Raw genomic sequence first — 288358 nt, 5'->3', positions numbered from 1 at the left:
CAGTAGGGACCGAGCCCTGTCGTAAATAACTGACCCCCCCAAAAAATGTTCTTAAATTGCTGATATTGACTATACCACAAACTATGATCCCAAAACACTGTCTTACATTACCCTTAAAAATAAATTACTTACAGATGATTTGATTTTATTTTTTTATTTTTTTTTTAAATGCACCGAAAGTGCATGTGTACGGACGGTACATGCACGTGGTGAAGACTCTTTGTAACGACCAGTAACAACTCAGGTTAATTTTGGCTTCTCCTCCAAATACAAAGCTCATTGGAACATTGGTAACCAAAATGGCAGCACCTACTGAAGCATGTTAACCCTCTCTGAGTTGAATTAAAATGTGAAGACTTACCACGTGTTGTAAACGAGTTCCCTGCACAGTATAAAAGATGATTTTGCATTAGGTGATGAAAACGCTCAGTATTGTGTGTGCCTGATTCGTTCCACCCAGTGTCAATTCCTGCCGTTTTGTTGCGTTTCTCTACAACTTTACTTTTAACTTCAACTCCACTTTTACTTGACATACATTGTAAAATACTGGAAACATTGTTTATTATTACAATGATCCCCTGCTTATTCGCAATACACTATTCAAATTTTTTTCTGTGGAGGCCTATGTTAATTAGATTAGTAATTAGTGTCAAGGAAGTACGTTCAAGTAGTTCATCTCAACTGAGAGACCAAAGGCCAATTCAAATTTTCCACTTTGTGCACACACGGTTCCATTCATACTACATTTCAGGGCCCACGTCGATATGCGTTCCACACATGAGCATTTAAGCAAATGCTGAACCCTATGAAAGTGAAAGATACACACTGGCGCAAGAAATGAGAGACATCGACGAGGAGAAGCATTATCAATACTTTTGATACTTTTGTTCATGGATGGTCGGCCTGGTTTATGTGAGTTCAGTCTGCGCGGTCACAAAAATTGGACTGCGCGCGATCGACCACAGAGGGGTCCGCACGGACTCTCGTGCTCAGGTGGGATGACGATATTTACGTCACAAGGACCAACGCGCACCATGCGGATGCGGAAGGTATGAATTGGCCTTAACATGTACAGTATGTTGGGGAGACGCTAAGTTTATCCTTGGTAATTGAGAGTGTGTGCCACATATGCATGTACATGTGCACATCAGGTGCATTTTTTCCCAAATCAAATCATCTTTAAGCTGTTTGTTTTAGGGCTGTTGTTGCAAGATCATTTTGAAAAAATATACATAGTTTTGGATCATTATTTGTGTTATATTTACTTTATAAACTAGTAATACAGATAGAGACAAAAAGCTTTTTTGGCTAACTAGGGTTTACTGAATTTTGTACAAATCAAGTCCTGCCCCTGTAGACACCTGCCCCATAATAGATGCATCCCTCATCTGCAGTTTCGTAAATAACCACTATTTGTGGCAGTAATTACAAATGTATGTGATCTGTGTGGCGTTCCTCTGTGCGCTTGTCAATGCAGCATGTCTTGTTCTCTCCTGTTAGACAACAAACAGCGCGAGCTCAGGACGAGAGGTGAGAAGAGGAAGAAGTGGCTGCTAATAAAGGCCTGTCACGGCCTCTCCACCTCCTCTTCCTCCCTGCAGCACCGCGTCAAGTCCCTACAGCGGCACGTAGACGTACTGCGACATGCCAGGAAAGACGCCGTGCTCTCAGCCCGAGAGCTGCGGACCGCCAACGAAAAGATCGCGGCACAGCTCAACTCCTTCACCGAGAAACTGGGAAGTAGCAAGAAGCTCACGCAGGTAACTCAGCTGTAAAGGATGTGGAAGTTTGTTCCTTTTCTCTTTTGTGCCTGTCATATGTTTATTTACTGCGGGGCTGAGAGTGCCGAGTAGCACGTCCTCGTACTTGGTGAGTTGCACTGACAAGCGAAGCCTTGGGGGTGCTGCGGCATCGCACCTTGTGTGACTCTGCATGTTGCCATTGTGCTAACACGGACTTCCCTTTCGTACTGTTCATAATTTATCCACATTGTCTAAGTCCAAAGTTCCAGCTGAAGAAATCAGTGCCACCACCATGCTTCACTGTTGGTATGGAGTTCTTTTGGTGATGAGCGCCAACATACTTTTTAGAATTATGGCCAAAAACTTCCACATTGTCCCCCCCCCAAACATTATAAGCACATGGGGGGAAATCTTCTACTTCTGAAATCTCCTATTTCAGTTGTTTATTTGTACCTCCCCGCTCGAAAAGTTTTTTTGTTGTTGTTTTTTTGTTTTTTTGGTGTTGTACAGGTTAGGTTAACGTGATGGTGCAAAATGTTTTGAAATGATTTCTTTTTGTTGAAATTTTTTTGTCACAAAACCCCCTGGCATTTGAACAGGGATGTGTAGACTAATTAGCTCTACTGTATGTATATCGGTCACCCTATCACGGTCAGGTGAAATTCAGAACAGATCGCTCACGGAAACATTTGGGAACAAGCAGAAAAAAAGATTTACTTGGTTGTTTGATTTCACACTCGATGGTGGGCTGTCACTTCTGAGACACAACTATTCCTGTACAAGAAAAGAAAAAGTCAAGTTTCCATAATATGCCTCCCTGAAACACAACACTTAATGTCGATCATAAATAACGCAATCGTTTTCATATCAGGGTTACCTTGTTCTCACATGAACACATTCAAAGAGATCCACACTAAAGCATGCACACTAAAACCCAGACAGACAGGCTGTAGAAACGTCTTTGGCGGATTCCAACATGGGACTTGCCGGCATCGGAAACCACCTGATTAGGTGTCTGTATTTCTACATTTTCACTGTGTGCTCCTGCAGTACAGTGGATTCTTGCACGGGTCGTAGTACTGACCTTACAGTGATGCTACCTAGGATGTGGCCCCTGTGTGCTCCCGCCGAGGCATCTGATTGCCAAGTCCAACCTCAGAAGTGAACTACACATACAGACACACACACGTGTAGTCAGAAAGGAATTGTTGTCTTGTTTGCTTCCTCTTTACTCTTGCAGTATTAATGCCACTCTGCCACAGAAAGTTGGAGCCGACCGAGGTGGACCGAGCCGGGTCTTGTTGCCCTCCCCCGGAAAGGCCAAGAGGTGATGGATTTGGGGTCCGTTCCAGCTGGTCACGTGTAATTGGTTTAAGACAGCCTCTGCAGGGCGCATCATGTGAGAAGTACTATGGCACTTTCACAGGAACTTGTTTGTGTTGTACTCAAAATATCAAGCTCATGGTGTAAATGCTCACAGCGGAAGGCTGGGCAAATGTTGACAGTATTGTAGCAACAACTCCCCCAAAGCACCAAATTGAGTCTACATTAAAATGATCTGAATGATTTCAAATATAATTCCATCAGGGACTGAACTGGATAAATACATTTCAGTTTGCAGAACACAGCTCTCAGTTGTATTCAGGTCATGGTTAAATGTTGTGTGATTGAAACAGTACTAGAGATCTCAACTAGGGGTGGGATTAACTAATTTGATGATATCTCAATGTGTTGTTACGCTAGTGTTACCTTTTCGAGTCACTCAGCTGTCGTGTGTCCACGGACACAAAATATACTTGGTCATATTGCTTGTGTTTCCTTAAGAGTACAGGACATGTTTCAAGCAATGCTTGCAGAGATTAAAGTGTCTATTAACAGTTTTTACTCTTTTGTAGTTGTATTCTATGGTGAAACTGAAATTACCGGTAATCCACACTGGAGATTTGAATTAAGACAGTGCTGCTTCAAATTTTTGTCTCTCAACTCCTCTGCTCGTGCTCGTGTATGTGTTTAGAATTTATTGTTGTCCTCTCTGACGACGTTTTTCCTAGTTTTACACTAGTTACATTCTCTGGTGACAACATTTTACGTTATCCATAACAAGAACGCTACCAAAAATCTACAATTGCTTTGTAAGTATGTCAAGTGAGATACATTCTGGTCATCTACAACAGTATACACCCCCAAAAGAAAATTGCAAAGATTTTGCGCTGTTGTTTTAAATGTGTGAAAAACTTCACAGCTTTTATAAAACTACATTTTCCAAGTGAGATTGAAGTTGTAAAATTCACTGGAATTATTTAAGTGGAATAAGAAGGTTGGGGGGGGGTGACAAAAGCAAAGCCCCCCTTTTGACAAAATGTTCCTGTCATGCATATCATCCAAATACAAGATCATTTGCTTGCTCGCTCACTCGGATTACTTTGCTCTGCCGCCGCAACCCGTTTAGTCGGTTTTGTGATGTTGCTCATGTTTTTACCTGCCTTATCTTTTTAAGCGTGGAGTGTTTTACCCTCCTCTTTCATGTAAAGTGGTGGGATTATCGTGGGATTAAAGTGTGCACTGACTGATCAGAAAAAAAGCTTCCTAGTGTTAGTAGAATTTAGATGTTGGTTGCATTATAAAGGAATGCAAATGTTTCGCTTAAAATGTTTCTTTATTGTTCCTGCCCCAAAAATTAACAACTTCATGTTTTGCTGGCATGTGTGGCTTCAAGCACTGACCGCCAGTCCTGGACATGTAGCTATTTCCGCAACCTGCCCTCCCTTATTTATCCCGCACATGATTGACTGTCACTCTGAGCCACGTTAGTCAGGAGATGTCGTGTCTTTTCCAGCCTAATGGACCGCCAGTATGTCATCGGTCCATGTCGGTGTCACGTCTCACCAAGGGGCTGAAAATGGCCTGGTTGAAATCAAAGCCTGTGTTACAGGAAGTGTCATCAATGCCACTCTTAATCCGTGCAGTACTGCCACCGCATCCACAGCCCTGCCGACCCCTTTCCATCACTTAGCCACCTCTGTCTGTGTGTGTGCGTGTGTGTGTGTGCGTGTGTGTGTGTGTGTGTGTGTGTGTGTGTGTGTGTGTGTGTGCGTGCGCGCGGTGCAAGAGAGAGACGTGCGTGCAAGAGAGAGAGAATGGGGGGGTACACGTGTCTTTAATTGAGCACCGGAAACCTAAAACAAGAGTGATTCTCTTATAAGGTGTCAGCCAGCTATCAATAACCTCAGTGTATGCAGAGCAGAGAGCCAACCTGTGGGAATCTGCGGTTTCAAGTGTGTCTATGTGTGACATACATCTTCATGTATCAAGTCTCCTATTAGTGCCATTAGGCATTCATCATTTTCATGTTACTAAAATACTATTGTTAAAAGCCTCCACATTGATGTTTACTATCATCAGTAAACAACCTAATATCGTTTGGCACTTTTAACCTAAACACTAGGCAATAGCTAGAGGTCTACACCCATACAGTATTTTAGTTCGCATCCATTTTTAAGGAAGTTACTTAATATTTCGAATAATATTTTTCCCATAAAAGTAATTGTAATTGAATTAATACGTTCAAGGGTCAAACTGTTTCACTCATTAAACCTTTATTAAGATGTAAAATGAAACCTTGGTTATCTATGGGGTATAGGGACCGACCCCTGCCACGAATTGCAAACATTTGTGAATAATTAATCCCCCGAAAGTATATATTTTTTTACTGCATGTAGACTCTACAAGTTGGTGGCCAAGCACTGAAAACGGATAGGATCATTAAGTACCGATGCCATGCATGTAGCATGTATGCACTCAAGGACCCATGTTACATGAATGACTGTATTCAGTAGTTCACGAGGCTCATCAATTATTAGCCAGCACTGCATACTAGCCAAAATAACACATGCACAAAGAAAATATGCACATGTATCATGTTACAGAAACGGTATTAAGTCATTAATTTTGGCAATCACATACGATAATAAATGTTAACAAAGATAGGCTAATCTCTGGGGTTGAGGTCACCTAGGTGGTTAATAAACTCCTCGGGGCAAGGCCCCCGGGGTGAATGTGATTCGCCAGGAGTTCCTATTGGCTCTCTGTTGTGGGGCTGTCCTGTTTGACACTTCTCTGCAACATCGCATGGACATCAGGGACAGTGCCTCTGGATTGGCATAAGAAGAAGATTGCCATTAACCCACCAACTCTTGTTTCCTGGTCACCCTGTAGAAACTGACGTCAGAGTTGGTGGGTGTGGAGCAGCAGAAGAAGGTTCTGGAGATGGAGCTCGAGCAGTGGAGGCAGAGCACTTTCCCCCGTCGCGCAACTGAGTGCTCCTGCCAGGCCCTAGAGGCAGAGGTCAAACAACTGCAAGCCAAACTCAAGGTCAGTCCACTCACCGGCCGCGTCATTAAGTACACCTCTCCCGATTGAGATCCAGTGTAAAAAAATCTGTCTTAGGAAAGATGCTCACTTTTACTGACACTTTATTTGTTTGTACCACTGCAAACGGCAATAACAAATGTATAGGTTATTCCCTATATAGTGCTCTCACCACATGAGGAAAAGTAGCGAACAATAATGCTCACTTGAAAATCAAATATATCCCATACTGCAGTATGCTGATACAGAAAAAAATATTTTCCATTTCCCAGGGTATTGTTCAATTTCAGCACAAGAGTTGTGAGTTGTGGCAAATATATACAATAAAATAAAAGAATGGAAAATACATTGATTGATTCAAATTTGTTTGCGAGATCATGAATAGATTAAATATTTAATTAATTGAATACATTTAAAGAATAAAAACATTTCTAAATAAGTAATATCAAATGTTAGGAAGATCACAAAATATCTTTACAAAATGATCTAGAAATTTCATTTTCAATCCAGGCTAGGGAGTTATAAAGTGGGGAAAGTTTGGTTTGGAGGCCAAAAATTTGCATGTGTCAAGAATTTACAAATTTTTAATAAAAAAAACTATTTACTATTAACCACATCCTTGACACATTTACTCTGTTGTTTCTTGTTTTCATAGTAACATAGCATCGTTCAAAGAAATGGATGAAAAGATGCACAACAATGTATTCTTACACCTCAATATGTTGTATGTCAGGACCATCCTAATGCTTTGTTTACACTATGTTCCCGGCACCCACGGTTGCCCTGTTAAACCAAAACGATTTTGGCACTTTTTTCTTTCCGTATTCAAGTCATTTCTCACGGTCTATCACTGTATCTGTGATGGGCCATGGTGAGAAGGAGCTTCTGAGTCCTTGAGGCTGAAAGGCCCACTACAGTTCGGCCTGTGTTCTTCCACGGATGCCAGTATGTTCCCTCCAAGCCTGTCAGGATTCCTCAGGTTTCTCACATTCTGATCAAGGTCTAACATGTTTTTTTTACATTCTGTCAAAGCAACTGCCAGTGTCTGACCGTAAAAGAACGTATGGCGCCAGGCCATGAACAATGACACTCTGGGGCTCCTTGATTGAACGCGACTAAATGGCTACCTTATACCTCAACTTGCTCTGAGAACCGTGACAAAATGTGAAAAAACGAGACAAAAAGTGCACAAAACACAGCAGAATGTGACAAATCTTGAGAGCTCTGTGAGATGCTGGGGAAATGCATATGCATCCCGTCCGACCACAGAATTACTCCAAGCTCATGAAGTCACGAGAACCCACTTTAAAAAAAATAATAATAATAATAAACTGCTATTTGGTCAAAAACTACTTATGATGTTAAAGGTATTACATGCACAAACCAGACGTGTCCCCAGATATAGTCAATCTGAATCAGAATCGTCTTTATTTGCCAACTATGTCCAAAAAAACACACAAGGAATTTGTCTCCGGTAGTTGGAGCCCCTCTAGTACGACAACAGACAGTCAATTGACAGAGAACACTTTTGTGACATGAAGACGCTTTAAGCAAAAAAAAAAAGTTTAAAAAAACTTAAAGGCTTCACATTCTAATTGTTTTTTAAAAAAAAAGAGAGACAGAGGAGAAAAAAATCTTCAATTTACTCCTCAATAAGTACATAGCACCTGAAATTGCATGTGATTTCAGCACAAATTAGCATTTCTTATCATTTGATCTTATTTGGAAGCGTCTGTCACAGTGATGAGCGGCGGAGAATAATAGTAGAGACGGGTTCCCGCATGGCACAGGGACGAGCTCGTCAGTGTCATGCAGCAGATTGTTGCTGTCGTTAAAGTCAACGCAGGACCTCATGTCAGGTGACAGTAAAAGGAAACAAAAAAAGGATGAGGGGGGTAGGGGGGTATCAACGAGACAAGGAAGATACCATGGGGCGTGCCATGTTATCAAAAGATTGTTGTATAGGGAAGCTTCCATAAGGGACATTGGCGTCCTTTAAACCTAAACCTTCAGAAGGCAAGCATTCTCTGAGAGAAACATGTAGTTTACAATGATGAAAACATTTAGAATTTTTATGACATAAAAATCAATTTTAAACTGCATTTGGCACATAATGTAAGCGTTTTTGGTGCCTATCTCTCTAGTAGACCTGATTCCATTTGTCCTCATTTAGGCCATTTCGGTAGTAGGAGTTCGCTCAAGTATGAGTACTAAAATATGCCCAAAATGATGGCTTTAACCCAAAATGGCCAAATTCCAGTTCAATTCCAGAGGGTCTGAAGCGCACTCGTAACTCAAGTCATTGCTTGCAAAACAGGAGAGAGAGAGAAAATAATCATCCGAGCGACGGATTGAATCTCGAAAACCTCGTAAGTGGGGGCACTCGTAAATCGAGGTAGCCTGCCACTGTCCTTCCTTAGCACTAATTACTACTTTCGTATCAGTCAGGGCGTTGGTAACATCTTGTGGCATCATATATAGAAAGAGCACAAAAACACTAACAGGGTCTTTTTCAGTATATAGTCGATAATATGTTCCACGGGGGAAAAAACTGCGAATAGGTGACTTCTTGACATGCGAGCCTCAAATAAGGCAGAGATGATTCAAAATGTTCAGGGCAAGAGGGGGTATGCCTTTTCTAATCAGGGGCCTTTTCAAGTCCTCGAAGAGCCTTACTAAATGAATGGGGGGGGGGGGGGGGAATAAGATGCAACACATCATTATGTATGATGAGCATTTGTGAGTTAAATTTGATTTAATGTTTCTGAGCGACCCCTTTTATCTCATCCACTTCGAGAAGTACGCTTTCCTCTTAACCTCTTTTAGCAGCTTCCCCCCCTCCTGCTGTAACTATAATGAGGAGGCATGCTGCGCCTGACCTGTCATCAGCAGTGTCGTGAGAGACAACCCCCCCCCCCCATCAACCCCACCTGCCTCATATATCGCACACACTAAAACACATTAACACAGACACAACATGTGCCCCTTCCTCCCTCCTCCACCAGAGTACAAGTGCGGAGGTCACAAGGCAGGTGGCAGCTAACAAAGCCCTGCGAGGCCAAGTACAGGAGAAGGAGGACAAGCTCCGCCAGCTGCAGGACAAGTTAGTCACTTCTTGTTCTTCTTCTTCTTCTTGCTCTTCTTCTTCTTCATCTTCTTCTCCTCTTGCTCTCCCTTCTTCTTCTCTTGCTCTCCCTTCTTTCTCCAGCATCCTCTCCCTGTTTCTTTGTCTTCCTCTCCATTCTGCCTTCGTGCCCTCCCTGCACATCAGCTGCAGCTCTAATCTGCAGTGTTTGATTCCACCATGTGGCAGCACACAGACACACACTCCTCCACTGTGCATGTTTGTAAAATAAATAAATTAATTAAATAAAATAAGTTCCAGAAAGAAATAATGCCATGGTCAATTTATCACAAAATATAGCAATTCCCAAATGCAATTCAAATATGTCCACTAGTGGCTGTAAGCAATCCGGGGATGATGCCATTATACTGTTTTATTGTATTATATTACTGCATTGAAATATCAACTTCATGGAAAAAATATTGTAAAAAGATTCAAGTAATACGTTGTAAAATAATTGGTTAAATATAAAAAATAAATATATTCTCATGGTAATACATTCCAAAATTATTAAATACAATATTTGTACAATAAATAAATTTAATCAATATATAATGATGAAATATGGAAATAAATTAATTAAATATGCTTAAAAATGCATAAATATTAATGTAATTGAAATTATGTAATTAGTTTGAATAATATATTACAGTGTACCATATTACTATTACTAATATTATAATACAATATTTTTGGTGGGGGTCATCCCACTGACTTACTGGGCATATTTTTTTGTCTTGCCTGGGAATCTGTATGAGATGCTGTTATTGATGGAAGTATTTTATAGCATTTAAAGTATTAAAACATGTCTATGTTTTAATAAATTCCCAATTTACTTACATGTTGCATTTTAAAAATATTATTTCAATGATTGTACAAATTCACAAGCCTACCTGCCGATAGACTCCTGTAACTGTCTGTGCTGGTGAGTAATTTAGCGCCCCAAATTTGACAATTAAATGATTGCTATGGGTAAAGTTAATTTTTAAAAAATGGTACACAATTGTAACCAGTTGAAGTATTTCAATAATATTTTTATAATTTAAAATATTTTTTAAAAAAATCAATATAACACCAAATCCGAATGAGATGCAGATTTTGTTGTTGTTTTTTAGTTTGAATCCATTATGCAATGATGTGACACATTTGTATTGTTTTTATTGTGTATAGTGTGAACACTTGGCTGTCAGCATTCACATCATTATGCATGAGCAAGAGAATGCAAGCAGCTGAAGGAATTAGCGTGTGGCCGTGTGGGTGTCTTCTGAGTGTGTGTGCGTGCATGCATGCATATGTGTCATGTAGCGCTGCTGTTGTTTATGTGGGTAGCTGATGTGGAGTGCTGATCAAAGCAGCGCATCGATCGATTGTGTGCCGCAGGAGGCGCAGTTTTGGCCCGTGACATTAAAACCCACGCAGCATCACTCTTTGCCTGTGGGCCACGAGCCTTAATGAGTTAGATGGCACACACAGACACACACACACACGCACACTGTGACATCCGACGCATTACACACTTTTTAATGGATTGCTGTAAACAATTCACGTGCCTTGTCATAGGCGTCTACAGTGAGACCTCTGAGGTCGAACGCAATCTGTTCAGGAATGCTGGTCAACCACTGAATGATTCGGATTTAAAAAAAAAAACATAGCAAATCATGGAAGTATAAAAATAATCCATTCCTGGGTCAAACTGCCGCCACTGTAAAACACTTAACTGTACATTTTGAACTTCTTAATAGTCATATACGTAAAAATAAGTTTACCACATTTAATACTACAAATTAGAACCAACTAAACAGTCAATCTTAACTTTAATGAGCCTATTTTGAAAGTACACGCTTATCTTTTAAGTTATTTGTCACATAAATGTGAAAAGAATCTTAAAATTGCTATTCCTATAATGTGAAAACAGCAAACTACAGTAGTCTTATGGTGACGTAGTAAACAAGTACAGGGGTCCTTGGTGTTTGCATGGGTTTCCTACTACTTTCTCCCACATTCCCAAAACATGCATAAGTTCATTGAGTTCCGTTTGAAAGCGAGGACCTCCTATACCGTCACAAAAAGGCAAACACATGCCCAGAATTAATTCTTTGATGCTTGCTCAACTGAGAGATGTGCCATTTTAAAGGCTTTCACCAAATCCAACCATCTATTTTCCACAGCGCTTGATCTCATTATGATCGCAGGTGAGCTAGAGCCTATTCCAGCTGACTTTTGAGAGGGATGCACCCCCGTAGTGATCGCCAGCCAGTCGGAAGCCACTTATAGACAAGCAAGCAGTTGCACTCACATTCACACCTACGGGCAATTTAGAGCACAAGTGTGGAACTCAAAAACTGAGAGCCGCATCATTGTATGTGGCCCGCTAAAGTAAACCATCTCTACACTATTTTTCTTGCTAAAATCTGTCCCAAAATTGCAAATTGTCTACACTTTTAATAATGTTGATATTGCAAGAATTTGTTTATTACCAAACCCTTTTTTAAAAATAACAAATAATTGTTGAACAGACTATTTTCATTGACTTGTGATTCCATTACGTCGTATTCATCAATTTGTAGCGTATACGAAATATGATGAGGCGATTATATATACCTCTGAGAGCAGTGGCAGTTCTAAGGGGGAGCCAGGGGGGCCAGTGCCCCCCTAACTAAACTCCCTAACCGAAGAGTTGAACCCAGAACCTCAGATGTGTGTGGCAGTCTTGCTAACCACGAGGCCACGTGCTGCATTTTCTTTCCACCAAATTTCAAACTGTATGATCAAGCTTCCGCTGCATCGTCACTGTGCTTTCAGGTTTCATCTGTATGATCGCTGCAAAGGGTTTTCCATCCTCTCTCCCACGTTTTTCCTCTTTGTCAGGCATGCTGTGTCTTGTGCCCGCCTCGCCTCAATAATGCATCCAGGGCATGTGTACAATCACAGTGGGTGCGTTGTGTTTGTATGTGACCAAAGCGCCAGGCGGATCACAGCGCAGACAGAGCGAAACATCCCCTGCGCTCAGTTTCTACGACAGCCTCTGACACACGCTCCAGAAACCCAAAGCACACACACATTTGTAGCACACCACTCTGTTTGCCTCTTTGGAGGGACCCCTCTTCTCAGAATGTAAGACCATGTCTAGACGCCTCTGAAATATACATCTCAGCGCACACACAGGGACCCGTGCTGCTTCGACTTAAAGAAGAGAGGAGCACACACACACACACACACACAAAAAAGGAATTTCAAAGTACACCGGCATGTCCTCAGTCAATATCCGGCGCTGTGGCGCTGCTTTATTTATGAAGGCACCGCTTTCATCTTTTAGCCCTGTTGTCTATCAGGCACATCAAGTGTCCGCTCCATTCTTAACACGGGTGGAAAAGCATGCGTGTGCTCGCCGCTGTTATCATTACAATGTGCGCATGTTTGATGAACAATATTGCCGCAACAAGCGCGAGAACAAAGGGAACAAACGCGGCGAGTGATCGGACCCGTAGTTTGCTCGCTCTGCCGTCTGCTAACACTCATAAATACAGATCACACACTGGAGACGAGGCAGCGTATATATCCCTCATTCTTTTTCATCCTCTATTCTTTTTGGGCTGCACAAGAAGGGTACATCTAAAATAAATGTTGTCCATCTAATTGCCATTAGCGTCGGGGCAGAGGGAGCCTACCGGGGCCGTTATTGCCGCTCTTCATCTTTAAATCAACACCAGACAGTCATCTGAAAGGTTCAATATGGGTTTTCTCATTAATGGCCAAATCCACGGGGGTAACCATTGAGCACCGCTCTTCGTCTCCTTCCCCCCAAAGTCCCCCGGCCAGACTCCGCTCTTATTTAATTTACTGCCACTCCAATAGGACAACCACGCTGACATTTTTTTTAGCCGGCGTGTCCTCAGGCACTCGTCCACCCAGGGAGAGGGGGACATTTACTTACACGAAAGCATTTGCTCAAGCGTTGCATCATATGTTTAGTTTAAAAACACAAGTCACTGCCAGGCTAGGGGGGTTACAAGTCACTCACCCACATCACGTATCCTTATCCTTATTGTGTTTGTTCCAATCCCCCAAACTATAGACAGCCATAGTAAATAGCTTAAAAACATTAACACAGGCTGCTGGAGTTCGCCCATTTAAAAAAGAATGCCACTGAGGAGAGCACAGACCTGCAAAGGCCTGACTATTGTAATTCAGATCAGCACCATGCTATATAGCCTCACTTATACCCATGTTTCAATTTTAATTTATGGATACACTAAGGGCCTGATTTACTAGAGGTTTGCGTGCAAAAACAGGCGCAAACTAGATTGTACTTGTATCTTCTTAGACAATCCGAACAGTCCAGTTCTGATCGATACAGTGCCCTGAGAATGAAATGAACTGGACGAATGAGAATATTCACAGGCATTAAGACTTTATCCTTACAAAATTATTCCTTTATTTATTTTTTTCCCTCATCATGTTGCACCTTTTATTCTTGCAATATTTAATTCCTATTGTAATAAAATTTTATTTTTTCACATATTTTTTTCCGAGTATATTCTTGGAATTAGGATTTAATTTTTACTCAATTTTACTCTTTGGTGTAGTCCTGTCAGAAAGACAAATACATTGTCATTAAAACAAAATTACAGTGAATGGCAAAAATAACAAAAAAGCCATTGCTCATTATTTAAGTCATTGTGCAACCCATTGTCATTATTGAATGTATAGCTAACCTGATAAACAATATCACAATGCTGGGGGGGAAAAAAAATCAAACATGTCACCAAGGACTGATAATTGAAATGGGAAGTGACATTGGATGCATTTTGTCAAGAATTTAAACAGCTGGTGCAGAATGGTCCGCACGCGTCTGAAAGGGATTAACGTCAGCATACAAATATTTTCTGTCATCCATACTAAGACCACCCGGTGATGCGGTCTTGTATGTGACTTGTGCAATTCTGATCATAATTTAAACATTTACATTCATTGATTACTGTCTGCCAAGCAGTGTCACTGCTGATTCAAAATGCTGTTTGTCAACTAGCGCATGGATGGGGCGCTCGCAGTCACACTTCCTGATCCTCGACAGCGCACCTCATTTAATATGCGTCTATTGGGATGCATCTTTAATTCACTACCTCTACGTGTATTTAGTTGTCATAATGAGCTGTCATGCCTGCTGCACTATAAGCGGACACGGTGTCTGCCAGAATTGCGTTAGTGTTGCGTGTGCGCCTGTGTGCACGTGTCAAGGTTACAATAGTTTAGGATTTTTTTTTTTTTAAAGGGCCCCTTCTATCAAAATCCAAAATTTCCACTGTTTTATGCATAACATAGGTCTAAATGAGTCTGACTTTGACATATATGCGGTTTTGTTGATTGAATGCAAAAGACGATAAATGGCATTAGGCTTCCAAATGAGTTTTTTTAAATGTGCTTTTGTGGTCGTACTATGTCATAATAAAATGCTTCAAAATGATCACTTGATGACAATTTTTCAGGCGAAAACATTTTTTTGTCTTTTGGAGTATGTTGAGGCTGATATTTAACAGTAAAGAGGCAGCAATCCCCAGAATCTTTTTCTCCTAGTTTCCCCTGTGTGCCAGGATAAACTGGTTATATGACCATTTGTACAGTTGGATCCCTTAATATTTTGAATTAATCTCATGTCTTTGTTCCTTTGCTAATGTACAAGAGCTCTGTGCATAAATGTGAAATTTTATACGCTGAATGCAACGTGTGCAGATTGAGTCACGCAGAGCGAGACGTGACCATGAAGAGGCAGCTGGTGGAGGACCTGAAGACGAGGCTCAAGTTTCTGAAGGAGATGGAGAAAAGTGACCGTGGGCAGGCTGAGGAGCTGGAGAAGAAGGTGCTTGAAATTCATCATCCATCCATTTTCTGTACCGCTTATCATCACTAAGCTATCAAAGGTTTTTGCTTTTCTTTGACAAGATCTGTCTTTGAGATTAATTATATGTTTCCGGGCAGCACGGTGTACTAGTGGTTAGTGGGGTCGCTGATCCAAAGTTTGAGGTTCGAATCCCATCTCATGTATGCATGTTCTCCTCGTGCTTACATGGGCTTTCTTCGAGTATTCTCTCTTCCTCCCACATTCCAAAAACATGCGTGTTAGGTTCATTGAAGATTGAAAATTTTCCATAGGTGTGAATGTGAGTGTAAATGCTGGTGGTTGGTGAGTGACCAGTCCAGGGTGTACCCTGACTGTCGCCCAAAGTCAGCTTGGATAGGCTGCAGCTCATCTGCAACCCTCATGAGGACAAAAGGTATAGAAAATTGAAGGGTGGATCATTTCAGGCCTTCGTTACTATGGCGACTGGGGGATCTGTCGCCATATTTCCTACCCATCTTGCATCTATTTATTATTATTTTTTTTTTTAAAAAGGGGGGTTTAAATTGATTTTAAAAAAGAACTTCTGTGGAGAAAGATATTTTGTTTTAAGGCCATGTTGCCCAGCCCTAAATAATGAGTCTTCCATAAGGCATATTTTTCCTGGCCACTTTGGTCAAACTCCAAATTTTACAAGCTTTGAAGCAGACAATGATGGTTGCAGTTCTCAAAGCATGATTAAATGATGTCTTCAAATGCTAAATTCCTCCTATCCCTCGATGGAAAATGCAGATGGTTGCAATGTGAGCACACAGCTAATCTGCGTCCAAATGCAGCAATGATGATGTCATTTACCTGACTGATATGTACGTTCCAACGGATGCAATGGTGCTCGCATGAGTCATCCAATGTCTTTCACACTAAAAGAACATCGGATTATAATCGACCGGTCTGATGCACGTAGCGACGTGGTGTCATTTGCGCACTAATTTCATTAAGGTAAACAGTGAACAGCAGTGCATAATGGCCTTTGTCAAAGTGTAGCTTGCAGGCAAAGGCCATTCAAAGCCTTGTTGTGTGTGTATATGCAGCATGGTTCTTATTTATTCATACATATATTTATTTATTCCCAATCCACTGCTTGTGTTTGCTTACAATAAACGATGTCCTTTTGCTCTCCCAGGTCAAGTGTTTATCAGAGGAAGCTTCCAACAGAAAGGCCTTCATTGAATCTCTAAAGAGGAGATTGAGCGTTACATCCACGGAGAGAACCCAGCATGAGGCTTCCTGCGCCAAACTTAAGGATGACCTGGAAAAAAAGGTTTGAACTTTGACATAATAAGTACGCAATTGATAACGACCTACGTCTTTTTGAGGTTTCGAAAGGCGCGGAATGAACTGGATTGCACTGTGGTGTAAGAATGTCATCAATTCAGTTACTGCTGTTTTTTGATTGTTTTATACCTATTGCCTATAATTTTTGTCATAAAAACATTTACGGCAATTATGACATTTACCACTGCAATAGAGTAGGGTAGTGATCGACTACGGCACATTCCGTCTTATGTAAAAATTCTGATTACGTCACCGCCGTAGGAACAGAACTCCATTGTAAACCGAGGACCACCGTAGTTCCATAATTTGTCTTTTACATACACCTTTTCATAAATGTATTGTTTTTGTTATGCGTCCATTAGTAGTGTTTTGGTTTCACATAGCTGATGATCACCTGGGGCCTCTTGTACAAAAGGTGGTAAACACACAAAAACGTGGCGTACGTTCTTTCTCACGGCAAAGTTCAGATGTATCAAGAGTGAAATGACTGTGGAAATGTGCCGACCTCATGGCTGACGTACGCACGTTTCTACAGCTTTTGGTGCTTTGGCGACACTTAGATGTGATACTGGGAAACTGTTATAATAAATCTGCACATCAGAGACACATGAACAATTAGCACTGATGAACAATTAATGCCCGACAGCATTTGATTTCAACAATGTGAAAGATGCAAAGACTGTATTCACCAGTGTATTTAATGAATCACTGATATTTGTGAGGACACCTATTAATTGATCAAGGTGATCATTTATGCCACCTATTGCCCTCACAATCACTTCTTGTGACTCCAGCACAAGCACTGAGGAAAGAGTCCTTTGAATTTACTTAATTTGAACATGTGCAGGCGGCACGGTGGCCGACTGGTTAGAGCGTCAGCCTCACAGTTCTGAGGACCGGGGTTCAATCCCCGGCCCCGCCTGTGTGGAGTTTGCATGTTCTCCCTGTGCCTGCGTGGGTTTTCTCCGGGCACTCCGGTTTCCTCCCACATCCCAAAAAAAACATGCATGAATTGGAGACTCTAAATTGCCCGTAGGTGTGAATGCGAGTGCAAATGGTTGTTTGTTTGTATGTGCCCTGCGATTGGCTGGCAACCAGTTCAGGGTGTACCCCGCCTCCTGCCCGATGATAGCTGGGATAGGCTCCAGCACGCCCGCGACCCTAGTGAGGAGAAGCGGCTCAGAAAATGGATGGATGGATGAACATGTGCATCCGGTTGCACATGATTAAAATGACATAATTTTACCCCTCTTCTCCTTAAAAAAAATGACTGGAATGTACGAAGGATATGTGCTTGGATTCATGCGTATGCATAGATTCATACATCTGGATATTTTTGTGCGTAAGACGTTTTCTGGATTTGAGCGTACGCCATGTTTCAGTAGGAAATCCACACAAGTCTTTGTACATGAGGCCCCCTGGTGATCAGTCTAGGGTGTAGATAGATTCCATCAATCCTCAACACTTAAGCTGTACTACTAACAAAATATGCATCAACAGGGTATATAGTGTAGCTGTGAAGCAAGTAGACATCTTAAAATGGAGAAGGTTTAGCAATGTTGCTATTCTCCCACGGATTGGCTGTCCTGTAAAGATGCCTGCAACAGCAAAATGCTAAATGAGGTGAAGAAGGATCTGAAGGTTTTGGCTAAAGACATACAGAAATCCCTGGCACAGGCTTACATTTCTGAAAGATCTATGATAAATAAAACATTAAACAAGAATAGATGTTATTGGAGGAAGTCGCTGCCGTACTAAAAAACATTTCCACAAGTTTGAAATTTTCTGAGAGCGCCTGGATGTTCCACAGCTCTTCTGGCAAACTGTTGTGTGGGCAGATGAAACCAAAGTTGAGTTGTTTGGAAGGAACAAACAACAGTGTGTGTGGAGAAATAAAGGCACAGCACACCATTAATACCTCATCTCAACTGTGAAGTATGTGGTGGATTATCGTGGTTTGGGACTTTTCTAAATCAGGGCTTGGACGGAAAAAGTAATTGAGTTTATCAAGACATGCTGCAGGCGAATTTCTATCTGCCAGTTGAAGCTCAACAGAGGATGGGTGATGTAACAGGACAACGATTCAAATGACAAAAGTAAATAGCAGAATGCCTTCAACAAAAGAAAATACACCTGGAAAGGCCCACTCACAGTCCTGATTGCAACCTGATTGAGATACAGTGGTGTGATCTCAATAGAGGTTTACATGGATTTACACCATTAAGAATATTAGTGAACTGAAGCAACTATAGGAAATGTTTGATTGAAGTTATTACAGTAATCCCCGTCTACCGCGGGAGTCAGTTCCAGAACCACAAACCATGAGCGAATTTTTTTTATATAGTTTAAGATTTAAAATAGCAATCCCACACTCTTTAATCACATTTAAAGCACAATTTTAACACTTTTATAACGTATTTTAGTACCCCAAAAAATTACAAGCATCAAACTTGTAGAAAATGCATACAGTAATAAAAAATAGCCCTCCCATGTGCTATAATCACATTGGCACTTTTTTAAACTTTTTTTAAATATAATAGCAGGGGTTTACTGTACTGCCAAAGGAGGGTCAACCAGTTAAGTCCAAAGGATCACATACTTTTCCTACCCTGTGGTATATATGTGCTGTTTTCAATTAAAAAACAACAACAAAGAAACATAGTTGTTTGTGTGGTGTTAGTTCAAGTAAGACTTGTTTGTCTGTTGTGACTGAGATGAAGATCAGATCACATTTTGGAACCAATTTATGTAGAAATCCAGATAATTCCAAAGGATTCCCAACTTTGTCTTACAACTATGTATCAGATTGATCCACTCCAGTCTGATTTGTTTCCTCAAAGTGGACCAACGTTGTGCAGACAGACGTTTCCACCTTCTTTTTGCTTTCCTGACCATCTCTGCACGCTGCGTGTTTGTGTGCAGGAGCAGCGCATTCAAGCCCTCCAGGCTCGCGTGGGAGCCAGCGAGCAGGCCTTGGCCACTCTGGAGCAGAGCGCCACTGAGCAAACGGAGCGGCTGACCCAGCAGCGCTCCCAAGCGTTGGACGGGCTTCAGAGGCAGCTCGGCCAGGCCTCGTCCCAGCTGGAGCAGCTTCACTCTTTCATCAAGGTGCTCCGCTTAAAGGCTGCGTTTGATCAAAAGCCAGCGGGGTGCAACATTGAATCATCTAACTTGTCTTAAATCACTGTCCTGGGCCAGCAAATTCTTTCCCAGACAAAAAAAAATAATTAAGATTGATGTCATTATGCATGTTTTTCATTTCTATAAAGAGATAAAGGCCATCACAGGTAGATAAATTAGTGGTTAGAGGGAATTGGCATGATTGTTTTTGTGAAGATGTGATCCATCATGTGGAGGTAGGTTTGTGTATCTGGCAAATGGTGTAACCGAGAAAAAAAGATAAAGACTGTCCCGCAGCTCTGCTCTGCTGACACCTGTCTGTCAAAGAAGGAAGAGGCCAGGTAGAGATAGCAGTCTATTTCTGCACATACATAAATCATGCGCAGAGTTTGGTGGCAGTTTGCCATAGCGCTTCAGATTTTCAGTGGATAAGGGCATGTTTTATCGCCACCTTTCTTTCCCAAGTGCTTACATTGACTAGAATTCACCCATTTATTTAGCTCCCCTTCCACCATTAACTACAGTACAGTTCATTTCATTGCTGTACCCCAGTATTTCTTAAACATTTTCAGATTTAAAAAAAATAATAATAATAAATACACAAACAAAACGTCTTAGTCAGGCTAGTGTAAATATTTTTCATTCCATTATTACTCCAGTTGGTCAAATCTCGGTTCATTGCACTTCTCCACACTGTTATGTGGAAAATTATGTCAGAAGTGGGGATGGTAAAACCTGAACCCATCGGTGGCAAGCCCAGTTGCCACGGAAGTTAAAAAGCCGGGCCCTTTTGTATTGTAGTCAGTGAATAGGTTTTTAACTTCAATAGAAGCCTGTTCAATTGTTGTTTGAGGATTCTTCTCATCAGAGTTAAAAAAAAATTGTGTCAGAAGTGAGGTAGTGAACCATGAATCTGTGGAATGCCAATTTGGAAGGACCCATACCACAGAGGCTGACACTTTGTTACTGTGGTCAGTCTTTCACCGAGTAGACCAGGCATGTCAAACTCATTTTTGTCGTGGGCCACATTGTAGTTACATGTTCGCTCAGAGGGCAATTATGATTGCAACCATAAATATGTTTGCCTCATCGTAGTATTGCATATACACATCAGCTTGATGGAAAACTAGTTTTGAAATCGGAGGTTCAGGATAATAGCTTGTTCAGCTATTGTTGAAATTACTGTAAAAAGAGATTTGGTAACAAAAATGCTTGCAATATCTCATTATTAATTATTACATATGACAATTTGAAATTTAGGCACAGATTTTAGCAACAATCATGGAGGTTGACACATGATTTGCTTTTGCGGGCCACATAAAATAATGGGATGGGCCAGCTCTATTGCGCATATCTCCTATAAACAAAAGATGCATTATTTCAACACACAGAAGCAAAAGATGTATTGATATAGAGTCGATGCTTCCGTTGCTTCTTCCCTCCATTTTCCCATAACCTCAGGCGGGCGGGGCCATCTCGTTGGTGTTGTTCAGGATTCACATGATTGTTTGTCTGCCCCTGGCTCCTGTGATCCCCTATAAGAACAGCGATCCCTTTGATTGGGCTGCCTTACGTCCGGAGGAGATTTACTCTTGTCGTGTATTGATCACGACTGGAGGGGCTGTGCATGTGTGTGTGTGTGTGTGTGTATATATATATATATATATATACACGTGTGTTGTCTCAGTGTCTTTATGAGCCTGTTGTTGCTGAATGTGTATGCAGTTTGTTTTTTTTTGTTTTTTTTCTACTGAGGGCTCGCAAACCCTTTTGGCCCCTGTGCACGCCTCAGGCTGTTAAAACTGCTAAAAAGTCGCCTGTATACAGTGGCCAAGTGCAAAATAAGTTTCACATTATTGTCCTTCTTATAGAGTATAAGTTGAATTGGCTTTAAGTGAATAGAATCTGTCAAAACTTTATCTGTGGTAGGCCTAATGCTCTTACTAGAGTAAATTTTTCGGAAATCAAATGAACGTAGATAATTTTCTGCAACGCTTCGTGTGCTCGTGAACGGTCCTTTTTGACCGTGTGTGTGAAAGGGAGAGACAAGGTTCAGAATGAGCTAGTTATTATTGAAGATGTCTTTTTTAGCTGCTCATTTGATCCCCATCGCTACGCCTTAATCCATGCCTCGTCTAAATTGGCCCTCTGGCTATAGCGATTGTGCGACTAGCCCGGCTAAGAGTTCTCAACAAACGCGCAGACTCCATCATGTACGCACCACACACATATACAACACTTATACTGCGTGTGCGTGTGTGTTCAATAGTTACTCACACAGCTCAGAACAGTTGATGAATTATTTTCTTAATCTCCTTTCCGGATTGTTCCACATGCAGGGTTTAGTTCAATTATATGTAACCCTCGACTAGTGACAGTGAATATCTATTAAGGTGTAAATAAAAGAACAGGATCTGTGGCTGTTAGGTAATGAGCTATGTATTCCTTAATTCTAAACGCAATCATTTATCACCAAAACCAGCTCGAGCGGCAGTCATTTATCAGATCAAATGGACGACGGGTATGATTTAGCCATATTCTGCTTGCAGCGGAAGGTCGAACACAATCTGTTGTGGGATGCTGTTCTAAACTCTTTTTTGAAGAATAGAATTAATCTGGACTTCAGTCAAACTGTCAATCGTGGTGAATAATGTATTAATTGCAGCCAGGGATGCTGCCTGTCCAACTTTATCTCATTGTAACGGAGTAAAAGTATCGATCCTTCTAGACATAAATACTCAAGTAAAAGTAAAAAGTACAGTGCATTTAAAGTACTCTGACAAGTACAGTTTATCGAAAATGTTACTTGAGTAAATGTAATGGAGTAAATGTGTGTGTGTGTATATATAAAATGTGTGATTCTTGTAACATTCAACTAATTATCAATTTGAAGAAAAAAAAGTGTGCTCTCTTTCAAGATTTTAGCTTTTTCTTCGAACCTTGTGATGCAAGCCAGGTTTAATTTTAATATTAAACTTTGTGGGGGTCAATAAAAATCTTGCCCCAAATGGCCACTAGGCCAGACTTTGGATGCCCCTGCCTTATGCTGTTTTAACAGCCATCTTTCATGGTACCTAAGTGAAGCTAAACTAGGAAAAAAATGTAACAGAGCACACTTTACTGTTTTTTATGTATTGCTGTGTTTTTCCACTATTTCAATCAGTATGATATTTGTATGTAATCATTTAAATTACATCATATCCTAACTCTGATTCTATGTATGTATTTATTCCTGCTAGCAGACTAAACCCAACATCACCACAAGCTTTATGAACGCCACCAGTGTACAATTACGAGAGCAATAGATGTTGCCTGCTTGAAAAATCTTCATCAAGCTTTTGTGCTTGTACATTTTACCCCCGTCCCTTGCTCCGAGAGCACGTTGTACAGTTCTTTTTGTTTATTTGTTTGCGTGCAATGAGAGCCGGAGTCATCCCTAGCTCCCCTTGTCTGACCATCTATTCCAAGGTCAGCTTTTCAGCAGGCTTGCAGGGGAATGATACGGAAGATTATTGCCTCGATCAATAAGCGCAAAATGAAGCAAAGGGGAGTTTGCTTTATTGACTTGCTCGTGTGCAGTGGCAGTTTTAACATTTAATTGTCTCTCCGTATTTAGCGCACACGTTCCCATTTAGCGCCCCGACATCCGCGCCATCCCGGGCCTTTGCTCACCTCGCTTTGCCATCCACCCGGGCACCATTTTCGAGCGGCCCCTCGCAAGCTTAATTATTAACAGTGTTATGCAGCCCTGTTGTGCCGCAAGACCTTCAGAAAGCAAATAAATAAATGAATGGCTGTATCTTTCACGGGCCCCCGTTTGCCTGTTCTGCCTCTGATGAATGATTCTCTGTCTGTGGAGATTTTAACAAAAACTGGAGGTGCATTCAATATCAAAGCCGCGTTCCCGCAGCTTTTCAATCGACGGGGCAACACACCCTCAGGACCTTATTCCTTCAAGGGAGCGTGCGGCAAAAACCGGAGAGAATCTGTGTGTCAAACTCAATATTTCTCCATAATGTACTAAGCCGCTCTGGCGCATGCTTGATCAATTTCATTTATTCATCTGCCAGGGCACGGCCGTCCCTCACACTTTTTCTCCGTCTCCGTTTCGTCATGTTCTTCTTACTTATATTCCTTCTCCCCCCTGCAGGCCCTGGCCAGTGAAATGCTGTTAGACGTGCATGAGGTCAAACAGCAGCTGATGAAGAGGAGGAGGTTAAGGCAGACCAACGCTATTGCGGCGAAGGGCGGCCCATCAGCCAAATCCATGATTAAAGCCAAGTCCATCGCCGCCTCCATCCTCAATATGTCCGAGAACGATCTGGCTGACATCATGGACTCGGACCAGGTGAGGCAGAGGGATGAAGAGACGTTCGTTTAATATGAGTATATCGATCAGGGGTATCCAAACTTTTTCTTCCAAAGGCCGCATACAGAAAAATGAAAGGTAACATGCAAAATCCTAAAGATACCGTATGCTTAGTAATTAGGTTAATGCTAGTAGTACTGGCAGTAGTAGTCACGGGTGTTGCACCCAAACAGGCAAATGACACGGGCCATGTCAATTCTTAATTTTAGTATATGCCACGGGCCGCTAAAAAAAACAGACGACAAGCTGTCATTTGGAAACTGCTGGTGTAGATCAAGTACCTATAACTCACCACACTGTAACAATTGTAAACGTGCTAAAGTTTCCGTAAGCTATTGCTGGGCAAAGATGGAGCGATTGACTTGTTGCTTTTAGGCATTGTATTTGTCGACTGAGACTAAATGAACGCAGTAACCTCAGCCTATCCTCTGGGTGTCAAAACAGTCGATTGGCGTCGGTGTGGAAAAAAGTTCTGAGTTCATTTCTGTTGTTTAGCCTCTCTGCGGTTCTTCGCTCCTGGTCAACTTCGTGTTATTGATGGATAAGCAAACGTGGGCAAGGCTGAACACAAAGCAAACTTTTATGAAGAACATCCATCTATTTTCTGTCGCGCTCGTCCTCATTAGGGCCGTGCATGAGCTGGAGCCTCTCTCATCTGACTTTGGATGAGAGTTGGGATGCACCCTGGACTGCTTGCCAGCCAATCACAGGGTACATATACAAAAAAAAACAATCATTTACAGTCACATTCACACCTATGGACAATTTAGTGTCTTCAATGAACATGCATGCATGTATATTTTGGGGATGCAGGAGGTATCCGAAGTACCTGGAGAAAATGCACACGAGCACAGGGAGAACATGCAAACTCCACACATGAAGGCCAGAAGCTGAGATTCGAACCCAGAACCTCAGAACTGTGAGGCAGAGACGCGCTGATCACCACGCTGCACTCCCGTAACATTCATTCATTCATTTTCCATACCCCGTATTTTACTCACAAATAGTCGTACCAAAGGTATTATACCACCTTTCATAAAGCCAGCATCTAACACATAGGTATCAAACTCAACGCCCGGCGGCCAGATCTGGTCCACAACATAATTTTTTGAGGCCCGCGAAAGCAAATCATGTGTGCCACCTTCTATAATTCTGTGCAAAAAAATCTGTGCAAAAAGTTGTCATATGTAATAAATAATTACGTTAAGATATTTATGGGCAATTAAGAACCTATTCTCATTTGCAACGCTGACCTGGCTGCAGACAGCAGAGCAAAATACAAATAAAACAAACTGTACAGTATGATAGTTATATATTTACATAATATAGTTACGGGGAAGCACGGTGGGTGACTGCTTATCACATCCGCCTCACAGTTCAGTGGTCGTGGGTTCAAATCTGGGCTCCAGCCTTCCTGTGTGGAGTTTGCATGTTCACCCTGTGCCTGCTTTGGTTTTCTCTGGGTACTCTGCTTTCCACCCACATTACAGAAACATGCATGGTAGGTTAATTGAAGATAGGTGTGATTGTGAGTGAATGGTTGCTTGTCTGTATTCTATGTGCCCTGCGATTGGCTGGCAACCAGTTCAGGGTGTACCCCGTACTCTCACCGAAGGTCAGCTGGGATATGCTCCAGCGCACCTGCGATCCTCGTGAGGATAAGAGAATGGATGGATAGAATAAAGTTGCATATTTACATAATACATTAAATTATCATAGCACATGATGAATTAAAGGTTTATAACAGGCTAAAAACAGGTGCAGTGTTACTCACTAACTTTTTTAACAATGATATTGGAATAAATGATGTGAGTTTTATTCTTTGTTGCAAACTGTTCTAGTTATTTGGGGCAGAAAATTAAAAAGACTTTGGGAACGAGGGGCTAAATAAAACTGCTACAACAGACAGTGCAGGTGGTAGTATGCATGGTGAGCAGAGACCGTAGATAGGGTGGGGTCTTGCCAATGAGTCGTTTATAGGTTAACATGGACCTGGATTGTAGTTGGACTGTACATTTTAATAGAAAGCACAAATTACAGTCAATACCCTTCTTTTCAACTTTTCCTCATCCCCGTCAGGCTGCCCAACTCTTCTTACCGCCATAGATCACACCCAACAGTGTCATCAATTAGCAAATCCATGTTGCAATAAACTTCTAGTCCCTTGAGACGTCCTCCTCCTCTTCCTCTATCAGAAGATGGGAGTGGGCGCGCCCGGCACTTACTCACACTTGAAACCAATTTCATCCCCTCGCAGCTCAGCTCCACCCAGGAGATGTAAGGGGAACAAAATGTCCCACTCATCACCGTCCGTGGTTCCAAAAATCCCTCTTATTTCCTCAGTGTTTGTTTCTTGACAGGTGGTTACCAGTAACGGTTGAAATCGCGGTGGAATTTACAATAGGATATTATCACAATATTTTTGCCAACAATAGCAGTATTATACTTAGCACGATTAACTGTCCCTTGCACACCGTTTTTTATGGCGAATCTTTAAAATGGTAAGCAAACATTTCACGCCATCCTCTGTCCACGTTAGGCTAAAAACCTTTGCAATTTAGCATCACGCTTCTGTCTACGATAATTGGTTCCAGTCTGGTCGAATTTCTCAGGGGTTTGATCAAGATACAAGATTGTGGAGTCGATGTGTTAGTGTTTCCTTATCCTTGTCGAATCTTTGAAGTGACCATCAGATTGTGACATTAGATGGCTTCAGGGGGAGAGAGAAAAATATGTCGCCTCCTGGAGACTGGCCACCGGGGAGTCATGGTGAAATTTAAGTTGTTCGATTTCATTGGTGACCTTTTGGAGACTCCTTTCCATACGCTCTATATAGAGAACAAAGCTTAACGTCACAATACTGCGATCAATCGTCACCAAAATTTGTGGACCGCTGTATTTATGCCCATTACAACCTCTAAAAATATCAGAATGATCGCCCCACTATTTTGGAATTTATGGTTGTTAAAGCATTTTTCTCATTATAGAGGATTGTCCTGGCGTCCATATTATGGCGGCTTAGCACGGAGGACCACCGCCGAAATTTTGGGACACTTCGCCCATTTGAGACTTGGTGACAGCAAAAGAAAATAATACTCACTGTTAAATTATTAGAGACTTAAGGAGTATTTTCTTTTTTCTGATAAACTCTCAAATGGGGAAGGGTAAAACAATTTTTTTTTTAAATCGTCCTATAGTGTGGATTTCTATCTTTTTGGGGGGGAAGTGTGGAATGTATCCCCCGCAATAAACGAGGCTTTGCTGTACATAGCAAAGTAGACTACCCCTGTTTTAAAAGTGCCTTTAGATGCACGGCGTTGACAGTGCATCACGAACAACATTAAGATTTGCATCACAAAAGTTGATCTCGTCAGCAGAAGCTCAACCACACATTGCTGTACTTGGACATCGAGAGCAACTGTATCAACACGTAATGCATCAGTATGTCCCTCCCCTGGTCTCCAGTGTTGGAGTGCAGTCAATTCTGCTGCTATCCTTTAGTAGGCACATTATTTGTGGGAACCTTTCGCACGGCAGCACTGCATTACTTAACCTTCTTGGTGAAAGGAGCAGATACTTCTAGCCCTTGTGTAATGTCCACCTGCTTCTCCAAATGCAACATGTTTGCTATCGATACATTTTAGTTGGCAATGCTATTTCTGCTACATTGATCTTTTCCTGGAGCTGTTTTACTCAATAAACTCATCAAAAGTTTTTGTGATATTAATTGGTCTTCATAACCAATAAAAATCAAACATCTAAGTTGGCCTTTTAGATTGAAACGCCCGTGCAAGACTCATAAGATCAATAGAAACGTACCTACTGTATATATATATGTGCCCTCATCTCCCTCTCATGTGTCAGGCTGCTTCTGTGCATGTGTCCATTTCATCGTAAGCAGCAAAAGTTCAGCGAGGGGCAAGCAGCTCCAGGCCTTTGTAATCGCCTGTCGAGTGGAGGATGAGTGCATTGTTCTGCATGTAGATCACCTCTGACACCTTTTATGTTTGAAGACCACCTTCTCACACTCCCCCTCTTCTCAGTTACGATAAGCACCAGCCACTAATTAGACACACACTGAAATTAGCCCGATCCGTGGTGTTATCGCAACGGATCGCACCTGTTGTTCCAGGAAGCTGATAAAAGGCCAAGGGATAAACACACACGTGTGTGTGTGTTGTGTGTGTGTGTGTGTGTGGTGTATAGGGCGCCTTGTTAATAAGTGGTGTCACACAATTCCTTGCACACGTCCACAACACACTGAAAATACGTTCCTACTGAGAGCAACTGTGTCATGTTACAATAATTCTCAAAAACTGTTTTATAGCAAACTACTACTGTAGCTCATGAAAACACACCACAAATGTCTGTTACACAACAGGTTTAGTACCAGAAATGTACGTTAGTCTGTATGCGGTATGCGAATATTACGACGGTCAAGACAAACGTTTAGATTTTACAAAATTCTAAGTTCTAATTGCACCATTTAAGTTAAGAGTTAATAGTTTTTAGGGCAAGTGACCCCGTTTGAAACATCACAGAATTTTGATGCAGCAGACAAAACGAAAGGGTAGACAAGCTATGTTGAGAAATAGTTATACCGTTTTACTCTAATTAGAAGGCATTTTTTTGACCAGATTTTCTACAGGCGATATTACACAACATTCTACAAAAAGGACTTTTTTTTTTTCCAAGACAAAAAACTCAGTTAGAAGTGCAATGATTAATCAACAATGATTTTTGGTAATTGATTAATCATTTTAGAGACCTTAATATTGCAAATTATATTTATTTATTTATTATTTCTTAAGAGATTTACAAAAAGTTTCTTTTACTTTGAAAAACAATTACCAAAATCTTAGCCTATTTTCTGGCATGTTATGGACCAAACCAGTAACTGAATTAAAAATCAATGTCAATTTGAAATAATGTCCTGTTTTTGAATAAAGGAATGGAAATTTGTTTTTGTTTTTTTCAATCCATTGATTAGTAAAAAAAATAATAATAATCAACAGATGAATCGCTTATTTAAATAATCGTTAGTTGCAGCCCTAAACTCAATTCCTGTCAAGCTAACATCCTCTTACAATGAGTACTATGTAATCTTCCAGTGCCTGGAGCAGACTCTATCAAAGTACAAATGAAGTTTGCATGCCCGCGTCGGCTCAGCCTTTACAGAATTTATGACCGTTGGGTCAACCACACACAGACGCGCACTTTCTCCTCCGCTTGGCCATATCACAGTGAGACAGTACCCGGCTTGTCGCCTCATTTCGAGTAGTAACACCTGGTCCAAAGTCAAGAGGCAGAGACATGTGGTGCAGTCACTCTTGACTGTATTCATGAGCCACTACAAGGCTATTGCTCTGTAGGGTCGTTTTGCACGAGGAGGATGTAAACATTCACTGGCGTCTCTGGGGAGAGTCCTCAAGGTCCGGACCTGGATACTCTTGGACCAGCCAGTGTTTGGATAAATAGTGGCCCGTTCTTTTTGGAGAAATCAAGGTTCATTTTGGTCCTTGCTATTTCTGTCACTAATTGCACATATCAACTCCATCTTTACAGGGGACAGAGAGCCTTTCAGGTTTTCCCAAAGATCAGGAGTGGCTGGACCATCTAAACCACATCCTCCAGCAGAAGGTTGGTCTTATCTCTATCCATTGATTGTCATATAAGGTTGATATTTTAAAGTCCTCAATACAGTCTATGTATGAAGAATTGCATTTGAATGATAATCGGGAATTTCACAAAGTGTAAGTTTTCAACATTTTTGCACAGACCTAAAAAAAAAATTAAAAAAAAAAATGCATTTTTCGGCGTGTCTCTTTTTTATGACATCACAGTGTGTACCTTAATCTCTTTAGCCCATTGTGTTTTTTGTTGTGTTGGTGAATTGTCCTCCCCAACATACAAATCTTGTCAGACTGCTCAGACTTCAACATGCTTCCTTAACATCAATGTACTACCGTATTTTCACGACTTTAAAGCGCACTTAAAAGTCTTAAATTTTCTCCGAAATGGACGGGGCGCCTTATGTGTGCACCGAGTTCCAAAATCTTTAAATGTTGTTGTTGTGACTTTAATGAGTGCTCCGCTTGACTGACTGGGAGCATTTCCTGCCAATACTCTGCTTATATAGAGGAAGGCGGACGTGAGTGAGGACAGCATGCGGACGTAAAGGGGGAAGGGTGCGCGTGACAGAGGACGCTAAAGGCACGCCCCCAGTAGGTATATAGTTCCGGTATGTGCATCGGTTTGGCTAAGGACCCCCGAAAATGGCACCTGCGAAGAGGCACGCTTACGAAGCACAGTTTAAACTGCAAGCTATTAGTTACGCGGAGGAGCAGCTTCGAGAGAATTCAAGATCAACGAATCCATGGTTCGCAAGTGGAGGAAGCAGGAAAACGAGCTTCGCCAAGTCAAGAAGACGAAGCTGAGTTTCCGCGGAAACAAGGCGAGGTGGATTCATGGATTAATGAGCATAGAACAGCCGGGAGAAGCGTCTCTACCGTCACCATTCGACCGAGGGCAATAACGCTTGCAGAATAAATTAAAATCGAACATTTTCAAGGAGGTCCGTCTTGGTGCTTTCGTTTTATGAAATGGCGCCATCTATCCATCCGGGCAAGGACTACCGTGGGGCGGCAATTTACGGCGGATTACAAGGAAAACCTGGCCATTTTACGCTCCTACTGCAGTAAAAAGATTGCCGACAAACGAGTCCAGCCCAACCACATCACCAAGATGGACGAGGTGCCGCTCACTTTAGACATCCGGGTGAACCACACTTTTGAGAAGAACGGGGCCACCACGGTAGCGATACGCACAACAGGGCATGAGAAGTCGGCTTTTACTGTTGTGCTTGGTTGCCATGGTAATGGACAGAAACTGCCACCTATGGTGATTTTTAAGAGGAAGACGCTGCCAAAAGAAATGTTTCCAGCCGAAGTCATCGTTAAGGCCAATCAAAAGGGCTGGATGGACGAGGAGAAAATGAGAGAGTGGCTGAGTGAGGTGTACATAAAGAGACCGGATATTTTTTTCCACGCGTCAACATCCCTGTTGATCTGGGACTCCATGCGCGTCCATCTCACAGCCGCTGTGAAAAACCAAGTGCAAAAAAGACTGGGAGGCAACGCCGGGCGAGTTACGCCACCTTATGTGAATGGATTGTGGATACTTGGGCTAAGGTACCTACTTTGACTGTTGTCCGAGCTTTCGCGAAAGCCGGCATCATTGCTGAACACAGCCCCCCGGCAACGAGACTGACTCTGACAATGACGAGAGGAAACCCGGCGTGTTTGTTGGAGAACTTGCCCAGCTGTTCATTTCGGATACAGAAGATGAGGACTTTGATGGATTTGTGGATGAGGATTGATCAAAAAATAACGTGAGTACATTGTTAAATACTTCAATAAAGTACAACCGAACTCAGTTTTGCTCCCGCTGCCTTTTTAAAAACATTGTTTTAGCATGCATGCTACCGTATGATTTTAGCTAGCAAATGTTTTACCATGCCTGCGCCCAAAAATACGGTGTGCCTTATCTTTGTGTTAAATACAGAAATAGGTCCAGTAACTGAGACTGCCTCTTTTAATACGGTGCGCCCTATGGTCGTGAAAATACGGTGCTTTCCTATTAGACACGGTTTTGGCACCATCTTGTGGCATCTAAGGGCACTTCAGAAAGAGCACAAAAATCACCAATAGGTGAGTTTATCAGCAAATAGCTGTGGATAGGTTCCACAGAAAAATAATAATTTGAGAGTCGTATACAACAGCAAACATGATGTGGCATGTCAACTTGTTTTGGCTCACATCTCCACTGCCAGACATGCCCAAGAACTACGGTGGCCCAAAGGGTCAAAAAGGCTCAATATCGGATATGTGGACCCAGAAGGTGTTGCAGGTCCGTGTGTTAGAGGGTGTCATAGTTGATTCGCCCGGGGGACTCTGGTAACCCACGCTAAGCCTCACTGTAAGGGGTTACAGCGCCACCTCTTGCTTTGGCATGCATTTGACTCTTTCGCCTTTTCACAACCAACAAAATAATTTAACAATATCCATGTACTTGTGTGGACATGGGCCTGAGAGGCATAGCTGTATCTTCCCCGGGAAAAAAAACAAAAGAAAGAAACTCCGGCCACTCATCTGCGAGCGCTCTGCAGGAGCTTTACTGAAGCGCTGTCAATGTCTGCTCGCTGTGATATGTGTTTGATTGAGTGTAGCTCTGCGTGTGTGTGTATCTCTGTATATGTGTGTGTATGTCTCTCTGTGTGTGTTTGTGTCTGTGTGTGTGCGCGCACGCGTCTCGTCAGTGTTCTTGTCAGAGACTGCCGCAGGCACTCATGCGTCGCCTCCGCACCACGACACACACCAGGCACAGTTCTGTTGTTCCCCAGATCTTCCTCTGACCTTTCCACCTTCCTCTCCCCCTCCCACACTAACACACACACATACTCTACACTCTACTTGAATCCATGTTTTTCCCTTCTAGGTGGACAGCTTTCAGTCCCTGCTCTCTGTCTATCTCTGCCATCCTGCCCTGTCCCACATTTCTCTCTCTCATTCTCTCTCTCTCTCTCTGGCTCAGACCCCGAGGCAGCTTGTTAGTGGGGAACTAAATATTGATTTGGCAGGCCTGTCGATGCCGGGAGAATGAGCTAGTGTTCACTAGAGACCTCGACACCGGCAGCCTGCTATCGACGTTTTCCGTGGGCAGAACAGGGGTGATGGAGGGGAGGGGTGGTGGCAAGGAAGAGAGGAGCGGAGTATGACAAGCCTGAGACTTGCCCCCGGGTCCCTATGGGGACCACTGGGACCCTTGTAGTCAACCCCCCCTCCAGCAGACTTTTTTTTTTCTGCTTTCAAGTCCATCTTGTTCTCTTTTCTTTACTTATTTATTTATTTGGAGTTTTCAGCTCTCTCCTCAATCTGGCTGTTCCGTTTTAATCTCCGTTTTTGTCGAGGGAAATATATTTTTTTAATTTTTTTTGTATTTGCTCTTTTGCGGTTCGGCATTAGCGCATTCACCTATTTGCAGTTTTTGGGGGAACCTTTCCTCTGTTATTCTCTGAAAAACTCACCTATTCGCTTTTTTGTGCTTAGGCCAAAGCAATAACAGTTTTACTTTAGTACCATCTGGTGGCATCTTGGTGCCAATGTACTCTTGAAGTGAGTTGAGGAGCTTCATTTAGACAAAATTTAGTTTTTTGCTGTCGTCTTGTGACACCTGTAGGCAATTACAAACCCTTTTGGGGGTGTCACAATTCCTTGTGAGTTTTGACTATTTGCGGCAGGGCTCGGTCCCTTTCCCCTATCAATAGCTGCGGTTTACTCTACACACAGCCATTTTGAACATCTTAATACATTTTTAGAATGTGAGCGACACCACTGGTGACGAGGATAAAATCGACAAGTGTGTGCTTATTGCTCTTACAGTGTGTGGTGTAGATGTCTAACACAGTACAACATACACATAACGATGGATCATCTGACGTGGTACCAAAACTGACCTCTGAGAGGCAGAACGGTGCCACGGGGTTTCTGGACTGCTGGAAAATTCAAAGAAGAATGAATAGTCGTCGTAGAAGACAGAGGATTGCGCCTTTACGGTCATTGACAGACCGGGAAGGGAAAATCACTCTTAACACACCCCACACCACAGGCTAATCACTAAATCGGGCCTTTGCTGACTTTGATCGCAAAGGAAGGAAAATGTTCAAACTCAGCCTGATTTTCGGTATGTGTGAACCTCGTTAATTGGAAATTTTTCCGTTTCACGTCACAATCTTGGCCAAACTCACATCAGGATTTGCAGTTGGAAATATTGAACTAACGTTTACGATTGTCTGCTCCAGCTGTTTTCCGAGCAGATCCGGGAGGGAGAATCTCTCTTAATACAATCCACACCCCAGACCACAGGATAATCACGCAGAATAATCTTTCAGAGAAATACGATAATCAGGGTTTTGCTGACTTTGATTGCAGGGCGAGGGAAAATGCTCAAATTTGGCCCGATTAGTACTGTGTAGGTGTACATACCCCACTTAAGCCTTCTGTCTAACTCTTGTCCCCTGCACAATCAGAACAAGCAGTTGTAAGGACCTGCTTGTCAAAGAAAAAAAGGGAGCTACCGCTCTACACCCGCATGTCTTCTTCTCCTCCCTGTCATTGCTTATGAAAAGCTCACCGAGCAGAACATCTGTGAAGTAGCCTCGCCCCGCCTGTCACCCTGCCCGTGACACTAATAGCACTCTGCCCTAATGGTGATATCATCCCACCGTGGAGCCCCACTTCCAAAAATACGAAGACACAGAGGAAGACCGAAATAGACAGATGAGGAGGAGAAGACGAGTGTCCTTAACTGGTTGGGTGATGATGATGTCTGTTGGCGTAGCCTCCTCTTGTCACTGGCAGAGTCTAATAGAGCTGCCAGTGGGACAGCGCTTTATTATCTCAGTGGCCCTGTCAATAGTCGAGCCATCAGTCATTCAGTCGGTGTGTGCGTGTTCACGTGCCGGTGAGGGCCATTGTTCTCCATGGCTGTCATGTTCAGCCACATGTCAACATAACAAGAGCGGCAAACGGCCAACAGACACGTGGTGTGGTGTCTTTCTGCTAAAGGAGTAGCATCACAGCCCGGCCACTCAAAGCCGTATAAAATATGGAATTCATCTCGTGTAGAAACGGCAATTAAAATGCTTTTTTAACTCAATATTGTAATTAAAAGTCAGATACAGTGTTACCGTGACTAACAAGTTTTAATTCGTTCCATGACTGAATTTTCTCTTATACAAATAAAATTTTCCCCATGGAAATTAACTGGAATGCCATTAATCAGTTCCAACCCTCAAAACAATTTTTTTTTTTATTATGCATTTTAATAAAGAAAAATAGCATTGTACTTTTTTAAAACAGAATGTAAAGAAATAAACTGTTTTTATAAAGTGTAATTACTCTATGTACTGTAGTATTTGTGAGGTGAATGTGTGACTCTAATAGACTTCAGGAGCTAGACTCGGTTAGGCTGGTTATTAGCCGGGTTTTTATGCAGACTTTTTTGTCATTCCAATGGAATTCAATCCGATCGGAGATCTCTGGTTAACTGTTTACATGTGACGTGATATATTCCAATTGGGTGTATACACATGCACAACATTTAATCGGTACAGGCATGCGACACTCACACATCAAAAAAAATATATATATAATGGGCAGTCAGAGTACGTAGATTTTTCTTTTTTTTTTTTTTTTGTGGGAGGGGCACCCTGTATAAATTGAATATTTAAAGATAGCTCGTACAAACAATCCTAAAGCCTGCTTAACACTGAGCACAACCAAACACAACTGGAGTCAACCATCGCGAAAAACTTCGTCAGCGACTCTTTGCCGCACACAAAGCAATTAAGTACCTCACAACAATTGATGTGCTGCAGTTTTGAGGCTCCACATACAATGCTGTACTGTTTTTTTGTTGTTGTTGTTTTTGAACCACAAAAACATGGTGCTATTGTCAAGGAAGAAAACTCATTTAATCATGTGGAACACGCGCAAACTCCAAACAGGAAGGCCGGAGCCGAGATCCAAAACCTGACCCTCAGAATTGTGAGGCAGATGTTCTAACCTCTAGTCTACCCTGCTGCCTTTCCCACAACATGTAACCACAATTTTCTAGTTGATGTTCAATCAAGTTTGACAATGTTGAAAAGTTGATACAATTCACTCATCAAACAAATCCCCAATTGCTCACTTCTGATGGCGGGCTAATGGAATCAAAGCCTACGCCGGTCAGTGGAGAGCCACCACGAGCGGCACTCTGCAGCTAGAATCGAGGGATGGCGCTGTATAATAATCGTGAGCAGGCCGGGGGGGTGCTGTATGGCTCCACCGCAGCCCACCATGAATAATGCCAGCGGTGAAGATGGAGTGTCCATATGGGCCACGGGGTCCAGGCACCAGCCCAGGGAAGCATTGATTTAATTGCCTTTGGTTTATTTGTGGAGTCCTAATTATTGAATAGAGGTAGATTTTAATGGGCCAAGTCTTTATGAAGACAGGGAAATGACTGGCTTCTGCTGCTGGCCAATAATGAAACGGAGAAAAGCGTGCACCTAAACACACACATTCCCTCCAGATCATTTTTCAGACTCATTTCGCACACACACACGCACATCTCTAGCCTCATGACACTATATTAACATTTAAAAAGTCATTGGGTCTGTTGATTTCTTTATGAGAGGACAGTGGTTTACTGGAGCGGGGCGACGCCAAGGGCCCGCTAATATTTACTCCCCAATCACACCCCGGGGAGACCTCTGAGGATCACTTCTTATCAGGCTCGGAACCATAACAAGCAGGTGAACATTTGGCCGGCCGTGTAGAGACAAGCTGGACCAATCTGGAATGGGGCTCGCTATAAAACGTCAAAGGCCTATATGGATTGGCTACAGGGCTGACATAACTCCTTTCATTTTAAAAGCCTATTGAACTTTGTGGAGGGTTGGGGGGGGGGCTGTAGCTCACTGCTGCTAAATAATACACTTAATTTGCGTTGCCACAGCCGGTTACATCATTATTCCTCTGCGCTAAACAAATCAAAGACGCCGCCGCGCCTTGGAATAAAAAGAAACTTTTATTGTTATTATCATCGCTGTTGATGCAGCGCGTCGTGTTGTGTCGCTCATTATGGCTCGGTAATGACAAGGAACAGCTCCAAGTCGGCGCACTTCTCCCAAGGAAAGTGACTCTAATTAAGCTTCGTTTAATTATTGAACTAATTAAATCTTTTTGGGTGCCACTAAGTGTGTTTGTATGCGTGCAGCGGGGACTGGAGCCCGTGGCTTTGTTACGGTAAATATGTCACAACACAGTGGCAAGGATAAGGAGGACTCTCCAGAGAAGATGCTTATTTTTTTTCCACGAGCTTGTATTTGGCTTGTTAAAGTGGCTTTTGAAAGTAGAAGTATCATCACGTGGAGCATTTCTGTGCGTTTTTATGTGCCATTAACCTGTCTGTGTTCTTAGTAAACATCAGAAGCTGCAGCACAGCGTCGGCCACATTTTAAGGGGATGTGTGAAAACACTAGGAGCAAGTTGATAAATTGAATGATACTTAACATGGATTTACATGTTTTCTCCCCCATTGAAACCAATGGAAATTGAAATCCCATACTGCATTTACCATTATGTCGTGGCTCATCATTTGCTATATCACAGATTTCTAAGCAATTGGTTTTGTTTTTTGTGGATTTTTTATTTTTTTTTGTCTTGTACAGGCAAATCCAGATTTACAGTTGTGCGCTTTCAGTGTAGTACCACGTTGTGTTAGTGTATCATGTTTAACTTCAACTGGGAGTGACAAACATTGCAGATCCAAGTGCCCAATTCCAGTTTAAATAATTTTAGATCGTTTTTTTTTTTCTTTTCTATACAATTCAAGTGGCACAAATCCAATATAGTGTTTACATTGACGGTACACACAAAACATCTTACATGTGCCCACACCCAAATTGAATATAAGTAACTACACAATTGTCAACAGCAGGCAGGAAACAAAAAGACAGTACATAAAAATAAATAATACAGATATTAAATATTACGTAGTGTTTGCATGTTTAGCAATCATTTTGATTATTTACTGTAGCATATTATTATGATTTATTTTACTGTAGTTTAGTTTTAGAGCGGGTGCTTTTTTAATGTGTTTTTATATGTTGTTTGGGCATATGCAGGTGGGTATTTGTCATCTGATTTTTACTCCATATTTGCGCTGATTCCAATCTGAAAATCCCCGGGCTCTGTGTATTTTTTTTAATTTCCTCTTTACGCTGCCACTTCGCAAATCCAAAATATACCACTTGAGCTGGAAAACATCAGAATTGTGTCACCTGGACAGCAGTGTAAATCCAGCTAAGAAATAACGACAACTGTCGTATGATACAAGTGTGAAACAAAGTCGACCGGTGTGTCGACCGGTGAGTCGACCGGTGACCCTTTTGACAGTGAGATGAACTTCTGTAGTGGCATCCAATAAAATATATAGATTAAAGGCAAAGAAAACGCAAAACACACTTGTGGAGTTAATCCTCCAGATGGCCACTGAGCTGAACTCCCACAAGAGGCTCCGAAGTCTCGCGTGATTTGTAAAGTCTGGCCTATTAGCAGTGTATTTGACCAAATGGCACAACATTTTGGACTTGTTCTATTTCCAACTGTTTTACTTGATAGTGTGCCGCAAGTACAAACCCTGATGTTGATCCTTCCGCTGCTTCTTGGCACATTACCCCCGGCCAGTGAGCCGTGCTGAAGTCGCCAGCGTCTTCTTGATTGCTCAAACCTACCCAAGGGTTGCATCTCCTTTGTATGGATATCACCTTTCTATATTTAAACCCCAGCTGTGCCTGGATCACCTCATTTTCACACCTAATGAGTGTAGCAACCTGAAACAAAGCGCCGGTGCTTCCCTGTGTTTAATCTGGGGTGTATTTAGGTCAGATCCCTAACAAATGCACGTTGCACACCGAAAATGATGTTTCCAAACAACGTATCAAGCACAGGAGAGTTTTTTTTAATTACAGTACGTGTGCCCCAAGTGTCCAATTCCCTTTCATATCCGTGTCTCTTGTGGCTTAAAGGGGAGAAAGGAGGGATCCGCTCCGTTGCAGGGGTATGTAATTATGAAGGAGAGAATAGGCTTGTGTGCGCTGTAGTGCTTCTCTTACCTGAGCCCCACTTTGCAAATGTGACATATTCATTATCGGAGATAATCAAATGCAAGTTTTTTTATACGGTGATTCCTTTGTGCTTGGACTTTTTAAATCTATTTATCACCCATGTTGTTGTTGTTATTATTCCCCTGTTTGATTCATTTGATTTTCAAACAAAAGTGAGAAGATCAAAGATCAGCACTTGTTCCCCTCCACCCAACCCCCCGCCCCCTCCTTTTTCTTCTCACCTTGGATGGTGGCCTACATCAGGGATGCCTCCAAAATCGGGGACAACAATTTATTTCAGAAATTATGCTCCTAGGAGGTATACAGAAGTGTAGTGGTTCACATAGCGGATTATTTGGCCCTAAAGTCATCTTTGCTCCCTGCTGTATAGGAAGTTATTGGATGTTTTAATAAGACAGCGGTGCCTTGAGATACGAGTGACCCAACTTGAGTTTTTCGGGGTACAAGCGTTCATTTGACTTGTGAGCGCAAACTTGAGATACAAGTGCTGTATGGTGGCAGTGAACGCAACACACTTCACAATGAGCAGCTGTTTGGCAAATAATGAATAATTAATCAAAAAATACTTTTCAAGCTATTAAATGTTAAAGTTTACTAAACTAAACAAAACAAAGAGAATTGCACATTGTGTATTTGTAACAACCAAACGACTTTGCATTAAGAACGGCCCGCCAGCTTATAATGGAAAATGTCATAGACATGCTAATACTAATAGTTAACATCAATAGTTGCGGTTTTAGAATAAGTCGAGGGAAGTGGAGTGTGAAGTTGTAGTAGTTACATGTGTTTTTGTAAAGGATAAAGAATATCCATCCGTCCGTTTTTGTTGTTGTTGTTTTTTTCACGCTTATAGGGTTGCGGGTTTGCTGAAAGCCCTTCCAGGCAAGAGGAGGGGTGCATCCTGAACTGGTCGCTAGCCTCATACGGAGTCACATATAGACAAACAACCATTCACACTCTCATTGGTGGACGACTGGTTAGAGCGTCTGCCTAACCAGTCGTCCACCAATGAGAGTGTGAATGAGCGTCTGAACTGTGAGGCGTCTGCCTCACAGTTCTGAGGAACTGGGTTCAATCCCCGGCCCCGCCTGTGTGGAGTTTGCATGTTCTCCCCGTGCCTGCGTGGGTTTTCTCCGGGCACTCCGGTTTCCTCCCACATCCCAAAAACATGCATTAATTGGAGACTCTAAATTGCCCGTAGGCATGACTGTGAGTGCGAATGGTTGTTTGTTTCTATGTGCCCTGCGATTGGCTGGCAACCAGTTCAGGGTGTACCCCGCCTCCTGCCCGATGACAGCTGGGATAGGCTCCAGCACGCCCGCGACCCTAGTGAGGAGAAGCGGCTCAGAAAATGGATGGATGGATGGATGGATGGATGGTACTCCAAACACAAATGCCGGCCCACCTATGTCATCTTATAAGCACCAGCTCCACGGGTGTGAGGCGTTATGGTAAAATTGTCTCTGCGTAGGGCAAACCACTGGAAATGTAAAAAACTAAGAATGCTGTTGTACGTATCAGAACCCTGACACTCTTCTATGAAACTGGAACATTTTTTTCCATTTTCCTTCAAGAGCATAGCATTGACTAGCAAATAGTGTTTCAAAAGCTCTGAGTCGATGACGACTGGAAAAATTTAGCTGGCTGAGATTTTATACAAAAGCTCCGCAGTCAAGCGTTGGCAAATACTTAAAATTTGTATTTTTTTTTTTTGACAATATCCTTAATTTCTCAGTTAATGATGACTAAATTCAGTGAAATGTTTGCTGATGAAAATACGGGGGGGTTCGGCCATGGGAGGGAGCTGTACTCTTCTGTATGTCATTACAGTTTAATTATTCAATTTAATAATTCAATCATTGTCTGTATCACAGTGCACTTACTGCGGCCCCGCTACATCGAAGATTTTCCTTGTATCTACTTGTCTATCATGGAAATTCCCGCTACATCATAGAAATCAGCGGCTTATAGCGATCATTAATTAGGTTTTTACTTTCTGTAATGGCCTCCATGGAGGAAAGGAGAGCACCCTCGCCGATGCTTTTTAACTGTTGATTGAATACCTGGAGAACAGTCAAACGCATGCAGGGGCTGCTGTTGACCATAGCTCACAGGCAGACTCACCAACATCAGCGTGTGATTTTTACAACGGCACATACGTACAGTACAGTATTTTTTATACATTTTCTGCTTGTAATTTTGGAGACTGTTCAAATACATTTACAGTGTGTTTAAAACATGTTTTAATATGTTTAAACATTTAAAGTGTGGGAGTTGGAATTTTATTTATTTTTTTATCATCTAGCGCAAATTTTCACCGATAGCGAGTAGGTTGAATGTTGCCTGTTTTTGACTCTCGATCCATCCTCCCTAGCCTATTCTCGTTTTAGATATTCAGCAGCCTGACACAGTCTCCCAAATTGAGCTCTTGAAAATAATTGTGGTAACCTGTTCCGAGGGAAAAGACAAAAGACGAATTGATTGATCTGTCTGGTAGTGGAGTTGAGACAAGAAGGGGGGGGGGGGAGAAAAAAGTTGGCACGTGTAATGCCACAAGCAGACACTGGCCACTGGAGTGCCGCAAACTCCTCCGCCCTGAGGTGCGCCCCGGGCTACGGAATAGCAATGTCATTTAATTGGCTCATGAAAACACCTTTTGCTTGCACAGCCACTGTCCTTGTCCTCACACACACGCACACTGTGTTGTCAGTGTCAGTGGCTTTCCATGTCAGTTCACTTCTAAAACATGTTCATGGAATCACAGCGAGACAAAAGTTCTGCTCTGCGGGGCCTGTTGAATAGTAATGGGCGTGAGTTATCACGGCTTAATGCTGCTGTAGCAATTTGCCTGTTGCCAACGGGGACAGGACCTTCTTGCAAAAAAAAAAAAAAAAAAAAAAGCTTAGCCTGCTTTTTGACACTCGGCGCCGGCTTTCGCGCTCTGCCGAAGGGGACGGGGAGGCCCGGCTAAATCAAGTGTAGCATAACATTAGCGGCCGCCTGCTAACACCTTTGCCCTAAGCGGCCCAGGGGATGCAGGGGAGCAGCTGCACAGCCCTGTATACCTTGAAACCAGACTGCAGGGTATCAAGTGTGCAGGGGATACAAACCGAGAGCGCGTCCTTCTTGGTCCTTGTTGGTGTCTCGGTTGCACAGGCCAACACAAAATCCTTCATTAAAAACAATATATTTCATAACAAAAGCCCTCTTAATGCAGTGACTTACAAGTTTAATTGGTTCTGTGGCCAAGCTCGTAACGCAATTTACTCATATACTGCATCTTGAAATGAAATGTCAATAATCTGTTCCAGACCCGAAAAAACACAACCATTTTTTGTTACGTTTTTGATTAAGAAAAACAAAAGATTGTAAAGAAATAAACTGGTAATAAATTGCAAATAAAATGGTAATAAATTTGCCTTTAAGGGGTGTGGCCTACTGAGTGATGTCAGGAACTGGAGTCGGAGTCCCTCCTTGCCAGTGTTCTCATTTGTATTTGTGTGTTTGATTGATATTTTCCATTTAACAACCAGCATAAAGTGCAATGGCGACTGTAGCTCTCCTTGTTAATGGGCAGTACTTTAATTGCTCCATTTTTTTTTTTTTCTCCACTTCATTCAGGCAGCGGCGAAGCTTGCCTGTTAGTCAAGGTTTGTCTAGCAACAAAAAGCAAAAAAAAATCAAATTAAAAAATGTGTAAATTGAGGCTCTCGTCAGTCATGGTACTATTTAAAAGCAGAAAACCACTGGCTCCTTAATGGGGACACATTGTGTAAACTTGTGCTGCAGGGAGTCGATGTCTCAGCAGGTACTTTCGGCGCTGGTGGATCTCCGAGGACCCGCGCTGTTTTTGATGTTACAGCGGACTCCCACTGCACACAAGTGCTCGCTGCCCGGCCTTGTGTTCCCTTCTCCTGTTACCTTTTAATGAAGAAGAGGCAGGTTTCCAGGGACGAGGAGACTCTTTGAATGTGTGATTTTGTTTATGAGCTTCTCGCTCTCCAGACAATAGCGCGGATTGATCTGAAGGTGGTTTTGAAGCTCACCTCTGCCATCAGGTGTCTTCGATATGGAGACCACTTGTTCTAATGCAAGGGGTCATCCTCAGTTTATGAAGAATTTGATTTGTACACAAGTCGGAAGCCAGTGATTCTCAAAGTGTGGTATGTGTACCCCTAGTGGTACGTGGGCTCCCTCTAGTTGTATGCAAAATAATCACTCCCTTTGTGCAATTTAATTTATTATTTTGGTACAATTTTCATTTAACTTCCTGGATGTACAATAGGCTACACTTTAATTGAATCATTGTTTTTTTTAATCTTACATTCAAATGCAGTGTTAATGTTCAAACTGAGCATAATGTTACAGTGGCTTACAATAATAAATATACTTTTTAGGAATAAAACCGCTTGTTTTTTATGTACATTTAGGCATACTATCCTACTGCATTTTAATGTTGGTCCTGATGGTGGTACTTGGAACTTGAGGTGGCACTTCATGTAAACGTTTTGAGAACCAGTGCACTAACCTATAGTAACACAGTAAACACTCCATTCCAAGACACTGATGGATTTTTTTAATTAATTTTTTTTCCCCCATGATTTGTTGGGATCCCTATCTAAACATTTTTTCTTAGAGACTGTGCTGCCCTGCTTTGAATTCATGTTGGTATTAATGTAACAATGTATTCTCCTTCTTTCCCTTGTTGAGGCGACCAGGTTCAACTGTAGTGGGACAATCGCATTGGCCATTAATCTATTCTAGGCTCCCCAATTTTGTATTTTTTTTAATGAGAAAAATAGCACTCTTTAAAATTATACTTTATCAAAACATACAGTAATGACAATGAAGTATAATTTGAAAATGAAAGTTTTTGTCACACTTTCTCCTTCAATGCACGTTCTGCTGCTCATTGTGACATACAGATATACTGTACATGAAGACCGTTTCAGCTTCTATTTACAGCAGTAATATTAGTCAGTCTTTACAGAGGGTAAAGAATATGTGCCTATGAGAGTGTTAGATTGTCTGTCTACATGTGATGCTGCATTGTTTGTTATTCAAATATCCGTTAAAGTGTTAAGACGCTGCCACAAAGTTGCTAAACGTTAGCCCATGCCTATGGCGTTTCCCCGTGATGTGTTAGCACTAATCTAGCAGCCTTTAAGGCAAAGTTATGTGGTTGTTTTAAACTGCTGCTTGTTGCGAAGTGCAGCGTTCGAATCTGAAGTTTGCGCTCAGTCTAAGCAAAAAATCGACCAAATCGGCAAAAAACTTGTAAGTTGGGTCACTTGTATTGTAAGACAACAATGTATACTACCATAGTGATGATCCCATCACAATTTCCAAGCTCTTTTTCTTGTGTAGTAATGGTAACGGGTCAGCATGATTGTTATTGGCCGATAATTAGTATTTTATGCTGATTGGCTTTAATGTCATATTTCAATGACGTCATAGATCGGCTCCGCAAAAGACATTTAACTCTGCGTCGCCATTGTGTACAGTATATTTGAATCCAAAACTAGTTTATTTTTAGCCTTGTTGCATGTCTTTTGACGTAGTAATGTAAATATCTGACCGCCAATAGTGTTTTTTTTTATTTTATTAATTTACTTTTTTTTTTTTTTTTTTTTAAACGTTGGCGGTGTGGAACAGACAACACATAATGCCTGGATCAGACTACAAGAGAAATCTGGTCTTTCGCGATTCCGCCATGTCAAACTACTGCAATAAAATCTTGTATTCCAATCCCACCGCATCCCGTCTTTTACAAACACTGGGCGCGACCAGATACACTCGTTACCATGGTGACAACAACAATATATCATGCAAATTTATTGTGTGGGGGGGAAGAAAAAATAAAATGAGGGAAAACGTGTGGTGGTGGTCATCACCGGTGCTCCGGAGAGCATGTTCATTCATGGATTGCTTGAGGGATGTTCTTACTTTTAATACGATATGGCTCGCAAGCAGGCAACAAAATGTTCTGTGGCCTAGCAAGCTAGTGCGAGCACTAACGGTTGTACGTAAACATGCCAGTGTTCTGTCGAATCATGCTCTAAAGCTTCGGTGTGTGCGAAGTCATTTAATTACAATAAAGTAACTTAATTACACTAAGTTAGCACCCATTATTTATGTCTTGTTGTAATGTTGGTTTGACCTGACTGAAAACTTAAACTTATGTCAGTGGCCAATCCTTGAACGTCTCCTAGAGGTCATTTTACCTTTTGTCTAAAATACTCGAGAATACTTTTGAAGATACTCAGTATACCGAACACAAGTCTATACAGTCATTTAAATAGACACATTGCTCCATCTTGTGATCGGGTCAGTGATCGGTTATTGTTTTTTTTTTACTCGCTCATTGGCCCCAAAAATCCTAAACGTGTAAAGCCTAGTAACAGGTGAATACAAGGGTTTATTGTACCTTCTGCCATCTAGTGGAAGAGCATTGAATTTTTCTGTCTGTCACTATGCGTCGCTGGCATAGATAGATGAAGAGACATTATTTGTTGTAAATTTCCAGACCAATTAAGTGCAATAGTATAATTTCCCACACAGAGGTTGAGAATCACTTTATGTATTAATTAATTAATTAATTATTTAAGAACCTTTAGTTTCATCTAAGTAGTAATCCTCTCTATGTTCCGTGTTGGTGTTTGTCTGCTTCCAACAAGAAAAAGGCCATTTTCTGTTTTTCATGCACAAAGAAAGGTCCCTAAAGGTGGGCTTGGATGAGTTTGGTATGGAAGAACCATCAAGCACCTTTTACTATCAATGAATTTGAACAGATTAAGGCCATATTTTTCACACTGTAGAGATTCAAAATGACGTAGGTGCACTGCACACATTTTACTGATGAGGTACTTTTTTTTGGTCTTCTTCCTTTCCTCTCACCCCTTCTTCTGCCGTCACCCTGACACAACTGTGATCCCCCCCCCCCTCCCCACCCCACCCCTCGCAGATCCCCTCTGCCGGCCAGCTAATGGAGGCTTTGCGTGTGAAGATGAAGGAGAGGAAAGTGCTGACAGAAGAGCTGGCCACGCTGGCAGCAGCAGCCGCAGTCAGCGAAAAAGCCTGACTCCCCGGGCTGAGGCTTGGAAAACTGTCATCCTCTTCTTCTTCTCCCCCCACCACCACCAGCCTCCCCCCGAACTTACCTCCCATCCACCCTCACCTGGCTCCGACTCGGTGGGAACTCGACCGAGCTGAGCCTCAGAGCCACTGCGGGCCGAGCTTTTGTAATGAGCCCCTCAACATCTGTGTTAAAGAAGTGCATTTTAGCCCTAAACTCCTCAATAAAGACCAGCTGTGATAAGGCAATGCTTACGCTAATTTTTTATTTCTTCTGGGGGTTTTTTTGGCGGTAGGGGGGGTTTACTTTGACAATTCAAGGACTTAAAGGGGCGGGGCTTTAACCCGGTAAATGCCAAGTCGGTACTTTGACAGCCGGAATAGTCATAATAAATAATGGTATTCATGTATACGGGATTTGATTCATTCTGTCGAACTGAAATTATCTCCTTACAGGGCACACGTAATGGAAACTTGACTTTTTAATTGTTTGTAATACAAATAGTTGCGTCTCTATAGTGCCGAATTTAACAAGCAAGTAAATCTAGTTCTATCTAGTTATCTATTTCTGAAATGATGTCTGAGCGTGCACTTCTGCCCCGTTATCTGTTGGCCTAATTTGCACAATAACCGCCCAGTTTCTCTGCCCATGACTTGAGCAGATAGGCTGGGAGACTATCCAAAGCCACTTTCAAATGACTGCAGTGTCTGAAACACTATTGTACAGAGGCACTTATCATGCAGAATGCCCCACAACGCGCACGGCTGAGACGCACCTGCTGTCACGGCAACACCAAAAGGTAAGCAGAGCTGCATTACGCTTTTTTTTTCTCTCTCATGGTTTGCTGTCGCAGACAGGATGCAGCATTTCGGTAGCCTCTGTTATGATCACAGGACGTGTTTGTGCCTGTTTACTGGATAATTAAGTTATTGGTGTTTGTTTTTAAATGGGAACTGTTTTAATAGTTTAGATGTCTTAAAAAGCAGTTTGTATTGTTTTGTTTTGGGGAATACATTTTTTAATGCGTTGTTGACCTTAAAATATTCATTCAACCTGAAGGCAGATAATTGAAAAACCACAAATGTGAAAATGAAATGTGCATTTGATATTGTTGACATGGTGACCAACTAGTTGACACATCCTCCTCAGAGTTCAGAGGTTGTGGGTTCAAACCCAGACTCCAGTCTTCCTTTGTGGCGTTTGCATGTTCTCCCTGGGGTTTCCCCAGGTGTTCTGCTTTTCTCCGACAATCCAAAAACATGAACGGTAGGTTAATTGAAGACACTAAATTGTCCGTCGGTGTGGTTGTTAGTTTCATGCGAATGCTTGTTTAATTGAATGTGCTTTTATGCTCATTATCCGTTACATTTTAAATAAAGCCATTTGACAGCCACCCTTGTCATGCTGCGGGACTTCAATTCAAGGGTCATCGGCTGTCCGTGAGGCTTTCGATTTGGTGGGCGGCGTCGAACTGCCATCTCTCTCTCTCTTCTCATGATTGACAGCTGACCGGGTGGGCGGCAACCCCTCGCTGTTGACATTGTTAACACGCCCGGAGCACACAGGAGAGGTTCCATCCTTGACCCCTTTCCGTATGTACGCCTCTTGTTATTCACATTTTAAGGTGCAACACAGCTCTCCGCTGTCCTTGAGCGGGCATCCTCCACCAGAGACCACACACTTTATTATTATTTTTTTTTAAATCACCTCTTCTCCTTTTTGTTTGCTTCTCTCTTCATATTATGTATGTATAATTAACCGCGCAAAGAATCCTCTGTTGAAGAATTAAAAAAAAAAAAAAAAAAAAAAAAAAAACTTTTGAATCCCCTCACCACCACTGCCACCACCCTCCCTTCTCAAGCATATGCTAATGATGTCGTTTTCCTTTATCTTTTTATAATAAAGGATTAAGCTAGGACTGTCTCCGGCTGCATCTCGGGGACCAATTTAGCCAAGATCCAGGAGAGACGAGCCCTGGTGGTTAATTACCATTCATTAACATAGTTTGCATCTCCTCCGCTCCAATACCCACGAGCCAGCTATTGTCAATATTTGTTCCATATAAATTTCTGCCTGTTTTTGTGTGTGTGTATGTATATTCGCACCCCCTTCCAATTTCCCCGCCGCCCTTCCTTTTGTCGCTGTCCTCCGGCGTGGCTAATGACAAACATTAATAACCCGCAGCAATCCGGCGGCCCGGTGGGTTTATCAAGTGCCGCGCAAATTAGCGCCCCTTCTTCCTTTTGCACAGTCAACATGTTTGTGCCCCCACAAAGCTATTCTATTTCTGTGACGTATTCAAATGGGCCCCGCCGCCCCTTTAGCTGCGACCCCCTCGGGTTTAATTAACCTGCCCTTGCCGCTGATGCTCCCACAGCGAAGACGTGAAAACCATCTTGAACACACACACGCACACACAAATGTCCCACTCCTGGCGTCTTTTTTTTTTTACATATATATATATATATATATATATATATATATATATATATATATATATATATATAATTTCCCAGTGTCGGAATGGCGTGCCATTCCCTTTCTTCCCCACGTTTCATTCTCCTCATCTTCCACTTGTTTCCTTGTTCTGCTCTCATTAAGAGCAAGGCCTCCGCTGGGAACAACTTTGATCGCGTCTTCCAAATGCAGACTTTCTCTTGTCTGTTTATTCATTCCAGCACAGTCAACTCTGTGTCATTTCCCCTCCTCTTATCCCCATTTCTTTTTTTCTTTTTTTTTTTGTACTTTCTCCCAACTTTCTGGAGGAGATTCTCAAGGTCAAGATCGCTTTTGCCCATTTTTGACAGTGCAGTACCTGCTATTTGGAGTACAGTGGTACCTTGACTTACAAGTTTAATTAGTTCCGTGACCACGTTCGTCTCAAAACATTCACATCTCAAATATTTTTTCCCATTGAAAGGAATGGAAATTCCATTAATCAGCTCCAGCAAATCAAAAACAAAAAACAGCAAATAAATTTGTAATCTGGGCTAAAAAATTGCAAGCTACAGTACTGTGATGTACTTTATAAAAAGACACAGTAATAACAATTAAATTGAATGTAAATAATTAAACTAATTGTGCATCATGGTTTCAAGCAGTGGACATTGTGCAGTTCTTGTGTGTGCCTTTAACCACCAGTATAATCAATGCCTGCGAATAAATATAAATATATATATATATATATGCACACACACAAAGACGGTCACAACTGCTCAGTAACCTGCAGTAATATTTGTCATTTTTTTGCAGAAAGTAATGTATGCCTGTTAGTATTGTTATATTTGTCTGTCTACATGTGTTGCTGTTCAATTTGAGTGTTTCTGTTGCTTAGTGTTTTTGTTAACTCCATGACATCGACGTTAGTTAGGTGTCAAATGTACAAACGTAAAACTGAGTGCTCCAGCAAAGTGGAAACAATGGAGTTGTACCAGGTGTTATGATTATAGTAAACTTCCCACCTATTTGCTGTTACCCGTTCACAAATTCACTTATTGTTGTTTTTTTTCCTGCTGAAACTAACCTCTGCTATTGAATCTGTTGAAAAACTCCTTTTCGCAGATGTCAGTCTAGTTTGTGCTCTTTCTGTAACATCCTAAGTTGCCAGCATCTTGCACTTCTGCTGCATTTTTGTTTTTCATAATCAAATCATCTGTAAGATTTTTTTTAAAGATAATGTTGTAAAATGGGTTTAAAATTATTTTAAAGTGTTTTGGAATTGTAGTTTATGGTACGGTCTAAACTATTAAGACAGGCAATTATAAACATTTTGGGGTGAGGGGGGATCAATTACTTGTAGATTTTTGCTTTTTCCAAAAACTAATCGCTAACCCACCACAAATATTTGTGTATGATTACTTTAGCGCAGAAATATTTGTCTTTTGTTACCATCCACTACTTCGTTCTTGACCGAGTGCCATTTGATGGTTGTAGAAACTGAGTTCTTGGCCGCAGTGGTTGGTCACACACACACACACACTTAAGACCCCATTCCCTACACTATTCCTGTGTAGTCACATAGACATGAGAGGCCTGTGGTAGTCACAGAGCACAGTTGCTCGTCTCGAAGGTGATGTCGAGGACGGCAACTGTAAGCGGAGGTGGATTAGCGAGAGGGTCAACTGCTCCTTCATTCGCCTTTTTTCCCATCCTCCCTGTGAGCGCAGACTGAGGCTTCAGAGAGACAGCCGCCATAGAGTGAGGCTTAAGGGCGTCCATGGCGAAGTACTAAAAGGACTACGTGGACACCACAAACAAGAAATAAGCTGCTCGAACCCCAGATAGTGGACTTTTTTAGATTTTTATTTCCCAACACACCTGTCCAAATAATTTTGCCACACATTATCTTCTACTGCAACTAGTTTTTATGAATGGTTGACCGTCTGCAACTAGTTTTGCTAGTTTGGAACAGTGGTGAACCTTCCCAGGAGTGGCCGGCCTACGAAGATTACCCCAAGAGAACAGCAATGACTCATCCAGGAGGCCACAAAGGAACTGAGGAGAACTTCTAAAGAACTGCAGGCCTCCCTTGCCTCAGTTAAAGTCAGTGTTCATGACACAACAATAAAGAAGATACTGGGTAAATATGGCATCCAAGGGCAAAAACCACTACTGACCAAAAAGAACAAAGGCTTGTATTGCTTTTGCAAAAAAATGAATGAATCTCAAACTTTTGGGGAAAATATTATATGGACTGACGAGATGAAGGTTGATCTTTTTGGAATGTGTGCGTCTCTTTATATCTGCCGTAAATGTAACACAGCATTTCAGAAAAAGAACATCCTACCAACAGTCAAACATGGTGATAGTTAGTGTGATGGTCTTGGGCTGCTTTGCTCCTTCAGGACCTGGACAACTTACTGTGATTGATGGAATGAGTTCTGCTCTTCCTGAAGAAGAATGTTCAGCCATCAGTTTGAAGCGCATCAGTCTCAAGCTTGAAGCGCACTTGGGTTCTGCAGCAGGATAATGATGCAAAACACACCAGCAAGTGAACTTCTGAATTGCTTCAAAAAACAAAATGAATGTAATGGAGTGGCCTAGTGCAAATCCAGACTTGAATCCGATTGGAATACAGTGGCATGACCTTAAAAAGGCCGTTCATGTTCAAACATCCGCCATTATTGCTGAATTCAAACAATTCTGCCAGGAAGAGTGGGCCAAAATATCTCCACAGAGATGTGAAAGACTCATTGCCAGTTATAAAAATGCTTGATTTCAGATGTTGCTGCTGAGGATGGCCCAACCAGTTATTAGGTTTAGGTGACCATTACTTTTTCACACAGGTCCAGGTAACTGAATATTATTTTTCCTTAATACATCAAATCACAATTTTAAAACTATGCAAAAATATAACAATTTGAGAAGGGGGACAATACTTTTTCACAATGAAAATGGAGTAAACACGCTGCATTATACATGTGTCAAAAATGCATTTGGCTCTGTGTCCCGGGTTCGCTTGTTATTTGCAAAGCGGGTGCCAAACGTCTGTGGCGGGCGATATCAAAGTGGGACGTTGGCAGCGTAGAGAAGTGTGTCAGGCAAGCAGTCACCAGAGTGAGGCTCTTCTACAAACGACTAATTGTGAAGCCGGATCGCTCTCACTCTTTGGCACTTTTCCCCCTTCCCACACAAGTTTACATGACGGCGACCCAGTAAAAAAACACTAACGTTCTCCTTTGCGATCACGCTGGGAATCGAACTGTGATGTTCTACTCCGCAGTGTTTCCCAACCTGTGTTGAGCGACAGTTTTTGTGACAGTTTCTCATTGAATTCAATGCACATTGTGCTGCTGCCCACCTTGTCCACGAGGGCAGTATAAGACAGATGGATATACTGTTCATTGAAGCGTTCTGAATCTGACTGGTTTCTAGGCAGTCCTGCCTGGATGCAGCAGGCAATCATATTGCAGTGGGGCATGTCCTCCCTAGAAGTCAAGTGGGATTCATAACGCCTCATTGAGCTGTGTTAACTCCTCTCCGAGCTCATCACTACGGCACGAGTATTAGTTCTTCATCATTGCTGCCCTATTAATAGATCTTTGTGGAGATACACTAGCCATTGCATATTTGAAAAGTATCATTTAATTGATTGATCATTTTTGCCATAGTCGATGGAGTTTTGGGGTTCATTGTTATTCAATGCCTGGTAGGCAGCGCTGCACTGTCCCCCCCCCCCCCCCCCCCACATGTGAACACAGGTGGAGCAGGCCAGCATCACTGGGACCAATTAGAGCAGAGCGCAGGTACATTAGCATGTCTGAACGAAGGGCCATAGGGTAGTAGGTAGTGTGGTTTAAAAATAAAAATACAGTGCTGCAGTAATCCCTCATTTATCACGGATTGCTGTTAACGTTCCAGACCACCACCGCAAAAGATGAAATTTGTCAAATACCAACCAAATATTTAAACTTGTAAGTCAAGGCACTGCTTTAATAATGAAGTAAGCCTGCAGCGATATGACGGACTTGTTTCAGTACTTGAAGCCTTAAGGTTTGGGGGAAACTTTATGTACTGCAACTAATTGAGTCAATCATAGAAGTGACCGTGCAGCCTTGTGTCCACTAGAGGGCAGAGATAGATGACGTTCAATTGGATAGGAGGCAGTATTGGAATGTATAAGAATCTTTGGGATTTTGTGGTCAAAATTAGGGAGTCAAAAACACATTATCATCTGATTGTGACATCATGAGGTACTCGTTTAAATGAATTAATGAATGAATGAATGATCATTATTGAACATTATTTGACTATGTTTTTAGTAAGAATTTATTTAATTTGATTTTGTAATTGTTTTTTTCTATCTGTTTTTAAATCAATTGGAGAGCACAAAATGACGTTATCATCTGATTGCAGCAGTATAATTTAAATTCTTAAATATTGAAACTCGTTTGACTACATTTCAAGTTTATTCTTAATGTATTGTATTTAATATGTGATTGTATTATTGCAAATTATGGCACTATTTTATTAGGTAGCGTATTTTAATGTGAATTTTTATCAAATATTTTGATTTATTGGAGAGTAAAAAAGTGTTTACTTTTTATATTATTTGGCTACAATTGAAGATATTTTTCTAAATATATTTTGTATCGGTTGTGGAAGGATTATCATCGGTTTGTGACATGATGCAAACATTTAAATTATTGGATAGTGGATATCTACCTCTATATTATTTGATTTATGGAAGATTATTTAGAATTGTTTGACTGTTTTTCAAGATTTAGTTCTACTTCGCATATTCATAGTCTCATATATTTTTAATCTATTGAGCAGGAAAATACACACATGGCACTCAAAAAGTAGTAAATGAAATATTTAAAATTATTGCACTACATTGCGAAACATTTTTTTTTTACTTTAGTAACTGATTCTAAAATGAGAAAATATATTTTAAAAAATATTTTCTGTTTTTACCTATTTCAGAGTGTCATCTGTTTCTTTCTTCAGTGATACATTACTAATATAAAAAAAATATATATGAATAAAAATGGTTTTCCTACGTTCCACCAATACCTGTTTAGTGAATGATTTTAAAATGTATTTGTCTATATTTGTAATCACTTGAGGTGGGGGGGAAAGCACACGGTCAACTATGAATCCTCGCTGTAATAATTGCAAGACTAATAACCATTACAAGACTAATAACTTTAAATATTTTTGAAATGTTATATGTCTAATCATGACTAATATCTTTTTATATTCTATTGAATCCTGACTTTTTCCATTATTTTTTTGTACCACTGATTGAATGGGGCAAATCACATTCCTATAGTATTTGTAATATAGAAAATAATTGTGACGTTCTCCTGTATTATAAATACATTCCTTAATATTTTTCTTGTCATCATTATATTTGTCCCCCAGGCATTACAAATCAACAAGAAACTAGAAACGAATGGTGGTCTAATTTTTTTGTCACCACCAGATGGCAGCAAAACATGTTAAGTGTATTTGCCTGTTTTTATCGACTGCATTATGAGTCTTTTAATTGTACGGCATTCTGACCTTTATTATAAAGTAAAAAATATTACTATTTCAACACAATTCCAATAGAATAATAATTAACCCTGTAACTGTACTTTGTTTAATTATGCCATTTCCAGCTGGTCAGAAGTTGCCATTGCGCTCGCCTGTTATTGTTTTATTTTATTTTTTTGCTTGCATGAGCTCTAATATTCCAGAAGATGGCGCTGCTTGCACACCAAACGTGGCTGCCTCGTTCCAATCCAGTTAGATGCAGAACAGTACTGTATACTCACGCATACTGTACTACTAAGAAGGAAAAAAAATATGTAGCAAATGTCACTCCAAACTGAGCATTATCTATTTTTTTTTTTTTAGAATCTCATTAGATTGTGCACGTGTACCTAGGACTTCCTTGGATACAATTATGACTTGATGTTTTATGGTTATTCTGTATTATTGTATGAGAACTCAATATTTGATTTATTTTGTGCTTGCCACTAGTGACAAGCATGGTTGTAATGTTTAACTTTGGGTTTGTTTTCATATTCTGTGTAAAATAGATAGATAGAAACCAGCACCATGGACAGCACCGACCACTTGAAATGCATGTATATTGATGTAGTTGTATGTGTATATTTTTATATTCTGTATGTATGTACAGCCATGGCAGGCACCGGAAGTCATGCCCCCCTCCAACCTCACTTTATTCATGCCAACGAATCACGTGACTCATAGTATGTATGCGTTAATCTGGGATTTAAAGGAGTTAGATTAGCTGTTGAAAGCACCCACCTTGATCTAATGAACACACCATTCAGAGTCAACGAATACATTGTATCACTTTATTTGAATACAAAAATCGGGTGGGGGGGGAGAATAATCTTTTGTTCCAACAACTGTTTTAAATGAGATTTTTGTCTGCCTGCTGAATCTTTGCAGGAGTCTCTTGAGCGAGGGGGCGGAGTTGCCGTCGCTGACGTCAACCCGGCGCGTGGTCACGTGCTCCCTCGGCGTCCAATCGGCTTTCCGAGGAGAGAGGACCCCCCCCCCCATTGTGAAGACGAGGAGAGGTGACCACACACGCGAAGCCCATTGCAATTGCTGTAATTCATTCGCTTAATTTCTCTTTTTCAAGCCGCCTGAGCCATCTGTGTCGTGTGCCAACATGTCTGTCGCGGGCCTCAAGAAGCAATTTCACAAAGCCACTCAGGTAAATAAGAACGTCCTGCGGAATGTCATGCTGTTCATTAATATATATATAATATTTTTTATTTGTTTTAATTATTCATGTGTGTGACAGGGTGGGAGGCTTACCAAAATGTGTTTTGGGGGGATTTTTTATTCATGGTAATTCCAGCGTGTATAGTGATGAGTCTTCATCCTACCCTTCAGATGACATTCTGCGGCACGTGACGTGGGCTTGCAGCCGAATAACGGTTGTTGTGGGGTTTTTTGTATTATTATTTTATTTTATTATCATTATTATTATGGTGTACACACACACGCGCGCGCGCGCACCGATGAGGGTGTTATGCAATCGTTAAGTGCGACTGGCCGGAAATCCTCTGGTCTCCTCCTCTCTGCTGCGGCACGCCATGACCTGAGCGCCCTCTAAGAGTATTTATAGGCGAGGGACACTTCATTAGGCACGCCTCTAATAATATTTATCATCCTCATTTGGATTTCCATGCAAGGATTTGCCTTTGTTAAAACTATGTTGAAGATGTTTTTAGTTTGCAATACAGTGCTGCCTTGACTTACAAGTTGAATTCGTTCCGTGACTCCACTCCTAACTCAAACTACTCTCTTCATCATCTTTACCCAGGCACGTGCACCCATAGTCGCGAGGTGGTGCTCAAGCACCTGTCCGGCTTTTTTTTTTTTTTCCTTCTTCATTCATTTAAAAAAAAAAAAAGCCTATCTGTCATCGATTCCACCCAAAGTTTATAGGGTAACATAAATGGATTATGATTTAGATACTGGTTTGATGACTGAGAAAAATGTGGATCATTGTTTTCCATAATAAAAGCAGATATTTTGCAAATGTCTTCTTTTGATGAAACAAAAAGATAATCAGTCTGCTTTCATGGAGGGCTGCAGAAATCAGAGAATATTTACTATTGAGAGGCTGAAATTCTGAGGATTTTGACAACTGGAAGCTAATCAGGGGCTTGAAACAAATAATCGATTAATTTGATAATCAATTAGCTGATGATTAATTGTTTTGACCACGTTTGTAAGCATCATGTTTTGGTGATGAAAATTCCGTAGCATTTAAAAAAATAATTTTAAGCAATCTTAGTACCATTTGTAACATTCATATCCGTACTACGTTCTTGGGAATATTTTGCTGCATTTCAAACATCTGCGCTATTTGTTCTTGTGAACATTTAAGGCACCGTATTATCTTCTAATGAGAATTTAGTAGCGTTTTGAAAAAAATCGTAAGCACCAGGTTATGTTCACTTAAGAATTTTGACCACATATTTAAAAAATAAATTAAAATATATAAATTACAGCAGCTGCACACCATGTTCTCATGAGAATTTTGTTGCATTTTGACCGTTCAAAGCAGCGTATTATCGTTTTACAAAGAAATTGTACCATTTACAGCATCCATAACATGTTCTCATGAAAACATTTTGTAAGATTCTTGACAAAATTCCACAATTAATGGTGTTTTGAGAAATTACAAGATTTTGACCTCATTTGTAAACGTCATGTTCTCATGAGAATTAAGAATTTTGGACATTTTAAGCACCAGATTGATTGAGTGATTGATTGATTGACACTTATTTCGAATATGTAGTACAAAAACAAATAAATAAAATGTCCAATATGATTTTTTTTCCCTCGATACCTAAACAGCGTGTATTGCCATATTCTGGAGTAAATTTTTTAATTAAATTTGAAATGATCTTAGGCTTTCGTGGGATTTTGGAGATTTTAAACTCCATATTGTGTTCACTTTGGAATTTAGTAATATTTTAACAACCATATATATTAATGTGTCGGGAACATTTTAGAAGCATTTTGAATATTTTATGCACCTTATTTGGCTCTAATATAGGATTTGTGACAAAATTGTATATCCCTTGTTGTGATGAGAATTTATAATTTAGTATGATTTTGAACATTTCAGTCAATGTTATGTGCTCGTGAGAGTTTTGTAGCATTTTGAGCTAATTTTAAAGCGCTATTTTTCGTGCTTTTAACAACTTAGTAATATTTGGAACATTTTATGTTGTGTCATTTTCTCATGAGAATTTAGTTAGATTTGAAAATTTTTAAGTACCATGGTATGTTCTCATTAGAATTTAGTGAGATTTTAAATTTGGAAATTATCACCTTTATGTTGGTATCATTTTGTCTGTTCTTTGCATTCAACCATTTTGAAGACGATGAGATTTGCATAAGGTCAGAGCTATAGTTCCACAACTAGCAACTTGTTGGCACTCTTGTCTGATTGTGAGTCATTTATGTTGTTATTTATGTCCCACTGAGAGGCTCGTATAGGGAATTTCAAACAAATTACACACAATTACACCATCATTATCGGAAGTGTTCAACGGCGTGAGCTGTTCAATAGAGACGAGAGAAAAAGCTGCTCTTGTCCGTGAGTTTGTTAATCATGAGCTCATTTCACCTAGGCTGGACCCGGATCAAGGCGTTCGAATGCAATTGTTTTATTGTCGCCTATTGGCCGCACTTCTGAAGGACTCACACACAGTGTGTGAGCGTACGTGTGTGTGTGTGTGTGTGTGTGTGTGTGTGTGTGTGTGTGTGTGTGTGTGAGGCTGAAGCACTGTGTTTCAGCATTGTACTTCTTATTCCCTGTCACGTTCGCCATCGTAAACATTTATTTATGGACTGCACAGGCAATGTTTGAAGTCTGATTTAAACATAATGGTCATACAAGTGTAAAAAATACATAAATTACAGCAGATGCACACAAACAATCTGGGTTTAACTTTATATTATCCGGCCGTGTAGGTCTGCTTGGATTTCCGTATAAACGTACTTTGCGCGCTTCGGCCTCCCGGACTCAAGCAAATCAGTTTCTTCATCCATCATGTCAAAGCCTGTCAGTGCGACACTTGTGCACCACATTTAAAGGGAATGAGAGGAGCCGCTTGGATTGGACAGTATTGAAGTCGACCGTGAACACCGCCACACCAGCGTAGACGTCCCTCTTTAAAATGAAACGAAAATAGAGCCGTCAGTGTTAACTTTAAAGATGAAGACGATGTAATGGGAGGTAGAGTTACATCTCGCTTGCTGCGTAGAAAGTTAGTTCACCACTGTAAATGGTAATAGCAATGCAAAATTCCAACTTAACTTTGCCAACAACTGAAAATGTACTTCAAAATGAAAATCTCCCAACCCCCCGTGGGAAAATGTGTTTTGGTCCCATGAAATCAAGGTTGAACCTTTGGGCCATTATTCCTAAAAGTATGTTTGGCGCAAACACAACATCATCAGCTCATGACCAAAGCGAAACGTGGTGGTGGCAGCATCATGGTTTGGGGTCGTTTCTCTTCAGCTGCACCTGGGGCCGTCCTATTCAAGGTGGAGTGAATTATGAACAGTTCCAAATAGTAGTCAGTGTTAGAACAAAATTTTCAGGCTTTTTTTTCAAATGTATTATTATTTATCTTGGTCTCATTTTGTATATCACAAAAATCTAGCAGTTGAACTGGGGTTTGTAGACTGTATCGTGCTAGCTACCTAGCTAGCCCTCTATTTGATTCCCATTCAGGTTTTTTTTTTTTTTGTTTGTTTTGTTTTGTTTTGTTTTGGGGGTTTTTGCCTCGCTGACGGGTCGCGGTAGCAGCGGATTCAGCAGGAGTATCCATCCATCCATCCATCTTCTACCTCTTATCCGAGGTCGGGTCGCGGGGGCAGTAGCTTTAGTAGGGACACCCAGACTTCCCTTTCTCCAGCCACTTCATCCAGCTCTTCCGGGCGGATCCCGAGGCGTTCCCAGGCCAGCCGAGAGACGTAGTTTCTCCAGCGTGTCCTGGGTCGTCCCCGGGGTCTCCTCCCGGTGGGACGTGCCCGGAACACCTCACCGGGGAGGCGTCCGGGACGCATCCGAATCAGATGCCCCGACCACCTCATCTGGCTCCTATCGATGCGGAGGAGCGGCGGCTCTACTCTGAGATCCTCCCGGATAACCGGGCTTCTCACCCTATCTCTAAGGGAGAGCCCGGACACCCTGCGGAGGAAACTCATTTTGGCCGCTTGTATCCGGGATCTCGTTCTTTCGGTCACGACCCACAGCTCGTGACGATAGGTGAGGGTAGGAACGTAAATCGAGAGCTTCGCCTTTCGGCTTAGCTCCTTCTTTGCCACAACGGATCGATAAAAAGTCCGCATCACTGCAGACGTTGCACCGATCCGCCTGTCGATCTCCCGTTCCATTCTTCATCTCACTCGTGAACAAAACCCCAAGATACTTGAACTCCTCCACTTGGGGCAGGATCTCATCCCCGACCTCAGCAGGAGTATTTTTTAGTAAAAAAATCATACCTAAATAAATGTTTGAAAACAAACACTTCTTAAAGATGACATGTATTGTAGTTAAAAGTTAAATACAACTAGTGATATTTCGCAGAGCACTGGAGGGAGGCCAAGTATCACTCGTCGTACGCGTACCCCACTTTGAGAATCACTGCTCTAACTTATCTGTGGGTGTGACTGTGAGTTTTTTTGTCGCTAGTATGTACCCTACGATTGACTAGTGACAGTCCATGGTGTACCCCACTACTCTCACCAAAAAACAAGTACTCAAAATTGTCCATAGGTCTGACTGTGAGTGTAAAACGTTGTTTGTCTGTCTGTGCTGTGTGAGTGGTCGGTGACCTGTCCAGGGTTTACTTCTCTCCAAATTGTCCACGTGTGAATGTAAATGGTTGTTTGTTCATATTTTCTAGAGATGTTCGATACCATTTTTTTTTTTCAGATTGCTACCTGTAACCTACGAATATTCACTCTTGAGTACTCGCCGATACCGAGCACCGATACCATTCGTACGTTTGATACATACAATTTCAATGAACACCATGGCAGATCATTGTGAATTCTTTCTCTAACAGTTCCTTCCACCTGGGCTGTAGATTGCTCTCTCTTTATTTAGAGCCTCCAACTGCGTCCGCAGTGGCGCATCTTGCGATAAAAAAACGATGGGAACGACACGGAAATTGGCTCACGGCTGGCCAACAGATGGCCCGTCCGAAAAATGCTGCAGTGACCTTAGCCCCGCGCGTCTGCTCGTCGCTAACTAGCTTCGTGGCTTTGCGTCAAGTCGCTCTCATAAGACTTAACAACGTTCACCTCCACCTCGTCGTTGTTTACGTCCCTCCTTTTCAATCAGGTCACGACGTCTCCATCAGGGACTCAAGGACGCCGCGGCCATTTTGCAAACGAAGCACAGGAGCAGCGTGACGCAAGGGGAAACTACAGTCTTTCACTACACTTATTAATTTAGCAGTAGTAGTGGCTAGGAAACGTGTGTGTGAAAAGGTTTGGTTTGGAACCAATCGGTCAACTTCACCTCATTGTAGAGCAAACGCTGCACTGCTGTAACACCTCAGTGCCCTCTCGTGTGTGTTTCTTGTGTGTGTCTGTGCATCGAGTTGTAGTTTTTCAGCACAGCGTGCGAGTGGAATCCTTTATTTTGCATTGTGTATGTGCGCGTGGCATACTAATAGAGGCTCATTGTTAAGGTGTGGGTGTGTTCAATGTTGTTGTGAATGATGACATGGCTTGCAGCCTTTTTTTTTTCATCTATGAAGAATGATAATCGGAAGGACGTACGTGATAGTGGGATAGTAGACAGGTATGCACGTGTGTGGGCGTTGGGGGGCTCGAGGGGCAGCAGATTGCGAGTGGGCGATCAATGCCGCCTGGATGCTCGGCGAGGAGCATTGCAGTAGAGCGTAAAGTCGATCCAGCTGGGAGATAGCAGATGGGGGGGGGGGGCTGGGGGCGAGTGTGGGCGATGGAATAAGGAGAGGTGTGGGGTGGGGGCGTTTCCTGAGGAACTGGTGATGGAGTGATGGCGGATTCGCAGAGGCTGCAGATCTTCATTCTAATAGGCTTTCTGCTGTGTTTTAAATGGGACGCTTTTGACCTGTTGAATTGTAATTGTTTTTTTTTAATTATTGTAATGGCGACGCATCACGCTATCACATATACGCATGCGAATATTCGTAAAAATGAAAAAGGGGCTTCGAGCTGTTTATTGCAACTCTCGGCTGAAGGTTACTGTCAAACGAAACATAAAACAAAGAGAATTACACATTGTGTATTTCAAGCAACCGCATGAATGCCAACCTACGATAGGAAACTCCATCGGCACACGGGCGAAGAATTAGCATCTATGTGGTGGGGTTGCAACGCTTTAAGAAAAATATATCTGAACCCAAACTGTGCAGCAACACGTGTAGACATAACACGAAACAATACTCACAGGCATATATATATTCTTTATCCTCTGTGAAGAATGACTAATATTACCGCCGTACCGAGAAGTCAACAGAGGAGCTGAGCCTCCAGTACAGTATGTCTGTCTTGTACTGCCCCCAGGTGTCCGAGGTGCGCACACCAGAGTGAGCAGCAAGTGTGACAAGCAAGTGTTTTTAAAAAAAAAATGTATTTCATTAATGGCGTCTTAACACTTTCATTAATGAACTTCTTAACTTAAGATTCCTCCACATTGTTATATGTTTTTATAAAGTATAATATTATTCAGTGCAATTTTTCTTGTTGAAAAATTACATTTTAATCAAATTTGGGGTGGGGGGGTGGTGGAAGCTGGAGCAGATTAATGGCTTTTTCGTTCATATCAGTGAGGAAATATGAGTTGATATGCGAGTGTTTTGCGTTACGAGCGTAGTCAGGGAATGATTTAAACTCGTATCTTAGCGACTACTGTACCCGTCAACCCCATTCTACAACAAAGGTTAAAAATAATAATCGTAAAATAAAAAAATAATAATAAAATATCAAAGACAAAGGTTATGAGAAACATTGTTCTAAACTCAATTAAAAATGTAAATTAAAAAAAGATGCTGATGTGACGACTAAACTAATCATAATACTTTGATATTTATGATTATTTAAATTTTGCATTACATGGAATGTTAATATTGTATTGATAATAATATAATGCAACATTTTTACCACAAAGCTGAATAATCATGATACGAATTTAATTTAGTATTCGTATGATATTAATTGTGTTCTATTTTTTATTTAATATTGTTGTTTATTTATTTATCAAAAATTAGGTTTTCAATTTACATAATAAAATACCATATACAAAAAGTGAATTTAATTATAATAATTTATCATGATATTACTATTGTAACAAATTAAAATGCACATTACTAATTTAATACTGTTGCTGTTCATATTTTATGATCAGTATAATATAAATATGTCAAATAATAAAAAAAAAATACAGAATAATCATCATCATTGATTGCGTTTTACTTTAACGTTCAGACTATGGCAGTCTAAAAGATGTCTTTTATTTTAGACTAGACTTTTTTTTAGACTTTTTTTTTTTGTTATATCACTGTAATTTCTATACAACCTGCCATGACACTTTCATTGCAGAAAGTCGTGTCGGTCATGTCATGTAAATGATCAAGTTGATCATGTTTCCTGTGTCGGCGTGCCAGAGGACAAAACCTCCTCGCGCGAATGTTCTCCTCTGTTGTTATATGATTGCAATATGGCTCCGGTCCAGCGGTTCGTGTCCCATCCATGCTTCCATCTGCAGCTACAAGCACCTGCAGCACTTTTCTTACTCCTCTTTGTAATTTGCCTTCTGGGTTGCTGGGGGGAAAAAAAGGTTTCTGCCGCCCCCCCCCCCCCCCCCCCCCCCCTCCCTTTTTTTTTTTTTTTTTTGACCACACTGAATTCTTCATTTGACTTTGACTCACGACTTTCCCCCCTGGTGCTTTTTGGGACTTCCTCCCGCAGAGACGCACTGGTCAGGCTTCTGATTTAAAGCCTTGTTTACACACAGTGCGACTGTTACGGCTAGTCGATCAATACTGCGCCACTTTCCGGCAGCAGTCTTCTGGGGTACCTACAGTAGTATGGTACCGCTGTACTTAAAGGCAAAAAAAAATAATCAAGCAACAATGGCATCACCCAATGAAAAACGTTACCAGCGGTAGCAAGCTAAGGCACGGGGGCCCAAATGTGGCCCGAGAGAGTATTTGATCTGGTCGGCCATGCAACGGTGCCCAGGAAACGGCGAGTCATCAAACTTCGCCCACAAGGCAATAAAATAACAAAAGCATTTATTTTTATTTTTTTTTAACAATTTAGCATTGTCCATCTGTCTAGTATACAAGGGTCAAAACCTCTTGGACAAGTTTGTCTTTGAAGGACCCGTAGAAATGGCCACAATGACCCTAAAATGGAGGCTTAAAACCAACATGACAGACTTCGTGTGTCTTTTCAGGCGTGGGTTCTTGAGGATTTTCTTTTGTGGGTCTACTCAATATAGACATGTCTACCAGATTTGATGTTGCTAAGAGAAACAGTCTATGGGATCTGAAAAACAACAAAAATTCTTTTCAATTGTCTTGGACGAGTCTGTCGTTGAAGTATCCGTGGGAAAGGTTACTTTAAACCAAAATGGAACACTTTCTGTGTCTTTGATACTTTTTTTTTTTTTTTTTTTTTGTGGCTCTACCCATGAGAGACATGCCTACCCAATTTTATGTCGCTAAGTGGAACGGACTTCAGGAGCTGAATGTTGACATTTGAAAATGGGCACTTCAGCCCAAAATGGCCGACTTCCTGTGTCTTTTCGGGCATGGTTTATTGAGACTTTTGAGTCTGCTCATGATAGAAATGCCGACCAAATTTCATGTCTAATTGAAACTGTCTTGGTGGGCTGAATTGTGACGGAAACCTGATGCGTTTTTCAAGCGGTTGTACCCTCCCCTCTTTGTTTTTGTCTTCCCCAGACACTCTGTGAAGCCACTTCCATTGAAAACATGATTTCCCGCGCTTGCTATTTTCTGCCTGTGCATCCAAATGAGTTTTAAAGCCTCACGTGCGAGGTCGGCGCGTTCCCTGGCGTCATATTTGTTCCCGGGGGGTTAATGGCAGACGGAGGCTGTCTGTAACGTGCCTATTTTTAGCCGGTCGCGGTGGGACTGCTTGGTGCGGTCGCCTCATTTATTAAGCCAAAAGGAAATGATGCGTTGTTTGCTGTGTGAAAATGAAGTGAAGGTGTGCCGTACTCGCCTACCCTCCTCCTCCTCTTTCTTTTGCAGCATCGGTATTCAGGCCATGGCTGATGTTTTATTCAGTGCGTGGAACATTCCGGGGCATTCACTTCTGCAGAGAAGAGTGGATTGAATCTTGAGAGGCTCTGAAAGGCAAATTCTTGGGATGTGTTTGGGTCTAGTTTGTTTCCTTAATTGACGGGGAAATCATAGAAATGGAAAGACAGCGGTACCTTGACTTAAGAGATTTGCAAGTTACGAGTGGGCTTTCGGTCGATTTTGCTTTTTGTTGCGGGTGTTCTGTAACGATAGACATGTCCACCCAATTTCGGTCATAATGTAAATTTCACCAAATTGTGACATCACAGACCGACTCTCCCACAGACACGTTTTTAGTCAACAGTCGTCTCTTGCTATATTGCGGTTCACTTTTTGAGGCTCCACTCTATTGCAGATTTTTCACGGGATTTTGCGGTGATTATTTTTCCACACGGACTGTTACAGCGGAGCAATGAGTACGAGCCAGTTGGAAAGAGTGCACATTGACAGAGAATGTCCAATGTTTGGGATCATTTCACACTTAATCAAAGAAGCTGAAGTGAAACGTGCCGATTGCGAAGCGCACTACTGCACGTTTACGGTAAAGCAAACATCGTTGGATAATTTACTGTAGCCTACCACTGCTAGTTAGCACAAATTGTCAACCTTCCACCCGTGGTCAAGGATAGACAGTCCCACTGTCGCATTTTGAATGACTTTATTGAACAGAGGTAATAAACAAAAGCACATATTTACACACGACGTGCCGCTGGTGGCTAACGGTTTAGCCAGCTAACGTCCAGCTAACTCTACATTCTCATTCGCTGACTCTGACGTCTCTCAACAGGCAAGGCCCCGCCTTTTAAAGTCTCACGCAATCAGTCACAGATACAGTACTGAGAATGTGAAGATGGCGACCCCAAGTGGATAAAAATAATACCTGCACCTCACATCCATATATTTTGCTATTATAGGCATGAAGCTTTAAAAACCCATGTAAATGTTAACATAGTCGCCACTTTGTGAATTTGGGGATGTTCTGGATGTAACCCTCGCAATAAATGAGGGATTACTGTAGTCTGCTCACAAAAGATTTTTGGGGGGTTATTTAATATCACATTTGATGAGAGGCCAGGCACTCTAGAGACTTAACTATAAAATTAAGCAATTTAAAATGTCGATTCTACATAATGTGTCCTCTCATAAATTGCCCTGAGGGTCGGTGGTGTCGTCGTTAGCTAATCGAATGGAGGCCGCTTGTCACTTTCTTCAAGCCTCATTCAGGCTTGTTGATTGGCTGAGCGCATTGACTGAAGGGCACGGTTATAAAAGGCAATATGTCATTATGCACACGTGTTGTTTAGAGCCTCAGAGACCTTGCACATGCGTATCGGCAAGAACGAAGTTCAACAATCGGTCAGGAACTCAACGTGGCTTCGAGTTCTGCCATTTTGGACAGACTTATCCTTGACAACAGCTCCAATGCAATTGCTACCAAATTGGAAGCACGTAGCAAATGAGACAGATGGGCGATGCTGAATTGTGAAAAATGTTTTGAGTTTTCGCATAATGTGTGTGGGTGGAGAAAGGCGGTGAAGTTCGATGACTCGCCATTAAACACTAAATAGCTTCCCAAGAGCCAGTTTCACTTAGCAACATGAAATGTGGTAGTCACGTCTACCACGAGGAGATCCACAAAAAAGTCTCAAGAAGTCATACCGTTTTTGTTGGAAGCGACATTTCCAGGGACCCTTTGGGAAAGGAGTCGGGTCACTTTGATTGAACTGACGACTCCACTCCTCATACCGCTGATGGAATTTTTTGGGCGATTTTGAAACCGTGATTTTTTAAAACCGCGGTACACCTTGAAACCGGTAACCGGCCCGTGCCTGGTGTCACATTGCGGATGCAACTGGGGCTCATGTCATTCACCGGCTGTTGAATGGTCCAAAGAGTGGACTTTGTCCATAATTAGCTCATGCAAATGAGCGTAATGGGAAGCTCCCACTCGTACCGTGTTTGGCTGAGAATTGTGGGAAAGGGTGAAAGGGATTGATAGAGAAATATGATGAAGGAGGAAGTGGAAGAGGAGGTCTCGCTTGCAGGCAGCTGCAGCGTCCGTTCTCAAAGAGAGGCGATTTGTCCCGTTTTCTTCATTGTGGTGTCCGGCTGCAGGTGGTACGTTCTGTATTTCGGGAGAAAACTCAATTTGAAACGTTAAATCAAGAATGACTCAAACAGCCAAATGATAAACAATTAAAATTTTACTGAAGCGCAAAACAATTGTAGAGTGCTGAATTCTTTGTTTCAGCCCACTTCCTGGTTCACTGATGATGACGGAAATTGACAGGACTGTACCATTTTTCACTCTGGGGGAGGGGGAAATCTTGGAATCATGACTCGAATACTAAAAAGAGAAAATATTTTGTCCTATAAAAGCCTGCCCTTCTACTACCTTTTATATCACAGGTGGGCAAACTCTTGTGCTTCTTTGATTTTTAAAGTGGACAGGTGGTACAGGTCATTTGTAGATGAGGTTAAAAAAAAAAAAATTAATATAAATTTGTTTAAAATTATATATGTAGGTATAGAAATTAATCATTTCTCATTTTATTTCAATATTTGTCATTATTTTAATATGAACAAATATATAATATCACATAAATATATAATGACTTGTAAAACTGTTTAACTATTTTATCATTCACAATAATTTAAATAGCCAATTATTTCATTTGACAAAAAGTAAATATATGTCTCAAGTTGTTTATTTCACTGGTATATTTTATTTTATTATTGACAATAACTAAATTATCCAATTATTTAATGCATGAAATTAATTTTTGAAAATTAGAAAAGAATACAGCTTAACTCATTCACTGCCAGCCTTCCCAGTTAACATGGAAATTTGACTTCTAAAGCCGTCAATGGCAGTGAATGTGTTAATTAACCAATCTTTCTTTGTTAAAAAAGAAAAAAAACCAAATGAACGCAACAAATGTGACACGACTCCCGATAATACCATTTGGATGCTTTATCGGCCAGATGAAAGAATGGAGTGGGCCGTATGTGGTTTTTGGGCCATAATTTGTTGTTCCACGAAGACAAAAAAAATAAAATTAAAAAAAAAAGCGCAACCTCCCATTTGTTTGTGCTTTTGGGATATTTAAAAAGAACAAAAACAACATGATGGCATTTGTTCTGCCACGTGCCCTCATGACAAACCCCCCTCCCACCACCATCTTTGCTCTCCCCAGCCCCCCGCTGTCCACAGGCTGGATGATTCGGGCAGGATTAATCTGTCATTAATCCGAGCACGGTGACTTTGCATCCTATTGACTGAGAATTTGTGCAGCCTTAATCTTGCGTAACATTCACGCGTGACTGCGACCACTCCGGCACATAGATGGAACAATGTGTGTGGAGTTTAATGGGCCTAAACACAACCAATTTGAAGACCATTATCAATCATAAATCAACTGTATTTGTACTGTACAAGTGTTAACAGTGAGGGAAAAAAAGACTCTTCATCATTTTCCACAGGTGCTGCAGGCTTGCCGAACACACTTCATTTGCTCATTTTCATTTGATTTTCGACCTCTCACCCACGCGTTGTGGCGTAAACAACCAACATGCTTTAACATTTAAGTCGATTTAAGGACAATACTTAATTTCTTAATATATATATATATATATATATATATATATATATATATATATATATATATTACAATTATCCTACAAATGTCTATTATACATTCTGATTATGAGTGGGCTAAATATTTTGGGGCTTTTTATAACAGTTACTTTTAGGTTTCCGCCCAAAGATGGCTCGGTAGCACGCCATATAAGGATTTGAAATGTTACCTCCCTGAAGCCTGTTTCACTTAGCAACATAAAATGTTGTCAGTGAATCTATCATGAGCTGACCTACAGAAAAAGGATTAAGAGCCATTTCCCGAAAAGACACAGCAAGTGTTCTATTCTGGTTTGAAGCGGCCATTTTGGCCATTTGCTGGGGTCTTTCAAAGATTGACTTTTCATCAAGATAATGTCCGTTTGCTGCCAAATTTGAACCGCATGTACCAGACAGAGGCATGACGAAGATTTTAGTCGTTGTGTGTGGCTGGAATACAGCGGAGATGTTTGATGACTCACTGTAAAATGTGAAACTCTTATAAGTCAACTCCACAAGGTACGAGCGTGACCAAACTTTGTGTGTAGTGAAGTGTGTATAATGTAATAAAGCGCAAAATCAAGTCTGAAGTGATGGAATTGGAAGTGTCAGCGGAAGAGCAACAAACATAGTACTGAGCTACAGAAAAAAAAGCCATCACTCTGCTAATTTTGAGGAAACTAGCAAACACATAAATGCCATGTTTTGTTTGATTTCACTCTTCCTGGGTGCTCGTTCGGCAGAGGCCAGCGCCCATTATTGCGTTGCACTGAAATGACCTAGTTGCAAAGAAATGGAGTTGAAGGAGTTTTATCACAGGTGATATGGCATGACTCCTTCTTGTGACTGTCTCCAAGTCATCTTATACAGTGGCTCATTCATCATCTCCAAAATGACATTGCTGAATATGTCACAAAAAAATCTGCCTTCCTGGCATTACAAAAATCTTTACCCGAGCGTTCTCCCAGTCGCCTCTCATTTTTTCTGCCCCTCCTCACGGTTACGCACAGTGGTGTCATTTGCACCTGCATTAAATCACATTTTGCAGTTTTAAATTAATCTATCTTCCTCCCAAAATGTACTGCGTAGCAATCTTGAGCGTTTGGCAGACCTGGATGCGCACGAGCTTTCACAATCATCCCTACACACAAGCTAAAAAACAGTTCAAAACAAATCCCATTCATTCAAGTTGTAGCAGAACCATCAAAAAGACCGTTTGGGAATCCCTGGTCTAGAGTAGATATATATATACGGGAAAATCTAATCAGTACAGACATCAGATGAAAAAAATGATAGTCAATATGAAGTGTACAAAACAGCAGAGGCGTTTCATATTTTTCCTCTTTTATTAGGTCAACCAGGCCCCAGGATGCATCGCTCTTTATTATTTTAGCAAAGGATCGTTGCGGCCTGATGGAATCTCTGCAGTGAAGAAGAATCTGTTTTTCATCCTTTTTCTTTTGTTTTGTTTGTGTTTCTATTGATCCGAGTGTGAACGCATCGCTGCGTTAAGGTGCATTACCGCTCGGCTCTCTTTAAGCTCCCTCGAAAGACAATTTGTCTTCATCAGGCGTGATAATGAATCTTCTTGCCGGCCAAACGTCATCTTTGCGGCTTCACGCTTGTGAATGTGTAATGCGCTCAGGGAGTCTCAGTCAACTTTGTTTGCTTGGTTTATTTTGCTCTTTTCGTTTGGCTCAGGCATCGATTTTCTTGCGCGCTTTGCATCTTTTCACATCGTGACTGTGATATTAAATAACGCTGATGTAGTCTTCGTTAACGTGGACTCACCAGAATGTAGCGGGAATTTTCCGCTCTCAAAAACTACAACATTCCCACAATGTTTTCTCATATGGTGGATTGGTAGGCCTTTATTTTCTCAACTGCGTACCAGGCGCTGATTCAGGGTAAGGCGTTCATTTAAAAAAAATAAAAAAAAATTTAAAAAAAAGGAGGCCTTCGTTCGTAAAAATGCAATTTTATATTAATATTGACAAATAATATGAATGTATTTTGTTTATTTTTCCTGATACAATAAACATTTATTTAAGGTGTGGCATTCATTTATCCAAGTGATCGACACACCTGGCAATTAATTGTGCACTCCCCTTAATAATATATATTTTTTTTTTTAAATATGCACAGTATGCATATGGTTGATTATTATTATTCGTTGGCACATATTCCATTGTTTTGGTGAATCAGAGTAGTATAAAATGGGGAATGTTTCACAAGGGTGTGCGTGTGTGTGTGTTTAGGTCACTCTCCACACAGGAGTGATTAAGTGAATCATCACTTTTATGTATGGTCTTGCTTGTCTTCATCTCTCTTGTGGATGACTGGACCCCCCCCCCGAAAAAAAATGCAGCGTGATGACAGTCTTTTTTTTTTTTTTTTTTTTATAAACGTACATCAAATAGTAGCCCTCCGGGTCCACTTGAGACAAACGCCTCCCTTTTCCAATCAGAGAAAAAAAGAAACAAGAGGTAATAAGTGTAAGTTCATTGACGCAGACATTAAGAGTGAACTGGTGAGCCCATCAGTTGCTAAACAAAACAGCAGCACCGAAGCATTTCAATTCAAGGGTGGTGGCTTGTAAGTCAGTTCCCTGCTAAGTATTAAATATGATCATACGTTACGTGGAGATTAGTTTATTGTTCGAGTAGACTGTGTGGTTGCTCCATAATGTCGTGTGCGTCCATATTTCCGAGCCAGACCTTTCTCTGATTTTCTACGATAATGGTCTTTTTTGAATTTTGTTTCTAACTCCTTTTTCACTTCACAACAACTGCATCCAGTGAACCCCCACATATTCACAGATTTTTTTTAAATATATATATGTTGCCTATACAATGTTTTCGTGCTCAGTCAATACAGTTTGTAAAAAATAAATAAATGAATGAATTAATTAAATACAATTTTAACTTTGGCACCATTTAGTGGACTCATGGTGTTGTTGTCAGATGGAATTCATTGTTAGTGTTTTTTTTTTATGTGCTTTTGAGATGTCCTATTTTGTTGGCAGTCCTTGACAGCACCTTTCTGATTCTTTCCCAATATGTGTAGTCTACCCCGCCATTACAATATGGCTGTATTCTCTGATATTTATTATTACGTGTAAATGCCAAAAGGTGAGTTTAATGACTTTATAGCGTTTGTCTAAAATGCTAGTGCGCATATTTTTGATTGTTTGGTGGTTGTTTTTCAGTTTGGTGGATTGGTTTAGCCAACATTGTCCCCATAAATTTCTTGTGCCATTGTACAAGTCGACAGATGTGACAGTGGAGATCGTCCAGATTTAATCCTGCAGTTTCGCGGAGCCTACGTACCTACTTTTTAATCACAGAAGTTCCCGCTATCTCCTGGAAATCTATGTTTATAGTGATTGTTTATTATGGGTTTTTACAGTAGTAGCCACTGTACTTACTGTAATTCCCTCACACGTGGGAAAAGAGTCGCTCTGCACTTTTTAGCCGTTTATTAAATGCAGATACTCACACGCAGACTTGCTGACAGGCCCCGCCTCTTAAAGGCACCTATCGAACTCTCACACACTATCATGCATAGAGTATTTTTGCTACGTTATGTTGACGTTTGTGTGCGTGCGTGCGTGTGTGTGTGTGTATTCAAATACATTTAAAGTGTGTTCAAAGCACAAATTCAAATGTGTTTAAAGTCTGTGGGAGGGTTGAAACTGCTGTTAAAAAAAAAAAAAAAATTTATATGCCTTCGCCTTTATCATGTGTGTGCTTTCTCATCCCCAGTCTTCCTCTCACCATCATCATCATCATCATTATTGTGCATCCCAACCACACACGCTCACACAAATACACACAGGCGTAGGGTGCCAGCTGGCGTCCTCCCCCGCCGACGTAGCGCCGCAGGGACGGGGGTTGGCGCGTGCTCGGCTCCGAGGCAACATTCTCACGGCTGTTGTTACATAAGCGAAGGCTTTGCCATCACGTGACAAATGCGCCATATAAACATGGAGGTCATTGTAGATACCATGACGAGGCAGCTGAGTCACGGTGGGTGTGTGTGATGTAGTTCAAAGTCAATAGTTGTTGATTAGAGATTTAAAAATAATTAGAGATTGAAAAAATTGAGATTAAAAAAAAAAAAAAAACATGGTAAAACAGGCACCGAGCCCTGCCGCGAATGGCCAAAAAAAAAGGTAAATGACTGACAATTGACATGGGAAAAGAACAGGGCTCGTGTGACTTGTTAGAATATCTGAATCTCCCCTCTGGTTGCCGATTGGATGTCAAGATGGATTAGCGTCATCCTAAAAATTGACTGCCGGTGTTTTGGCGCTGGGCTTCGGGGTTTACGAAGAGCAAATGGATTTCCCTTGATTGTACGAAGCCGTAACCAAGCGGACAAATCATGTTCGGTCACGTCTGCGTCTGCGCCGTCTTTCATGTTCGGACAAAAAGTCAGGGGTTAGACGTAAGGCGCTAAATTCCAGTGGACGCTCATGACTGATCTCCGATGTGATCTCTCCGTATTGTTGTGTGCGTCCACTTTTGAAGGACTTCTCTCACGATGGTAGCTAGACTTAATCACTTCTCTGGCGCCGCTGTCCTATTAGGGCCCCCGTGCAGCGTGACAAGGGGTTACATTAAAAGGGGTTTCAAGATTCGTCGCAAGGACTCCGTTGTTGTTTTTTTTCACCTGTCCCTCGGGATAGCCTCGCTAATCACTCTTGTCGTTTATAATCTGCCGCTTCCACGCCGTGTGTATATTTAAAGGCAGGAAGGCTCCGATTAGAGCCGTGAGCAGGAAGGGGAGGGTAGTAGTGGATGGGTGACGGTGGAGGCGGGGTTGGAGTTTGTCGAGCAGCGTGCAGCCATGTGAGCGATCCTAATGCTCAGACAGTTAAGAAGATGGTGCAGGAAATGGGTTTCTTCATGGCCAAAAAAGAAGCCATTCCTGTTTGTGTGGTTGGTATTTGGTGGGGGTCAGGGGGGAGGCGTCAGGTCGTCAGACAAAACCTGATGTTAGTCCAGAAACCATGATGTTAAGTTGCCTTTCTAAATTGACATGTTGAGGTTTGAGGCCTTGATGAAGGGGACCTAACGTATGTTTTTATAAAAATCAAAGACCATTTGAAGTGTTCATAAATCCACGATATAGAGAGACCGTACAGCGCATCGGCGACTGTGGCTCTAATTTGCACGTCAGGCCATAACGGTGCGTAAGCAAACTGTGAAAACCCATGAAAAAGGATTGCTTAAAAAAATAAAATAAAAATCAGCAAAATAAGGGGGTTTAGCACTGTACATGTTTTTGGACTGTGGGAGGAAGTGGGATTAGCGATGCAGCACAGTAAGAACTTGCAACATTGTCATTATCGGGCTAAATAGGCGATAAAGGCAAGCATTCCCTTTCTTCTCTTCCCGGACGTACGCGGACCATTTGGCCACTCGAGGTCTTTTGGGAGAGCGGTAAACAGCGTTGGCTGATGATGCGGGTGATTTTGGGTGATGAGAGGCAGCGAGGTCGCCTGCTAGCTTGCCCGCGGCGCTTCCTCTCCACATTTAGACCATTTAATCCGGTCTGATTGACTCGTGGGTGCCAGGTGCAGAAGTGATGTGGCGCCTGGAGCGTTTCCCTCGCCGCGACTTATCAAAGCACAACTATGTGAGGACGAAGTTGCCGTCGGTGCTGCCAACTTAACCCGTTTAGTGACCGAAAAAGAAATCGACATAAATTACATTATTGTCATTTGTCTTCCCCCCACCTCTTTCCTAAATATCACTGTAGTGACCCATAAGAGGGAGACATTCACCAGGGAGGTGTGTCTTCAAGGAAGGGGCAGGAGATGAAAGGGTCAACGGGAGTTGCTGGCTTCAAAGGGAGTGGTTGGCTGTTTGATGTGAAAACGCGTTTGAATGTGGAGCGTAAAGTGACATGACTGGTTCTCGTCTCATCATCTTTTTATTTACCGCGGCTCCACAACATATCTAATATGTGCGTGTTCGTAACCAACAAAGACGGTTTTTGAACTGTTCAGCGAATCTAACTTTTGTTTTTGTAAATGTCAAAGACAAGTTGGAATAGTCTTCAAATGGAACGTCGGGATGCGTTTGTAACATTAAAGACAGTTTAAAATAATCAGCATGTCTAACATCCGTGTTTTCCAAAACATCAGACAATTTTGACTCTTCAGCAAATCTAACATTCTTGTCGTTGTAATCATCAAAGTTACAATATTCAACAAATGCAACATTGGAATGTGTTCCAAAACATCAAAGACTATTTAGACTACTCCGCAGCCCTATGGGGGGTGGGGGGGGGCACAAGCCAGTGCAAACTGTAGGCCGATCCCAAGCCCGGATAAATGCAGAGGGTTGCGTCAGGAAGGGCGTCCGGCTTAAAACCTTGCCAAACAAATATGAGCGTTCATCCAAAGAATTCCATACCGGATCGGTCGTGGCCCGGGTTAACAAGGTCCGCCACCGGTGCCGTCAACCTGCAGGGCGCCGGTGGAAATTCAGCGACTGTGGGTCGAAGTCGAAGAAGAAGATGGTGGCGGAATCTCACAGTACGGGAAATCATACAAGGAAAAAGGTTAGCTGAGAAGAAGTGGGACACTGAAAGGCCCGAGGATGCAATGCAAGGGTAATGTGTAGTCTTTAAAAAAAATACAATAAAAATAAAAAACACACACTTTTTGAAGCCTGTGTTGAGTCTCGATCACATTGCCAGACTGATTACAAACATCAAGACGGGATAATTAGCCGTATCTTCATTTTTCAGGGTCTTCAACCGCGGTTCCGCTCCACAAATACACTCATTATATGACTCCATCAAGACTATTTGTGTTTAATACTATTTTTTGCCCCCTTAGCTAAGGAGCGTACGCTAAATATGTACACTATTTATGCAAATTCAGCAGCTGGAGCGGTGATTTACGAAGCAGGTATCTCCCTCAAGGGCGCAGCACTTATCATGTATCGTACGTATCGTCGTCTTATTGTGTACCTGACGAGCCCGGCGCGGGGCAGATAACTGTCTCCGTGGCAACCGGCGTGGATAGAAGAAATCGTAGTGACGTGCGAGCGACAGTCGAGTCGAGGGTGTGTATGTGTGTGTCTTTTGCTGAAATGACTCACAGAGCGCACAAATCCTCAGGAAGTCTTCCACTGCCTAAACTGCTGTCGCGGGCTTAACATTATACCCCTCCCTCCATCCCTCCATCCCGTCATCCATCCATCCATCACTCTATCACAGATCACCTTCTTTAACCATACACACCCCGGACACTTTATTAGGTACACTTCATGACATCTAATTGAAGAGCGACAGCAAAACGAAAGTGCTTCTACGAAATTAAAAATGCTCATTATTCATTGAACAATATATGGTTATTTTTGGTGGTTAATGGTGGAGAAGTGCAATGCATCATACTGGGAAAGGTGTTAATATTTTCACCCGCCTCGTCTCAATAAATAGCTTCATGTAAATGTCATATGTATTGTTTCGGTTGAACAAATGTTCCTTCACTCACTTGTGGAAATGTTGCCAGAAAGTTTTTTTATTTGGTTTAGTTTTGTTTTTTTACCATCTGTCTCATTTATTTCTCGGAGGGCAGAGTGCGCGTGTGTGTGTGTGTGTGTGTGTGTGTGTGTGTGTGTGTTTGAATGTGTCCATGTCCTCATTGTGTCAGATGACTGCCCCTCCCTCCAGGCAACTGCTAGCATCCAGCTCCGGTTTAGGAGGCAGAAATATGAATGATTGACAGCGTGTGTGTGCACGTGTGTGTGTGTGCGCATGTGTGTGTGTTTCTGGGGACGAGAACATTGTCTACTCCACAACAGTTGCCTGTATTTCCTCTGAAACCCAACACAATACAATATACCAATACACGCAGGTATATTTTCTTTATCCTTTGCAAAACACAACTCATATTACTGCAGCTTACTCAGTCACATAGTTTTGAAACGCTTCTGTGTGTATAATGTGTGTGTTTGTATTATACTGCCCCCTAGCTGTCCAAGCCAAAAAAAGCAGAAGGAAAACAAAATCAATGGGCACGGAAGCATGAAATCATGATGCACAAGCAGTTTAATTATATATATATATATATATATATAAATATATATATATATATATATATAATGATATTGTCAATGTATAATGTATGTTTTTATAAGTTACAATACTGTAGAGTGCAAATTTTCTCATGAAAAAAAACGTTACAAAAATTTGTTACGGATTACTGGCTGGAAAATGGATGGATGGCTATTGTGATAGTGTACCTAATATTGAGGATGGTATTAGTAGTCGTGTATAGTCACACTACATAAAAAGTATGACACACAGTGGAAACTCCCTGGTTGACAACATCCATTACAAGACACTGGCCGAGATCTTCATTTTTTCATATTTCCCATCCATGCTAATTTGTTTAAAAGCTTCGGGTCTCGTCAACCAACAATAAATTAAAATATGCATGTTGTGTGTTTCTTTTGCAGAAAGTGAGTGAGAAAGTGGGCGGAGCCGAGGGAACAAAGCTCGATGAGGACTTCACTGAAATGGAAAAGGCGAGACAGAACTCCATGAAGCAGTACATCAGCAACAAGTGTGTAAAGAATTATTATCAAAGTTTGGTTTCTCACATGTGCAGAAGGTGGACACCACCACCCGGGCAGTGATGGACATCATGACCAAGACTACAGAGTACCTGCAGCCCAACCCAGGTGACAATGCCCAGATGCTCATTATTTCTATTCTCAGCGTTATTAGAATTTCCTGTTTTTATTGTTGTTGTTTTTTTTAATTCTTCAAACAAATTATGAAAACCTCTGCTACTTAGCGTCGCCAATCCCTCTCGTAGCCAAGATCACCCCAAATGGACCATAGTGGACTTTTTTGTGGATTTCCTCATCGATGTCTACCAGATTTCATGTTGCTAAGTGAAACTGGCTTCAGGGACTAAACTTTTAAATGAAGGATCCTGCCAAATGTAAATTGTTTGAAACAGTTTTTGTTGCGTTTTTCACAATGGCGAAAACTAAAAATCTTTACAATTTAGTGTCGGCCATCTGTCTAGTATACGTGGTTCAAATTTGGTAGCAATCGGACAAAATCTCTAGGAGGACCCCTGCTAATGGGCCAAATCACCCAGAAAGTCCACTTCAAACCAAAATGGCAAACTTGGCGTGTCTTTTCAGCCATGGGTTCTTGAGACATTTTTTTGGGGGCGGGGGGGGCGGGGGGGTCTACTCATGATAGTCATGCCTACCAAATTTCATGTTGCTAAGTCAAACTGGCTTCAAGGGCTGAATTTTCCTATGAAAAACCAAATGAGCATGCCTGCAGCATGTTGGTGAGGTTTTAGGGATGGCTAGTCAAGCTTCTCTGCTATGCTCCACCAACGCGCAATGACAAACACTAAAAACATTCCCAATTTTGCCTCAGCCTTCATTAGGACATGTGGTTCAAATTTGCGAACAAATGTTCTAATCTCTAAGACAAGGTCCATCGGCCGTAAACTGTCAACCTAAAATGACCATTTTGAACAAAACTGGGCATCTTTTTGGGCATTTCTTCTTGAGACTTTTATGTATGTCTACTCATGATCGACATAGAGTATCTACCAAAGTTCATGTCGCTAAGTGAAATTAGCTTCGTGGGCTGAAATTTCCCCCATAATCCTGGTGTGCAACCTAAAATGGCTGCTTCAAACCAAAATGACAGACTTCCTGTGCTTTTTCAGGGGTGGCTTGTTGAGACTTGTCGTAGTCGCCGCCACTCCAAATCATAACTTGTCACCAGGATCAACATCCCCGCGGAACTCTGTGCTTTTAAGTGTGGAAAAGCCTTTTCAAATGAAGAGTTCGTTGTGTGTGCTCAGGCCACGACTATCTTGAGAGGAAAACTCATAAAAATGTGTGGCAAAGCTGACCTTTTACGTGTTCATCGATGTGCATTTAAGGACAAGTCAACATCCATCGTGTTTTTTTTCTTGCAGCCACCAGAGCCAAGATGAGCATGATGAACTCCATGTCTCGCATGCGCGGCCAGGAGAAGGGACCCGGCTACACCCAGACAGAAGCCGTCCTGGGAGAGTCCATGCAGCGCTTCGGTCGGGAGCTCAGCGAGGAGTCCAATTTCGGTGGGTGGCTGACAGACTTTTTTTTTTTTTTTTTTTTTTTTTTAAGATAGCTAGAATATATATACTGTGTATTAAACTGTTGATATGCATAATCCAGTATGTATGCATAATATTGCACATTGCACACATCTCATTTACCGAGCTGTTGTCGACGCGGCTGAGCTTGCTTTGTGTTCCTCAGGCCTGGCTCTGATCGACGCCGGCGAATGCATGCGCGAGCTGGCAGAGGTTAAGGACGCCCTGGACATGGAAGTCAAGCAGAACTTCATCGACCCGCTGCAGAACCTCCACGAGAAAGACCTCAAGGAGATCCAGGTTGGTTTCATATTAACTCGGCCAACAGATGACATTCAAGACTAAATGGCGGATGTGGGGAACTCGAGTCGCATTATTTGACTCGTACTCGTACTCGACTCAGACTTTATCGCCAAGTTTAGGACTTGGCACTTGCTTGGCTGGAACTTATGAAAGACTTGATTTGACTTAGACTTGAATTGCATGACTAAACATTTGACAATTTAAATTTTCAAGTGTGCTATTTGGTTTCTCTTTTGAATGAAAATATATTTTTGGTGTAGTCCACGCAAACCTGGTAACCCGCTCGTATGCTATGACAGGATGATTACATTTTGGAATCAAGGATTCCAAAATTACCTCTGTTTGTTAAATGTTAGAATAATGAGAGAGTGATATTTTTTTTTCAGACAATTTTTCATGACTTTCTTCAAAGTCAGAACTTTTTTGTATTTGGTACCATTGCCTTTAAATGGTATGATTTGGGTGAAACGTTTTGTATATCCTGCCACAAGATTCTCTCAATAGTTGGCAGGAATTCTGGCCCATTCCTTCTGACAGAATTGGTGTAAGGGAGCCAAGTTTGTAGGCCGCCTTGCTTGCACATGCCTATTAAGGTCTGGCCAAATATTTTCAATAGGATTGAGATCAGGGCTTTGTAAATCCATAAGCCACACTCCAGTTTGGAAGTATGCTTCAGGTCGTTGTCCATTTGGAAGACTCATTTGCACCCAAAAGTCCTGGCTGATGTCTTGAGATCTTGTTCATGATGCCATCTATTTTGTGAAGTGCACCAGTTCCTCCTTAGGAAAGCAACCCCGCAACATGATGTTGCCACCCACGCATTTCAAAGTTTCAAGCTTCCCTGTTTTTCCTCTCAACGTAAGGATCCTCATTATGGCCAAACAGTTACATTTTAGTTCCATCAGACCACAGGACTCCATGACTCAAAAAAATTGTGCAAACTGTGATCTGGCATTTTGGTGTTTGTTTGGGAGTAATGGCTTCTTCCTGGGAGTGGCCTTTCAGCCCATGTCAGTACGGTACTCATTTCACTGTGGATAATAACACACTGTTACCAACTTCAGCAAGCATCTTCACAACGTCTTTTGCTTGTGTTTTTTTTTTTTTTATTATTGTTATTATTATTATTTTTTTTATAGCTATGTACATTTCAAACCAAAGCACATTCATCTCTTGGACACAGAACCCATCTCCTTCCTGAGCGGTGTGATGGCTGGACATTCCCATGTTGTCTATACTTGGTTATAATTGTTTGAGCAGATGAATGTGGCACCTTCAGGCATCTGGAAATTGCACCCAAGGATGAACCAGACTTGTGCATGTCCACAATTCACTTTCTGATGTTTCAGCTGATTTCTTTTGACTTTTCATGATGCTACACAAAGACGGAGTGTGTTTCCATTGTGCCTTCAAATATATCCACAACTGTGTCTCTCACTCAAATGTTATCAATAGACCGATCAGAAGCTTCCAAAGACATGACATCATCTGGGTTTTCCCAAAGTGTTTTAAAGACATAGTAATTTGACTTTATTTAAACTTCTGACTTTTAAGAAAGTAATGGGGGGAAAAAAATCCTCATTATTCTGACATTTAACAAATAGAAATAGTTTTGGTAATCCTAATTAACCAAAAACAAGAAGGGTTTATTTAGCCTGATTTCATGTCAGACATTGAACTGAAAGCTATGTTAACGTAACAGTTTAGTGCACCATTAGCTGATCAAATATGAACTAAGCTTCATGTCGCATGTGTGATTAATTGAAAAGGTAATAATGTAATAGATAATACAGAGACTGGTTTGGGACCATTAAAAGCTATTTACGTATAAGCTATTGCGAATGTGTGACGAGAGCTAACTAACCCAAGTACAGATACTGAGTGCAAAGTGGCTAGAGTGTGCGAAATGTAGTGACTGAGCAAGATTTTATTACTTGTCTTGCTTAACTTAAGTGATGACTTAACTCAACTTGCTTGGAATTTAGTGGGGGACTCGATTTGTCATCGGAAGTGTTGGACTTTCTGAAAATGTGAAGATTCAGACTTGAGACTTACGTATGACTAGCACATACCGATACATGACTTACGCCCAACTGTGCTGAATGTCGTACCTGACGTCTCACAGCATCACCTGAAGAAGATGGAGGGCCGGCGTCTGGACTTCGACTACAAGAAGAAGCGCCAGGGCAAAGTGACGGACGACGAGCTCAAGCAAGCGCTGGAGAAGTTTGACGAATCCAAGGACATCGCCGAGCTCAGCATGTTTAACCTGCTGGAGAGCGACGTAAGCGCCAGCCCGTTTCGCACAGAGACCTCGCAAAATTGCCGTCACAGAAGTCCTGGCGTTAATATGTGTCACTATAAAGTGTCCTCATCATAATCATTCAGTCTTCATCAAAATGAAACTCTGAGGCCTTATTGTGAGGAGGCAAACAACCTTGATTTACGAACTTCATTGGTTCACGGGGCATCCTAACAAGATCACCTGATCTGGCTCCTCTCGATGCGATAAGAGCCATAAGAGATCCCGCCTTTTGGTGCCATAAATCATCGAAAACCTTTTTGCGTTGACAGATCGAGCAGGTGAGCCAGCTGGCGGCGTTGGTCCACGCTCAGGTGGAATATCACAGCCGGGCCGCCGAGATCCTCACGCAGCTGTGCAGCAAGATCGATGAACGGTCAGTGGTTACTTCAAAGTCCACTCGAATGATTTTGAACTTCCTGTGACAACAGCAATAAAGAATACCATTGTGCTTGCTAAAAAAAAGTTGAATCGAGTCAACTTGACTTTTCGTGTTTGTCAAATTTGTTGCTTTTTTTCTTGATTTCCGAAAATATTCAAATATGACTTAGACAACTACGCTATTAGGTAAAGAAATTATCTTAAATTAAGGCAAAAATATGCTTGCTATGTCTCCTTACCAGGCAGGCAGTTTTTGTGTGAGAGCATCTCGCGTTTTTTTTCCCCTTAAAAATCTTATAAGCGTATTATAAATTGTTCAGATTTTATTACGGGTCATGAGTAAATTTGGCTGAAAATACATGTCTCAATTCTATCGGTTTAAGGAGTATAAATACACTCAAGACATTGGTGGGTTTTTCTGAGGCTCGTCGTGTTTACTTGTTTGATGAAATCTTTCCAATTTTCCTGTTCTATTGGCAGATACTGTTTTTTAGACTAAGTAATACAGTAAACACTGTATGAGGTACAGTGTTTACTACATAACTTTTTTGTGTCATGTTTAGCGAAGCAACATCTTTTCAGTGTGTTCGCTCTGCCTCCCTTTGTTTCGGACCTTTTGACCAGTTGCGCTTGTGTCGTCGGCTGTGTAGGATAAAGGATTGTTCCCACAAGCCCCGGAAAGAGTACCTCCCCAAGCCTCGCACCACTCTGGATTTCTCCTCCATCAGCGAGAACCACAATGGAGGCATTCACAGCGCTCGTTCTCCGGGTGAGTGCGGACCCAGGAACCTTGCAAAAACAGGCTCAGAAACATGTCCGAAAATAAACCATTTCCCATCGAGAAAAGACTGTTTCTGGGCATGTTTTGGTACCACTTTACAAGTACTCTTGTTTATAAATTGGTTAATAACTAGCTTATTAATTAATAATAAAGCCTTAATAAATTGATGTAAGCCAACTCACCTACCAAATCGTGAGCGCATTTGTTATTGAAAACTCTTAAGTGAGTCATGTATAATAACTTTGTATTGAGGTTTAAGAAAGTGTTAGTATTAGTGTAATTAACTCTATTTAGCATCCCATGTTATAATTATCAATTAGTTATTAATATTTGATGAAGCCTTAATAAACTGCAGTAAGTCATTAAATAACCAAAGAGAGTTAAATGTGAAGATTCATACTTGAGACTTGCCATCAACTGATTATTAAGGCTTTATTACACCTTTACTAATGCATTCATCATATATTTATGAGGGTTCCCTTATTGTAATTATCAGTTGGTTGTTAACACTCAATAAAGCCTTAAACAACTGCAATCTGTCATTAAATCTCCTCCCACTAACCAAATAGTAAGCCCAAACCTATTGAAAACAGTCATGATAAGTGTTTATTAAGGCATTATTATATGTTTTTGAACCTGTTCATAAGCCATTTATTAGGTCTCCCTTATTTTAAAGCAGTACTGACATTTCTACTTTTGTATTCATTTATTTTTAATTTCTGCTGTCAATTCTCAAAAATGAGCAACTTAAATTATTATTATTTTTTTAAAAGCATTTGTGCCAATTCGTTTGCTAATTAGCATGTAGCTACCATTTGAGAATTCACAGCAACACCTGGAGGTCATCTCCACACAAATACAGCACAGCTCGGGAATTTTGGAAAACAAATAAATCAACCAATTGCAATTGTATGTTATTTAAAAAAGGATTTCATAATAAAAAATGAAATGGAAAAATAATGTCAAATAGATATGTATCAATTATGCACATCAAATAATAATTTAAACCTACATTTGGATTAATATTTTTTTTTAAATAGCTGTATGTGTTGACTTTTACTTCAAATTTACCCTGCTAACAATTACAACTGTATTTTTCAATTAAAACGTTTAAATTACATACAATATATTAGTAAACTGAAACACTAATATAACTAAAAAGAAGTATATTAAAAATATTGTATAGATTGTATAAATTGTGTAAATGAAAAAATATATTGAAAAATTACACATTAACAACTTAATGCTGGATCAACTTAATGGTTTTCTATTTAAGTAACAACATTGAAGTGTGTTTGACTATACATTAAAATAAGTGTTGTGGGGCTGCAAGTCAGTTATTTTAATAATCAATAAATCTGTCAATAATTTTTGGGATTAATCAATGAATTGGATAACAAAATTAATATCCATCCCTTTATTGAAGAACAAGACATGATTTCAAATTGACAGTGTAAAAAAATAAAATAAAAATGCAGAACTATAAATTGAATAGGATTCAGTTACTGGTTTGGTACTTATTTTTGGTCCGAAAATTGGCAAAACTGTTGATCATTCTTTTCCAAAGTAAAAGTAGACGTTTGCAAATGTCTTATTTTAATTAAAAAAAGAGATAATATGTCTGCCTTTATGGCGGACTAAAGACATCTGAGCATATTTACTGTTGAGAGGCTAAAATCTGAGGATTTGGACAATTTGAAGTGAAACAAGGTCTCTAAACAATTAACTGAATGATCATATTCATTTTTATAATCGATTAGTTGTCAATGAATGGTTGTTGACTAATATTTCCTTGTCAAGTGGTTTTGTGTGGACATATCCTTATTCCGTTTGCTAATGTTCTCTCTCATTTTTTTCCCTAGCTCCTTTTTCGACTTTTCTTTTTTTTTTTTTTTTTTTTAACGTGCGCAATCGGCAACAAATAAACGTTTTTTTTTTCTTCCTCCCTTTCTCCTTTGTGTTGACTGGCGCAGGGGCGAGGTCACCAGGTGAGGCTTCGTTGAGGTCACCCGTGCCGCCCACGTCCCCGCTTCACTTGACCACCACGTTTATCCTGGACTTGAACTGACTTCCTGTGTTTTTTCCCTCCTTCCCTCTTTTCCCTCCCGCTCACGCCGCCGCTTCCCGTTTGCAGCGAGGTCTCCAGGTGAGACAAAGCAGAAGGTTCAGCGTTGTCATCTCATCCATTGTCGCCCCGCCTTTTATGTTAAAAGAGCGAGTTTGCTCACCCACCCTCATTGACATTCTTTCTTTCCACCCATCTCTCCATCCATCTACATTTGATTTTGCTGTGATGCATTTTCTTGGGGGGAGGTCTCACCTCTGTTCTCCTTTCCCCTTTCACAGCAAGATCACCAGGTGAGCACGAGTGACTGGCAGGAGACGCAACATCTCCGGATCGCTCTTTCCTCGTCCGTTAATCTTTTCATTTGAATGCAGTTGGCGGTTCCTCTTTGTCCGCATTGCAGCGCACAAAAATCGTCTTCACTGATTTTGTGTGCTTGTCTTTCTAACCCCCTTGTTTCTCCCTTGTTTCGTCTTTTGTTGTAAAAGATTTGACACTCAGGGAAACACACAAGTAGCCCCAAAAATAAAAGTCAGCCCCATTCCAAAACAAAAATGTGTCTTTGAAACATTTGGAACCAATTTTTAAAACATTTATTTTTGAAATTTGTAATTCAATTTCATTAATTTTAATTTTATTTTTGTGATTCTAATTTGAATAAATTTATTGTAGCTTATTTTTATACAGATTATAAAATATATATTTATTGTTGTTGTGATGTTGATTTTTAAATATTTCAATTTCAGCTTATTTTTAATGTATTTTTTTTACAATACATTTTTGTTATTTTAATATATTTCTTCGAAGAAAGTAATGCCAATTTAATTTATTTTGTATTTTTTGTTTTAATATATATTCTTATTTTACTAAAAATTATAATTCATTAATTATTTAATTATAATAGTTATGGCCATAAATCCACGGCTACTGTCACGAAATAACAAAATCTAATGAATTTTGCTCTGCTGCACTCGAAAGGTCACAAAAATATAAAAAACAATCCTTTTGCAGTTTGTCAGAAAAGGATGGCTGAGGTTAAAGGTCAAATCTATTGGGTTGATGTCCCTTGAGCAAAAAAAGAGGAAATTTGGAGTTAATTTCAGGTTTTCAGTCAACCAAAACCATTAAGAATTTTATTTTGTTTAAAAAAAAATAATAATAATAATAATCACATTTTAATTTAAAGTAATAAAGTGTGGAATTGACATAAATAGTTATCAATAAGTCAAAGTTTAGACATTCTTAAAAATATAAATGGACTTTTTCTGTTTCTACTTTTTTTTACCTGGGATTTTTTTTTCAAGTTTAGTTGATATTCTGTTTTATTCTTTGTAGTCATTTTATTAGTTGCATTTTTATTTTTACTTAATTTGTAGGTTTATGTTTATTATATTACTGTTATATATATATTTCTTTTTTTTCAGTTTTAGTTTTAGTTTTGTAATTCATTCATTCATTCATTTCCCGTACCGCTTATCCTCACTATGGTGGCGGGTGTGCTTTGTTTTCTTTGTTGTCTTTTAATTTACTTCTACTTAATTGGTACATTTTATTTCAGTTTTGTATTTTATTTTTTTGTTGTTGTTAATATTACGCTATTTTATTTTACCTTTCTTTACTTTCATTTTTCTTCATTTATTTGAAACGTGTGCTTCAGGTTAGCTTAGCATAGTAGTAGTTCCACTTTTGATGACCAAAATTTCAAACTGCACCTTTAATGAACCACGATGTGTCAAATTGTTGTCGTAGCCGTCTTGTTACTGACCTTTTCCTTCTTTGGCGTTCTCTTTCGGCTTTGCGGCGCATCCTTTCGCCCGTCTTCTTGCATTCAGCCCGGTCACCAGGTGAGACCAATCAATCCAGTTTATTTATTTATTTATTTTATTTTTTGGTGCACCTTCCTACTCTTACCAACATTTTTTTTCCAGCCCCCATGGACCAGCCGTGCTGCCGCGCCCTCTACGATTTCGACCCTGAAAACGAGGGCGAGCTGGGCTTCAAGGAGGGCGACATCATCACTCTGACCAACAAGATCGACGAGAACTGGTACGAGGGGATGCTGCACGGCAACTCTGGCTTCTTCCCCATCAACTACGTAGACATCCTGGTGCCCCTGCCGCACTAGAGCACCACCTGCCGCTCGTTGTTGTAATGCAGTAATGACCGTTGAAAAAAAATTCAACAACAAAGAAAAAAATCATCTCTTCCTTGAAAAACCCTTTCATTCCCAATTGAACCCAACTTAAGGGGCTCTATTTTCGTAGACAGTGCATCCGTGACGGCGCGCGAACGCCGGCGGATCCTGATTTTCATGTTTGCATGTACCTTTAAACCTGCTCAGACCACATCTAAGCTCTGGCGCAAAGTAGACTGCCGGTCTAATGCAATTTTGGTGAATTTGATCTGGGCACAGGTCATCACATATTGAGCTCTGCTGATATATTTAAGTCACTAGTGGTTATCACCGGCTCATTCTGTATTTATTTAGTTGCCACACCGGCCAGAGTAGTGACAAAGCTCCATTCACGCACGGATCTCCGCGATTACGTATCGTCCTCTTCCGCACAGAGAACGATGCCATGTCTCCGTCGAGACATGGCATCAGTTGTGCCACATTTAAAGGGAAGGAGAGGAGCCGCTTTGATTGGCGGCGACTGAAGTCATATGTAAAAACTCCCACAGTGGCGCAGCCCGCCCACTTTCAGATCCGCCGGCCTGCCCTGGTCTCTGAAATTACCACTACCGGTCTAACCCGCCTCTGGCGCAACAGTTACGCCGCCCGCTACGCAGGATTTACGCCGTTTCGGAAAATAGAGCCCACAGAGTGCGTCTATATGCAACAACAAAGCAGCAAGCGGCCATCGAATAGTTTCGATTCTGCATTTGTGTGGTTGTCCATCATCGTTTTTCACACATTTCATAGTCCGCCATCCCACTTTACGTCCGTCTCCGTACTTTGTCAACGTCAGCTGCAGTAGATGTAATTTTCTCAAGAAAAAAACATCATGTGCATCATATCTTTTAGCAATCTAAAGGTAGATCAAAAGCAAGTGTTTTTCACCTATATGGATGACGCCGACATCCTCCATATTTTTTTGTTTGTTTTTCTTTTTTTTTCTTCTTCATATTTTTGGCATCCTGTGTGGAAAAACAACGTTGGGTTTCCGATGCATTGTTGTTGTTTTTTTTCCCGTTTTTTTTTTTTTTTAATTAGATTTTGGACAGCAGTTGTCTTGGCATGTTGTGCAAAATGGGGTTCAGATAACAACATTAGTGAACAAAAAGTTTAAATTCCAACCATCTCCCACCAGTACTTTTAATTTTGCATGGGGGGGGCAGTGTGCGTGAAATTCAACGTCCGAGCCATTGATTAGTGATGTCTTGATTTCACGAAAGATGTGACATGAAAATGAGAAAACTACGGATTGTTTGCTCCATATAAAATCAAAGATTTTTTTAATGTTTGATTTTTTTAATTGTAAGGATACAATTTTATCTCATGTTCTAGAAAAAAAAAAACATCACATGTATACATTTTTTAAATAGCTAGTTTTTTTTTCACTTATAACAGTACGTGTTACATCTTTTTTTTTTTATCGTTTTATGAAATATTTTGAAAAGCCGTCATCTCAACATTCAAAATTGGACTCACAAGCTCCAGTTTTGGGGTGTTTTCTGTTTTTCTGTTTTGAAATCAGTGATGTCGCTACAATAGAATGTTCACTCACGTTCTGGAAAAACACATTAGTCAGCGACGGTAGACGACACAACCGATATTATCGTCAATATTTTCGGCATGTTGGAAAATGGGTTTGGGTAACAGAGTTAACAAACAAAAAGGTAGCAATGGCTTTACGATCTCCACTTTCTCACTATTTGAATTTTGCGTGTGTGAGGTGGGCGATTCTAAAGCGTTTCCATTGAGTGTGACAATCTGCGTCCGAGCCAATGATTAGTGACGATGTGATTATACGAAAAACACAAGTGGTGACGTCGCGTAAGAAAATCCGAATTGTATCTGATGTGTGTGTAGGTGATGTCGCACATCCGATAAGTGATCGAAGTGATGATGTGATTTTACGAAAAACAAGCTGTGATGTAACGTAAAAAAAAACTATGGTGGGAAGTAGATGTTGTTGATTTTTAATCGGCAACAATAGATTTTCTCTGACATTCAAGAAATAATAATAATATTTGTAAAAAAGGAGATTTATGCAAGTGTTATTTGTTTGTCATGATACATCCGCCATCCTTCGTCATGGTATTTTTTTCAATATCTTCGATATGTAACATAGGGTGCACATACCAAAGTTATCAGTATTTTTATTTTTGTGTTTTTGGCGGTGCTAGTATGTGACATTCCACGTCCAAGCCACTGATAACTGTAGTGATGACGTGATTTTACGAAAAACACAAGTTGTGACGTAACGTAAGAAAACTCCAGTCCGAAATATCTGTTTGTTTGTTTTTTTTTTATCAGCAACATTGTTATAATAGATTTTCGCTCACGTAAGAACATCACATTAGTTAGAGACAGTTGGCCAAAACAACTGTTTACAAGAATACATCCGACATGTGCAAAATGGGATTCACCTCCTTTTATTTTTGCATGTTGAAAGATTCCAAAGTGTATCCGCGAGTGTTTGACATTCCACTTTCGAGCCAGTGTTCAGTGAAGTGATGACATGATTTTACGAAAAAAAAAAATTGTGGTGTGATGTAAGAAAACGACATTGCGTGCGCTCTCTGTGAGCATTTTTTTTTTTCTTTCAAAACAGCAACTTGTGGACAAAAAACATTGATGTCACGATATAATCTAACATGTAGAACTTTACTGCTTTGTTTTTTGTTTTTTTTTGTTCGTCTGGCTGCATTCTCACTATCGTCCGGTAAGAATGTTCTCGTAGCTTAGCCAGTCGGAGAAACCAGACTTTTTTTTTTTTTTTTTTTTTTTTTTTTTGTCTCGCCGGATTGAGATATTAACCCTTCAATATCCATTGATGTCATCTTCGTATCTTGTGTAAAAGACGTAAGGAGTAGGTCAAACATTCCCATCGAGGACTGCTGTGGTTTGGTTTTCCACACAAAAAAAAAAACCTTTATGACAGGAATATTTGTGATGTGGTTGGCATGATTACCGTAATAATGCACTGCACTGCAAGCGAGTAGCGGCGCAAAAAAAAAAAAAAAAAAAAAATTAAAACAGCAAAAGAACACAAGTCCTTTTTTGTTTTTAACTTATTGCCATTATTGACATAAAAATGTACAGTTGAGCCAAAATATTGGGTTTTGGGGGGATTGTGGTGACATTTTTGGGCTGGATATGACGCAAGTGGCAAAAAAAATAAATAAATGGTCAGAAGTCGTGGTTGTGTTATTGATATCCAATGCTTCAAAGTCATAGTTTTGTTTACAGGGTCGACGTGTAGCTAGAGTTTAGCAACTCGGTAGGCCTCTGTACCATACTGCATAATCAGAATATGAATACATGAACCCTTGTTTAAAATGATGCATAAGGTTGTGTTTCTGTAATTTATGAATTTTAAAAATGTCAAAATAAAAACAAATTACAAAGTGTCACGTGTGGGGAGTAGCTGGACCCAAGAGCAGGCGGAGGCAGAGGTAAAATGATGACGAGGATTTCCGGGAACAGGCAGGCTTATATACGCCGGTGGTGATGAGGCTGATTGAAGACAGAGAGGGGAGGGGGGGAGCGAGAGAGAGAGAGAGAGAGAGAGAGAGAGAGAGAGAGAGAGAGAGAGAGAGAGAGAGGGCACAAAGCGCCCTCCCGGCTCCAATAATGGAACTGCAGGACAATACATGACAAAAAAGGCCACTATTTTGCACGCTGCTTCTGTCATTTCCACCTCAAAGATTCAAAAATTTGACAAAAGGCACTCAAAATGTGACCAGTTTATGAAATATTTCTGGTTTAACTGTGAAAAGTTTTCCTTTGTTGTGAATGTAATCGGCCGCTGACAGGAATGGTTGCCTGCTGGATTAATATGCACATAACCTGTCCACGTGCAGCGACTAAATCGCTACAGTTCCCGTGTCGTTGGTCTTGTTGTTAGGGATTTAACGCGCCGACATTTCAGTGATCATCTCGGGAGGTTTGTGTAATAAATGTATTACAAGCAGTCGGACGCGTCAAAGAGTAACATACGTAGCTTGATGACCGTAGCCCCGTTTCCATAACGACGCCGCTAAGGCTTCTGTGAGGGCCGCGTTACAGACGCTGCTCGCAACACCCTCGAGCTGGATTCTGATTGGTCCGCTCATTTTGGGTCGGATTATGCCGTTCAAGTGTCTGTTTTCCGCCTCGTTTCTTGTCAAAAGAGAAACTTTCAACATGTTGCTGGCTATCCATGAATATCATGTTGTTATTTATTTATTTTTAATAAGGTTTATTTTCCCTCTTTTTTCTCTTTGACTTAAAAAAATACAATGTGTATCTTTGCCCTCAATGAGGACTGTCCAGCTATTTCTGTGCTTTCTTTTTTGTGTGTATGTGTGTGTAGTCGCTCAACCACAGTAACGTAATCTTATTTTTGTAACCATGACAAAGTATTGACATGACTATATAGATGTAAATATATATACACATAATAATATAAGACGGAAGGAAGAAGAGATTCTCTGTGCTGCACATGATTGTTTTTTTTTCTTTTTCTCTCTGTTTTGTTTCATTCTTGCACTTTTGGGATTTGAAGAGCGTAAGCTTAATGTAAAGACAACAATGTCATAAGTCAATGTCATTTATTCCAATTAACTCAGAGAAATGTGATATGTTGTGATACTGATCTCGTCTTCTTGGACGATTACAGGGCAAGGACTAAAATAAAGCTCAATATAAGATTGTCAAAAATGTGTCATAATGACTGAAATGTTGAAATGAGATTGATATCGTTACTGTGTCATCACGATGTTAACGCGTTTCGACAAAGTTACTAAGTGAAGAGTTTAGCGTTAAGGTATTTCATTTTTAACAGGGGTGTGCACAGATAAACCCAAAGTGGTGCTCAAGCACCAGCCCTTTTGCCCTTGCCCAAAAAAAAAAAACACACGTATTCTGTGAAAGTGTGGACACTTTGGGCGTCTCCTGTCCTCTTACCTGTCGTTCAAATAATGTGTCTCACTTTATCCTTCTCCGAGTCACGACACAAGAGAAACAAAAAAAAAAAAAGGAGCGGAGGGAGAGCGCCATCTATTGACAGCACGATGCACCTACAGTATCTAGACACGCATCCGTCTGTTATCGTCATCCATCTATCCGTCAATATATTCACATATCGAACTACAGTTGTTTAATAAAACAAACTTTGTTTGTTTTATTACGTGTCAAACGAGATGTGGTTTGTAGCGATTGTGGTTCAAGTAAGGCGAGACGCGCACACACTCTCCTGTTTGCACGCACGCACACACACACACACACACACACACACACACAGGTGGAGTCGGTGGTGGGGTGATGAAGCAATGGAGTAAAAAGCATTCCAAGGGAGCCTCTCTCCTGGTGGGTGGCCCGCATGGACACAGAACCGCATAGACGTGATCCATCATCACAACTTGTCAAGCGTTTCACGCGCGACAAAAAAAACAAACAACATTTCTTTATTTTTTGCAAATATTGTCACTGTTATTTTATATACATCTCATACAACCATATTAGTGACAAAGAAATGTCACCACCATGCCATTATCTGTGCAATCCATACATGTATTGTATTCAGAGCATAAATGTAGGTATGTTTGTATATTATTATTTTTAGTAGTAGTTGTAAGAATATAATAATAGTATCATAATAATAATTTCTTTTTTTTTTTTTACTTGCATTTCAATGATTATGTTTACATTTTTTGGGGGGGGAAAACATACAAAACAATATATACTGTATATATAAAATGAAATGTACTACAATAATTTGATGTGGATTTTGTTTTACTTTACCTTGCATTCAGTTTGTTTTGTCTGACAAAGAGTTAATTCAAAATTAATTTCTTTCCCACATCCTGTTTGACGTGTGTCACATTTGACTGTCAACGTATGAACAGTCGGCTGCTTCTGGCCGAGCCGGAACCACAGCGGACACACACACAAAAAAAAAAAAAACAAAGAAACAAAACATAAAACAGTTGTCACAGATGCGATCGCATTTTCACTCATGCACAATTTGCCACAAGAACCTGTTCTGCAAACCGTACACGCTAATACTTTGCGTTGGGACCACAGATTATTTCACTTAATTATTAATAATAAACTATTACTCTGGAGGAATGAATTTCATTTGACGATGCTAATAATGCACTAACATCCATCCATTCTATGTACCGCTTATCCTCATTTGTGTCCTGGAGCCCATCCCAGCTGAGGCCATGAACTGAACCTTTTGGCCATAATTCCAAAAGGCTATGTTTGGTGCTGCTCATCAAATAAATAAATACAAAATTTTAAAAGTAAAAAAAAATGCCACATTGACAGCTGGAACTGTGGCAAGTTCAGCAAGTTGGAGGGAATTATGAACAGTTCCAAATATGAGTCAGTGTTAGCACAAAACCTTCAGGCTTCTGCTAGAAAGACAAAAGATGTCAGGAAAAGCCTACTCGAACAGCGAAACTTGATTTGGGGGTTCATCAGAGGCACCTTTAATGGAGCCAGTTGTATGCTGAGTCCCATTTATCATATGAGTTTGAATGTCACATCCCAGTTATAAGAGGGTCTTCAAACGTGTGCAACTACATTTTTACTTTCTCGCGCTACAAGATACAAAAATTAATAAAAAAATCGACTGAGTTATTCTGTATGGTCTTCAGTGAACCTAACCTGCGTGTTTTGGGAATGTGGAAAGACGTCTGCAAAAAACCCACGACGCTACCCCAATAATACTTTTACATGTCAAATATAATTGAGAATTATCTTACTGTAACAGTTAAATTGCTGAACTACGTGAGGGGGTTAAAACAAAACCAAAAAAAATGAATAAAAGGGTTCACACACACCCATGAAGCAGCTGTTAGTGGGAGTGTGCCAGCGTGTGTGTCATTACATGTTTTGCTGCGGCATTCATACATACTTTCTCTATTCAGCAGGAAAGCTCAGCTCTCAACACTCGACACAGGCGGCTAATACCCGTCTGTCACACGCACACGCTGACTGGAGATGACAAATGAGCCAGTAAGGCAGGTCCGGCAGCTATGTGGCGGCGTGTGTGTGTGTGTGTGTGTGTGTGTGTGCGTGTGTGAGAGACAATTTGTTAGCCGTTCAGCAAAGATCTCTGGAGGTCTCATGTCCAAATATTCTTTGTTTGCACATCTAAGATCCTGACATGGGCCAATTTCCGAGTCGGATTTTGTCCAAGCGCGAGCCGTGGAATTCTGCTTCAAACCAAAATGGCCGACTTCCTGTTCAGTTTTGTGCATGTGTCCTTGAGATATTTTCATACGTCCTTTTATGATGGACGTAATGTTCATGTCTTTTAGTCAAACAGGTGTTGGAGGCAAAAAAAAATTTGAACTTGCCTCAAAGCGCTTTCTGTTAAAATTTTAGGTCGAGAGATTTTTTTTTTTTTAAACAAATTTTAGATTGGAATTCTGAAATTAGTTTTACTTTTGAACACGTTTTTCTTTCATTTTAAGGTCCAAATTCCTATTTAATTTTTTTATTATTTTTTATTTTTTATTTTATTTTTTACTTTTGGAGCATTTTTGGGTTGAAATCTTTTAGTCAAAATTCCACATTAAAAAATGTTTTCAATTAAATTAAAAACAAGCTTTACGATCACATTGTCATTGGAAATTCAAAAGGTCGGGATTCTGAGTTTATGCACTTTTTTTTGTTTTGTTTTTGTAACCAACTTTTTAACTTTGGGACCAAATTTTAGATTAGTATTGTTATTTTCTTTCCCAACTTGTGACCAAATTTTGATTGAAATGTTCGGTCTAAATCCCAAGATTTTCTAAACTTTTGGACCACATTTCTGTTTAAATTTATGTCAGAATAATGAATTAGCGTTTTGGGGACCCATAAAATACATAAATATTCACCATTATTTTACTGTATGTGCAAACATTTTCAGGCATGATGTAACCAACATGAAAACAAGAGATCTGTCTAGTGGTGAAAAACAAGCAATTTTCTTGCTCTGCTTCAAACCAAAACTGCTGCTAAATTTCAGGCATGTCTTTTTCATGCATTTGGTTATGATAGACATGTCCATTCAATATTATGCAAACTGGTGCTGGGGACAATTTATTTTAGTTTTTTTTTTTTTTTTTTTACTTTCCATGCACTTTTCTGATAGCGAATCCTCGAAATGACCACCAAAATTTGACGCCGTGCTCCGGCAGCGAAAAGAGCCCCCACATGAGCCCAGCATGCAAAACACGACAATGGAAGCACATTTGGCGTGCAAATCCGTCGGCCCATTCAAATGGTGACTGAAAGTTAATACACAAACAATTAGCTTCTGAGGAGGAGAATCAATTGAAATGAAATTTCTGATCTCGGTAACTTTTCCCTACAAGATTTCAGTAAATTCATTATATATATATATATATATATATATATATATATATATATATATATATATATATATATATTTTTTTTTTTTTTATTTTTTTTTTTTTTCAATTCCCTTGGCTGGTCACCAGCCAATTGCAGGACACATATACATAAACAACCAATTACATTTACAACCAATCCCTTTACATTTACCTCTACAACCCTTCACACCTATGGGCAAGTTGGAGTCTTTAATTAACCTACCATGCATGTTTTTGGAATGTAGGAGGAAGCCGGAATACCCGGAGAAAACCCACGCAAGCACGGGGACAACAGGCAAACTCCATACAGGAAGTTAGAACTTAGATTTGAGCCCCGTACCGCACAACTGTGAAGCAGACGTGATATCCACTCGTCACCATGCAGCCCAAAGTTCACTTATTGAAAGTAATTTTACGTTTGATATTTTCTTTAAACATCCTTTTTTTTAAAAAATAAATAAATAAAAAACTTTTAAAAATGTTTTCCTCTATGAAGTTTTCTTATCTAAATGAATTTCGTATTTAATACGCATTGGTAAAAAATTGCTATAGTTATTTGATTTAAATATTTACTGTGCATTCATTTAAAAATGACCTACAGTTAGCAAACTTTCTTTCCTTTGACACACTTGACTTAGTTTTATTTTATAATTTTAGTTGAGTTTTTGTATGTTGTGTGTATAGGAGGTGGCACAAAACAAACAACTTATTCCCACTACAAAATTTACTCATTTCTTTTTTCTTTTCTTTTTTGTTTTTGTCCTGTTCGGCTGTTAGGTCAAGCAGAAGATCTGTATGCCTTTTATGCCGGAACAGTTTCATTGTGTCACAGTGGACTTTTTAAGCTTCCGCTGTGGTTTCCTAGTATTCTAATTGATGTTTATTGAGAGTCAGAATCGATTCAGTCGAACAGAACAAGGTTTCTAGAGGGGAGAGGGACACGAAGGCAAAAGACAAAGCACTAATTGTAAACAGGATGAGAAAAGTAAATCATTACATATCTACAACAATGAAACATTAGATATGAGTGTCGCATGGGCTTGTAGCGCTATACACAGTGAGGGAAGGACAGGACAAGATGGAACAGGACAAGGACAGGAGAAAAATCATGCAGGACAAGCGTCGTGAACCAGGCTGTACAACTGAAGTGTGGTGGGATTGACTATGTAAATTCTAGTCTTGCAAACCGATCTAAAATGTGAGAAAGAGGGGCAAAAGGGAAAATAAAAATAAATGAATAAGTAAAATAATAATAAAACAACAACAAAGAATACAGAAGTCAAAAGTTTGCTTTCAGACTTACAACAATAGTTTTTTATTTATTTATTTATTTTATTTTTTTTATTTAATTATCACATGGCACACTACCCACTACATCAGGCAAAGGAATCAAGAGTCTAGATTTAGCATGTTGAAGAAAGGTGACCAGCTATCTACGTATATATGTAATAGATTTTTTTCGTTCCGCTGATATTTTGGATGAGATTGTAGCCACTGATTGATGTTAATAGCTTGTTTGTTTTTCCAGTTCAATGGAATTGTTTTTTTAGCGTTAGCTAACGCAACAAGTAATGACTGTGAATATTTATTAGGGAGGTCGATTATGCTTAAGTCGCCAAGTACGCACAATCTTGGGGAAAGTGGAATCCTGAAATTCAAAATGTAAGAGAGTTTTTGTGTAACCGAAGACCAAAAGCATTGAATTGGTGTGCATTACCATATAGCATGAAACTAGGTATCTGGGGTGTTTTTGGTGCATATATTAGATGGAGAGAAGCCCATTTTATGCATAGTGTACTGAGTAAAGTTTGTTCTATGGAGCACTTTATATTGTATAAGCTGTAGATTTGTGTTTTTTGTCATTCTAAACGTATTGTTACAAATCTGTATGCAGTAGTTACGGTCAGCGGACATGGAGAGGTCTTCTTCCCATTTGGTGATTGGCAAGTGCATTGATTTATCCATCCATCCAATCCATTTTCTGAGCCGCTTCTCCTCACTAGGGTCGCGGGCGTGCTGGAGCCTATCCCAGCTGTCATCGGGCAGGAGGCGGGGTACACCCTGAACTGGTTGCCAGCCAATCGCAGGGCACATAGGAACAAACAACCATTCGCACTCACAGTCATGCCTATGGGCAATTTAGAGTCTCCAATTCATGCATGTTTTGGGGATGTGGGGGGAAACCGGAGTGTCCGGAGAAAGCCCACGCAGGCACGGGGAGAACATGCAAACTCCACACAGGCGGGGCCGGGGATTGAACCCGGGTCCTCAGAACTGTGAGGCTGACGCTCTAACCAGTCGGCCACCGTGCCGCCGCTCTAACCAGTCGGCCACCGTGCCGCCGCATTGATTTAGTACATGAAATTAATTTATAAACTTTTGAGATATTTATTTTACTTTGCGGGAGAAGCTTCACTATTTCCTTGACAAACTCCGGCAGTTCGAGGGTGCGCTGGAGTGTTGGTATTCTTTTTTTTTTATTGCTGCTTTTAATGTATTGTATTGAAGAAAGTTTCTGCCTGTTATTTGGAATTCTTGGAACAGTTCATCACGTGTCCAAAAAACATTATTGTTAAATAGTTGTTGTAGGTGGTCAATTCCATGTTGTTCCCAATTTACATATTTCGATTTAATACCCTCGAACAAATGAATAAATCATTGGAACTAATTGAATGTTTGACCACCAGGGATGAATTGTTTCATCATATTAGCTTTGTGTAATAGGCGGCAAAGCAAAACAGTTATTTGTATTAGTGTGACAGTCAACATTATTTTTAATCATCTTCGCTGAACCTAAAAACTGTGGGCCGCAAATAAGATCCGCTGAACTGATGTTTGCGCACCCTTTCGCTTATATAACCTTGATGCGAGGCTGAGCGAGTACTAGCAGTTTCTGGCATGTGCAGAGTGTGCAGCCACACAAATTTTAAAAAATGTGTATGTCACATTTATTGGAGGGGGGGGTTCTCACACAGAATGCCACTCAAGCTAGGAGCGCTACTGGCGGCAGGATCCCTTCCCTGCTTGACGTGAAGGCGGAGCAGTTTTGCAGAGCCATGCAGGCTGGTGGAACCTGTCTGCTGGTGGATCCTTTCACCCGCATTAATCCCGGAGACGGGCGCACCCACCCCGCGGCCCATTGTGCAGGCCATGCCTCTCCACGCATGACAGCTCCTCTAAGCACCACGTTTAGGACCATGACAGCGCGGCCCATGTCTCGTAACCGCAAACGCGCGCACTCAATGGCCCTTGGTCACAAGTCAATTAACGTCTTGTCTCTGACAACATGGCTGGCGGACGACGGCGTAAAATGCCTCGACTGTTTTTGGCAGCCATTTTAGTTGAAGTCCTCGTTTTAGTTGTTTATTTTTATTTCCCCTTTCCAAAAGATTTTTTTTTTTCATTAAGTTGTACAGGTGACGGTTTACATCAATGGTGGCAAAGGTTTTGAAATGATTTCGTGTCATTTGGTTACGTCTCAAAAACCAGGCATTTGAGCAGACGTGTGCAGGATTTTTATGTCCGCTTTAGAAAAACAAGCATTCAAATTAAACAATAAATCAAATTCACAATAACAAAAATTGGCTCTACTGTATCTTTGGGGCAATTAAAATCTGTGATATGATTGTGATGCATCACCACCACAAAAATCTGACACTCCTGAATGAAAAAAGTCATTTTTTCTCCAAGAACATAAGTATAAAGTCCTTCTTCTTTTTTTAGAGAGAGAATTAAGGCATCTTTCCAGAGCAGGAGCCGAATAAATGTGTATTTTTTAAATTCACTTAATAAAATGACTTTCTTCAAATGTTAAATTCTGACTTTAATATCATAACTCTATGACTTTTTCTTTGACAAACACGACTTTATTCTCGTACGATTACGACTTTTCATCCAGACAAAATACATCGTTCTTCCTGCAAAGAGTTCCATGTTTTATCCCGACAAAAGCCATATTTGTTTTTGTAAAGCAATGGTTCGAAAAACCTTTGACACCAAGTAGTACCTCAAAAATACTTAGCTATCATCCAAAACAAGTTTAAGTCCACAAATTAACATTAAATTAGCATTATTGTAAGATACTAAAACATTATACAGTTTGTAAATTAGCGCTACGCTTTAAAATAGGTAGATGAATAAAAACTATAGTTAAATAATGATTAAATTAAAATGTAATGCACATAAATGTTACATAAAAATTGTACCTAAATAAATGTTTACAAACAAACAGTCTTAAAGGATTAAACGCAAATGTATTGAATTTAAAAGTTAAATACAACTGAACTGTACTGACGCAGTGATTCTTTTACGTACCACCAGAGGGAATCCGCGTACCACTTGTGGTACTTGTACCACAGGTTGAGAATCACTGTTGTGATGATTACTTTTTTGTTTTTGTTTTTTTTCTTGAAGAGAAAAAAAAAAAAAAAAAAAAAAACTTCTCTCATCACATTTCAACTTTTCTTATGGAAAAATTATGAATTTGTTATCAAAACATTCAGACTTTGTTTTTCTCGAAAATGGGCAACATTTTACTTGTTAGGGCATTTAGAGGTGCACATGGTAGTTATGTTTAATAGACGTTAGGATTATGAGGGTGTCTTTGTAAAAACCTCTCCCCTGTAACTGGTCTCTGAATGCAAAAAGGCACAAGCACAGACGCCGCGATTGCACGTTAGCCCTTTCAAGTGTTTTATTAAACAACAGAGTGTGGACAGAAAATAGGCTTATTTTCATAATTGTCGTCATCATTTCAGCGCTGAGCCGAGGAGCATAATATGACATGTGCACGCTCTCCCGTTTTGAGTGGCTGACTGACTGCTGGCACGCACAAGACGCGGCTTGCGTTTGGCTTTTTGACCTAAGTGCACATAATCCGCCCACGTCAGTGATTGAGGAGGTACAAATCCCCTTGGTAAAAGACACACAGGTGGCACCGCAAAGGAAGCGCATACCGATCTCGACGCTCGTTGCCATCCTGCCACTCAGCTGAATGAAAAATGCAAGATGGTGAATACACGAAAAAATGCCCAGTAATTATATTTAATCCTTTTGATGGATGTGACTCATTGCGGGTAAATCACATTTCTGGTCGTTGGAAGATGACCATAATGCATTTAGACATGGTGAAGCAGCATGTGGCTCGTTCAGCCATCCACTTTCGATAGCTCTTATTCTCATTTTGGTCATGGGTGAGCACATCCCGGCTGACTTTGGTCAAAAGACGACTTTGACGCGCACCTCTAGCTGTCATAACAGGGTCTCCCGGTCGAAAGAGTTACGTGGAAAATGCCCCAAAACTACAACCGATCGTCACCAAAATGTATATCTACATCCCTATTTATGCCCATTTACACCTCTGAAAACATCAGAACAATCAGCCCAGTAGTTACGATTCCATGGACGCGTTTCCCATGTCAGCTATGTCATGTTACACGAGGTAATGCTTTGTAGATTCATTTTCGCATATATTAACAGGTTTCGTCAACTTAATTGTTATTGATTGCACCACAAATGCCTTCTTTACGTTGTTTGAAAAGAGTTCCTATGGATGACAAAGACGTTTCTGTGTTGTGTGACAGACTAAACGTCCCAAAACCGTGACCGATCGCCACCAAAATTTCTGCAGATATTCATATTCATACCTACTTACACCTCTGAAAATATCAGAACAATCTGCCTGATATTTATAATTTTATTGGCCAAAACATTTTCCTCTCCATAGACGATCATTTGAGGGTGGGGGGGGGGGGGGGAGTGTAACGTCCATAAAATCCTAAATATCAGGCCGATCGGTGTAATATTTTCAGAGGTTAAAGCTGCCGTGAGTAGGGATTTCCAGATACATTTTGTTGATGATTGGTGACAGTTTTGGGGCCAAGTTTCAATGTGTTTAAAGCTTGTTGTAGGGAGGTAAAAGTATATATAAAACAAATGATATGGCCTCTGTATAGCACAGATTTTCACCTACTGCGGGTATGTCTGAAACGTATCGCCGCAATAAACTGGTGTTTACTGGAATTAGGAAATCAACGGCCTGAAATCTCCTCACATAACTGAAGAGCCTGAACATCACGAAGTCGCAATGCGTGTCGAGGTGAGCCAAAAGCCCCCCCCACCCCCACCCCCCACCCCAAGAGCTCTCGAGGAGTGTGACAGCTGAGAAAACACAAGTGCGCGGAACGACGGATCTGGGTGGAAGCCTCGTGAGCGCTTGTGTCTTCCTGCTCGCCAGTTGGAGGATTTAGGCGGCGCTGAAAGCTTGTCAGGAGCGACGAGTGCACAAAAGCCGCCTTGTGCGGCGGTCAACGACAGTTACGCCGAAAGCAGCACTTACGATGAAGTTCACAAGAGCTGAGCACTGAAGGATTTCTTTTAGTAGGATTAAATTACTTTCTGTATGTGCATTGTGGAGCCTTGTTAAAGCAGACAACAACATTAGGTTGTTGGCTTACACAACGGGTATATATTGAATAGATTTAAAGTAGCATGTTTAGTCTAGGTCGGACAAAGAAAGTCAGAAAGGGAAATCCAAAAAGGTGTTAAGAAGGCGGCAAATTAGACATTTGTTTTGTTTAAAAAATATTACAGTGTTAATTATAGATTATAGGTTTGGACATACTGTCGGATGTTAGGGGTGCACGATTAGTGTTGGGTTAGCATTAGGAGCTAGCATAGAGGTTAAGGGTTGAACAACTAAATATGGTTTGTAGTAAATATAATGTGATGAAAGGCGAGTCAAAGTTGATCAAGCGATGATGTCATTGATAGATTTTTTTCAGCAGAGAACAGTTTTACGTGAAGACATATTTCGACGGACGCATAGAAACAAATAGAAACGATGAAAAATACAAATCACCATTACGCTAAATGTGGTATTTTGGGGAGTCTGGCGTGTTCCTGTGTTGTGTTCCTTAGCTTAGCGCACAGGTGTCTAACTGGCGGCCTGGGGACCAGATCCGGCCCGCCACATCATTTTATGTGGCCCGCGAAAGCAAATCAAACTTGCTCATTGAGTTCTGGTGTAATACCATTGAGATATTTTTTTTGTTACCAATCCACCTTTGAAAAGGAATGTAATAGTTGAAAAACATGTTTTTATAGGCTTCTAATTTCAAAACTGGTTATTCATCAATGTGTTCCGTGTACTGTATGTAATTACAGTATATGAGGTAAACTTTCATTTATATGGGTTCACAGTCGTAGCGGCCCTCCGAGGGAAGTCATAACTACGATGTGGCCCGTGACAAAAATGAGTTTGAGACCGCTGGCTTAGCGTGTTGTAAGACAGGACATTGTAGCCAAAAAAAAGAAATAAAAATGAAGCATTTTGAAGATTGATTTGCATATTTTGCAAGTGACTGGGACGTCACCGTTAGGTTCACTGAAGACTCTAAATTGTCCTTTGGTGTGAATGATAAATTGTCTATATGTGGCCTATGATTGGCTGGCGACCCCGCCTCTCGTCCAAAGTCAGCTGGGATAGGCTCCAGCGCACTCGCGACGCTAGTGGTATAGATGGATATACTGTAGGGATGCACGCGACCAGGCTACCGGTCTGATTTATGGTTAAACCATTTTCTCATGCTTACTGTACAGCTTGTAATCCTAAAGCGACACGTGTCAAGTGTCATTATGTTAGCGTGTAAAGTCACACAGTTTTTGTCCAGGCATTATCGGACATAACATTTTGGTGACGAAGTTGGAGTTTTCACTTTGAACTGCTGTCCTTGTCCCTCGTCAGCAGTCCCGAGGTATCGCTTTTAACGAATCATTTAAGACCAGCGACAATTGGAGTAGTAGTCAATGCAGAGTAGTAAACTGGACTAGTCGACCAATTGGTTTAACCTTTAGTTACGGGAGGAATAGAGTGAGGCTCAGTTTTTCTTCTGGCTAGTCCACCAATCTAAAAAAAACTACAAAAATGAGATTTGACTCATTACCAGCCAGTGCACCAACAATAGGATTTTGTTTCTTAAATTGTTCATTCCCATCCTGCCAAGTCACAGTGACCAAATGTTTTCTTTCAATTTGATAAATACAGTATATTATTAATATATATATATTTTAATTTATGCTTTGGACAGGAATGCTCAGGTCCAAACAGTCAAAGATTGACTGAAGATTGTGTGTCCAGGCGCATTACACAACCCTTGACCACAACAACAAAACGTCGAGTCCTTGAAAACTTTACGCAACTTCGCAAAAGGGACTGGCCATCTGTCAGACAGCAGGTGCGTCCAAATAAATGAACGTTGCACGATGAAGAAGAACAAAAGCTCAGAGGTCTGCGCTCGGGTCCGAGCACCGCGAGGGGGCGGGTCCTCTCCGGGAGCCGGCTGTCGGCACACGGACGCAACTGACACAGTTGCCGTGAAATTTGCGACATGGTGTGGGAGTCACGGCGATGAGCGGCGTTGCGGCGGGTGACTCCGATAAAAGGGCCCGTGAGTCATTCGGACAAAAAACTGAACTGCAACAGACCGAATGGCAAAACACACGCACGGAGAATGCGATTGGCAGCCTGATAAACGACTGGATAAGCACGATCTTTACAATGCAGAAGAAATGCTAAAGGCCATCGAGTTTAGTTGGTTTTGGCACGAGCCCAAAATGTAATACAGCGCTTAACACTTGTATTAGACCAGCACCAATTGGAAGGTTTATGCCCTAAAAACAACAGCATTGGTAATTACCAAAATATTTTCTTTTGGGGGTTTTTTTCCAGGCTGCACGGTGTACGGCCGGTTAGAGCGTCTGCCTCACAGTTCTGAGGACCGGGGTTCAATCCCCGGCCCGGCCTGTGTGGAGTTTGTATGTTCTCCCCGTGCCTGCGTGGGTTTTCTCCGGGCACTCCGGTTTCCTCCCACATGCCAAAAACATACATGCTAGGTTAATTGACAACTCTAAATTGCCCGTCGGTGCGAATGGTTGTTTGTTTGTATGTGCCCTGCGATTGGCTGGCAACAGTTCAGGGTGTACCCCGCCTCCTGCCCGATGAGAGCTGGGATAGGCTCCAGCACGCCCGCGACCCGAGCGAGGAGAAGCGGCTGGATGGATGTTTTTTTCCATGTTTCTGTAATAGTTAATATGAAAGAGTACTACGGTCACACTAATGAGATAAAAACAGAGTTATCTTAAGCCTTAAGTTGTAATCTTAAAAGAAAAAAAGTTTCATATTTTCGAGATGAGACATAATAGGACAATAATGAAGTTTATTTTTTAATTTTTTTGAAAAAAAGTTGTATATCATTGAGATGGAAATATTTTTGGGCATTTAAGTCTTCATTTTATGAAAATAAAGTTGTACATTTGAGATAAAAGGTCTATTTTCCAGATAAATAGTTGAATACGTTTTGAGATTTAAGTCATACTTTTACAAGAATAAAGTTATGACTTACATTACATAGGAATCAGCACCCAACTGCCACTATTTAAAGTGCCCATGATTAACCCCAAATAAACTTCAGATGTTCTAGTAGGCTTTTTCCTGACATTTTTGTGGTCACATCTCATATATTGCTACTGTTATACAAAATATGCTTCCTTGCATTAATATAAGAGCACTTTTGAGTGCACTAAAAATGGACTACACTGTCGGTGTAATGTAGTGTATAGCCACACGGGTACGCACCGATATCCACAGTGAATTAACGGCGGGTTGCGCGCGGGCAGCACCGTCCTTCTTCGGTTATGTAAACTGGCCCGGGATCGGAGCAAGTCAACCGTCAGACTTTGCATCTGCAACAAGACCCTGCAGCTGCTAATGCAAACGCGCACACACTGCACACAAAACTGCAGCCATGCTAAAATATTTCGTGACAGTCATTCAAGTGCAAGAAGAAGTTAACCCCCTGTATACTTAAAAAATAATAATAAAGAAATAAAGAAATAAACTCTGTTAACACTAAATTGCGTACTCACTGTTAATGTGGCATAGCAGGTGTACGCTCCATTCCATTCTTCGTTTTCAATCGTGATCTTGTCTTGTTGGGAGGAACATTGCAATAAGTTACATTTTCCGTTCTGTTTTCATTATCACACATTTACCACTTTGCCCTCACTGGTATTGTTCTGTGATGGCATTACAAAAAGAACAACAACAAAAAAAGCCCCGGTGAACCCCGGTCCTTTTTTTTTTTTTTACTTTCTATCCCTTTTGCCATAACATACTTAGCAGTTAGCGTACTATCATGGCTGCATCGTGATACTGAAAATTCCATTTCCAGCTTCGGCGGTCAACTTCACAAATAAAAAAGCAAAAGAAAATGAAACAAAAAATAGTTATTTGAGCGGCTTTTTAGCGTAAAAGACAAAAACTGTCCAATGATCGTGCTGTCTAATTGGGATTTTGATGTATTACACCTGTGGATGGATTATCTCGGCAAAGGAGAATTGCTCACTAACACAGATTTAGACAGACTGGCGACCAATATTTGAGACAAAATGGGCCTTGTGTATACGCAGAAAAACAGATATAGATATATTTTTTTTTTAGCTCGGCTCATGAAAAATGGGAGCAAGAAGAAAAGTGTTGCATATATATTTTAGTTCTGTGTCCACATTAGTCACCGTGTTTGCTCGTATGGCCTACTGTCACTCAAGCGTCATGGCACCTGCGAGCATACGCCCCTCCGTCACATGGGCCAAGTCCGAGTGTTGACATTCAAATGTCTCATTTGTTTGTCTTTGTTTGCTCTGAGAACATTTCTCGCCGGGCCAAAGTCAAAAAAGCAGCAGCAGCACAATGCGGTCATTTGCTTCCCCCCCCTACTCCTTCCAACCCTACTTCTGTGCTTCACTGAAGCAAAGTGCTCTTCATGGAGAAGACCTCATCACATTAAGAAATGCCAAAGATCATGCAAAAGTGGAGTTGAGGGCAGGCCCAGGCTTGTCCGCAATCATCCTTTGTGCGCGTGTGTGTCGGATATCGCGGCATGTGCTGTCAATTGCCATCTACACGTCGTCCGTGTACGTTTGAATTATTCTTCATCAATGACAGTAATTAACAGTAAAAATATATGCTAAAAAAATGTATGTTACAGTATGGTACTATTATTTTAGCTTGTTTTTCATGTTATTATATACATATTATATTAGTGCAGTGTGCTATTATTGTTTTCATATTTTCTTTTCATATTCTAATGAGATCCAACATGGGGGGCATGCTCAGGGGGGGACTTCCAACAAAGAGGCAACCATGCTCAAAAATGAAATAAACTGTTAAATATACGGTTGTTCATGTTACTTTATGGTGGGTTGCTACATGTATGCTACCGATAATCAACATATGGAGAAAAGGGGCATGTCAAAGGCAGGCCAAAAAGTGAGGGGGCTTGTGCCCCCAGCCCCCAGTCCCCCACCCCCTGGTTTTGCCGCCTCTGAGATCCAATACATGAGCTGCAAAAAATATTATTGTTATTATTAATTTTTTAAAAGCAAAAAAATACAAATATGATTTTATGTTTAATCTTGACTTCTTATACTGCGATGGTCGTTCATTTTCCTCATTGTCACTGTAATGGCATTTGCATCAAAAATGATTTCTTTTACAAAGTTAATATTGCTCAATAAAATGTATTTTAGTTTCCTTTTCTTTTACAAAATGAAAAAAACGTTTTTCTAAAAACTGTAAATATTTTAAAACTAACAGCACGATGTATTTCCAAGCATAACAATGCACATCTATCATACCTATCATATGATAATAGCACAAGGAAACTCGCTTGTTGAACTCTCAGTGGTGCCAATTCATATTTTAATGTAGCAACACCGAGCAGGAGAGGCTCATGGACAAATATCAAGTGTACACATTGTACGGTGGCCAGATGGTGATGCATGAGCAAACTATGGCAAATATGAGCATGAGCGAGCTGGGAAATGAGTCAGCGGCAATTGTTCGCTGCCACCGAGCATAAGAAGCCGTCTTAGGGCCAAGGGTGAGGCCGGCCCGTGAAAAAAACGCCTGTCAAACGGCTGTCAAACGGCAAAGTAAGCACACAATCAAACGCGTATTATCGCAGTCAGGAGGACGAATCTTCCAAATGTTTACACGGGGCTTAACAAAACAGAAACCTTTTATTGGTGTGAAATTTCCAATTGGAGTTGTTTGGACTGCACCATTGTGGTGTTAATTGTGTCTACATTTGGCTGCTTGTTATTATATGCAGATGCTAGTGGTTCTCAAACATTTTACACCAAGTACCACCTAAAGAAATACTTACAGGTAGCTCTCAGAGTGCCACAATCATTCCAAACATTACAGTAGCATACCAGTGCTGATGAAAAATAAAGTATTATTCTTAAAAAGCATATTTAATAGTATTTTAAGGCACTGTAGCATTTTGCACAGTTTGAATATTAACACTGCGCTTAAATATGGGGAAAAGACTGTACTTGAATAATGATTAAATTAAGATGTATTGCACACAAAAACTAAAATACAATTTTTACCTAAATATGTTTAAACATAAACAGTTCTTAAAGATGAAATCCAAATGTATTTGAAGATAAAAGTTAAATACAACTGAACTGTACTTTCTTGGAAAGTGATTCTTTCATGTACCACTAGAGGGAACACATGTAACACACTTTGAGAAGAGCTATAGGAGAAGAAAGTTTTCATGTGAAGAAAAAAAACTTATCAATTTGATTAAATTCAATTTCCGGCTAAAATAACACGGGAATAAATTCGTAGTGAAAAAATACCAACAAACAGGAAATTTTACATGTAAAATCTTAATATTACGAGAATAGATATATTTGAAAATATCTACATTTCTGTGGGGGGGGGGGGTCATAACTTCAAGAGAAAATTATTAAAAAACTCAATTGTCGGTGAAAAAGTCAGAATTTAGCAAGATGAAAAGTTAATGTGGCAAAAAATACGGTTAAAGGTTGACATTTTTTTTTTATAAATTTGTCCTAAAAAAACTTGCAAAACGTATCCTAAAAAGTTGTTTTACTCGAAAAAAAAATCATGTTTTGAGAATAGTTGTAAATTCCATGGAAAAATGTCTACAAGTATAATTGTGTTAATGAGTGAAAAGTCTCTACTTAAGAAGATAAATTGTTAACATGAGAAGTTGTAGTATAGTTTTTTTTGTGGGAAAAAAAATAATTACGAGAAAACCATTAATATGATAATATAATCATAGTGCGTCAGTCAAAATTCAAAAAAGTAGGAATTTTTGGAACGTGAAAAATAACATTGGACGGTGTGAATATTTGGAACATGTTGAAGTTGGAACGGTATAAATCAGTTAATGCAGGTGGGAAAAGAAGTGAAAGCAATAGACGTGGAATTATTCGGTGAAAAATGTAGACTTGCGGGACATTTGGGAACTTTTGAAATGTGGAAAAATTCAGATTGACTGGGGTGAATATTTGGAACATGTTGAAGTTGGAAGGGTTTGAATTGGTTGAAAAATGTTGGAGGAGGGAACAATGCATAATATTTCTTATGTGAAATTTATTGGTGAAAAATGTGAAATATTTGGTAAGTGGGAATTGTCTTAATGGGAAAAAAATTTAATAAGCTGAACATTTTGAATTTGAAATGGGAATGATATGGAACTATTTATTATGTCGAATGTCTCATTGGTAACGAATTGGGGAATTCTGGGGTGAAAAATGTGACACTATGGAAAACGGGGGTCATTTTGAAATGAGAAAAATGGTAGTTTGGATAATGTCAATTTGGGAAATATGTTGAAGTTGGGATGGTTTGAATCGGTCGAGAAATAATAATAATGTGTAGAATAACAGTTCTCTTCAACGTTTCTTTAAATTGATTATGCGTTAACGTCAAATATTTGTAAAATGTATTCATTCGAATGTATTAATTGAACTACAAGCACGAGACGCCTTTGTGGTTGCGAAACACTGATGACAGAACTACAACGTATAGTAAGTGCGGATGGCGAAGCCGTCAGGGCGGCCCGGCCCGGCACGACTGAACCTTTCATCGGCGGCTAACCTGGCCGACGCTCTCTCAGCAAGCGCTCGCCCAAACTGGCGTCGAGAGGTGGGAGCGTTTCGGGCCGTGTTCCTCGCCTGTTTGCTTAAGGGATGAAGGCGGTGAAGCCCATCCTTATTCGATCCAAATAGCTGTGCTAAGTCAGTCCGTTTACACACACTGTAAAAAAAAACAGCAACAGTGAACCCTTGTTACGTATATCATTTGAGGCGATTTTGAGGCGATCGTTTTTTTATGGGGTTTTAAAGTCGGAATTTCAGAGTTGCACGCATTCACTGTGGTACCGCATTGTGCCAGGCAGCACTGAGCTCTACTCTATGTAGACGCACAGCTGCCAACCTATAAAAATTCACTTCCAGAACAATTTGGCCAAATTTGTCTGCATTTCCATATTTTCAAAATTTGGTCAAGAACATTTCCGTGCCACTGTCATAATCATAATCGTTAATAAATGATGGCTTCAATATTTGTCATTTTCATGTTTTCATTACATCAACCTTGTAATGGTGGACGCAGTTGCAGACTGAATCAAAGCACAAGTATATAAGATCTCTATGGATTAATTCACCTTTGCCAATTCAGTTTTCAACACTGGTAACCAAAAAAATAAAATAATAATAAAAAAATGCAAAGCAGATTAATCCGATCTGAAACGCCATTTAGAGCAAGAAGAAGAGGCAGAGAAGGCCCCCTACTGAGCTGCAATAATAAAAGCAGAAAGAACATGAGCCTGTGATTATTTTTGTATGCCCTGTTCGTCCTGCTCCATGTGTTAAAGTAGCAGTTGTTTGAAGGTTTATAATTACTGTAACATCTATGCTCATTTCTATTAGCCCGTCTTAGTTGTTTCGCATTATATGTTAGCATTAAGCTAGCAGACTTACATGGTTTGGGTGAAAGTTTTGGTGTTTAAATATACAATGTTCAATTCCCTTTTTGTTTATCTGTCAGTTTTACAGTAAATCTTGTGACTAATAAACAGCCTGAAGCAAGCACACTTTGCTTCTTATTTGGAGAACTTTGGGAGCAAGAGTCTTCTTTTCATTTTTTTCAAAGTGATCTTATACGATACGATTGTATCCCAGAGAGAGAATGAGGACAGGCGCGAAGTAATAATTTAAAAGTGTGTTGTAATAAGATTGACTGTGTTTAAAGAGTTCTTTTTTTTTTTTTTTTTTTTTTTTTTGCAAATTGATAAAAACAAATTTAAACGAACAAATCACATGTTCATTGTATTAATCTAACATCTTCCTGGATGACACTGACAATCGCAGCACATTATAAAAGAACAATCTCCGTGAGAAGTTGGTGGCTTGAATTTTGCATGCTGACATCACAGGTAGAAAAACAAAACAAAACATTTACATCCCTCAAATGCAGCTGTCTGGTTTTCGCGTGGGCGCAAAGCAAACAAGGGAAGCCGCGTAGAACAACAGCTCGCGGCGTAACTCGCCGCTAAAGAGGTCGTTTGGGCCCGCAGCGACCAAACAACGTGGACCAACTTTTTAAATAAACTGAGGTTATCTTCAGATGGGGAGTTTGCATATCAAGAGGAATTAAAGCTACAAGCAGTGACAAACGGGTGAATCGTCTTAATGAGCAGACTGACTATAATTTTTGTCATAAACTGAATATGATTCAGCTACTGGTTTGGTCAGTAACATGTCAGAAAAGAGAAAAAACATTGATAGTGGTTTTCCAAAGTAATACCAGATGTTTGCAAATGTATTATTTTGATGAAACACAAAATATAATCAGTCTGCTTTCGTGAAGGACTACAGAAATCAGAGAATGTTTGCTGTTGAGAGGCTGAAAGCAGAGGATTTGGACAATTCTAAGTTAAACAATGGCTCGAAAACAATTGATCGATTATCAAAAAAGTTGTCGATTAATTTGATGATCTGTTAGTTGTTGATTAATCGTGACGCCTTTTTTCTAACTCATACCCCTTACTGTATTCAAGGAATTTGCCCCTAAAATCGTTCCTTCAAACAAAAATGGCCCCCTTCTTCTTCATTTTTGGACATGGATTTTGAGACATTTTTGTGTGTCCATTATAAAAACTATGTCCAACCAATTCTGTTCTGATCTGTCGGGGACAAACCTTTTTTCTTTTTTTTTTTCACTTTTAATTTTGAGTTTAGGGGGGGTCGTGAAGGGGAACCATAAAATTACAGTCTTCTGGCCAAGTTCCGACTCTTGTAAACATATAAATGTATTCTTGCTAAGTAAGGCACTCAAATGTTTGCCAATGGCAGAAGTCCAGCTAATTACGTGTCGATTAGTCAAACTGGTGTCGGGCGCTAATTATTATTTTTTTGTTACTTTCCAAGCAGCGCTACTGAGTTGGTTTTAGGGGCGGGTGGTCAGGCTAAGGGGGCCCTAAAAATAAATATATTATCACCAGGATATGCTAACTTGAAAAACATTGGTGAGTTTCTGGGCACGGTGTAACCAACAGGAAAACCAAAGAGTTTTTTTTATGAGTGAAGCTTATTCAACTTTCCTGGGGAAAAGTTGACTACTGACTACTGAGTGAGTTTCAGAGAAAGTTACGTGTTAAATACACAACGTGCCTTTGTTTTAAATGGCGCAAAAAACAAAAACAAAAAAAGTTCTTTGCCCATGTATAAAAGCCCACCAGCGTGCTGGGGGACTAGTAAAGAGGCATGCGAGGAGCGTGTGATCCTCACACAGGGGGGTGTGGCCCCCCCCCCCCCTCAGGTGCTCAAGGTGGAGGTAATCCTTCCCAGGTAGCGCGCTGACTCACTCTCAAACACGCCTCAGATGCCGCGCATGGAGGACGCACCGCTCGCCACTTCCACCTGACCTCAGAAGACGCGGTTGGGAACGAGCTGCGAGGCGCCAGGGTCCCGCCGCCGGGAAAGCCCAACTCGTTTGACCGCCTTGGGAAGAAGCGCTGGATTTGGACGCAGACCGTGAGTTGCGGTCAACAGACGACGTTTTGTTTTGTGAGACTGGGAATATCATCAAGATTGGAACCGGCACCTACCGCAGGTTCACCTCGTGATTTTTTTCCCATTTGCTGAACTTCTCAGAGTTTACGACAAGGGGAGTTTTAGCAACAAATTAAGCCGTAATTGCTAGGCGTTAAAAAATATATATATAAATTCTTGATTTTTCTCAAGCTGCTGCTTCTCCTGAGTCTCAGTGGTCTAAATTGATATATTAAATATAATATAATATATATTAAATTGGTATATTAAATATATTGATTGCAGCGACACAAGGGGCTACAAGCGTTAAGTGTAATTTCCAAGATTTCTTTCTGTGCAAAATTGCTATTATTATACACCCATACCCACTATAGTTCGTATACTGTATGTCAGAAATATTTCAGAATCAGAATCAGAATCAGAATCATCTTTATTTGCCAAGTATTTCCAAAACACACAAGGAATTTGTCTCCGGTAGTTGGAGCCGCTCTTTTACCTCAATTTAACACAAACAAAGCATACATATCATCTCCAGTTTACAAAAAGGGTTTAAAGCAACAATGTGTTACAATTTAACCGTAAATCAAAAGCTACAAAGCATGCTGATGATTGTCCGTTTACTTACTGTTATTGTTAGCTAAACACTATTATTATCTTTGTAATCATTTGAAGAAGAAAAAAATATGTCAGGCTCTAAATTATGTTTGTAAATTAACCTTAAAGACAAATGATGTAAAAAATTGTCTGTTAGTTATTTGGCAGTAATTTAACGGAACAATGTTATAATTTGAACCCCCCACTCCAAAAAAAAATAAAAATGACAGCCTGACAACTTATGATTCGTTCGTTTGAAGGTCTTCCCGAGGAGCCACAGACAATGCCGGTGGTCAAAGTGGAGAAAGACTCTCCGCCTGACACGTACTCAGCGGCCCCCGACCCACCGGAAGAGCAGCCCCGAGGTCGGCGCAGGAAAAGACCCCTGCAGCGAGGCAAGCCGCCCTACAGCTACATCGCCCTCATCTCCATGGCCATCGCCAACTCCCCTGACCGCAAGCTGACGCTGGGGGGCATCTATAAGTTCATCACGGAGCGCTTCCCCTTCTACCAGGACAACTCGAAGAAGTGGCAGAACTCGATCCGCCACAATTTGACGCTCAACGACTGCTTCATCAAGATCCCCCGGGAGCCGGGGCGCCCGGGGAAGGGCAACTACTGGGCCTTGGACCCCAACGCCGAGGACATGTTCGAGAGCGGCAGTTTTCTGCGGCGCAGGAAGCGCTTCAAGCGGTGCGACCTCAGCACCTACGCCTCGTATGTGCACGACAACCCGATTTTCACGCCGGTCCAGATTGCGAGGCCGGCAGCATACTCCAACGCGGTGTACCCCAACATGACCGTCAGTCCGTCCTACGGGCAGCAGTTGCCCTCGGCCTACTACCCGTCCCCGTCGCCCCCCGGATTCGGCCCGGCTCAGACTCACATGTTCAGCATCAACAACCTGATCGGACCTCCGGCCGGCATGCTGGGAGCTCAGGGGCCAGACGGAATGCCGCAGTCCGCTCGCAGCTTCACCCCCGAGGGGATCCACAACGGGCCCGGCCCCTGTAGTCTGGCACCGCCGGTTTTCCAGAGCCAGACGTGCGGAGGGGCCGCCCCGCCCCGCTCCACCACTTCCGCGCACCCGGGGTTCGCCTATTCCGGACAGAGCGGCCACCCGCACCACCACCACGCCACCCCACACGGCCCCTACGGACAAGGCCACAGCCAACTGTACGCCGCATCCGGTCGCGTGGCCTCCTCGGGCGAGACGGCGGACCACTACGGCAGGGTCTCGCCAGTGCAGCTGGGGTCTTTCTCTCAGTACAACAGCGCCAATGCAGGGGGTTACCTGCGACACCAGCCCTACACTGGGAACATGGACAGATTTGTGTCTGCTATCTGACAGCTGAGAGCGTAAAACACACTGAAAAGCTACTACTTCCCATGACTTTTACCACTAAACTGCCCTCGTCTTTATACTTCAAGATATTCGACTCGGACATTGTAATTCTAGGATGTCCACGCTTTTGATTCCAGGAGCCATATACAGAACAATCTAATCTTCATTTTTAATTTATTTGACATGCTAAAACCCCTCCATCAGTGTGTGTAATGATATGCTCAGGAAATCAAATCTCTACATTTACAACAAAAACAAGCGCAATATGTACTAAAGAAAGTAGAAAGTAGCGCAAACAATCACGATTCACACTATTTGCTGCTGTAACTAAATTAATAGAATTGTTTTTATTATTTTAGTTGTAAATAGTTACTTTGCTCTATTTTAAAAAAAAAACAAAAAAACTAGAAAAGCTTTATATAAAACCAATGTGAGAACTATGTCTCTTCTCCTGCCTTGCCATCCAGCACTGAAAGTGAGTACAATTAAGGCAAACGACACAAGGCCATATCAATGGGTAATTATGGTATATGCAACGGGCCGTGAAAAACTGTCAACTTGCCACAAATGGCCCGCGCGCCGTAGTTTGGACACCACTGTCATAATTTACAATTGTAACAAATGTTTCCTGGTCGGACGCCCTTCCTGACATCAACCGCAGTTTTAGCGGTGGGCCGAGCCTTTGGTCCTCCAAGACCTAATTTGTGTACCCCTATACACTCGGGGTACAGGGTTCAGTTATATGGCGCTGACAAACCACCACTCACAGACTAGTTTATATAAAACATTAGCTAGAAATTCCTACCACCCCCTCCACCCCAACGTCAAACCCAGCGCACCCAAACATTCTGTAAGATATTTCTTATGCATTCCAGAGGACCATAAAAAAAAAGATATATAATAATAATAATAATAATATTAAAAACCCGTGATTCACCGCCTTAACCTGACAACCCATTTTTCATGTGGGTCATTGTGAGCTCCGCAAAGAAAATGTCCTCTTCGCGGCATATAAGTGTAAATAACACCTTGTGAGCATCTTTATGGACACGTTTTGATTCTCTTTAATACCGGTAAAAAAAATTGTAAGTTATTGGGCTTGATGGTCAAAGGCTTTGCAATAAGTGGCTTGGTTTGAAGAACGTAGCATGTGTGGTGTTGCCGAAAAAAAAAAGAAATGTACAAAAATTGCAAATTTTGTAAATTGTATAACATTTTTTAAATAATCAAACATTTAAATTAAACTGGATCTTTCCAAAATGGCCTCAAACGATGCATTTCTCTCACCTTCAATGATTTCTCTGCCGTTTCGGCCCAGCTGCTTGTGAAGTAGCGTCTGGAGCCATGCAGGATTTTTCACCCACCTCAACAGATAATCTGCTCAGGCGACGCAATGATTTGTAACACGATAGTTCAGCCCAGTAAGGTTTGAGCAGCAACTGTGGCAGTAGTTGTGTCTCAACCCAGACAAGATGAGACCTGAAAGCAAGCACTTCGTTAGCATCAGACACTTGATTACGTGCGTAGGAAAGAAGCCTTAATAAAAGACGGGGCTGAATCGCTTTTTGTTTTTTCCCCTCCAAGAGGGGAGTACCGTGGAATCTTATAATTTAAACATGGTGGGGCCGACAAATGCACTGAATATTTACAGTATACAGGGGCCTGCAGAGACCTTTGGAGGGGCAGGTGATCAAAGTTAAAGGGGGCGGGGGGGCACGTGGAACAGGAGTTAAAAACGCCTTAGCATACATACCATTGCAGGCGATGCAGGAAAACAGAATAAGAAAAGACACTTGCCTTAAGGACACCAGCAATTGCAGTTTCTAGCAAAGGTGCACACCATTGGCTTAGTTGTTTATCGGAATGATAACAAACCCACCAATTAGTGTTTTGTGCGCAAATTACACCTATTTTTTTGTGGTCATACATTAGCATTTTGTGTGCATGTCACAACTATATTGTGGCAAAAAAAAAATACAAAATCCATGCCATGCCTGGAGATCTGTGTACATGTTAGTGGATTTATTCTCTACAAGTAGAATTGAGAAATGGATTTAAGAAGGTAGTTAATTGCTTCTCTGCCCTCAATTACTTTGTAATTTCATACATTTAGTTTTTTACAGTGTAAAGTTAGACATTAATTAAGCACCTTCTGCAGGTCAGTAAATATCTCAACAATACAGTCATCACACTCCTGATCTCGAATGACTTTACCAAAGCATTAACATAAAAGGAAAATACATTCATGAAAATTGCACTTTTACAGAGTTAAAATACAATTCAATTAAATCACTACTGGCCAGATAATAATAAGAAGAAAAGTGATCGACATTCTTGCCTATTTTCTGCCATGTTTGGAATCAAACACGAACAGAGTCATTCTCAAACGAGTGCCCGGTCTGCCCAAATTGAAATCCTACGGTCCACCAAAACCTTAAATTAAAAACTCTAATCAACATATGAGGCTAGGATCAATAATTTTCCTAACAATGTTCCATGAATATGTGCCAAGCAGTGAGTGGCTTTATTTTTATTACATTCAAATAGCTAACAAGCAAGATACTATACTGTAGGTAATAATATCAATCTTTTACCAGGGCTCCCATTTGACTTTTATGACGCATAGTGTGTAAAAAAAAAAAAAATGCTAACTTTTGATTTGTAAGGTCTTGACTGGAGTAGAGTGGACCACAGAGTCACACAGATATCTCCTTGCCGTTGGACTTTTCACACTCACAAGAATTACCGTAATTTCTCATGTATAACAATAATATGCACCCCCAGTTGACCTCAAAATTCTGGAAAACCATTCTACCTATGTATAATGCATTTTTACAATGCATGATTTTGCTTCCACACATATGATCAAAACATAAAGTATGATCTGTATTTTATGTTTTTTCAAAGAATTATTCTTAAGTTAAGCACTTTGTTTGAACACTTTTTTTTTATTTATTTACTTGCTCTTATTTTGAAATTCACAGCCCTACTTTTATTTAGTAAATGAGAAAACACACAGTTGCGCTCATATCAGAATCAGAATCATCTTTATTTGCCAATATGTTTGATTAGCCAGGCAGAATTTGTAAGATGGCTACAATTCTTTAAAGAAAACCTGAGGAACCAGGGGAAACACATTTAATTTTATATTAATGGGATTCAAATTAAACGATCAAGCATTTCAGAGAAGCATTATCATTAAACAAAACATAACCATAAATGAGGCATGGTAGCCGACTGGTTAGAGCGTCTGCCTCACAGTTCTGAGGAGTGGGGTTCAATCCCCGGCCCCGCCTGTGTGGAGTTTACCTGTTCTCCCCGTGCCTGCATGGGTTTTCTACGGGCACTCCGTTTTCCTCCCACATCCCAAAAACATGCATGGTAGGTTAATTGATGACTCTAAATTGCCCGTAGGTGTGAAAGTGAGTGCAAATGGTTGTTTGTTTATATGTCTCCTGCAATTGGCTGGCAACCAGTTCAGGGTGTACCCCGCCTCCTGCCCGATGATAGCTGGGATAGGCTCCAGCCCGCCCGCAACCCTAGTGAGGAGAAGCCGGTCAGAAAATGGATGGATGGATAACCATAAATTAATGAAAGTCATCTTTTTTATAACCACTAGGTGGCAGTGGCATATTACAATGAAAGTGTACACATCTTTCTTATAACCACTAGGTGGCAGTGGCATATTACAATGAAAGTGTACACCTTTCTCATAACCACTAGATGGCGGCATACACTTATACCCATGTATAATACGCACTATTGACTTTTGACCATTTGGGGGGTCGGGGACGGTCACATTATACACGAGAAATTACAGTATTTTTTTTAATTTGCATGTTAGAATACAACTTTCCTCATACAACTTTGACTTTGTGGTAAGACTTGTGTATGAATGGTGTCATACAAAAAAAGAAAAAACTACAGGTTTTCCACTTCAATTTGGGTCAGACGATCAACCAGGACATTGTTGGGAAAATGTCTCCCTTGTACCCGAATGGAAAACCTGTTACAGCCGTTATTGTTGGCAAGAGCTATTAAAAAGACGAAAATTTGAGAAGAAGCAATACTTTTTCACAGCACTGTATCCTCATCAAAAATATTAAAATATTTCACTGTGTCCAAATAGCCACAGTTGTTCCTCACGGCTGCTGTAATGATCAGCCGTACATCTTGATGACTTTCTGCAAATGTAGAAACATTAAAATGATAGTGCGTGTTAATTCACATTTTGTCTAACGGTAAGATTTGTTAGTGCATTATTTATAGTTAATTATTAGTCAAGTTTTACACAAAGGAAATTTATCTAACCAAAATAATCCTATGCGCTAACATAATATAAATAAGCTGGGCCAACATAAAAATGCCTTGTGGCTCATGTAATGTTTTAGTTTAGATATTTACATTAAACATTAGAACAAAAAAAGCCCTTAAACAAACACAGTGAAGTTATAACAAACATTGGAAGAGATTAAAAAATGATTTATTACTTACAATAGAACACTGAAAAGGCAGCACACATAATGCATGAATATAAAAAACAAAACTTATCAGCCTAAATATTTCAAAAGCTGCTGTAGCTGCTCACACTTCTTCAACCCCTCAGGCAATGACAGCAACGTCTGCAAGGAAAACAATTAAAGAAAAAAAAATGTATGTAACAAACAACTTCAGCGCTGATGTGTTGGTGAGGAATAGAGGAAGGGCGCTTACCTCCCGGACTTTCTTGATCATGTTGTTCAACATGTGAACCTCGTTCTCGCACTTCTGCTGGTTCATTTGATGGATCAGTTGCTGCAGCGAAGTGACGACACACAGTGAACATGGAAGCTTCTCGGTGCATAATCGGCGCGTGCAGTTTTGTGTGAGGCGCGCGGGTGTGTGTGTGTGTGTGTGTGTGTGTGTGTGTGTGTGTCGTCCACTTACATGACGCTTTGCCCGTTCAATCAGTTTCCCTCTGGTCTGCGCCATCTCCTGAAGGCTCTTCTTCAGTCGCTCCACCTGGATAGCAGAAGGACAGGGGGGGCTTAGTACCAAATAAATATTGGTCATATTTGCATTAGAATTATTTCTCCTCTATATCATTAATATATTATATTAATAAATAAAAAATAAATACAATGATAATATTTATATTGTATATTAAAAATTTATTTAATATTTGTAGAAAATAATACAGTGGAACCTCCAAAGTAAGATACCTAATTTTACGAGAATAAAATCATTATACAGTATTATAAGAAAAAAAAAAAACGTAATTTTTTGCGACTAAAAAAAATTTTTTTAAAAATGTAATTGTGAGAATAAGGTGATATATTATGAGAAAGAATATGAGAAAGTTATAAGGAAAAAAAGTAGTCGGAATAATACTAGAGCGAACATTTTTAATCTTGAGAAATCTGAATATTACAAGAAAAATCCTAATCTTACAAGAATTGTTTTTTTCTGTGAAAAAAGTCATATCGCAAACAAAGTGGAAATTGTATGTGAATGAAGTGATCGTAAAAGAAAAATATTTTTTTCATGACAATAAACAGCTGTAGCAAAGTGCTGCATAAGTTTAAACATTAAAAAAGTAAACGATAATACAGTGATAAATAAATAATATTTTCTCATTAAATTATACAAGAAAAGCTTCATTCATATTGACAAATAGGAGGGTCAGAATTTTATTGCCTCTTGTTGCACAGTTGACATGTGAGTTGCTCTTTGTTGAGAGGAACAAGATTGAAGTTTCCCCTGACCAGTATGAGTCAGTCATATAATTGTTTAAAATGTAGCATATACAGTTCATTTAACGTTTTGGTGATACAAAAAAAAAGAAAAAAAAAGAAAAGAAAAAAAAAAAGAAGACCAAGATAAATCCTTTCAAACTTTGTACCACTATTAAATGTGACATATAATATGTACAACTCAATTTATTATTATTTTTTTTTATCTTTTCGAGAGGGCAAGTATAAATAAACAACTGAAATAATGCGGTTGCCCAAGTGTGCACACCCTCTTATAACTGGGATGTGACTGTGTTCAGAATTAACCAATCACATGTAAATGTGATTGGTTAATCACATGTGATTAACCAATCAAACTCATGTAAATTAGGGGTCAGAACACACCTGCCACTATTTGAAGTGCCTTTGATTAACCCCAAATAAAGTTCAGAAGATGCAGTGGGCTTTTCCTGATGTAATCTCAAATGGATTTACTCACTGTGAAATCTGGGCCTGTTTAATTGAACACAAAGCTGATACACTAGCAGGAAGCTGTGACTTATTTTGTTGTATGAATGGCAACTAACGTATTCAGAAATAAACCTCTGAATTCACTTAACAGGGTCTTTAATTGTTTGGTCTGTCACTATACATCGCTGGCATTGATGTATGACAATGCATCTGTAATTAATAAATAGTCAAGCCAACCCGATTGAGAATCAATCACTGTCCTACAGTATATCCAAAGAAAGCCAACGTGGTCGTACCTCTTTCAATAAGAGAAGCTTCTCTTCCATGACATCAACCTTGCCGGCTGTATATCCGCCAGCTTTCTTCAGCTCGGCACGCAGGATTTGAACTTCCGTTTGAGTCTGTTGGAGAGAGTGATGCAGCTCTGTCGTCTCCTTACGGAACTCCTGTTGAGCGTTGAAAAAATACAAAGTACATTATGTATGTATCATTATTCTGTAAGGGCCATATGCTCCCGGTGTGCTGCTCGCTTTTCTGGCTGCGCACATTCTCCCATCCACTCAAAACTGTCATTTACGGACCCTCATGCCAGGTACGGACTCTGATTGGGGCAGCCCTAAAATACGGGCGGTCGTTCCCCATGCGCATCCTCCTGCGGACTTAAGCACTTAACCTCTTCTGCACTCCCTAGGCCAGGGGTTGTCGAACTCATTTTTATCACGGGCCACATCGTAGTTATGACTTCCCTCAGAGGGCCGTTATGACTATGAATCCATATAAATGAATTATCACCTCATATAATTACATATACACAACAAATTGATGGATAACTAGTTTTTAAATCATAAGCCTTTAAAAACATGTTTTTCAAACTCATATTAAAAACATTTTAAAAAGGGGATTGGCAAGAAAAAAATGCTTGCAATTTCTAAACATTATTACAAGTGAAGACAAATTGCAATTTTAATATTTTCGCAAGAAACATTAAGTCGACAGACATGATTTGCTTTCGAGGGCTTCATAAAATGATGTGGTGGGACGGATCTGGCCCCCGGGCCAAGAGTTGGACACCTGTGCGCTAGGCTGTAGTAAGTCCAGCGCCCCAAGAAGGTGAAACATCATATTGCACATTTTGATTCGGTGAACTGCCTGGCAACGGCTGACTCGTGCTGACGATGCGAGACACACAAGGCTCATAACTAGGGCTGGGGGAGATAGAGGAAAATACATACAAAAAAATAAAATAACTGCTAAATCGACTTAAAAAATTGCTCAACACAAAATTTCTGCCTTGAAGCTCCACCGAGAACCATGTTTGGGCCGCCGGAATTCATGTTTCACACGGACATTTATTGCAGACGGCCGTAGTGTTGGGCCAAAGATAAAGTTTGCCAAAAATGACAAATTAGCATCTGTAAAATGAGTTTTTAAGACACTATTAGCTGTGTAATGTACATATAACATGATAAGTATGAGTGGGCTGATTGGCATTTTAAAAAAAAATAAAAAATGTCACCTAAAATAGTCATTGCTCGGACGGTAATTCTAATCGCAATTGCTAACCGTTTAGCATTTAGCGGTCTAAATTCTTTCCACCAAATTTATACCATATACTGAGTACCAACATATGCAATTTAATAATTTAAGTCCATCCCTCATGAATGAGATTAAAATGTATGTTAGTACAAAAAAATAAATATATATTTTTTTAGTAATCGTGTTTGGGCGCGATTATTACATTACATACACATTTTTTTATTGCTGGACCTCCAAGCAGGTTCAGTCATGAGCACAGTATTCTGATTAAATATATTTTATTAGATTTATTTCAGGGTGGAACAGTGAGCGACTGGTTAGCACATCCGCTCGAGGGTTTGACTCTGGGCCTTTCCTGTGTGGAGTTTGCATTTTCTCCCCATGCCTACGTGGGTTTTATACGGATACTCCGGTTTCCTTCGACATTCCAAAAACATGCACGGTAGGTTAATTGAAGACTAAACTGCCCACAGGTGTGAGTGTGAATTTTTATTTGTCTATTTGTGCTCTGCAATTGCCTAGCAACCAGTTCAGGGAGTACCTCGCCTCTCGCCCAAAAGTCAGCTGGGATAGGCTCCAGCATACCCGTGAGCCTACTGAGGACAAACGGTACAAGAGAATGGATTTATTTCATACAGAATTTTACAAAACATAATCGCCTTCAAGGTGGAGCATGTTAGACGGAGTAATGTGCACGTCTCACTGGCGACGATGGGTGCTATATTTTCCAAATGGATTTCTATGAGATTAACATGTCTCAGGAAAACTCCATGCTCCATGATATACAGCCAGTCTCAGACTTTTGTGACTCACACCTCTTTGGTGTTTGCGTACAAATTTCCAGGTGAGACACAGTGGGTGAGTCAGAAGTCTGGATGGGAAAATAGGCATAGGTGGAAGGTGTACAAGCCTGGCACGTATTAAAAAAAAAAAAACATTTAAATAAAAAAAAAAAAAAAAAAGCAAACCGGAGAATACGGCCCAAAGTAACAGTGTGCGGGTTCTTACTTTTTTTTCAGTCCTGTATTTGATCATCAACTCCTGGGACTCGGTGACTTCAGTCATCAGCTTTGTGATCATCTTCTCATCCTGTCAGGAGGATGCAAACAATCAGTTCCGTGTTCTTTGCCACATTACAGTAGATTCAAAAAGTCTTCACAATGCTTCACTGGTCCCACATTTTGTTATGTTAAAGCTTTATTTTAGGTTTTAATTTTTAAAGCACATTTCAAAAAATATTTGTAAACTGTGTAGAATTTTGATGGAAAAAATAAGTATTACACTTTGGTCTGTGGCTTACAGAGTGCTGTCCAAATGTCTTCCAAGGGCTACATACAGAAAAACTCAAAAGGATGGAAGGCCCACTTGGACATTATTCCCCTTTAATGTATTTCATTATAGAATAGACATGTTGTTAATACATTATTTTAGTTGCTGCAAATCTAGAAAAGCTTTATATAAAACCAATGTATTGTTATTATCATCACTGTTAATAGTAGTATTAGTAGTTATCAAGGTTGTTGCATTCAAACAGGCGAGCACCACGGGCTTTGTCAACTGTTAATTTTAGGGGTTGTGATTGTGAATGCTTTCTAGATGCGCTTTAAAAAGAAGAAGTTTGCCTCCGACCTGAGCTTGCTGCTGCAGCGCCTGGTTACGGCGCGCGGCCTGGCCCCGCATGCGGCTCAGCTCAAACTTCAGCTCAGCCACTTCCGCCTTGTGCTTGTCGTTTGCAGTCTGCAGCGCCATCTCCAGGTGAGTGCTGGAAGAAGGGGTAGCGGTGATCATCACGTGATATCCTCGTAAATTGGGGCACTCTTAAGTCAAGTGTACTGTACTTTGCTGACATATTTGAACTCTCATATGTTTGTGCAGATTCTCAAGTCATCCAAGCAATAGTAATCTGCAAATTTTGAATCAAGGCAATTGGACTGTCCCTATACCCGCAAGGAGCGGGGGTTCACTGCAAAGCCACTATATGTGTATATTAACTATTTTAATGACAATTGAAATCCATCCATCCATCCATTTTCTTAGCCGCTTCTCCTAACTAGGGTCGCAGGCGTGCTGGAGCCCATCCCAGCCACCATCGGGCAGGAGGCGGGGTACACCCTGAACTGGTTGCCAGCCAATCGCAGGGCACATAGAAACAAACAACCGTTCACACTCACATTCACACCTACGGGCGATTTAGAGTCTCCAATTAATGCATGTTTTTGGGATGTGGGAGGAAACCGGAGTGCCCGGATAAAAACCCACGCAGGCACGGGGAGAACGTGCAAACTCAACACAGGCGGAGCCGGGGATTGAACCCCGGTCCTCAGAACTGTGAGGCTGATGCTGTAACCAGTCGGTCACCGTGCCGACATTTGAAATCAATTTAAAAAATGAAAAATTCTAGATTGTTGAGTAAATAAAATAACAATATGACCAAACAAACCATGCAACATTCTATATCTTTTCTTTTGAATATCAAAAAGTTTGTATCCTTGTTTGGAAACTGACATGATGTCGTTGCAAAAGTTTGACAAACTGCCAAAAGTACGTCACTTGCAATGACATCCGTTGGTAACACAATGTAAATGTACTGTATAAAACTTAAATGTATTTGAATAAAGACCTCTTCCCGATTACACACCTTACCCTCTAATAGTTTTATTTAAATTTTATAACATTATTTTGAAGAAATAAATGAAAAGCATTCAAGATTACAAAATGAAGGCATTTAAAAAAAGACCTCCTCCCCACAATTTTTAATGTCATAATTTATTTGTGAGGGGGGAATATTAAAAATGTATCATGTAAAATTATAAAATTAAATTCAAACAAATGAAGACCTTTTCCCTAAAAAGGCCATACTCCAAATATTTTTCATTTATATTTCACTGTTGTGGGGGGGCGTTAAAAATGTTTCACTAGGAGCAATGAATTGTTGATTTTTCGCGAGAGTCGAAAATCCTACAGCGAATACAGTGGTTGGACTTTGTCTACTTACGCAGTGTGTTGCAGTTCCTCCTCCCGAGCGTCCTTGTGTCTCTGCGCAGACTTGAGGGTGCCAACGAGCTCTGTGACCGTCTTGCTCAGGTGGGCCAGCTGCTCCAGCACTCCGCGCTGCTGCTCCTCCTCCTCCTCCTCCTCCTCCTCCTCCTCCTCTTCCTTTGCATCAAATTCCTCCACCATGAGGTCCTTTTTCGGGGTGACCGGCAAGCGGGTGAAGGCACTGTTCTTGCTGAAGATGGTTTCTCTCGGAGAGTCCACGCCGACTTCAGAGACAAATTATCAACTTAGTTTGTTAGTCAGTTTGTTTTGCATTTTGTTCCCTTACTGTACAAGCTGCAATATTAGTAATATTTAACTCAACATTCATGTTTTTTTTTTTTCCTTCAATGGAAGAATTTATTGTACAATAAAACATTGAAAAGTTCTATCTACAAATACATGTTTGTATGGATGTCTGCTCATGACAAAACGTAATGTTTATATTGATGCTTGAATATGATACCGTTTCAAAATTTCCCAGTTTAACTTCCCACAGAAAGTTACTGGTAATGCTCCACCCCTTTGCAACCCCACAATGAAAATAAGTTCATAAACACCCGATTTAAATTGACCTTCTGGTGTGATGGTTTCCTCCTCCTCCTCATTCTTCCCAGCAGTTAACGCAACCATGACGCTCCCTACAAAAGAGCTGGGCAGGTGTGGCCGCTCCACTTTGAGAGCAGGTTCCGACTTCTTTGGTTCTGGATTCTGGAAAAACAATGCGCACCTCATCGTTTCAGTCACGATGAAAGGACGACGTGGGTTAGAGCAAACAAGAACGCGCTTCGCTCGGCTACTTTCCCTTTACCTCGCCACCGAGCGCGTCGTGCAGCTCGTTGGTCACCCCTCGCAGCGTGTGGTGCACCAAGGTGATTTCCGTGACGGCCCGAGCAAGCTCCTCAGCTTGCTTTAGCCGAGCTGTGCTGGCTCTAGCCCGTGCGACCTCCAGCTCCTCTTGCGCACTCCTCTTCTCTCGCCTGAACACACGCACGTTGTCAAGTCGTGGGCACACAAAAAATTGAATACCGTGTTTCGTCATCATCAGTCGGCCTGTTTTATCAGCCGATATTAGCCCTTTGCAAAATCATAATCGTTTTGGCATTTTGTTGCAGCTTTTTGAGATCTTTTGGCCGACTTCATTTTGTCAGACAGGTTCTATTTAAGTGATTTCTTTATTTCTTACTTTTTCACGAAGGGCCAGGTAGCTTTGAATTGTTCCCCCCTGTTAATAAATAAACTCAACATTTAAAAAGTGCATTTTATGTTTAACACGTTCACTGCCATTGACGGCTTTAGAAGTCAAACATCAATGTTAACTGGTAAGGCTAGCAGTGAATGTGTGAATTATCTTTTGTCTAATATATTTGTTTGATGATCTTAAACATTCATGTGGGGGATACGATGCAAAAAAACTAAGAATTTGAGAAAGGGGCAAATACTTTTTCACGGCACTGTATATAGTGAATTTCCCTTGTGGATGAATAAAGTATCTCAACCCATCATCCATCCATCTCATAGGGACATGGCACCTAAAGTATAGTATATAGTCACTATTTGAGGAAATAAGGTTTAAAAAAAAAAAAAAAAAACGACTGAATGTCACACAACCGTATTTTGATGACTGTGGCACAAACAGAAGACTCACTGTAGTTGGCAGAGTTCTGCTTTCAGGTCTTCACACTGGATGTTCCTCTCATGGAGAACCCTGAGCATGTTTTCGCTTTCAACAAGCTGCTCCCGGGCCACCTCGTTCTCTGCGTGCAGGAACTGGAACCCAAACAAAGCACAATATACGTCAACTAACTTAATGCATGCATCATAAACATCATGTAGACCAAGGGTGGTCAAATTATGGTTGGCGGTCCACATACAGCGCGTACCGTTCTTTAATCTGGCCCACTGCACATTATCAAGAATCTTGTAATAGTTATTCCATTAATTTAGATTTATTTTCCAGAAATTGGTAAATTAATCACAGTTCTGTAAACAGTGACCCAAACGCGCCTCGTTCATCTCCACCGCGTCGTTGAGTTTCGCGCAAACGACGCTCAGCTGCTTGATCTGTGAGCTCTGCGAATGTGAGAGCGCCTGCAGGCGGCAGAGGTCCCCCTCTCTCTCGACCAGATTACGAACGAGTTCGTCGGTCCGCTCCTCCGCCTTGCGGAGTGATGACGACAACCTGACAGCAACAAATTGCATGCATTTAAATAAGAACTGAATTTCATCAGACTGCCCGTAAACACTTTCAAAGACGTCACTTACTGGTCTGCCGTTTCCTTCGCCTGGCTTGCGTCTCTTTGTGCCTCCTGCAACCTGCAACAACAACAACATTTGTAACGATTCTGTTGCTCGTTTGCTTTTATAAATAAGATGATCTAAAAGTGCAGTACAGTGTAACCTCCACTGGGGGGGGTCACAGCTTGGAGTTTGTACTGTACAAGGAGTCCTCCATTTACACAAATCGTTAGGCACCGTAGTCTAATACCAACTTACGCTAACTCAATAGTAGTCATTATTGCAGTAAATATTTGTATTAAAAAAACACTTTTTTCTTAAATACAAAAACGACTCCAATGAAAAAGTAATTACATTAGCATCTGCTCGATAGGTGATTGATATTTAACGTTCATATTGTACAGAGCAACTAGTTTCATTTCCAGCTTTACGGTTATCATCACACACAAAAAAACACAACACTTGTAGAGTTACTCCTGTACATGCTCACTGAACTGAAGTCTCACAAGGCTCGATGACAGTGTGACTTCCAAGTTTTGTTTTCACCTTTTAACTGACTTTTTTTTAACTTTTGTATTTATTTAATAATCTTGATAGCGTATGAAAGACAGCGAGGAAGGGAGGGGGAGGAGTTATTGTTTGGAAAGGGGAATTTCTTGAATTCTATGGTGTTTCTCAACTTCTCTTTTAAAGGGCCAGCACTTGGAACTTTCTTTGGTTACATGGTGAGTTAGGCCCGACAATTGTGACTTCAAAACATAACATAAAAACCTCATAAATTCAAATAAATGATTCAGGATCTTTATTCTGCATTTCATTGGCGAGTCATAGTCGGGCATACTTGGACGTCTCCTCGGCCAGCGTGTGCTCCAGGAAGGTGTGGGCGGCCGTCGTGGAGGACAAGGTGGCTGACATTTCCGTCACGGTCCTCTCGAGCTGGGCTCGTTCCCCCTCACGCTCTATTAGCTTCTGACGCAGCACGCCCATCTCTGGGAGGGGGAAGACAAAAGTTGCACTTGGCAGCACTGCACATTGCACCGCAGCTTCTGTTGTGTACTTAGTTTACCTGAGTTCAAAATTGTAACCTGCAGATTTAAATCACCAATCTGCTCTTCGGCAGATTGGAGATTTAGCGTAGCTTGCCTTAGATTGTCTTCCAGCTGTATGTAAGAGAATCAGTCAGCATTACATGGGCATGGGGCTGGACAATAAATTGAATGTTTTGAATTTGTCAAGATGCTTTTTTTTTTTTTTTTTTTTTTTTTTTAGTGGCTTCTGTAGTTCAACACGTCTCCACTGACATGCACTGCTAACACTAACAACCTGGTTGTAAACAGAGAGGAGCTAGCTCACACAAGAAGAGTCAGTGTTCCCAACTTGGCGATTGGGTTGCTTTATTTACAGGCCTTACAAAAACTGAATAGTATAGGATGACAATAATATATATACAATAATAATATAATAACTGCAGGAGGCTGACCTGCTCTCTCTCCTCCAGAGCTCGGTCTCGCGTTGCCATGTGCTCGTCTCTTTCTCTCAGAGCGGCTGCCGTCTTCTCTTTCAGCTTCACCAGCAAGGCAGGGGTCCTATGCACGAGGCTTCTGACTGTGGACAACTGCAGCAACAACAACAAAAACAACTTGTCCCTTCAAGCCATTGTAATATTCAGCCCAAAGGAAAATGAAAGGTTTCTGCCATGTGGAACCATTTTGAGTTTCTAGTATGTACAGGGTATCCATATAACGTATGTGGCTTTCCTCGTTTCGTCCTGTTCCTCTGTTTCTGCTTAATCGATCAGAATTCAAAGTGAGTCTGGGTTTTCAACTATTCTTTTTATTTGCTGCAGGTTTAATCGCATTCGTTTGACTGAAGTGTCCTATATAAATAAATGTACCTCCTCAACGCTGAGGCATTACAGAGCGAGAAATATAAACATATACATCATGGCTTATATTTTCACGTGCGGCGGCAGCACTTCATCACCAAATCTCTGAATTAAACTTGTTAACTAGTGTGTGGATCAGCGCAAGTTGCCTCAACTTGAGGCTCTGGACTGGTGTTCCGCTGCATGCGTCACTTGCACGGATCCATTCAAGCTTTCGAGAATTTAAGTTCAGTTCACATTGCTCAGTTTGTTGTATATGCATTTGTTTCGATTGTGTTTGCTTTGTTTTACTCCGCTGTCTGTAGCCATCTCAGCGTTTCAAAATGAGAATCTGTTCTCAATTGGCTGACCTGGATAAATAAAGGTTAAATAAAAATAAATAAACGCTATAACGAGCACATTTGCTCAAATGTAATCAACCCACTTCTTTAGTCAAATTGGACTGATCCTCCATGGTTTGGCACACGAGCTCCGAAGCAGAGTTCAGGGTTTCGGTACTGGTCTTGTTTAGTGCAACCTATGTGGTGTAGAAGATACACAGGACTTTAAGGGACATCAAAATACAGTACCGAGTTTGCGCTATTGTATTCTTTTCACCTGCTCTGGGAAGGTGAGATTAAGGACAGCAAGGAGTTCCCGCTGAGAGCCGACGCTTCTCTGCAGCGCCGCCATTTCACTGGCGCAGCGGGTCCTCAGCTGCTCCAACGTACTGAAGGCCTGGACACGCGCAAACAAACAAGTAGACTGGCCACCTCGCTCCCAGTGTCAATCGTAAGTGAGCATTAATATGTGTGAAACTTACAGCTTCCTTGGATGCCAGGGCGTCTTCCATCTCAGTCTTCATCTCGTCTCTTTGCCTGAAAGTTTCTTTGACCTTCTGCTTCATTCGCATCTGCATTTCCTTGAACTTTCGAAACAACAACTTCATTTCACCGTACTAAAAGGAGAACATAAATGAAAAGCTTTTTTTCTCAATATTAGAAATTATAATACTTTTTTTTTTTTCAAAGTAATTTCCCTAAAAATAACGATATTCTTGTAATATTATGACTATTTTCTTAAAAACAGTCACTTTATTCTCAAAATACTGCAACTTTTTCCCCTCGAAAAATATGACATTTGATAAATAGAAAAAAAAAATTCACTGAAAATAAATACCATATTTATGATAACACTTACATGCCAAGTGAGACTTTGATGATCCTCTCTAACAAGCACCTCAATTTTCTTCATGTCGGAAAGCGCTGCATCGGTGTCGCTGGTCAAGGATGTCTGTTGGGTCAAAGGTTATTATAGTTAACGAAAATGAACAAAGGAACAAAAACTAAAGTTGAATAAACATTTCCGTTAATGAAATAACATCAAAATGAGTTTAAGAAATAAAAAAACGCTAACTGAAACGACATTTTGTTTTAAAAAATAATAATAATTACGAACTATACACTGCATTCCAAATAATTATGCAAATAATGTTTTTTTTTTCTGATTTTCCTAAATAGTCAACGCAAATGACAGTCAGTCAGTATAATTTTCAAGTTGTCAACTGTTAGAGCATAATTGGAATTTGGAATGTTTTGGACTAAACCTTCCAATGATAACAGTTACTTTTTTTGAGAAAAATAAAAATTAAAAAAAATTAAAAATGCACTGATCCAAATGATTATGCACAACAGAGTTTCAAGACATTTTATAGGCGTTAACAAGCTGTAAATAAATCAGTTGATTTTGAAGCAATAGGAGGCCATATTTACTGAAATCATAACCTAGATAAAAAAAAATTAAAAAAGTTAACAGGTCAACTTACATTTAAAAATTGTATTTAATAGCAGCTGCACAATTCTGACATCCATCGAGCTTGTGAGTAGTTTGAGTTTCTGCCTGAATTTCTTTGGAGGATGTCAGAATAGCCTCCCATGGCTGCTGGTTGGACGGGAACTGCCACCCACCCTCATAGATCGTTTGCTTGAGAATGGGTTGTGGTCAAGTGAGGATTGGGGCCACACCATGAGTTCCTCTCCTTTTATGTGAACCAACAAGACTGTGACAGTAAGGTGGCAGATTCATGTGTTGGGCCAGATTCATACAGAGAGAGCCGTACCGTTTAGGTGAAATGGACCACTGCAAAGTATGCAACGTTTCGGACTGACCACTTTTCCTCCATCATACAAAATGATGAACTGTGATATCTGTAACGACGGGGATTTTCAAAAGAAAAGTCGGTGGTTGCAGCCTAATGTTATTGCCTTCTATGCATAAATTGTATTCGCTTCCACTAAGTTGCAATTCGTGATTGCACTTTGTAATAACACAATTATTCAGTTAGCCCTAGATAAAGTAGAAGATTTTTTTTAATTATCATTTATCCTAATTTAAAGATTAATTTGAACTGCAAACTGTTACATATTGTTTGTTAAAAAATAGTGCAATAATAATAAACATTTTCTCCCTAACGAGGAATAATCGTGATTAAAATATTGATCAAAATAATCATGATTATTATTTTGGCCGCAATCGTGCAGCCGTATAATGCACCATCTGATGCTACAAATAATACCGCTGCATTATTGGCTGCAATGTGCGTAAAAAAGGAGAGAAACTTATGGCGTAGCCCTGATCCTTCCTGACCTTAACGCTGTTGAGACCCTTTGGAGGATCCTCAAGCAAAAGATTTATGATGGTGGGAGGTATTAGCAAAAGATGTATTTAAAAACAGGACGCAAAGTCTCACCATGGTGACACGCAGTCCCTGGATATACTGGACGAGTTCCTGCAGAGACCTTCCATCTTTCTCCAAGTCGCCAATCCTGTTCAAAGCCTCCATATACAAGTCCCTATACATTGTGGTCTAGGTGAAACATACACCAAACAGGAAAACGATTAGACAATGATTTTACTTCATTTCTATATTTCCACATCAAGCCATTCACCTGTCTGAGCTCAGTGTGGTCCGTCTGCACCAGTTTGTCCCGCAACTCGGACGGAGGCGGGCCCACAGAGTGACCACGCGCTGGCGCTCGGGACACGGCCAGCTGCTGCACCAAGGCCTCCACCATGATCATGCTTGACATCAGCCTCTGCTCCAGGTCCTCTCTGGGCACGCACTCCAGGCTGCCCGGGGGACAGCTGCCCGTGCGTACGCAACAGTAAAGACCAGTTAGAGCTGAGCGATCAAGTTCAGGTTTCTACACAAGACCCACTTCATTCTCAAAATATTCCAACTTAATTAAAAAAAAATAATAATAATTTAAATAAATAAATAAATCCATCCTAAAATAATATAATTTAAAAAAATCAATAACAACATAATTAGACAATTTTTCTTGTGGGGGGGGGGGGGGGGAGTCTAAATTTACTCTTGCAATTTTGCCAAATTTACTCTTACGATACTCCAACTTTCCCAAAAAAATATAGTCCAAAAATAAACTACTTTCCCCCCCAAAAAACTATGTTACATTTACTAAGACAGTAAGGACAATTTTTCTTTTTTAAAACTCAACCAACTTGTAACCCTGTAACTATCTATAATAATGTCCCTGTGTTGCAATGAAAATGGGTGTTTGTTTTCTGTTGAATGTGTTTAAAATTAGAAAAATACTCCATTCCAACTTTTTCCCTTTAAAAAAAAGTTTTAACCAAAGAAAAGACAGGCATATATTGTTTATCCTCTGCAATTACTGAGGTTTACTACTTACAGTAGTTGTGAAACTTATCACACAGCACAGTGCACCACCGATGCATTGTGTATATGCCGCTGCGGTGCACTGACGGAACGCCGTGTCTCACCGCCTGCCCAATTTGAAACATTTTCAATTCGCCGCATTCAATAGGAGAGATGGTGGCGGGGTGATTTCAGGGTGAAAAGTGCAGCATGAAAAAAAAGCAACGCCAAAAAACAGCATTGAGAAACTTGAAGTACAGCTTGAAGCGGTCGCCACGGAGGAGCCTGAACTAGCAAAGAACCTGCTGTGCATTAAATTTCCACTCGTCATCTCCTCTTCCTCAGTAAAAGTCAAGCCTGGGCTTTTCGTTGGAAAGAGGACAAAAATCCATATTGCCTAGCGGCAAACAACTTTACGTTCAAACCAGGGGGAAAAGGCACCGGGCTATCCTGTTCGGTCGCTTAGCAACCAGCGAAAATATGTCCGCCATCCTCCCCGCGCCCTACATTACGCGGAACATCGCGCAAAACAAGTGCTGTGTAAAGGTCCCATTATTCATTTGCATCTAAATGCTTTACACTTCCCTTCAGTGGCCAAGTCGCGCAGACCATTATGAAGTTGATCTTTTTTTTCTGATTTAATCAATTAAAATGTAAAGTATCAGGTCTGTATACTGGTCTAGTCAAGATTTCGAATTTCGAGCATTTAATCCATGATACTAACATCCCCCCCCACCCCCACCTAAAATGCAAGCATTTAAGAGTTTCCGGCACTTACTTCCACAGGAGCGGATCGGTGAGCGTGCAGGCATCTGCTATGGAGAAACGGCCCTTCCTCTCAAACTCTCCGGACGTATTGAGGCTTCGATCCAATCTTTTCACAGGGGTGACGCCCACACAGACGCTGCAGGACTCTGCGGGAGGAGTGCTTTCAGGAGCAGCAGGAGGGGCAGCGAAGTCCATCTTTCCCGACGCCAGGATGAGAAACTCTGCCATTTGTCGGAGCTGCTGCTGGAGCGGACCGTCCGTACTCAAAGGTCCTCCGGGAGCCCATGACCCCTGGATCTTCTTTCCCAGATCCTCTGGCCGCGGACCCTCTGGCTTGGGGTTGTTGCACACAGTTGTGGAGTTTAAGAGGGGATGAGGCATAGGGCTCTCCAAGTTGTCTGCCCACAAAGCGGCCAGCTCTTTACTGTCTGGTGAAAACAGGTTCTTCTCGCAGACGTCGGCGGGATCCCTGAGAGCCCTCATGAGGGAAAGTGACGCCCTTCGAACCGGACTGATGAGCTGTAGAGCCGTCACTACCGAGGGGCACTCTGAGAGCGCTTTTAAAACCTTGGGCATGGTCTCCGCGAGAGGTTTGTCCACATGCGTTTGCACATCTGGCCCATTTTCCGACAAACCAAGGGCGCTGTCCTTCGCCTCACTGGAATGGCTGACTTCCAGATGCGGCCGCACCTCAGGGAGTGTTTTGTCATCACTGTGCATCCTAGCTGTCTCATGGACTTTAAAAAAAAATGACGCAGGAGTTAAAGTCTTGTCCGATGGTGTTTTAGGAGTCCCTGAAACATCGGCATTTTGGTTCTTTTTAAATGGATCCATTTTGAGCGATTCGTTGTTAGTGAGAAACTGGGAGGTCAAAGCTTGCTCCACTGGAATAGCGGCAAAAGCGCTCGAGACAACCTCTTGTTCAAAAGTGTCCTTATTCGTCTCGACAAAAGGATCCAGGCTGCATGATGCAGAGGGATCATTGTCACAATGATAGTTTGGGGGGTCTAAATGATCACTACAGGGCTCTTGGGCTTGTAAATTAACCGAGCCGTGAGTCCAAATCATGTCCAATGCTGGTGTAAAAGTACTTACATTGTCATTTATGCTCCTTTGAATGGGATCCGGTGTGAGAGATTTGTTGTTATGGAGGAAATGAGAGTCCGCAGCTTGTTCCTCTGGAATAGCGACAACAGCACTCAAGACACCGTCTTGTCCAAAAGTGTCCACATTGCTCGCATAATGGCAGTACGGATGGTCAAAGTGATCGCTGCAGAGCTGCACATCAGAAGCTAAAAAGCTCAGCTCCGAATGACCGGTTGTTCTTTGCTCTGCTGGAAGAGAAACCGTCTCGTCTACCATTTTAATGACGTTGGGGATTTCCACCTCACCCCCAATGCAGGTGAATGACTTGAATGTTAGATTGCAGACCGCACAAGGAGCGCCCTCACACTGACAGCGGTAGAGATGATCCTCACATTCGCCGTCTAGTACGGGAGGAATGGCTTCATCCGGTCGCCTGGAGCCGTCCCAAACTTCCACCTCACTGCTGTCGCAGACAGACGACTTCCAAGTGACATCCATGGCACCAGTGCTGGCTGGAACGACATCAACAAGAGAAGCGTCCGTTCGCTCAGGGTGGCAGTAAGGATGTTCCATGTGTACGCTGCAGGTCTCACTGGTGCCAGTGTCCTCTATTTCAAAAGTGTCGCCCGCAGTTTGACCCTGAGGCAAAAAAATTTGGTCTTCTGTGCACAGTGAAGGCTCTTCTGAAATCTCCACTTCGCCACTGGAGCAGATGAAGGATTTAAATGTGACATTGGTGTGTCCACAAGCAGCCATTTCGATGGTTTGTGTCACATCTGCTGGTGGAGGAGAACACCAGCCAAAACAAACATCCTCCTGTTGGTAACAGTGACTGTGTTAGAGTAGCAGAAACACAAAAAATATATATACATAATTGCATTTTCAAAATTGTTATTTTAGCACAAAATAAATATTTCAAATAATTGTACAATAATATTTTCTTTTAAAATATATACATCAATACATTTTGTTAAAGGTCCCCTTCCATAAAAATCAAATTTTTTTCTACTTTTTTTAATGCATAACATGGGTCAAAATTAGTCTGTGACGTAGTTTGAATTTGACATCTACAGGGTCCGGCATAAGGCTTGGTATAAAAGTTTCTTGTTTTTTTTAAGTGTTTTAATATATACATAGTACATATTTTTCGAAACCTGGCACCTTTTCTTTGTTCATCAGTGATTTAGACTTCAGTCTGAGTGGCGTAGACAGACGCTGCCTTTCATTCTCCACACTTCTCAAGGGAGGGCGCTGCCCACATCTCCTGGAAGGCTAAATAAGGATCCAATTTCAAATATGAACTATTGTCATAAATGCGCTTGTAAGCGTGACCATATTACAACAAAGCAAAATATCCTCTTACCGAGCCTTCCACACTTCGACTCGACATCGCTGGAGTGATGTAAAACGGCTGGTATCAGCAAGTAGGACACTGCTCCCTTTAATAAAATAGAAGATGGAACTGTATCACAGTAACAGACTATTACATTGCCTTACATGACAACAACAACAACAAAAAAAGATGACATTTATGCTTATAAGCAGGGTTGGGAGGCTATCTTTGAAGATAGATAGATAGATAGATAGATAGATAGATAGATAGATAGATAGATAGATAGATAGATAGATAGATAGATGAGTGACACACAAAAAAGGCGACTTTCAGTCATTAAAACATGCACTCGCGCAAAAGCGACAAGATATATTTTTTTAATCGCACAAGATTAACTAGAGGTCGCAAATGCGACCGATTTGGTCGCAGTCTCGAGCCATGCATTAATAACTATTTCAAGGTGAATAAAACGCTTGCTGGCAACCTCAAGATGGGTAGTTGTTCTAATCTTATCGCGCCGGAATTCGTTTACAGATTTTTTTTTTGCAAGACTACAAATGATTAAAACTTAATTAATGCTTAGTAAACAACCTCACGATATTAATTAAAACGTAAATATATCTAGAAATTCGTCAAACCTTCGGCGAAGTTGTCAACAACCGTGTTTCATTCAAAACACAAGTTGCCGCCTTGCTATTGGTCCGGTTTCTTCTTTGTCGTCCTTTTTCTGACAAAGGGGGCCGTTCTTTGGACTCATTCGTGTGGTGCTGCCTCCTACTGGACGTTGCGAAACTGCATCAATCCGCCATGATGCCTAATTTCTTTTTTGCATAACGCGACCCTAGGGAGGACAAGTGGTACAGAAAATGGATGGATGGAGAAGTCTTTTTTTAAAATACATATAATCACTGATTTTTTTTATGGCATTTATTTGATGCCATAGTAGATAATTTTAAAATGAATTCAGTTCAGTCGTCCACGGGTTATGAACTAGTTGAAGTTTTTTCATTCACATTTTTTTAATTTACAGCTAGTCAATTCATTATTTCATATTTGTATTATTTACATGTATTCGCATTTTAATTTGCTTCACTCACTTTTAGATTAATTTTAGCATTTAAAAAAAACATAAGCAATACATGGTTATTATTTTCATCATATCACTGGTTATACCCTTTATTCAACTGCAATTGGGTGGTAACAGGTTGAGGGTGTACCCTGGCTGAGACAAGATCCAGCACACCCACGTCCCTCATGAGGATAAACCATAAAGAAGAAAGAGGGATGGATGCTTCTTAATGTTTCTGAAACAGAAACAGAACTTCATTGTTTGGCACCACACCGGGAGAAACATACAATCAATCATCATATAATCTTTTATTTTTATTCATTTTTTAATGAATAAAGGACTCAGTTCTGCTTCCACACTAAGAGGTCATGAGATACAGTATAACAATTTGAAAACATATATCCCATATAGAGTTGCAGAACTTCTATCATACACAAAGTAGATTCCTATGTGGGAACAAAAAGAAGGACTATATTTTATTTGTCAAGAATTTAACACCAAAACAAATAAAGAAGACACTTCTACTTAGCGTCAACAGGGCACTGAATGTGTCGAACTCGCAGCACCTCGGCGAAGCCTGATCCAAACCAGCAGGTTACGTCAGCAGTGTCCAGGGTGAAGAAGAAGAGCTTGTCTTTGCATCGAGTCCTCCTGTAGACCGACCTTGGGTCCGCCGACAGCACCCCTCGGATGGCGGCGGCGGCCTCGTCCGAACTGCGTAGAAACCTGAACCTCGGACGATCGCTATCGGAGGGACCTGGGAGGCAGGAAAAGCTTGTATCAGCACTAGCTCTTCTGTTGAATCATCTTAGATTGAAAACCATTTTGAAACCTGTTTCCATCGAGGGGTCCAGTTTGTTTCAGTTGGCTATGGTGGTGAATTTGAGCATTACCATTATCAAAACTAACCAAATAACCGCCTGACCAACAATCGTACTAAGTAAATAACCCACTTACTAATCAATTGACCAACCAACTCACAGACCAACCGAATATCTAAATTACTAACCGGCCAACCGACAAGTTAACAAACTAACTCACCAACCACGATCTACAGTACCTATCAACTTACTAACTGACCAAGCAAGTAATAAACAGACCAATCAACTAACCGATCAACCAACCAAGTCTGCTCGTTTTGTTTTTTGTGCTTGGCTGAGCGCCTTTATACAGTACATAATGCACCAACCAACGAACAAACCAACGATCTAATTAACAACTTACTAACTGATCGGCCGACGAACCAACTAACTCACAGAACGACTGAATACCTACCTACCTAATCAAACAGCATACCAACAATATAACTGACCAACCAATTAATACCGTTGTAAATACCAACTTTCTGACTGACCAAACAACCATCCAACCAACCAACCAGCTGATCAACAAGCAAATGAACTAAATGAACAACAAATGATCCAACTGACCGACCAATCAACTAGACCAACCGAATAACTAACTAACGAACGAACCAAGTGACCAGCCAACAGACTAAATACCAATCTACTTACTGACCGTCCAAACAACGAAGTAATAAACTGACAAAGCGACAAACTGATCAACTAACCAAGTTGGATCTTCTGAGTTTTTATGCGCTAGGCTGAGCCACTTTATTCGGTAAAATAACTAACTGACTGACTGAATGATCAACCAACAATCTAACTAACTGAGCACACGACCACGCTGCTGACCGACTACAAACCAACTGATCGACAAACTAATTAAACTGACTCAAACTGAGTCAAACTGACCCTTTTAGGGACCACTCAGTTGAAATGTGGCCGATCTGGTGAACAGGACTCCAAAAGGATTACCTGGCTGGCTGGTGGGAAGGAATTCCGCCAACTCCCCCTGTGCATGAGGGGTGAACCGCACTTCCAGGCTGGCGACTGGCGGCTCTCTGATCCAGCCAGCGATTGTGCTGTAGGCCTCCTCGGTGTAGCACGGCCCCCGGTCCAGCTCTGACACCTGAAGGTCTGCGGAGTCCTGCTCGCGGTCGTAATTTAGCTGACTGAGGTCACTTTTGCTCACGTAGCCCTTCACTTCCTCGAGCACAGCGAGAGGGTTCAAAGGGTTTGAACTATAATCAAATTGACATTCTCCTTTTTCATTCAACTGCGGTTTTACTGGTTCACTAGGTAACAAAGCGGCAGGATCTGCGTTTGATTGACTAGGCTCCAAACCTATGGTCTTCCTACTGCAGGGGGAGTCATAGTCGGGGATGTAGGGTTTAATATCCAGCACAGGGGTGCCTGCAATCATGTCAATGTCTGACAGATGTATTATATCACCTGGAAATAGAGAGATGTAGAGAGAGAGAGAGATGTCAGCACACAAACCTGCATTTGTACACTTTAAAAGAACATTTCAGGAAAATGTGCTTTTTAATGACTTGCATGCAAATAGTTGGATCTTTGGAGTGCCTGCCCACCAATCAAGAGTGAAATTGAACAAGCAAGTTTTTTTTTTCTTTTTTTCTGTATTTCTGTTTGTGAGCAAGCGGGTCTGAAATTTGCCGGATCGTTACGAAACAGTGTGGCCATTTTAAGTAACACCGCCCCCACACCAGGTTTCTCCACCAATGGAATTGCCAGTCAGGCAGGGCAACGATGAGGAATTTCAAGCGACAGATGCACTACACTGTCTGAAAATAAAAGGCTAAGCAGAGCTGCATTGAGTTTTGTTGGAAGCTTGGTGGCAAAGATCTGTCTCCACGAATAAAAATAAAACCCATGCTGTCTGTATGGGGGCTCGTGTACACTTCGCACTCCTTTCTTTCCTTTACTCGTGGGTCCACAAGTATTCACCCTGTTGCTCTGTCCCCAGGTGTGATGGTAACGAAAACTGTATTCAGCATTGGCACCACAGTAGAGGCACTAAGGTAAGCAGTGGTTCATTTTGTGGGAGAGGAATGCACCCTTACAACCGAGTGACTTATTCCAGGATGTTAAAAGTTCATGTAAAGAGAGCTGTACATAGGGCTGCAGCTATCAAATATTTTTAGAATCGAGTATTCTTATTGATTATCCCGTCGATTCATTGAGTAAAATTTACCTTGCATTATAAAACAGAATAATGCAGGTACTGGATTATTGTTGTCTACCTGGGGTCTCCATCCTCACGTTCTACCGTAGTGTCTGTAAAAGTCGGGGGCTGGCCTGGTGAGTGACGTGGGCGTCAGCGAATGAGTGTAAAATTGGCTGGCTGTTAACTCCACGTGAGTTGTGGACATCGGCAGCGTGCTTATTGGGTGTTTGTTTTCTTCCCGTTTATGCTGACATCGTGCTAATCCTCGCCACCATGAGGCAGATGTTGCTTTAATCTTTTTCTGTAATCAAATTATTGTACTTATTCGGTTAAAGGTTGCTGCCCTAGCTGTACAGCGAAACCCCCTTTATCACGAGGGATACGTTCAAAAGTCACCCACATTAGGTGAAAATCTGCAATATACTCTAGAGAGACCATATTAAAAAAAATGTCACTGTATTTATTGATCCTTGGGGTATTTTGATGAAAGCATTCAAGAAATTGTGGAGAAAAAAAGGTTAATACATCTTCTTTAAGGTTGATACGAACCTACAATTTTGTCCAGCTTTGCAAGAGTCAGGCCCAAAGCGTTGGGCCGGTGCGGACTGCGAGTTGCGTATAGGCCGACCTTCTCGCCGTTCAATCTCGGGGGCTTCACTTTGGCTTTGTGGCTCAAGTGGCCGTTTTTGTGGAAGAGAAAGATAACCCTGGAGTGGAAAGAAGCAAATCTCACAAGACTCCAGCTCAGTTAGCATTCAAACGATTTTCTCCACCAGTGGTTTTTCATGTAATGGCCTCATAAAAAGATGCCAGAGATGACAAAAGAGGGGGAAGGTTTATCATCTCTGTCCTGGCTGCTCAGTACCATATGGCTTTAGTGACCAATGGTCTTTCATTCAGAAGAATGCAATGTAGTTATCTGGTTGTAGTCTTACTGTGAAGAGACTCACATCCCAGGCACACACAGAAATCCTCCCACTGCATGTTTTGTTGTGGCAGGACCAAAATCAGTCTTTTCAATAGCATTTTAGTATGCATAATTTAACTTATTTTTACACTTAAATAACAAAAAACATAAAGTTGCCCGGGGCCTAACATGTTCCCGGAACCGAAAGTATTCATTCTGTCCGTAGCCGCTTTTTCCACCTAAAGTTTCAGGACTTTTGGTTCTGGGTTATTCGGATTACGAGAACTAAAAGGTTCACAGAAACAAAAGTATCAATCGTGTCTTTAGTCGCATTTACACCTTACGTTCCGGGAACTTTTGGGTCTGGTTCTATGAGTTTGGGTGGGAGAACTAAAAGTAGACTTTGTATCTGCAGCCGCATTTCCACCTGAAGTTCTGGGAACTAAAAAGTTCACAGAACTTAAAATACCTATTTTATCTGTAGCCGCATTTCCATCGAAACTTTCAGGAGCTTTTAGTTCTGGTTACCTTCGGTTCCAGAAACTGAAAGGCAATACCCATTGTGTCTGTAGTCACATTTACAGCAAAAGTTGAGGAACTTTTGGTTATGGATACTCTTGGTTTTGGAAAGTTGTTAAAAACCCTAAAGTTCCATTACAGTACTATCTTTAGCCACATTTCAACACAAAGTTCTGTGAAATTAGGGTTCCGCATACTTGTAGTCCCAAAAACAATGCCTACACAAGACATTTCAAGACAAAGGTTGACCCTGGATCATATTTATTTAATTTGCATTATTTTCAAAGGGGAGTATGGTGTAATTTTTAATTTGAACAATTCTGTGACCTACCAAATATGCGAAAAATGCTCTAGCCCTACCAGAGCATGGTGTGGGTTATTGAAAACACTGTGCTGTAGGCGCAGTTCCGCCCTTGAGGGTCCGCAGACGGTTGGCTGCCTGGGCGTGCCATTCTTCTCGGAGAAACACGAATGGATGTAACCAATTGGCAAAGTTTGTATGTTCCCTGCAATAGCACAGACAATTGTACATTTTGATTTATAATTTAAAAAAAATACAATAAATTTTTTTTTTTTTTTTTAAATTAAAAAACAACAACAGTGAAACATTGTTATAGACGTCTGCCGCCATTGTTACCATGCTCTAAAGCTGCCTGGGGTGAAATAAGTGGAGGTGGCGAACAGCTTTTCTCAAGTTCCCATACACCACCAACCTTCGACACAGCGGACTCAATAGAAAGCATATGTTTGCGATGAGTTCTGGTTGCGGTGTCCAGCATCTGTCTGTTGGTAAAAGCCAAAATATAAGAACATGGGGTCCTCAATTGTACAGTGAATTTCCTATTTTTCCCCTACGATGGTTAATCAAAATTCATTAATTTTTGTTTTGTTTTGCATGCATGTCATTAAATAGTTTGTTATTTGTGTTAAATAATTAAACAGTATTCGTAAAATAAACAATTTTACATGCGCATTTATTTTTGTACAATTGCAATACACTTTAACACCACTATACTTTGCAGTTATGCACACCAAAAGTGAGCATTGTTGTACAATAATTATAAATGTTAATATTTGTCAAAGACCTATTGTACAGTAAATCATCAGCTTGTACATGCGTAGCTAATATACATATTGGAAATGTTTACATTGTTTTGAATGGAAATGAGCAAGCAGAGGACACGTACATGACCTGTCCTAAATGAGAAAAGGTCAAAATGTATACTTTTATGCCAACCGCAGAATCTCATAAGATATTGTTTGTTGACATGATATGATTATAAAGTGGAAGGACGACAAGTCAACTCTTTAAAATTTTTAGTAAATCACTTTTTACGACTAATACAACTTTTCAAAGTGGCCTACCGAAGATTCTTGATTTCTTTTCGCATCACAGACACCTGCTGTTTCAATGTATCTACGTGTTCGCCACAAAAGTGGCAGGAAGGGGCCATTTTTAACACAAAATACTCAAAATGATCACAGGACTAGCTTCGTGGTAAGAGGCTAATACCCAACATTCAATGCAAACACACTTCTTCCCGGGTTTATAATGACAACGTAAAATAGCTCATGGAACGCTGCTGCCACCTATCAATCAGATGGGAACTGCGGTTCAAGGGTGTGTCTGCAGTACTTCAAGTGAATTATATAAAAATACAGTAGTTTGATGTTTTGTTAACTTTATTAGCTTCTTTCACAGTTTTTTTAACTTGTTCATGTCCTTAATGACGTTCCTTAAATGTATCTACTATTTTAGTATTTAAACAAGATATCAAACGGACAGTATCCGTACTTTACATGTCATGTAGTTGCATTTTTTTTTACCAGCAAAGTGCAGCGAAGCGTTTCCCTTTCCCTTCACTGTTTTAAAAGCGTTATCTTGTCTTTCAAGGCGAAAAAAAAAACTAAACAAAAAACGCACAGTAATCCTGTGCAAGATTCACTGTATTATAAACTCATAAAGTCACCATTCAGAAATGCACGAACTGAGATAAAAATAAATAATTTAAAGGTAACCACCAATTGCTAATTACAGCCAATGGTTTAAAAAAAATCACTTCTAATCTGGATTTTAAAAAAACAAAGTTTTAAATGTATTTTGTCAAGATAATGATTAGTGTGAACTTGGTCCTGGCTCAGCACAATATGGCTAAAGCGACATCAATAATGAAATAAGAAAAAGGTCTAGGCACACACCCAGTATATTTCTGCATGATTTTTCATGAAAATGCGAGATACAATTCATCATTTTTAAGTCTTAACAGACAGTGGTTAACTTGTTTTTACACTGGTATGACAGTTGAGCATGTTAAAAATTGGCTGGTCTATAATGGCTCTAATCCGTATAATGATGAAATTGAGAGTCGAAGATCAGTCTCAACACATTTATTTTAGCCAAGATAACATAACAATGAATAGGAATAACCAGATACATTGGCACTATATTTTATTGGGTTAAACAGCTTTCAAAAATCCCCCCCAAAATAATTCCCCATTTACAATGATATTGCAGCTTGATACGAATACAATTTTAAAAATAATACTTGCCAATGGCGAGAAAGTCTTATTCGGAGGAGCAATTAATTTATTGTTTGTCCTGGTGCAACATCCATCACTGCATTTTGAACAAAAATAATACTAAAGCAAATAACGGAACCAAAAAAACAGCCCTTGGCCCTCTCGTAATGAGCCAGTGTCTGAAGAGTAGTTAAAGAAAATCCGAATCAATTTCCTGGGAGGTAGTCTTGCGGCGGGAAGGGCAATGATGGGATTGTGAATATCTCATTTTGTTCCGGCTCTTTTTTTGACGAGTTCTCGCTCATATCTGGAAAAAGAAAACTGACAATGTGTTGCTACGCAATTAGATAAACTGTCTCTATTTCCCCTTAGACAAATTCAATCACCTGCATCAGCTGTTCTGTCCTGAGTCAGAGGTACATCTTTTTTCAACTCGTCTGGGCCCAAGTCTTCATTTAGGACCAGATCGAGGTTCTCTCTGTCTTGTGTCTTGGTGGACAGGGTCTCCACTTGTTGAGGGGCACTGTAAGGCGTTCCTACTGCTTCTGTAACAAGGGCCTGGGATGGACCTGAGACAGGAGCAACATCTGGAGCTGAATATTGAACTGGAGCTGTGGACTGGTCTTGGGCAGAAGCTGGAGGAACTGTGGTGGGAGGCGGAACAAAATCTGTATCTGGAGCTGTAGACTGAGTTGAAGCTAGGGCTGTGGACAGATCTTGGACAGGAACGAGAGGAACTACAGTGGGAGGCAGAACAAGATCTGAATCTGGAGCTAAAGCCTGATCTGGAGCGGTGGACAGATCTGGAAGAACTGAGGTGGAAGGCATAGCAAGATTTGGAGCTGAAGTTTGATCTGAAACGGTGGCCAGATCTTGGGCCAAAGATGAAAGAACTGCAGTGGGAGGCGGAAAAATATTTGGAGCTGTGGATGAATCTTGGGTTTGAGCTGGAGGAACTGTGATGGGAGGCGTAACAAGATCTGGAGGTGATACCAGTGCTACGTTGGGATCTGGAGTAAGGACAGGGTTTGGCAACCATGTCAAGACTGGTTCCAAAGTTCCGCTGGCCAGAGCGGGTAGAGAGTCTAATGCCAATGCTGGTATCACCTCCCCTGATTGCGGAAGAACTACTACAGCAGGAGCGTCAGGCTCCACGACCTCGCATTCCTGGGTGAAAGAACTTTCCGGTGTGCATTCCGTCTTCCTGGGTCTCCCCCTCCTCTTTGTGCCACTCCTCTGTTCAGCCCTCTGTTTTTTCCCCAAGCTCTCCAACCTGAAAGACCCCACAATTGGGATTAGTCTCAACAACAGTGGATGTTGATGTAGGTCTTTTGATGCCTTTGGAAAAGCTAATAGTACAAAGTCCATGACCTGGATATGGGGCATCAATAGAGACGACCAGACGGGAGCAACCTTTGGTAGTCGCCCTGCCCCATTTTCAGTTTCAGCAGAGCAGTGATAATCTTAAATGGTGATAATGTTTTCATGGTGCATGTTGTTTGTAAACCACACCCTTTGCAGACTCTGTCATTATAGATTTCACGTGTTGAACAATTAAAGACCCAACCAAGCAATATAAATGTCCACAACTGGACTATATAATTTTGCATTTCTACAAATTTACCCCAAATCCCACTGGTAAGTCTCCTTCTCCTCTGTTTCGGCTCTTCTCCTCTTGAGAAGTTCCCTGTCCCTCAATCGCCGCCGGATGCCGCCTTTCAAAACACAGAAACCAAACTGGTCAACAAAATCAGTATAACATTCTTTAAATGTTGATCTAGCAGTGGCATTGTCAAGATTGAAATAAAAAAATAGTATATATGTAGTTATAGGGAAACACGACAATTATCTGTCGATACTATAAAACTTGTCCATTGGTTGCTGAAGAAGCCTATTGGAGTCTTCAACAACAAAGAGGTCTGGTTCTTTTGGATTAAAGATGAATTTTATTGAGCAACCTATGAAGAATTCCAGTATCTTTTGATTCTTCTTGAATTTCTTCTTTGTTGTGAACGACTGCTCACCTTTAATCCAAAAGGTGTTTTCACTAAAAGTTAAACATCTTTAACAACCATGACGTCCAATCGGTTTCTTCACTTCTTTTGTATGAAAGGTAATCCTTTTTCACCAACCAAAAACAAATCTAAAATTAAAAGGCAATCAGACCCCTTCTTTGTTGCTGAAGACAGTTAATCCATAATCCAACCTGTTTTGGTATGTATGATTGGCTTCTTCACTTCTTTTGGATTAAATGTAAAAGGTGTTTCACAAACAATAATAAATCGAGTAGCCGTGGATTCTTCTGGGTTGTTAAAGATGAGTCACCTCTCACCCAAAAAGACTTTTTCCATTTCTTTTGGATTAAATATGAATGGTCTTCAACAATCACAAAGAAGTCTGGTTGGCTTCTCCTTGTCTTTTGGTATAAAGATTTACCATCTTCAACAACCAAGTAGCAGTCCAGTTGGCTTCTTATGTTCTTTATGATTACATTTTTGCAGCAACCAAGAAATAAATCCAAGAAGAATCGAAGGCAACCAGACTTCCTGCCTGTTGCTTGCTTCTTTTTGGTGTAATCTTCTTTTGGATTAAAGGTGAACTGTCTTCAACAGCCAAGAAGTCTGGTTGCCTGTGAGTCTTTTTAGATTTCTTCTTGGTTGGTGAAGTTTTTTTTGGATTGCTGGATGACTATTACAATGGCTGGAAGACACTAAAAACAATGCAAACAAGTGTCATGCTTTTTTCCTCTTGTGTAATGAAAGTTGCTCTTGATTCACAATAAAAGGCAAGTGTTAACTTTACCTTGGTCTTCTTCATTCTGGCTTTTATATTCAATCTCTTGCTGCAACGTCTCCTCCATGGCAAGTCCTGGCTATGAATGAACGGCAGCTTGTTGAAAGGCTGGCATTCAAAAAAAAAAGAAAACGGGAAAACAAGTCACTTTTCAACTCCCGCCCAAACATGAAATTATCTGGTTAACCATTACCGCCGTGCTGCACGAGGCCCTACAGGGCTGGTCTTATCATATTTGTGAAGCCGGAGGAGTTGTCAAGACTCTTGACAGAGCTAAGAACAAGCGGCAAGTTTGTACCACCCTACAACAGGAAATATTATGCATGAAAATTAGGTGCTTGTTTGTGAGCATTTAAACAACATGAAACGTGAGTTGTTGTGCAGGACAGCAGTACCCTTTGACCAACGTTAGATAATGATTGCTACATTAACCAATGTCAAATGGGTGAGGGTGTGAGTAGCTCTATTGTAAATTGCATAACAGAAACATTTAATAACCTAACACTTGGGAACCCTGGAATCCTTAGTTACTTTTTTTTTTTTTTTTAATTCCTCTCACTGCTAAAAAAAAATGTCCAGTACACTTATCTCACACCAACGGAGACCAGCTCAGTAGGCGTGTGTTCTCAATCTTCCCACAGCACACTGAGCCGCCCCCCCCCCGCCACCCGACTGTGTGCATGTGTGCGTTTGTGTAAGTGTGTGTGTGTCTAACTCGAAAGAGGGAGGGAGTCCAGCAGAGTAAATAACACTTAACTAAGCCAATAACCCCTGAAGCTACTGTATGTTAGAAGTGAGGATTTTTGTGTGTGTGTTAAGAATCTGGCGGGTACAAGTAGGACTTTAAAACAGTGTTTCACACATTTGGGTTTAGGGCCCAAAATTCATCTCATCTAATTTTTCTCTCTGGCCCGGTTGTTAGAGTAAAGCAGGGTACACACATACTGATAATCGGGCCAAATTTGGGCCCCCCCCCCCCCCCCCCCACACACACACACACTTTCCAATCAAAGGCACCAATGGCCCGATGTCTGTATGATTATCCTGAACGATGATCCTTTGTTGTGGGGTGTGTTAAGAGTGATTTTTCCTCTTCAATCTGCAGGGACAACAATCGTCAATGTTATACATGTTAAATATTTACGATCCAAAAAAAGCGCTGAGTTCAGCCAAGCCACGGACTCCATGATTGTGAATTGACCTGAAGTTCCGTGCACATCTGGAGATGGCTGTAGCAACATCTGGAGTTGTTGCTACAGACTGACGTGAGATGGCTTAGTCGAGGGAAATTCCTGCAGAGATTTTGAGAGTTCTGTCCAGAGATTAAGGAGTTTTTTTTTTTTAGCTGGACATGCAGAATACAAGCAACTAAATGACAGTCAGCGGCTGTTAGACTTGGCATTTATGACAAACATGTTGAATGACCTTAATCTAGAGCTGCAAGGAAAAGACAAAACAGTGAACCATATGATCAGCTCAGTTAATGCTTTCAAACGAAAGATGCAACATCTCTCCTCAAAACTGCAGCGTCATGATTTGGCAAACTTACAGAACCTGGCGTCAGAGCTGGAGATGCAAGGGAAGGCCTGTGTGCAACTTGACAGTGCACGCTACACAGAGTTCATTGACAATTGTCTGTCAGAGTTTGACAAACGCTTTCAAGACTTTTCTTTGCTCGTGCCAGTCGCTACATTCATGTGCTACGCTTTTCAGGAAGATGCTGCAGTTGATTCACTCACATCAAAAATTTAAACACTGTTTCACCTGAACTCTTCTGGAGTGGAAGATGAGATTTTGACACTACAAGCCGACATTGAGCTGAGGTCCAGAGCTCATGGACAGTTTTGGAACTTACTCACAGAGCTAAAGTACACACTGACGTGAGATGGCCAAAACATGACGAAATATAAATTTTAAAAAAAATTGTTTGTTGCATTATATGTATACAGCATGTGGAAAACCTCCATATGATACCATGTGGACCTCATGACAAATGCGAACAATTTAGACAATAGCATTTCATATGCCAAGCCAGATCAGTGAATGTTCCATAAAAAGTCTCAAATTATAAACACAGGTCCCCTGCTGGACCCCCTGCAGTTTGCCTACCAAGCGAACAGGTCTGCGGATGATGCAGTCAACATGGGACTGCACTTCATCCTAGAACACCTCGACAGTGCAGGGACCTACGCGAGGATCCTGTTCGTGGACTTCAGCTCAGCGTTCAACACCATCATCCCTGAACTCCTTTCAACCGAGCTTCTCCAGCTCAGCGTCTCACCTGCCATCTGCCAGTGGATTTACAGCTTTCTGACGGGCAGGACACAGCAGGTCAGGCTGGGGGAGGCCACCTCATCCACACGCAGCATCAGCACTGGGGCGCCCCAAGGTTGTGTCCTCTCTCCGCTGCTCTTTTCTCTCTACACGAACGACTGCACCTCAGCGAACCCGACTGTCAAACTCCTGAAGTTTGCAGATGACACCATTGTCATCGGCCTCATCGAGGTCGGTGACGAGTCTGCATATCGACAGGAAGCGGAGCGGCCGGAGCTGTGGTGCGGCCGACACAACCTGGAGCTGAACACGCTCAAGACTGTAGAGATGATCGTGGACTTCAGGAGGCATCCTTCGCCACAGCTGCCCCTCACGTTGTCCAGCTGCCTTGTGTCAACCGTCGAGACCTTCAAGTTCCTGGGAATTACAATCTCTCAGGACCTGAAGTGGGCAACCAACATCAACTCCATCCTCAAAAAGGCCCAGCAGAGGAGGATGTACTTCCTGCGGCTTCTGAGAAAGCACGGCCTGCCACCGGAGCTGCTGAGACAGTTCTACACAGCGGTCATCGAATCGGTCCTGTGTTCTTCCATCACAGTCTGGTTTGGTGCTGCTACAAAAAAGGACAAACTCCGACTGCAACGGACAATCAAAACTGCTGAAAGGATTGTCGGTACCCCCCTACCCACCATTGAGGACTTGCACGCTGCCAGAACTAAGACAAGGGCGTGCAAAATCCTCTCGGACCCTCCGCATCCCGGTCACCAGCTCTTCCAGCTCCGTCGCTCAGGTAGGCGCTACCGATCAATGCAAACTAGAACTAGTAGATATTCCAACAGCTTCTTCCCTCTTGCGATCAACTTCTTAAACAGCTAACCTATAATTCCATTACAACAAGCTGGCAATTTTTTGACTTGAGTTCGTTGTCACATTTCTGTGGGGCCAATTCTGTATTACTCGTGCACTCACTGTAGTTGTCTCGCCATGCTGCACTATTTGCATATACTGGCCACTCGTGCCAGAGTAGCATCTGCTCCATTTGCACACTGATTGAGGAGTATCTGTAACATTTGCACAACCAACATTGTCCCAGATGATCGCACTACTCGTCACTTTAAACCGCATACACTCCTTGAAGTCTCAGCGCCCTTTGCACAATGGTCATTGCACCGGACTATTGCAATATTAGTAATTCGAACTGCTCTAAGTGCTAGAGGACTCTGCATCTTTTTGCACAATTGTTTTTTGTCAATGTCTTTATGTCTCCAAAGTGTTCTGTAAATTGACTGTCTGTTGTACTGGAGCGGCTCCAACTGCCGGAGACAAATTCCTTGTGTGTTTTGGACATACTTGGCAAATAAAGATGATTCTGATTCTGATAAAGATGAAACTGTTCAAAGTCAAAAGTTGAACTATACCTTATGAGTCTAAATCTGTTTTTTTTTTTAAAATCTCAGACAAACTAATGAAGATATCACCACAAAATGGCACTTGGAGGTCATATTTAAAAACAATAAAATATATGGCAGAATGGCACATGACCAGAGAAAGCCAATCACAAGCATCGGCTTGAGAAGGAGGACGTGATATGGGAAAAAAATCGGAGCTATTGCCGCTATTTTTCAAATGTAACTAAAATTCAGAAATTTCCAAAAACAACTCTAATTTAGTTACACATTTTCTCCCAGTAATCTAATAGATTACAATTACATAAATGTTCTTCTTTTATGATCTTGACTTCCTCGAAAAGTATGCACACGTTTCTTAAAACACATTGACTGCCATTGAAGGCTTTAAAAGTCAAATATCCCTGTTAACTCGGAAGGCTGGCAGTGAATGAGTTAAGGTGCATAAATGATGACTGTGTGGACGCCATGTGCCGCAAAAAGAAGCTGCACAATGCGGCCTATGTTGAGGAATCACAAAACACTGCCATCTTCTGGCATCCTCTCCTCAGTACCAAAACACTGACTTGCAATATTAATGTACAAATTTGAAAAGGATAATTGGACACGTAAGGTCTATCTAACACATTTAATGTTAATGAGCACTAAAAAATGAAGCTGTTTTGCAGTTCAATTGTATCATTCTCAATTCAAAAAACAAATTGGCATTTGTGTAGAAATGACCTGTGACTGCTGAAGAGTTGCTTTTAGACTAAAATATTGTAAAAATGAATTTAAAGGGATGGAATGCTGAATGTGAGACTTTGAAATGACTAAAGATGAATTATAGGATAGAGGCAAATGTGTGAAATTCCTCTATAAATCAGGGAATGCTAAATTTAGAACGTGAAATTGTTTGAGAAATTGAATTATAATATTTCTCAATTTTAAGGTTTTTCATGTGGAAAGTGAAAATTTGTGTTATGTGAAAAATGAGAAAAGATATTCTGATTGAATTAAAAAAATTTAAGTTATAATGCTGAGTCGGTTGAGAAACGTGGATGATTTGAATGTCATAAAAGTGGAAATATGGGAAAGGTGGAAATTTGCGGAATCTGAGTAGCACTGATGTTTTTAATATTTTCAAGTTAGAGTGATTCGTATCAGTTGAGAAAATGTTAATTATAGGATTTTTTTTAAGTCTATTTATTGTTCCTTGTGGAATTATGGGAAATGTGGAAATTTGTGGAAAGTGAAGTAGCCCCGGGTGTCAGAATGAACTGTACTTTTGAAATAAAATGTTTGAATCAGTTGAGAAATACAGACATTTTGCAGAAAGTGGAAAAATAGTAGCATGGATGTTATAAATGAGCTGCACATTTTTACATTGTAATGGTTTGAATTGGTGGAATAATATGGATGTTTCACACTGTCCAAAAAGTCAGAATTATGGGAAAAGTAGAAATTTGCAGAATGCAGAAAAATAGTACTGTAGAATTTTTGAATGAGCTGAACATTCTGTGGTCTGAATGGCTTGTATCGGTTGAGAAATGGTACATTTGAGGTGATGTAAAAAAAAAATAATAATAAAACTCTATCATTTGAATGCTCTTCAACATTCACTCAATACAAATATAGGATTTTTATGCAGAACAATCACTGGCACCAGGCAGAAACCTTGCATCTCTACAACTATTACTTTTAAGGGAAAACAATAAAAAAAAATGTTGAGCCCTTAACATGGTGTCAAGGAGAGCAAGCCATTTTCAACACTTTACACTGGTTAATAATTTGGAAAAATATGAGACCCATGTGCGTACTGCCCAGTAGTATAGATTGGTATAAAAATGTAAAATTAACCAAATTTACGTTTCAGCCTGACACCAGCGATTATGAATACTCTTAGCTTTCATACTACTATCTTGTGAACTTGTAAATTTAAGGAGCTCCTGTTTCACGAAGTAAAGGTAGGAGGGGTATAGTAAAGAGGGGGACCCTGGCCGTAACAGTACAATGCTCCCTTTAATGTAAACTAAAAAAAAAATGCATTCACTAAAACAGAAACAGCAGCAAGATTCAGCCAATAGGTCATTTATTGATCAACAGTCACATAATTAACACTAATAATCAAAGTAGGTTTGGATATCATAATGCAAAGGCAAATGTAGACATTTTTAGCAGATGATCGTATTAACTAAAAAAATGTTTTTTTTTTGTTTGTTTTTTTTACCCTTTAACTGAACGTTAAACTAACAAGATAACTTGTTTGAATTGAAACGCAGCAACACACATACTGTTGTTTTTTAGGCTTTGCCGTTTCCCCTTTAGGAGGCGCTGGGCTGGGCGTTTCTGCTCGTAGGTGGCGCTGTTGCGCATTCGATTTCGTTTCAATCCGGTTTCCCTCCATGGTTTCTCCTCGCCGACTAACTTAGCGTCGGCTCAGTTCATTACACACGGCCACCCCCCACCCCCCCCTATATTCTCCCTCCGCCGTCAGGGCATCGCTCTACGTTTTGGACTGAAGGACCCTCTTAAGGAAAAACAAAAAAGCCCCGGCGAGAAAAGTTTCACCTCCGGCGGGCATCATGTATATGGAAAACAGGATCCACTTGGAGCTAAGAAACAAGACACCGTCTGAAGTGAGTCGTGCTTTTTTTTTTTTTTAATAAAAGCAAAGCCATTTAGTTTTCTCTTGGGCTAGCCACGTTATCTTAGATCGCTACTCCCCCCCTCCTCAGTTGAATTTGCTTTCGAGTATGGTTTAACGTTAAGGACACCGCGCGGTCGTCTTGTCGATGGAAGCGGAGCCTCTAGCCGGGAGACGAGGGGGGCAACGCGGCGTTCGCTCGCTACTTTGAGAGGGCAATTCATCCGCTCGCTTCGGCGTTATTGCGGTGCATTAACAGTTTCGCAGCCGCCACCCTCCTCGTGTGTCCGGCGGTCCAGCTCGAAAGCCACCCCAAGCACCGACCCGACAACGAGAACGCTCTTTCTGTGGATATTTGCAGGAAATGTACTGCCCCACGCTTACTGCATTTCGGTGTTCTCGCAGTGGAGCTTTCTCCCGACGTTGGTAGCCATGTTTGCTGCTACTTAGCATGGCGTGTAACAGCGCTCGTTTTAAAAGAAAATACACATTTAACTACTTAGGTTTACTCCTAACGCAAATAGAATTAAAGCGTTAGAAACGTTTTTTTAAATATATATATACACAAATATAAAAACCCCAGCCATTTCCGCTTGGTGTCACGTCTTTATAACTAGGTTAACGCTAATAGCCACACTCGGTATGTGGATAACAAAAAACTGACACTTTGCTCCTTGCAAAGCCTAAATACATAAAATATGCACGTTTAACTCGTTTGTTTCCGTACGATTCATATCTAATAATCAACTCGGGAGTGTTTCCGTATTTAGCGTGTTGGGAAGATGTTACAAGTTGGAATGGGAGTGTTACAAAACTCAACTAAATAAGTCACCGCGCACCACAAAATGACTAACTTTGTTCGTACTCTTATAAACGTTATTTTTTGTAAATAGCTGTGTTATTTAATGGCCACAACGTTCGTTTAAAAAAAAATATTCAATTTAAACTGCAGCCTCCCAATTTGCAGTCTTCCCGCCATATTAGCAGATCCGCCATAGTGGTGGCAGCCCGACAAAAACGCATGGCGTCATTAAATCCCCGATACAACTAAACACACATCCCTACAACTACAAACGGAACCGTTGACAAAATCGACATCATATTTTCGAAACGGTTGTGTTCTTGCGCGGAGGCTTTATTAACCCTAAAGTCAAGCCTTCCTTCGGGTTGACACAACCGAGCGGCGCCATGCGTGGGCACACAAAAACTCGACGCCCGCTGTTTGTCCTCGGGACCCCCCCCCCAAAAAAAAAAAGTCGACAAAATGTATTATTATTATTAAAAAAAATTAAAAATGAAGCAGCTGTGATAACGCATCGGTCTCCACAATGTCTATTTAGCAACGCCTGTCGCAGTTTGGGGGGAGGGGGGGGGGGGGCTAAGGCTCGCAGCTGCATACTGTTTGTCCATAGGTCGCCATGTTGCCATTCTGTCGTTTTTGAAGGTCTGGAAGAATGAAAGTCTCCATCTTTGATTTTTTTGTGGGGGTGGGGAGGCTAAATTTCCGTTCGCCGTGTTTTCCCTCTTCAGAACACATTTACAACAAAATAGTCGTCGAAACAAAATCACCGGCGCCGTTCGCTCGACGACGAGGAATATTCCGTTTTCTCCACCGAACGCAAACAAAACGTGAAACCGTTGCACTGAAAAAGGGTGTATTGGCAATCCTGCTCGTTGCTGCGGCGTGGGCTAATGGCGGCCGCGCACACTTCTCGTCTACTGCACGGCTGCGTTTAAAAGGGGCAATGGTTGCTAGCTTGTAGCTTAGCTGGCCTTAAAAAAAAAAAAAAAAAAAAAAAAAAATGCAATTGTCACACAAAGTATGCGAACACGCCAGTCTGAACTCAACCGGGCTGACAATTATATACAACGACGCTGGACGTAACGAGTCTTTTTAAAATTGAACTGGCCTCCTTTTTTGTGTGTTTTACTCTTGAGAAATCCAAACTTTTTTCTAGTCCTGCAAACGTGTTTGCTGCCAGCGCAAGCAGTTTTTAGCTTAGCCGAACTAACTCCACCTCATACTGGCCCCCAGTTTTTTAATACTAAGGATGACTTTTAATAATGTATTAGGTTATGTAGATATTTTAGTGACTAATTCCCATTTTGTAAAGTTTGGTTGTCACTGATTGTCAGTTCTTAAAATTTCAGAGAGGACACGAATCCCTACATTTTTGGAAAGAATAGAACTCCTACGAGTCTGTGATATCCTCAGAAAATCTATGACCCCCAAAAGAGTCGCAAACATTTCAGAAAGTACGACTCTTAGCTAGTCCACGCATTTTCGGCGTTATCTCAAATACATACCATTTCAGAGAGTAGATGGCTCTCCCAGAGTCCCTATATTTTCAGAAAGTAAGTGAGTCTGAAACATTTCAAAAGTATAGGCATGTTTAAACACAATACAATACAAAAACATAAAAGAATATATTGCAGAAAGAGCAAGAGCATCAGATAACATACTACTTTTTTTATACTGTCTGAACAATATTTGTAACTGTTGTAAAGCTTACCAAAAAGAAAATCTCCGATATAGCGGGACCCGAAGCATTAACTGCAATATAGGAGGGGATTAATGTATAACACTTTTGGGGTCCCTGCCTTTTCAGGAAATACACAACGCTTTGAGTCCTTAAAATTTCAAAAACTATACAAATCCTGTCATGTCAGAGCTGTGTTAATATTAAGTTATGGACATCTTTGAATGTGTTTTCCATATTTCAGCAATGTCAAGATGTTTGTTAGTCACGTCAGAACGCGCTATCAGAGAGTTTCACAACACATTTACAATATACATTACTGACCACAACATGGGGGTACACCGGAGAGTAGTTCGCACATCCACCTCACAGTTCTGAGGTCGTGAGTTTGAATCCCGGCTCCGGTCTTCTTGTGCTTAGATTGCATGTTCTCCCCCGGGCATGCGTGGGATTTCTCCGATCTACATTGCAAAAATATGCATGTTAGGTTAATTGAAGACTAAATTCTCCTTAGGTGCGAGTGTGTATGCCTGCGATTGGCTTGCAACCAGTCCAGGGTGTACCCCGCCTCTCCCCAGAGCTGGGATGGGCTCCAGCCCACCCTTGAGTATAGTGAGGATGAGTGGTAGAGAAAACGGATGCATGAATGGATGGCCACAACATTAGCCGCACCTACCTGGTCCGATGAGATCAAGTACAAGAACCATGACAAAAAGAAAGTCTCAGTTTTGGGTTATTTATTCAACAATAATAAATGTCTTGTTTTCCCTACTGCAGGTACGAGAACTCGTCCTCGACAACTGCCAAACGGTCGACGGAAATACCGAAGGCCTCACAGATGAGTTTGTCAACCTGGTTTTCCTCAGTTTGATTAATGTCGGCTTATCATCGATCTCCAATATACCCAGACTAGAAAAACTCAAAAAGGTAAGGCGGTCGGGCACTCACCGTATGCAGAGAAGCCGCAGAGACTTAACATCTCTTTTCTCTCAGCTGGAGTTGAGCGACAACAAAATCAGCGGCGGCCTGGAGGTCTTAGCGGAACAACTCCCCAACCTCACACATCTACATCTGAGCGGCAACAATTTGAAAGAGATCAGCACGTTGGAACCACTGGTATGTCCAAAATTCTTAATCACTAACATCTTTTACGACTACTACTAAGTCCAACACACTCATTTGATGCTGGTTGACTGTCCATTTTCTTTCTAGTTGAAAGCAATGGAAATAATCTATTTCAATCTCCAGACTGTTACCGTCATAAAACATTTTACTTGTCATAAAATTGGCTCTGTTGGAGACGATCGCAGGTGACCCTGGGTAAAAAGTGGAGTACACTATCAATGAATTAATGCCATGAAAAAGAAATGCATGTTACATACACGTAACAGTTGGATTAGGCGTAAATTGATAAATCACGCCTGGAGGGTGAGGCATAAGGATGACGAAATAGAAAAGCGTTACTGTCTCGTACGTCACAACAGTGCTAACCCAATACTCCACATATCAAAATAACGATATGAACAATAGAGGGTCACTTGTGCAGGAGACGTTTTTGTATAGCACTACGATGTATACAATGAGAATAACTTATTTACTCCTGGGATTGGCTCACACGCCAGAAAGGGCGCAAACTAGTTAATTGCACGTTCATGACCATAAAACGCAGCAAGTCGAGACCCCCTGTAATCATGTCTTGAGGCAAAACGGAGTACAGAGAACCCGTGCACGTTTGCAGTTCGGCATTCACAAATTTGTCTATTCGTGGATTTCTGGGGGCTACCTGTCCTGTTATTTGCTGAAAGACTCACCTATTTGGTGTTTTTGTACTCAGGCCAAAGCCATTGCTAATATAAAATTAGTCTTGCTGCCATCTTGTAGCATCTTGGTGCCATCAAACTATGTTGACGTTTGGGGAGGAGCTTCATTTAGTCAGGACACAGCCTTGTCGAAGAAAAAAAGTGCCTTTCAGCCATCTAGTGGCATCGACAGACAATTACGTTTTCGGGTGCGTGTCAGTTAATTACAGATCTTCGGGGCAGTGCTCAGTCAGTATCACCCTCGTGAATAGCGGAGGTTCACCGTACACTTTATGAATTAATGTCACTAAAAGGCAATTATGTCAATAAACAATGAACAGTTGCATGGTTGCTTGAAATATTTTTTGTAATTTATCCAGTAATTTCTGGAATTTTGCCATTATGGGACTAATAGAGGCTAACGCTGCGTAAAATATGGTCCTACGGTCAAATCCTTAGCTTAGCATCAGCTGACGCACCTTACTGCCTTGCTTCCCAAGCAGTATGACTTTTTTTGTGTGTATACTTTTTCACATGAACAAGGGTTAGGGTTACATATTGGGTAAAGGACAATAATTTTAACTGCCTCACACTCTACCTTCCACTCTGTTAACTAGTACAATCCAGCGCAGCTTCTGGCTAGCGGACGTCACGGCAAATTACATTCTTTTGGCATTACGTCAAAGTTTTTGAAGTGTTAACTAGTACAATCCAGCGGAGCTTCTGGCTAGTGGACGTCACGGCAAATTACATTATTTTGGTATTACGTCAAACTTTTTTACTCACTTCAAACGTCACCAATGTCAATATCAGTGCAGCACGTGGGAAAAAAAAACTAGCACAGTGCAAATGCTTCGTTTTATTCAATTTATTCCTATTCACACAAAATATAAGGCTATTTCTTTGCATCTTGTTCCCTTACTGGAACAATTGTGCACCAAATTGTAACTGTCTCCTTGAACCCACAGAAAAAGCTGAAACACCTGAAAAGTTTGGACCTGTTCAAGTGCAAAGTGACCTTCATGAGCGACTACAAGGACAGTGTGTTCAAACTGCTGCCCCAGCTTACCTACCTGGACGGCTTTGACTGCAAGGACAAGGAGACTTCCGATTCCGACGTAGAGGTGGACGGAGACTGCGTGGAGGACGACGACGACGAAGGTATGTGGGAAGTGGCCATGGATCTGTAGCTGATGGAGTGGCTGTTGTCTACAATTTACCTTTTCATCACATTTATAAACAATAGGCGACAGGGTAATTTGAAAAGAGATTGACTACACCTGACCTGAACTGAAACGGTGGCAAAAATTTGTTTGGGGCTCACCGCCAGACATACCCTAAAAAGTTCAGTTGTTTATTTATTATTTATTTATTTATTTTAAATTATTTTTTCATGCAGCGGAACCTGAGGGTGAGGAGGATAAATCAAGTGGTTGTCTTAAATACAACACCAATTTCAATGAAGTTGAGACGTTGTGTTAAACATAAATAAAAACAGAATACAATGATTTGCAAATCATGTTCAACCTATCTTTAATTGCAAGAAATTTAGGGATTTCATCATCTATTTCTGGAGAAATCACTGCATGTAAGCGGGAAGGCCGAAAACCAACATTGAATGCCCGTGACTTTCAATCCGTCAGGCGGCACTGCATCAAAAGCCGACAATGTGGAAAAGGATATCACCACATGGGCTCAGGAACACTTCAGAAAACCAATGTCAGTAAATACAGTTCGGCGCTACATCCGTAAGTGGAACTCTGGGGCCAAGCTCATCTAAGATGGACTGATGCAAAGTGGAAAAGTGTTCTGTGGTCCGACGAGTCCACATTTCAAATTTTTTTTGGAAATTGTGGACGTCGGGCCAAAGAGGAAAAGAAACCTGGACTGTTATGGGCGCAAAGTTCAAAAGCCAGCATCTGTGATGGTATGGGGCTGTGTTAATGCCAATGACATGGGTAACTTACACATCTGTGAAGGCACCATTAGTGCTGAAAGGTTTTGGAGAAACATATGCTGCCATCCAAGCAAGGTCTTTTTCATGGACGCCCCTGTTATTTCAGCAAGACAATGCCAAACCACATTTTGCACGTGTTACAACAGCGTGGCTTCGTAGTAAAAGAGTGCGGGTACTAGACAGGCCTGCCTGCAGTCCAGACCTGTCTCCCATTGAAAATGTGTGGCGCATTATGAAGCGTAAAATACGACAACGGAGACCCCGGACTGTTCAACGTCTGAAGCTGTACATCAAGCAAGAATGGGAAAGAATTCCACCTACAAAACGTCAACAATTATTGTCCTCAGTTCCCAAACGTTTATTGAATGTTGTTAAAAGAAAAGGTGATGTAACAGTGGTAAACATGACCCTGTCCCAGCTTTTTTGGAACATGTTGCAGCCATAAAATTCTAAGTTAATGATTATTTGCTAAAAACAATAAAGTTTTATCATTTTGAACATTAAATATCTTGTCTTTGTAGTGTGTTCAATTAAATATTGGTTGAACGTGATTTGCAAATCATTGTATTCTGTTTTTATTTGTTTAACACAATGTCCCAAATTCATGGAATTGGGGTTGTAGTTGGACAGAGATGATGGCAAGACATACAGTAGTTGCCACTTCTATTTATGCCATACTCTTAGTACCAACATATGCAGTTCAAGGGTTGAAGTCCACCCTCATAATTGAAAATAAAATTCATGTTAGCAGTTAAAAAAAATGTGGGAGGGAGATTATTGTTCAATTATTCAATCAGTAGGAGAATCTATTCTAAAAAGATTCGATAATGACAGCCCGAGAAGCAAACCTCCATCATCAGGTGTGTGGAAGGCATTTTCTAACAGGCGTGTATGAATTGTTTGGCTAACTTGTATTTGAGTGTGTTAGCAAAACACAATGCTAGTGTGTTTAGTGTGTTCAAGCCTGCTAGTAAACGACAGAGTTGTATCTATCTCACCGTCAAAAGTGCGCATCTGTGCTGTTAATCCAAGCAACAGAAAACCAAATTCATTCTCATTCGCCTGTCCCTAAATGATTGTGTTCACTCTGCCTGAATTTCCACCATGTCTATTTTTGAATCAATTTATCTGTTGAAATTGAAATTATCGCCAGCGTTCCGTGTACCTTCGACGCAATTTACAGTACGCAACGTCTTTTCGACTGACTCTTCACACATTGAAACTACGACGGTAGAGAAGAAGCCAAAAATCTTCATTTCAGCCATTAACCGTGTTTTTCTCAATCGCTCTGTCTTGGTCAAATGACACGGAAGGGTTTGTGTACTCGGAGAATGCTTGAGCTTTTGCCCCGCGGAAGTACAGATGACCTCTCGTGAAAAGGTGTATACGTAAGGACCTATAAATGCGTCGTACCTTTTGTCCTCCAGAGGACGAGGAAGACGAGGACGATGACCTTGACGAGGAAGATGACGATGAAGATGACGAGGAAGAGGTTGAGGGAGAAGAGGACGATGAAGAGGTCAGCGGAGAAGATGAGGTAAAGACCAAAAAGCCGTAATGGCGCCGAGGTGATGAGCTCCTTGCAACTTAATGCAACAACAACAAAAATCCTCCCTGCTAGGAGGAAGACTACGGACTGGATGGGGAAGTAGATGATGATGAAGAAGAAGATGAGGGGGAAGATGACGAAGGTATTAAAAATCAGGCATAGACAACAGCATATGAAGTGAAATTCTGAATGTTTTCAGGGGGGGAAATATGAAATTTCGAGAATAGTCAATGTAAAATTAGAGGTGCAACAATGAATTAATCAACAACAAATCGATTATCAAATTAATTGACAACTATTATGATAAGCAATCGTCCAGAAACAGTTTAACATAAAAAATGTCAAAATCCTCAGAATTTCATCAGCTCAACAGTAAATATTCTCAGATTTCTGTAGTCTTCTCTGAACGCAGACTGATTATCTCTGTTTTTCAACATTTTTGCCTATTTTCTGACATGTTACGGACCAAAACCAATAACTGAATCATAATTTACGTTTGTGCATTTCTGCACTGTCAATTTGAAATATGTTCCAGGAAAAAGTTAACTTTTTTCTTGTGGAGACTTCTGAAAACGTTACAAGTAGTGGGATTGGGTTAGCGTTACCGGAAAAATTTAGCAATGTTACGAGAGAGCGAAAGGTTGTAATTTTGAGGGAGAGGGGGGGAAGTTTAGCGAGAATAAAGTTGTAATGTTACAGATTAAATATTACAAGAAAATTGGATCGTTACAAAAGGAGTGTTTTGGGGGGGGGAGAACAGATTAGCAAGAAATAGTTGTAATGTTCTAAAAAAAAAATTATAATAATAATTTGCATGTGTTAAGTGAACCACTGTTAAATGCTACTCACAGTAAAACGGTCGACTTTTGATGAGCGACAACAACGTCGTAGCGAGCTAGCTCTACCCGAAAAAGTTGATTTCTGAATTGTACAACTTCTGTGGCAATCAAATTTTAAGGTTTTAATGCAATAGTTATTGAACTTGATTGTGCCATTTAGCGCAGCATTGCTGTCCTGGCGTTTATTCAGTTCTTTTGACGCGTAATACCTTGATATTGTCCACAGACTTCAAACGCACCAATGAAAATGTTTTTAATTTGCCACAATTTTGATGCGTCGCCATTGGTTGCACTTCTGCCTTTTATGTAGCTGATGTTGCTTATAGATGCCACAAGATGGCAGCAAGACGCTCTTCTATTAGACAAGGCTACGGCCTGACTAAATGACACTTCAACATAGTTCCTTGGCACCCAGATGCCACAAGATGGCCCTCAAAAAGTTTTGAAATATATATTTTGTGACGCCAGTCCTGGAACTTAACTGACAAACATATTTTTTGTGACATTTATGTTTGGTGGTGTGCCATGGCATTTTCCAAATGTGAAATATGTGCCTTGCTTTATAAAGTTTTCGGAAACTGGTTTAAAGCGACGGGTACGGCCAGAGTAGAACCAGTGTTCATACTGATGTTTTTTTCCCTTATTTCAGACACGGCAACTGGCAAAGGTGAGAAGAGAAAGCGAGACCCAGACGACGAAGACGAAGACGACGACGAAGACGAAGACGACGACGACGACGACGACTAGAAAGCAAGAGGAGCGAATTTAGCGACTTCCTCCCCCCTCCTAGCAACCCGAACGTCCGACTTCCTCCAACTTGCAATCCCCCACCCACCCTTGTCCCCTTGCACCCTCCCCCATGCTCCGTGCTCTTTTTCTGGGCCAAGACTGTACTGGATGTGTGGTTCGTGTGGACCAACCGCCACCAGCACCCCCCCTCCCCCCACCAAACAACTTTTTTTTACCTACCTACCACCCCTTCTGCCTCCCCTCCATGGACCTGAGAGCCCCCACCCCGTGCCCCACCCCCCAATAGCCCTGGGGTTCTCAGGCAGCCTTGCCACTCAGCATTCCACAATTTCACTGTCAATCCCGCGTTATGTATCCCGTGTGAGGACTTTGGGACTGGTCTAGTTTTTGGGTCTGTGCTTTTAATATTTTGTTGACTGAAATTTTTTGTTTTTTTGGCTTTATTATTTCTTTCTTTTTGTGTTGTTTCCTTTCGCCCCTTCAACTACCACCCTCCCAATAAAATTATTGCTATAGCAGCTGTGCAGCCAGTGAGCCATGCAGTTTTTGATTATTGGCATGGCCACTTGTTGCACAAGTCATGGTTGTAGCGACATTTTTACTTTCTGTATGACAAGACAACAACTTTGTAAATAAAATGTTAACATTTTGTGCTTTCCTGGTGTTCCAAATGTATTACGTAGGAACTAGGGCTGTCACTATCGAATCGTTTTAGAATCTATTCTCCTCTTGATCATTATCGAATAATAATCGCTAATCACGCCCTTCTCACTATTACTTTTTTTTTTTTACTGCCAACAAGCATTTTATTTTCATTTATGAAGGATTGACTTAAATCCTTTATTTGCATGTCGGTACTGAGTGCATGGTATAAATGTGGTGTTCAGAATTTGAATTTGAGAGAGCTAAATGCTAAACAGTTAATCGCGATTCGCATTAGCGATGACCATTTTAGGTAAAAAAAAAACAACAACAAAAACAAACTACCATTCAGCTCACTCGTACGCATCTTGTTATATGTACATTACACATCAAAGTGTCTTAAAAATCACAGATGCTCCTTTGTTGTTGTTTTAAAAAGTTAATCATTGGCCCAACACTGCGTCCGATTGCAATAAATGTACATCTGAAACATGGGTTCCCAGCGAAGCTTCAAGATAGAAAGTGTGTCGACCTATTTTTGAAGTCGACTTAGCAGAGTTATTAAACGTTTTTCCCCCCCAGGAACGAGAACCAATGGTATGTTTTTGTTTTTTGGGGGTTACAACTTGGTAAGTATTTGTCAAGGGCGGGGCCACAGAAATAGTCAACAGTCGAAGCAGTTGAGGCAAAATACAGGAAAAGTCTGAAGTCAAAATTTTAAGACCAAAAAGTAGTTCATAAAAAAAAAAAGTATATGATAGAATGGACATATGATTATAATCACAAAATTTTACTAGAATTTTACATTTCTGAGAAAAAAATTCTGAATGCTACAAGTGAAAACTGAAAATTTGACATGAGAATGAACTAAAATTTTGCTGCTTCCCTGGTGTCCTGGATGTATTTTGTAGGAACTAGAAACAATACGGCATGACGTTGTTGTTTTTGTTTTGGGTTTGGTTACAATTTAGTAATCCAAAGGAATATATAATTGATGAAGTAACTCAAAATGGACTGCAATGCTTAGCTGCCACCAGCAGAGGCAGTGTTGCTTCACTCCACAAGTTTGTATCTGAAGAAGAACATTACGCTATATCCACACAGGCCACTTCTGAGCAGCAATATCCTCAATATGGCACGCACTCGCATGGAAACGGGAGTTGAGAACATTTGGAGGTAAAAATGTGTTTTGCAAATTGATTGGAATTTTCCCTCATTGAAAATATGTTTTTTTCTACAGGTTCTTATGAGGACCAACTAACCCCCAAATTGATGGAAAAATGTTACAAGACTATTGTAATGTTTGGAGGGAAAAGAAGTTAAATCCTGTTAAAGAAAAAGTTAGTATTATGAGAATGCACTCAAAATTTAACAAGAAAAAAAAACCTAAAATTACAAGTCTTATTTCACAAGAAATAGTTTCTCGAAAATGTTGACAATTAAAAATACGAGAAAAGGGTAATATTCCACTATTTTGTTATTTTGTTTCATAAAAATTTCGTGTTTATGCACGAAATATTGTTTTTCTTCATTTCATGAAACTCAGAAGACTGCAAGAATTAACTTGTAATCTCCCCCCAAAAAAGTTGGAATAACAAATCGGTATTTTACGAAAATAATTTATCCACTTGTCAAAATTCAGTTTTTATTCTTACAATATGACATGTTTATTGTCAGAACTTTACATTTTATATTTTTATTTTCATCTTACTTTTTGAAATATTGAAAACAAGTAATAAAATGTGTCGGTGTACAATCGTGTCTTCCCCCCCCCAAGCAAACAGGATTCAGTCAGGACCTTATTTTTGACTTTCTGCTAGAAAAAACAGAAGAAAAGCTATTTAACAAGAAAAAAAGGTTTTGTTGTTTTATTTTGTTACTTTTAAGATAGTAAAAATGTTTTGTTGTTTTTAAACAAGCTTTACAACACCCTTTCCATTGCACCTTTATCATTAAGTATGTGTCTCAATGATTTGGCGTCCACGTTAACAGGTGGTGTTGGGGGGGGGAAAATCAAATACATCTGACGACTTACGTACGAAAGGATGACAAAGACAAAACTGGTCTGACGGAAAGAAGGTATCAAAGACTTGTACAACTGGCCTGAGGGACTTGACTAGATGCTTCTGGAAGCACTCGTGTGCATTTCACTCACATCCTCGCACACATCTACTGTATTTGGCTATCTCTCTCTATTATGTAACAATCTGGGTGATTTTTTTTTTTTTAATCCACGGCTCCCACAGCTGATGCAAGGCCAAACTGAGTTTTAAGCCAGAAAAAAAAATTCATGTATGAGGGGTGGGGGTCTTAAAATTCAGAGAATCAACTCAAGACACTTTGAGGATAAATGTGTGATTTACAAGAAAAAAATCAATACATTCAAGAAAATATTTGAGAGGGAAAAAAAACATGCAATATTGTGAGAAAAAATATAAAATTTTACTCATCTTTTTAAATTTACCAGATAAAATTCTGATAACTATGAGTGAGAATTTTCCACATTGAAAGTTAACTTTAAATTTCAATTTAAAAAAAATTACATTTTCAACAGAAGTCAGAATATTATGAGAATTAGTTCAAAAGTTTATGATATAAAGCTGCAATACAGCGAAAATCTGTTTTTGATTAAAAAAAAAAAAATCTAACGAATAAAATTTATGTCAACAGTAAGGCATTTTGATATACAAGTGTGACACTTTATTCCTGCTTTGATGAAACATCAAAGGCAAGTGAACAAGCAGTGCTCATTGGCGGCTTTTAAATATATTTATATTTATTTTCACAGTAAAGAAACACGACAGCTTTCATCTAAAACACGTTGTGTGCTTACATTCAGCACTTCGACTTCCGGATTTCAACAAACGAACGCTGGACGAGAGCCGAAGATGGAAAGCGCACATTTGGTCTCCGTGTGTATAAAAGTTCGTGATCAAAAGAGTGGATTGAAAAAGTCAAATAATCTTTCAAAAATAAACAAAAAGGAAACATGATGGAAGCACAGCATTGTCAATGGTTTTGCTCATTCTCTGTCACCTCCTATCTGTACACTGAAAAGAAGAAAAATAACCCGAAGCGAAAAGTTGGGGCAATATTTTTCTTGGTATATTACAACTTTTGCAATGGCAAAATGTTACGACCAAAAAGTTTTAATATTACACGAAAAAGGTACTTAATATTATGAGAACCAACTCAAAATTTAAAAAGATTTTTCTTGAATTTATGAGGAAAGAAAATGTATATTTTGGCAATCATTTTATTATATATTTTTTTAATTTTCAAGAAAACACTAAGAACAGTATGAGAACGAACACATTTTTTAACCAGAAAAAAATTCCCAACTTTAGGGGAGAGAAATGTTTAATTATTATTGAATAGTCTTTTAAAGAAAAAAAGTAAGAATACTACAGGTGAGCAAAAAAATATTTAATTAAATATCAGAATGAACTCATAGTTTGAGTTAATAAACATGCAATTTAAGCAAATATTTAGTTTTTACTATACATCTTTTAAATTTAGGAGAAAGTGAGAATGCACTCAAAATTTTACCCCCCAAAATAACAATTTAGGAGGGCTAGTCAAATTATAAGTCCAAATTTAATGAGAAAAGTTGTAATATTGCTAGAGTGACTATCCAATATTAGGAGAATAAATTTATTAAATTATGGGGAAAAATTAAGACTATGACAAGAATGATTTCATAAATTTACTAAAATTACGAGAGAAAAGTACAAATATGACGTGAACAAATTTAAAATCTTAAGAAAATTCCACAAAAAAGTTGTAACATATGGAAAACAAAACTTTTGCAATCTTACATTTTGAAACTTCAAGGGAAAAAAGGAAATTATTTTCCATATTACTTTTTATTATCTCAATATTCTGAGCTTAATTTCTTTTGAGAAAAAAAACCTGAGTATATTCTCATAATATTCTGACTATCTCATAAATTAAGTTTTTTCCCCCCATCTTTATTCTCAAACTCTTGTGGGGGGGGGAATAATTACGAGATATATGAGATTTATTTATGTAAAAAAAAGTGTGGATATTACAAGAATTTAAACTTTTATGAGGATAAATATAATCCAAATGTAGACAATATAATGCAAATTTTAAATGATAGTCATATTATGAGAATTTATTTTCACAAGAATGGTTTTGGATTTTTCCAATTACTCATCAAAATTACAAGGTTAGGCTTTGAAATATTCCACATTTATATTAATAAACTTCAAAACTTTTTGCATGCAAATTCATTTTTTTTTTTTTCCCCCAGTGTACTTTTTGGAACATTGAAGTCAACAAATAAAATGTTTTTGAGTACAATCACGCATTTTTTTTTTTTTTTTTTTTTTAAAGCAGAAAACATTCCGTCATTTTTTTTTTCCGCTCATAAAAATCATTAAAAAAAAAAAAAAAAAGCTTAAAAAGTTGCATAGCTGCGATATAAAATAAATGTGTGCAAAGTTCTTAAAAGCGTATGGGTAAGAATCACTGAGTGTATTTACATCAACAATATGTGCACCTTGTGTGTGTGTCGACTACAGGAAGAGTGTGGTTGTATTTATATAAAAAAAAAAAAAAAAAAAAAAAAAAAAAAAGACGACACTAAAAGTGTTCAAGTGAGTTCTGCTGAGAGTTTTTCATGTTGTTGATCTCCAGCTCCAGCTGCTTGATGTGCACGTCCCTCTGGTGGAGCTTCTCCACCAGCCGCCGGATCTCGTCCTGCTGCTTGTGGAACTTCACGCGAAGCTGCAGACCACATCAACATCGGGGGGATTATGTCGCGTTCCAGGGGACGTGCCGTGGTACCTCGACAGACGAGTAGCCATCGACCGATATGTTTTTTCCAGGGCCGATGCCGATTATCGGTAGTCAAAGAGGCTGATAACCGATATTTGGAGCCGATATTCAGTTGCAGTAAAAGGGAAAATATTGGTGTTAAATGTTTGAATAATACCAACTCCAACACTTTGTTTAAATACTTTTAGGAATATACTTATTAAACTTTTTTTTTTTTTTTTTTTTAAATGCTAGGCAATAGACATCTTTGTTTTAGAATTATAAGAAAAAGTGCAGGGAGCTCCCAAAGTTAAATGAAAACCTAAAAGAAATAAATAGGTCCCTAAAGTTTTCCAAAATTTCAATACAACCAAAAGATTATTCTTTAAAGTTCAAACAACACAAAAAGTGCAGGGAATTACCAGGGTCAACATGCTGTTGACATGCTCTTATAAAGTTAACAGAGAATTAAAAAAAAAAAAAAAAATACATAAATAAATAAAAAAGGCTGATGCCGATATGCGTCAAAATTAGAGATCGACCGATTATGGGGAAGCCCGATCATCGGTACCGATATTTGGAATTTTGACATATATCGGCATCTGTATTATATTTTATTGATTTATTTAAATCTGACGTGCCGCTATCAAGAAATAAATTTAAAAGTGGGTTATTTCGGCTCAGATGCAGCCACGCCTCTCTCTCTCCTGCCATTTCTGTCCCCAACATTTTTCCACCCACGGCGCCATCTGATTGGTTAAGCAGCCACACAGCATGGAGCCCATCTGAAGCCCTGGCTCTAAACACTCAGCAGACCATGTATTAGCAATGTGGAGAATGTATGCAATGTGGAGAATAGTGTGCGTCTACATGAAAGTCACATGACAAACTCTACAGCTCACGACTACCACAATAATGTAACGTTAAGTGAGGAGTAAACACAAGCGGCAGCTCTGCTAGCTCTGAGCACCTCCGATATTTCCGTGAATCACCTGAAATATTGGTGTTGATGACATCGATGTGGGAACAGTCAGTGATTGTAGAAGCCTGTGTGTGTGTGAGATCGGGAGAGAGTAAGCAATTCAATTCAGTTTGTTTTGTTGAAGTACGCTGAGATGAAGGCTGACTCGTTTTTAGCGTAACACTAGCTCACCGGTCCTGCTTTAAATGCTGAGCAGACTCAATGGGAGATTGTGTGTTATGTTGAGAATTATATGAGTTGCGTGAAAGACGTTAAAAACTCGACAACTCACGACTACTAACGACGCTTTGAGCTTTCTGATCCTATGATCTGAAAATTAAAGTGAAGATGAGATTCTATGGGCTATTTAGTGTTTAACAGTTGGTTTAATCTCTTGCAACAAGGCTACTGATACAATTGATATAGAAATAGTGACAGTAGTAAGAAGTATATATGTGAGAGAGTATAATTCAGTGATTTATCTGAACAAAATGGTGGAACATTTTAAATACTGTGTGAGCTCATTAAAGCCCTAAAGGCTGTTTGTGTTCAGTCAGGAGTTTTATTATACACAGCAACTATTATGCTTTTTATGTAGCTTTTGTCATATTAATCATTAATAATGTAGCAGCATAGTTTTCAATGACAGGGTCCCTGTTATTGCATGTTAAAATATAAAATTGAATAATGAAGTCAACTTTAGGCTACTCAAATGCTGTAATAAATTAAGCACGGTGAGTTGAGCATGTCAGCATGTGGGCCCACCTTTAACACTTTCCAAATATCGGTTATCGGCCTTCTTAACTACTAATTATCGGTATCAGTCCTGAAAAACCCATATCGCTCGATCTCGAGTCAAAATACCGAATATTGGTGCCGATCGTCGGTCCAGCTTTAGTCCGAGCACTAGATGGTGGCAGCAATTTCACAACAAGCGGGATTTTGGAAGATAGTGAACAATTCCTCAAAAAGGGGCCAAGTGTGCTTGCTTCAAACTGTATACTGCCACTTCCAGTTTAAGTTTACTTTAAAACTAAACATAAAACAAATATAATTGTGCATTGTATATTTAACCAAAACCACATAAGTTTAACTTACAAAAGTCTGTTAGCTAAATGCTAACACATAATTCCCACATAATAGGAAACTCCAAAGATGAGCTAACAAAATTAGCACAAATATTTGGGGGGCCGGAACGGATTAAAGGCATTTATTTTGATGAGGACAGATGATTTGAGAAGTGTTTTGAGTTACAAACGTGGTCACGGAACAAATTGAACTCATAAGTCAAGGGACCACTGTAGTTGGAGAAAAAATATTTTTAGCATGGTATTAATATCTGAACCACTAAAGATAAAAATCCCAGACAGCCGTAAAACTTGAAATGAATCTCCTGAAAAATGACTACAGTGGAGTCACCCCATTCTAGAGCTCAGTGGCTCTATTGTCAATCAAACTCCGCGCCCATGTGACATCATCCAAAGATAAAGAGTTTATCGCTACCTCATTTTCAGTCTTGGGCGGCGAGCAGAGCAGGAAGTCTTGTCCGTTGCTAACCGCCGTCCTGCCGTCGTCGGCCACGCCGTTGTTGTCTGTCTTGCCGCCGCCGCAGTCTTTGGCGACCGGCTGCTCCCCGATGTACGCCCGACTGCGAGGCCGGCCCGGACCCTTGAGGGACTCGCCGTCCGATTCGCCCACCGGATGGCCGGGCTTCAGCGACATCAGCACCGGGCCTGCACACCGGACGGGAGGAATTGAGGAAAATTTTTGATTCAGGTATGATGACATCCAGTCACGTGCTATTTGTGCCACACGCAAAGTTGCAAACATTGACAAAATTAAAAGTGTCCACAAAAAAATGTTGAGAGAATTGTTTTTTAATATTAGCAGAAAAAAGTTACAAAAACAATTTCTAATACCTGCAAAACGTTATGAATATAAACACATTTCTACAATTAAAAAAAGTCAGTTTGTTATGTGTCAGAATCCATATATTAATAAATAGCAGAAAAAAGTTTTTTAGGAGGAAAAAAATATATATTTCAAAAGAAAACAAAATGCTATAAGAATAAACTTACTTGTAATAATAATACCAGAAAAAAGAATGAAGAATGAAGCCAAAAAAAGAGTGATTATGAAAACAAGACATTTACAAATTTGAAAAAGCGACTATTACATAAATAAACAGAATTTTACAAGTACCCCCAAAAATATTACCAGAAACATATAGGAATATTGTGAGAATACACTAAAATGTTTACAAGAAAAAGCAATAATTTACAAGACAAAAGTCAGAATTTCTGAAAGAAAATTGTAATATTACCAGAAATAGAAAAGATGAAAAAGAATAAATAGAAAAAGTCAGAAATATTATGAGAATAAAATCAAATTTTTACCAGAAAAATGTTGTAATTTTACGAGAAACTCATATGAGGAAAACAAAAATGTACTTTACAAAATTTACAAGATACTTTAAAATGTTACCAGAAAAAAACTAAATATTACGATAAGAAATTCCAAATGTTATGGGCAATTTAAAAATGAAGTATTATCAGTAAAAAACAATGCGAGAATAAACAAAGTTTGAGAAGAAAATTATTGTTTTAAAAAACAAAACCCTAACCCTCAAAATGTTCCATCTTAAAAGAACTAACTTTACAGAAAAATACTGTAAAATGATGAGAAAAAATGTGTATTATCAGAAAGAAAGTTAATATCTCAGTATAAACAGAATTTAAGAAGAAAAAAACATTGTAACATTTTACAGCTCAAAAATTTTAGAAGAAAATGTACTGTAAAACTATGACAATAAAAATGTGCAGTATCAGAAAAAAGCTACAAATTTACAACAATAAACCCAAAATTTTAGAAGAAAAAAAAATCATTAAAATTACTAGAATTTATTTTAATAATTTCACGAGAATAAAAAAAAAATTAACATGAGAAAAATGTACATTACCAATATTTTTTTTACAAGAAGAAAACAAAAAAATTAACGAGGCACGATATTGTAATATTATGAGAACAAACAAAAAGAGTCATACAATATGGAACTCAAAATAATTCCTAAAATGACTGTGACCTCTGTCGATGCCGCTGAGCCACTCGTCCGCAGTCAAGGCAGCCTTGTTGCTCGCCGTCATTGGATAGATGTCCTCCTGGTACGACTCCGACTGTATGCAACAAAATATAATGCCACTTAAAAAAATGTTTGGTTGTAGTGAAACGGCCAAGCCCTCTTTATTTACCCTGCGAGGTACGATCATGGACAGAGGCTCAATCAGAGTCTTGATGGTCACCAGTTTGTAGAATCTAAACACTTCGCATAAACTCACATCCAGACCTCTCTTTGGCATCACACCTGACAACAGGAAATGAAAGTTATTATTGTTATTATTTTTCTCATGAAATTATCAGCGCATGGGTCTGTGTCCTGGCTGCTCCGTACAATATAGTCAACACTAACTTCATAATAGTAATAACAATAATAGGGCAAATGCCTGTTTTTGACGTAAAAGTCGACAACCATCATAATATTACCGCGTTTATTTAAATTTTAAAAAAGATTGTAAATTTATAAGAATGAAGTGGGAATATGAAGAGAAAATTATTTTTTTTGTAAGAAATTCTGAATATGTTGTTATTATTTAAAAATAAGACAAGAAAAAATATGGTAAAAAAAGTGTGAACATTACAAGAATTATCTTAAACTATTTTAGAGATTTTTTTTATAACTCCACGCAAAAAGTCAAAATCTTACAAGAATAAGAATTTTTTAGATTAGAATTTACGAGAATGAACTCAAAACGTTACAAGAAAAAAAGACGGAACATTACCAGACTGAACATAAATTCCATGACATTTCATCGCAGCATTACCAAAAAGAAGACAAAATTTAAGTATTTCAAGAACGGACCCACAAGGTTGCAAGAAAAAAAGTCAGAATATTACGCTAATAAACTACACGAAAAGTCCTATTATCTGATAAAAAAAAAAAAATTAAAACGCAATTACAAAAAGACACAAACTTTAATGGATTCAAAAATATTATTACTCCAAAAATTTAATAATACAAGAATAAAAATACTAAACATTATCATTAAAAAAAAAACTTGCTTAAAAAATTTACTTAAACGTAAAAAAAATAAACTACAAATTGTACAAGAATAAATATCTTAATGTTGCTTGAAAATAATTCAGAATATTCCAAGTATAAACAAAAAATGTCACGTTCAAAAAAATCTGAACATAAAAAAATTTATTTCACAAGAATAAAAACCTGAATACTACTATCAGAAAGAAAAGATGGAATGAACTCAAAATCTTACGGGAAAAAGTCACGACAATGAATCCAAACTATTAGGAGGGGGGAAAAAAATCTGATTATTACAATAACTAAAAAAAATAAATAACTAAAAAAAATAAAAAGTACAATAAAAATCATATCAGAAAAAAGTTGGAGTGATGCGTCATTTCCTGCTAAAACGCAGTATGCGGCCCCTAAAAGCAAAATTTTCATCTGCTTTGAATATCCAAACACTGCTGGCTATTTGCACAGCATATTTACCTGCAGGTGCATTGGAGTCAATATAGCAGGCATATATCTTCAATGGTGTTCAGACAACAGTAGAGCGGTGTGTTCCTTACCCATCCCTTTCTGAGGTAAACTGGAGCGGTACTCCGTCAGGTAGTGGATGTACGGCTTTTCCGAGGTGATCTCATAGTACCTGATGTTCCCGTCCCCCTGAAGGAGACACGAGCGCCTTTTAGCCAACTCAAAGTGTTTGATTATACAGCGGTACCTTGACTTACTAGTACCCCAATTTACGACTTTTTCGCGTGATGAGCCGTCGCGCGATTGAGTTTTTGTTGGTTTGTGTTGCGAGCAAAAATTTGGCATATGAGTGAGCTTCTGGAACGCCACCGCTAGAGGCCGGCAGTGGACTTCACAACAAAGTGTAACATGACAGGTAAACGTTATGTTGTATTTAAAAATAAAAAATAAAAAGGTTGAGTGTGCTTGCTTCAAGTTGTTTTTTGCCACACCTGGTTGTAGTTTACTTAAGAAGTCAACAAGGAGGCGCTTCGAGGTCATATTTGGAAAAATATGTCACGTTTCAGACTACGGCAGAGCGGCACATGACCAGAGAGAGACAATCATAAGCTTCAGCTTTAGAAGAAGCAAGTGGCAAAAAAAATATAATACAAATCACAGCTTTTGTGGCTATTTTTCAAATGTAACTCAAATTGTAATCATGGAAATTTCCAAAAGCAACTGAAATATAATTACTCATTTTCTTCCAGTAATGTGATGGATTACAATTACATACAATTTGTAATTAAATTACATATTCTCGTTGCATGTAATTAGTTACTCCCATCACTGGTTTAGTTAATTGTTAGCTTATGTGGCTGTGGTCTTTTCCATTCTATGCTTGATGGAGGCTGTTTGTGGTGGTTGTTTCAAAAACACAACATGTAATTCTCTTAGTTTTATAGTTAGTTTTCGAGTAAACTCCATCTGGTAGGGGTAATCAACAGAGTATTTAGTAATTATGTCAGCCAAGCTGCCGCTTGTTGTGAAGTGAGTGGCGCCACCTGCCGCCATAAAGCCCTCGTATCTTGAGTTTGGGCTATATAAAAAAAAAAAAAAAAAAAAAAAAAAAAAAAACTCGGCTGATCGATGGCTCGTATCGCATAAAACTTGTATATCTGGTCACTTGTATCTCAAGACACCACTGTACCACTTTTTATATTGTAGAGAGCGTCAACGATCCTGCGGGATGCCCACCTTCCCAGCCAGGTAAAGCATGTGCGTGTCGGGGTCGTAGAACGGAAAGAGGAACCCCGACGAACCATCCAGGTTTTCCTCTAACAAAGGCACTGAGAGGTCGTCCTAAAAAAACGCAAAAATACTTTATTTGCATAGTACTTTTCATACAACACAGAATATGAAAACTGTGACAGTTATAGCAAACACAGTTACATGAATAAAATATTTTATAGCCATAAGAAAGCCGGTAAAATTAAGTCAAATAAAACAAAGTAATGCACAAAAAAAAAAAAAAAAAAAAAGTAACTTGGTAAAAATAAAACAAAAGTTTTGAAAAAAGTAAATTGAAACAAAGGTGGGAAATAAAACAAAGTCATGTTTTTTTAATGCAGTAAAATAAAACAATAAGGTGGTAAAATCATGTACTAAAATAAATTAAAGCCAAATACAGCAGTTAAGTGGTTAAGAAAATTAAAACAAAGTACAAGGATAAAAAGGTGGAAAAATAAACTAAAACAAAGGTGGTAAAACAAAGTAAAATAAAACAAACAAAGTCAGTTAAAAATAAAATCCAAAGTAAGGTGGTAAACTCAAAGGCAGCATGTGCTAAAATAAAATAAAGTAAAACAAAGTACAGTGTGGTTATAAAAGTGAAATAACACAGAAGGGTTGCAAAATAAAACAAAATATGGTGGTAAATTAAGTACAACAATATTTTTTTTAAAAGTATGGGAGTTAAAAAAAGTTAAATAAAATAAACGGTTAAAAAGTAAAATCAGGTGGAAATAAAGTGAAATAAAACAGAGTGAGGCAGTTAAAAAGTAAGGTGGTAAAATAAATAGTATGGTGGGTAAAAAAGTAAAGACAGATGAAAGTAAACCCACACACAAACGTACACACACCCCTGCACACATACACAAAAACCATATTTACAATTAAGTGTAGTGGGTAAATGATGGTCTGATATAAAAGGTCTCTCTGCAGCAGAGAGAAAAAGCAAAAACAAACGCTAAATCCCTAATCCTTCACTTTGGACATAATCCTCCTTGCACATCAAAACACCAACTGACCCCTACTACACTCTCCTGTACTGTGCTATAATACAGTGGTGCTTTGAGATATAAGTTTAATTTGTTCCATGCCGCTTGTAACTCAAAACACTTGCATCTGAAATCATTTTACCACGTTGAAATGAATGGAAATGCCATTATGTTCCAGACCCTCCCCCCACAAAAAAAAATGTTTTTTTTTTAATCAGGAACAATATCATTCTATAAAAGTGTGCTTCATAAAAACATTGTTAAATAACATTATTCAATAAAAATTAAGAAATTAAACAGTTTAAACAGCATGTGTAAGCGTGTTGCTCCATCGTTTGGATTCAAATAACTGTTGCTTCTAAAACTATCAATGCTAACGGTTAGCATGTCAGCATTTTGCATTGTTGGTTAGCAGTAAACTAAGCAAACTTTCCCTTAGGCAAAGCCATGTTGTTTTAAGTACACAATGTGAAATTCTCTTTGTTTTATGTTTAGTTTTATGGTAAACTTCACCTCGGAGTGGCAGTAAACAGCTTGAAGCCTCTTTTTTTGACAAATTGTTCACTATTTGCCAAACAGCTGCTATTGTGAAGTCTCAAAGCGACGCTGTATAATACTGGATTCTCAAATGGTGTTTTGTTGTAGTTACTTGTGTGAGTGTCCTTGAATGTGTCCACTAGATGTCAGAGTTGTGTTACTAAAGTACTTAACCTTCTCTTCTTCGTACTGGAGTCGGATGTGACTTTAATGAGACGGTACATCAAGGTGTGTACTGACTCAGGGTGCCGATTCGACACTTGGTTCCCTTGCTAAGCATAAATCTGGATTATTATTTTCATTATTGTTGTTGTTTTAGTAGTACTGGGACGTGATGTCACTGGACACAGAGGCAAAATTAGGTCAAAGGAATATAATCTGCAGTGGACACTGAATACATGTGACAGACGTCCTCATCAGTACAAATTGCTGAAAAACATTTCTCCTAGAGTAAAAATCATACATTTAGGCATACTATGGCGCAAGTAAAATACAACTGAATAATAAGGTGGTAAAATGAAGCCAATAATACAAGGATGTACGATAAAATTACATTGTTGTATTTCCCGTTTAGAGATCATGATAATGTATGATAATTTTCTTTAAAAAAAAAAAAAGGTTTGGTGGTTAAATGAATAAATATAAAGTTGTCAACTTAAGTTAAGTAAAACAAAGGTGGTATTGTCAATTACAATACCTCACCCTTATAGGAAATAATGGAACAGAAGCACGTTGGTCCTTACCAGATCCCAGAGTGCAATCTGTCTGTCATTCCATCTGGACGTGCCTGAGGTGAGCAGCTTGTTCACGTTGTCCAGGATCAGCACCTTGCTGGCCTTGTGCGTCTTACAGTTGGCTTCCTGACAACGAGCACAGCACAGACGCGTTTCATCTCCACAAGTAAAACGTACGTCACAGCGTTTCATCCACGTTGTCGGAAGAAAGTAAAAAGTGAGTGTGCAGTCCAAATGTTTGACTGGAGAAGTGTGTCTCGCGTGTTAAACATCTCCCGCCCTACAGTGTCAAAAGCACTGACGTTCTGTGTAGCTGGCACTGACAAGGAATCAGAGGAATTACTGCATTGTTGTGTCGAAAGCAATTTATGTTCTGCATAAATGACACTTATCGTAAACTAAATGTGGGGATGGATGATGTTGGGAAGTCCTCCACCCTCTTCTGAGGAGTTAACAGCGCCGTAACATAGTTGGGATGGAGTTAATTTTAACACTTGACAGCCACTTCTTCCACCATGTTGTGTCGAAAGCAATTTATGTTCTTAATAAACACCACATCACTTAAACTGAATGTGGGGATGAAGTCTGGAAATATTCTGCTTTGTGAGGTAGTATGAGAAATGTAACGAAGAAGAATGGTACAAAATTCACCACTCGACATGGACTCCTCCTAACCTGTTGTACGGAAAGTAAAATTGACATTCTATATTAATGGACACAAAATGAGGGGGATGATTTCAGGAAATATTTTGCTTTCAAAGGTAGTATTAGAGCCAAAATTGAATCTGGAAGGTGTGAAGTTAAACCACTGATTGATTCACTTCTCCCGGCGAGTTGTGTCGAAAGCAATTTATATTCTGTACTAATGGACACGAAAAGAGGGGGATGAAATTAGGGAAGATTCAAAGGTAGTATCAGAGTTGTAACTGAGGTGGGACGAAAGTAATTAACGTTCTGCATAAAACTATAACTACGGTGGCCAGGAAGGTTCAAGAAGATTGGATTCCCATAGATTCCAAGATTACCTGCAGCAGAGTCCCTGAGCGTGACTCTATGAGCCGCACTTTCCTGTCCTTGCACGTGGTGGCCATGAGACTGGCATCCGTGTTGAAGGACATTGACAGCACCACATCTGTGTGGTGGCTGATGGTCCGCACAGGATTCTTGATCACCTGGTCCGGATAGTCCAGGTTCCAGATCATCACCTGGAGGTGAGAGGAGAGATCGAATGAAGCATGGTAAAGCGGCTAAACCTTCATCTTTGGCTTGTTTTGTGACACGCGGCAAGTGTGATTTAGGATCCAAATGCAGCACACCGTAAAATTTGGAACGAATTTTAATGTGACACGTCAAATAAAAGCCATCATACGATGTAGTTCACTTCACAGTCGAGAGAGTCAGGCATTGAAGATTGTGTGATGCAATGTTCCACAATCCACAGATAGTAGGTCAGGAATGCTCAAATCTGACTTAATCCACGATGCACAGCAAGCAGAGTGGGAAAACTCGCACTTCTAGTGGAATCTCCAACAGCCTTGGGGACAGGAACAGGCAACTGTGATAAGGCCGAATTCTTACTGGGTCGTGTTGCAGGGCCTTCCTTGTAACAGAGTCAAACACTATGACACTGATTGATCAACAAGGCCTTAAATAGGCTGTGCATCACTGTGGCTGGTAGAACTAGATTGGCTAACATATTGGCTGTCTGTCATGGCAGACTGTAACCGTTTTGTGTGTCTTACCTTTAAATGGGACAGGGATTTTAAATTTGATAGGCAAAATTGGTGCGGTAGTTCAGTCCAGCTTTTTTCACCTCAGGCAGCTGGCAAAGGGGAAGCCTTTTCTAACACAGCAGCACTTTGAATCAGCAATCCATCCTCTCTTCACATCTCGGCTGGATTACTGTTATGTAATTTATGTAAATGTACTTTACTTTGGAGTCAGCCAGTCCTCCCTCATATGTCTCCAGTTGGTTCAAAATGGTGCCGCTCACCTCTTAACTGGAACATGTAACTAGGGAGCACATAACTCCTATTTTGGCCTCCCTCCAATGGCTGCCACGCCTATTTGTTTTCAAATCTCCAAGTGGTCATGCCTCATTTTACCTCATTGAGCTCCTCCATGCCCGGTGCCTCACGTTGACCGTACCGAAGTCTAAGTGGATCCATAGAACGGAAAGGGCTTTTTCTGTCACTGGTCCCGAACTATGGAATGAATGACCTCCCGATGCACATTAGACAAGCCCCTTTGTTTCAGCTGCGGCTGTTTTTAAAGTGTTCTATAAATGAAATTTAATTATTTTTTGTTGAAGTTCTGTGGGTTCTTTCATAAATGATACAGATTGACAACCGTATTCAGTTCCAGTCTAATTTGTGAAGCTGGGGGCGATCTTTATCAGGAGAATGCGTCTCCAGTAAATAGTTAAGACCTGTTCGGCTGCATTGCGATACACTCCAGTACGTGCTTTTAGTGTTTGACACAGCGTCAAGTGGTAGCTTGTTACCTTGTAGTCGTATGCCGTGCTGAAGAGGATGTTGTTGGCGGTGGGGTGCCACTCGATGAGGCCCACCCGGCGGCTGTGGCCCTGTAGCTCCTTGAAGGCCACAGTCATGTTCTTGAGCAGACCGTGAGGGGGGATCTCCCACACCTTCACCTTTAGATATACATTAAACACCACAACAAAGAGATTTGAGCTATTAAACATCCTATTACATATTTGTAGTATGTGTTTTAGTATTTGCTATATACAGTGGCTTTTAGCCATCGTTCAGATCTTTTTTTCTTTGTCTTGAGTCACAAGCAGAAAAGTTTAGTTATGAGTGCTAAATGGTGGCAACGAATTTAGTGAACAATTCAATACCAAATGCTTGCTTCAAGCTGTTTATAGAAACCCCAGTTAAAGTTTTAACATAAAACAAAGAGAATTACACATTGTGTATTTAACCAAATCACAAAACTTACAAAAGTCCGCTAGCTTAATGCTAACACACAATAAAAAACGCCATAGACAGTTTGCAAAAAGTCTTGGCATGGCAGTTGTGCTTTTTCTCACGTTGCATCACACTTTGAAATTAAGGTACTGCTCTCAATCAGCCCTCAGAATGGATTCAAAGGAGCAAAAACCTAGCGATAATGTTATTAGGAAGCTAATTACTATTAAAAAAAAGAAGCAAGTCATCGTGGGCCACGAGAATGCCATTCCGGTTTGTGATCCCACTCACCTGCTTTGGTTTGGCAAACTCAACCATCAGCACTATCAGTACGATTGTAATAATAATTAATCAAATCAGGCTCCCCTGAAATCCCCTTCACTTTCTTCCATTTTAACATGCTGTATTATATGCGTTCTCTGCCCATGTTATAATCTGTGCAGACAGCTTTGTTTACCTTCACCTTAAAAACAGGTAGCCCAGAATGCAATGCGAAAGCTGCACAGCATTTTGGGCGACCATTTTCTCTGATTAACATAAACAATGCTAATGCGCTGGTCATTTCGGCGCAAAATGTAAACAGTACTGTATGCTAAAAGTGATTTGCTGCTGGTTATTGCTTGATAATGAAGTGTTTTTTCACTGATTTAAACTACTTACTTAAATTACTGCAAACAGGCTTTTAAAAATCTACCGTTTTTTGATTCCCCCTCGTAGCTATAACGCTGTATGCATCATAACACAAATGGTGAAGCAACACATTTAGACAGACATTAAAACAATACTTACAGGCACATATTCTTTATTTTCGGCAAAATACGACTAATATTACTGAAGCTTACTCAGTCATTTAGTTGTGAAACTCTTCTTAGTCATGTGTCCATTATACTGCCCCGTGGTGGCCAAGGCACACACAACAAGCAGCATAATGTCAATAGGCAGTGAAGCATGAACTCATGATGCACACTGTTTAATTAAAACATTAAAAAGTTTAATTAAAAAAAAAATGTTATTACTGTCTGCTTTATTTTAAAAAGTACAACATTTTAGAGTGCTATTTTTTTAATTATAAAACTTTTTTGTGGGGCTGGAATGGATAAATGGCATTTCCATTCATTTCAACAGGGAAAGATGATTTGAGATACGAGTGTTTTTAAAAAAGTGTTAGACTCGTAAGCCAAGGCACCATTCAGGCAACCATGGAACTGACTTTCCCCCCTATTAATTTTACAAAATGGAAAAAAAAAAATCATAATTGGAACTGCTTTGGGAAGTCAACCAACGAAGTGCAAATGTCATTTCAGAGGAGGTAAAACTCATTCCGAGGAATGTGTGGGATGATTCCTGGTTCCTCTTGAAGCCTTTTGTGAGGCACCAGAAAAATATCTTGCCTATAGTCCCTCGTAGTCAAGGGAATGACGCCTCAGTAGAGCATGTATTCTGTGTGCACATCTGTGTGCAATTCCAAACCGTGGCATCCTCGGAGCTGGAGGCGATGCAGTAGTCGTCGAAGGGATTCCATTTGACGTCCAACACGTTGCCCCTGTGGCCCGACACTCGCGGGTGGTGAGGGTCCACTTTACCCGTCTGAGGAATAAACATCATAAAAAAAGTAATACAATGCACAAGTCAATTCATCATATTACTACTACTTAACCTGTCATTTAGGTCCACTATATGCCATAAATTGTCTATGATTTACATTTAAAGTCACATTGCTCGATCAAAACACCGTTTGGAGACTGGTGAAAATTTGTGTATTTAAATATTTTACTGATAAAGAAATATTTTCAACATATTAAATACTTGCATCTCAAATATTTTAAATATAAAGCATGTATAAAACAAACATCCAGTCTGTGAAGAGGATTATGAACATAACAGCGGTAATAATAAATGTAAAGATAAATGTAAAATCTAAATACATTTAAATAATGTTAGTATTAAAAAATATATTTTAGGGCTCTGCTTCTGAATATGAATGTATTTCCTCACAAAGTTTTATCATAGTCCCTCAGTACCAAGAAAAGCAAGTAGAATTTATTAGTACAGTATTAGTAGTAAGCCTTTTGCTAATGCTGTGGATATTAATAAAGGTATACTATTTATATATTAATAAAGGTTTTCAGGCTTAATGATGACCCCACAGAGTGTATCATGTACAGCAAATGCCCAAACTTCCATCCATCCATTTTCAACACCGCTTATCCTGGTTAGGGTCGCGGGACGCTAGAGCCTCTCCCAGCTGACTTCGGACGAAAGGGGGACTACCCCTGAACTGGTCGCCAGTCAGTCGCAGGGCACATATAGACACAGACAACCATTCGCACTCATATTCACAACGTTACTGAGTGGGAACTGAACCCATGCTGCCTGCACCAAAGTCAGACGAGTGTACCACTACACCATCAGTGACTGCCCAAACTTATATACATAAAATACGACATCTTGTGGTACGAACACTCACATGATGAACAGAGAGGACCAGGAAGGCTCCGCCCCCTGCACACTCTGTGATGACGGCAACGAAGCGAGGGTTGACAGCACAGAAGTTGTTGTCCTGGACGCTGCGCGTGATGGGCACGCCGTCGTAGCAGCTCTCCTTGGCGGCCGCCTTGCCGTACACGTGCCGGAACTTGGAGCTGCGGTACTGAGGACGCCATGACATCTGACAACAAAATGGAAGACACTATTTATAGACACTGCGGCCAAGAGGAAACAAAGATTATACGACAAATAAAACTCTCCACTACTTGAATACCTCCACCAAGGAAGCACAATAAAACGACTAGGAAAATCAGGATTATATTTTAACATTGCAAGAAATAAAATCAAAATGGAAATAATACACAAATGCAATTTAAATGTTTTGATTTAATGTAAAGTATTCGTTTCTGAGAATGAAAATATTAGATCACTGTGGGACCTTAATCATAATGTATTATTAGCATTTCAATACCCAGGAAAATGCTATACGAGCTAAAAAGAAATAGTAGAAACAATAGTAATATCCATCCATCCTTTTTCTGAGCCGCTTATCCTCACAAGGGTCGCGGGACTGCTGGAGCCTATCCCAGCTATCTTTGGGCAGGAGGCAGGGTACACCCTGAACTTGCCAGCCAATCGCGTAATAAAAGTAGGTGTCGTAATAGTAGTAATGGAAGCAGTCAGAGTAATTGTAGTAGTAGTAGAAGATATCTGCCAAGGTGACTGCAGCCTAACCAGACAGATCCAATGTAGCAGCAAAGTGCTAGGTGTGTGGTGTTCCACAGGGTAGTGTTTTTGATCCCACTTTATTTCTACAGATATTTAATCTCTTCATCATACAAAACCACAACCTTTCCAATGACTGTTTTTCATTTACATAATATATTCACCAGTCCAGTATGACAACTCAAGCAGAGCTGATTGGAAAAAACATTATTGTGGGGGAGGGGGTTGAATCATCAAACATCAGCACTTTTGTAACCTTTCATTGGTTACCTTCATTCTCGCTAATTAATTTTTTACGTGACATTCATAGTTTTTCTACTAATTCAATCAGTCAGGCAAAGGCCAATCATGACAAGACATTTCCAAGAACAGCAGTACATTATGATTTTTTTTTTGCGTGCGCTCCCCCGCCTGATAGTCGATGCATATGTCATTATGGCACAAGATAAATGAGTCTGGTCTACTGGGACTAAGGCAAGCCAGCCAGCATGTCTGCTTGGCTACTCTGCCTGCATGCCTGCTGCCTGCAGCATGCTCATTACTTATGAATAAAGAGTGGAGGAGCTTTAGCTGGACAAGACGTTGCGAATGAGCAGCTGCTTACACGGAAACTTAAGTCCTGACAGGGAGAAACCTGTCAAACCATACGACTGCCTCCAAGTCACCTTAAACACTTATTGTACTGTCAATTGATGACTTCCTAATTTATGCAAGTGGCCTACAAAACCTTCGGAACATACAGTACCATGCAAAAATAACCACTACGGTTTACTTAGACCATCAGTCATTTTCACATTGTGAACTAGCTAAAAGTTGGCCCTCCCAGAATGTTTGTCATCCTCCATGAACCAAGAAGTACAGTAGCATGACTCAAAATATATATATTTTTTTGTAACGGCATCATCATTCTGAGCTCGTTTTACATTGTATGCCTAGTGCCCTCGCCTCTAGCATGAGGTGGTTTTATGCCGAGAGCATGGATACATGCCCGTACACCAGGTGAGATGCAGGGGGGCACAGGAGGGCAACAACGCAGTAGAAGATATACAATCTGCTTCTTTGTCTCCCACAGTGTTAAGAGCTTGGAGGATTTACCAAGAGACAGACGACTACAACCCAGCAATAGGACCACAATCTACTCCTTTGTCTTGCAGCACAGCACCAAGAGCGCAGAGGAGATACCAAGAGACAGGCGATTACGCTAAAAAGTGGTCAGAGGTGGACAAAAATCTGGTAATAGGACGGCGATCTGCTCCTTTTCCCCCCAGTAGTGTCAAGAGCGTAAAGGAGATATCAGGAGACAGGCCAGGTGGTGGTCGTAGGAGGGCGGTGACCAGCGTAGGAGATTCCAGGAGACAGAACAGTACAGAAGTGGGTGGGGGGCAACAACCTAGCAGCAGGACCACTATCTGTTCCTTGGTCTCCAAGCACAGTGTCAACAGAGCGGAGGAGATACCAGGAGACAGGCCAGTCCATGAGGTGGTGGTCCTAAGATGTCAAAAACCTAGCAGTAGGACCACAATATGCTCCTTTGTCCCCCAGCACAGTGTCAAGAGTGTAGAAGGGATAACAGGAGGCGGGGCAGCACACCAGAACAGGTGCAACGCAACCCAGCAAGCAAAAACACTATATGCTCCTTTGAGTTCAGTGTCAAGTGCATGGAAGAGATACTAAGAGGTGGTCAGAGGAAGGCAAATATGCAGCAGTAGGACCATGATCTGCCACTTTAGCCCCCCCAAGGAGATGGTCAAAACCGAACCACAATCTGTTCCTCGGTCCCCCAGCACAGTGTCATATTTGTGGAAGGGGTAACAAGAGGCAGGCCACGAGACCAGGAGAGGTGCCAGCAGCAGCACCATCATCTGCTCCTTCAAGAGTAGGTCTTGAGCTTGAAAGAGAGAGACCAAGAACAAGGCCAATATGGTCGGAGGAGGGCAAAAACCCAGCAGCAGGAAGACTATCTGCTCATTTGTCTCCCAGCACAGTGTCAAGAGTGTGAAAGAGATACGAAGAAACAGGCCAGCACACCAGAGGAGGTGCAGGAGTTGCTAAATTGCAAAGACGAGAAATCTAATTGTGCGCAAGCGCTACTGTAGATAAGAAAGTTAATGGTGATACTTTCAGCTCGAATTAAGCGTGCCACAAAAAGTAAGAAAGAGAGTAGTGACGCTCCACGTCTCAGTTTACGCTCTCCTCTATCTCCTTCCGCCCTCGGGCCGCCATTGAGAAGCTGGAATGTCTCCTCTCGATGCTGAGGGGATTTGTTAGGCCTCCCAGGTAAAAGCGATCCTGGCCGTTGCAACCTACTGAATCAAGTGGAGTGATAGTTTTATTTATCTCTTTCCGAGCGCCAGTATCAACATACTGAACTTTGTTCCACGCATTCCTTTGTGGAGGTAAATAAGTCGTCTCTCTTGTAAAAAGAGACGCCACCTGCTCCGCTCCACAATAAAAAAAACAACACAATTATTTGAATATGGCCAACGGTCAATCAGGCCTCCTAGTGACTCCACTCCTTTTTCAACTGTGTCATGAAAGCTTGCCCTGACAGAGATTTGTTTACACTTAGCTACGTGAGATAATCCATGGCAGCGTTTAGGTCATACTACAAGCAGCCAGGTCTTTATGTAGAGATGCTGCCAAGGTAGAACGCCAAGACGCTTCTTGGCACATCCTGACGTCCAACTGGAATCACATTAATCAGCTCTTCCAATGTTTATGAGCGCTGTGTTGTGTTTACTGACATAAAATAAAGAAAAGGGGTCGGTGGGAAGTTATGAAGACCATACAAGCATGGGATTGGCTGAAGAGACAGGCGCAGGAACACAATTTTGAATGTTCCACACCTGATCATCGTGTTCACTGCTTTTACCGTGGGTGTGTGTATTAGACGCTGTTCTGAATAAAAGGCACCGACATCGAATCGCGGTAATGAGTCGACCTGGCAATTTTTTAGCTTGTGTGATGCATTTCTATTTTGTATTAAAAGCACCGAGACGGAATGGGGGTAGAAGCCTCTCTTTTCTGCGTTGTTGGTCTGTATACAAAACTGACTCAAAATGGGGGGAACGAAGTTGACCTGGCTATTTGCAGGCTTGCTGTTCTGTATAAACGGCACAGACACGAAATGGAGGTAATTAGTCAATCAGGCAATCTCCCAATGTTTTCCCGTGTCATTGTTCCGTATAAATGGCACGACACAAAATGGGAGGATGAAGTAGACACAATTCTTTTGCCTTTTGTCCGTGTCGCTGTTCTGTATGAACAGACATGGAATTGAGGCAAGTAGTCGACCAAACAATTTTCTAGCTTTTTAATGCACTGCTGTTCTGTATAAATGGCACCATAATGGAATAAGGGGGAGAATTAGACTATTTTTCGTTTTCTTTATAAGCAACACAGACACGGACAGCTTTTTTCATGTGCCGCTGTGCTGTATAAACGGCATGAGACGGGAAAGAGGGAGGAAGACGACAGGCAAATTTTCAGCTTTTTCCTATGTCGGTGTTCAGAACGAAAGGCACTTAAACAGAATGAGGATAATTAACCTCCTAACCTTTTTTCACCTTCACGGTTACAGACAATTTTCTTGCGTTTTTCATTTCTTCTTGTTCTGTATAAACAGTAATGACACAAATATGGGAAGATGAAGACCCGAAAGAAATGTCTGGCTTTTTACAGTGACACTGTTCTGTATAAACGGCACTGACAAGGGAAAGGGGGGAAAAGTTGACTGGGGAATTTTCAGGATTTTTCCCGTGCTACTGTTTTGTGTAATTGGCATTGAATTTTTTTTATCCATCTTGTTCTGTATATAACCAAAAAGACGAATACGGGGAATCAGTCAGCCCAGCAATTTTCTGCATTTCTTCCATGATATTATTTTGTATAAATGGGTAAAGACAAAAAAAAAAAGCAGGAAAAACGACAATTTTCCATCTTTTTAAACAAAACTGTATTGCCACCGTTTCAGACCCCTTTTCAAATATTTCCCTTTGTCGTGTAAACAAACAGTCAAATCAAGTTATTATCTTCTTTTCCATTAAAACGTAAGTACACCATAGCGAGCAATACCAATATGCATTTTAAGATGCCATTTTAAAAAGCAGGTCGTAATGAGGCAATAGTAGCTGGGATGTTGCAGTCTCAGCAGTGGGCGGGCAGCCCATCTGAGATCCTGATGACGAAAAACACCAAAGAGGCTATTTTTACACGCGGCTCCTCGCTGATCCAAAAAAGACCCAAAATAATCCTTGAGGTATTCATTTATTCCAGCACGTTTTGACCACATCTGGTTCTGAAAAAGCAAAGAAGAAAAGGACTGTACAATACATCTGCATCTATGTAGGTTAATGCTGCAGTACTATATGGAGCACACCCCATTTAAAGCAAGTGATAATCTAGTACACAGGCGGCCACTCCTCTCTTGGCCAAACAGTTGTGGGGAGTTCAAAGTTTACATGTGATGTCAACACAGCGCTAAATCAGGCGGGGCTACACATAGTACACTTCCATTCCACTGACCCACATCAATAAGCCAAATCCAATTGTCGGCCAGGACTCCCAATCCAAACAACGGTGACCTTTTGCAGCCTTTAATCCAAAAAGCCAACTTCCCTCCCTTGTCCTTTCACCTTGTGTTTTTGTCAAAACCCCCAAGACGCAGAATGTACAGGTGCTAAACCTTGTGCCTGCCTCAAATTTACTACTCTTCACCCTCGTCAATGTACTTGCACAAAGGAAACTACTATAAAGTCATCAAATCAATATTTTTTTTCAATTTGTTTTCAATAAATCACTTAAAATCAGTCTAGCTCAAAACTACCAAATAATTATTTATTTATTTTTAGGATTTTAGCCCTTTCAACGCCAGTTTTACTATTTGAATGATCTAATTTAAAATTTCTTCAGGTGTGTTGTAGGAAATTATAAAATGTAATGTAATTGCTCAAAAAAACATTTATTTACAAGAAATAATGTATCTTTGTTCATCTATTTATGCCAGTGAGGCATAGTGACAGACAGAACCAATAAATGCTCTTCTCCAACCCCAATTCCAGTAAGGTTGGGACGTTATGTAAAACATAAATAAAAACAGAATATAATGATTTGCAAATCATGTTCCACCTATATTTAATTGAATACAATACAAAGACAATATATGTAATGTTGAAACTGATAAACTTTATTGTTTTTAGCAAATAATGATTAACTTAGAATTTTATGGCTGTAACATGTTCCAAAAAAGATGGGACAGGGTCATCACTGTGTTACATCATCTTTTCTTTTAACAACATTCAATAAACGTTTGGGAACTGAGGACACTAATTGTTGACGCTTTGAGGTGGAATTCTTTCCCATTCTTGCTTGATGCACAGCTTGAGCTGCTCAACAGTCCGGGGTCTCCGTTGTCGTATTTCACGCTTCATAACGCGCCACACATTTTCAATGGGAGACAGGTCTGGACTGCAGGCAGGCCAGTCTAGTTCCCGCACTCTTTTACTATGATGCCACGCTGCTGTAACACGTGCAGAATGTGCTTTGGCATTGTCTTGCTGAAATAAGCAGGGGCGTCCATGAAAAATATGTTTTTGGATGGCAGCATATGTTTCTCCAAAACCTGTTCAGCATTAATGGTGCCTTCACAGATGTGTAAGTTACCAATGCCATTGGCACTAACACAGCCCCATACCATCACAGAGGCTGGCTTTTGAACTTTGTGTCCATAACAGTCCGGATGGTTCTTTTCCTCTTTGGCCCGGAGGACACGACGTCCACAATTTCCAAAAACAATTTGAAATGTGGACTCGTCGGACCACAGAACACTTTTCCACTTTTCATCAGTCCATCTTAGATGAGCTCGGGCCCAGAGAAGCCGGCGGCGTTTCTGGGTGTTGTTGATAAATGGCTTTTGCTTTGCATAGTAGAGTTTCAAGTTGCACTTATGGATGTAACGGCGAACTGTATTTACTGACACTGGTGTTCAAGTGTTCCTGAGCCCATGTGGTGATATCCTTTACACATTGATGTCAGTTTTTGATGCAGTGCCGCCTGAGGGATTGAAGGTCACGGGCATTCAATGTTGGTTTTCGGCCTTGCCACTTACATGCAGCGATTTCTCCAGATTCTCTGAACCTTTTGATGATGATATGGACTGTAGATGATGAAATCCCTAAATTCCTAGCAAATGTACGTTGAGGAACATTGTCCTTAAACTGTTCGACTATTTTCCCACGCACTTGTTCACAAAGAGGTGACCCTCGCCCCATCTTTACTTGTGAATGACTGAGCAATTCAGGGAAGCTCCTTTTATACCCAATCATGGCACCCACCTGTCCCCAATTATCCTATTTATGTTTAACACAACGTCCCAACTTCATTGGAATTGGGGTTGTATTAGATGACAGGAAGTACATACAGTAATTAATGTATCCACTTTTTGTGACATTTTTGTTTGTTGGTGTGTCGTGAGATTTTTCAATTGTAAAATATGTGTCTTGGCTCCATAAAGGTTGGAAATCACTGATCGAGAGGGTGCAAAATGTATCAACTCAGTATAAATGAAATTAAAAAAAAAATCACTTCAAATAATATTTCTGGAAGAGTTTCATGACACGAGCTGCAAAAATGATCACCAAATTAAATAATAATAATAATAATAAAGAATAAAAAAAGAAAAACACACTCTCACCTACGTTCAAAATGGTTGGACGACACAAAGCACTAATGAAGTCTCAGGGTCACATGAAGGTCATTAGTCGAGACGAGTTTACTCTATGAGTGCTAGCGAGAGTCCTGACCTTTTGTAATAGGATAACTGACTAGCTAATCCAACAGGTGCTTCGAGGAGTACGAATGAATAAATAGACTTATGCGATTTTCCCACTTTTACACCCATTGCTGTTCTGTATAAATGACACAGACACGATTTGGGGGACCAAGTCACCCTGTCAATTTTGCTGGTTTTCCCCTGCATTGTACTTTTATATAAATAACACTAACAAAAAATACAGTAACTTGACCTGGCACTCTGCAGCTTTTTCTACCCTCATTTGTGATCTTGATAAGTAGCACACAATTAAAGTAATTAGACAACCCGGAAAATGTTCCATCTTTTTCCGATGTACAGTGGTCATTGAAATTAATAGGAAATGCCATTAATGCGTTACAGTCCCCCATAAAACTTGTGCATCATGATTTCATGCGTTAATTCATTGTGTGTTCCTTCTGGTGTTGCACCTTGGCCACCATGTGGCAGTATAAGACATACATGCTCATATACAAGAAGAACACGGTCTCAACTGCTCAGTAAGCTGCAGTAATATTAGTAATTTTTTTCAGAGGATAAAGTTGTGTTCAAAAACAGTGGTCCCCCACATACTCGCGGTTCAGCACCCGCAGAGTCACTTACTTGCACAGTTTTTCTAAATTTCCTTCCTTTTTTGTTTTTTCTTTTCTTCGGGGGGAACCAACCCTGAAAATAGTCATTGGTTGTTCATCCCTGCTTATTCAAGATTTTTTTTACCAATGCAATTATAATGGATGTCAATTATCTGCAGATCCGGCAATTTTGTATCTTATTCTGTATAAACAACACAGACGGATTTGTATGTAGGGTGTTGTAGTTTCTGTTACTATGGTGAATTGGATGAACGCAACCATGTCTACGTCAGTGTGATAAAGACTGTAATTTTTCAATTTCCGTTTTTCATAAAAGCTTCCACTTGTGACTGTTTTGAGCCTGTCAGATGGCGTTTGGTTATAAATGAATAACTGGTGGCATCTACCTTTATCCATGATCAGATAAGTCCTTTTTACAAGCGTACGGCTAAGAGAACATACTGAAAGATGTAATGATTAACACGTACAGGACTGAGCACGGCGGGCGGGGTGTGGGCAGCTTGATTGGCAGACGTCGTGTTTTAGGCAGTGAATGACAGTCTGGAACGAACAACATTTTTAAAAAATATGTCAAGTGAAAATGGAGTTTAAACAAAGCAACAAGAACGCAGTTTCTGTAGAAATTCTGTGTGAATGCTGAAGAGCTGAAATGAAATGCTGTGGAATTGACTGAATTTTACAAATGTCGAATGTGGGACTGAAAGTTGAAATAGCTTGAATTAGGCAAGAAATGTGGAAGGAGGTGAATGTGTCAAATATCTCTTGATTAGGGAATTTTATTGTGAAAATGTTGGGAATAGTTCCCAAGATATCCTCAATGAGTTGAACAGTTTAAATTTGGAATGGTTTGAATTGGTCCATAAATGAGGAAGGGGGAGGTAAATATCGTCGCTGTTGGTTGGAATCCTCGCATAGCATCTCCAAAACCATAATTTTCCAGGAAATAAAAAAAAAAAAAAAAAAACAGCAAATTTTGTAGTTATGAAAACTGTATCATGAAAGAGAGTGAACCATTTTTAAAACTTTAGATTGGTCAATAATTTATAAAACTAATAGACCGGCTCATTTTTGCATTGCCTTGCAAGCACAAACTTGAGATACGAGTGCTGTATGGTGGCAGTAAACTCAATTTAACTCACTAACTCAGTGAACAATGCATCCAAAAAAAAAAGATGCTTCCAACTATTTAAAGCCAGTTGAAGTTCACTGTCAAACTTAAAACAAAGAGAACTATACCTTGTGTATGTAAAAAAATAAAAATAATAATAATTTTAAAAAAGAAAACACCCGCCTAAACAAATGGCCCCACTAGCTTCATCCTAACATAAAAGGGAAAATGCCATTGACATGCTAACTATTAGCATCGATAGTTGCGATTTTGGAAGCCACGGATATTTGAACACAAACGGTGAACCAACACGTAGAATAATCATCTACATTTACAAATAATGATTACTATTACTAATATTATTAAGTTGTGAAACTATTCTTTGTTTGTGTCTATATAGCATATAGACACAAACTATACTGCCCCTGGTGGTCAAGGTGGGCACACCAGAAGAAGCAGTACAATGAATTAAATTGCAGCATTAAATCATGATGCTCAAACAGTTTCATTCTTTAAATTCTATTTTATTGTGTTACTACTGTATGTTTTTTTAAATATAGATTACAATATTACAGAGTGCTATGGTCCTTATTAAAAAATACAAACATTTGGGGTTTTTGTGTGGGTGTGTGCGGGGTGGGGGGTGGTGGTGGGGGACTGGAACGGATTTATGGCATTTCCATCCATTTCAATGGGGACAGAGGAGTTGAGAAAATCCACACGAGTACATGTAAAAATAAAACGTCCCAAGCCAATACAAGCCACGGACCATCGTGGCTGGAGACCACCGGTGATGTCATTGTCATTGTTGTGGACAGCGTTCCAGCTTCAGTGTCAACTTCAGGAAGAAGCTGGGACAAAAGTGTGCCTGAGGCTCTACATTTTGAGGACTACACAACCAAAGTTGGCATGACTGAATTGCGTTTCATCTTGTCCAAGCCTGTCTGGAGTTTCACTCCAGGAGGAAAAAAGTGCAGCTATGGACTCACCAGCCAGTAGAGTTAAAAGATCAATAAGCCAACACCAAATTCCATGCAGTGACCTGTCACACCAGGACATGAAAGCACTCACTCGGAAGGAGAATGAGACTCACCCTGACCGAAGGAGGAGGACCAGCGGCAAGGGGTCCTTGAGGCACGATCTGTTATGTCTCCGGGGCAAAGCGGATCGGCACGGGGCAGAAGAAACATTGACTTTATCTCCACTACATCCACTGCCGCCGCCTTTTTCTAGACACACTCGGCGTCAAGGCAAATGCGTGTGTGGACAAGCAGAGGGAAGACGAGTGTGTACACTCCCTTTGAGAGACAGGGAGGGGAGGGAGAGCGAGAGCGAGAGAGAGAGGTAGTGAAGGCTCACTCTCCTTGTATAATAAAGTTGTAATACTATGGGAATAAAGTCATAATAATATGGGAATAAAGTTCCCATATTATTGTAATAGTACTGGATTAAAGTTGTAAAAATATGAGAACAAAGTTGCAACACTACTGGAATAAAGTCGTAATAATACGGGAATAAGGCCTTAATAATACAGGAATAAAGTCACAATACTGTGACTTTATTATATAATAATTCTTGTAGTATTATTATCATAATACTACAAGAATAAAATTGCAATACTATGAAAAAAAGGCACAATATTATAAAAAATAAGTTGTAATACTACAAGTAATACAATGGGAATTGTATTACAACTTTATGCTCCAAGCAGAAACATTTATGCTCCAAGCAGAAACATATGCTCCAAGCATAAAGTTGTAATACAATGGGAATACAATCGTGATAATATAGGAATGAAGTCATAACACTAAAGGAAGAATGTTGTAACAGTATAGGAATAAAGTCGTAATAATATGGGAATAAGGCCGTAATACTAGAGGAATAACGTTGTGATACTATGGGAATAAAGTCACAATATTGCAAAAATCAAATCGTAATACTATGGGAATAAAGCTGTAATATTTGCGGATTTAAGTTATAATGCTTAGGGAATAAAGTCATAATATTATGGGAACAAAGTTATAAAAGTACAAAATTAAAGTTGTAATACTATAAGAATAAAGTTGTAATATCACAGGAATAAAACCGTAATACTACATGATTAAAAACGTAAAACTACAGGATTAAATCCATAATACTGAGGGGAAAAAAGTAGTAACACTATTGGAATAGAGTCGGAATGTTGAAGGAATAACGTTGTATTACTATGAGAATAAAGTCGTAATACCACAGGAATAAAGCCTCAATACTACAGGAATAAAGTTGTAATACTACAGGAAGAAAATTTAATACTACAGGAATAAAATCGTAAAATGAGAATAAAGTTGTAATACTATGATAATGAAGTCAAAATATGAGAATAAAGTCTATGCTAGGATAATTAAATAATATGACAGGAATTAGGTCAAAATATTATCAGAATAAAGTCTTATACTACGGGTATAAAGTACTACATAATAATATGGATAATGTCGTCATACCACGCGGATAAAATAATCATCATACTGGAATAAAGTCCTAGTGTTGTGGGAAAAAATGTCGTAATTTCAAGAGAACAATTTATACTTGCGATATTACGGCGTTATTCTCGCCGTACCTTTCCTCCTAATTGTACTATTAGTTCCAAAGTGTCCGAACCAGTGTCTTTGCAGAGTCACAAACGGACACTCGCCAGGACACAATGGCCGCCAGTCAAAGCCAGAGGTTACGCAAGAGGCCATTAGGAGAGCGAGCGGAGAAACGACGACATCTGATTGGTCCATACGAGGGCAGTAGAAAAAAAAAAAAACAACAACAACAAAGTGGCCTTCACACGGTCAAACAAGGGAGGAGCGCAGTCATGGGGCTGATCAATAGCTGTTGCACTAAAGTCAACGGCATAGTCATAATCAGAATATGGATTATATATCAATTATTGGAAAATGTGCATAACTGACAAACTTCAACCCATATTGCTTTGCAGACAACAAACTCCAAAGGTCACTCCAGATTAACACTTGCAGCTTCCTTGAGAAGAAAGAGAGAAGAAGAGAAAGAAGAAAAAAATAAAAAAATAAAAATAAAAATAAAAAAAAAAGGGAAGTCACCATTTTTTACGAGGAGGACAATGTTAAACCAAAATATGACAAATAACATTGGAATTTTGAAGAGTAAAATTGGAATTTTGAAAGTAAAATAATACTAAAAAAAAGTTGTACCAGTCCAATAATAAACTTAAAAATGTAACCACAATATTAGAAATATAGCAATACTGTTATGAAAATACAGGCAACATTTTAAAAAAATTAAATCATAATTGTATGGGGAATAAAGTTGTAACCTTGAGATAACAAAATGGTAATAGTATGAGAATAAAGTTGGGATTTTTATTAAAGTTGTAGTATTATGATACATTAGTGTTCTTTTGTCATTCACCATGAATCAGATGATAAATTGACAAACAAATACTGTAAATTATGACAATTTTCTTTGTGATTTTTTTTTACTTTTTGGGTTGTATGAGTCCTGATGGAGTCACTTTTGATTGCGGAATTTATTGGAGCTTTTTTCGAGAACTGTCCCCTCTGCTTCAGAATGCAAATGGTAGCGTCTCGTTCATCTAAATGTCATTCTTCACAAAATGGCAATTTAAACCAAGAAGTATAGCCTTGTATGATTTTTTTTTTCATATTAATTTGCGCTTTCCCCCCACCCCCCTCTCTCTTCATTTTGCAGATTGACTAGCGATATACTCTTAAAGTTCCTGGATGACAAAAAGAAAAGAATAAAGGTAGAGTCCTTTCATTTTACTCAATCCTGTGTGAACTAGGAGGTAGCCTGCTAGCTAACAAACACAAAAAAATGGTACAGTCCAGTTGTCTTACATCATTCTCTATGAACCAGGAAGTAGCCTGCATGGTAACAGATGGACTGAAGAAAAAATACGACTTTGCGTTTTCAATTTTATTTGATAAATGTATTTTTAATCTGTTTGAGCCACAATGGAATGGTTCTCCCACCCACAGATAAGAAAATGGTACGGCCCTGTCATCTTATATCATTCTGCATGGACCAGGAAGTAGCCTGCGAGCTAACAAACAGACGAACAAATACGACTTCACACAATTTTCTTCACTTTTTTTTAGGAATTAGGTTTCTCTTATTGGCATTTGAGTTACAATGGCACAGTTCCTCCCGCCTCTGAAGAAAATGGAATGGTCCTGTGAACTGTTCCTCTGCAAACAAAAATATGACTGTCCATTTTTTTCCCACTTTTCACACAGTGATGTAAATGTATTGCGTATCTAGAGAAGGTGCGTCTCCCCATTTGCATAGAAACCAACTTGCAAATTAAGTGTGATGGGGTATATAGCTTGACTTTGACTTATGTTAGCTTCATTAGCCTTGTTTGGAAATGAATTGATTGTTAATTGTTAATTCAGCTTCATGTGTACACTTCACGGAAGATGCTGTAGCATGACGGGACCATACTATTTTAGATTCTGGGGTGGAGGAAGCAGAAAATTGCGCCTCCAAAAACAAAAGTTGAACAGTTTCCCCAGATGTGACGCCACTGTAAGAACACCGTTGTTCACCTGATCGCCAAGGAATTCCAGACTTGTAATAAAAGGCTCAGTTTCATCATTTTGACGGCTAAAGTACAGCATGTCAGTGTGAGCTCACCACTCCGCCACCACCCCCAACGCCAGTCACGTACGCTTAGCGTGCCCGTGCAGCACAGGCCATTCCATTGGCACCACGAATATCTTAACATGCACGTGGCGTGATCTCACTGAATGGCTAACACGTTAGCAGCCAGCTAACAGCCATCAAGTCTCTGGATGCACATCAGAGGAAACTAGCGGACATGCTACAGTTTGTTTCATCCAACAATGAAGATGAATGATGACTACACACCAGAAGAATGGTACATCAGATTGTTGATAGCTTTTGCTTTTTCATGAGACGCCGATTTCAAAAGAAAGAGGGGGAAAAGTTGAATACACAGGAAATTAGCCAGTATTATTTGAAATTAGCCTGTCTTGAGGGGGTGATTCTGTCTCACTACTCACCCCCCCTCCCTCTACTTCAAGGCAAATGACAACAGCATTCTTTACCATGATGACCTGGTGCATATGACGCTAGAGGGTTGGGACCAGGTGAGTTACTTCTACTTATTTAGGCCATATTGCAGAACCCTAGCGTAGATGGCAACAACGGCACTTGAAGCAGGTGTTTTCTAGTCAAAACACAGTCCAATTGCTAATCACAAGCGACAATGCGAGGCCCCTCAGAAGGTCAGCATCAAAAGTCAATCTCCAGACTCAAACCCAATAGAGAATGCAGTTTACTAACTAAAAGAGGAAACTTGAAGGGAGCAAACCCCCAAAACAATCCACACATCCATTTTCTATCGTGCTCGCCCTTATTAGGTTCATGAGTGAGCTGGAGCCTATCCTCGCTGACTTTTGGTAAACCCGGGACTGATCGCCAGCCAGTGGTCGCCATTGACACTCACATTCACAGCTACTGTATAAATAAACTACAGTCTTCAATGAATTTAATATGCATTGTTTCGGAATATGGAAGGAAGCTGAGGAGAACACGCCAACTTGAAACTGTGAGGCAAACATGATAACCACTTCTACACTGTGCTGTCCCACGACAAGCATCCTTCACACTTGAATTCACAGAGTCTGCTGTAGGCTAACCATAGCGACGGTCGTCAAGGTGAGTTTCACTTTCTGCGGCTCAAGTGTGGGGGGAGTGGCGGTGAGGGGGGAGATTATCTTCCCTGGTCTTTACACTGGGTTGAGCCTCGCTGGTAAACAACACAGACCGCTAATCAGATCTCCTCCATCAGCTAAACGTATTAGAACTTTGCGATACTCAACAGGAAGCAGCGGCTAGCAGCTGTGCTAATAGCACTTGGAGATCTGCTGTATGTGATGTATACAGGGTGGGTGGGACAAAAGTCAGCATGAATTAAAAAAACAAAAACAAAAAAAAGTATTTTTGTTATATGTATGGGTCATTTTCATATAATTTGATCAGTAAAGACAGTTGACTGAATATCCTTTTGAAAATGTATTTGAATTATTGACAGTTTTTTCGATCAACAGGTCATAATTGTTTCTATGATAGAAAGAAAAAAAGTTTTAATGGCAAAATGTCTACCGTTATGCGTCTGAAATGAAGTTTCATGATTTGCGACATATTTTCTGAAGATGCTAATTATATGTTTGGATACATAGGATTTTTCTCCTATTGCTTAATATGACTTTTCCATGAAAACTAACACAAATGCATCTTACTGTCTTCAGAGTTCCTTTTTTTGGTTCTTTCACAAACGTTCCTTCTTTGTCATTCAAGCTCTCTGGAGAAAGCCACATTATGCTGTTGCAATACACCAGAGGGAGAGCATCTGTGAGCTAAAATGCCAGGATGAGGCAGCCATTTTTCATTAGGCACTAGAAGAAAGCCAAATAAATGGTGATACTTCTGAGATCTGAATGAATATGCATGAATTTGATGAAGTGTCGGAACTATGGCATTTCTTTACCGTTATTACGATTGTATAAAGACAAGAGCATAATGGGTTTAACGAGTAGTTAGGATCATTTATGCTATTGTATCCCCAGAGTTTAAGGGCAACATATGTAAATTGTGCAACTCGTGATTTTTATGAAGCCGTTTCTGTCTTTACTGTTATGCCGTTTTGTCTTGGTCATCATGCAAGAAGTACATTTTAGTGGGCCACCACCATTTGCTCCGTCAATGATGATTGCCTTTACTATGAATGCCTAAACTTTTAAATCATCAAAACATTTTGAAAATAAGACTTCAAGAGTGGCTGTTTCAGCATGGGAGACATTTACCCATATAAAACTAAGGCGGCATTAAAAAAAATTATAAAAAATTGCAAAATGAGAATATTTCATTTTACAAGTGTCTTTACTGTTATTGATCAAATTATATGAAAATGACCCTTACAGGTTTGTTTGTTTCTCTGGCATATTTTCCTTCCTGACCTGTTTCCTTCCTTGGCTGAAAACTACTTGTCTGCCTTCCTTCCTTTGTTTATACCTCTCTTTGTTTTTCCTGGCACCTTTTCCTTCCTGACCGTTCTTAATTTCACCCCTCTTTCCTTCCTTTTAGCCGTCTTTCCCCATTCCTGCTTTTTATTCGTGCATCAGTACACCCGTCCTTCATTCCCTTTCAGCCTTCCACTCTTCTTTCCTTCAGACCCATTTTGATTCTTGCATCCTTACATCCCTCCTTCCTTCACGTCAATGTACTTTTCTGCCTTCCATCCTTAATTCCCTCCTTCCTTCCACCATACGCGTTTTTATTCATGGATCCTTCCATCTCTTAAAACAGCTTTTCTGCCTGCCTTTCTTCCCTCAAAGTTGCTTTTTATACTTTCATCCTTACTTCTATCCTTACTCACTGAAGCCTACTTTGCTGCCTTTGTACCTGCATTCCCTCCTTCTGTTATACTTGTTCTTTATTCATGCATCTTTACACCCTTCTTTCGCTTCAGCCTTCCTTCCTTATCTCCTTCCACCCACCTGAGGCCGGCTTTTTTCTTTTCTCCTTCCTTTCCTCCTTTTTTCCTCCCTTTCTTCCCTCTCACCCCCATTGCATTTAGGATCCTTACTTTCTTTGCTTAAAACAACTTTTCAAATTTCTTTCCTTTGTCCCTACCTTCCCGCCTTCCTTACTGATCTCTTTTCCTTCCTTTCCCTCAGACCAGTTTCCCGGCATCTTTTCCTTCTCGACTTCCTTCCTTCCCTTCCATCCCTCAAACTCGCGTTTTCATTTCTTCATTCCGTGCATCCTTCTGTCCTTCGAGGTGCGCTTTTCTGCCTTCCTTTCTTCCACCTCAAACTCCATCTTTCCTTCCTTTACTACTACCATGCAATGTGCCTTCTTTCATTCCTCCCTCTTCCATCCCCCAGGCTCCTTTTTTATTTTGCATCTTTTTTTCCTTTGCTGAAACCTACCATGCTGCCTTCCTTTTCATCAGTATCTGTCCATTACTGGTTTAGAATCCACTTTCTTTGTTCTTGACTCAAATGTTTTGCCATTATTCAAGTTAATTATTATTAAAAAAAAGGACATATTCTGTGGAAGTTGATGTCAGTCTTCCTGTAAAAAATGGCTGTATCAAAGTTTGCTGCGTATGCTATCAGCAGAAATACAGCAAATGTTTGGATTTTTTAACAAAATGTTTTTAGAATAGAAGCTGAATGCTACGAAATGCTAACATTAAATCAGTTTAAAAAAAACTAATTAAAAAAAAAGAAGATGAAACTAGCCCAGTGACTCCTAACTGAGAATACAAAGTAAAATCTTCATGTAGTACAACGTAGCATATGGGCTACTACTTTCTTGAATCAATATGGTGGACAAACGCAAACAGCCAATCTTTGTTTTTCTCCTCATGAATAATGAATCACACTCCGATGAGCCATCTGCTGCAAAACAGCAGGAAAAGTTTTAATAAATAATAACAAGTAGGGTGTGGCACGGTGAACGACTGGTTAGAGCGTCTGCCTCACAGTTCTGAGGACCGGGGTTCAATCCCCGGGCCCGCCTGTGTGGAGTTTGCATGTTCTCCCCGTGCCTCCGTAGGTTTTCTCCGGGCACTCCGGTTCCCTCCCACATCCCAAAAACATGCATGGTAGGTGTACCCGGAGAAAGCCCACCCAGGCACGGGGAGAACATGTAAAAAAAAAAGTTTGCTAATTAAAATCATAAGTAAAATTATTGCTTTTTTGTTGTTGTTTTTCTGACAAAAATGTTTTTGCCTGTGTTGCATCAAGACAATTAAATAAGGAATATATTAATAAACCCATCCCTATCTGAAACAGATTAGCAAATAATCATTAAAATACTTTGGGGTTGGCATGAAAAGGATAAACGAAAAACTTTGTCCACCATTTTGATGATCAACGTCTGAGGATCTGATCCGATTATAGTGCTCTTTTCCGCCCCCAAAAAACCAAAACCCAAACCCCAATGTGCGACATGGAACTAATACAAACACAAACACACGTGCGCACACACACGCACACTATTTTATGATTTGAGGTAATCCTCTGGCTGTGTGGGCCACGTGGGAGTAGCAGCAGATAATCCGCAAACGCACTGGCGCAGCTGTCATGTCGACCTCACGAGCGGCGGCGATGTTAAAGACGAGAGACCAAGCGGACCAGTGTGAAAATAATGTCATACTTTGGTCAAAATGGAAGATGGCTATACCATTTTTGGCCTGTGGTAAGATATAGTATATAAAAAAATTGGCTGATGATTCCTCCCCCCCAAAAAAAAACAACAACAAAAAAAATTATGACTAGAAGTACCAGTATTACAAGTTTGCTTCATACAGTGACCAAGCTCGTAATGCAGTTTAGTTGTACAGTATATCAAATTAATTTTCCCCATTGAAATCAATTATAATGTCATTAATCTGATGCAGCCCCCCACAAAAAAACAAAAACATTTTGTAGCGTTTTTAATTCAGAAAAATAGAATGTTGTATAAAAAAGAAGTAAAAGAAGGGAATGTCAACAAATAACTTGTTTGTATAATGTTTAATTACTGTATCAAGTAGGGCCCGACTGATATGGTTTGTTGCCGATTCCGATATTTCGCAGGATAAAATTCCGATAACCGATCGGCCAATTAATTTAAAAAATATACAATGAAAAAAAAAACTTTTTTTTTGGTGTCCTAACGCCTACAACAATAAAGATATGAATTACAGGCAGAGCATTTGACCGTTTTACAATACTTTGTCCTTTAATATTTGTGTAACTTTACAACAGACAGAAGAATCAGTTGAATTTTTTTTTGCCGATTTTTTTTTATGTTTGTTTGAATTCCATTATGCTATAATTCCATTATATCTTATGCTGTAATGAATTACTGTGTGTGATTTTTTTTGGGCCAAAAAATAAATACATAAATAAATAAATCATTTGTTTTGTATTGTTTGTTAGCATTAAGCTAAACGGACCTTCCATAAGGCAAAGCTATGTTGTTTTAAAAATACACAACATGTAAATCTCTTTGTTTTATGTTTAATTTGACAGTAAACCTCAACTGTGAGTGGCATTAAACAGCTTGAAGACTCTTTTTTGATGACTTGTTCACTGCCACCACACAGCGCTCCTACTGTATCTCAAGTTTGCACCTGCAAGTCAAAGCACAAAAACCTCCAAATGATGGCTCGTATCTTGAAAAACGTGATTCGGGTCACTCGTATCTCAAGGCACCACTGTATTTTACTTTTCCACTGAAATACATTTAAGACTAGTCTGTACTTTTTAAAAAAATCACTTAAGAAATCAGTTCAACCTTTTTCACACAAGTATTCGTACTTTTACTGTGAGTACCTTTTTGCCTTTACAGTCCGAAATGGAGCATCTACCATTTTGTCATGGGGGGGTCTCTATAGCGGTGGGTTTTCGTTACATAGCTAAAGATGCAAGTCATCGCTTGGACAAAGTGTGAGAATGTCAGGTATGTGTTAACAGCCTGCAAGATAACACGCCTCACTTATCAACTTTTACGAACCCAAATGAAAGCATGTGGTACAATTCGGCTACTCATTTCTCAGGTTGAAATTACTGGGTCATTATTTCCTGTCCGGTTGGGATATGACATGCTTTTGCCACACACACAAATACACGCTGTAAATGTAACGCTGCGTGTTGTCAGCCCAGGGTGGCATAACACCCTTGACTCATTTATTGCAACGGGACATGTCTGCACCGGTCTTTAAAAAAATGTTCTGACTCAGGCTGAAGATAATCGAACAGTGTTTGACTAACATGTTCAAACTGATGCCTGCGTATGAGTTTTTTATAAGGAGGCTCATCGGACTTTACACAAACATTAGTGTCTTTCGCAGAGAGAGTCTACAAAATCGGTGCATCGGAGCCATACCGGAGGAGTTGGCGTTTATCGGCCTTTGGCTATCACAAAGAACCGACTTTTGGATTTGACAGGCAGTGTGAAAGGGGATTATGTTTAGCCACTTTCACAAGGAGATCTGTGAAATAGTCGCATCAGAGCCATACCAGTAGATCTGGAATTTGTCCATCCATGCCTTTTACGCAGAATCCAGCGAAGTCAGATGATGTCGTTTGGCTTTTACAAGCAACGTGAGAAGTGGCTGCTATGACCTCCAGTATTCTACTGCCTGCAGTGCTGTTCTCACAAATAAAGTTCAATTTCAACTACTGTACTGCACATAGAAAAGCCTGTTTTTGCCTATGTAGGTGCTGCTGTTTTGATTAACGAGAGACTTCAAATTGGCCAAAACGCAACACGTGTGTGAGTGTGCGTACGCAACTTGGCTCCTCCCACCGCTGGCTGTAGCATTAGCACCAGGTCATTACACGCTCATACCGCTTAGTCTTTTGTCTTTAAGTTTGTTTAAAGTGGGCGCGAGAGGAGAGAGCGAGGTCGCACAATGTGGATCACCAAGCATCTGCCCCACTGGTGGTCTCGCTGAAAATAACCCCCCCGGGAGCAGAGAATGGATGTCATGAACATACCAGCAGTACAAGCTTAGCGAGCAAAGCGCTCCTTAAAATGTAAACAAACAACTCTTCTCGTGAAATAATTTTTTTTTTTCGTGGTTTACATTGGTCAATGAGTATTTTATATTTAACACAGAGCAATTTGGAACATTTGTGAAGCATATGTGTAGATAAATGTGTGAGTAGTGATGATTTCTTGAAGTAATTTCCTGTTTAGTCAGTCACTACTATTAATCAAACAGCATCGTTCTCAGGGTTTCTGTAGTAACATAGTACCAAAAATATTTTTTTTTTTTTGTCAAATTGCAATTGTGCCTGGCAACCAAGGTTATACAAATACACTACATCGGTCATTCACAACAAGTGTGCTGTGGGAAATTATCCAATTTTACTTGGCGGAAAAAATATTATTTATTTACGACAAATAATGTATCTTTATTCATCTATTAATGCCTGCAACATTTTGTGACAGGCAGCACAATTAAATCCTCTTCCACGAGATGGAAGAAGTTACAATTCTCACAGTTACTTTGAGCCTCTGAGTGAAAACTCGACTCCGTCTCTGTCATTTTGCAGGAGAGTGATTTCAATTTTATGGCGGCAATAAAATCTGGAGGAATTATATCTTGGTGATTTATATGGGAATATGGGGGTTTTCCTCAGATTTTAGTTTTCACCAAACATCTGTCAAATCTATGTATCAATCTATCTATCAATATTTCATAAAATAAAAGTTTTTTGAGGCTTCTATCAATCTCTGAACCTCACGTTCAGAGATGTTTTTGCATGAGGTGAAGCTTGGTGTCATGGGTGCGGCCATCTTGGAAATGGGAGTTGGTTCCAGTTGTTGCACTGATGAATCAGGAAAAGAGCTGAGTGCAACAGTGGACTGCTCCCTAGATGTCAAAATTGGAACTAAACCTTGATTTCGACTGGTATTCATCTAAAAGATTTCTGCATGTACAAATTACAAAAATTGAGTTAGCCCACTTGAGTGCTCTGTGGCTCAAAGACACTTACAGAAGTACAGTATTCACAGCTAGTGCTCAATACTTTGTTGACGCACCTTTGGCAGCAATTAATGCCTCAAGTCAAATAATGTAACTATCACTTTGTACAGTCTGTTGTCCATGTTTTTGTTCTAGATTTTATTTTGTTGTTTTATTCTGCTGTCTGCTGCAAGGTCAGCATTGTAAATGAGAAATCTGTTCTCAATGGCCTTACCTGCAAAAAAATAAAGGCAAGATAAAATAAAAAGTATTTTTTTGAAGATGACTCTACAAGCTTGACAAACGCAGGCAAGTGCCTGGGGCCGTGAGATTTGCAGGTACTCCCAAACGACTCATAAAAACTGATTAATAAATAGTTCTTCCAGTTATTAGTGATTTAGTTGTAATTCACAGGCTTAAAAACATACAAAAATGCTTAATCTGTCATGATTGTTTCGACTGCCCCCGGCGCCTTCTCATGCAATGGACTATTCCATCTCCCTGTTACGCATGTTCAGACTTTATTCGGCAAAACAAACTTGTTGGCGCATTGTGAAGAAAATTAAGCAGTGTTATCCCAGTGAAGCAGAATGCGCGAGAAAAACTGTTTTTAATCAAAACTAACAATGGTTTCAACGGGTTTCCACAGTAACACGGAATGTACTGTATGTAACTGACAACAGCAAAAGGCCGACGCTCTTGCCAGTAACTGTAGCGCCGCCATCAGCCGAGGATGCAAGTAGAGATGAACTGGAGAGTGAAAAAAGTGACACTTTTCTTCACCAGGATGTGACTATTAAAGTGGTCGAGATGGTTTCAAGCTCCCAAATAGTGAAAAACACAGCATCCCCTTTCCTCAAAAATGGTTTGTACCACCCAATCCTTATTTTTGCTGCATTTAATTGAAGTTCACAGTTTATTTTGTTAGATAGGCGTTAGCTGCTGTTTTATATGCTGGTCTGTGACAGCACCACTGCCGTCTGTTTTTACTGGAATGAGAGAAGCTGGCTGTTGTATCATTTGCATGTGCTATTAATAAATAGACTTTACACCGATTTTATCGGGCCGATCAGTATCGGCCGATATTTAGCATTTTATGCTGATCGGCTTTAATGTCATAATTCGCCGATCCGATCAATGATGTAAGTGATCGACTCTGCAAAAGACATTTACTTCGCGTCGCCATCGTCCACAGTATATTTGAATCTAAAAGCTAGCGTCTTTTGACGTAGTATTGGAAATATCTGACGGCCAATAAAGTTATTAAAAACAAAAAACAAAAAAAACATGTCGGCGGTGTGGAACAGACAACACGTAATGCCCGGATCAAACTGCAAGACAAATTTGCTCTTTCACGATTGCGCTGTCAGACTACTGCAATAAAATCTGGTATTCCAATACCACTGCATCCTGTTTTTTACGGAAAAAAAACAAAAAACTTTATGGAGCCAAGGGACATATTATACAATTGTAAAAATCTCACGGAACACCAACAAACAAAAATGTCACAAAAAGTGGATACATTAATTACTGTATGTACTTCCTGCCATCTAATAGAAGACCATTTATCATTTGTTCTGTCTGTTAATATGCCTCACTGGCATAAATAGATGAACAGAGATATATTACTTATTGTAAATATAATTTTCTGAGGAATTAAGTACACAAGTATATACAGTAAATGAATAGCTCATTTAAATAGACACATTCCTCCATCTTGTGATCAGATCAGCAATAAAAAAAAATTTCCAACTCGTTGATCGGCCCCGAAATTCCTGATCGTGTAAAGCCTAATATTAAAGTCAAGGTACTACTGACAAGCTCACAGACTGGATTTCCATTAACAATACAACTCCCATTAGGATAAAGAAAAGGCGCAAAGAGAGGATTTTATATATGAATATTCAAAGTCTTTACAAAAAGTCAATTTCTGTTCATATATTTTACATGCTGTGCATTGCATTTCATGTAAAAGTCCAAATAACAAATCCAAAGTCCTTTTTTTGGCATTTTTAGCACTCACTGTCGCTATAGGGGGCTGGTTTACTCCAGGAAAAAAAAAATCAATCCTGTTAACATGTCTGTAGAGGTGCAGCTTTATCAAAACGAGTTTCCCCCAGAAATTAGTAGGGTTACAATATGCTTGTTTTGCACTTCATGACTTAAGTGTTCATGTGAAAATACATGCCAGTGTAGCACACGGACGTGGGTTGAACGGCCCATTAGTGGGTTTGCCTTAGCCCCAAAATAATAAACACGCACCTGCATAGAATACGGAAAAAGTGAAGTGCTCTTTCAAACGAAAAAAAAAATGGTAGGCAAATGACCAACACTTTGTTTTTTGTTTTGTCTTATTCTAAGCGTTCGCGCAGCTTGAGCTAGCTTGTCTTCGTATTTTGAAGTTCTATTAATATAACGGGCTCCATTTGAAGTTAGCAGGTGCACGTGTTACGGTTCTTGTGGGCGAAAGTGCTGACTTAAAACACCAGTCAAGATGTCTTCGACACGACACACAAGGCGGAGGAGTGCTCACCTTTGGGACGGTCATGCGGCGGCGGTGGAGGGCGGTTCCCACCTCCCGCGGAATGGCACCGTTGCAAAGCGGATTCCCAGTTAGCGAAAAGCCGGTGTCATCTTGGAGCTCGGCGGTGATGAGTCCGGGATCTTAGAGCGGCAGGAGGGGGTGAGAAAGGAGGAAGAGCACGCGGGCAAGGAAGTACATCGGGCGGGAGGGAGGGAGGGATGGAGGAAGAAGAGCTCGAAGACGCCTCTCTTGGACCCCAACAATCACGATTAATAATTAAAACGTACTTTTTTTAAATAGGCACTTTGTGTTTAAACAAAAACAGCAGGTAAAGCTTCATAAAAAGTAATATACACACAATTAAAATAAAATATGTAATTTAAATATATTAATAAAAAAATCTCAGCATGTTATAACATTTAGATAGGATACCTATATATATAAAAATAAAAACAAATCTTTTAGTCATGTAATTAAATAACACCAATTAAACATGAAAGGTACAGCCTTCAAATACAAGTTTAATTTACTCCTTGATAACACTGATATCTCAAATCATCTTTCCCAATTAAAATTAATGAAAATGCTATTATCTGCTTCAGTCTCCCCACCCAAAAAAAAAAAAAAAAAAAAAAAAATCCAACAAAATGTTTTTGTAATTTTAAAAGTAGCAGTATTATTTTATAAAAACATAACAGTACTGTATTGACAAGTATAAAACATTTTTTTCACACTTCATCCTTCAGTGCTGCACATTCTGGTGTTTGCGCCTTGGAAGTGCAAGACAGACAGTACGGATATACTGGACAGGAGTCTTCGCTCATCTCTCAGCTTCTAAGTACGGCAGTAATATTAGTCATTCTTTGCAGAAGATAAATAATATATGCCTGTAGTAATTATATTTTTCTACGTACGCTACCATTTTTGTTCAGATAGCCGTTGCTTAATGGCAGGGTATGCAAGTTTCCAAATGCTAGCAAGATTAGAATCCAGCCTCATTTCATGTCCCCGTCACTGCCTTGTGTGTCTGCAGAAACAAAGACCCCCAGCTCACTTAACAAAAAAGAACCAGGAAGACAGTGGCTTGTCGTGCTTTGCTGGCTGTCTCAGGAGTGCTTCTCGGTCGCTCAGGCACACGACGAGCCGCTGGGGGAACAAGGATGGGACCTGTGGTCCCGCTTACCTGCGGTTGCCCCACTCAGAATGCACCGCGAGGGCCAGCGTTACACAAAATTTGTCCAGTTTGATATTGTATATTTTGGAATGTACAATCAGTTAAAAATACGAGGTGATCAACTTACTTGACAACCCGGTGAGAATGTTGACGCCATCGTTCGTGTGTACGTCGGCGCCGTAGGGTTTCCAATAAACCAAGGATTTTAAAAACTTTTTTTTTTTAAACTGCAAATTCAATCTTAAAATGGTAACAACACTGCCACATCGTTGCTAATTGTTAACCCATGAACCTATGGTGTTTCCCATTATATGCTAGGGGAGGCTATTAGCAGCTTCCCTTTTATGAAGTATATTTACTAATCATATCTGCCAAACTCCTGCTTGTTGTGAAGTGAGATGAGTCAGCTGTCACCATAGAGCACTCATGTCAAGTTTGCGCTCACGATCGACGGCTCGAATCTAAAAAAAACTCGCAAATTGTGTCACTTGTATATCTAGGCACTACTGTACAGGAAAAGGTTTAACCAAATATAAAAAAATAATAAAAATACAATAAAATAGTTTTTTATTTGTTTTACATTTTATTACATGTATAGGGCAGCACTGTACCCTAGTGGTAAGCCAGTTTGCCCCACTGTTTGGGGAGTTGGGATCAAATCTCCGGTCTTCCTGAGCGGAGTTTGCGTGTTTTCTCCCGTGCTTGTGTGGGTTTTCTCCAGATATTCCATTCCTTTCACATGCCAAAAACATGCATTTTAAGCCCATTTAAAAAAATATATATTTTTTTTAAATAACTGTTCTCAAACTGTACTTATTTTTTTTTAAAATAAAAGGGGCAAAAATGTAATGTTTATTTCCATATATTTGACTTTACACTAGCTCTGTCCAGCCTCTTTGTCAAAAACAATAACAGTACATTGGAGCCACGTTGGTAGACGGCAAGCTGGATGTGTATTTTTAGAAAATACTGCAATGGTTGGTGCACTTTTTGTTTTTTCTTTTTCTTTTTTTTTTTTTTTTTTTTTTTTTTTTTAAATCGGCGGGTGTTTTTGCCCCTCTCTAGTGTTGAAAAAGAGAGACTGCAATGTAAAGTGAAGGACACACCCATCAGCAAAAACAAAAAATCTGTGAAAATGTGATTATAAGTGATTATAATGATAATAAATGCAAACAAGCAACATGTTAATTTAGTAAAATTTAATTTACCAACAATTATAATTCTTCCATAATCTTGTTTTCAAGTTGGCTCATAAATGTTTACACAGTATAGTTCGATGACAAAAATAATGTTTTTCCCCCGTTTTTACATCTTGTGTCAGTTTATGCAGCATATCGTAGAGCAATTGAACATTATATTTATGCTACTTTTTTAATGTGTCTAAATGTGTCAGGTGAGTTAAATGAACTTTTGTTGTTGCTGTTTTGAAGCGTGTTAACTCTAGGAAATGAACGCACTCACTTGCTCTTTTGACTCAAGATGCTAAAAAAAGGTGAACACATTGTCATGTGGGGTGTGAAGAGCAAACGTGGCAATCGCCGGAGACAGAGAGCGAGGGACACCTGCTTCGATATCAAAGTCCAAGTTCCTCTCGCTGGTCCTCTAGTCTTCTAAATCCTCGTCTTCGTCGTCCTCATCAGCCTGTTCCCTGGTGTCCAGCTCATCCTCGTCGTCCACCTGCGGGTACAAAATGTCTTCCGTGGTTCCATTTTGTTCATAAACGTAGTATGCAGGTCAACTAAAATGGCCCCCAGCCTTGTTGTAAAGCAAATAGTAGCCAGGGGGCTTTTATTTAGATGGCCGAGACCAACATACACTAAAACTCTTTGGAACTTCGGCAGGTGCTGCTGGCTTGATTAACAACAGAATTTAAACAGGCTCAGAAGTTGCCTTGTTTATACTGTCTACGAACTAAAGTAATTATATATTTTCATCGCAGATGTCGAAAGGGGGGCGTCTATTTTAGGAAGGAGCCATTACACGTGGTGGCAGGTGTCGGTCAAAGGTTGAGTAGTTTTACTTTATTTTAGTTTTACAGTGGTACCTTAACTTACGAGTCAGCCAACTTATGATTCTTTCCAGATATGAGCCATCACTCGGACGATTTTTTGCTTTGAGTAGAGAGCAAAAACATGAGACGCCCGCTAGATGACAACAAGCTATGACTGCAGCTTCGTTGCGGTGTTATTGGTATCGTTATTGCGAAGGTGTTATTATGGCGTTTCATCGTTAAATCTGTGTGGTGTGTCTGTATTATATTACCCCCTGATGGCCAAGGCACACACACGACACAATGCCCGTTGAATGAACGCAGAAGTATCAAACTAATTTTGTCATGGGCCACACTGTAGTTACGGTTTCCCTCAGAGGGCTGTTATGACTGAAAATATATAAATGTTTAATCGCCTCCTCATATTACTACATAGATAACGAATTGATGGGTAACTCGTTTTGAAATCAATTCTTTACATTCTACTTACGTTATTATGCTACATTTGAGATATGAGACTTGAGATATGAGTGTTTTGAGATACGAGCTTGGCTATGGAACAAATTAAACTCTTAAGTCTTTATTTAGTTTTAAAACAAAGATGTAGTCACCTGGCGGTGTTCTACGTGTATTATTGTAATTAAGCATTGCCAGATCCTTTCAGTGTCATATGGCATCTTCAAAGCACAAGTACTGCAGTTTTACGTTCAGTTTTATTCAGTAACATAATCATCGTCAACAGGAATCTTTGAACGGAAGTAGTTTTATTTTATTTTAGTTTTAAAACAGAGCAGTACCGTCACCTAGTTGCATTTTGTGGGTATTTCAGGCATTAATAAGTGATGTGATATTGCTCATAATGTAGCCAGACTCCTTGCTACTTCACAGTAAGGTCAATTTCTGGTTTTATGGTTATCATCATCAGGTATCTTCAAAAGTTTTATTCTATTTCAAAATTAACAGAGTGATACAGTCACCAAGTGGCGTTTTATAAATATTTCTGGAATTACCAAGTGTTGACAGGCCCTTTCCTACATCACACTAAGCTCCATTTCCAGTACTAAGGTTATCATCATCAGTTCTACTGTATACCATCTCTCCGAGGCCTTTGAGTCTCTGCCTGAGGTTGTGGATCTTCTGGTCCTGGTCGGCCAGCAGCATGAGCAAGTCGTCCTGCTCCTTCTTGGACTCGAGGACGTCCGCTTCAAGCTTGGCCGTCTCCGTCTGCAGGATGGCCGCCGAGCTGGTGGCTGAGGCCGCCTGCTGTTCCAGCTGCGCCCGCCCCTCTGTCAAGCCCCGGACCTCCTCCTGAGGAGTGGACGACGACATAGGAAAGGGTATACAGTGAGTTTTATAGTTTTACCCCTGCCTCAATCTTTAATCACATTTAATCATATTAAAAAAATATTTTTATACAAATTGTAAACATACTTTAACACAAACAAATTGCAAGCATAGAATGAATAGAAAATACTGTGCATATTGTACTTTCTTTGTGTTACATATATGCCTTTAAGGGGCGGGGCCTGGTGGGGTGGTGTCAGGTCAGACTGCAGTTCTGTGTGAGGGTGCTCATTTTGTTTATATGTTTTACTGTTTCCCAGCATTCAATAAACAGCTGAAAAGTGCATCAGTGTGGGTCTCCTTTATCACATGCCAGGATATTACAGTAAGTATACTGTAAAGCCCCATAAAGAAAATATTTATTGTCAACCGCAATATAGCCGGGATTTCCGCGACACAAAAAAAAATATATATACATATACACGGTATAGCAAGTGCGCAAACGAGGAACCCCAATATAGCAGGTGAAAACTGTAACCAATTTAAATAATTAATTTAAGTTCCAGCGAGAGATATTTTTCCACACACTTTCAGTCTCTCCGTTTCTGACGACTGCGCCGCGAGTCTGCTCTCCAGTTCGGCCACCTTGGCGGCGTCTGCTGAGGTGTCTCCGCTCGGGGAATCACCTGAAGACTGAGGAGTTCCAGTTTGATTATGAACTACATCAAGTGTGTGTGTGTGTGTGTGTGTGTGTGTGTGTGTGGGGGGGGGGGGGGGGGGGGGGAGTTCTAAATTTGCCTGTCTTTACCTCAGTTTCAGCTCCTCTAAGCAGGCCTTCGTTTTTCGTCTTCAGCTGGCTGATCTCGGCTGCCTGGGACTGGACCTGACTCCTCAGAAGCTCCAACTCCTGGAAGCGACACCAAGTGATGATGATGATGACTAACACAAGCACGATGTATCATCATCATCTGGGGTGATGTGACGGTCACCTTGAGGAGTTCTGTGTTGTCTGAGCCAACTGTGGCACCCTCGGTTGGCTGAGACCCCTCGGACCGCTAAGAGAACAAACAAGCATAGAAAATTAATGCACAGTATGCATTTGTGGTGTAGAGTGAAGCCCCGCTATTCACGGGGACCGAGCCCTGCCACAAATAGCGAAAATCTGCGAATAGGGGAAACGGGCTGCATAAGGTGTGCGGAAAATTCTTGATCTTCAGGGTACTTCAACAAAAACATGTCACTAACATGTTATTAAGACACCTGAGAACTGTTTTGAATTCCGGGAAAAAAACACAATATGGCTCCTTTGAGGCAGTCAAGATTCCAAGGTTTCCTTCATACAATTTTGAACACCTGAAAATGGAGGTCCTCTAAATAACACGGCTTTCATTCCTAAATGGTAATTAAAGTCGAAAGTCAACATTTTAGTCATGTTAAATTTTACTCAAAATCCACTGTGGTGGTGTACAAAGACAAAAGTCACTACTAACCAGGGCGTTAATGATGGCGTCTTTTTCACTGAGCTGTGTCTGGAGGAGGGTGTGTTGACTGCGCAGCTCCTCCATCTCCTCTCGAAGTTGCGCCACCTCTTCGGTCTGCATGCCATTGAAGTGGGCACCGTCTCCCAGCGTATTGTTGGCGTGACTCGGGTTTTCCTTACCTATACACACACACACACACACACACACGTAAAATCCATATGATCAGGGGTGGGCTAACTTTAGTGCTCGAGGTCCACGTTTGATTTTTAAAACGGACAGATGGGCCAGGTCATTCATAGTGGGGGTATGAGGTTAAAAAAGTTACAAGTGTATGTAAAATATGTAAACTAATTTATTTTAATAAAAATAATGTTTTATTGTATTATTTATAATTAATCATAACTAATCAATTATTTCATACAATAAAAATAGTAGTTATATATATTTGTAAAATACCCACTATTTCGCTTATGAGTGACAACGGAAAATTGGTAAAATTGGCCCGAAAAAAAAAAAAAAAAAAAAAAAGTAAACTAAACAATTAGATCCCTACCTTTTTTTCTCATAACACTTAGAATAGACTGTCTCAGATAAAGAAAATTCCAATAAAGATTTTTAAAAATACAAAGATATTAGTAAAAGTCTTTGTTTTATAATTATTACCATTTCATTATTTATAATGAATCAATTGACTATTATTAAATGAGATTAGGACAGCAGCTATCAAATATTTTTAGCATTGAGTATTCTACCGATTATCCCATCGATTAATCTGACAAAAATAGACTTTGTATGATTAAACACAGTATCATTTGCATATAAGATGCAGGCTATTTTAAATTGGCTAACATCGACATTACCTTGTGTTGGCGATCGTAGACGGGCTGTTGTGGTACACATCACACTTCATCTTAAATGTGTAATGTTCCCAACCACTGAACATTCAGTCTTTAACAGACTCTTTCCTCCTGACTCGCTGCTATCGCGCCAACGTATTTCTACATAGAGTAATGTGTGCAACTGATGTAACAGTCTGCGGAAAAAAACGATACTGTGAAGCTTTGAGGCAAAGATATTGCTTTGACCTTTTCCTGTAATCGAATTATTTGATCAATTATTGATGAATGAATGAAAAAAAAACAAATACATTTTAATTAACCAATTTTAAGTAAACAAAAATAAATCAGCTAAATTAATGCAATAAATATTACACGACAAATGATAATGCAAATGCTTAGTGGGTCGGAAGAAAGAACGGAGCGGACAATATGGGGCCATAATTTTCGCATCCAAAGCATTCAATGGTGGTGGCATTATTCAGCTATGCGGTGAGGTAGGTGAACGCACCCAGCTTGAGCTTGAGGAGGTTGTACTGGTCCTTGTGCTGCTGGATCTGGCTCAGCTGCTGGCCCATGGCGGTCTGCATCTGTTCAGTCTGGGTGGTCATGGAGGATACCTGCTCCTTCAGCTCCTGTATCTTGGAGTCCTGACCACAGACGGAAAATCAGTTGCAGAAGTACTTCAGGGCACAGCGCGTATTTTCCTCAAGAAGGGGGGCTTACTTGTTCTCTGATCAGCTCTTTGTACTGTGTGACGATGTTGTCGTGCTGCTCCAACGTCTTCTTGACCTCCTCTTCCTTCTTCTCATCCTCGCTGGACTTGTGCACCGCTTTGGTTATCACACCTGTTTACATCGGAGGGGAAAATCAGTTTTGAAGTATTCTGGAAAATACGCTTCAAAAGTCATACAAAACGTGACGAAACAGAACGTTTGAGTTTTTCTTTGGCTTTTTTTTGGGGGGTGGTATAAAAAGAAGGAACAAATGATAACGTATCTCCCTAGTATCAAAGGATGAACACCACATGCTTTTTCTTTGGCTCAATTTTCAAATAGATTGGCTGTCATCACACAAGACTTTACAAGTAACTTACATGAGCTCAGTCCAGCCAGCATAAAATGTTCAACTATGCACATTTTGCTTTTTTCTCCATATTCAAACTGATTGACTGCCCTTACAAATGCCTTTTCACCTCTCAAGGCTTTTAATATCAATTATTATTACAAGCCCTGTTAGCTTTTACTCTTCTATGGAATGTCAAATCTAACTTAAAACCTCACCTGGACAGTTATCATAAAGGTTTTATGATGGGGAAGTTTGAAACCAATTATTTCTATTTGCATCATTTCCTATGGGTGAAAGGTAAAACTCAGGTTTCCCGTGTACTGACCCTCCAGTTCTTTGACCAGCTTGGTGAACTCATGGTCAAAGAGCATCTGATCCGGTGATGGGAAAACCGGCTGCGGCTTCTGGGCGGCGCGCGAGTACAGCTCGTGTTTTGTGACAAAGCCCAGCTTCTCCACAAAGTTCTCCTTGCCGATACGCTTCTCGATCAGCTGCTTTAGCTTCTCTCTGAGGAGGAAGAGAAGCAATCCCCCCCAAAAAAAGAAACAAATCTTGGGCCGCAAGTAAACAAGTGATCTTGTAGCATGGCAGAGGCGAGGAGCTCACTTGGTGTAGTTTTCAAGCGAGTTGTCATTGTAGTAAATGCAGATGCCCAGCAGCAGCGCACACAGGCCCTGCACCAGACGTTCATCCTCTCCCAGGTTCTCAGAGATCTGTGCTGTGAGCTTTTGCAGCCAAAGAGTCAAGGAAAATAACAGAAAACAATTTACATTAGCAGTGAAGACAACCATTATAAATGTGTGCATATGTTTTAGTTGACTAACTGTGGGGGCTAGGAAGCTAACCTAGGTTTACTAATGCTCATTTACCAAACTTCCTGGTCACAGAAACAATCAAATATTTCAATCAAACTCAGTCCTGTGGCGTATTTTGCAATTTCATATTTTTGATCAGAGCTTAAAATTTAATTACGAAATTTCTCCCCCCCCCCCAAACATTTAATTACAAAATAATCATTCACTCTATTTTTATTTTTGATTGCAAATTGAAAACAGAGAGAACATATGAAACATGGATTGAGCATGACTCCCCACTCCAAGGATACAAAGGGGACATTTTCCTGATTGTGCAGAAAGTGTGTAACGGCGATGGGGCAGTTGTTGATCCACGTGCACAGCAGCATGAGGAGACCCACCCTGGTTTGCACCCTGCTGCCCTGTGAAACACAACACAGACATCTTGAATAATATTATATAAATCAGAATTACTGCAGGAAGCAGCCACGGGAGATGACGTGCATGTTAATCAAATTCAACGGTGACTGCATAAAATTGTCTTAAAAAGATTTATGAGGGTGCTACATGGCAGCTAAATCTAAACAAAAGGCAAACAATGAAATGTGTAATGTTCAGTCAAATTTTTGCATCTTAAAAAAAAACAAAAACAAAAATTAATAAAATTACTTCCCACAATTAGTTACAAGCATCATTTACACTGCTTGAAAATGTTTTAAAAAGTAATAGTTTTTTGTACCTTTTAAAATTAAAAAGAAAAAAAGGCGGGGTACACCCTGAACTGGTTGTTATTTTATATTTAAATGAAACAGTTTGTTATTTAAAATGTTTTCTTTCTGAAAAATGTTTTTTTTTTTTTAAATGTTATTTTTCAAACATTTTGAATAACAATGTTTTTACTATAAGTTGTTATATTTTGTTATAAAATTTCCCTTTTAAAATGTTTTAAATTATATAATTTAATCACAATAAATATAAATAAAAAGTTTAAATTTTAAAATTGCTTGAAACATTTTACAATCAAAATATTTAACAATAAATGTTTAAATAAAAAAAATGTAAACTTAAAAAATTACATTAACTCTCCGCCCATCAAAATTCTGCATTTATCAGAATTTTGATGGGCGGGGAGGGGGGCGGGGAATGAAAGAGCCTTCACGCTATTAATAGGGTTAGGACAAAAAAAAATAAAAAATAACAGCAACAGCAGATGTGGTTAGGTTGAGCAATACATGCATATCTTACAACATAATCTTGGAATAGAGGGGAGAGAAGACATTTCTCAAATTAATATTACACAACACGACAGGGTTTTTAATACAGACTAAATATTTAACTGTCCAAGTGATTTTCTTTCATCCATAATGAATCATTCCACCTCTTGCAGGGAATAAAAAGTGTTTTGTTTTAAAACCACAGTGGAGAGGCAAGAAGCTGCAGTTGCAGGCTGCGAACCACATGCAACAAGCTAAAAACTTAACAGCATTTCAGAACCTATGCAGCTTAGAGGAGGGGGGGGGGGGGTTTGGGAGAAGAAACAAAAAATAAAAAAAATAAATCACCTTTTCAGAATTTGTCTCCAAGTAGGACGCAATGCACAAAAGTGAAACAAAAAATTTACTTATTGGACAAACAAAGCAGAATGAGCTTCCCTGTATGTGTGAATGTTGTCTTCATACTGTAGAAATATGCTCAGCACTCACTGTACGAGTATTTGCACTGCAGGCCACCCATGTTACTGCAGGCCAACATGGGTAAAAATGGTGTACTACATTTGCACAAAAAGACACTGTGCCTAAAATACACCCCACACACACACACACACACACACACACACACACACACAAAGAGAAAATATATAATACATAGTGCCAGTATGGGCTTGTAGAACACCTGCAGAGTAGACGCTGCATCTGTAAAACTGGCATTTTCGGCGCTGGTTAAAGAAGTATTTTTGCTGCTTGCGAATAATAATTTTAATGCTAATATTTTGGGCGTGTGGTAATTGATGATGATGCAAATGTTGTGAATCATTATAATTACCCTTGACACGATCAGGATTTTTGGGGACGATCAGAGTTGGAAAAAAAAACGATAACCGATCACCGATCCGAGAACAAGATGGAGGAATGTGTCTATTTAAATGACCTGTTCATTTACTGTATATACTAGTGTACTTAATTGCTCAAAATAATTACATTTACAATAAATAATGTATCTTTGTTCATCTATTTATGCCAGTGAGGCATAGTGACAGACAGAACAAATGATAAATGGTCTTCTATTAGATGGCCGGAAGTACATAAGAGTAATTAATGTATCCACTTTTTGTGAAATCTTTTGTTTGTTGGTGTTCCGTGAAATTTTTCAATTGTAAAATATGTTCCTTGGCTCCATAAAGGTTGGAAATCACTGCTCTACTCAGTCAGGTCAAACCAACATTTCATGACAGAAATAATGGGTGCTAACTTACTTTAATTAAATTACTTTTTTTTTTTTTATTAAATTACTTCACCCACACCAAAACTTTAGAGCATGATTCGGCAGAACGGCGGCATGTTTACGTCCAACCGTTCGTGGTACGACTAGCTTGCTATGCTACAAAACGTTTTGTTGCCTGCTTGCGCGCGGTATTGTATTAAAAGTACGGGAACATACCTCAAGCAAGCTTTAAACGAACATCCTCTCCTGTCCTGAGCACCGGTGACCCCCAACACGTTTTTTCCCCATTTTGTCCTTGTAATACAAAGTCGGCGAGCTCCACTCTTGTTGTCGTCCCCACGGTATCCGGTCGCATTTGAGTTGACAAGATAAAAGCCCAATGATCGTAAAAAAACGGGATCCGGTGGTATCAGAATACAAGATTTTATTGCAGTAGTCTGGCAATCGTGAAAGAGCAAATTTGTCTTGTAGTCTGAGCTGGGCATTACGTGTTGTCTGTCTCAGATGTGTTGTCTGTTCCACACCGTTGACGATGTTTTTTTGTTGTTGTTTTTTTTAATAACTTTATTGGCCATCAGATATTTCCAATACTAAGTCAAAAGACGTACGACAAGGCTAGAAATAAACTAGCTTTTGGATTCAAATATACTGTGCACGATGGCGACGCGGAGTAAATGTCTTTTGCGGAGCCGATCAATGACCGGCTATTATGACATTAAAGCCGATCAGCATAAAATGCTAAATATCGTCCGATACTGATCGGCCCGATAAAATCGGTGTAAAGTCTAATTATAATATATTATAAATGGTAATAATACAAGTTATTCCAATTAAACATTGGGGGTGTCAATTGTTTTTTGTTAAGCTGGCAGTCAACCTGGCAATTATCCACCTTTGAAGGTAACATTATCAGATAGAATTCATATCATTCAAATTTCAGAATTATAAATTCTTATAATTATTTCAATATAATAAATTGATGATTGAATTGATGAAATAAATGATAAAAAAAAGACTTAATTATCATTATAAAAATTAATATGTCCAAATAACGTCCCTCTCCCCAACAGAATACAATAACCGTTTAGTCCCGCAAATGCCAGTAGATGCCTGGCACTCTGCAGTTGAGTAAACAAATGCTAAGCAGGGCCCCTACATGAAGAAATACAGTAACTGAAAAGCCAAAAAGGGCAATTTTTGCACCAGTGCAGCCTGATAAGCCACAGGGAAGAAAGGGGAACCACGAGTTGCTAGTCACCATTATCCCTTTCACACACACAGCGCCCCACCATTAAAAAAAAAAAACACCTTCCTCCTACACAAGCCAGGCCGAGAAGCAGCAAAAAAATAAAAACACACACACACCCTCAAACAACACACAAACACATGTAACACGCACTTTACTCACCCGCCGGCTGATCTTATCACCCTGAAAAACCACAACGTGACACCGCTCTAATCAATGAGACTCAAACTTTGACTTCTCAAACGTTTCGGGTTCAGGGACCCCTTAACAGGAGAAAAATCTTTCCAAGGCCCCCCTAACCGCAATGCCAGTTAAACATCACTACCATGTGTACCCCTAAATGTCAAAGGTACGGTGATTATCAAAATGCAGTAGAGAAGAGGTGCGTGAGCTCCCTCTAGTGCTATGCGAGAGAAGCACTGCCTAAGTGGAGTTCAATTGCATTTAACTTTGAAGTTCAAAGCATTTGCATTTAATCTTTTCGGACGGTTTGTTTACTACAATAGAGAAATGTGTTATTGTAATTAGAAAAAAAACGTATTCCAGTAAACGTTTTTTCTACTTATAGCTTGAAACAAGTGGAAATTGTCTAAAAACGTAAATATTTCAGGTGAGTTTAGACGACAAATGGTAAGATGGAGTTTTGCAGTGAATAACATTTTTGAAAATGACACAATCAAAAAAAATACCTAATTGTATTTTGTATCATTAATTTAAGTTCTAATTATTTTGCGGACCCGCAGGCTACGGCTCGCAGATGCCCAGAGGGGTCCGGGGACCTGTTTGAGAACCACTGCACTCAAACACTATCCCCCACCCACAACACCTTAACGTCTATTTCTCGCCTGTCTACCTGGGAGAGGATGTTGGTGCACTGCTGCAGCAAGGACACAGGAGGCTTGCCCAGGCTGGTGGCCAGCTGGACCCGCAGCAGCTGCTCCTTCTGGGTGAGGTTGTCCTGCAGGGCGTGCGCCAGGGCCACCGATGCACACCAGTTGGACAGGGAGTCAGCCGAGAAGAGGCCGCCGCACAGCAGCTGGCCAGCTGAGATGGAATTGGCTGAGGGGCGCACACAATACAATAGGTTGATCTTTACATTGGCGATAACACTGGAGAATAAACTCCATAACATTAAACAAACTATAACAATAGGCTCCGCCTTTTAAATTAAAATAGTTTCTGCCATCATCAAGGCAGTAAAGAGCAACATTAATTTATTGTTTGGACAGCACGTGACCTATCATTTGCATTCTGGGGGGCCACATCTTCATTCTGATTTACATCAAAACAAAAAATGGGTTCTTGGCACATATGTGAACCCTCCGCAAACTTTCAGGGGCCTCTTTCACACAGACCCCAAAAAAAATCCTATGCCTCCACAACTCACGGGGCGTCCGCCTCTCATATTCCGAGAGGGCGAAAAAGTAAGCTTGCTGCGAATGAACATCGCGGTTAGCCTTGTGTCGCTAGCTAATGAGACCGGTAGCACAGTCACTTAAAAAACATGCAAGTCTATCCTAAAATACATAAAAGCACAAGTGCAATAGCAACAGTGAAACAGAAGAATGCTAGAAGACCCACTAAAGTCATTTTCGTGATTTGTTTCTAAATAAATTTCATTTTCAGTGGCCATTCAACAGAATTGCCACTTACAAATTTCAAATTTGTCCAGCTTGTTAACAATACTATTCTCTGTGGCGTGCTAAATTTACAGGACATTTTTTGGTCACTTTAGAGGGCCTTTATTTATTTTATTTTTTTTGCCTGGCTACGATGTCGCATCTTACAATGTGCTGTGCTATGGAACACAAGACTGGCTCATTGAAGAGAAAGAAGCGCAGGGCTCCTACTATTTCCTACTATAACTACATTCAGCGTAATGCTGACTTGTATTTTAATCGTTTGTTTTTATTTGCTTCTATGCTGGTCCATTAAAATATGTCTTCCCATGAAACCAGTCTGTGGTGCAAAAAAAGGTTGGAGACCACTGTAGTATACGGTACACCCATGGTGTTGGGCAAACAACATCATTATCGATGTAGTGTGAAACTATGTGAAATCACACAGTTGTGGTGCTAAACGACACGCTTGGCATGGATCGATTTAAAAGGCACAAGCAGATAAATGGTGGATGTAGTTTTATGGTTCTGACGCAGCATCTCTCTGTCAAAGAGGCTCAACATATAAAATGGCTCCCTGCTAACGTAGGGTTGCCTATAACAGCTGACTCATATGAAGAGTGTGACTGACCGTCGATAGTGGAGGGCAGCAGAGTGGCCACGATCTCCCCTTGCCCTTTCTGGTTCTTGTACAGGAAACACTGGAAGCAGTAGAGCACAGCGCAGCGCAGCACAAAGGGTTGCCTCTCGTTGACCATAGACATGAGCAGGACCACAATGGCAGGTCTACAGTCAATGACAAGAGCAGAGTTGAGGACATTGTTCAGATGTACAGTAAACCCCTGCGCTTTGCCTATGTAGGCTGAACCCAAGAGTGATTGACAACCTCCTAAAAATATTTATAACTGACTACATTAAAGAATGATTCCAAAGCAGTAAGTTATTTCAAAGTTAACTTACAACATTGCCATTAAAAATAATAGGCTTACAGATTATTTGATTTAGAAAAAAATGCACAAGTGTGTGTCTACATTCACCTGCACAGAAAACTCTGTAACTTCCACTAACAACCCAGGCTAAACGTCACCCCACCTCCGACGTACAGAGATGTTAGTCTCTTCAACATACAGTGAACTCCCACATATTTGTGGTTTGGCATTCCCAAATTCACCTATTTGGCTATTTTTTGGGGGGAAATTATCCTTATTTGCTGAAAAACTCACCCATTTAGTTTTTCTGGTCAGGTCAAATGCAAAAAATGCATTACTTTGGCACCATCTTGTGGTATGTTGACATGGAACATCACTGTGTTGAAATGAGTTGAGGAATTTCATTTAGACAATTGAAGTGAGCTGAGGAATTTCGTTTCAACCAAATTAGTGCTTTGCCGACCATTTTGTGGCATCTATAGGCAATTACAAATTTTTCGGGTGGCATCTATTGCAGATTTTCCTGGTTCGTTGCGGGGCTTGGTCGCTACCCTCCACGAATAGCGGGGGTTTACTACTTTGTTATTTAGCCAGGGCTTTACCGCCATCTTGTGGCATTTAAGGGCTTTGCAAAAACAGTACAAAAACATTGATAGATGAGTTTTTCAGCAAATGAACGAGGGGATTACTGTACTTTATATTGCAGTGTTTTACCTAGGTGGGTTCGATGGTGCATTGACGGATGCAAAGTAGTCTTGGTTGACCTGTGACCCCCTGATGACTTCTGACACAGTGTTGATGGTCTGTAAGGAAGCAACGACATACGGTTAGAAAAACGGAACAAGCCTACTTCTCCAATTGTCTACTACCAATTGCAATTTACCTCGGTGAGGATGTCTGCCGGCACGCCGGTGGCCATGAGGATGGTGCACAGCTGCTGTAGCAGGCCACACTGATACATGGACTTCTGACAGCTGGCCGTAGCTCCCGGCGAGTTCACCGGTGACACCATGACTCGCACCAGCTGGGATCAACCAACACAACACAGAGCATTTCGGTTGTGTCTCTATAAAACAGAGCGAGGGCTGAGCGATTACAATTTTACTGATGAAGTGTCTATGTCAGGAAAATATCCTTTTTTTAAATTCTTTTTAATTTTAAGATTCATTTGTTGGCTTCCGTAGTTTAAAGCGCATTCCCGCTGACGTGCACGTCATACAGTAACAACGTGGGTGTGACAAAGTAGTTCACCAAAGCACAGTGATTTGGCAATTTGATCGCTAGATTTAGCAACTTTTCCAACCCCTCTAGCGACTATTTTTCAAAAAAATGGCGTGGCAGTTTAATTCCTACTAAGAAACAGAGAACACCAAGAGCAGAACTACTTTCACATCATTTTTCGTATGGCAAGAAAGGAGCCCAGTGGAAGGCAATTGTATAGTCGTTGATGCTAAACTTTACCAAAGACAGTGCCCATTTATATGTTGCAAAAGCAGTGATTTATCCACATATTGGAAACTTTTGACCCCACCTATGTGCTTCCAAGCAGCAAATACTTTGCGGAGGTCGCCGTGTCTCAGCTGTACAGCTCTACATGAGAAAACACCGTAGGAGAGCTAGCAACGGATAAATGCAACAGCTGAGCCATGCAGTTTGACAGCGCATTTTATGATGTTCACTCATTAAAGGATTACGATTTTGACCAATGGTACATTTTGTCAAGGGGAAGCACTTATTTTCCAATAATCTGTAAAAAAAAAAAAAAACATCTATAATTCATGAGGAAGTTGATAGTTAATGCTGGGGGGGACGATCACAAGCGGAAATAGGATTTTTGTGAAAGAAAAGAGATTTTATGTTACCAGCCTTAAACAGTGTTTTATTAAAAGAAAATACAAAAAAGCCCAACAATGATGCTGTATGGTACCTGCAGCATCAGGTGGAGGTTGGTGACCTTCTGTGCTGACCAGCCCGAGTTGTCATCGCCGACCTCGAACCACGGCCTCATGCGCTGAATGAAGGAGCCCTCCTTGAAGAAGTTCTGGTTGGAGCTGTTATTCTTGAGGAGGTTGCGCAGTAGCAGCAGGCAATCCTCGACCACAATGCCTGTGCACAGACGTGACACGCAATATTTAGTGTATCTTTATTGGAGGAAATACACCAGGGTGGATTGTATTTACAAGGGATTAAATCACTACAATAACATGTTAGGCACCAGCATAGACCCCGGCTATTATTGGGGGATAGGGACCAGGCCCGATCGTGAACAGCCAAAATCCGCGAATAACTGACGCCCATTATAATTGCATTGAAAAGCTCGCATCTAGAAGAACTCCTAAGTAGGGTCACTCATAGCTCAAGGCACCACTGTATTAGAGCAAATTGCAGGATGAGAAAATTAAATCCTCTGCACATTGTGTGGGTGGGAAAAGACCAACTGGTTTGATTAAGGGAGACACACACACAACGATTTTTAACATCGTCACCAATTTTTTAAATGTGATCAAATGTGGCACTTGAGCACAAACGTTTGCCCACCCCTGCATTAAACACTACCTGTACAGGAAATGTTTTGTGAAGCTGGCTGTTTCGACCTAGAATAGATTCATTAACAATTCATGAATTTATTTATGAACAAATCAAAGATACTGTCCACTTATATAGTAAGAATTCCTGCAGTGGAGCTCCTTGTACCTCCGTCGCTGCTGCCTTCTTCTGTGATGATATCCAGGAGGCGCTCAAAGGCGTTCTCAAAGGCCACAATCTTCTGGATGGCCGCGTTGCCTTTGGTCAGTTGCTGGAGCAATAGCAAGCCCTGCGGGGATGGGAAATGGGTCAATTTGGTTGCCATAGTGTCCATAAATCGGTATTAAAAGAAAAAAATCTGAAAGTTCTCACATCGTTGCGTATCACTTCTCTGGAATCGGCCAATAGGTCCATCAATCTGGAGACACCTGCAGGTGAAAATATATGCTCTATACATACCGGAAAAAGCTAGAGGACATGCGGCAAACAATGGATCACAAACGCACCCATGGGGCTGACCAGGATGATGCTCTGTAGCTGGACACACTGGTTCCTCAGGAGGGCCGTCAGCAGCTTCACAGCGGGCCAACGCACGTGGAAGTCAAACTCCTACAAGAAAAACGTGCAACGAAAGACAGCGCAGACGTGGTATCTGTAAAGCTGACGTTTACTGCAAAGTTGAAAGAGAAAGTACTGCAGCGGTGCACTTACAAAAAAAATTATTCCCGCAAATAGTGACCAGAGACATTTATTATTCAACTGCAGATGAGCAAAAGCCAATTATTCAGCGTGAGGTATTTATACGCATTCATATTTTGGGAATAACATTACATATTACACCACCTGTCAAGCAAAGGGATGCATCAATAATATATTATTAAGTATTATAAACATTTATTTGTTAACTAATATCAGGGTATAATAAAAAAATACATGGAAAAATAATAATATTGTCTATTATAGAGAGACATTTTTTTCCTTTTTTACTGATAAGTCAAGGGAGCGGTGGACTCGCGGGAGGCGTTTTTCTTTAGTGGATGACACACCCACTAACCAATTGGGCCTTCCCCCGCCAAACCCAAAATCACTCTACCTGCCGTCCACAGTTCCACTCGCCCCAGCCCCTGACTTGCTCATCCAATCACATTCAGACACCTTCGCAGCCTCACAGACAGTCAGAACTTATAGAGTTTACCAATTCACGGAACACTACTGCGGGATTGCTACAATACTAAGAAGCATCCTCCTCTCAAACACCAACTGTCCTCATGTCTTCCCTCACGACATCCATCAACCTTCTCTTTGGTCTTCCTCCAGCTCTCTTGCCTGGCAGCTCCCTCCTCATCATCCTTCAACCAAAATACTCAGTATTTCTCCTCTGGACGTGTCCAAACCATAGAAGTCTGCTCTCTCTAACTTTGTCTCCAAAAGATTGAACCTTGGCTGTCCATCTGATGAGCTCATTTCTAGTTTTATCCAACCTGGTCACTCCGAGAGCGAACCTCAACATCTTCATTTCCGCCACCTCCAGCTCTACCTCCTGTTCTCTTCAGTGCCACTGTCTCTAATCCGTACATCATGGCTGGCCTCACCACTGTTTTATAAACTTTGCCCTTCATCCTAGCAGAGACTCTTCTGTCCCCTTCCTCCACCCGTTCCAACCTGCTTGGACCCGTTTCTTCACTTACTGACCACACTCACCATTGCTCTGGACGGTTGACCCCAAGTATTTAAAGTCCTCCACCTTTGCTATCTCTTCCCCCTGTAGCCTCACTCTTCCCCCACCACCCCTCTCACTCATGTACATATATTCTGTTTTACTTAGGCTAATCTTCATTCCTCTGCTTTTCCAGTGCATGCCTCCATCTTTCTAACTATTTCTCCACCTGCTCCCTGCTTTCACTACAGCACACCTCACCGCTGTTCTGCTGCCCCCGTACATGTCCTTTATTATTCTAACATACTTCTCTGCCACTCCAGACTTCCGCATGCAGTACCACAGTTCCTCTCTGGGTACTCTGTCATAGGCTTTCTCTTGATCTACAAAGACACAATGTAGCTCCTTCTGACCTTCTCTGTACTGTTCCATCAACATCCTTTAGTCTCTCCTCGGCCCTCTCAGTGTACCACATCATCTTAGTTAACCTTTTTCCTTGTATGATTTCCTGTGATGTGAGGTTCCACCACCAAGTCTCCTTCTCTCCTTTCCTGCCAGAAGATACACCAAGTACTCTCCTGCCTGCCTCTCTGATCACCTAGGCTGTAGTGGTCCAGTCTTCTGGAAGCTTCTCCTGTCCACCGAGAGCCAGTCTCACCTCTTCCCGAAAAGCTGCACAACACTCGTCCTGTCTCAGCTTCCACCACATGGTTCTCTGCTCTGCCTTTGTCTTCCTAATCTTCCTCCCCACCACCCGAGTCATCTTACACACCACCATCCTATGCTGTCTCGCCACACTCTCCCCTACCACTACTTGACAGTCGGTAACCTCCTTCAGATTACATCGCCTGCACAAGATGAACACCTGTGTGTTTCTACCTCCGCTCTTGTAGGTCACACTATGTTCCTGCCTACAGCCATTTGCATCCTTTTTGCAAAGTCTACCACCATCTGTCCCTTCAAGTTCCTTTCCTAGATGTCATACTTACTCATCACTTCTTCATCACCCCTATGTCCTTCACCAACATGTAAATTACAATCTGCACCAATCATGACTCTCTCTCTGTCTGAGATGCTCAGAACTACTTCGTCTACTTCGTCAATTTCAAGTTTCTGCCTCATCACTCGATCTGATGCTCTTTTCACCGCCAAGACATTCTTAGCCAACTTTTCTTTTAAAATAACCCCGACTTCATTTCTCTTCCCATCTACACCATGGTAAAAAATTTTTAACCCTGCCCCTAAACTTCTAGCCTTACTGCTTTTTCACCTGGACACACAATAGATCAACCTTTCTCCTAATCATCATGTCAACCAACTCCCGAGATTTTCCTGTCATAGTCCCAACATTCGAAGTCCCCACATTAAGTTCTAGGCTCTGTGCTTTCCTCTTCTCTTTCTGCCGAAGAACCCGTTTTCCACCTCCGCTTCTTCTTCTTCGACCCACTTTGACTTCCTGACGCAACCCTCTGCATTTATCCAGGCTTGGGACGGCCCTACAGTTTGCACTGGCTTGTGTCCCCCATAGACTTGCATATTTTGCAAGTGACCGTGCTCCCGGTTACTTTTATATAAAAAAAATAAAAAAATTAAAAAAATATTGTATTCCACACATTTAAGGTAAAGCTACTTGTTTTCTGTGAACCGTCCATGTTAATGCCAAAATGTGATTGGCAATTAGTTCATTTAAAGCTCTGTCATTGCAGAGAGGTAAAGTCAATGCTTCGACTAATCCGTTCAACCCCTAATATATATCATCAAATAATATAAAAACACATTTATATAAGTAAAGCCCTCATCTCTTGAATAAACGCCTGGTACTCAATGTAGTAGACTAAATAAAGGTCCCCCGGCCACTATGTGAGGATAGTAGGTGGTACTATTACCCCTAATGGTAAGGCCATTCCCCCCCCCATCTCTCAGAGAGCAGTACCTCCAGCATGGTGAGGAGCAGCGTGATGTGTTCGAAGTCCTGGATGAAGGCCTCTGTGAACTTGGCGCCCAGGTCATCTGCCTGCTTCTGGGAAGTTTCATCTGTACAAAAAAAAAAAAAAAAAGAGGCGGAAATAAAAGGTGAGGTTGTGCCAGAAGCACAAGGAAACACAGGAAGGAATTTGCCTTATTCAGTTAGTTGTCGGCTATACTACAACACTGTGAAAGCTCCTTAATTCGATCAGTAGTTTAACTATAGCCTTCTTCACACAGGGATCAAGCAAAATTAACGCCTAACAGAAGTGAAGTGGGATATTGCACTGGTTCAAGTTATACAATCGATATATAATCGCACACCCCTTAAAATATCATTTTTTACTAAATAAATGGATTATTTATCCATTTTTAGTAACGATGCTCTATTTTCTTTATTTAGAATGCTGTTAATATGAGGTTTGGCCGCAGAGGTGCTTTCTGGGTTTTTCGGGAAACCATGCAGCCGCACGCCTTGACTGGGATTAGTGGAACAGCCGACAGCCACACAACGAAGCATTTTGCCAAAAACTGACCAATACTAAAGGCTTCGTTATACTCACGCGGGCGGCGACCGTGCCAACGCCACTGCGGCTGTCCCTCGCGTAGTTTGCCTTTGTACTCGAGCGCAACCCACTAGCGCTGTTTTGAAAGTGTGCTGCAGTTCTCCAAGTCGGGGGTGTCGCTACGGCTAGCTTTGGATAGGACACCACAGGGTGGAGTTTCCGCTGCATTTGTTTGGGTCATTTCCGGTAGCCGTTTTTACTTTGCTTTCATTTATAAAGGAACAAAGCAACAACATTGGCGACCGCCAATGCCGGGATCAGGATTTCAAAATCCTGCTTGAGCCTGCCTCTATTCTGTACTGGTTCTCTCACCTACCAAAGATGTGCATTCAGAATTGTTTTCAGAATCATTTCTTTTTTCCCCCCCACATCTGACGCTGACATCTTCTAATTATCTGATTGTGGGATGTTGTGTTGCTGGATGAAAGTGCACACCATTGTGGCCCGATTTTGGCTGGGTTCCATTTAAAAGGCAAAGCCGTACAGCTCCTTTGAAGCCGTCTAGCTTCAGGAGAGTAGCAATGGCAACGCAAGTGTCTTTAAATGCATTACTAATGATTGCCTTTTTCAACAATGAGCTATGACTCGTGTGGTAGCTGGTGTATGGTAATGGTAAAAAAAGGGGGGGAGCAAGCATGCACAGTGAAAAAAGTTTTACCTTCTGATTCGTCTGTGAGGTTAAGACATGGAAGAGAAGAAGAGAGAGACGACACACTTTACATTTAAAACAGACACTGTCGGCGTACAGGAGGAGGGCAATGCACACAGTGATTGTTCACATGAAGAACAGCAAATGTCAAAGTTGACAACTATGTTGCCTTTTTTAATCATTACTATTAAATTCAATATTTCTAAATCAGTGACGGCGTGTTCACTACCTTGCTCTTCTTCCTCGTCGTTGCAGATGATGTTGTACAGCGTGTCCAAAGCATAGCCAAGAATTTCAGAGTCAGACCTAAGTCAAGGAGACAAGAAAATGTTTTGTAAAGCGTGCTTTCATTCTATTTTGACAAAAGCATGTCACAGTCATGCTCATAAGACACCTGGGAACTGTTTTCAATTGCGAATTGTGACCATATATCATCATATATTTAGTTTTATTTTCGTTTCGTTTTGACACTGGCAAGCCAGCTTTGTAAAAAACATTGCTTGTACAATTAATAAAAGGTGTTAAGGCAGTGAAAGTTTCAGTGTGAAACGGATTATTTTTCCTTAGAATTTTTTGTTTTTCCGGATGCCAAAACGAGTCTTAAACGCATTGATACGTACCTGTCAGTTTGCAGGATGTTTATCAAGTGATCCATCGCTTGTGTGCCAACCTCCATGCGATATTTCTACAAAACAAAAAAGTTAATTATTTTAAGACACGCAGGTGCAAGACATTAAAAGTTAAATTATTCAAAGCGCCATTTGTCCTGATAAACTCATGGAAATACAACTCAACACACAACTCTTGGCAATATTTAGGTCATGTTTCATGTATGATCATTTTATTGATGGCATGAAGCGTGACAGAGCAGTGAACATTTAAGCGCCACCAAAATTAGAACAGTATTTCGTTGAGTAATAGCCTTAATTCTACTAAACGGCAGGTCTGTCATCCACTTGAAAAATTAAAAGCAGCACGTAAAATACATGCCTTTTCACCTTTATGACCACAACAACCGCATAGGGCGATAGACATCTTTAGCGCAACATAGAGCAGGAGAAGCATCGGTAAAGCTGACATTTAGAGTGGAAGTTAAAATTAATTACTAAATGATATATGAGAGAGAGAGAGAGAGAGAGAGCAAGCGAGAGAGAGAGAGAGAGAGAGAGGGCTGAGGCTATTGAACATTTTAGTATTCAAGTATTATACTAAAAATTTTATCGGGTAATCGAGTATTCGCATAAATGAGATTTTTGTCATTTTTAATTTAAATATATTTTTTTAATTTCTGCTTGGTTAAAGAGGAATTATGAATACACAAGAAAAAAATAACCCATTTCACTTAATAATTTGCGACCAATTAGTTTTCTTTTTTGATAATCAACTGTTTCAGTATAAAAAAACAAGGCTTTAATTAAAAAAGGCATACACAGTCTATGTGTTACCTTCACTTGAGCAGCTAGCATTTTAGCATGTGATATAATACAGTATAGGGTCATGGCTGTGCATTTATGAGCTTATAGACCAGCTGACTGAAGTCAAATGAAGACACCTCAAGAGGAAGCACAAATACATACAAATTACACAATGGCACAACGTGAACCAATACTTTAATAGTCATGCGTAACGTGAAACAATCTTAATTGTTGGCCAACTACTGCTGCAGGCGTCAAATAATGCCATGGAACACGCATGGCCAAGCTTACAGTACTCAAACGTGTACATAAGTGCGCCACTTCTAAAGCATGCTTCTCCACAGGCTCCAAACAGACGAAATGTAACCATGTTATTAACCAAAGCTACGCTTAAGAACTTTCATTAGGTACCTAACGGACATCAAAGAAATGAGCCGCAGCTGTCAATCAAATCGTTGAGGAGCCGAAAATAGTCACCGAAAAAAAGCAGTTGACAGAGCGATGCGACAAATGAGCACAATTTAAACTTATAAGTCACTAAATAATGTACTCGCTGTGGTTCAAAGATGCACATGATCCCTGCAATGTTGTACAAATCCAAATACGGCAGCATGAAAAGTCAATTGCAGTCACTGCTTCGTGATAGATAAGCGCAATTTGGTGTTCACCTTTCTGCTCAGTCTGAAATGCACTTTTGGTCTTATTTCCCCCCGCATTTATCTCCTCTGATGTCGTCACCATCTTCTTCTTTGTTGTGTTTAACGCGGTTTGCAAACTATAATAGTGCATTTGACATTTTCCCGCTCCTTGAATCAAATATGTGCGCCTCGTATTGATGGCGTAAGCACGTTGTCGTCGTGCGTTTCCTCTGCGGAGTCTCACAATGAACTCCTTCCTGCCATTAACAGGCAGCTACTGTATACACACATAGTATCAAACTGAGAGGGCTGGCAGTGAATGAGTTAAATATGTGGATCCCAAAGCCTTTTTATTTTTTGTCCTCGAAGTACTTGAGTATTTGTTGCAGCCTTTTTTTACATTATTTCATTTACTATGATTACTCAATAATATTTTGAATTCCTACACATACTAAATATTCTAAGTTCCGCGTTTTGTCTTTCCACTGCTACTCGTGATGTTTTAGTTTAGTTCCATTTGGCAGCACCATCTTTGATTTATGATTTATTTTAGGGCTTTCTAAAATGCTAGGGTAGCCAAAAGCTAAACGAAAGATGTCAACTTGTCTGCCTTTGATAATGTTGTGAACTGTATTCACAAGTCCAAGTGGATGTCGTGCAGGTGGCTTAAAGAGTTTTCGGTACCGGTATCAAGGTAGTTTATGCAGTTATACTATCAAGATTGCAGTTTTGGTAACACAACTAAAAACTGTGAGACAGATGTGCTTACCAGTAGTTCACCTTGCTGCCCAAAAAGAATTTACAATTTGGCAACTTGATACATTACCTTTGAGAGGGATTTAAGAGCACGGACCGCATCCCTGCGATCTTCTAGGAGAGTCGACGAGGCAACTCTGTCGCACAATTTCTGGATCTGTCACCAGAGGAAGTTTTATTAGTTATAAAGCTAATGTTTCTGCCCTAAAAATGAGAAACACCAATTCTGGTGTCTTTTTGCATGGCATAAAAAAGACACAAACCACCCAATTAATGCAAATAAAGCAACTATTGTGTTTGGATCAATACTTTGCCTGTTCGGCAAGGCTTGCATTTTATACTTAAATGTTGCAGGTGAATGAATAATACTCAATCGTTGATAATGTCTTCCTATGAAACATTCGATATTATACTTAAACAAATAATTTACATCTGTCCAAGAATAATAAAACATAGATGACTGAACAGCTGTCTTTTTTTAATAATTGTTTTCCAATTATTGTTTATTTGGTACTGTTTAATGATTAAACAATTCATTATCTAAATAAACAACAACTAAGCAATATCACATGAGAGGGAGTAACCTTTTTGAAACTGAGAGCTACTTCTTGGGTATTGATTAATGCAAAAGTTAACCTTCTAGTTTGATATACATTTGTGAGGCTGCTTCAGGTGCAACTAAATGTCAATTACAGATTATTCATACCATGGCTGAAAATAACGATTTTATTTGTTTTAATTAAATTGACTTATTTGTTTCCATAAATCGATTATGATTCAGTTACTGGTTTGGGCTCTAACATGCCAGAAAATAAGGAAAAATATTGATCAATGCTTTCCAAAGTAAAAGCAGGTGTTTGTAAATGTCTTACTTTGATTTTAAAAAATAATAATAATAATCTTTCAGAAGGACTACAGAAATCTGAGAATATTTACTGTTTAGAGGCTTAAATCTGAGGATTTTGACCATTTTAAGTTAAGCAATGCCATTAAACAATCAATTATAAAAATAGTTGATGTTTAGTCGATAATTGTTGCACCTCTGATAGAAAGGACACAAACAAACCAGAAATCAAAGAATGCAGCTAAAGCAACTATGTGATTGGATCAATATGTGACTGAGCCTGTTAAGCAAGAATTGTATTTTGTACTTGAATGTTGCTGATAAACGAATAACACTCAATTGTAGACAATGTTTCAATGAAACATTCAATATTACTTATTTTTAGTAGAATCCTTGATTTATATTAAAAAATAGCATTATATCAAAGAATAACAAGACATACATGAGAGCTGTATTGAGAAAACGATAGAAAATTCATTACAATTACACTGGTTAATAATCGCTTAATATATTCAATACAAAGAAAAATAATAATAAGCTGGAGGTAACAACGCCAGTAAATGACAGGTTAGCAAAATTAGCCTATTAGCATCCACGAAGCTAATTAATTCATACTATGGGGAGACACCACATATATGGTATCGTAAAGGTTCTAAATGATGATGATAGGCATCTTTAAGTGGAGTTTAAATGCACTTTAAAACCGTCTTTGGAGTGTTTAGGAGCAAATGCTAAGCTAATCGCAGTCAGCCGGGGTTAGCTTCCTACCGTCTCCGCTCCAGTCGGCTGCGGCCCGGCTGCCTGGCCGCCCATCACTCCTCGGAAGAAGTTCATCTTTTCAGACGTCCCCTTGGGTAAGTACGACACTCCAGAATCTCCTCTAAGTGATTTGGGTGAGAAAAAAATAGATCAAGAAAAGTTTACACAATCGTGTACGTGTTTGTTTTTTTTAATTATTATTATTTATTTTTTTTTGTGAGGTGACAGAGCGACCCCGGAACTCCTCGCGGGAGAAGGAGAATGCGCATGCGCGAGGACGTGGCGCTACGTGGCCCATCAGTGGCACATTTAAAGGGCCAGAACCACAGATGTGAAATTATGTATTGGTAGATGCGACACGTCCATTTTGAGCTTCGTGCCGACGGCTACACTAAGATAGGGAGGTCAAAGTTGGCAGCGGATTTCAAGTGTTGGACGGCAAGAAAATAAGAAGATCAAGGATGCTTTTACATTGTGGTGCATCCGGTTCCATAAAATGCCGTACAATAAAGACAAGGAAACCCATCAAAGGCAATGCCTGGACATTGAAATCAAGTCATAACTCGCTCAAATCCCAATCGACTTTAAAAAGATTTACTTTCTTTGTCAATGCTAAAGCGTATGCTATCAATACAAAACAATTTGAAACAAAGCCCAAATTATATTTTTACCCGTGAAAGGTTATTCCTCGTTCCTTTGTCGCAATTGTACGGCGTTGTACGCAACTGTATGCAGCACAATGTGCTAGCATCCCTGTTCTTTAGGGCCCCTTGCCGTCTACACACGGAGTGCGATGACTACTTTGCCCCTACTAGCTTAGCGTTTCTGTAGGCACGCACCTCAAAAGAGGTGTGTCTTATCTTCCTATGTTTCTATCTATAACCAGGACAAAAATAAAATAAATAAATAAACCCATCAGGTACAACGTACAGAGCATTTTGGGACAAAATCAATAAATATATAAAAAAAATTATTAAACATGAACAAATGTGTTGAAATTGACTGTTCAATGAATTAGTTAACTACCTCTATTTACAGTATATATTTTTTTTACTGTGTAATCTTCAGGTAAATAAAAATGTACAAATCTAATATTCATTTAGCCTGAATGGAACTCCAACGTATTTGTTTAATTTTGTCAATGAAATAGCTTTAAATTACAAATTTTAACCCCAGAAAAATGTACCCCGTTTTTAAAATGTATAATAAAAATTGTCAATGTATTTTCAATTTTTCTAATTTATTTCCTTGTGGTGGAACAGTGGTCAAATAGCACATCTGCCTCACAGTTTTGACGTTGGGGATGCAAATCCAGGCTCAAATCCTTCCTCTGTGGAGTATAAATGTTCTCCCCCGTGCTTTTGTCTGGCTATCTGTGGAGTGAAAGTGAATTAATGTGAATGCTTGTTTGCCTATATGTGCCCTACAATGGGCTGGCAACCAGTCCAGGGTGTAATTTACCTCTCGCCCAGTCAGATGGGATGGGCTCCAGCCCAACCACGGACCTAGTGTAGATAAGTACTGTAGAAAATGGATGGGTAACTATTTTGTTGTCACAAAGTGGGATAACCATAGAAACAGAAATGGAATTTGAGAGAAGTCTGGCTGAAATTCCAGAAACAGTAATACCTTTTATGAGCCACTAGGTAACAGTCACAGATGCTCATGAGATTTGGTTTAATACTTTTGAGACTTTTTGTTTTTTCCCCACACAAAACAATGCACTTGCGACACGTTTAACTTTGGATCATCCACTGTACAAATAAAAACAGGCCTCCTTAAAGTAATGGGAAAGTTGCACAACACATGAGCAATGTTATGAGTGGTGCCGATATCAGTAGTTTATTAAGTCTAACACATTCAAAATGAAAAGGAAAACCAAACCTAGAGGAAACTACAAAAAAATGTATTGTAGCAACAAGGGTAAACACAGTAAAAGATGGCTGTCAATTTTTTTTTTTTTTTTTTTTTTTTTAAACAGTCTATTTGCATTCCAAAAGGACTTGCATGATTTACTGTGGCTATCCAGTCTACTTGCAACCAGAGAGGAAAATCATAATGACAAGAACAATTTACACATTTGTCTGCTTTTGAGGATCTATGAGGGGTGGATCGTCATTCTTGCTTTAAAAAAAAAAAAAAGAAAAAACAGGAAAAATCTAAAGCATTAATGAAAAGTACTTCTCTGAAAATAGGTTGCACCAATTCAGTTGAATTTTGGAGAGGCCACGCTCAAAACCGACAGATTGCCCCTGGGAATGTTGTCCCACCCAAAAAAAATACTAATAATTGCGCAATACTTTCTGGACAAGGAAAACCTCATTAGCATATTTAGTTGCTACATCACTTTCCCCATTTTCAGTGCAAGATTATCAAATAAAAATATTTTCCTTTCCAGCAGAAACTAAGAAAGACAAAAAAAAGAGGACCCCTGTAGGACACATGAATATATTAAGCACAATGAGTAAGTGGCATTATTTATATATATATATATATATATTAAAAAAGTAATAAGGCGGCTCGAAAAGGTGATCTCAGGTTGTTGCTGGGTGGTTTACAAAATTGTGAGTAAGTGGACTGTTTTTTTTTTTTTTTTTTTTTAAAGTAACGAATTAACAATCATGAAAACCTGAGAGCAAAAAAAAGAACAGTGGAACCTCAAAAAGTTGGCCTCCAACCTAATTTTTGGTGATGAAACATCAGAAGTTGCTTTTTGGAATTTTGTCATGCCACAGAAAGGTACCATAGAGCAGGAAATTAAATCGTTCAATATGAGCAATCAAATTATCTAAACATGACATGCACACTATTTACCAAGGGGATGCTAACAAAACTGCTCGGTGACAATTTGCCTTATGTCCAATGGTGAGAAGTTTTATTTAGTTAGTTTCTTTAACTATTGCACTTGTATAGCATTAGGTGATTTAATTTTACTGATCATAATCCCTAAATTGCCTGTACAGATTTTACATTGTTTTATGCTTTTGACTTTACTTTTTTTTTTTTGCATTAGAACATGTTTGGGGCAGCTCCACTATGTCAAAATGTAACCAATGTGGCTTGGGTGGGGCTATGAAGAAATATAAAAATTTACCTTTTCTCCTCTGTATTAAAGCACACCCCCTCCAAAAAATCTCTGACAAACGCAAAGAAAATGCACAAAAAGTTACATCTTAAAGCAAGAAATGATCCATAAGCATTAACCTCAACCCGACCAAAGTCCAAAAATCGCTTTAGTAAGAGCGAGGAAGGTGAAAGCAGAAGGCACCGTTTTTTTTGTTTTCTTTTATATATATCAAGAGAAAAGAATTCGATACAGTAAACGATGACTTTTGCTGTACATTTATTCTGTCACTTTTTGACGACAGTGAAGGCGTCCTTCATCCTTAGCTGGCGGGGGGAAAAAAACAAAAGTTTGAATGAAAAGAAACCAGAGCACCACTCGTCCATTCTTTATCCTTTGTCACCCACCCACCCCCATCCAAACATACTGTCATTTGGTGGATTGGATTATTTATACTTAGAAATGAGGCAAAAATAGGTCATCTTGTCCATCCAGCAGTAAAATGGAAATTTTCGGTATACATTGGTCACAGCAGCGAGGCCTGCCCCGTTTGTGTCGTGTCGCTTCGGTGGCTTTCCGAGCGAGAATATCGACATAAGGGGGGGAGAGGAAAAAATAATAAAAAAAAAAATATCCATGAGTGCATATTGGCGAATACGTAATACAAATTTTAAGCAGTGGTCTCTCGAAAAGAGGGGTGGGGAGGTAGGCCTTTCCCCCCAGAACAGCACAACTTCTGCATCTTCCAACAGTAACTACCATAGAAAATGTGCAATGGAAGGTTAAGTCAAGGCAGATAATCTCTTTTATCCAGAATGACAGGCTGTCTTTTTCGTTTTAAACTGTAGTTATAGTCTTTCAGTCCCTCCGAATGTGGCACAAGATGACTCCTGGTTGCTTTCACCACACAAAATATACAAATGATAAGTTTGTGATTTCTTGCCGTAGCAAAAAAATAAAAAAAATCCTCGGCTCACAATTAAATAAGCGCGACAGCGTGTGTCACATTCCAAAGCAAAGAGGGAACCCAAAAAAAAAATAGTTTAAGGACAACCAAAATATATATGTTTGAAGCCGGCGGTACGATTCCCCGCTCTCCTCAACGGCGCTGGGTCGTGAAGCGACCTTCGCCGAGGCCTACCAAGCCCCTTCCAGACCCCATGCCCGGTTTGGGCGGCATGCCGCCTCGGGGTGGCGGTCCCCTGCCGTCGCGCTCCCGCATCATGCCGCTCCCCATGATGCCCCGCGGGCCTCCAGGCCCTCGGTCATTGCGCCTCATGTCCCGACGATCGTCGCCCCGGATCTCTCGCTCGCGCGCAGCCCTCGTCTTCTTCTCTTCCACATTGAGACGCACCTCGCCTCGGAACATGATGGGCTGCAGGAGGAAGGGCAAAGTCAGATCAGGATGGCGGAAGCACACCAACACCCAAATACATTGTTTCCAAGTGTAAGATCTTATTTTCATATAACCTGAGTATTATTGTATTATTTCTGTGGATGTTGATGCAAGTTAGTGCTTGGGGAAAAAAAAGGTGGTTGGGGGCGGGAGTTTAATTATTATTTAAAAACATACAGTAATAATTAAACAGAATTAAAATTAATTTAACAGTTTATGTCACACTTTCTTCAGTTGTGCTGCTCATTCTAGTGTATGTACCTTTGGCACCTGGGGGCAGTGTAAGACAGACAAATGGACGGATATACTGCTCAATGAGAAGTCTCAACTCATCACTACGACACTAAAATTAGTTTTTCTTCGCAAACCCTAACCCTTGTTAAATGGCACGTCTACGTGTGTTCTCGCAAGGTTTTGTGTTCAGATATCTGTTGCTCAAAGTGTAATAAAACCGCCACATAGATGCTAATTGTTAGCCCAAGTTTCTATAGTGTTTCCGATTGTATGTTAGCATACAAGTAGTGGAGGCTGCGTGGGGTTGCTTTAAATGCATAACATGCAATTTCACTTTAAGGTTTAGTTTGACAGTGACAGTCATCTGAGATTGCCAATAAACAGCTTGAAGCATCGTTTTTGAAGCATATTTACTAATTATATCTGCCAAACGGATGCTTCTCATCAAGTGGGGTTGAGTCACCTTCCACCATAAAGTGCTTAAGTTTAAACTCAAAAGTCAAAGAAAAAAAAGCCAGCCGATTGATCTCGAAAGTCAGGTCACTCGTATCTCCCGGCACCACAGTAAAGCAAATCCCAAAAGGGGGCGGGACGGAGCAAAACTTGCTTTACAAGGAGGGAAAAAAATTCCAATTGAAATTGTGAAACAGATTCTTGTAGAAAAAAAATATATATATATATTTTAAGGTTATTATCAGCCAGCCCTACCTTCTGATAAGTGGTACATAAGAGATTGCTGGTTAAGCTGTTAATGTGGTTTCATATTAATATGAGTGTTTATGTATGAATGTCGCTGCTGTGACAATTTCCCTTACGGAATGAATAAAGTATTGGCATATAATCACGGTGTCGCGATTGTAGGACAATGTATTGTGATATGGTGAAATATTGTGGGATCATATCGAGTTTCTTGAGAAGAAAATCTATATCTTGTAAGATTGATTTGAATGCTTCGAGGAAACACTAAGAATCCTAACAGTATATTAAAATCCAAAAGCTAGTTTATTTTTAGGCTTGTCGTGTCTTTTGACATAGTACTGTAAATATCTGACAGCCAATAAAGTTATTTTTAAAAAAAGTGTCGGCGGTGTGGGACAGACGAACCTTTACTACGATGCCGCTCGCAAGCAGGCAACAAAACATTATGTAGCCTAGCAAGCTAGTGCTAGCACTAACGGTTGTAAGCGAACATGCAGGGGTTCTGTCAAATCATGCTCTTAAGTTTTGGTTTGTGTGAAATAATTTAATTACAATAAAGTAATTTATTTACACTAAGTTAGCACCCATTATTTTTGTCAGGTTGTATTGTTGGTTTGACCTGACTGATTAGAATACATGATCTGACAAGAGCAGTGATTTCCAACTTTTATGGAGCCAAGTAAGATTTTACAATTTAAAAATCAACAAACAAAAATGTCACAAAAAGTGGATCCATTAATTACTGTCTATACTTCCTGACAACTAATAGAAGACCATTTACTTGTTGTGTCACTATGCCTCAATGGCATAAATAGATGAACAAAGATACATTTATTGTAAATATTGTAATTATATTGTAAATATAATTTTTTGAGCCCTGCGATTGGCTGGCGACCAGTTCGGGCTCTCACCCGGAGATAGTTGGGATAGGCTCCAGCACGCCTGTGACCCTAGTGAGGATATGCGGAACGGAAGGTGAATGAACTAATGAATAATTTTTTTGAGCAATTAAGTACACAAATATATACAGTAAATGAACAAGTAATTTAAATAGACATTGCTCCATCTTGTGATCGGATCAGTGATTGTTTTTTTTTTTTTTTTTTAAACTCGCTGATCGGCCCCAAAAATCCTGATCGTGTAAAGCCTAATTAAAACTACTATATATTCCCATGGAGTCTGCACAGTCTCCATTTAATTGCATGCTTTTCCCTGTGCTCAACGTCATGACACTGGATTTTTGTATGTGATCCAACTATTCGTCGTAAGAGTGCTGGACCTTCGTGTAAACCTAAAACCTTTATTGTGCCAAGGCAAATATTTTTAACATCAGAGAAAATCTCACAGCACACCATCAAGCAAAAATTGCAGATACACAGATTAATTATATACCTTCTGCCATCTAGTTGAAGAGCACTTAATTGTTCTGCCTGACACTATGAAGTCACTGGAATAAATATATTAACAAAGATACATTATTGTTTTGCAAGTAAATGACTTTAGGACCAATTGTGCAGACCATTGGTTGGGAATCACTGACCTAAACCAAAGCACCACCCAGTGAGTAAAAGTGGGTAATGAAATGTCAATACATGCCCCGTCTACCTTGGCCCCAAGGATTTTCTGCACGGGATCTGAGTCATCAAACACCACAAATCCAAAGTTGGGGAGCTTCCCGCTGACACCCTTGGTGTTGATGCGCAGCTCCACGACATTCCCGTAGGCTGCAATGTGGAAAAAGACAAAAATTAAATCCTAAACTAGCTCCATATGCACAGTCACTGATGTCCACAATGTATCCTGCCAAGTGTCGTCCAAATGATGTTCAAAAATTACAACGCATGCATACTCATGAAGAAGTCTTTGAGCTCGCTCTCGTCGATATCGTGCGGGAGGTTGCCGACAAAAAGCTGGTGGCTGTCCGGGTAGCGCACGGTTCGCCTGCCGTCCATTTCGCCGGATTCACCTTCCCCTCTGCCACCTGCCGTGTAAAACACAGAACTTAATGCGTGCACAAAAATTCTTCAATCATTAAATTAGTGTGTCACTGTAGAACCTCCACCAAGGCCAAATTTTTTAAATAAACTCCCCACGGCTGAGTCATACAGCAAAGAAACATCTATTCCTGCTAGTGCCCCATTAGAAACATCAGTTGTGCAGTTACATATTAATCCCAAACAGAGCATTTTTGTGAATGTTAAATTGTTGAAAATTTTACAGGCTTTAAAATGTAATAAAGATTGAGGTACAAGGGACATTTACTCCAAGAGGAAGCACGTTCAAGAGAAATATAATTTTTTTTCCTTAAAAATAATGTGAAAATGAAGTGGATACAAGTAAATGGTGGTGGGGGGGGGAGAAAAAAAGTACAAAAGCCTGTGTTTGGTTTCAGTAAAAAACAAAGCCCAGTTTTAGTAGTTATAGTTTTAGCCAGTTTGGTGTTCAGTGACTGTCAGTGGACGGTGTCAGTGGAGGCAGGTGTGCCAAGAAATTGCTTCTGTTTTAACTGCATTTTGTTAAAAATGAAATTTTTTTTTAATTGTTTTTAAGTTTTTAACAAAACTGGGTCAAAAAGCAGTAGCTATCAAAGGGGCCTTTTCTGGACACTGGTATGACAAAACCGAGGTGTTTTTTTTAAATTAAATTGACACTTTTATACTAAGTCCATGTTACCGGGTAACTCTATAGGAGGTCTAAAGGGCCAAAATATGAAACCGTTAATGCATTGCTGAGGTGTTGGATCAGGACTCAGGATTGGCAGATACCAAAAAATCACGTGACTTTGATTCGGATGTAAAAAAATGTGATCAGGATATCCCTATTGCATGCAATTGCAAAGGGTAACATGTATTTATGAGAAGGAAATACAAGCTATTTGGGAAATATTGTACATTGTTTTTTTGTCCCTTTTCCAACATTTCATGAAAATGAAGTCTTTAACTTCCTGCCTTGAACACTGCGCTTCGTTGAGGTAAAAATCAAGACACTCAGTAACGCGACTTCAAAATTCACATTTACCTTTAACAAAACTCAGGTGCGGTTTTCCCATTTGCCCCTCCGATGATGGCACGACATCTATTGTGAGAGCAAGAGGAGGGGGCATCGATTTAAAAATGTCATTAAATTCGAAAGATTGTCACGGCAGAAAAAGAATGAAGCTGGGCAGTACCTGGTCGGGGTCCTCGCGGGGGGAAGGCCGGTCTGTCACGTGTGCGCTGGTCTCGGGGTCGGAGCGGGGCCGGCTGCGTCTCTAGCTTGGCTTCAACTCGGGGCTATAGACGAAACATTATAAATGTGTCTGAATGGTATGCTTTTTGGTAAGTAGGGAAGATTAATGAATTTCAATTTAAAAGGTGTTTCAAAGTATGGTTACCTGTGAGCTTGGCACTTTGACAACGTGGGGTGAGATTCCAGAGGTGCCAGCAGGAGGCAGGTTTTTGCTGGTCACGGAGGCCCATGAAAAGGTCTGGGGGGAAGCAGAGTGTCAACTTTCCAATGGAAATCTTGTAAATCCACGTTGTGTTGAATCTAACTGCATTTTGCCATTTTTCTGTGTAATAATGTTCAAAATAAGCTGTCTGTGGCAAAAAAAAGTCTAGAAAGAAATTGCTTGAAAAATACAAGAAATTAATGCATCCCAGTACAAGAGTACCACTACTTTAGTAATAATTCATATTTTATCTACACAATTATCCTCCCACTGTGCCCATTTTGCATCTGTGCAGACAACTGCAGTTTATTACTGCTACAGTAAGTACGGGAACAAGGGAGGGGGGAAAAACAAAACAACGCTGATTGCATAAACCTTAAGGTTGTAGTGCAAGGAAAAAAAAAAAATCTAAGCATTAAAACATTTTAAGAGCTACTGATCAAGACGCGTTTCGAGACTTTTCATTTAGTTATCACATACCTTGGGTGGCTCCTGAGCATGGGGTGGAGATTCCACCGGGACTGGTGAGGGAGCTTTTTCCTCCATTTCTTCCAGAACCTTCTCATCCACTTCAGACTTTACCTCCTCAACTTTGGACTCAGGCTCCATTTCTGGTTCTGGAGCCGGCTCCTCCATGGGCTCCTCCACTCCGTTACTGCAGAGCACAAAATGGGCTCAAATTGAACATCAATGCCTCAAAGTGAATAAAAGGAGAGATGCATGAGCATACGTGACGGGGTGAGGCTCGTAGTAGGCGGTGCTGTTGGGGTTCTCTTGCAGCGGCTCAGGGGATGCCTGTCTCTCTTCTGGCTCCTGTTCAACTTCCTCCTCTGATTCTGAGGGGAAAACAATTACATTTTATAACACCTGTCAGAGAATTCGAGCAGCAGCAACAACAACAAAAATTAAGCTAAAATCTGACAAAAATGGCACCCTAGAACCTCTAAGGCAGTGATTCCTAACCACTGTGCCACGGCACGCTATCATCAGGTGTGCTGCATAAAAATGATCTAATTTTACTCAGTAGTCTGAAAATTATTTACTACAAATGACAGGTACAACAATGAAACACTTCCACTCGATGACAGAAGGTACAATTAACCTGTGTATCATCCACCTCTGGCCACAGAATTGAACTTGGTCACTGTCGCAAGAATAATGAAAATCTGGTGGGGATCTCACAATTTACAGCGTTAAGGTAAAATAAAGTAATTTAAGCAACAACAAGACACTTATTTACAGAACAAACAATTGTTCAACCAAACGGGCCCATCTTTCACACTAAGTAAGTAAACTTGTGAGTAAATTGAGACAAGATCATTATTACAATATCTATACTTTGTGACATTTTTGTTTGGTGCTGTGCCTTAAGATTTTTCTAATGAAAAATATGTGCCTTGGCTTAAAGGCTGAGAACACCTCTAAGGTCTAAAACAATTTTTTTTTCAATGATTTTCCCATTGAAATTAATGGAAACGGCAATAATGAGTTCCAGGGTCGTGAAACTAACTGAACACAACATTTTTAACTATGATACAAGTGTAAAACAAGTTCAAAATGTAAAAACAATAGTGACTGACATTACAGATGGATCCCACACTCATTTTCAGCATTCCTAAGACCCCTTTCATACTTTCCGCATTGTCCGTCCACAGACCATTTTGGACTGCACGCAGTTCCATTCATACTACATTTCAGGGTTCACGTCGGTGCGCATTGCACGCAGGTGCACTGATCCACACATCCCCATCCGACGCATGCACATTTACTCAAATTGGTGACCCCGCGAAAGCGAAACAAAACAGAGCTCCTGTGTCTCTTGCATTTGGCTGAAGAGAAAGAAAAAGTAAAACAAAAGATACAATGTGAAACAACTGAACGTGAATAATAGAAGGGACGGACAATTCAGCAAACGAGTGTAAGAAATGAGCGCAATCAATAAAGGAGACGCATCATCAGTACATTCTAATGCCAGCCTCAAATTTTGATGAACTGGTCTTTCGCATTGCCCCTCATACGCAGCACACGCGTGTTCGCCGTGCTTTATATGCGGTCAGCTTTCGCGGACAAAAATTGGGCGCCGCGCAATTGACTGCAAATGGATGATGATATTTACGTTACATGGACCAACACGCACCCTGAAAATATTCGGTCGCGGAAAGTATGAATTGGCCTATAACTGTCAGAAAAGAAGCTCAGCAGTGCAAAATGTAAAAAATAAAATAAAATAATAATACACTACCCAAAATTAACAAGTGACAATGTGCATAGTTACAATATGTACCCCTTTACGCGGCTGCTTTGAATTGGTGAAAGACAAACAGAGCCAAATAAAAATAAATGATTATAGACGTCTGGTTCGAACTAGCATTGCAACAATTAATGGATTAATCGACAACTAATCGATTATCAAATTCATCGACAGCTATTTTGATAATCGATTAATCGCTTAGAGTCATTAACTTGGGGGGGGAAAAATCTGATTTGAGCCTCTTAACTCTATTCTCATATTTCAGAATTCTTCCATTAAAGCAGACCGATTAACTTTGGTTTCAATCAAAATAAGATATTTGCAAATATCTGCTTTTACTTTGGAGAACAATGACCAACATTTTCTGACATTACGGCCCAAATCAGTAACTGACCCGTAATGTATTTATGAAAAGAAAAAAAAAAAAAAAGTGTTTAATCTGTTGAAAAAATAAGTTGCAGCTGTAATTGACATTTTGTTGAACCTGAAGCAGCCTCAGAAGTGTATATCAAACTAGCAGCCCTTTGCATTAATCAGTATCCAAGAAGTAACTCTGTTTCAAAAACGTTGGCGACTACAACGTCACTCCTTCTCGTGTGATATTGCTTATTTGGATTTGTTTCATCATTAAACAATACCGAATGCACAATAATAATCACTTAATGAACATTAACCAGACAATGAAAATTTGCAATAAACTTATGTAAAATATTTTTTAATCCAATTATTCACATCAACAGATCAATAGAATAATCGATTCGATAAATAAAAAAAATAATAGTGACAGCCCCAGTTCGAACGCGAACGTATTGTTTCTCATCTTTCTCTTGACCTTATCATACATTGAGCAGTTAGACGTTAGCAGCTGATCAGCTGTTAACTTCCACTATAGCCTAAAGCGAGCTGGACCTTTCGCTGAATCATCTTGAGAAGTTTGCCACCCTGCTTTCTCCAGCATCAACCACACAAGGAAGGAGCCTCACCTGCCTGCTTGCCTGCATGCCGGACCTCTACTGCAATCTTCCATCGCTGCTGTTCACTGTCACGCCGGTCGGCTATCTGCCCCTACCAACTCCTCCCCTAACATGGCGCGCCAAACACTCAACATTTTAATTACCCACAACAATACGTTAAGCATCTTTGGGCCCCTTAAAGGTGGTATATAAATGTAGGTTACAGTGGTACCTCGACCTACAAGTTTTTCGCGATATGAGCTGTCGGTCTGACGATTTGTTTGACTCGAGTTGCGAGCAAGAAATTGAGTAACGAGGGCTAGTGGGAGCGGACGTCACAATAAGCAAAAGATGGTGAACAGTTCTTAAAAAGGAGGCCAAGTGTTTGCTTCAAGCCGTTTATTACCATTCCCAACTGAAGTGTAAAACTACACAAAACCAACAGAATCACACCTTGTGTATTTGACCAAACCACATAATTTGCCTTCACAAACTCCACTAGCTTAATGCTAACACACAATGCAAAACACCGTAGACCGGCTGATGGACACTGATGTCGCGGTATTAATAACACTTTAAACGATATACAGTCTTCCCTTGCCGCTGCACGTTTTATAGCTGCAGTGCTTCGTGGGTTTTTCCAAAAAAAAAAAAAAAAAAATTCATCAAAAAATAAACATGAAAAAATACAGCCATATCAGCAGCCATATTGCGGAAAGACGCGTTGTTTCATGTTGATGCACGAGAGGTTTCCCTGCATGCCAAACAAAGAGATTAGTTGACTCAGAGGCTTTGTACATGCCTGAACTGTACTGTACATACCACGGCCACTCATACAAGACGCGTGATTGGTTCCCGGCGCGACATCGACCAATGAGAACACGAGTGGATTTATCCCGTGAGCTGATTGGCTGCGCATCATCGCCCAGCATCTTCCCTTGTTGTGTCTCGCCAGTCTCGTCCACGCTGTTGACTGTCTCGCATACTTAGTGGCACTGTTTGTGATAACCTTTTTTGTTTAAGCAATAACTTTTTTTGATTAGTTAAGCCCTTACAATGCCGCTTAAGCGTTGTGGCCCTGCGAAAGCTTCCTCCGGGGCACCCAGGACGAAGAAGAAGACGACCATCAGTGAAAAAGTTAAACATTTAGATATGATCAAAGAGGGCAGAAGTTATGCATTTGTGGCACGCCATTATGGCGTGAATGAATCTACATTGCGGTACATCAAGAAACAGGAAGCAAACATCCGCAAAACTGCTTCAATAAGGAAGCGAAACGTGAAAAAACAAAGACAACAACTACCCATCACCATGTTTTTCTCCAAGGTAAAACCCCAGCCACACCATCAGCGCCTCCAGCAGAAAAGTCTCCAAGTGAACCTAAAGTCTCTACGAGTCAAGTGAGAGCCTCTCCTCTGCCACCAAACGCAAGCCTCTTCGCCTCTCTCAGAAGGCAATGTTGATGGATGTTAATTACAGTATAAGGTTGTATAATTCAAGATTTAAGTAAATATGTGTACCGTTGTAATCTTTGTCTCAAATATGTAAAGTATAAATACTGTTTACATATTTTAAACATGCTGGTACCCACATACATAATTTTTTTAAAAAGGCATATATTCTTTATCTTTCCTTATGAAATTACTAATAATACAGCATCTTACTGAGCTGTTGTAACCTTCACTGTCGTATATTAACTTTGTATTATACTGCCCTCTGGTGGCCAAGGCACACAGACCAGAAGGAACAGCACTATGCCCATTGAATTATGATGTGCAAAGTGTTTAATTCATCAATTCTTTTTAATCATAGTATTACTCGATGTTTATATGAAGTACAATACATTAAGAGTGATGTTTTTCTCATGTCAAAAAAACAAGTTGGTGTTTTTTTTTTTTTAAAGATTAATGGCATTTTCATTTATGTCAATGTGGAAAGATGATTTGAGATGCGAGTTGTTTGAGTTACAAGCGGTCACGGAACAAATTAAACTCATAAGTCAAGGCATCACTGTATTATCATCATCATTAATACTATGCTACTTTAGGAGGAATATTTTTCCCCTGAAAGATTGGTCAAATTCTATATTTCAGCTTTCCATTTTATTTGCGAATGCCTTACCCTCGTCAAGTTCGGCTTCAGAGTCGCAAAAAACTTCGTCCTCGTAACGGAAGATGTCATTGTGTACATAGAACTTGTTGGCCACTGAACCCTGGCGAAGGCAATTCAAAAGATTCATCAATTTTTCATTTTATTACAAACCGATACCACAGCCATGAACAATAGAGCAAGGCGTGTAGCGGTGGCCTACCTCTGGAGCGAGCACAAACGTCTGCATGAACTTCCGCATGGGCTGCCCGTTGTTGGAGAGTTCCCCGAGAACCTGCACCACCACGCCGTCGCTGAGCGTGGCGTGGGCATCCACGTGGCGGATCTTTGTACGGCACTCGCTGAACTGCAGAGACATGACCTTGTTGTGGATATCCTACGAGACGCACAACAAAACTTGTCAGTCAAACGGCTTGTGAGTTGGACTATATACTTATAATGTATCAAATATATACATAAGCGTAGCACAGTAGATAGGGTTGAGTGGAGAATTGAGAGTTTAGCCCTAAATGTGAGTTTTGATTTTTCTCTTGATTTGTTTTGTAATGTCACCACAGAAGAGAACCAGTGACACCCAAATCACTGTGCAGTGTCATAAGCTTTTACGATTATGTTTACATTCACTATGGTTATTGCTGGCCCTAAATGCCAAAATCTCCCACAATGCAGCGCAGTTTTTGGATTGCATTGTGGGAGTGTTGGCTACTGTAGGCACAAAAAAGATACCTGAAGCATGAAGCCAATGATGTTTATGTGGTACAAGAAAAAGCTAAAGGTTCTGAGCTTTCCACGGCCAAGACTGTTCATGAATTGAAAATAGCATGCAATTTTTAAAAGTGTTCATAAACCGAACTGTTCGTAAACCGAGGTAATTCATTTTTACCAAGTAAGCAAATTGTCCCTTGAATCATGTGGTGCTAATCCAGCCTGCATACAGTGACACCCTTGATTTACAGGTTGAATCTATTCTGTGACCAAGCTCGTAATTTCACTTACTCTTATATCAAATAATTTTTCCCCATTGAAAGGAACTGAAATGCCATTAATCCATTGCTAAAAAAACAACAACAAAAAAATAGATGTTTGTTACATTTAAAAAAATAAAATAAAAAAATATATACATTATTTTATATAAAAACTATACGGTAAAGAAACAAATTAGTTTCATAAAGTGTAATTATATACTGTCGTATTCTTGTGTCAGATGTGTGGGTTGAAGGTGCATGGCCGAGTGAGGGACTCCAGGAGCTGGAGTGAGTGTCTGGGTGTGAGTTGTGGCCTACAGCAGCTCCTTGCGAGTGTTCTCATTTTTATTTGTGTGTTTGTTAAATAAACGGCTGACAGTGCATCAGCAAGTGTGGCTCTCCTTGCCCAAAAACGTGCACAACAAAGCAAAAAAAGTGACGGCTCATAACTCGACAAACTCGTAAATTGAGGTACCACTACACTGTGCTTTATTCTGCGGGTGGGGGCCATTGTTGGTGACCTACCGCCTGCCCGTACACTGCTTCCACTAGCTTCCCACTCGGGTCGAGACCCCCGTGAACATAGGAAGAGTTCCTCCCGTAGAACCTGACAACAAAGCAGCGTTAAACAGTTAAGTGATACACCCTCACAGAGAAACAACAAAGCACCATGTACGTGCTTATCGATCATTACCTGTGCAGGAAGTCTGGCGCCTTGTTTAACAGTGTGTAATACTGCCTCACAAACTCCCGCCCTACAAGCAGGGGACTTGGTTTCTCCATCACCATTTCTTTGGTAAACAATATTAAGTGCTAGGAGAGAAACACATGGTTTGGTTATATCAATGCTCATCTACATTAAGCATATGTTAGTAGTTGTATAAACGCAAAAAGTGGACGCCATCTATGTGGAATTTTCTATTAAAAAAAAACAAAACAAAAAACGACCATGTCGAAGAGCTCTAAAATCCTCCATTGCAAATAAATTCAGGAAAAAATAGATAAGTGCACAACCTATCTATTCTACTGTCCACACAAATGTTCCTTTTGTTCTATTTGAGTCGAGTTTTTAGGGCAAGTGAGGGCATTTGAAACGTCTCTGTAATTTTAACGCATTGAACCCCTTGGCATTTCGGTCCTTACCAGCAAAAACAAACTTGTCAGCCAATCGGAGAAGTGTGCTCCAAGTAGCAGGCAAAATGAAAGGGTCAAGGAGATGTATTGACAAATAATGAAGTTATACTGTTTAACACTAATTTAAAGGGTTTTTTTTAACCAGATTTTTGATGGGCGATCTCAAAACAAAAATGTTCCACAAAAATACTTTTTTACTACACAAGAACGCACCATCCGATTTTCAAAATTCTTGGTGCGTTGTACACTGGTTGAAGTGGCCATTCCTACCAGGCTTAAGCGGTCTTAATTGAGAAATCTCTTCACATTTCTAGTAGTAGTTAGTCTGTCATTATCTCCCCAAAGTTGATTTACTGTCAGGGGTTTTCCTGGCTCAATTGTAACTGGTACCATTCTGATTATGCAGGCTGTTTAGGTAACAACAGCTTTCATGATGTCAGAGGTTTACGTGGCCTGAAAAAATAGACGGCAGTGGCCCATTCCAAATTCTGTATGCAGAAAAAAATCCTGACATTTAGGGTTTTAATAAATAAATAAATAAAAGTTCTTTGTCTCACTTCTCGGCCTGCATCAGTCACACAACTGCGGACTGTTAGCATGGAGGCTAAATCAGAAGCTGAGTGTGACATGATCAGACATCACGTCCATTCTGTGAGATAAAGAAGCAGGTCGAGACAATACAGGACACTCTACACAAGGCAGAAAGTCTGATTATTAGCCCCATAATTATGTTTTTAATTCCTACTCTTTGTACAGCGGTGGCCTACATGAACAATACAAGCCTCTTGTCTGTAGCATTATGTCATGTTTTAGTTAGCGTAGTCGACGTCCCCCGGACTTGTCAATTATAATCCTAATAAAATACACAGAGACATTTTGACGATAATTAAACAAAATGTCGCCCCGCGGCTACCCCGTACCAACTCGCGTTAGCACCGGCTAGGCTAACTTGTGGCGTCGTCCTTATTTCTTTCAGTCTTGGGACACTCGCGGTTACATCGACTAGAATATCGTGTAAATAAGACTTTTTATGAGCGTTATTCTGTCAAAGCCTGTAAGAATTTACCAAACAATGTAAGAAGCACGTTGCTAAAATTCACATTAACTGCAAATGGAGGGGACACACAAACAACGACAACAGAAAGCGAAGGTAGCAGTTGTAACATCAATCGTTACAAATTGGTACTTTAAATATATTCAATGCCACAGTCTTACATTTATAAAAAAATAAAGAAATAAATGTTTTTGGATTTTTTTCCCCCTTACAATTTATAATTGACTGTCGAGCCTCAATTTATCAAACGTTCTGCGGTCTACAAAACAAAAGGCAGGGGCAACGAGAATGTAGAAATCCCGCTAATTGCCAGCTACTGTGGGGTGTTTGTAAAAAAAAAAAAAGGGGGGGGGGCAACCTACGAGTTTGTTTAACAACATTAAAATACTGCCGGCTCCTCTTAAAGAACAGTTTGATGAGACAATGCTGCTAAAGTTAGCATTTAGCTTGACAGCCAGCCACAACATTGACGATAAGGCTAACTTACCGTGTGAAAGACCTATGTAGACAGAATGGATTATAGTTATAGTAATATTAATAATAGCAATATAAGCAACAGTGAACCGAGAATACACAGCCAGGTGCTTTTCGTCCACTTGGCAACGATTAATGATCTCCAAGGAATGAGGGATTGAAGCTTTAAAGCAATAGGTTTCGATTTATTGTTTTACCCCTGCATTTTGGGGCAAGAACCCCCAAGCGCACCGAGCCGACCAATCATCGGTCTGCACTGGGCAGCATGAACATAGATATGAAGACGTGTAGCTACGACGCTCCTGCGTGCCTACGGCGACGCTAAACTCGGCGGGTGAATGCCCTCAGCGCATTCCATGTGTTTGGACGGCCAGAAAGCCAAAATAACAATGATGCCGCGACCGTAGTGAGGATAAGCGGTGCAGAAAATAGATGGATGGATATTATTACATTCACATAATATTAATTTAAAATGTCTTGGCTGAAAGTTGGGCGTGCGCCCCCCCCCCCAAAAAAAAATCACTCATACAGGGCCCTCCAGCCTCAGTTTGGTGTCTTGGGCTGGTTACCTAGTAACCGGTCAGCAGCATACTCAACACTATTACGTAACATCATCCAAATTAAACAAAAATAAATATTTAACTACAATGTATGAATTGACACAGAATGTATACCAACACGAAACCAATCAAAGACAGGTAAACTAATGGATAAAAAAAACAAATTAAAAACAATTTTAAAAAACAATAAAACTAGAAAATTACGAGTGTAAAATAGTAGCGATACATTTTCAGTATCAAAATACGTATCAATAGGCAATTTTTCGTCTTTGTCCGTGATTTTATTCGACGCCATGTAACCCGAGAATGTTACTGTTTTTCGGGAGGGGGGGGGGGGTCAGTGAAAGAAAAGATGGCTGTCCCGGGACGAGAAGACTTTTCTCGCTCTCGTCGTTTTCACGCTAACACAACAATTTATCGTCGTTAATAATATTTGTAGAAGAAGGCAACCAACCAAGAACAACTTAAAGCTTCATAAGGCATCCATTTTTCGTCTTTTTCTTTTCTTTTTTTTAGGGCGACGTGAGCCGTTTTGGAGGCGAAACTAGTTGGAAGGATTTTTGGGCAACGGCTTCGAGTTTGTCAAATAAAATAAGTAAATTTCTTCTGGACTAACTTTCGAACCTATTTTCTGTTTCACAGTGCAACCAATTTGTAGTTTCTTGGACTGTTTTTATTATTTTTTTATTTTATTTTTTTAGGGTGCGGGTGTGGGGGTGGGGGGTGTAATATTCCAGTTGTTAAACTCATCCGTGACGTATGATAGTTTGGATTTAAAAAGCAGGCCGACTACCATGAGCTCATCGCGGGTAAAACCTCAGCACGCCGCCCGCTCGCCGCACACCTCCGAGGCGAGAGAAGGCATCGAGATGGAGAGCATCCAGCAGCATCGTCAGGACTCAGCGGCCGGGGGAATCGCTGCGGGTACCCCGTCCTCTCCGTCCAGACAAGCCTGGAGCCGCGACAACCCGGGTTTCGAGCCCGGCGACGAGATAATAGCAGCGGACTGGCCTCCAGCCAGCCCCGGGAGGAGGTCGGCGTCCACGGCCTCCAGTAACAGCAGCTGCAGCAGCGGTCTGGGCAGCTACAACGTCAGCGGCGGCGGTGGAGGCAGCCCCCGGATCGACGGTGGAGCAGCCAACCCGAGCCCGAGTGGGGATGAGAGGCAGCGGGGCAGGCTTCACCACAGCAGCTGTATGAAGCAGATACTCCAGAAAATTCGAAGTAAGACACACTGTTTTTTTTCTCTTTACACCTCAATTTTACGTTCAAATTTGAGATTGGTTAGTTTAAAAAAAAAATCCGTTTTTTAATTCGTTTATTTCATTAAGTAGTTAATCAGCTGAATTATTGTAAATGATCAAATTAAGTAAAAATAGTCAAACTATTTTAATTATACAATGGTGCCTTCCTTGACTTACCAGTTTAATTTGTGCCGTGACCACACTCGTAACTCAAATCAGTCATATTCAAATCATCTTTCCTCATTGAAATGAATGGAAATTCCATTAATCCGTTTCAGGTCCCAATCAAACACCAACAAAAGTGTTTGTATAGTGTTTTTTTTTTTTTTTTCTGGTCCTGATGGATTTGAGCCTTTTTCAAAATGATCATAAGCGGGAGTTTTGCCAATTAAACGCCAATATATTCCCAATTTCTAATGAAACAGTAAATGCTGTGTGTCCGAGTCGAGCAGAATGATGTCCTTGAATGAGGTCCTTACTGTGTTTAGATAAATAGATATAGGGAAATTAGAACTAGTTTGTCCACTACATAGAGCTTTGACTCCATTCAAATTGCCAAAATGTCCTGTCCTGTTATGATAGACATGTTCATCGAATTTCATGTCAATCGCTGACACTAGCGTCGGGGGCTGATTTTTGTATATATATTTTTTTACATTCTGGGGGGCGCTACTGAGTGAGATTTAGGATCTGGGAGGCGTGTTGAGGAACCCTAAAATAAATATATTTACACTAGAATAGGCACTGTTGAAAAGAAATGCTGCATTTTCCAGCATGTTGAGGCTCCCAGAAAAGCCATTAATTGGAAGAATAATAGCCAACAGCAATTTCAAGAGGGTGCCCTACAAAACCCTACTTTATCTCCCCCGTTGCAGTTCTGTGGGGCACGGAGCTGATGGAGGACAACAACAGTAGTCGAGAGCGGTATCTATGGAACGTCTTGAGAGAGATGCTCATCTACGTTGCATTCCTCATCACCGTTTGTGTCCGTAAGTAAACATTTCCACCAATTTTTAAAACTGAAACTTTACTCGTGACCTAGAAAACTGCACAAAAATCCCAATTAATGTCTTGAGCAGACGGAATAATGCAGCACAGGAATTACATGACCCGACTGGCCAGGAAATTGAGGACATATGCATGTAAAGTGTGCCGGATGATCACAGTTACATTTTGCTCTTTTATTTTTGCTGCTTCAGTAAAACAAATGCCAGTGTGTGGTTAAGGGCGGTTCAGGAAAAATGTTTCCTGACACATTTTACCATGCAGAGCAGGACAAGCTGTTCTCTCTTATATGGACTTCAAATTGTTGTGTTGAGGAAAGCCTCTTTCACTTGGACAAAATTGCACAAAATTGGTGCATCGAACTGTGCCTTCTACATAGAACCCAGTAGAGTGGGATATTGGCGTAACTGTGTAAGCTGTCACAGTGCAACATGGAGTCCCACTCAGAGAATGACATTAGCATTGAATAAAATAATTGAACTGTGACAACTCCTTTCAACACAATAGGGTGGGTGAAGTGAGTCGAGTGTTAAACTTCACACCCCTATCAAGGCATTATGGCCGTCCCGCCCATGTTACAGGTTTGATTTTACATGAAAATTGACAGGTTGAATTTGCCTCCCGAATTCGAGTCAGTGCCGTGGGAAAAAGGTTACACGAAAAAAAAAGGTATCAAAATAACCGCTTTACAGGCATTCGCCCATTAAACACTTCCTGTAATAGACGGCATTTAGACGGAGAAAAATGTTGGGTCGACTTTGTCCCTTCATTTCCTTGTCGGTGCCGTTTGTGTAGAACAGTGACATGCGAAAAAGGCCAAAGCCATCTTTTACAGGCAGTACCCCCTTTCACACTGCCTGTAAAATATGGCCTTTTCCCAGCTGAAAAATTCCGGGTTGACTTTGGTCCCAGTTATACAGAACAGTGGCTCAGAAAAAAAGGTGGAAAAATGCTAGCATTTATAGGCTTTAGCCCCCTTCACGCTGCCTGTAAAAGCTGGCATTTTCCAGGGGGAAAATTTACGGGTTGACATCGTCATTACCATTCTTTGTTGGTGCCATTTTGGAAACAGTTATGGAAAAAAATACGAGCATCTGCAAGCAGTATCCCCTATCACAGTGCCTGTAAAAACTGAAATTTTCCAGGTGGGACATTTCCGGGGTCGACTTTGTTCCCCCCTTTCCTTGTTGGTGCTGTCTATAAAGAACAGCGAGATGCTAAAAATATGGGGAAATGACATATTTTACAGGCATTAGCCTCTTTAACACATGCTATAAAAGTCCCACCATTCAACGGCGGTGTCATTTAGCACCTTCCACACTGCCTGTTCAAAGCTGACAAAGACAATTACAGCTGGTCTTAATCCTGCCATTCCGCGTTGGTACTGTCTGTCTAGAACAGCAACATAGAAAACAAACGGGAAAATGCCTTTCACAACAGTCCAACTAGTATTTTACACCAGAGGATGATATGTAAGCATCTGATTGGAGGATGCCGTGTTGCAGTGCGAAAGCGCAAACAGTTGCGGCAATCTCCTGCTTTGCTGGGTTCTGTGTAAAAGGCACAGGCAGCTAAATGCAAATCTCCTGTTGTGTGCCGGATTTACTGCAACGGTATTGAAATATGTCTATTTGTGCGTGTGTGTGTGTGTTTAAAATGGTGTGAAGTGACATATGGGATGGTGAGCACCAACATGTATTACTACACCAAAGTCATGTCGCAGCTTTTCCTGGACACACCCCTTTCCCCTGGCGAGGCAGCCACATTTAGGAGCCTCTCAACCATGGAACACTTCTGGAAGGTATACTTCACAATATAATCGCAAGGATATTGCCAACAGCTAATAGCGTAGCGCAGGCTAGATCAGGGCAGGGCGAAGTATGGCGCGAGAGCCTGCTCTGTTTTTTTAAAGGTCCACTTCCATCAAAATCAGTAACATTAGCATGTACAATTAATTGTTGTATTAGTCAAATAACATTTTAATTATTTTACGTTTTTATTCATTATATTACAGTGACCCCCCACCCCCCCATCGCTGGGGTTAAATTCCAGACCTCCCTTGCGATAAGTGAAATCCGCGATATAGAAATAGCCATTTTAAATACACCATAGGCTTGTTTTTATAGCATTGATTTTTTAAAGGTCTTTAGACACACTTTTAATACAGTACAAACACATTTAAACACATAATATGTTGAGAGAGAACAAGCACAATGGATAACATAAAAATATTGTTCAAACAGTATAAAAAAAAAGGTGTAAAAGCTGTACTTCCCCCAAAAAATTAGCGTTATGGCAGGACTGCGGAGTTTGCTGTATTTTTCATTCATTTATATCTTTAAATCATTGGTTAATTGGCTTATTGTAAATTATTTAAAGTTACTTAAATCAAGTAATTTTACATCTTAAATTTGACTAAATAATCGCTTAATTACAATGACCTAGACCATCTGTCCATTTAAAAAATAAAATTGACATTGGTTTGCCCATTCCTAGATTAGAAGTGTAGATTTTTAATAGGAGAGGTTTCACAAAAACATGGGGTTTACCATTTAGACAGCCATTTTATGTACAGTAGAATGCAGCCATTTTCTGGTAACTACAGTATATAGAGTCATGTCTCGTCATCCTCCTAGTTCACCGAGGGGCCTTTTCTCAACGGTATGTACTGGGAGGTATGGTACAACAACAAGAGCCTGCCCGAGAACCATACTCTCATCTTCTACGAGAACCTCCTGCTCGGGGTGCCGCGCCTCCGGCAGGTTAAGGTCCGTAACGAGTCGTGCAGCGTGCACGAGGACCTGCGCGACCAAGTCCGCGACTGCTACGACGTCTACACACGCGCCAACGAGGACACAGCCCCCTTCGGGCCCGGGAACGGGACGGCGTGGACGCACGTGGCAGAGGGTGCCGCCAACGGGAGCAGCCACTGGGGTCGCGTGTCCGAATACGGCGGCGGGGGATACTACCAAGACCTGTCCCGGACGAGGGAGGAGTCGGCGGTCCAGTTGCGCTTCCTCAAGGACCACCTGTGGCTGAACAGAGGCACCAGGGCCGTTTTCCTCGACTTTGCTGTCTACAATGGTAACATCAACCTCTTCTGCATCGTCAGGTGAGAATCGTCTGCGTGAAACCACACACACACTTATTAAAATCCCTATTGTACACGGTGAACACTTGTATATTGGGGTTCCGCATTCGCAGATTGTTCCATTCACTGATTTTCTAAAGATGGATAATGGTGTCATGGGATTAATATCTTTGCATGTTGGGGAGGAGCTAAGAGTGTAAAATATGAGCTAAGAGTGTAAAATACCACCACTGTGCTAAATTGGTCACAATGTCTAGTATATTAATCTAGGGATTAATTGAAGTGCGGCATCTATTAGAGAAGCTGCATCATAATATAGTATTGATATATTATTATTACAATTGTAATATAATTTACCAGTATCATGAAATTGAATTTGTGTTAAGACAGACTGAAAACACATCTATTAATAAATATTTTAATCATATTTGAGGGAAAATATATAAAAATATAGATTTGTTTTTGTTGATTTTTTTAAAGTTGTACCAATAAAGGCCTTCTCTCACATACTTGCATGACTAATGGCTCTGACAACATCTGTCAGGTTGTTGGTGGAGTTCCCGGCGACGGGCGGGGTGGTGACGTCCTGGCAGTTCCAGACGGTGCGTCTGATCCGATACGTGTCCAGCTGGGACTACTTTGTGGGCTTGTGCGAGGTCATGTTCTGCCTCTTCATCCTCTACTACGTGGTGGAAGAGGCGCTGGAGATCCGCATCCACCGCCTGCATTACTTCAGGAATCTGTGGAACTGCCTGGATGTCCTCATCGTCACTGTGCGTATCCAGTCAGGCTGTTGAGACTATTTCTCAAATAATGACTGTCCCTTTAAGAGACGGCGTGCCCCAGTTGTTCACCAGGTGAAACGTCCACTTAAGACTAATTAATATAGGTCTCTCTTGTGTCGTAAAAGTGATTAGTCAGTTCATGGACACTATTTTTAATGCAGGGACAGTTTTAACTGTTTAGCCCATTCGAACTCTGTTGCTAACCAAAACAGCGGCACTAATTACGTTACCGCCGTCAGTCACTAGTTGTATTCCCACTAACAATGGCTTCCACTCTAATTGATGCCGCTAAGGTTTGTCGTCCACATGAAAAAAAAATGAATGTCTCACATTCATTAAATTTAAAGTCCCCACAAAAATAGGTGGTATCACAAAGGAGCTGTAATTACCCATTTGAACTCTGTTGCTGACCAAAACAGCAGCACCGGAGCAATAATTGTCTTTACTTCGACATCTGCTACCACCATGTGTCGTGCAATAATTTTTTCTCAAATAGTGGCCTCTGCCACATACTGGATGCATCATCCACTTGAAGCCTCACCTCCAATATAGCAATTCCCCTCCTTCAAAAATAAAAGGTGGTCCAATTGCATGGCGATAATTACCCATTTGAAGTAACCAAAACAGCAGCATCGCAGCAATAATAACCTTTTTAGTCAGATCATACCATGTGTCACTCTGTAATTCATTTTCAAATCGTGGCTTCCGCAATGCCCCAATTAATCGCCAGATGCGTTGTTCACTTTAAAAAACAAACACCACACCTCAAATAAACGCGTACTATTTACCAATACGCGAGTCCTTCTTATTCAGTTCTAAACTCCACTTTCACTTGACATACAGTAAATTGTAATATACGGCTAACATTATTACTCTCCCCATGTCCACGAAACACCACCATTTCTGGATATTGTGATATTCTTTGTTCATCACAAGTAGATCTTTCACGATACATTTTTAAAGACGATATATGAACACAACAACTCGGACAGAGGCCCTGACGTTTTAAACGACTTCGCCACGGTGGAGCGAGCGGTTTTCCTCTTTTTTGATACTTTTTTTGAACTGTTTCACTCCTTAACTCGTTAACTCACGGGCTAGCTCGTTAGGTCGCGAGCTAGCTAATATAAACGGTGAACTTTCCCGCGTGTGTTTTAATTGGGGAAAAACACAAGTCGGAGTGAAGCGCTGACATGTTAAACAACATCGCCGCGGTGGAGGGAGCCGTTAGCTCTTTAACTGGCTAGCTCATTAGCTCGCAGGCTAGTTTGTTAGCTCGTGGGCTAGTGAACATAATAAACAGTTAACTTCCCCTTAAGTGTCTTTGTTGTGTCAATCGACGCACTGTGCAAGAAGCAAGGCAGCCATCCAAATCCGTCGCATCGGCTCACCACAACAACGACAGTTCATCAAGTCCGGAAAAACTATCCTGTCCATTTTATTTATCGGGCGATAAGTCGTTATAGTGATTATGATCGTGACAGGCCTAATCACAAGGCTTTCGTCAATTGTCCATTGTGGTCTCGTTTTGCAGTTGAGCGTGGTGGCCATCGTCATGAACATAACGAGAACAGCGATGGTAAGCCACCTGCTCAAGACCCTGCTGGAGAACTACACCACTCACCCCACGTTCGAGCCTCTGGCCAACCTGCAGCTTCAGTTCAACAACGTGGTGGCGGTCATTGTCTTCTTCTCCTGGGTTAAGGTATGCGTGTCTATTCCAGTACTTTGACTTGGAAGGAAAGAGTAACTTTATTACATCGGCCAAGGACCAGGGGCCTCATGTACAAAGACCTGCGTGGATTTCTTACTGAAACATGGTGTACGCTGAAATCCAGAAAACGTCGTACGCACAAAAATATCCAGCTGTAAGAATCTGTGCGTACGCATGAATCCAAGCACATTTCCATTGTACATCCCAATCAACGTGGAATTGAGCGCACATGTTGGAGCAACTGATCCCTCCCTGTCCACGCCCACATTTAAATATTTAAATGAACCCTGCACCGCGCCCCTCTGCCGGCACCGGCGGCGCATTGCTTCTCGCGGTATCGCGCTCCAAAGCCGGCCGCAGCTCTGCGCACAGTTCCAGGAGGAGTGCCCTCGGGAACCTAAAGCGGCTGATGAGCCAGTTGTCGTCATTTGATAATAAATCCTCTCTGTCTCTGAACTGACGTTCTCTCCCTATTGCACCGTTTGCAATGTTTTCCAATAGAGCTAAAGCAGTCATTGTTGTTATTGGTATTTTCTGCATCACTTTGCGCATGCTTTTATGGCCACGCGTGTAATTGCAGACATGCGGGTGTGTTAATTGTTCATCAGTGCTAATTGTTCATGCGTCTGCACATTTATTTATTCTAACATTTTCCCAGCATCACCTCTAAGTGTCGCCAAAGCACCAAAAGCTTTAGAAACGTGCGTACGCCAGCCATGAAGTTGGCGTGACGCACCGCACAGTTCCTCGGCCATTTCGCTCTTGATACACCTGAACTTTGCCGTGAAAAAGAACGTACGCCATGATTTTGTGCGTACGCACCTTTTGTACATGAGGCTCCAGGTTTTTACAGTTCATCAACGGAGATGTTTTATGTCAGGCAGGTATTCTTTCCTATGAATGGGTGCACGGGCCACACTGAAACGCCAAAAACATGACACTGAGAATAAGGTTTTATGCAATATTATGAGGAAAAAGTCATAATGTTACAAATAAAAATATAGTTTTATGAGAATGTTACTGGAATTGTATTAGAATCAAGTTGCAGTATTATGAGAAAAATGTTCTTTTACAAGAAAAAGTTGGTTGTGGTTTCTTTCAGTGCTATGGGGGTTCGTTTTGTCACGTTCGGAATTTTGAGGTGTTTGAGACAAGGAAGTGGAGGACCCAAGTGCAGGGAAGCAAGGAGACAAGGCAGGAGTGCACGAGTTTCAAACACCATTTTATTCCACAAACAAGGATCGCGGAAAAATCTAAATACTAAATGAACAAACTCCAAAATCTAAACACAAAGAAACACTAGGGAACAAAGAAGAGTGGAACATGACAGCACTAAGGCCACTAGATGACAATGAATCCCCAAGCACTGAAAGAAACCAGGGAACTAAATACAAACAAATTGACGAGACACCGAGGCACACCTGGACGAGACACACACACACACACACACACGAGTGGCTGGAGGGAGCTGATTGGTTGACACAAGGTAGTGGGTTGACGAGAACAGGTGGACACAATAACTAAATGAGCACACAAGATGTGAACAACATGGGACATGAAACAAAACCAAAAACAATCTAAACCAAAACACAGACCATGCCAGATGTGTTGTTATGAGAAAAAAAAATAAAAAGCTGTAATTTTATCAAAATGAAGATGTAAAAGTACCCAAAAGAAATTGTTATTATCGGGGGAAATGTCTGAATTTTGTCCAAAAGTTGTAAAATTACAACAAAAACAGTTTTGTTTTAGGAGACTGTTTTCCCCCCAAAAATTACGAGAATCAAACATCTGCAAACAACATCGGAAATGCTCTGAAGTTGAATCACTTCCCTCAGCTCTTCAAGTTCATCAACTTCAACAAGACCATGAGTCAGCTGACGGGCACCATGTCTCGCTGTGCCAAGGACCTGGTTGGTTTCGCCATCATGTTCTTCATCATCTTCCTGGCGTACGCCCAGCTGGCGTACCTGCTCTTCGGAACCCAAGTCAACGACTTCAGCACCTTCCAGGCCAGCATGTAAGAACCACAAACAAATACTGTCAAAGCCTTACCTGTTGCTAAACAAAACAGCTGCACCTTTGTAATTATTTTATACACACACATTTAATTAAATAGCTATGATTTATCTGTGTCAAAATGTATTGAATGTAAATGTTGCTATTTTGGTGTAGTTTTACTCAATTCCGCATCATCCTGGGAGATTTTGAGTTCTCCGAGCTCGAGGAGGCCAACCCGGCGCTGGGGCCCGTCTACTTCACGACCTTTGTCTTCTTCATCTTCTTCATCCTCATGGTGAGCAGGCACTTGTGTAACCAACGCAAACATCTCCTCCAGACTAGTCTCCACTGACACGTCACGTCTTCACCGCAGAACATGTTCTTGGCCATCATCAATGACACGTACTCTGAGGTGAAGGCGGACATGTCTCAGCAGAGGTCTGACATGGAGATGAGCGACCTCATCAAGAAGGTAAAGAGTTTTAAGCCAGAATCAAGTTAAGGAGCGCACCGCTTAAAAAGTGCTCCCGTCAGGGTTGTAACAAAGCCTTGATGAAGCTCAGGCTGAAGAAGACGGCGGTGGACGACATCTCGGACGGCCTGCGCCAGGCCGGAGGCAAGCTCAACTTGGACGAACTGCGACAGCATTTAAAGGGGTGAGCTTGTTACCACCGCCAAGGAGCAGGTTCTTTAAATTGGGGAGGTATCAATCGTTCAGTCTGAATTTTGCCGGAATATCTTCGTAATTGAACGAGACGAAAGAGAAATCCTTTTACAAGGATAACGATGTAATATGACGAGAAAAAAAAGTTCAAATATGACGACAAAAATGTCCCAAAAAAAAAAAAAAAAGAATTAGAAGATTCTAAAAATGATTTTGTCAGAAAAAAGTTGGAATTTGATAGTAAAGAAGTTACAACAGAAAGATGTCATTTTATGGATTTTCTGAATTTTATGACAGTTTTGATTTTACAATAGCTTTAATTTTACAGCCCCCCAGAAAAATATGTGGGAAATTTTAATTTTATAAGAGTACGTCGTAATATTGTGTTAAAAGTCCTGATTTGAGAAGAAAAAAAAGTGTATTTCTATGAAAGTAAAGTTGTAAAATTCTGAAAAAAAAATCACAAGTTTGCAAGAAAAAAAGTTGTACTATTATGAGAAAAGGCCAAAAAAAATACAAAAAAGTTGCTATAATACAAGAAAGAAATCTTAATTTTGCAAGACAATAAGCTGAAAAATTCCAAGAAAAAGTTGCAACTTTACAGAAAAACCTAATTTTAAAGTATTATGTTTTGATAGAATGTCAATTTAAAAAAAAAAATTTTTTTTGCAAGAAAGAAAAGTCAAAATATTTTGAGAAAACAGTTTTAGGTTACAACCGTAAATCACTCCAATTGTTTCCTTGGCACTAAGATGTCACAAAGTGGCATTAAAGCAATAGCTAAGCAATACTATTGTTGCTTGAGCACCAAAACAGCAAATAGGTTGAGAGAATTGTCATTTTATTTGATTATTTTGTATAATTTAAATACGTTGTTGGCGCTGCCTTGGAACAGGAAGGGCCACACGGACGCAGAGATTCAGGCCATCTTTGCCAAGTACGAGCATGAGGGTGACCAGGAGCTGACGGAACAAGACCACCAGCAGATGAGAGATGACCTGGAGAAAGAGCGAGTTAGTTCACAGACCAGCAGCCACTCATTATATGAGTCATTTGGACATGCATGAGAAAACAACCAAAACTAAATGGTGGAACACAACTAAAACAAATATTTTCATCACATTATGTCTTTGTTCTCATGACATTATGAGTTTTTAATATTCTGATTTTTGGATGACTACTTGAGTCTCATGATTTTACAACTTTTTGCATAACAAAATGTAAAAAACAAAGTTGCAACATTTTCCATTTGAATGTAATTTTCTCCAAAAATATTGATGAAAAAAAACAAAACTTTTTTGTTGTAATACCATGAGAAAAAATGAAATTGTATGAGAATAAGGCTGTAATGTTATATAAAAGTAGTCATAAGTTTTTTTATTTTATTTTTTTATTTTGAGAAAAAAGTCATAATGTTACATTGGTATTTTATGAGCATAAAGTTGCAGTATTACCAGAAAATATTCTTAGATTTATGGGAAAAATGGTCTGAATTTTGTGAGACAGTTATAATATTATGTGAAAAAGGTGAAAAAACAAAGATGTAATATTGCCCCCATAAATATTGTCATATTGCAAGAAAGAAAAAAGCTGCATTTTGTTTTAGAACAAAGATGTAATGTTGCAATAAAGTAGCTGTAATATTGCAAGAAAAAGTCAGAAATTTGCAAAAAAAAAAAAAAAAAAGTGGCAAAATTGCAAGAAAAAAAGTCGAATGTAATTTTTTAAATAAAATTATAATTACAAAAATTGTGATATTACAGGATGGTCATTTTTTTCAAGCAAAAATCTCTCCATTTTATGAAAATAGAAAAGGAATAATTTTTAGGAAAATTAGAATGTAATTCTTTTAGAAAAAAAAGGTGGACTATTACGAGGAAAAAAAGTATCATTTTACAGGAAGTATCATTTCACCAGGAAAAAAAAAGATTCCACGTGAATAAAGGATTAAAAAAACAACAACAACAACAGCAAGTTTCAGAGTTTTTATGTTTATCTGAAAAACAATAAAAATATCGCGTGGCGTGCATTTGATAGCATTTTCAGTCAGCCGTCTGCTTCAAGTGACCTCGCGTGCGTTTGCAGGAGGACTTGGATCTGGAGCGCAACTCCCTGACCAGACCGTGCAGCGGCCGCAGCCTGCCTCGCGGCCAGGACGACTCGGAGGAGGACGACGACGAGGACAGCGGGCACAGCTCGCGGCGCCGCGGCAGCAGCTCGGGCGGCGTCTCCTACGAGGAGTTCCAAGTGTACGCGCCGGTCGAACGGAACGGAGGAAAGCGGGCTCGCGTTCTCGCCGGTTACTCGCTGTGACCGCCGTGTTGTCGTCCTCGGCAGGCTGGTGAGGCGCGTGGACAGGATGGAGCACTCCATCGGCAGCATCGTGTCCAAGATAGACGCCGTCATCGTCAAGCTGGAGGCTATGGAGAGAGTTACCCTCAAGCGGAGGGACGTGTTGGGAAGGCTCTTCGAAGGCGCCATGGAGGTATGACATTCTTTCATTTCATCATAACACCTTCATTTATCGCACAAATAAAGTTTTAAGTTACCATTTTAAGTTACCAGACGAGTCAAATTGAGGGTTTCTATATTTTGAGTGGCCAGATGAGGAAAAAAATAATTAAAAGTGCATTAAGATTGCAATGTATGATTTTGATGAAGTTATTTGGACCCTCTGCATTATATTACTTCTACCAGACATTTTTAAAACCGTTAAAATAAGAATGACATGTCACGGAGGAACCGACTGTCATGGAGTTTGAAAAGTATTGGTAAAAGTCTGCCTCTTCCGTCACTGAAGGGGTTATAAGACTGGAATTCTCAAAATCATTGTGGTTGGACACATCACGGAGTAACATTTTATGAAGAAAACATTATTTCAAAAGGAGGGGGAAAAAAAACCCTGTGTGGTGTTAGAACTATCTTTTAATGCTACATTAACAAAGGTATGTTTTATTTCATAAAAGGATACCGGTGGCCTCCCAAAATATAGAAACCGTCAATTACAACCGATTTCGTAATGTTAATTTTGTGGATTTTTGTGCGTGCGTACATTCTGCCTTACATCCGTGAAGTTTCAATGAAATGTCAGGAGTACCTGATAATGTGACCAGTGATATTTTACACTCACTTCCTGTACGTACGTATGTGTGTGTGTGTGTGTTTGTTGTCAGGAAGAGCGCGGCGGTCGGGACGCGGACGCCCACAGCGAACAGGAGCGTCTGGTGAGGGAGGAACTGGAGCGCTGGGAGTCGGACGACGTGTCCTCGCAGGTGGGCCACCCTCACCCCGGCGGGGCCACGCCGCGCCCTCGCCCCCGCCCCGCTTCCTCGCCGTCCGTGGACGCCGTGGACGCCAACGGGAGCGCTCACGTGTAAAAAAAGAAAGGTAAAAAAAAAAAAGAAGGGACATTTAAAGGGATTCATGGGCTGTGAATAATAAGAGCAATCACGACGACGACGATAGTCGCCTCCGATGCACTGACAGTATGGCTGCGGTTCTCTTCATTTGTCAAGTGCAGTATCGGTCACAAAAACAGCAATACCTGATTATTCCCGTCAGGCAAATGGAGGATTGAGGAAAGGACTAGCATTAGGGACCACCACGCTGAAAAGAATATTTGACCAACTAATGCCACATTGTTACAAAGAATGAAGTGAGCCGACTGAAAACTACTCAAGTTGGGGTAGCTCCATTTTGTTATTTTGCAGGAGAGTGATTTCAGGTTTTACTTCTGAGAAAAAGCTTGGCGCATTTATATCTTGTGATTTCTATGGCAATGATTACTTCTTCTGGATACTTGTTTTAAAGTGTTATGATGACTTACCAACTTACAAGTTCTTCCAGATATGAGCTGAGATTTAAACGATTATTCTTTTTTTTTTCGCTTTAACTTGTGAGCGCATACTCGAGCTACACCAGCGCATTGTGGTATGTATGCTATATGGTGTACTTAGCCTTGTGTCCGCTAGTTTAATGCTAACGGTAGGTAACACGCGATGGGAAATGTAATGACAACCTTTAAGCAACTGTATGTGAACACAAACGGTGCAGCAACACATTTTGACCTTCAGTATAAGAATACTCACAGTCATATATTCTTTGTCCTCTGCGAGGAGCTGAGACATCTATACTGTACAGACGTCCATGTATGTGCAGTATATCTGTCTGCCTGTCTTATACTACCCCCAGATGGCCAAGGTGGGCAGCAGCACAATGGCCATCCAATTGATGCATAGTGTGAAAAAAAACTTTTAATTCTTTTTCATTCTTTTTAATTAGCTCATTGCTGTATTTTTAAAACCTAATATTATGTAGAGTGCTATTTTGTATTATTATAGGAACACTACAGTTTTTAAGGATTAAGGAGATTTCCATTCATTTTAGTGATGAAAGAGTGATTTGAGATCCAAGTGATTTGAACAATTTGAACGAATTAAATTCATATCTCAAGACACCACCATGTGTGTTTTTTCTTAGATTTTTGGGATTTTGCCACAAAAAGATTTTGGACTTGGATCACACGGTCTGTATCATCTGGTGTAGGTTGGCTGAAAGAACAGAAACAAACAGGGATGTTTTTTAAAGAAAAACTGTTGTGCAAAGTCCAAACATCGGTCAAATCTATCAATATTTCATGAACGATGATAAATAACAAAGACATTCGCTGCCATTGACGGCTATATCATTTCCAAATCCACGTTAACTAGGAAGACTGGCAATTTTGAAAAATTGTTGTCTTCTGTCAAACTCTGAACGTCACTTCTGGGATGTTTTCGTGGGAGATGTAGATGAAATGATGAATCCAAAAAGTGCTGCCGAGTGCAATATAGGACTGCCCCCTATATGTCAAAATTGGAACTAAATATTGATTTAAACCAGTATTCATCTGCTAGATAAAGATTTTCTCTATTAATTGCTGCACTTCACTTCAAAATGACAAAAATGGAGTTAGTCCACTGTCGTTCTCAGTGGCTCTTTTTTTCTTCCCCCCTCATAAAATTGAGACCTTTTCATGTAATAATCCAACTTTTTCCCCCCTGGAAATATTTTTAAAAATAATAATAATAATTCTCAGAAAATGACAACTTGTTGTAAAATCAATAATGTCCTTGACCTTGTATGACTGTATTGTGCTAATTGTATCCATTTCTTTTTTGTAATTGACTTTTTTTCTTTGCACTGTGGTCTTAATGCTCCTTTTAGGTCGCCAGCATCCTAAAATGTGGCATTGCTTTAATTGTTTTGCACACATGTATTCATTCAGTCCCTTGTCACATTTGAACACATACCAAAGGAAGCACTTTTTTTTTCCAGTGTTCATTTTGTTGCTTTTAATCCACCGTAGTTGCGTTAAGCGGGAATCTACCTTTTGAAGCTTCCAAATGACTTTGCTTATTATATTCCTTGTAACACACACAAACACGCATACGCACGTACACACACGCACACAATGTAACTTGAAACAAACTTCAATTTGGAGTGCAAATAGTATTCATGGGAAGCCCATGCATTTATATTTTTATCCTGTGCCTTAATATTTTGTCTTTTTTTTTAATGTGTTTATCTAATAAAAGTAAAAAATTCTAAATTGGGGTGGTTGTGAGTTTATTTTCTTTAAGTAATTAATTTTTTTTTAAATAAAAAAAGTAGTTTATTTATAATGTAATAATTATTTATGCATTATATATTGTATTAATTGATAATTTTACATCTATTTGTATTATATTTTGATTAATTACAAAAAAATAAATGACTACAGATATTGTGTAATAATGTTTTTATTTACAAATTGTATTTATCATATTTTTTTATAAGTACAGCCATTTTTGCTATTTTATGTATTTATTGACATCATTACATTTTTGAGTAATGTTAAGAATGTTTTAATTTGATACATTATTTGTGGTACAATATTTATTAATATTAAATTGAGTACAATTTATGTATTGTGCAATAATGTTATTGCATAAACGTATTTAATACATAATTTAGGTTATTATGTTTGGTATATAATTTTAATCTATTTTATTTCTATTATAGTATATCATTTTTAATATAATGTAAAATCTATTTCTAGTTTTATTTATTTAATACACTATTGGTGTTGTAATGAATATGGAATTGAATCCTGTTTTTTTATACAATATTGATATTGTTTGATTATTAAATGTTTTAAATATAGTATTATGTATTTACAGGATATATACAATATGTTATTTTTTTTAGATCCCTTTAAATATCATTCATAAATATAATACATTTTAGGTCCGGCTAATATACATTTTAAATAAGACACAACAAAAGAAACAAAAAAGTTTTGAGTTTTCGTAATGACATTTATACATGAATATATTTGTACAACTTGTTTGAAACAATACAAAAACAATACTGATTAAATGTTTCATCCACAATTACAAATGTTCACTGCTGAGGTAAATACAAAAAAGAAAAAATCTTGAGTGACAAATACGAAAAAGAAATCGCATCTACTTTTAAAATAAGGGATCCAATGTGAATATTTATAAATAAACATTTTCAAATTGAACTTTTTGTACAATTTCCTTCTAAATGATTGACATAAAACAAATAAAAAATGTTTAAGTGAACTTCTTAATGTAGCGAAGTTTCAGGTAGGAAATGAGCAGGAAGCCCACGAGCATGACGGCTAACGCCACGTGGTTCTCCCACAGTCCCCACATGCCGTACTGGATCCCTAGATAGTCCAGGAACTGCTCCCCGGTACATCTGAAACAAAACCACCCAAAAAAAAAAAACAAAAAAAAAAAAACTACTCGGTCACTACATTCTCTACCCGTGATTCTCAAAAGGGTGCTACAAACTTTATCTCTGACAACATTTTATGCGCTTATAATTTCCACTTTACTCTCGCAAAATTACAAATTAATTCTAGTAAAATTACAACTTTATTCGCGGAAAATTACCCTTTTATGCTCATAGAATTACAACTTCTAGTAAAATTATAACTTCATTCCCATAAAATTACTCCTTTATGATCGTAAAAATTACCTTTAATAACCGTAATTACCTTTTTTTATGATTGTAAAATTATAACGCTATTCTGTAAAATGTCAACCTTTTTTATCCTAAAATTACCACTTTATTCCCATCAAATAAAAATGTTTACGTCGTGAAAATTACAACTTTATTCTTATAAAATTACAACCTCCTTCTTGTAAATTTACCACTTTATTTTTTTTAAATTACAGTTTATTATTTATTATTGAAGACTTTACAAGCGGGCTCTCCATTTTTATTTAAATATTTATTAACAGTAAAATAAATGTAGTTATTTAGATAGCTAAATTAATTTCGATAGCTACTTAGACAAGTTTGTTCTAATTTACAACTGTACTTTTTTTTTTAAACTCACGTCAGTCCAACGGTGGTCGCCACGCTGCAGTTGCAGCTGGTCACGGCGGCGGACATGTTGGCGCTCTGGCAGAATTTTAACCCCACAAACTCGTTGACCTTCAGGGCCTGAAGGTCCAAAAGTCCAAAGTGAGAGACAAAAAGACCAAGAAACGTTTGTTGCGTCAAGCTCGACTTACGGCGAGTCCGTAACGAGGAATACTGAAGTACTTGAGCCAGGCCAGCCAGTCCATGATGCTCGGAAGGTTCACCAGAAGACCTGAGAAGATCTACAAAACAAAAAAAAGCTGCAATGTAGGGCTGCAACCAACGATTATTTTAATAATTGATGCACCTATCTTTTTTTTTTTTTTTTTTTTTTGATCAATCGATGAATCGGATTAAAAAAAAAAAACTAGTTTTAATTTCCATCTTTTTTATTAGAAAATGGGACATTATTTCAAATTGACTGCAAAAAACAAATCTACAAATATAAACTGAATATGATTCAGTTACCGGTTTGGTCCGTAACACGTCATAAAATAAGCAAAAATGTTGATTGAAAAATGTTCATTCACACCTACGGGCAATTTAGAGTCTTCAGTTAACCTAGCATGCATGTTTTTTGGGATGTGGGAGGAAACCGGAGTGCCCGGAGAAAACCCACGCAGGCACGGGGAGAACATGCAAACTCCACACAGGCGAGGCCGGGATTTGAACCCCGGTCCTCAGAACTGTGAGGCGGATGTGCTAACGGGTCGCTCGCCTTACAATTTCATTTACAATGTAAAATTGCAACTTCATTCTCACGAGACGTCGATATCTTCTGACTTAAGTCTCGTAACTTAAAAAAAAAAAAAAAATAAAATTCCTCAGAAAATAGTATGACGAGATTATCATCAAAAGCTTCATGGGCAATACGGTGTGATCCAATACGATGATACTACGACAACACTAATAATGGTGCGTTTCCGCGTGGATGTTCCCTCACCATCATGAAGACGAAGGTGACGGTCATGAAGATGTTGGCGAGCGCCACCGCCGTCTGGTCTGCCGAGATGGCCATGGTCATGGCGGTGGCCGTGTACGCCACCAGCGTCACCGTCAGCGTGAACACCGAGAAGGCGGACAAGCTGCGTTTCAGCCCTGAACAAGGTCCAAAAATCGACAGAGAAGAATGAAAACGAGTGTCGCCTCTGTTGACGTTTACACGCGACAACATTCAAACTTTATTCATGATTCCAAACAAATTCCTATTTCCCTCGCCTCGGAATCCAATGGATGAGACCTACGGTGTCCCCGGAGGGACAAAATTGAACTGTCGTAGAGATGGTCTTACCGATCATAAAGTATACGCCGCAGCTGAAGATGACGGAGGTGACGGTGCGCAGGGCCACGTCGGACAGCACCTTGGACAGGAAGTAGACGGACACCCTGTAGTAGCCGCTGATGTACTCGTGTCTGCGGCAACAGCAGCATCAATCAGTCACACATCGTATACAGTAAAACGCTCGCCATTCGCAAATATGTCTGTAGGACAGAACTGCAACTATCAGCTGTACAACATCCCCACTCTCACGTGCCTGCGGATTTTTTGTGTGCTGTTCTGGAACGATGGAACGACCGAACTTATGGTCGGCCAACTTGACAGCAAACAGTAGCGTGGCAGAAAATCCCAGTGGCGGGCCTACATGCCGCGGGGTCGACTCCGGAGAAAGCCGAAGAGAAAGTTCCGGATCGTTACTGCTGCCGTGCAGTGGTGAAATTGATCGGCCGCTAACGGCTAGCTTGTAAGGTACAGTAAGTTTGCGACATTCACTATGTTTTTAAGAAATGAGGCGATCGATGCATCACTGAGTCAAACACATCATAAAATGGCCAACAAGAAAAGTAGTCATTGGTATTTTTTACAAACGGCGAAAATTGTTGACAAAAACAAAAATTATAGTTAGTTGAATACTCAAATAAGTCTTTCATATTTCAGAAATCACGTATTTTAAGTCTGTCAAAGGCTAAAATTGTCTTTGAATGTTTACACAAAAATACTTTAAGTTTGTCAACTACTCAAATGAGTCTTTGTGATGTTTACGAGAATACTTATTTTAAGTTTTTCGAATACTAAAATTGTCTGATGTTTACAATACATATTTTAGGTATGTGTTGCATACTCGATTTAGTCTTTGTAATGTTGACGAAAATATTCAAGTGTTTCGAAGACTAAAATTGTCTTTAATGTTCGCAAAAAAATAATTATTTTAAGTTTGTTGAATGCTAAAATTGTCTCTGATGTTTATGAAATATATATTTTAGGTTTGTCAAGTCAGAATCAGATTCAGAACCCTCTTTATTTGCCAAGTATGTACAATAACACACAAGGAATTTGTCTGCGATAGTTGTGGTACAACAATGGACATCCATTTAGACAAAAAATATTTCTGAGACATAAAAACCTAACATATACGCCAGCATCGTTGCAACTTCATCACTTCACTGCATTGTTTAAAAATCAAATGATGTGTAAAGCAATTTATTTTTCAGGTTCATAGTAAAAGATGAGTTTGAAATGACAAGAATGTTTTGGGATCATAGTTTGGAGTTGAAACTATTACTATTATTATGACAAAAATATTTTCTTTGGTGGGGGTGGAGGGGGTTCTTCCATTACTCGGATCCTGTATATTCAAAACACACAATTCTTAAATGGCAACATACACGAAGAGCTTCCGCTCGGCGATGAAGAGCTCGGCTGCCGACACTGTGCTGAAACACTGGTTGGTGGTGATGAAGAAGAGCGCCCCCATCCTGGAAGAAGATGAAGAAGAAGACAGACGTGAGAACTGCTTTGCACTCTGTGACCCCAAGTGGCGTCCTCGAGGGACACAGGTTGAGGTCACAGATGTGCTTGGCTGGCCTTGTGAGTACCAGCTTGTGCCCACGTTAAGAGGATTAGCGAGTCCCCATAGGAATGAATGCAATGCTGCATTGCGCCATACGGCAGAGGGAAGCGAATAAAGCGAAAATACATCTTTGGTTATTCGTTATATCGCGGGATTTTGTGCTGATTGTTTTTCTACACGTACTGTTACTGCAGAGCAATAAGCGCGAGCCAGGAGAAAAGAGAGACAGACTGAGAATGTCCAAGGTTTGGGATCATCTCAGATGGACTGATACAAAGCGGAAAAGTGTTCTGTGGTCCGACAAGTCCACATTTGAAATTGTTTTTGGAAATTGTGGACCTCGTGTCCTCCGGGCCAAAGAGGAAAAGAAGCATCCAGACTGTTATGGATGCAAAAGCCAGCATCTGTGATGGTATGGGGCTGTGCTAGTGCCAATGGCATGGGTAATTTACACATCTGTGAAGGCACCATTAATGCTGAAAGGTACATACAGGTTTTGGAAAAACATATGCTGCCATCCAAGCAACATCTTTTTCATGGATGCCCCTGCTTATTTCAGCAAGACAATCCCAAACCACAGTCTGCACGTGTTACAACAGCGTGGCTTCGTAGTAAAAGAGTGCGGGTACTAGACTGGCCTGCCTGCAGTCCAGAGCTGTCTCCCATTGAAAATGTGTGGCGCATTATGAAGCGTAAAATACGACAATGGAGAGCCCGGACTGTTGAACAGCTGAAGCTGTACATCGAGCAAGAATGGGAAAGAATTCCACCTACAAAGCTTCAACAATTAGTGTCCTCAGTTCCCAAACGTTTATTGAATGTTGTTAAAAGAAAAGGTGACGTTAACACAGTGGTAAACATGACCCTGTCCCAGCTTTTTTGGAACATGTTGCAGCCATAAAATTCTACGTTAATGATTATTTGCTAAAAACAGTAACGTTTATCAGTTTGAACATTAAATATCTTGTCTTTGTAGTGTATTCAATTAAACATAGGTTGCACCTGATTTGCAAATCATTGTATTTTGTATTTATTTATGTTTAACATAACGTCCTAACTTCGTTGGAATTGGGGTTGTACAAACGAGATGAACGCTTCACGTGCAAACTGCTCACCTGTTCTGGATGCCGCTCTGATCATCTTTGACTCTGAAGAAAATGGCCCCCACAATGAAAGCCAGGATAACGTGCACCACCACCTGCGTACACATTGACACAAATTTTCGAACATTCGTTTTGGAGAATCTCACCACGGAACGGACAGAAAGGACAGACAAGCAGACACCCGACAGTCCGACATAGTGAGTGCAAACATGCAACGCAAGACTGTATGAGTTGATTTATAAGTTGCTTAATAATGAATTTACTCGTGGGGACTCGACTTAACTTGCTTGATTTCGGCCACAATAACTTGAAATTGGAAGGTCAAGACCAGAGATTTAAGATTTTCTGCCTCTGATTTTTGTGCTTTTATCCAATAGTAACTCTATACAAGGGTGGCAGGGCGGACAGTAACCCCCTCCTCCCCCCTCCACCAGTGGTGGTGAGGGGATGTTTGAGTGGGGATTTGACAGCAGAGAGTGAGAAAAGCAAAAAAGGACAAATTTTAATCCCAACAATTGACACATTATGACAGGACTAAGCGGTTCCCAGGGTGAAGGGATCAGCTAATAAGATCTAAGGCGCTGGAGTGACGGATTGTGACGGCGTCATGTGATGCATCGCCCATGCTGGGGGGGGGGTTGGGTTCGGGGCTCAGGCAAGATATGATATCAGGCCCAAAGGAGGCAAGAGTCGGGTCACGGCAGTCACAAAAGCCGATTACGGCGCCCGCGTCGTCCAGATCCCCGCTGGGTGGATTATGGGGTTTTATCTGGGCCCAATTGGCTGTTAATAATTCTTAAAGTGAGGAGACTTCTCAAGGCTTTGAAAAGTCGTGTTGATCCCACCAAAAAGCGGGCCAGGTTAGGTTCATCGGCGACTAAATCATCTTTGATGTTTATGAAAACATATGTTTGGTTCAATGAAGATTCCAAATTGTCTGATGTTTGATGAAGATTCTAAATGGTCTTCAGTGTTTACAATATGCGCACTGTCTTTCCAAAACACGTACCGTTTATAAAAACATGTTAGGTTCATTGAAGTCTTTGATGTTCACCTAAATACGTATTTTTAAGTTTGTAAAACAAAATTGTCTTTGATGTTTACAAAAACTTTAGGTTCCTCAAAAGCCTAAATTGCCGTCATTGTTGACAAAAACGCGTTCGTCCAAGACTATATTGTTGTTTTATTGTTACAGTACGTGAAAGTCAAGTTCATGATACCGTAAGTATACATTTTCTTTGAGCGAAACTATGAAAGTGAACTTGGTCAAAGACTAAATTGTCTTCGAAGTTTTAAGAAAACACGTTAAGTCCAGTTGGTTGAACATAAAATTGTCTTTGATGTTTACGAAAACACAAAATTCAAGTACGTTGAAGTGTAAATAGTCTGTAATGTTTACAAAAACGTGAAAGTCACATTAGTTGAAGACTTAAATTGTCTTTTTACGTTTACATAAAAATCCAAAACAAATGTTAAGTTAGTTAACTCCAAAATTAAGAATCCAATGTTGTTTAGAGGTGGAGGTGTGTACCTGTGCCACAGATGTCTGTGGGTTCAGCATGAGGTTCTGGAAGGTTCTGCGCAGCACCCAACGGAGCTGGTGGACAAAGGAGCTGTTGTAGGTGACGGTGCGCGTGGTGGACGGCGGGGAGTGCCGCTTATCCTGAGCGATGCGCTCCAGCTGGGCGAGCGTGTCGCTGTAGTAGCTGCTGTTCTTGTACTCCTCCACCAGGCGCTCCTCCACGCTCTTCCTGGAGCTCGTCGCCTGCTCCAAGTCCAAATCTAACCCAGGAAACGTGAAGGTTTAGACCAGGCCGGGGCAAACTTTACTGGCTCGGGGGCCACAATTGTTTTACATCAGGGCATCACCTTCAGGAAGGTTGACTTTGGACCTGCTGATGACAGCGAAGTCTCCGTTGATTACATCCAGGAAAAAGTCGGCTGGGTTATTGTGGGGCTCACAGGAATATCCTGAAAGACAAAGCCAAAGACTAATTTCTCTGATGTTTAGAAAAACATGTACTGTATGCTCGGTTAAATGAGGACTAAATGGTCTTTAAAAGTTTGCGAAAACGTGTACGTTAGGTCTATTGTAGACTGAATGGCCTTTGATGTTTATGACAATGTGCACGTCAGCTTCATTGAAGGAAAGAGAAGGAGGCAAGGCAAGGTGATTTGTAGAGCAAAATTTGACCCCTGGGCAACCCCACTGGCCAAAGCCATGACAAGACTGAACCGTCTTTAATGTTTACAGACGTCAGCTTCGTTGAAGGCTAAATTGTCTTTAATGTTTATTGGCTTGGTGCTCTATACTCTTTGATGTTTACAAAAACGTGTATGTTCGTTTATTTAAAGACTAAATCATCGTTGAAGCTTACGCTAACATGTATGTTTGCCAGTTTTGTTGAGGACTAAATTGTATTTGTTAAGAAACCGTTTATGTTGGGTTCGTTGAAGACTAAATTGTTTTGGATTCGTATGAAAACATCTGCGCTAGGTTCAATTAAGATTCCAAATCGTTCGATATTTACAAAAACATGTACGTTAGATTCGTTGAAGAATATAGTCTTCAGTGCTCAATAAAAAGACTAAATTACATTTTTTTATGAGAATTGTGTGTTATATTAATTGTTTTTGAAACCACGTATGTTAGGTTTGCCGAAGAATAATTTGCCTTTGATGTTTATGAAAAGGCATGCATGAGGTTCACTAAATCGTCGACCAAATCTTTGATGTGGACAGATATGTGCTTGGTAGCTTCATGAAAGACCAGCTATGGAAATATATGTTAGTTTTGTTGAAGACTAAATTGTATTGGAGGTTGACAAAAATAAACACGGGTGGAACTCAATCCGTTCGTGTTCGTTTCATTGAACACTTTTTGTCGTTGATGTTTTCTGCTGATCACATTTTTTTTGCAATGTTTACAAAAATACATCCATTTATTTTGTGACTAAATTTTCACTGAGAAAATTTAAGGGAATATTCTATTAATGGTGCCGACGCAGGAATTTATTGTCTTCTTTTTGTCATTACAGTCCTTTCTTTCTTTAGGGCCAAGTGGCACAACCACCAACCAGACGAGAGAGGAACAGTATAGCTTTGCGAGTCAGGGTTTTTCAGTCAAATGGATGACATGTTTAGGATCATTGGGCCTTGGCAAGAGTCACACTTATTGCTTAAAAAAAAGAAATAATAAAAAACAATTTTTTTAAAAGAGAGACCAAGTGATCACCGATGTTTGCGAAGTAGTCCAACGCATTTGGCGCCGGTCCATGGTACGCCATCTTGCCTCCAACCAGCAAGGTGAGCGAGTCAAAGAGTCTGTAGATGGAGTAGCGAGGCTGGTGGATGGACATGATAATGTTTCTCCCTCGGTTGGCCATCCTGTAGCCACACAAGTCAGTACAAACACAAACATTTTAAAAAACGATAGATACAATCAAGCCCGAAACTATTCGTACCCCTGGCAAAGATTGACTCAAGGTTACATCTATTCAACCAGCAAGTTTTTTTCTCGACTGCACGTGACACAGGCGTCTGAAAGAAGGTACTGTAATAAGACGATGTACAAATGGCATCACTTTGGGAAAAAGGATTTTGCTGCTTTTATTTACATTTGAACGAAAAGTGGAATGTCCAAGATTATTCATACCCTTTGCAAACTTTCAGTCTATTGAAAAAGAAAAAAAAAAAAAAACACCATCCTCACTGTCACACATGGTGGGGGAGGATCCTAATGCTTTGGGGGTGTTTTTCAGCCAAATCGTTTCCTCAACAATGCTTCCGAAAGCATGTTTGTTCTAGTTGATATTCTAAGTTGTGGTCATTATAGCATTGGTAAGACAAGAAATTTAGAAGTACCGACTTTGTTTGCACAGTATTCCAACAGTACTGCTTGGTTTGAGTCGCTACCTTCGTAACAACAGCAGGACAGAGTTAGCTGTGCTGGCGTCCAGGCCTGTGGTAGGTTCATCCAAAAAGAGCACGGGAGGGTCGATGATCAGCTCCATTCCGATGTTGGTCCGCTTACTCTCGCCTCCCGAGATGCCGCGAGTCATCTGCGTGCCCACCTGGGAAAAAAACACCACAGGAACATTTCAAAAACAAATAAAAATATAAATAAATAAATCACCCTGCTGAAAAAAAATCTTCTCTATAACGAAATGGTTCACCTTGCAGTCAGCCACCTTGGCGAGACCCAGCTCTGCGACGAGGTGATTGACGCGGGCCTCTTTTTCGCGCTCCGACACGCACGTGGGCAGACGCAACGCTGCCGAGAAACGGAGATTCTCCCTCACTGTTAGTGTACCCATGACCACGTCCTCCTGGTATAGAGGGAAAAACTAGTGTGTGTAAATGCCCAAAAAAAAAAGAGTTTAATGACTTAATACCATTTGTGTCAAGTGCCAGTGCGCATATTTGTTTGCCCATGTATGTCATGTCAATTATTGCTAGTTAATACTATTGATGAACCTGATGTGTTGAATAATTAAACTACTTAATACCGTTGCTTATGTAACATGGGTTCATGATTGTGCACATGCGAGAAGCATGGCTAGTGCTTTATGAGCCTCTTCGTTTTAAGCGCTTGGCCACCATCTTGTGACATTAATACGCAATTGCTAACAATTCCACTTATCTTAGTTGTTCACGAAAATCCGTTTAGTCGCCAAATCAAAATTGGCTTTGATTTTTGTGAAAATGTGTTTGTCTAACTTCACAAATATGTGAACGTCAGTTTTGTTGATGAGTCGAAACAGTCATTGATGCTTATTAGACATGAATGTTAGATTTGTTGAAGGCTCTTAATCGTCTTCATTATTTGCAAAAACGCGTACATTAGTTTCGTGGAAGACGCTTACGGAAACACGTATGTTAGTTACAGAAAATCCCCTGGGCTTTTCACGTTTTTAAAGAAGACAATGAAGCGATTAATTAATCATTAATTTTCCCTAGGAGACAAAACTGTCTTTGACAGACTGTCTCAATGTTAGCATTATGAAAATGCTAACATTTAAGACTAACTTGTCTTCAGTGTTGACAAAACGTGTATGTTAGTTACGTTGAAGGCCGTAAATTATAGATTTAGTCTTTCCTTCTGAAAATGCGTGTGTTAGGTAGGGAATATCCTCTGGACGTCATTACACTGGGGAATACACCGCCGGCCTGAGAACAGAAGTTTGGAAAAGTCTGAAATTTGTAAATCAACATTCGATTAATTGCTCGTTAGTTACATCACAATATAATTGAAGCTGTGGTTAATCGTGGACATTTACTCAAATGTCCATCCCTACTAGCACAACAGTTTTCTTGTTAATAACAAATTGACGTAAAAGGTACCTGGACCACATAGCCTGAAAGACACTTGAAATTCGGTGGTTGCGGCGCTCCGTCGATTAGAACTTCCCCCGAGAGGCCGGAGGGATCCTTCCTCGCAGCGAGAACATCCAAAAAACTACAGAAAGACATAAAAAATATTAAACAGTCATGCAGACATGTGTTTTTTCTTTCTTTCTTTTTTTTTTTTTTAAGTCAGGTGAACTCACGATGACTTTCCGCTTCCGGTAGGTCCAAGGATTGCATTCAAACCGGGCCTCATGATACCACTGCAGGACAAAACCAAACAATGCAAAATATTGATATTGCGATGCATCATGTAGTTGCCTATCACCATACAGTATCCAGCCACAATTGAGTCAAAATCTGTTTCTCTAAACTTTTAGTTATATTGATATCATAATGTATCGCATCGATTATCATGCAAACGCTGTGCTGTGATACAATTGGTATCGTTGCCATAGTATTGAACTCAACTCAACTGAAAATGATAGGTGGTAATTCACAATCAAATATCACAATATATTAATGATAATATTAAAATACAGAAAAACTAAACAATAATGTATATAGTAGAAGAAAAGTATGTAAAACCTATGTAATTGAAGATTACAAATTGACAAATGATTTTCATCAGACAGAAACAATAATAATCCATATTGAATTGAATTGATACTGTAAAAATGATGATCATTTGTCGCAGCATTGCTGCAAACTACAAACTTAATATTTAACATATGTCAAATTAAGTGTGCCATATGAGAGATCATCAGGTGTGCTGCGGGAAAATATCAGATTTCAATGAATTGGTGGAAATAACGTATCTTCAACTATCTATGCCAGCAGCATGCAGTGACATGCAACCCATGTATCCACTTTTTTGTACATTTTTGTCTTGTGGTGAGCCATGTGCCAATTCCTGATGAAAAATATTTGCCTTGGCTCAGTAAAGGTTGGGCAAGACCATCCATCCATCCATTTTCTGTGCCGCTTATCCTCACAAAGGTCGCGGGAGTGCTGGAGCCTATTCCATTTTTTTTTTTTTTTTTACAGTTCTATTGAATCTAATTCAACTGTGCAAGTGGCCAAAGAGTTCAGCGAGAGCAAACCAAACACACACTACACGTAATGTGTAGTGTAAAAAAATGGAATTAAAAGATTGACTGCAAGCCTGGCTCTGGGTCACGTGATGCCGTTTTAATGCCTCTTCCTGGCAGGCGGCAATTTTATTGAGAGATTATAAGCAAGAAACCATGTTTAGTGTCATGTGATTAATGTAAGGAATAATTCATCCTTGCATGGGAATTGCTACACACACACACACGCACACACATTTACCATCAGAAAGAAAGTATAATGTAAATGTGGCGCATTCACTATTGTTTTGGTTGTAAAGACTAAACGTATGGCAACTATTACATTTTTTTAAAGTGTCAACAGCTAATTATTGACATTTGACAAGTTGTGTTGTAATTAAAGGCATTAGGAGGTAATACGTCAAGATTTTATTGTGATTTATTTATATATTTTTTTTAAAAGACGCAGGCTTCATGCTTGGGTCATTTAAAACAATTTTGAGGTCCATCAAAAAGGACAGAAAACCACAAATACACATTCTGAAACACAATCAGAAAGGGGAAACAAAACAAAAAAAAAACGAAAAAAAAAAAAACCAGATAGCTAGATAGAACTTTTTACAGATTTTGTACCAGCAACACATTTTATGATGGTGTAAAATGACAGAAATTCATGAAAACTCACCTTTTTTAAACCAACTATACCAAATTATTGGAATTAATGGAGTTGAGAGGTATCAAGTTGTGTTTTATGCTGTTACAAAAAGGACACAGAAAGCTAAAAACACACAAAAAAAGGACTTGACTCTTTTGTTTCATTCACAATTTACAAAATTATTGATATTTACTTAGTTAGACATGAAATTCTACAGTATTCTATGCTTTATACTTTATTAAAAAAGGACTTGAAGCTACACACATACATACACACATTCACGCTTTGTACTTTATAAAAAAGGATTAAAAGCCACACACACACACACACACACACACAAACACACACACACATACTCCCATTCACGAAAACACAGATCGGGGAAGTATGATTTTCTTTGAATTCTGGAATTAATGGAGTCAGGAGGTTTGAATTCATATTTTACGCTGGTAAACAAGGACAGAAAGTTACAAACACACACACATGAAAACACACCAGGAGGGAACTAAAAAAAAAAAGAAATCACTCACAATATTTTTGAATAGACAATTTACAAAATTATTAGAAACAATGTAGTTAACAGGAATAAAATCCTATTGTTAGGCTGGTACGAAAGAACAGACATTCATGAAAACACACCCAGCAGGGAACTGCAATTTTGTGGGGAGCAAATAGACCAAATTATTGCGATTAATGGAGTTGGGAGGTATGAAATTATATTTATGCTCATACAAAAGGACAGAAAGCCACAAACACATACACGAAAACAAAGCCAGGAGAGACCTAAAAAAAAAAAAAATGTGATTGTTTTTCTTATTGACAATCTACAAAGTTATTAAGATTAATGTAGTTATAAATGAAACCAAATTATTGTTATTAATGGAGTTGGGAAGAATAAAATTATATTTTATGCTGGTACAAAAGGACAGAAAGCTGCAAACACATACATGAAAACAAAGCAAGGAGGGACCTAAAAATATTATTTTACTGTTTTTCCTATTAACGATCTACAAAATTATTAACATTAATGTAGTTATGAATAAAACCAAATTATTGGGATTAATAGAGTTGGGAAGAATAAAATTGCATTTTATGCTGTTACAAAGGGACATAAAGCTGCACACACACATACATTAAAACAAAGCCAGGGGGGACCTAAAACAAATATTTTACTGTTATTCCTATTAACAATCTACAAAATGATTAAGATTAATGTAGTTATGAATGAAACCAAATTATTGGGATTAATGGAGTTGGGAAGAATAAAATTGCATTTTCTGCTGTTACAAAGGGACAGAAAGCAGTAAACACATACACGAAAACAAAGCCAGGCGGGACCGAGGAAAACATTTTTTTTGGTTTTTTTTTAACTGTTTTTCCTATTAACAATCTACCAAATTCTAAGGATTAATGTAGTTATGAATGAAACCAAATTATTGGGATTAATGGAGTTGGGAAGAGTAAAATTCTATTTTATGGTGGTACAAAAGGTACCACTGACATACAAATCCACCAACTCACACACACAAGAGGGTCCGAAAAAATTTACTAACTTGAGGTCCAGTAGAATCTGGCGAGGACTTGACGTGTTTTTGCAGAAGAAGCCGTCCTTCACGTGAACTTTGTAACAGACGTCGTGGAAGCTGACGGTGGACCCGCACGGCTGCTTGTCTGGCTGCTCCGTGACCGTGGCGACCTTCGAACCCACGACGCCGTTGAAGCAAATGTCGTCAAGCATCGCTACGTTGATGTGACAGCCTTGCTCCATCTTGTACACTATTAGCGGAAACACGCTTGGAGTTTACGCTTGGTAGCAATTGGACAAAATCTCTTCTAGTTCGCTGGTAATGGCGAAAAAAATGACCCTAAAATGTCGGCTTCAAGCCAAAATGGCAGACTTCCTGTGTCTTAAGTCTTGGCTTCTAAGAGAGTTTTTTTGTGGGTCGACTCATGATCGAGATGCCTGTCAAATTTCATGGGGCTAATGGAAACTGTCTTAGGGGTCTCAATTTTCAAACATTTCCAAGCCACTTTTGGATAATCCTAAATGAAAGTAGCTCTGACCTTGTAGAGCTGAGTTATTAGTTTCATGTTTTACAGCCAGTCAATCATCTAACTTGGCTGACGCAAAATGATAACCGTTGGCAATTCAGTGTCACCCATCTGTTCAATAAGTGGTTCAAATTTGGTAGCAATCGGACAAAATCTCTGGGGGAAAAAACGTCTTTTAAGGAACCCTGGAAATGGCCAAAATGAACAGAAAAGCTTAACTAATAACATATTGTTGGATGAACATGAAAGTAGTGTGATGAATAATGTGAATAATACTGTTTTCCACGAAAATGGTAACAAACGTTAAAAGCATTGAACGTACAACAAAGCTTGGGGCTGATTGCAAACATACAAATGCAAATTGACTTTTGCCGCCTGGAGTACTTGTTAACTATTTAGAACTAATTTTATATCATCCTGTAAAGTGTACATAACATTCTTGCACGTGACTCGCATTTAATCCTACGCGATGCTGTTGAATGCTCTAAAAATCTTATACTGTGCCTAGGAAAAGCATGCACGAAGACTATTTTTTCCAAACTATAAAATGTATCCGATTTCAATATCCTATTGTATTCCGCTTTTAAATTCTACTTTATTGAACATTCAGGAAAAACTGAACTCGCTCTAACACGTTCGTCTGTTTATTTGGGCAAGTAACATCCATCCATCCATTTTCTGAGCCACTTTTCCTCACTAGGGTCGCGGGCGGGCTGGAGCCTATCCCAGCTGTCATCGGGCAGGAGGCGGGGTACACCCTGAACTGGTTGCCAGCCAATCGCAGGGCACATACAAACAAACAACCATTCGCACACACAGTCACGCCTACGGGCAATTTAGAGTCTCCAATTAATGCATGTTTTTGGGATGTGGGAGGAAACCGGAGTGCCCGGAGAAAACCCACGCAGGCACGGGGAGAACATGCAAACTCCACACAGTCGGGGCCGGGGATTGAACCCGGGTCCTCAGAACTGTGAGGCTGACGCTCTAACCAGTCGTCCACCGTGCCGCCGGCAAGTCACATATTTTTAGAATAAGTACAAATGTTACTTTTTATAATTTTACACATATATATATATATATACATACACACACACACACACACACACACACACACACACATATATGTATTTATTTATTCATGTGTGTCTTGTCACATTAGTAAAATGAAAAAAATATCAAAAATGCATGTTTAAGCAATATGTGCCTGTAGCTGAAAGTATATTATAGTAATGTAGTAAAGATATTTTAGACATTTTTCAATGTTTATGGAGCTACTAAACATATTTTGGACATTTAAGTACAAAATGGACTGTGCACACCTCACTATGAGACTAACAGACTGAATAAAAATACATCCCACAACCATAATTAATATATATATATAACATATATATAACAGCCCTAATATATATAACATATATATTAGGGCAATATATTACAACAAAGTCATATCAACAGCAGGGAGGTGGTCTCAAGTTAGCCGTTGTGTTTCTTAAGAGTAAAAAGTGTAAGAGAAACTCACCTGCAGGCCTTGAGAGTGAATGGCGCTGCACTGGTCAGGAGGAGGCGAGGCATCCGAGCCAGCATTTTATGAGAGCTCAGGGACTAAGGTCACCGTCACAGTATGCTGCTTTAACCCTTTGCGCACCGCTCTTAATGCACAAACACAAACACACACACACACACACACAATCTCAAAACATTTTCACATACTTAAAGGTTTTGCTAGGTCACATTTCTTGACACCATGAGAGTGAGATCAGTTGGGTTTTAACCTTTTCTACCTATAAATAACTTTTTCTTGCAGTTCAATTTATTTTATTCCACATAACATCGTACTTGATCCTTACAAAATGACTCCATTATTCTTTTAATTTACCAATTTTGTCACATCATTTTGCAATTTTTTTTATTCCTAACATAATATCTTGGAATCTTTAAACTTTATTCTTTTAAAGTTACATTTATTTTCCACACAACATAGGACTTGATCCTTACAAAATTATTCCATTTACCAGTTTTGTCACATCATGTTGCAACTTTAATCTTGCAATATTTCAACCTTATTGTCATAAAATTCTGCATTTCTTCACACATACTATTCCAAGTGGTGGAAATTATTCAAACTCAAAAAACATTTCTGTCTGTCTTACTTCATTATACTCTTTTGTGTAATGTTGCTCTCAGAAAGACAAATATATTGTTGTGAAAACATAAAATTGCAAAAATTAAAAGCCAACTATTTATTGTTTAGGTCAGTGGTTCACAAACTTTTTACACCACCTCAAAAAATATTTCTCTCTCCAAGTAACACCAAAATGGCCAACACTAAAATACAGTAAAAAAAATGAGAGGCCTAGGTTTTAGTCCGAAAAAGCACATTGACTGTACTTAAGTTAAACACAACTGAATGGTACTTAAAAAAATGTTTTTACCGTACTAGAAGTAAAACAAGTTCTGTATACAGCAAGTAAAAAATAGTTTGTATACAATATATAATTTTTAAAAATTCAATTCCAAACTAATTTTCCATCCATCCGTTTTCTATACCGTTTATCCTCATTCATTTTTTTTTTAAATTTAATTATTACATTTCTATATTAGATTCCACTTTTCATTTTTATTTTAAAATTATCAGTCAGAAATTTCTAAATAATTTTTACTTGATGATCGAAAAATGTTTAGCTTTTTTATTTCAGGAAATACAAACTGAAAAAATATTTTTAATGACAACATTAAACATAAGTGTTTCTTCAAATGTAATTTAAAACACCTTTTTAAATGTAATTATATATTTTAAAATGTATCAATATTTATGACCACATTTTGACTTTAAAATCATGTTTTTTTTTCATAGTCTAACAATATAAAAGACATGTTCATGTTTCTTGTGTTGTTTATGAATGAAAAAATACATTTTACAACCATCTCTTCTGCCATGTTAATCTTTTGCGTTTGGATATATATTGAATATACTGAAGCAACAATTGAAATCCACCAAGGCTTTAAACAAAAAGGTCACAAAAAAATCTGAATCAAAAGTTGTCGCCCCCTTTTTGTTCCTCCAGGTCCCCTTCCAATTTTCGTGGCACCTCCTACTTGACTTCTTTTTCCAGCCGGGTGTTCCCTATCAGCTTGTCGCAGATGTTGGACCATGTCAGCACAGAGCCTCCAAAGCGTCCTCTAAGGGTCAGAGGTCACACCTAGTGGGAGCCAGGACCAATAGCAGACAAACATAAAGGAATCGCAACATGAACATAATAGTATGGATGATAGTTGGATTGATTTCTAGATTACTCTCACCTCTAACGTGTGTTCGTCCATTCCAGTTACGATAGAAACTGGGCGAGTGGACCCAAGTTTTAGTAAGGCGGGTAGAATAGAACTCCTGAGTTTTCACTAATATCAGTGAACGTGATTATCCGCCCCACTTCAATCGGTCCCAGGACAATCTGCACACACACACACACACAAAAGACAGGTCAACACAACATTGATTGATGGCTGGATAGTTAGATGGATAGAAAGATGAGGGATGGCTACATAGATGTTCCATGATAGATGTGCATGTGTGTGTATACCTCATCCCCCTGTGTTGTCTGGACGCTTCCATGATGATCACCACCATCATCACGGCGGAAGCATAAAGACTTGTCGTCATCTTCATCTCAATCCTTACACACAAACATACACACAGTATCTGGACTGTCTTCTCTCTCGGAAGTGTCAACGTGTGGTGCGAGAGTGAGTGAGCAAGTCTAAGAGGAGTCTTTTTATACCGGCAGGCTCACTTTCACTTTCTCTCAAAGAATATTTTTACATTTTTTTCTTGTGAAATGAAAACTCATAAAAATGAAAATATATTTTTTAATATGACAACTTTATTCCAATTTTCTTTCTTAAAAAAAAAAACAACAACTTTGCCCAATGAACATGACACGTCATATTTTGTGATTTAAAACGTTTTCAGACTAAAAACAAAAAACATTTTCATAATGCAAAAGGCATTTTGGAATTTCTTTTTTAAAAAAGCATTTTTTAATTTAGATTTCATACATCGCTTGCATTTAATCTTAAAAAAAAGAAAAACAAATACATCTCAGGTCTTTTAATATTCCGTTTTTCTGGTAATATTACATCTTTATTCTCATAAAATTAGAAAACACTCAACACGTGTCGCTGTCCATTGAAAACCCCATAATTCACAATTTTGAGAATTTTTTTCTTCTATTTTTAAACTGTATTTACCCCAAAAAAACACAAATATGTATTCATGTTTTGGATTTAGGTGGGAAAGAAAATACATACACTTTCTATTGGACGGCAAATTTAAGACAATTTATTTTCAATAAAATATATAATAAAAAATAATTTCACTTAATCACATCAGAGGAAAATAACTTTTTTCAAAAGAGAGTAATATTACTGTTTAAAACTTTATAGAGGATCTCATTAATAAAACAAAAAACAAGACTTTTAGTACATTTCCAGAAGCACACATTTAATGAAGTTACAAGACTGTGTAAAACAATACATTATGTGCAGTACATCCCAGGTATACATTCCACATGTAACAATGAATATGTGGTTAAAAATATAATAAAAATAAACAAGAGAAATTGTGACGTTCACAGATGAGTAGGTTTGAAAATGAAGTTGTGTTGTTTTATTGTCTATGGTGAATGATATTTACAAACAGGGATGGATGTATACATTACAACATGAGGTATGTTTTATTAAATTTTATTATTAATGCAATTAAATCAACAAAGTTTTGCATAAATAGCTCATATTTACACAACATAACCTGTACATGTCCTGAATACATCTCAGCGCCGATCTCACTTATGTCACTGTAACATTTGATTGTGATTACATAAAAAGAAAATGATCATAAAATAGAATGTTTAGAAATGTCAGGTTCACTCGTACGGGGCCTAAAGAACATTCTGGCAAAAATATATGATGTTCATTCACTTCTTTGACCCGCTAGACTGTGCAAATGATTCCTATACGCAGACGATGCACGAGGCAATGGTACAGATCATTTTTTGGTAATGATCCTTTCTGAAGTGCAGCGGTGGGAAACCTGTAACATGTACTGTACAGTGGTAACTTGACTTACGAGTGGCCCGACTTACAAACCATTATTTGTTCAATTATGTGTGTGTATTTTTTTTGGTTTGTTGTTGTTGTTTTTTTTTTTTTTTTTTTTTTTTTTTTTTTTTTTTTTTTTTTAAACAAATTGGACGTATGAGTGAGCTCTTTACTAACCAGGGAGTCTATTTTGCCCTCCTTGGGCATTCCGTGGACAGTTTGGCAGATAGCGAACAGTTCTGTAAAAGATGCCCAGTGTGCTTTCTTCAAGCTGTTTAATGCCATTTCCAATTGAAGTTTAGCGTAAAACTAAACATAAAACAAATACAATTACACGTGCCTTTAACTAAACCACATAACCCTGTCATACAAAAGTCCACTAGCATTAAGCTAGTGGACTTTTGTATAATGCAAAAGACATACACTGCATTCCACATTTTTATACAAATGATATTTTTCTCCGATTTTCCTAAAGAGTTTAAACAAATGACAGTCGGCATCATTTTTAAAACATCTGAATTATATTCTGACGTTTGAGTTGAAAATGATGCAGCCTGTCATTTGTTTCAACTCTTTAGGAAAACCGGAGAACAATATTATGTGCACAATAATTTGGAATGCAGTGTAGATCAATGAAACAAGCATCAATATCATGGACATGTTTCATCATTAAATCTACGCGTATTATACTGTATGTCTGTATTATACTGCCCCCTGGAGGCCAAGTTGTGCACACCTTAAGGAGCAGCACAATGTCCTTTGAATTAAAGCATGAAATCATGTTACAAAAGTTGTTTTTGTATTTAACTATGTTATTAGTAGGGATGAGAATCAAAGACAGGTTAATTTTGAGTATCAGTTCTCAGTAATTCGATTCCTAGGAATCATTTGTTTGCTTGACTGACGATTGCGCTTATCAATCACTTTCATATCTAAGGGAAAATTTTATTTTTAATTCAAGTTGCCAGTTCTCCAAGTTATATATGGATATTTGAATTCAAGAGCCGTCAATGGCAGTGAATGGGTTTTATGTTATGAAAGTGGTCACGCAACAAATTCAAGTAAGCAAGCAGGGTTGGGCATCGAGAATCGATTGGAACCCGGACTAACGTTCCGGTTCTCCCAGAATCGTTCAAATTGAAAAATTTCCGTTCCTAGTTCCAATGACTACAGTCCGCCGACCCCGAAGAAGAAAGTGCCAAAAACAAACAAAGAAGAACGCGCACGAAGATGTGCTTGTTCCCAACGGCTGTGGTTAACAAGTGTGTGTCGTCTTTGTTAAAATGAATGACCCTTCGCCTCAGTGCAACACTTGGATTAAGATTATATTGTGGAAAGGAGGCTTTCACGATGTGTAGAAATCTGACGTGCTCCCCTTCTTTTCTGAGCCTCAGCCGACACGGCACGGAACTACAGTGAAGTCAAATTCGGTGAGCGAAACAATAAAATGTGCCTCTGCCATCATTGAGGCAGCTAACAAGTTAAACGGTGGGTTGCTCTTTTGCACGGATGGTGTTTAGCGTTTATTTTAGTCTTCAAACCAACGTAAAGGCTGATGACAGGAAAAACAAAGCTTAACATTGAGCTAAAACTTCACCAGAGGTGAAACTAGAAAATTTACATCACAATGAATTGGGACATAATTCACACAAACGTCGTCTCACAGTAGCACAAACGCTAACCTGTCAAAAAATCGTTTTATAGCATTTGGTTCAATTTATTGCATTCTAGGTTTAATTTTCGTTTTAAAAATTCACCGGTATCGCGTGAAGTTACTTTTCGCGCCAAAATGTCGGGTTCCGCTGCGTACCCTTCAAAATAAAAGGCTAAGTTTAAAACAGGAAGTCAAGTTAAAACTTG

The 288358-nt window shown here is 40.1% G+C and overlaps 13 protein-coding genes across 23 annotated transcripts in view; 5 read left to right on the top strand and 8 right to left on the bottom strand.

The window, feature by feature from the left end:
* cntln (centlein, centrosomal protein) overlaps positions 1 to 45904 on the top strand; it is a 122934-nt gene extending 77030 nt beyond the window's left edge. The window contains exons 18-26 of the mRNA XM_061680679.1: positions 1501 to 1760; positions 5958 to 6113; positions 9116 to 9213; positions 14965 to 15091; positions 16254 to 16391; positions 19328 to 19513; positions 23676 to 23873; positions 29460 to 29534; positions 45593 to 45904. Of these exons, the coding sequence (XP_061536663.1) occupies positions 1501 to 1760; positions 5958 to 6113; positions 9116 to 9213; positions 14965 to 15091; positions 16254 to 16391; positions 19328 to 19513; positions 23676 to 23873; positions 29460 to 29534; positions 45593 to 45709 (1355 nt within the window). The 3' untranslated portion in view covers positions 45710 to 45904. The remainder of the gene's footprint in view (positions 1 to 1500; positions 1761 to 5957; positions 6114 to 9115; positions 9214 to 14964; positions 15092 to 16253; positions 16392 to 19327; positions 19514 to 23675; positions 23874 to 29459; positions 29535 to 45592) is intronic.
* An 8805-nt stretch (positions 45905 to 54709) lies between these two features.
* Positions 54710 to 88818, top strand: sh3gl2a (SH3 domain containing GRB2 like 2a, endophilin A1). Of its 2 annotated transcripts, XM_061679977.1 has the most exons (13): positions 54710 to 54881; positions 76126 to 76194; positions 76278 to 76350; positions 77625 to 77768; positions 77950 to 78083; positions 80212 to 80370; positions 80661 to 80764; positions 81420 to 81538; positions 83524 to 83538; positions 83685 to 83696; positions 83897 to 83908; positions 85448 to 85459; positions 85544 to 88818. In XM_061679977.1, the coding sequence occupies exons 1-13, from the start codon at positions 54837 to 54839 to the stop codon at positions 85738 to 85740; spliced, it is 1095 nt and encodes a 364-aa protein (XP_061535961.1). In that variant the 5' UTR covers positions 54710 to 54836; the 3' UTR covers positions 85741 to 88818. The 2 variants fall into 2 exon arrangements, with proteins under 2 accessions (XP_061535961.1, XP_061535960.1); XM_061679976.1 differs by lacking the exons at positions 83524 to 83538; positions 85448 to 85459; positions 85544 to 88818 and having other exon boundaries at positions 83685 to 84311.
* A 22109-nt stretch (positions 88819 to 110927) lies between these two features.
* foxe1 (forkhead box E1) lies at positions 110928 to 114245 on the top strand. The gene is made up of 2 exons (XM_061679923.1): positions 110928 to 111074; positions 111947 to 114245. Exon 2 carries the CDS (start codon positions 111970 to 111972, stop codon positions 113032 to 113034), a length of 1065 nt encoding a protein of 354 aa, XP_061535907.1. The 5' UTR covers positions 110928 to 111074; positions 111947 to 111969; the 3' UTR covers positions 113035 to 114245.
* Positions 114246 to 117492: 3247 nt separating this feature from the next.
* On the bottom strand, positions 117493 to 136332 carry spag5 (sperm associated antigen 5). 2 transcript variants are annotated; one of them, XM_061679990.1, is made up of 26 exons: positions 135927 to 136332; positions 135392 to 135594; positions 134784 to 134859; positions 134582 to 134692; positions 132345 to 134236; positions 130836 to 131031; positions 130637 to 130753; positions 129088 to 129180; positions 128711 to 128845; positions 128506 to 128625; positions 128333 to 128425; positions 127504 to 127638; positions 127090 to 127183; positions 126865 to 127012; positions 126051 to 126101; positions 125793 to 125967; positions 125434 to 125555; positions 124597 to 124765; positions 124361 to 124496; positions 123745 to 124012; positions 122379 to 122511; positions 121758 to 121838; positions 119510 to 119659; positions 117958 to 118032; positions 117745 to 117825; positions 117493 to 117653 (listed from the first exon to the last, which is right to left on the bottom strand). In XM_061679990.1, exons 3-26 carry the CDS (start codon positions 134808 to 134810, stop codon positions 117582 to 117584), a joined length of 4674 nt encoding a protein of 1557 aa, XP_061535974.1. In that variant the 5' UTR covers positions 134811 to 134859; positions 135392 to 135594; positions 135927 to 136332; the 3' UTR covers positions 117493 to 117581. The 2 variants fall into 2 exon arrangements, with proteins under 2 accessions (XP_061535974.1, XP_061535975.1); XM_061679991.1 differs by having other exon boundaries at positions 128711 to 128815.
* Positions 136333 to 139511: 3179 nt separating this feature from the next.
* On the bottom strand, positions 139512 to 141812 carry trmo (tRNA methyltransferase O). Its single transcript, XM_061679992.1, has 3 exons — positions 141644 to 141812; positions 140916 to 141061; positions 139512 to 140784 (listed from the first exon to the last, which is right to left on the bottom strand). Exons 1-3 carry the CDS (start codon positions 141730 to 141732, stop codon positions 140606 to 140608), a joined length of 414 nt encoding a protein of 137 aa, XP_061535976.1. The 5' UTR covers positions 141733 to 141812; the 3' UTR covers positions 139512 to 140605.
* An 849-nt stretch (positions 141813 to 142661) lies between these two features.
* On the bottom strand, positions 142662 to 145695 carry hemgn (hemogen). The gene is made up of 4 exons (XM_061680111.1): positions 145601 to 145695; positions 144423 to 144513; positions 143185 to 144071; positions 142662 to 143105 (listed from the first exon to the last, which is right to left on the bottom strand). Exons 1-4 carry the CDS (start codon positions 145656 to 145658, stop codon positions 143005 to 143007), a joined length of 1137 nt encoding a protein of 378 aa, XP_061536095.1. The 5' UTR covers positions 145659 to 145695; the 3' UTR covers positions 142662 to 143004.
* A 5973-nt stretch (positions 145696 to 151668) lies between these two features.
* On the top strand, positions 151669 to 161920 carry anp32b (acidic (leucine-rich) nuclear phosphoprotein 32 family, member B). The gene is made up of 7 exons (XM_061679689.1): positions 151669 to 151889; positions 155155 to 155304; positions 155371 to 155493; positions 157145 to 157337; positions 159561 to 159670; positions 159755 to 159824; positions 161171 to 161920. The coding sequence occupies exons 1-7, from the start codon at positions 151836 to 151838 to the stop codon at positions 161266 to 161268; spliced, it is 798 nt and encodes a 265-aa protein (XP_061535673.1). The 5' UTR covers positions 151669 to 151835; the 3' UTR covers positions 161269 to 161920.
* A 2644-nt stretch (positions 161921 to 164564) lies between these two features.
* coro2aa (coronin 2Aa) lies at positions 164565 to 205608 on the bottom strand. Of its 2 annotated transcripts, none has more exons than XM_061679712.1 (12): positions 205449 to 205608; positions 181138 to 181338; positions 180141 to 180257; positions 178244 to 178393; positions 176766 to 176945; positions 175750 to 175866; positions 173448 to 173552; positions 172304 to 172400; positions 170905 to 171017; positions 170739 to 170829; positions 169160 to 169389; positions 164565 to 166665 (listed from the first exon to the last, which is right to left on the bottom strand). In XM_061679712.1, exons 1-12 carry the CDS (start codon positions 205461 to 205463, stop codon positions 166522 to 166524), a joined length of 1560 nt encoding a protein of 519 aa, XP_061535696.1. In that variant the 5' UTR covers positions 205464 to 205608; the 3' UTR covers positions 164565 to 166521. The 2 variants fall into 2 exon arrangements, with proteins under 2 accessions (XP_061535696.1, XP_061535697.1); XM_061679713.1 differs by lacking the exon at positions 205449 to 205608 and adding an exon at positions 191486 to 191646.
* Positions 205609 to 207797: 2189 nt separating this feature from the next.
* On the bottom strand, positions 207798 to 232359 carry uso1 (USO1 vesicle transport factor). Of its 6 annotated transcripts, XM_061680149.1 has the most exons (26): positions 232087 to 232359; positions 230545 to 230631; positions 228286 to 228350; positions 227895 to 227971; positions 227675 to 227686; positions 226419 to 226519; positions 223335 to 223437; positions 223201 to 223256; positions 222997 to 223117; positions 222230 to 222408; positions 221186 to 221326; positions 221017 to 221105; positions 220005 to 220159; positions 218608 to 218813; positions 217917 to 217937; positions 214378 to 214488; positions 213879 to 213997; positions 213598 to 213779; positions 212931 to 213052; positions 212716 to 212854; positions 211378 to 211547; positions 210877 to 210942; positions 210696 to 210794; positions 210476 to 210580; positions 209696 to 209911; positions 207798 to 208290 (listed from the first exon to the last, which is right to left on the bottom strand). In XM_061680149.1, exons 1-26 carry the CDS (start codon positions 232150 to 232152, stop codon positions 208216 to 208218), a joined length of 2883 nt encoding a protein of 960 aa, XP_061536133.1. In that variant the 5' UTR covers positions 232153 to 232359; the 3' UTR covers positions 207798 to 208215. The 6 variants fall into 6 exon arrangements, with proteins under 6 accessions (XP_061536133.1, XP_061536138.1, XP_061536136.1 ...); XM_061680154.1 differs by lacking the exon at positions 210476 to 210580; XM_061680152.1 differs by lacking the exon at positions 217917 to 217937.
* A 1378-nt stretch (positions 232360 to 233737) lies between these two features.
* Positions 233738 to 250054, bottom strand: g3bp2a (G3BP stress granule assembly factor 2a). Of its 3 annotated transcripts, none has more exons than XM_061679256.1 (13): positions 249854 to 250054; positions 247873 to 247991; positions 247704 to 247785; positions 246416 to 246589; positions 246226 to 246316; positions 241631 to 241736; positions 241381 to 241555; positions 240844 to 240936; positions 240640 to 240742; positions 240489 to 240545; positions 239320 to 239451; positions 239067 to 239194; positions 233738 to 236516 (listed from the first exon to the last, which is right to left on the bottom strand). In XM_061679256.1, exons 2-13 carry the CDS (start codon positions 247965 to 247967, stop codon positions 236241 to 236243), a joined length of 1512 nt encoding a protein of 503 aa, XP_061535240.1. In that variant the 5' UTR covers positions 247968 to 247991; positions 249854 to 250054; the 3' UTR covers positions 233738 to 236240. The 3 variants fall into 3 exon arrangements, with proteins under 3 accessions (XP_061535240.1, XP_061535241.1, XP_061535242.1); XM_061679257.1 differs by having other exon boundaries at positions 239076 to 239194; XM_061679258.1 differs by lacking the exon at positions 233738 to 236516 and adding an exon at positions 238545 to 238917 and having other exon boundaries at positions 239011 to 239194.
* A 703-nt stretch (positions 250055 to 250757) lies between these two features.
* Positions 250758 to 266494, top strand: pkd2 (polycystic kidney disease 2). The gene is made up of 14 exons (XM_061679844.1): positions 250758 to 251624; positions 252520 to 252633; positions 254317 to 254450; positions 255286 to 255761; positions 256285 to 256513; positions 258060 to 258230; positions 260078 to 260259; positions 260415 to 260535; positions 260614 to 260712; positions 260775 to 260896; positions 261800 to 261917; positions 262990 to 263153; positions 263242 to 263389; positions 264078 to 266494. The coding sequence occupies exons 1-14, from the start codon at positions 251195 to 251197 to the stop codon at positions 264279 to 264281; spliced, it is 2712 nt and encodes a 903-aa protein (XP_061535828.1). The 5' UTR covers positions 250758 to 251194; the 3' UTR covers positions 264282 to 266494.
* Positions 266495 to 267236: 742 nt separating this feature from the next.
* abcg2d (ATP binding cassette subfamily G member 2 (JR blood group)) lies at positions 267237 to 284056 on the bottom strand. Its single transcript, XM_061680507.1, has 16 exons — positions 282924 to 284056; positions 280900 to 281122; positions 277825 to 277884; positions 277619 to 277733; positions 276451 to 276603; positions 276191 to 276348; positions 275511 to 275662; positions 274145 to 274246; positions 273807 to 274057; positions 272288 to 272370; positions 270988 to 271077; positions 269615 to 269736; positions 269267 to 269421; positions 268476 to 268565; positions 268298 to 268404; positions 267237 to 267651 (listed from the first exon to the last, which is right to left on the bottom strand). The coding sequence occupies exons 2-16, from the start codon at positions 281112 to 281114 to the stop codon at positions 267504 to 267506; spliced, it is 2001 nt and encodes a 666-aa protein (XP_061536491.1). The 5' UTR covers positions 281115 to 281122; positions 282924 to 284056; the 3' UTR covers positions 267237 to 267503.
* Positions 284057 to 286052: 1996 nt separating this feature from the next.
* Positions 286053 to 288358, bottom strand: part of ppm1kb (protein phosphatase, Mg2+/Mn2+ dependent 1Kb) — a 15462-nt gene continuing 13156 nt past the window's right edge. The window contains exon 7 of the mRNA XM_061678817.1: positions 286053 to 288358. This exon is cut by the window's right edge and continues 2331 nt beyond it. The gene's annotated coding sequence lies outside the window, so the exon portion shown is untranslated.

The sequence above is a fragment of the Phycodurus eques genome, chromosome 6 (assembly GCF_024500275.1).
Source record: "Phycodurus eques isolate BA_2022a chromosome 6, UOR_Pequ_1.1, whole genome shotgun sequence".
In the NCBI taxonomy this organism is placed as follows: domain Eukaryota; kingdom Metazoa; phylum Chordata; class Actinopteri; order Syngnathiformes; family Syngnathidae; genus Phycodurus; species Phycodurus eques.
Note: the sequence above shows the minus strand (reverse complement) of the source record. Positions and strands in the feature narration are given on the sequence as shown.

Bases quoted from the DNA above. Each gene is read 5' to 3' on its own strand.
- sh3gl2a (XM_061679977.1), top strand. From the start codon at position 54,837: ATGTCTGTCGCGGGCCTCAAGAAGCAATTTCACAAAGCCACTCAG. The intron at 76,195-76,277 runs GCGAGACAGAAC...TCACATGTGCAG, and splicing joins ACTTCACTGAAATGGAAAAG to AAGGTGGACACCACCACCCG. The intron at 77,769-77,949 runs GTGGGTGGCTGA...TGTGTTCCTCAG, and splicing joins CAGCGAGGAGTCCAATTTCG to GCCTGGCTCTGATCGACGCC.
- foxe1 (XM_061679923.1), top strand. From the start codon at position 111,970: ATGCCGGTGGTCAAAGTGGAGAAAGACTCTCCGCCTGACACGTACTCA.
- spag5 (XM_061679990.1), bottom strand. From the start codon at position 134,810: ATGTCGAGTCGAAGTGTGGAAGGCTCG. The intron at 134,237-134,581 runs GTGCCAGGTTTC...TGTTACCAACAG, and splicing joins CACTGATGAACAAAGAAAAG to GAGGATGTTTGTTTTGGCTG. The intron at 127,013-127,089 runs GTAAACTAAGTA...TCCCCCTCCCAG, and splicing joins GGTTACAATTTTGAACTCAG to AGATGGGCGTGCTGCGTCAG.
- trmo (XM_061679992.1), bottom strand. From the start codon at position 141,732: ATGGCCCCTTCCTGCCACTTTTGTGGCGAACACGTAGATACATTGAAA. The intron at 141,062-141,643 runs GTAGGCCACTTT...TTTTACCAACAG, and splicing joins AAAGAAATCAAGAATCTTCG to ACAGATGCTGGACACCGCAA. The intron at 140,785-140,915 runs GTAACAATGGCG...GTGCTATTGCAG, and splicing joins CCAGGCAGCTTTAGAGCATG to GGAACATACAAACTTTGCCA.
- hemgn (XM_061680111.1), bottom strand. From the start codon at position 145,658: ATGGAGGAGACGTTGCAGCAAGAGATTGAATATAAAAGCCAGAATGAA. The intron at 144,072-144,422 runs GTAAATTTGTAG...GGGGTCTTTCAG, and splicing joins ACTTACCAGTGGGATTTGGG to GTTGGAGAGCTTGGGGAAAA. The intron at 143,106-143,184 runs GTGATTGAATTT...TTCTTTTTCCAG, and splicing joins GGACAGAACAGCTGATGCAG to ATATGAGCGAGAACTCGTCA.
- anp32b (XM_061679689.1), top strand. From the start codon at position 151,836: ATGTATATGGAAAACAGGATCCACTTGGAGCTAAGAAACAAGACACCG. The intron at 155,305-155,370 runs GTAAGGCGGTCG...CTTTTCTCTCAG, and splicing joins GACTAGAAAAACTCAAAAAG to CTGGAGTTGAGCGACAACAA. The intron at 155,494-157,144 runs GTATGTCCAAAA...TTGAACCCACAG, and splicing joins TCAGCACGTTGGAACCACTG to AAAAAGCTGAAACACCTGAA.
- coro2aa (XM_061679712.1), bottom strand. The intron at 180,258-181,137 runs GTGAGTGTTCGT...TTTATTCCTCAG, and splicing joins TGGTCCTCTCTGTTCATCAT to ACGGGTAAAGTGGACCCTCA. The intron at 170,830-170,904 runs GTAAATAAAGAG...TGTTGCATACAG, and splicing joins CCATGATCGTACCTCGCAGG to TCGGAGTCGTACCAGGAGGA.
- uso1 (XM_061680149.1), bottom strand. From the start codon at position 232,152: ATGAACTTCTTCCGAGGAGTGATGGGCGGCCAGGCAGCCGGGCCGCAG. The intron at 223,257-223,334 runs GTGCGTTTGTGA...TTTCACCTGCAG, and splicing joins CATCCTGGTCAGCCCCATGG to GTGTCTCCAGATTGATGGAC. The intron at 210,581-210,695 runs GTAAAGACAGGC...GGAACTCCTCAG, and splicing joins TTAGAGGAGCTGAAACTGAG to TCTTCAGGTGATTCCCCGAG.
- g3bp2a (XM_061679256.1), bottom strand. From the start codon at position 247,967: ATGGTGATGGAGAAACCAAGTCCCCTGCTTGTAGGGCGGGAGTTTGTG. The intron at 241,737-246,225 runs GTAAGGCATTCG...TTTTCCCCTCAG, and splicing joins TGAAGCCGAACTTGACGAGG to AATCAGAGGAGGAAGTTGAA. The intron at 240,546-240,639 runs GTACTGCCCAGC...CTCTCACAATAG, and splicing joins CCCGCGAGGACCCCGACCAG to ATGTCGTGCCATCATCGGAG.
- pkd2 (XM_061679844.1), top strand. From the start codon at position 251,195: ATGAGCTCATCGCGGGTAAAACCTCAGCACGCCGCCCGCTCGCCGCAC. The intron at 260,713-260,774 runs GTAAAGAGTTTT...TGCTCCCGTCAG, and splicing joins TGAGCGACCTCATCAAGAAG to GGTTGTAACAAAGCCTTGAT. The intron at 263,390-264,077 runs GTATGACATTCT...GTTTGTTGTCAG, and splicing joins TCTTCGAAGGCGCCATGGAG to GAAGAGCGCGGCGGTCGGGA.
- abcg2d (XM_061680507.1), bottom strand. From the start codon at position 281,114: ATGGAGCAAGGCTGTCACATCAACGTAGCGATGCTTGACGACATTTGC. The intron at 276,604-277,618 runs GTACCTTTTACG...CCTCTATACCAG, and splicing joins TTTCAGGCTATGTGGTCCAG to GAGGACGTGGTCATGGGTAC. The intron at 269,422-269,614 runs GTAAGACCATCT...GACCTTGTTCAG, and splicing joins CGGCGTATACTTTATGATCG to GGCTGAAACGCAGCTTGTCC.